This window comes from Chrysemys picta, chromosome 2 (assembly GCF_011386835.1).
Source record: "Chrysemys picta bellii isolate R12L10 chromosome 2, ASM1138683v2, whole genome shotgun sequence".
Lineage (NCBI taxonomy): Eukaryota > Metazoa > Chordata > Testudines > Emydidae > Chrysemys > Chrysemys picta.
This window is the reverse complement of record NC_088792.1, coordinates 84,158,688-84,382,812: the sequence shown is the minus strand read 5'-3', so window position 1 is coordinate 84,382,812 and position 224,125 is coordinate 84,158,688. Positions and strand designations below refer to the sequence as shown.

At 42.5% G+C, this 224,125-nt stretch overlaps 5 protein-coding genes and 1 non-coding gene across 13 annotated transcripts in view; 3 read left to right on the top strand and 3 right to left on the bottom strand.

The window, feature by feature from the left end:
- The first annotated feature begins 18,890 nt into the window (after positions 1-18,890).
- Positions 18,891-75,442, top strand: LIMD1 (LIM domain containing 1). 2 transcript variants are annotated; one of them, XM_005278607.4, is made up of 9 exons: positions 18,891-19,030; positions 19,407-21,343; positions 34,306-34,407; positions 58,830-58,897; positions 60,653-60,715; positions 64,294-64,424; positions 69,551-69,602; positions 70,375-70,443; positions 70,971-75,442. In XM_005278607.4, exons 2-9 carry the CDS (start codon positions 19,840-19,842, stop codon positions 71,106-71,108), a joined length of 2,127 nt encoding a protein of 708 aa, XP_005278664.2. In that variant the 5' UTR covers positions 18,891-19,030; positions 19,407-19,839; the 3' UTR covers positions 71,109-75,442. The 2 variants fall into 2 exon arrangements, with proteins under 2 accessions (XP_005278664.2, XP_005278663.2); XM_005278606.4 differs by having other exon boundaries at positions 18,969-19,107.
- Positions 75,443-84,950: 9,508 nt separating this feature from the next.
- Positions 84,951-85,023, bottom strand: TRNAR-ACG (transfer RNA arginine (anticodon ACG)). The gene has a single exon. It is a non-coding gene; the product is annotated as a tRNA-Arg (tRNA).
- A 307-nt stretch (positions 85,024-85,330) lies between these two features.
- On the top strand, positions 85,331-140,984 carry SACM1L (SAC1 like phosphatidylinositide phosphatase). 3 transcript variants are annotated; one of them, XM_065587101.1, is made up of 21 exons: positions 85,429-85,587; positions 91,978-92,091; positions 103,943-104,040; positions 106,598-106,672; positions 107,852-107,979; positions 110,474-110,623; positions 115,347-115,406; positions 117,741-117,774; positions 123,818-123,919; positions 124,641-124,726; positions 124,922-125,008; positions 125,549-125,617; positions 125,711-125,790; positions 129,272-129,370; positions 135,107-135,245; positions 135,506-135,575; positions 135,674-135,746; positions 136,304-136,397; positions 136,478-136,570; positions 137,462-137,519; positions 138,902-140,984. In XM_065587101.1, the coding sequence occupies exons 5-21, from the start codon at positions 107,956-107,958 to the stop codon at positions 139,036-139,038; spliced, it is 1,455 nt and encodes a 484-aa protein (XP_065443173.1). In that variant the 5' UTR covers positions 85,429-85,587; positions 91,978-92,091; positions 103,943-104,040; positions 106,598-106,672; positions 107,852-107,955; the 3' UTR covers positions 139,039-140,984. The 3 variants fall into 3 exon arrangements, with proteins under 3 accessions (XP_005278665.1, XP_065443173.1, XP_065443174.1); XM_005278608.5 differs by lacking the exon at positions 91,978-92,091 and having other exon boundaries at positions 85,331-85,587; XM_065587102.1 differs by lacking the exons at positions 91,978-92,091; positions 103,943-104,040 and having other exon boundaries at positions 85,449-85,587.
- A 5,179-nt stretch (positions 140,985-146,163) lies between these two features.
- SNRPD1 (small nuclear ribonucleoprotein D1 polypeptide) lies at positions 146,164-163,323 on the top strand. The gene is made up of 4 exons (XM_005278609.5): positions 146,164-146,357; positions 148,086-148,162; positions 159,324-159,515; positions 163,141-163,323. The coding sequence occupies exons 1-4, from the start codon at positions 146,344-146,346 to the stop codon at positions 163,215-163,217; spliced, it is 360 nt and encodes a 119-aa protein (XP_005278666.1). The 5' UTR covers positions 146,164-146,343; the 3' UTR covers positions 163,218-163,323.
- On the bottom strand, positions 161,858-199,957 carry SLC6A20 (solute carrier family 6 member 20). Its single transcript, XM_065587100.1, has 11 exons — positions 199,741-199,957; positions 191,412-191,552; positions 186,326-186,417; positions 184,344-184,571; positions 179,290-179,400; positions 178,348-178,589; positions 174,632-174,794; positions 172,302-172,506; positions 169,965-170,124; positions 167,267-167,432; positions 161,858-164,749 (listed from the first exon to the last, which is right to left on the bottom strand). The coding sequence occupies exons 1-11, from the start codon at positions 199,859-199,861 to the stop codon at positions 164,600-164,602; spliced, it is 1,779 nt and encodes a 592-aa protein (XP_065443172.1). The 5' UTR covers positions 199,862-199,957; the 3' UTR covers positions 161,858-164,599.
- Positions 199,958-216,482: 16,525 nt separating this feature from the next.
- The window catches only part of LZTFL1 (leucine zipper transcription factor like 1), a 17,271-nt gene continuing 9,628 nt past the window's right edge, over positions 216,483-224,125 (bottom strand). For all 5 annotated transcript variants that reach the window (XM_005278610.3, XM_065587099.1, XM_005278613.5 and 2 more), the window contains exons 8-10: positions 221,363-221,536; positions 218,595-218,698; positions 216,483-217,549 (exon numbers count right to left, since the gene is read on the bottom strand). In XM_005278610.3, the coding sequence (XP_005278667.1) occupies positions 217,531-217,549; positions 218,595-218,698; positions 221,363-221,536 (297 nt within the window). In that variant the 3' untranslated portion in view covers positions 216,483-217,530. The remainder of the gene's footprint in view (positions 217,550-218,594; positions 218,699-221,362; positions 221,537-224,125) is intronic.

The following is a 224,125-nucleotide window of genomic DNA, read 5'->3' as shown; positions in this document are numbered from 1 at the left end:
GATTAAAGAGCCCTTTAGTACTCAGTATTTTCTCCCCTTTAATTTACTCACGCACTGTAATTGTCACCTCTCAGTCTTTTTGATACGCTAAATAGATTGAGCTCTTTAAGGCTCTCCAGGGAAGACATTTTCTCCAGCTGTAAATCATTTTTGTGGCTCTTTTTTGCACCATCTCCAGTTTTTCACCCTCCTTTTTAACATGTGGACACCAGAACTGTATGCAGCGTTTTGGTAGCGGTCTCCCCAATGCCGTATACAGAGAGAAAATCACCTCCCTGCTCCCCTGGTTATGCAGCCAAGGATCACCTTAGCCCTATTTGCCACACCACCACACTGGGAGTGCCACCTCGTCGTGTCTTATCCACGTTGCTGTGTTTTCTAAGAACTAGTGGTAGTGTGAAAGGCTAGTGAGGGTTATGTAGTTTGCTTGTATATGTTGTAGTTATTAGGGTTATTTTCCGGTTACAAATACGTGATTGAGTTTGTCAGATTACATTTGGAAAGGGTGTGTGCACATATGTGGTTTTTTCCTATGAACATGCACACTCACTCGCTGATCCTTTTTTTTTTTTTTTTTTTTTTAAGAGAAAGGGGAACATGTTATGGTGAGGTACTCGGTTTCAGTTTGCCTTGCTGGCAGCTGCTGTTTCTATGAAAGAGGGCTCAGATGTCCTTGAGGAAACCAGGGAAATTCCTCAGATTCCTTATTAGGAAAGGGTCACATTTGTTCACTGAGGGTTGAAGTGTAACATTTCCCCTAACACTCTAAAGCCTTCTCTGTTTTGGAGTACTATTTTTTCCCTGTGTAGATTTCCACTGCACTTTAAATGATAGTGATTTAATTCTTTGTAGTGAGGAAATGATTTCAAGTTGCAGGCTGTTGCTGTGGTAATGGGGAAACATTTCTTGCTCTTTTGAAGCAATAAGCGTGAAGGGAAGAGGGGACTTTTTAAAAGTGTTTTTAGTTATGTCATCTTGGGCTATGCTCTCTACAGATCTCACAAGAAATGTGGGAGCCATTGGTCCATACCTAGATGGGAGATCCAGGAAGCTGTAGTAATTATTGTTGGTGATTCAATAGGTGGCACTTTTCCCTCTGAGTCAGTAGTGAAACTAAGCTCCCAGTACCATACTAGGCAGTGTTATGTGTGTAGAACAGGAGTAGTCAATAGATGGACTGCGGGCCAAATCTGGACCACCAGATGCTTTTGAAGGGCCCCCAAAACCTTTATTTACTATTTTTCATTATTGTTGGTTTTTGTTTTCTGTGGAGTCTGGACCTTGACTCTACCTTCACCAAGAAATGTGGACCTTCACAAAAAATAATTGACTACCCCTGGTGTAGAGCCAGTGGGTAAAACTTTCACAGACACTTAAGTGACTTAGAAGCCTTTGTCCCTTTTTTGAAAGTGCCTTAGCTCCTAAGTGCCTTAGCCACTTTTGAAGAAGGGTCTTTGAAAATTTTACCTACCATCTATAAACTAACATCCTGACCATCTGTGAGAAACCCTAGGACACTTCTTGCAAGAGTAAGAGCATCCTAACAAAATTCCAATTCAGGCAGTAACTTTTTTCCCCACCTGAAATTCTTTCTGCAGCTTCAATTGAATTCACAATTCTTGTTTATTTCTAGTCCCATTATTTTGGATAGTGTTGTTGTGTTCTCTTAAAGACCTACCTCACTCTACCCCACAAAAGTTGCATTTTGGCTGTGAATGAAATGATCCCTGTATTATTAAACGTTTGTCTATAGCTCCATAGTTGAACATAATGCTTTCCAGTATATGAAGCTGGTGAACGGTGTCCACAGAAATAAACACAAATTAAGTCAGCAAAAATTTTCTTCAAAAGATCAAATTTATAGAGAGACATCAAGACAAGATAACACGAGGAGTAAGAGAAAATGTCTCCCGTCTTGATTTCTATGACAATGGCTATGGGGCCTTCCATTCCTATATTCAGTATCACTTGTCATGATATACAGAAAGCAAATACACCTCTACGTCATGTTACAAAGTTCTTCCTCTATCTTGGTGGGTCCTGCGCTTATTGGCGGATTTTCTTGCCTCAGAGATTCACTATGTGGGTTGGGGAACAGCCCAGAGACCTTCCCCTCTGGAAGAACTCACAGTCCAGGTCAATTGGGAGGTTGGGGGGGAACCCGGGCCCACCCTCTACTCCACAGCCCAGGGCCCTGTGGACTGCAGCTGTCTATAGTGCCTCCTGTAACAGCTGCATGACAGCTACAACTCCCTGGGCTACTTCCCCATGGCCTCCTCCAAACACCTTCCTTATTCTCACCACAGGACCTTCCTCCTGGTGTCTGATAACGCTTGTGCTCCTCAGTCCTCCAGCAGCACACCCTCTCACTCTCAGCTCCTTGCACCTCTTGCTCCCAGTTCCTCACACTCACACCACAAACTGAAGTGAGCTCCTTTTAAAACCCAGGTGCCCTGATTAGCCTGCCTTAATTGATTCTAGCAGCTTCTTCTTAATTGGCTCCAGGTGTCCTAATTAGCCTGCCTGCCTTAACTGGTTCTAGCAGGTTCCTGATTACTCTAGTGCAGCCCCTGCTCTGGTCACTCAGGGAACAGAAAACTACTCATCCAGTGACCAGTATATTTGCCCTCTACCAGACTCCTGTACCCCACTGGTCTGGGTCTGTCACACTCAATATAACGCTGTCCTCGGGAGCCAAAAAATCTTACCGTGTTATAGGTGAAACTGTGTTATATTGAACTTGCTTTGATCCACCGGAGTGCGCAGCCCCGCCAACGGAGCACTGCTTTACTGTGTTATATCTGAATTTGTGTTATATCGGGTCGCGTTATATCGAGGTAGAGATGAATAAACTAAAAACACAAAGGCTTCCAGGGAGTTTGAGTTCCAGCTTTGTCTCCCTTGTTTATCAGGACCACACTCTCTACAACCCAGAGAGATAGCTAATGACTGAATAATATATGGCAAATAAAAATAATTATATCCCTTCCCAAGTAAAAGTGAAGGAGATGCTGGGTTGAGGTTAAGGATTTGTTCTGTAGGGGCAAGATAGTAGTGACCCAGGACCAAATCTCACAGAGAGAATAAGGTCTCTGTCCCTGCTCCAAGGAGCTTACAGTTAAGGCATATGTTTGTGCTTATTTAGCATAAACACAGTCCTTGTAGCTTTACAGCTAAGAGTCTTGGGTTCTTTTAAGATGTCTTCCATGTTGTCTAAGCATGTATTGTTCTTCATACAGCTGATTGTATCCTTTGGAATAGGAAGGAAATGTGTCTAACATAGCTGGATAAAGGTCAGCAGTGGCAGAGAAGGACATACAGTAAGATGGCTGCTTCCTTGGAGGTGGGGAGTTCTCACAGGCCCAGTTATAAATCAACCTCCAGATGTAAGATCATTGCTAAAAAGAAATTTCCCAACATTTCTGGGGAAGTAAATGCTATATCACTCCAATAATTTAAAAACAAAACAAAACAGAAAGAGCAATGATTTGTGCTAAGTGACAGATTCTATCTTTTGTTTGTTGTAAGCTGAAAGTAACTATTTCTATACCATAATATTTCTGCCCCACTGAGGGACGGATCTAAGAGATCTAAAGATTCCTGTGTAGCAATGTGTCAGAAAAACAACAGTAATTAATTCTTGAAGGTGCCTGGTCACTGATTTTCTGGGAAGGAGCTTGCATTTGCTCGTTTAATTTTAGATCCTTTCGTGCGGAAAGGGGAAGAAACTAAGTGAGGGGTGTATAGTTTCATTTCTGAGCACTATTTGTTCCACAGTTTTACACTATGGGCTGCATTTAAGTCACAAGGACTACTCACTTAAGTCAGACAAGCAAGATTTAGTCCTATATTCTTACCTACCTGTTGTATTTACTTTTCCTTTCAAATGTTTAAATTTTTTGTATTTACCTTTTCACCGTGTACTGCTTTCCAGTAGTTTGCAAGAACATACATAAATTGATCCCAATTTACAAGATGTAACTAATTTGTTTAATGCTCATTCATCTACGTATTTCCTCATAATCTATTTGGCTCTCAATCTTAAATCCAAAAAGTAAAACTTTCACTCCCCAAAAGACACTGATCTTGCTGCTGATGATTGTTTTGAGTACATGCCATCTTAAGATCTGTGCCAAATTAATTTCCAAATACACTTGAAATCAATGGGACAAGGCATGTGATAAGGCAAGCAGTATTTACTTCTTAGCTATTCTCTTCTATCCTGCTGCTCATTCTATATTCATCACTATGGTAGCTTTTCATCAAGGGAATGTTGAATCACATGGTGAAAAATGTGTGATGGTTTTAGCTTACTCCTACATCTGTCCTCATCCCCAAATATCCTAGCACAATTAGAAAGTTCCATTCTGGAGCTGAATGAAAGCAGTGCTGCAATTTGTAGAGAACTGACTTGGCAAAGCTGTGTAGGGATAGCTGCTGTGAAATTCTGCAAACAATATTCCCTGCAACAGTTTCTATTTTGTTTAAATACACTCTCCCAGACCTGCCCTGTGGGTTAGTAGAATTCACTATCACAGAGGAATTCTGGGTTCAGTTCTTAGCCCAATAGGGGTTGCCTGAGGGGAGTGAACATTGTACAGCAGTGAACTTTCTGGCCAGTTCAAGAGTAGTGTTAATATGATCCAGTTGGAGCAACGTCCTGGCTTGCTTGGCCAAGATGGTCACCACAACAAAAGGCGAGGGGAATAGAGATGAAAAATCCTCAAAGCTTGGAAAGGGGCTAGGAGGGCCTGAGAGAAGGGAACAGAGTCTTGCAACAGTTTCTGAACCAAGGGTTTCATTAATTTCATCATGTTGATAGGCTGAAGAAACCTTCCCCCTAAATAGACTAGGTGGGTAGAGCAGAAGTAGCTGGACCATTCAAGAATTTGATAAATCTCTTCAGTGAGAACACCTTAAGCAGAACTCCAGTCCCAAAAGAGAACTGTCCACTCCAAAATGGCCCCTTAGAATTTTCTTTTGCTCCCACCTTTCCTGAGATTCCACACGTTGTGAAAGAGGCTTTGGCATTACCATGACTGGAGATATTCAAAGCTAGACTAGACACATAGCTCTGGATATGTCTACACATCAATTAAACACCTGTGGCTGGCCTAGGCCAGCTGGCGGGCTGGGATTGCAAACTGCAGTGTAGATGTTCAGGCTCGGGCTGGAGCCTGGGCTCTGGGACGCTCCCCCTTAGGCAAAACAAAATCAATGGTGATCCTATCCAGGCAGTGAATTAAATGACATAGCAGAGGTGAAAAGTTCCAAACCAAATGATTCTTTGTTCATGCTGCAAGTGCTGTTGGTCTCTTCTTCCCACAGGAACAAGCACTGTCCTGCTAGAAAGGAGCCTTTCAATTTGGTTTTAGATCTTTCACAAGTTTAAGTTTAAAGAAAGGAAACACAACGTAGACTGCTATCTGGGCCAGATGCTTGAGTCTACTCTGCTAATCCCCTCAGAGAAACCACTGCCTTCACCTCCGCCCTGTGGAAACTCTGAGTGGCCCAGTGTGGTCAAATCATAGAGCAACTCAGCTTCCAGCTGCATATGTTAATACCCATTTTCTTCTAACAGCAATACCCTTTCTCTAGTTTAAAAATATAACCAGCAGCCTTTTAAAATCTACCTACATTTACTTACACAAACAGTCCTGTTGAACTGAAACACAGCCTGATAGCTGACGCAATGACATTATGCAAAAGACTACAATCACTCATGTATTTCAGTGTTTGCAAGATCAGGCCCTTAGCTGCCTAAAGTGAAAGATCTAAGTCCATGGATAAGTCAACTCAGGTGCCTAAATTTAAGCACCTAAATTTGTCCCAGACACTTTTGTAAAAAGTGTTTAATAGGAGGACTTGTGCACTAGTACAAATCTGGATAAAAAGAACAGGGAAATAAATATCCTTGTATTTGTCTGAGTTGCCCTTAGTATTGGGAGCACCCATGTTTAAATAAAGGCTTTCATCCTGCTTCAGGGTGGGGGCATGATCTAGATGACAGCTTGGGGTCCCTAAATTCTAACCCTCCATTTCTATGATCCTCACAGCCTGGCTACTCCTCCTTGGCCTTGCACTGAAGTTATATTCCAGTTTGTTTCCATGCAAATGTTTCGCTATCACAAAATACTACGACTATGACTTAATCACAGAATGAAATAACAAGAGCTGAGCTGGGAGGAGTAAACCATATTTTAAACGCAAATAACTTCAGACTAGATTCCTGACTTTAGGCACAACCCAGAGTGAGGGATTGTGCATAAATCGCACCACCCAACAAAGGCATCGTAAACCAGAGATCAAATTCCATTCCTGCTCCTTCCTTGACCCGGGGGGGGGGGATGGGGGGGAGGATAGTGATTTACCGTTGGCCAGTAGCAGCATGTACTGTAGTACCCCACCCTGCTACACTGACTCTGTGCACTGGCCACTGAGTGGGGGAGGAGGGTGGAACCAAGGTTCAGCCCACCCCCACGCTTCCTGCTGCCTGCTCCAGTGAGGAGGTAAGGTGGATGTACAGGCCTGTTCATGCCCATATAAGGTGCAGGGAAACCAAGCTGGACTATAATGGCAGTTTTACTCCCTTGGCTGGGTGAGTTTGTTCAAATCACAATCTAGCCCTTAGCAGAACTGATGAGGATTAGAGAAGGGGCCAGACCAGAACCTTTTATATGACACACATGGCCCAACCTTAGCATTTTTGGATAGGCCTTCAAAGCAAATTTTTACCTCTCCTCACCAACTAATGCACGCACCATGATCACACCACCATGCAGAGCACTGGCTCTAGGACTGGAGAGGGTTTGATCAAGGCCCAGGGTTCTTTGGGAGACACACTAAACTGACAAAGTCTGTGTGTGCAGGGTGTGTACATGTGTATTTTTAGTTTCTCCCAAGCCGCCTGCTTCAGAAGTGGATCCCAGCTCTTTGTTCCTTTGAACCTTAGTGATGTGTTAATATTGGTTTACAGTTGTAGTGCTATTTTTGCCAAGAAAAGAGTTGTAAACTTTTTACTAGTATGATTTGTTTTCAAGAAAGATGTGATTAGGGTCGCTACCTATCCATGTTTTCCCAGGATCATCCCTTTTTTGAGATAGCTGTCCTGGGAAATCTTCAGGGTGCTCACTACATAGCGTGCGCGGTCCAGTTTTATGGCCTCAGGATCATCCCAGATGTCCCTTTTTTTTGTACCTCAGGGATGGCAACCTTAGGTGAGATCCTCCTTCAAGTTTCCACTTCTACCACATCAGGCAGGGCCTGGAGCGCTGAGGTGTGCGGGGCCCAAGGCTAGACCCTGCTCCTTTTGAACTCTGGGGGCTTGGATAAAATGGAAGGAAGATCTGAGGAAAAGTAAACCTTGGCCTGCTCAACCCAGCATTAGTGAGAATGACGATAAACCCCTAAAGGGAGACTAAGATTTATATAATCAGATATATTGGAATATTTTTCCATCCTGTAGATGAAAATTCCAGCTTTATGTGTCATTTTTAAACACAGCACTTCACAAAGTGCCTATTTCTAATAATTTATGGTACATATTTGCTTAAGGGCTGCTGGCAACAAACTCAGGGAACCAAGTAAATCCTGGATATAATGCCATTGATTTCAGTGGAGTTACATGAAGGATGAATTCGGCCTCATATCCCCACCTTTGTACAGTACCTTTCTCAGGAAATGACAAAACCTCTTCCTTATTATCAGTTTATGCTCGAACTGACTTTTACAAGTCTAAAGCATCTAGAGCCCATAGGCAAACATAAGGCTATCATTATACTGGCATCCGGCAGTGCCAGTCTTGCTAAAGGTCTTTGGGATTTACATTTTAAAGCCTATATCTTTTCCAGGGATTTTTAACTGCTGTTTTAAATCATATCAGGCTCAGATCTGGCAAAATCGTCACAATTGGGTAAGCAATGTTTTTGTAATTGAACTGTTAAAAATGGGAGGAGATTCTTAGTTTCTACAGCTTTTTTTGGTCATTCGCCAGTTTTAAAAATCTGCTTGGTGATTAATAAAGGGAATGAACATTTGCATACTCCCCAGCATCTGGCCACAGCTCATAAATCTGAAACAGGCAGAATCTGAAATCCTTGGCAAAATGTCTATGAAGTTCTACAGAGATCTCACAAATTGCATTGCAGAAATCTGGCAGTTTTCATCTGACAGCACTGATGTGACACACCATAACTCAGAGTAGCACCCTGTAACCCCCCTTATTCATCCTTCATAGATGGTTGTGATATTTCATACAAAGCATGCCATGCAAGATATCATAGGAAAGGTCATGGTCTGCTGAAACCCATTGTTCTGTCAAATTATGTATATCATTAGTGTATATAAAGTTATGAGATTTTGCTGTATGTTATTGTTGAAATATGTTGTAAATTTGGGAGTCGTCCATTGCTAGTTCTCCAGTGACAACAAAGGAGGTGATCCACACCCAGGCGGGTGTTAAACGACCATTAATCAGCAGAGAAGTTTTAAACAAGGAATTTAAAATTTTGTAAGGGTATGTCTACACTGGCAGAGTTACAGCGCTGGCAGTTACAGTGCTGATCAGAGAGCGCTGAAGGGAAACCGCTGTTGTGTGTTCACACTGTCAGCTGCCTGCGCAATAGCGTGTTCACACTTGAGGCATTTGCAGCGGTATTCAGAGTGGTGCACTCTGGGCAGCTATCCCACAGAACACCTCTTCCTCCTCTACCTTAAGACTTGTGGGAAGGCGGAGGGAGTATTGGGACATCCTGGGTCCTGTCCCAGTGACCCGTGATGTATTGCTTCGCATCCCAGCAATCCCTGTGCTTCCATCCGCATTTGGCGCCATCTTTCAACGGTTTGTGTACTGCACGACCTGCCTCTTCGGGCTGCCTCAGTATGCTGCTCGCTCTGATCAACATGTCACGAGTGGCAGTGGAGTTATCCCTTAAACTACAAAGGCAAGAGGAGTGCGACATTGATCTCGCCACGCGTACTAGCAGCTTGTGGCATTCACGGAGGTGTTGACCACAGTTGAATGCCGCGTTTGGGCTCGGGAAACAAGCACTGAGTGGTGGGATCACATTGTCATGCACGTCTGGGATGACGAGCAGTGGCTACAGAACTTTTGGATAAGGAAAGCCACATTCATGGGACTGTGTGATGAGCTCGCCCCAGCCCTGCGGCGCAAGGACATGAGAATGAGAGCTGCCCTGCCGCTGGAGAAGCGTGTGGTGATTGCACTGTCGAAGCTGGCTACTCCAGCTTGCTACCGATCAGTCACTAATCAGTTTGGAGTCAGAAAGTCTACCGTTGGACTCCTGTTGACAGAAGTGTGTAGGGCCATTAATTGCATCCTGCTCTGAAAGACTGTAACTCTGGGCAACGTGCATGACATTGTAGATGGCTTTGCACAAGTGGGCTTCCCTAACTGCGGAGGGGTGATAGGTGATACGCACGTTCCAATTCTGGCACCAGACCACTTAGTCACCGAGTACATTAATCAGAAGGGGTATTTCTCAGTGGTTCTCCAGGTGCTTGTGGATCACCGTGGGCGTTTCACTGACATTAACACGGGCTGGTTGGGAAAGGTGCATGACACAGGCATCTTTCGGAACACTGGCCTGTTCAGGAAGCTGCAAGCAGGGACTTTCTTCATGGACCAGAAGATCACCATAGGGGAAGTCAAAATGCCCATTGTGATCCTGGGAGACCCCGCCTCCCCCTTAATGCCGTGGCTTATGAAGCCATACTTGACAGCAGCAAGGAGCGGTTCAACAACCGGCTGAGCAAGTGCAGAATGACTATGGAGTGTGCATTTAGCTGTTTAAAAGCCTGCTAGCGCTGCCTCTATGGGAAACTGGACCTCGCCGATCACAATATTCATATGCTTATAGCCTCATGCTGTAGCTCCATAATATTTGTGAAGAGAAGTGTGAAAGCTTCACTCAGGGCTGGACCACAGAGACTCAGCGTCTGGCGGCTGAGTTCGAACAGCCAGAGAACAAGGCTATTAGAGGGGCACAGCGCAGGGCCATAAGGATCAGGGATGCCTTGAAGCAGCAATTTGAAGCTGAAAGTCACCAATATTTGTTGGGAGTGCAGTGCTTGTAATGCTAGGGGGTGATTGGTGCACGTGATGCAATATGTGGGTTTAACATAATTGTCTGTTGCTTTGCAGGGCTCTTTTTGCTTTCAATTAATGGAATAAAGATTGCTTTCAAACCAACGCAATTCTTTTATTAAAAGACAACAACCAGAGGAGAGAGTCAAACAAAAAAAACCATCAGCAGGGAGCGGGATGGGGGAAGGGAAGGCCCCAGGAGGGGGAGGAGTCCCAGAATGGCTAAAGATTTGTGTATGTCCAGGGATCATATCCAACCTTCTCCTTTGGAGTACAATGCAGTGGGTACTGTACTTCAGCAGGGCCAAACTGCAGAGGGATGGGTGTTGAGTGCAGTGGGTACTGGGACTCCACAGTGCTGGACTGTGAGTGGGGAGGAGTGGAATGCTGTGGGTACAGACTGGAGCCAGGAGGTTGATAACAGTGTGTTGGTGGTGTCTGGGGGGTGCATGGGAAAGAGTTTTGCAACAGCGGCTGCAGGGGAGGGCGGGCGCGGAGCTGCTCAGTTTAAAGAGCTAGTATTGCCTGAAGCATGGCTGCTTGGTCCTTCATAACCTTTAAAGAGCCACTCCGTGGCTTCTTTCTGGCGTGCCGCATTCTCCTTTCGGTCTCTCCTCTCGCTGTTCCGACACTCCTTCAATTCCTGTTTCTTGGCGGCGGAGTGCATCATAACCTCAAGGAGAAAGTCCTCCTTAGTTCTTCTTGGCCGCTTTCTAATTCTGTGCAGCTGTTCAGCTACCGATAACAAAGAAGGAGGCTGGGCTCCCAAGGTCATCTCTGTGAACATTTTACAGAAGCAGTATTGTTTGCAACACAGACAACACTGTTTTATTGCTTTAAAACACAGCCAGTACTCACACACCTGTCACTAACTGGCTGACCCCAGGCAAGCACACATGAGCCACAAGACACCCAAAATGGTGAGTAGCCACTGGAACAGGGTAAATCACTCTTCCCAGACCCTGCTGTACACTGGGCACGTGGCTCTCTGGGATGATCATTCCTGTCCCCACCCTTTCCACAGGATGTGATCATTATGGAAGATATCTCACTGCTGAGGGTGAGCAGGGAATTAAGGGAGGGTCTTCTCCAAGCCTGCGGCTTCCGCCCTGGCCCCTGTGTGGCTTGCTCGTGTGCAGCAATGGTTCCGCCACCCCCACTCTCTGACGACACAGTGGCGCGGGAAAGTTACAGTTAATGGGGCAAAAAACAAAGCAGCTCTGCCGAGGAACCTGTGGCAGTGGATTGCCCAGTATCTCCATGAGAGTTTCCTGGAGATCTCTGAGGGAGATTCCCATGAAGTGAGGGAGTCAATCAACACCCTGTTCCACTGCTCAACTAGGCATGCGGTGGGAGACAAGCCTGCTTCCTGCAACCCTCCTGGTCACAACAACTCGCTTCAGCAATTCCCAAAATCAGATCCACTTACCAGGGGCCTCCTCTCCTGTTTGCGCTTTGCCAAGAGCCGATTGCTGTGACTGGCTAGACTCCTCTGGGGTAGAAAAGAGATTCTGGCTGCATGCATCTCTGACCTCCAAGTCATCCTCTGCCTCTGGGTCCCTCTCCCCCTCCACATCCTCATCCAAGTTTTCCTCCTCCTGGCTCGGTCCACTTTCAACTGGCACGCGAGTCACCGAAGTATCCACAGTGGTCTTTGCAGTGGAGGTGTGGTCGCCACCAAGAATCGCGTCCAGCTCTTTGTAGAACTGGCAGCTCGTGGGTGCAGCACCGGAGCGGTGGTTTGCCTCCTGCGCCTTGTGGTAGGCGTTCCACAGCTCCTTCACTTTGACCCTGCACTGCAGCATGTCACGGTCATGGCCCCTTTCTGTCAAGCATCATGAAATCTCTCCATAGGTATCATAATTCCTATGGCTGGAGCGCAGCTGGGACTGGACAGCCTCCTTTCCCCAAATGCTGATGAGGTCCAGCAGCTCGGCATTGCTCCAAGCGGGGGATCGCCTGGTGCGTAGAGCAGGCATGGCCACCTGGAAAGATGCGCTGAGACCACTGAATGCATCACTGAGCAAACAGGAAGAGGATTTTCAATATTCCAAAGGAATTTCTGGGGTCAGGCTGATAGTTGGTAACCTGAGGGCAGGGGAGTAGAGTTCAAACTGATGACCAGAGAGGTGAGAGGCGTTGTGGGACACCTCCCGGAGGCCAATCACTGTGCTATAATCGACCAGGGTGTCTACACTGGCACCATGGCGCTGTAGCCCCGGTGCAGAAAGCTGTATGCCTCTCGTCGGGGTCGTTTTTTTACTGTGCTACTACAACTGCGCAGTTTCTGCGCACTAAGTGGCTTGGCAGTGTGTACACCTCAGGAGCTACAGCGCAGAAAGCTGCTTTACTGTGCAGAAACTTGCCAGTGTAGACAGGGCCTAAGAGAAGCACACCAATGGTGATTGCTCAACCCTGTGACTCAGCAAGGCGCACCAGGCATGCTTGTGCTAGTGTCTTTCCAGGGACATGGACTAAGAGTATAAAATAAGGAACAATGGCATCATGAGGGCACCTTTCTCTTCCCCCACCTACACTGGAAGCCACAAGAACTCTGGGAAGACAAAGATCTGAACTAAGGAGACTGGTTGCCCAGGCTTAAAGGGAAACCCTGCATATTAAGGACTGTAACCTACCTGTAACATCCAGTGAGTTGAGAAAAACTGCTTGATCCAAATATTGCTCAATCTAATAAGCTCTAGGATTTAGACTGCGTGCTTACCCTTTATTTTTTTGGTAACTATCTCTGATTGTTTGTGCTTACCACTTCTAATCACTTAAAATCTAGCTTTCTGTAGTTAATAAACTTGTTTTATATTTTATCTAAAACGGTGTGTTTTGGTTGAAGCACTTGGGAAATCTCAGCTCAGGTTACAAAGGCGAGTGTGTGTCCTCTCCACATGGAGGGTGGGGTAGACTGGGTAATGGACTTACATTGGTCAGGCTTCTCACCAGGGCAAGATGGTATAGTTCTGGGGTGCAAGGCTGGGGGCTTGAGAGATTTGCTAGTGCCTTTCTCTATCTGATTTGTGAGTGGCTCAGGGAGCATTCATGCAATTCAGCTGGGTGTGAGGTGGGCTCCTCATGCCGTTGTACTGAGTGATAACAGAGCCCGTAGGGGTTTGCTGCTTGTCACTATCAAAGCATTATGAGAGACAGCCCAGGCTGGAGAGTTAAGGGGGCACAGTGGTACCCCAGTTCCAGGTTGTATCCTGGGGATCCAGTCACAACTGCTCAACCAAATACACCGGACCCTCGCTAGAACGCGGGATTTGGGATCCATGCCAAGTACCGCATTATAGAGGGGACTGCGTTAAAATGAAATTATATTTTTGGGACCGAAATTTCAGTACAGGTATATGTAGTTGTGTATTTGCAGGTTATAGCGGGCTAACGATAGCATCAAAACTTGAAACTGTCACAAAAAATGAGTCTACAAGATACAGTACTCACCACAAAATTGCGTTATGAAATGGAAGCGATTTTAATGAATTCGGTTAAATGCTTTGTGAGCTTTGTTTTGATTGTCCACTTTCAGGTGCCAAGAACTTCCGTCTTCGCGTATGGAATGCCATAGAGAAATTTATATACACTGTATATATAAATATGTATATACAAATTTTTGTAGCGCTAATTACCTTCACATCCATAAAGTATAGAAAACAAACTCCTACTTGAAGGAAACAATAAACGAGAAAAAAAGTGTTGCTTTATTAGAGATTTAAAATAGATATTACAATAAACTTGTCTAGTTTTTCTTAAAAAAGTCGGTGAGTTGCTTTTGCTTCTTGCTGCTGTGCTGCTTCCGCTTAGCAAACTGCAAAAGATTACGTAGCTGCATAATTTGTATAGGTTCAACATCTTGCGTCTCAAACTACCTCAAAGCAGTCTCTAAGCCGGCTACGGTCGCAGTTGACGTTGGAACGACGTCCTCTTCATCTTCCTCCTCTTCTTCCATGGCTCCAGGACTCGATATTTTGTGGCAGAACAGTTACCCCGAGCCCGGACAGTTGCTGGGACAGCTCCTGCAACCACTCCATGTCTGTTCTTCCAACTTCCTCCTCTGTAAATCCCTTGAAGTCGAATTCCACGTCAGACTGTGATACAGTATATGTGTCTTTCCTCCATCTTGCATGAATGATAAGGTAACGAACACCAAGGTCACTTAAAACTCAAAAAAAATGTACTGTACTTAAATTTGGGATCCATGGCCGTGACCACGTTATATCCAAATTCGTATTATATAGACGCGCGTTCTAGCGAGAGTCCGGTGTACTCTCAAGAATGGCAGGGCTCAGCTGAGACTGATCACCTTTGTTTTTCACAAGTGTGTTCATTTTACACCATAGGATTGGTATATATTTCAGTACCCTCCCTGCATTAAAAAATGGGGGTGGCACAGTCTGTATTTGTGTTTATGCAACTTCAAACCAGAAATATATAACATTTTCCTACCAGATCAGACCATTAGTTGATCACATCTGATGTAGAGCCATAGCCAGTGGCCAGTTCTTGATGCACCAGAGAAATGTGAAAATTAATAATGATGATAACAAAGCACCTGAACAATTGTACAGTGTTGTCCAGAAAGGAGGGATGCAGAAGGAAACTCCTTCCGTACTCCTTCATTATGTCCAGAAGGATAGGATAGGATTCATCCTATTTTAGCAAGTTATAACTATAGATATTCTAAAATTATCCAGTCCCTCCCCTTTTAAATTCAAGTACCGTGTATGACTCTGTGAGCACCTTCTCCCAGGGAAGTTAACACCATAGGCTGCTTATATAGTGTGTGTATTTCTTTCTATTTAAACGTACCCCTTATGAATTTTAATCAAGTATCCTTTGTGCTTATATTATGGGACTGTGTAAAAAGGACCAATCCCTTTTCACTCTCTCATAATCATAAATACCTCACTTACCCACCCTTCCCTGCCGTTCAAAAATGCCTAATATTTGCAGCCTTTTATGTAATTCCTGCCATACATCCAATTATCTGCATCAACCTTCTTTGTGTTTGGGGGACGTTTGCCCAGCTGAGAAGTTGGGATCGTGTCTGTGTGACAGTATGTTGGAGAGGATGTGATAAAGATCATGAGGACATTAATACTGAAGTTATATTTTAGGGTATGTCCAATTTTGGGCCTGTCAGTCTTTAACTCAACATAGGACTTTTTGGCATTTCATGCTGTACAGTCCAATAAAAATACCATGGGGACAGGTTTTAAATTATTGGGGCCAGATTATTATGCTCTCAGTTACAGCAGCATTATCCCATTGAGTTTGCTAGGGCAGAATGGACGTGCCTGAGGGCAGAATTTGCTGCCCTGTTGAATTGGGAGCCAGACCTCCACAAGGATTTCTTCGCTTCACCGATACAGCTGCGCCACTGTAGTGCTGCTAATGCAGAGACTCTAAGCCAATGGGAAATAGTTCTCCCATTGACTTAATTACTCCAGGCCCCGCAAGCGGCGGCCACTGTGTTGACGGGAGAAGTTCTCTGCGCTGACATAGCGCTGTCCACACTGATGGTTAGGTCGGTGTAACTTAGGTTGCTCAGGCGGGTGACTTATTCTCACCCGTGAGCGACATGACTTATACTGATATAAACTGTAGTGTGTACATAGCCTAATTCTCCCTTCATACATGCACAGCTCACATTGACTTTTATGGGATATTAAACATATCTGAGGACAGAATTTAGCGCTAAAAGGAGTTGTTTTCCCCAATGAAGAAAACATTTCTATGGGTATAGCATAGTATGAGAAGGGTAAACTTGTGGTTAAGGTGCTGGAGTAGGACTCAGGTGCTCTGAGTTCAGTTTCCCCCAGTCACTAATTTACTTCCACAGCCTTGAGTTGCTTAAGCCCCCATCCTGCAAGTAGCTCTGTGCAGGTAGAGCCCAATGGGAGCCTTAATCTCACTTGTCTCAGCTTTCCAGCTGTAACTTGGGGATAATTCTTCCTTTGTCTGTCCTTTCTATGTATACTATGAGCTAGACAGTCTCTCACTATGTGTTTGCACAGCGCCTTTCACACTGGGGCCCTGATCTCAGTTGGGGCATTAGTATAATACAAATAATAATCGTCATAGAATATATTAGAAAGCCATCAATATATAACATTAATAATCCTGAGAAATGAACAGAACTTTTTAATGTGATTCTCTCTCTTTTTTTTTGGCCAGCGGGGGCGGGGGGCAGGGGCAGAGTTGGCCCCATCATGTTGTGGACCCAGCAATTTATTTTAAAGTGAAGCAATCACGTTGCAAACTGCCTGTCTGTCTCTCAAGTACAGGCTTGCAAAAAGTCCTGCACAGCTATTTTCTTGTTAAACAAATACCACCAGGAGGAAAGCAGGTGTTTGAGTTTTTTTCCTTTTCCTTCAATGGTTCAGTAGGAATTCCCCCCCTTCAAGGCTTCTGAATGATTAATCATAGACTAAGTCATGTGCGTTTGGCTTGAGTGCAATAATTATGCTGTGAAAGGAAAGCAAGTGTATGTGTGAAATATAAAATACACAAGAGAGCAAAAATAAACAGAGATTTTTGTCTCTCCCCTGACTCGTTTTGCAGAGAAGGAAATGATTTGACCACATCCCTAAGGGCTGTTTCACTACTACCAGCATGAACAGTGCACATTGTGGAATATTCCTCAGTGTGTTTCATTATTTGCTGTATCTTGTAGTTTTGCAAACATTTTGCAGCCAGGTTTCCTGAAACATTCAAGGTTAATAAACAACCAAAACAAAAAAAACACCAACCAACCCAAGTAAGTAAAGGTCTCATCCCACAATTCCTAGATTCCAAGGCCCGATGGGACCATTGCCACCATTTCATCTGATCTCCTGCATAACACAGGCCATAGAACTCCCCCAAAACAATTCCTGTTGGAACTATAGCAGATCTTTTAGAAAAACATCCAAGCTTGATTCAAAATTGCCAGTGATGGAGAATCTGCCACAACCCTGAGTAAATTGTGCCAATGGTTAATTACCCTTACTGTTAAAAATGTACACCTTATTTCCAGTCTGCATTTATTTTGCTTCAACTTCCAGCCATTGGACTGTATTATACTTTTCTCTACTAGACTGAAGTGTCCAATATCCAATATTTGTTTCCAATGTAGGTACTTATAAACTGTGATCAAGTCTTTGTTAAGCTAAATATATTGAGCTCCTTAAGTGGATCACTATAAGAATGCTTTGTAATCCTTTGTTTGTTCTCAGGGCTCTTCCCTGAACCCTCAACATTTTATCAACATGCTTCTTGACTTGTGGACACCAGAACTGGACACAATATTCCAGCAGTGTCTGCAGCAGTGCCAAAAACGGAGGTAAAATAACCTCTCTACTCCTGCTCGAGATTCCCCTATTCTTGCATCCCAGGGTCGCATTAGCTCTTCTGCCAACAGTGTCACAATGAGAGCTCACATTCAACTGATTATCCACCACAACCCCCAAATCTTTTTCAGAGACACTGATTTCCAGGATAAAGTCCCCCATCATGTAAGTATGGCCTATGTTCATTGTTCTTAGCCATAGACACTTACATTTAGCCACATTAAAATTATATTGTTTGTTTGCACCCTCTTCATTATTTACCACTCCTCTAATCTTTGGATCTGTGCAAGCAGAACCTTGCATTGGATCATGCCTATGACCCCGAGATAGCAAACACTTATGCAAGCGCAAACTTTACTCATCTGAGAAGTCAGTGGAATTTCCCATGTGAATAAAGTTACAAATGTACATAAGTGGTTGCCTGTTCATGGCCTAAGGCCCTGATCCTGCAATGAGCTCCTGGTCAGCAAACCCTTAAGTCCGCCTGGAGCCCTATGGACTTCAGTGGAGTTCCATGATGAGGACTGTAGGTGGTAGTTAGGATTATTGAAAAACTGCATACCTATGCCAAAAATGAAGGAAAAAAAAAAAAGAAAAGGTATGCCACTTCTTTCTAAAAGCATTGACAATTGCCAGGTGTTTTTGTGCGTTCACAAATGGTTGTTGAGAGTTAAACAGATGGTCTGTATTTTCCTCCCCAGTTGTTGAACAGGCCCTGTAGCTGCTTAGTGAGTTATGAAAGTTGCGCATTTTAGCAGGATTGGGCCCATACTATGCTTCTTCCCAACCACTGGGTTCTTCTATTTTTATTTTAGCAAAACATTCCACTGCGGGGTTTGTAATCCAGCCATTCCTGAATTGTGTTTAGTCATATTTGTTTCAGGTCAATTTACTTTCAAGTCCTTATGCACTAATCTATTCAGGGAAGCTGCCACCACCAAACAGCACAGCAAAAAGAAAATAGAACTTTATGCTCAGCTTTAACAGGGAGGCAGAGAAGAAAACTGCTTTTGAATAAATATCCCTTTGAGGGTGACTAGAGTCTCTACATCCTCCAAGTCACCAAGCCAGTGGGCGCTCCATGCAGGTGTCTGACTACACGGGGTAACCCGCGGGGTTTGGGGCCAGAGTTTGCACCGCATCCGGCCGGCGCTGAGGGTTGGGCATGAGGCTTTGCAGAGCGAGGGGCCAAAGGTGCTAGGAGGGGATTGTGAGCAAATCCCGACCCCCGTTCGCCAACTGTACCGGGGGGGGGGGGGGGGGGCTTTGCAAAGCGCTGGGCCCTCAGGCACTGGGCAGCCGCAGCGAGAGGTAGCAGCGCCTAAAGGCCACGGCCAGGTGGGTCCCGGCTCGGCGGGGAGCCGGGCCAGGGCGGGTCCGTCCCCGTGGCGGGGCTCCGCGCCGACAGGCAGCAGCTGCTCCACCGCCCCCTCCCCAGCCCGGGACCGTCACCCGGGGCTCGCCCGGCTCCGCCCCTCGCCCGCGGGAAGGGGGCGAGGCCGCCACGCGGGCGGGGCAGAGAAGCGACACCGAGTCACGGAGAGTGGCCGCCGGCGAGCCCCAGCCCGAGCAGCGCCCCGCCCGCGTGAGTCCGCCCGGCCCCCGCTCCCGCACGAGAAACTTCCGCAGCCGCCGCCTCGCCGGGGCAGGCGAAGAGGCTATGTGAGGTTCCCCCCGACGCCTCCCCAGGAAATGCCCGGGGCTCCTGGCAGCAGCCCCCCCCTGCAGCGAGACCCTGACCCCTCCCCGTGGCCTCTGGGCGGGGACTGACAATCCCGCTGCTCCCCACTTCCCCGGGAGTGTGGACGGGGCCCCCAGCCCCGCGCGGCTTGAGAGACCTGACCCCAGCTCGCCCCTCCGGCGCTGCGCGCTCCCCCCGTGGCTGGGCCTCCCGCTGGGGAGGGAAGGGGTTTGCAGCCTGTTTCAATGAGACGCTTACAAACTCTCTCTTTCTTTTCTAGCCTCCGTCCTGCTAGTGGGCTCAGGCTGAGTAAGCCCTGATTGCAGGGTGAACTGGAAATCTCCTGGAGCCCTTTCAGATCTTGCTTCTTCGAGGGGGCTGTTCCTCCCACCCCCAGATTTACAATAAAAATTGAAGCTGCATTTCTAGCATCTTATGGTAAGAAGATACGGCTGCTTCTGACCCAGTTCTTACCGGGAGATACAACCTGAAGCTTGTTTTTCTCAGTTTTTGAATATGCAAGAAAATTGATTATTTTTACAAAGCACGTAAACTCGTGTAACCTTTTTCTGAGTCGAGGACCGAGCGGACGTGAAGCTGAGGATCACAAAGTAAAGTGGATTCAGTACTAACCGCTCCTACAGTCCTGTATGGCTTGTAGCTTTCATCATTAAGTTTAGCTGTGGGAGTGGGAGGCTAGTGAATTTGCAAAAATGGATAATAAATATGATGATCTGGGCTTAGAGGCAAGTAAATTTATAGAAGATCTCAATATGTATGAAGCCTCCAAGGATGGACTCTTTCGGGTGGACAAAGGTGTTGGCAACAACCCGGAATTTGAGGAAACCAGGAGAGTTTTTGCCACTAAAATGGCTAAAATTCATCTCCAGAAACAGCAGCAGCAGCAAGAAGAGGAGCTGATGTTGGCTGACTCTGGCTCTCTAAATGGTGGGGCCAGTTTCAGTGTCCAGCAGCAGCTTCCAAACCATCCTGTGCCTGGAGTAGCTCCGGGGGCCAGTAAATTGCATTCAGGAGAAAATATTGCCAAACCTCCTCTGGCCACAGCATCAGTGTGTGCAGCGCACCAGCTTGCTTTTCCACATCACCCACAAGCTGTTCCTGATGGGCAGCGAACAAAATTATACCAAGATGGCAAAACAGCTAACAAAGAACATGGCGGTAGAGAGAATCTGGGGGATTCTGAGGTCTCTGAAGGACATGGGTTCCACAGAGCAGCCCATGTGAATCCCAGCACTGCAAAGCCATCTTTTCCTTCTCTTCCCCACGGACAGCATTATAATGAGAATCAGGCAGGCATCCCTGCTTGGGGAGGAGATGCTGGTAAGCTTTCCATCCCAAAATCTGGTTTGGGGAGTTTACGATCCAATGTTAATCATAGTGATCAGCTACCAAGGAGTCCTACAAAAACCCAAGCTGATCCTCAGCCTTACCAGCATCAGAAGTCACTGAGCTCCTGCAGGTCTTCTGAAAGTGGGTATGGAAGCCAGGAAAATGGGAATGAAAGCAACAGACTCAGTCGAGGCTATGACCAAAACTCAACTGGTCAGAGATCTTCCTCTTTCTCACATACTCTGACCCCCTTTTCGACTTCTACAGGGTTTGATGATGAGACAGCAGTGGGATTTTCACAGCAGAGATCTTCCTCATTCTCAGCCCCATCAACATTGCCTGCACAAGGGTTTTCAGGTCTGTCTGATCAATTTAGCCCAAACCCTGAGAATGAGATGCTACCTTCTGGCATACCACATAAAACCAGTCATGACCACTCGTTATGGTACCATGACAATTCTAGTTCTTCCACGTCTAGTTCAGCTCCTACTCCATTGCCTCCAAGCGTAGATTATCAGCAAGCCAGTGCTTATCCCAAGTCTACAGCCCATTTCATAGTTCATGGTCAAAATCACAGACTTAATTGTCCTGGCTCTGGCATAAGTCCTGAGCAGGATTCCATCAGCGTAGCTTCACATGGGCCAATGATTTCTGATGCTCCAAGGTCTCCATTTAAAGAGGGCATAAGCAGTCTGCAGCATGACTCAGGACACCAGGAAAATTCCAGTTCTACAAAAGTAAAGTTACCCTGTCAGACCCTCCTTCCACAGCAGGAACAAGGGCCGTCTACAGCTGAATTAAAATTAGAAGCACTTACCCAGCGTCTGGAGCAAGAGATGGATGCTCGTCCCAAGGCTGACTACTTTGGTAAGTATATATATCTGAAATTGCAATCTGTAAGTTATATTAATGCATCTGACAGTATTAACCGCTGTAAGGTTCACTTCTTCAGAGACTAGGAGGGAAACACACTTTTTTTTTCCCCCTGCCCTCTCCCCCCCCCCCCTTCAGTGGTTTATTTTTTTACTTAAATGTCAGTCACTACAGAGGCTAGAAATTATTTTGACTAGGAAACGTTTTTCCATTTCACTTGTTTTAAAGCAAGGGTTCCATAGTAACTTCAGGAGGGACTGATGAGAGCAGGGTGAGGTGGAAGGGTTATGACTTTTGAAGTATCTTAATTAATTTTTGATTGCAATTTAACATCTTTTAAAGATATTAATAGACTACCTCCTTTTCTAAAGAATGTGTGTGATTCAGCTTCAATTAAAAGTTTTTTTTAATCGATCAAAAAGTTGGACAAGGCTAAGGCTTGCAGCTATTTAACAACTTGAATGAGCACATCTGAAAACCAGGCCATAAATGTACTGCACTCTACAGATCAGATCCACAAGTTGTCCAGTGCTGCAAGGTATGCTTGTATCTTGCAGTGAAAAGAGAAGGAGAACTTAACATCTGAGGGTACCTGAATAAGTAGTTAAAATATTCTGCTGATTTCAGTCCATTTGATATCATCGGCTGACAATGACCTGTTGGCAAGTTTAATAGTATATTTTCTCTCTTTCTCAGTCATGTTGTAGCTTAACAAGATAGAGGATATTTAGTCTTGTTACCCAGTTCTTGGAAAGAGTGGGTCTGATTCTGTTTCCACTGAAGTCAATGAGAATTTTGTGATTAACTTCAATCGAAGCAGGATCATGTCCAGTATGACTTTTGTTCTTCCCTGTTTTAGGCCAAGCCCACACTACAGAGTTGAGTTGATGTATGCCTTAAGTCGACCCAGTTATGTCAGTGTCTATAGCCTTGCTCCTGCTAATGTAAGTGCCCTACTACACCACCATAATAACTCCACCTCCATGAGAGTGGTAGGGCCTATGTTGGTGGTGGTAAAGTGTTGCAGTGACTGTGTAGACACTGTGTTCCTTAGATCAGCTGTGGCAGTCATAACTGTCAATTTCAGGGCTCCTGACTGGAGCCGTGAAATTGACAAGAAAGGCTGTTGGCTCCCTGCTGTGGACCCCCTGCTGGGATCGCAGGTCAGGCTGTCACTCCAGGGTGCCTGGGGGGGATGGGGAGTGGGGCAGTGTTCCTTCTAATTTTTCTCACCCATGTGCGGAATTAATTTTGTTATGTGCACCTCCCCTGGCTGCAGCAAGTCCCCAGTCAGGTTCCCTGAGCGCCTGCACAGCACTAAATAGGCTGCCGTGCGGCTGCGCAGCTTACAGGGAACTTAGGTGGCCTGGCTGCTGCTTGGGCTCTCAGGTCCCCGCTCTGAGCCCGGCTGTCATCTGGGCTTGGAGCTGGGAGCCGGGGCAACAACTGGGCTTGGAGCAGTGAGCTCCACCAAGAGCTGAGAGTCCATGCTCTCAGCCCCCCACACTGCCCCTCTTAAATCGGTGCAAGCGCTCCTGGTGAGGATGTAGACATGTAAAACCACAGTAATTACTGCGGCAGCTATATGCGGACTTAAATTTGTAGTGTAGATATGCCCTTAGATACATGGGTTGAACATCCCAAATGTAGCAGTAGCTTGAACTCTCCTTCCTAATATGAAGTAACATTTTTCACCTCTGTGCATCTTGATCCCGTGCAGGCTTACAAACACAAACCAGGGGAAAGACTTCACGCTTTCGGCTAACTCTTGCTGCTCCATGAAGGCCACCATTGCTGCTGCCAGCACAGGCAGTGTATACACCCATGATACTTAAGCACTCTATTCTTGCCAACATTATTATGAACTTCACAATAAACTACTGTGCAAGCTAAATAGCTGCCAATAGTGGTATCTGAAGGACATATAGATTGTTTCTCCCAATGGTTAGTTGAGAACTGCATGGAAAATATATTCCAGAATATCAATATGTGATGTTCCCCTGATAGAGAGTATAGTTGTAATCAAATTTAGTCCAGTGAAAGGGCAGATGGAGTAAAATGCCTATTGTTTCACATGACAATGATCTGACAAACTCTTTTTTTACTTTAGTCATTTTGCATGGCAGTGTCTTGTGTTCTTTTTGCTGCTTTTTGAGGATAGTGTTTTAAATACCGTTCCTCTACTCTGAATATAGAATGCTCCACTGACTGAGCCGTGAGATTCTCTTCAATAGAGGATGCTACTTGGATTTTGGATTCACGCTGGTTTGAATGGGTGAACAGAGGAGCTGCTAGGCTATACATACTTTAATGTGTGTATGGGAAGTAGGTGCATGTCAGAGCAGACGGATGTAATGGATAACTAGATTTTTACCACCTTTTAAATTGGCAGTAATGCAAGGTATGTGCTTTTTAACTTTCAGGAAGCATGTGGTGATGTAATGATATTTTGGTAACATGCAACGAGGTCTGTATGGTGGGTCCGCTGAATTATTTTTATCAGGATCCTTGGGAGAGGGAAAAAGATGGAGGCTCCTTAATTCCCACTAGGTTCCAGTGAAAAACTCCTACTAGGAAGCTATACACAGGGATGGGCAATGCAGCCAACTGAGAATAACATGTGTAAGGGAGCAGAAATGCTAGGGGAAGAAATCGAATTTGAAGCAGTTTTGAGTCCAAGATTTATGAAGGGAGGTTTAGTGGTGACTTCCTGGAAAATTTTGAAAGACTTGATGCAGTATAGAAGTATTATAAACTATTGCTATTTTCTTCTCTCTCTCTCTCATTTTCACTTTTATGCATTCAGTATACTATTACTCAAGGATAAAGCACTGAATTGTCTCTAGAGAGACAAGGTGGGTGAGGTGGTCTCTTTTATTGGACCAACTTCTGTCGATGAGAAGCACATAAGAGGTACTCAAGCTTGTCTCTCTCACCAACAGAAGTTGGTCCAATAAAAGAGATTACGTCACCTACCTTGTCTCTCTAATAACCTGGTACCAAAATGGCTATAGCTACGTTGCATACAACGAGTTGACTTGAGAAATTCTAAGTACTGTATTACAAATCTGTTTCTTCACTAAGCCAGTTCCTCAAGCTACCAAAACTTAGTATTGAAAAGAATTATTTTTATGTAACAATGATTTAAAAAAAGAATAGCAGTTTGGTTTTGTTTTAAACGTTCCTCTGCATTATTGTGAACTCAAATGCAACACCTCTGCTGTTACCTCAGAACCAGGAATTGAAATTGGCTAGAGATACAAGTGCAAATGATTGTTTCTGAAAATGCTTTCATGTTTGGTAATCTGAAATGCTATTGGAAACACAGGTGAGATTTTTTTTAAAAACAATATTTATCGTTTATTCTATCTCTGTCAGGAATGGATGTTTTTAATAAAGAGCTCTGCTCCTAACAAGGGAGATTTTTGTATCTGCTATTGCGTGAAAATCAACTTTGGTAAACTTTTTTTTTTAATTTTAACTACTAAATCCAATATAGATAGGATTCCTCTGAGGAGTAACAAACGGTCTAGTTATCATCCAACACAAGATTATCAGATTACCATACAAAATACTTCTGGCTTCTCAAACCTTATATGGTATGGGAAAGGAAGGAAAGAACCAAAGAAGTCAGGATTTTTGAATAATACATACGTGTAAGCAGTGTCAGAAAAATGAGTCCTGCTTGGGTCGCTAGAGCTTTTTTGGCTTTTTTTTGTTTGTGTTAAGAGTGTTTTCTGAAATGCTGACTTCACTGCAATGGCTTATGCAGTATTTCAGAAGAGACATAAGGAATCTGAGGGGTTGTCTGTACAGTCAAAATCAAAGGCTTTTATCCAACTTCTAGGTTAGGAATAAAAAACTTTGAGGGGTCTGTTTCTACTACAGTGGAGAAAGAGCCCTGAGTCCACGTGAGACCGATCTGGAAATTAACTTTGATTTTATTAAAGTTTTAGACTGCCATTGTCAAGGAAGCCTGAGGGAGCTAGGTGCCTGAATTGAATGAATTTCTGTGGTATTGGGGTGCCTAACTTTTTCCTTAGGTTCCTTTCAAATTTCCTCATCTTCTCTCACTAGCTAAAGTTAAGGCCAGATTTTCAGGTGTGAGCACAGCAGGTGAACTGCAGAAATGTACATTTGCCCACTGTGTTGTAAGAGAACACAGACTTCTGAATAAAAATCATACAGTTACAGTCAGGCCAGATCATGCACCACTAAAGCCAAAGACGTTTTACTGTTGATTTCAGTGGAACATGATTAAGCCCAGTGTGCCTGACTGTCCATTTGTATGTGCAGTTACCCAGTTTGCATGTACAAACTCAGGTTTTTGCAGGTGAAACAGGTATGCGCACCCATTATGAGTGTACCTCTTGCGCCCATAGATGGAAATATGGCTCTTAGTGTTTTAAAGACACTGGTTATCAGTAGCGTTTTAAAACGAACTCAATGTGTTTTTTCATATTATGAGTGATTCTTAGATTTTTAAGGTCTAAATCCTCTCATTACTACTCAGGGTGGAGCTGATAAGCTGTTGGTATTTTATCAGAGCCCCAGGCATCCTAGTTTGAAGCTGAACATTGAGATGCTTTGTAGCAGGCAAGCAGAGTGGATCATGTAGTTGAGTTTGAGGATTTTTCCTTTCACCAAATTAGAACTCAAGATGAATCATTTAATCCAAGTGGAGACTTGGAATCTTGGCACATGCAGATGGGTATAATTAGTTGTCAGAGCAGAGGGTAGTTGTGCAGTGAACTTGATGTTTCATTGCGATAATCATTGCAATCCGATAGCTGGTATTGCTACCAAAATGTTACAGATGCTGAAAACATCATTTGAGGGCTGCTGTGATGGGAACCTCAGGTAAAAACAGAAGAATTTTCTGAGGTTTCTTTTACATGCAAACTTTGTGGGCTGGACATAAGGGCAGCTTTCTCTTTGGAAATATCTGAATGTGTTCATTTCTGCCTGGTAGATGCATGCCTGTTGCTGGAAAAGCTCTGAAGCTGGAAGAAGTTTCATGTGTTCGGTGCAGGGAGAGGGGGGCGGGAAGAGTGGAATCGTGCAGTAACTCTTCCAACTTTCCTCGTTTCAGAACATGAATTAGTACACTTGTGGACAACACAAAGCTTATCTCTATGCAAGGAAGCAAGTGAATAAATATTTGCCTGGGATATGACTCTTTAGGATTAAAGCTGTATATGGCCCTCCTCCCCTCTCCTGGAAGCTGAACTAGACATTGTAAATAAAAATGGCTATTTTAAAGCAGGAGAGAGAGCAGTGACTGAGGATCAACAGCGGTGGTGGTGAGGGCCAGCCTGCAAAAGATATGGAGCCTGATTCACTCTGCCCTGTACTTGGTGTAGTCTTTTACACCAGTGCAGTGTGAGTATAAAATGCCACCAAATCAGAATGGTGGCATTTTGTGCTCACTTTGCACAAGAGTAAATGACACCACAAGGTGTAGGATAACAGTGAATCAGGCCTAGGGGCTTTAAACACCTTGGACCAAGTTTTCACAAATGCACAGACTATGGATAATGTGGAAAAATTGCATGTAGTGACCTGTTTCCTCTTTGCATACACAATTATCTGCATGGGCAGTTAGCAGACTTGCGCCAACCACTTGAGTGCTAATTGAACAGGTATGCAGCCGCATTTGCCAAGCACTCACTAGTCACGTGAGCCTCCCCCCTGCTTTGGAAATTAGCTCTTTGAGGAGTATTATTGTTAACTGTTGTTTTGTAGCACTCAGAGGCCTGCCAAGCACCTCTCAGTACATAGGCCTCTGCCCCAAAGAGCTAACAATGATAATGGTACTGGCCTCCTTTGTAAAGCACTTTGAGATCTACTGATGAAAAGTGCTATAAAAGACCTATAGGTGGTGGTGGTATGTTCTAACGTAGCCACGACTCCGTGAAATGTGCAACCACAAAACAGAATTGGGGTATGGGGAAGGTCAGGAGTTAGAGGAATAAGATTAGAGTTACTTGGGAAGGGGAATGTGCGCAACATGAGGAAGCAAGGTGTGTCCCTCCTTTCTTTTTTTTATAATATATATATATATATATATATATATATATATGTTGTGTTATTGACTTAGTTCTTGTGGTCCTCATGGTAGAAATGGGTTTTCAGGAGGGAGAATGAGAAGACAGTAGTGGCCAGGCAGCAGTCAAGACTGTCATAATTGGTGGAGCATAGGGGTGAGATGGGAACAACATAAGAAGAAAGGTGGGGCAGAGTTACTCTGGACCTTGACACAAAAAGCAATACCATGACACTTGTAGCTCTTGGGTGCAAATATATGGGAAAGAACATACCGACAATGTATTGGAGACATTTAGATGAAAACAACTTGATTTTTCTTTCCAAATGTGACTAATTTCTTCCACATAAATCTAGCCAGCTATAAGGAGGGACCACAAACAAGCTTTAGTTAATATGTTGCTTCAAGAATTACAGCCATTAATAACTGTTAAAACTGCTGGTGAAGAATGAAATTAGTTATCAGAAGCAAATGTAGGTGTCAAGGGTTATAAAGAGTAAATGAGAAGAATAAGATCCACACAATTGCTAAATACCAACCCCAGATTTTGACCCAGTAAAGTGTCTTTATTATGTCACTTTGGACTTGTAGCACCCAAGTCTACCCTGAGTCATGCCCACGCTGTCTCCTCGTCATCAGGGACTGCATCGGTGAAATGGCAGAATGTGGCCTATTGTCTGAACCAAAGTATCACATCCTCACATTCTCCCCTCTGTGGCTTAGGCTTCCTGCTGAGGAAGTACAGGTGGGCACAGATGTAAATGTGGCAGTGAAATATTTTGATTTGGACTCTATGTCCCAAAAGGTCTTATTGCTTTTCAGCTGAACAGACTCTGGTGGATGGAGGTGTAATGTCCCAATCAGTCATACAGAATGCTATCATTCAGCATCATTTCATTGAATTCTTAGCAAATTAGGGATTATAAGGAATTAGAAGTGAAGTAGCAAAGTTTGGAGGAGAAAATGTTGTTTAGACTTTGAAATTTGTGGCAAACAGAAATCCAGTTGTTGAACTTAGTGGCTGGGACTGACATTTTGGATGATACCAGAGGATCAGATTCTGCTTCCGACAGCTCTGGGATCTCTTCTGACTTGCTGGACATGTGAGCCTGGGCTGTTTCCGGTGGCAGCATTTCTGATGAATTAAAATGAAGAAACCAAGTATAAGAGCTGGGACAGACCTCGCAAGGCTTGTTTTCAGTCCCAGCTGTGCTCCAAAGGTCCTGTTGTTTAGAGCTTCAGATGTAACTTGGGGCAGTTGCTTTCCACATGATGCTAAATGGAACAGTGACTTCTTTGTCCTATTGTTCAGAGGCAAGCTGCCCTAGAAGCAGAAACTGAAATCAGCAATTTATGTCCTTTCCCTTTCCAAATATGGCTACCATTCTCCCAGTGCACTTGAGTGTGAACTTGCTAGCACTTCACATATGTGATTTTTCAGGCTCGTCAGTGCTGACGAAAGGGATATCTTAGAGTACATTTTAATAATACACTGTGCAGGGTTAAAGGCGTGTTGCCTGATTTTCAGATGTGGATAATTTAATAGAACATCTTCATCCTGTGTTTTTAGATGCTCAGGTTGGCACTTGCTTGCCTAAATAATGTGCAGGTCTGAGCATCCAAATGCAGAATACAGGCATCCTACCAAGACCCCCATTTTAGAAACATAAGCATATATACAGTATTCAGCCTTACGCTTGAAGTTGAGGAATAAGATATCTCCACTTTTACTCAGGCCTGATCTATAGTAGGAAATTTCCTTGTTGCTGCTGGTGAGCGTCAGTGACATGTAGCTAAACCTATGGTGATGACCGTTAAACTGTAAGTGTAGGCCAGTAGAAAGCACGCTCAGCAGCATTACAAAACACTGGAGTTGCTTGGAGCAGGGCATAACTACAGTTCTGAAATGGAGTTGAACACTGTGTGTACTGCTCTCCTCTGGCAATTAACCTGTGATCAGCAATAGCTCAGCATACATGTTGGTGGTGCCTGTCATCAGCAATAGGTTTGTTCTAGCATAGAGCAGGCCTAAAAGAGCAGGTTCATCATGGCAATAGGGGGTGAGCTGGGAGGGTTGTAGAGACTGAATAGTGTTCGGTAAAAATTATAATTAATTCTGTATTTATTTTTTTTTTAGGAAGGGGTCAGGTTAAAATGGGAGGTAAAGGCTTTCTAAAATACATTGCTAATACCACCTTAGCATAGTGATAGAAGTGAACACCCATCCCTGGAGTAATACCATTGACGTCAGTGTATTATGCCAAGGTTTAATTTGGCCCAATGTGTTTTTTGTTTTGTTTTTAAAAGAACCTTGGGGTCTGTAGTGTGATAGGTTGTCACTGATCATGGTAATGGCAGCATTTAAATAGCACTGGCTAGGATTGGAATTCAGCAACTCTGTGAAATGAACTGGATGGTGAGTACCAAAGGGGTAGCCGTGTTAGTCTGTATCCACAAAAACAACGAGGAGTCCGGTGGCACCTTAAAGACTAACAGATGTATTTGGTCACTTTTCTTGTGCTGCTATCATTTGGCTAGGGACAGCCTTGCAGAAAATTAAATAGCTGCTGTGTTCTACTGTGTGCCAACATTCCATTGGACCATTGGCACTTTCACACAGATCTATCCATTACATGATGCAGCAAGGAAGGTATGTTTTTGTCCTACATGCCTGGTGCATTAGGTGTTAAGCAATTCAGGCAATTAAGCAGCACAGATGGCTCCATCAGGGTGGGGCATAATTTGGCTAAAACTATTTTAGTACTTTTCAGGAGACTTGGCCTGTGAGGTGAATTACAGATGTCTTCCCTCTCTGAATTAAGAAGAACAGGAGTACTTGTGGCACCTTAGAGACTAACAAATCTCTGAATTGTAGTTGTTGTTACTACTAATTCATATTGAGTGTCTGGGCACTTTCTGGAGAGGAAGAAATTACGTTCTGGAGGTTTAATGGAGAAAAAGTACATTTGCATGTACAAGGGCAAAAGTTAGGCACCTTTTAAATAAAATAAATATATAGATTCTGCAAAAAGACCAGTAACTGTCATGGAAGAATCTTAAAACTGCAAAATCTGTAGTTTTCCTGCTTTCTGGCATCCTTGGTTCTAGGCAGGAGGGAATCTTACAAATCAGCTTTGAGCTATGTATGTCAGATGACAGGACAAAATGTTGGGTTGTATCAGACTTTGACTTGCTATATATGCATTTGAAAGGTCAGGTTTTCCTCTTTTTATGCCCCAAATGCCTACAAAACTTAGCTTATCTTCCATTCTCTCTCTCTCTCCATCCTGTTTTACTTTCAGATAATGCATATTTTCATAAATATCTAAAATAGCTGTGCTCTCTGTTTAAGAAGATCCAAAAAGTTTTGCCAAATGATTGGCATGTTGGTGTGGATCCATAACCAGCTGGTGTGTTTGTTCAGACCACACTTGGACAAGTAGAATAGCTTTCTATTCTTCTCAGTCTTATGATTGGATTCTTTCCAGTTCTGCTCTTTGGATCTGACCACACTAGGGTTTGGAACTGTGTTTTGTAACAGGCTAGAACTCTGAAAACTAACACGTTGTAATGTGCTTTGCATACTCATGGATACTATGTAGTAGGAAGATTAGTATCTGCTTTTCAGCAACAGTGCAAGTGTAGCTGTAGACAGGTCTCAGGCATTTTTACCACGGAATGATGAAAACTTGTAGAAATGTTTGCTAAAATCCATAGCCAGCATGGTTCTGCCAGAGCAGTACTTGACAACGCCTTTTGGACACTGTTGCAGATAGTTTAGTTTTGTCCTAACATGGACCAGACCTTTCAGTCACTTAAAATTAGTTTGGAACCTTAAATCAGCTATGTAATCAGTTATGTCAATAGTGCCTACCGACCCCAAATGAAGCCAGGACCTCACTGTGCTAGGCACTATCCACACGTATAGTAAGAGACAGTATCTGCTTCAGAGAGTTTTACAGTCTGAATAGATCAGACAGACAAAGGGGGAAGGAGAAACAGGGTATGTCTATACTACCCGTCGGATCGGTGGGCAGCAATTGATCCAGCGGGGGTCAATTTATCGCGTCTAGTCTAGATTCCTGTACTCCACCGGAGCGAGAGGCGGAGTCGAAGGGGAAGCGGCAGCAGCCCACTCACCACAGTGAAGACACTGCGGTGAGTAGGTCTAAGTACGTCAACTTCAGCTATGTTATTCACGTAGCTGAAGTTGCTTAACTTAAGATTGATTCCCTCCCAGTGTAGACCAGGCCACAGAGTCATAGGAAGGTGAAGTGACATTCCCATGATCACCTAGCAGGTCAGTGCAGAGGCAGAAATCAGCCCCAGGTCTGTACAACCTCTCTTGGTTAAGAGTAAAGATAAGTGAAGTAAACATAGATTACAACATTGTGGAAACAGAGCTGGCCCTGCTGAAAATGTTGACTGCTAATTTTTCAGATAATTTGAGCCTGATTCTGCATTAAAACTGGTCTTTGGTGATCATGTGATAATGCTTAGCACAGACAAGCTAGCTCCACTTGATATTTATTTTGAGACAATAACATCCCCTTCTCTGTCAGTCTGCCTTTCATTGTGGAGTTTATACAGTATTAGAGGAGCGAGGAATATTCCAACTCAAAAACCGTGAAGGAAATTGATAAGGGTGATTGCCCCTTCCCTCAAAACATGTAATTTGCTGTGCATCATCCCAGCCCTCTGTTATGCTTGTGCTGTTTTTGAACATAGGAAAGTAGCAATAATTTGTAACGAGTAAAATTCCCATTCAGTTGCAGAATTTCTGGTCCCGTTATTGCCATGTTCATTTTAGACTAAGGAAGGAGAGAAGCCTCAGTAATACTTGGCTCATGGAAATAGATCTAATTGTAATCTCTTTTCCTTATCAAAAACGGTTTCTTTGGAAATCAAACAGGGGCCAAGTGTGGTAGGCAGTCATTAAACATGGCCTAGGCTACCCTTTCTCTGTGACTGCAGGGAGAGCGCAAAGCAGACCAACTTTAGGTTTTTATTGCTTGTGAGGCAATGTCTGTCTCTCAAGGAAGATACAAGGCCAAGTCCAGCTATCACTGGGCGCTGCCCCAAATTGAAATATATTAATTTTTAAAAGGGGTCTGACATAACCTCAAGTACATCTTGTAATCTTTCCTTGCTATAGTCTTCCTCTTCCTCCTATACACTCCCCTCTCCCACATTGCCATCTCTTACTATGCTGTGTCTATTCAGGGCCTCATTCCTGCAGTTCCATGCTATTATAGCCTCGTTGATGTTCAGTGGGACTGCTCATGCATGGAGCCTTCAATAGTAGACTTCTTTGTGGAAGGCCGTGTCCTTTTTTTGCCTGCCCAAACTGTTATATACAGAGCAATAAAAATAAATAATAAAAATAATAATTCATTTTTCACTAAACAGCTAGGTAAACGCATCTACAAATTACTTGCCTGGGGCTACATTGTCCCTCTAGGCACAGGGCTGACCAAAGGGCAATGCATAAACCGCTCTGCCCCAAGAGGCATCATGCTTCAGAGCTATTCCTCTCTGGCTCTTGTTTGCTTCTTGGAGTGGGGAGACGGTACGTTACTGCTGCCCTTGAAAGGATGTTTACTCCTCCCCCTGGCCTGGCCAGCTACTCTTGCCAGTGAGAGGGAGTAAAACCAAGTCTCTGCGTCCTCTTTGACCTCTTGCTTGCCGTGGGGAGTGTTTGGAGAGCTGGGGTGCTGCTTCGCAACAGAGCTCATCTGGAGATCTGTTGATCTGTCTTGGCTGAGCAATAGGGTGTGGGGGTTACTCCCCCGTATTCTCCTGCTTCAGCGAGTAAGACAAGGACGCAGGCTAGTCCTTCTGGTTTGCAAAGGTTGCCCCCACCACCCTCACAGTCAAAGCATTCAGTTTCATTTTACATTTCCTCTGTAATAGCACGCTGAATGTGGGTGGATTTGTGCTCCAGCTCAGGCTAGCCATCGTAATTATGATCATCTTATTCAGAGCCAACAGATATAGGTAGAGTTTTGGCTCCTAAAGCTAAATCTGTGTGTGCATGCACTGGCTGTTCTTCATTCCACAGGCAATTCTAAGAATCAAGTCCATACTAGCTATTCTGAGAATCAAGTCCATACGAGCTTACTTGTATTGCCAGCAAACATCTGTTCCACCAGATGGAATTGTTTTAAATGAACTGTGGGGGGGGGGGAGAGGGAGGAGGAGGATCTGGCCCAGAATACATGATATGTAGATAATATTCACATTGAGACTTCCCTTTCAGAAGGTATCTGGGAAAGGGAAGAGATGTAGATTTGATGTTTAGTCTAGAGGCTGGATTAGTAGGCAGTCTCATGATTTTTATGTTCATCAGAAGTGGTAGTAAACTGAAATAGATGAAAATTTAAATTGATCAATTAAAGGGGAATCCTAGTTTCATTTTACATTTCCTTAAGCCATTGTGGCAATCAAAAGGTACATTCTACACTGAAGTAGTGAAAGCTATTTGTCATTGAACAACCAAACAAGTTTCACTACCTTCAAGCCTTTCCGCAGTTTTCTTTTTTATAGTGTGTGTGAGGTGGTTGGGAAAGGGTGGGTGTGGGGAGGGAAGGGCATAAGTCTAGGAAACTGGGTCTTGAGATAATCTTTCACATTATTTACAGTGATGTGCACTCCACAAATCTGATGATAGCATCAGCCTTTAACAATGGTTTGCAAGGTGTATAACACTGAATTCGCCTAGCTTCCCCTGCTATGATGACTGTGTCTAACTTCTGCTGTTCGTTAATCGAGACGCACATATTAATGAGCCAGTGCTTCTGGCGCAGGTAAAGATTCTCTGCAGCTAGGCCATCTCTTTCCTTTACGTGCACTTGTCATGTTAATAGATTCTACCTCTGATCTCTCTTCTTTGTCATTATTTCATTTTCAGGAACCTGTGTGAAGTGCAGCCAAGGTGTGTATGGAGCAAACCAGGCTTGCCAAGCCATGGGGAATCTCTACCATGATGGCTGCTTCACCTGTGGAGCATGCAGTAAGTGTGTCTTTGCCTATATAGTAAAGGGAAACATTGCATACACATGGTAATGGAGCTTTACCACAAATGGGTTTTCAGATCGTTTAAAAACATATGGTGTAGTTATTTATTTACATGGCAGGTTGTATGTACCTGATGGATTCTGTTGCAGCTCAACTTTTTCACATTAGTTCTTGCATGTCATTTAGATTAGGTGTTCTGGGTTATGCCTGCCTTCTACTATATGGTATGTAAAGCAAGAAAAAGCCCTGTGGGTATTTGTAAGTGCCTGTTATCTACCAATGCAGCTGTATCTTATGCACGGAACTTCATAGACCTAGAAGACTATATGCAGGAATGACTGGGGAAATTCCATGGCCTGAGTTATGTATGTCAGACTAGATGATCCTATGATCCCTTCTGGCCTTAAAATCTCAGTGTCTCTAAGACAGATTCCCTGCCCAGAAGACTATACAATCTGAGGACCAGATATGAGAGCTCTGCATGTGAAGGGCTAGCAGGATTGGGTACTAAATTAAATTATGTATAGCTATAGGCATCATAAAGTAAACACAGCTTTTTAGAATGGGAGCTAATTTGCCTTCTAACGTCACTTTGTCTCAGTCAAGTTTTTATATCCCTGACCTGGTTATTAAACTGGTTTCAGTTGTGCCCATGCTATGTCTTGTTATGTTACACAGATGGCAGGATATATGCTGCACTTCCATAGTACGACCCATATGTATGTTGGTTCCCAGAATGGATTAGGAATTGAAATGACTGACCATTGCCATTTGGAGATAAATGGGCCACTATGAAGAAATAATGGAACTACTGTCACTTTATTCATAAACCCTGCCCTCTACTCTCTGCCTCCTCTCTCCCACACCCGTGTTCATGCCTTTTCTTTCACTCTGCTCCTTCCTGTGTACCAAGCATATTTGCTATCTTCCTATAAATCCCTCCCCAAAACCCATGTGTCTTGCCTTGATTCCTGCCATAGACTTCACAGGACTGGAAGACGACTTTTACCCTAAGAACTCACCTTCACTAACTCTGTAGTATGTAACAAAAATACTCATCTCTTTTAATCATCATCCCTGCTTTTGCAACCTCCTTCCGTTGTCTAGTCTCATGTTCCATGTTTGTTTGATTTAGACTGTTAAGTTCTTTGAGTGGGGGTAGTGAGCCAGAATTTGCTTTATTTTAATAATCTCCATAAGGTGCTGTGCAAAGTTATGGTGCTAGTAGTGTTTTGACTACGAATAATAACAATAATAGCTTTGCACTTCTAAATACTTCCCATCTGAGGCTCTCCAGAGTGTTTTACAAACACTAATGAACTAAGCTTCACAATGCATATGGAGAGGCAAGTAATTTATAGGGCTGTCAAGCGATTAAAAAAATTAATTGTGCAATTAAACAATAATAGAATACCATTTATTTAAATATTTTTGGATGTTTCTATATTTTCAAATATATTGATTTCAATTACAACACAGAATACAAAGTGACAGTGCTTACTTTATATTTATTTTTTACTACAAATATTTGCACTGTAAAAAACAAAAGAAATAGTATTTTTCAATTCACCTTATACAAATACAGTAGTGCAATCTCTTTATAATAGAAGTTGAACTTACAAATGTAGAATTATGTACAAAAAATAACTGCATTCAAAATAAAACAATGTAAAACTTTAGAACCTACAAGTCCACGCAGTCCTACTTCAGCCAATTGCTCAGACAAACAAGTTTGGTTACAATTTGCAGGAGATAATGCTGCCCATGTCTTGTTTAAAATGTCACCTGAAAGTGAGAACAGGCGTTCGCATAGCACTGTTGTAGCCGGCATCGCAAGATATTTACGTGCCTGATGTGCTAAAGATTCATATGTCCCTTCATGCTTCAACCACCATTCCAGAGGACATGGGTCCATGCTGATGATGGGTTCTGCTCGATAATGATCCAAAGCAGAGAGGACAGACGCATGTTCATTTTCATCATCTGAGTAAGATGCCACTAGCAGAAGGTGGATTTTCTTTTTTGGTGGTTCGGGTTCTGTAGTTTCTGCATCTGAGTGTTGCTCTTTTAAGACGTTTGAAACCATTCTCCACACCTTGTCCCTCTCAGATTTTGGCAGGCACTTCAGATTCTTAAACCTTGGGTCAAGTGCTGTATCTAGCCTTAGAAATCTCACATCGGTACCTTCTTTGCGTTTTATCAAATCTGCTGTGAAAGTGTTCTTAAAATGAACATGTGCTGGGTCATCATTGAAGACTGCTATAACATGAAATATATGGCAGAATGCGGGTAAAACAGAACAGGAGACATATAATTCTCCTCCAAGGAGTTCAGTCACAAATTTAATTAACACATTATTTTTTTGATGAGCATCATCAGCATGAAAGCATGTCCTCTGGAATGGTGGCCGAAGCATGAAGGGGCATATGAATGTTTAGCATATCTGGCACATAAATACTTTGCAACGCTGGCTACAAAACGCAAATGCCTGTTCTCACTTTCAGGTGACATTGAAGCAGGCAGCATTAAGAAGCAGGCAGACATAAGAAGCAGGCAGCATTATCTCCCGTAAATGTAGACAAACTTGTTTGTCTTAGCGATAAGCTGAACAAGAAGTAGGACTGAGTGGACTTGTAGACTCTAAAGTTTTATATTGTTTTGTTTTTGAGTGCAATTATGTAACAAAAAATCTGCATTTGTAAGTTACTTTTATGATAGAGATTGCACCACAGTACTTGTATGAGGTAAATTGAAAAATACTATTTCTTTAGTTTATCATTTTTACAGTGCAAATATTTGTAATAAAAAATAATAATATAAAGTGAGCACTGTACACTTGGTATTCTGTGTTGTAATAGAAAACAATACATTTGAAAATGTAGAAAAACATCCAAAATATTTAATAAATTTCAATTGGTTTTCTATTGTTTAACAGGGCGATTAATCGCAATTAATTTTTTTAATTGCAGTTAATTTTTTTGAGTTAATCATGTAAGTTTATTGCGATTAATCGACAGCCCTCGTAATTTGCATTAGCTCCATTTCACCGATGGAGAAACAGGCCCAGAAAGACTAAGTGACTTTCCCATGAACACACAGGAAGCTAAGACTAGCACCGTTCTCTTGATTCTAAAGCCTGTGCTCTGTCCATTATATATCCCTGGAGCTGCTAGGATGTATTTAGAAATGTAGCTCCTTATGGTGTATTTTGCAACAGTAAAAACCACACTGTGCATTTGCATAGCTGGAGTTTTATTTTCCAGTAGCGAGGTCTGGCTGTCCTGAGCTTCCAGAATTACCACTGTGCAACTGTTGCTCAATAAATATGGACATTATATCATCATTTTAGAGTTACTTGTATCCTATTAATAAGGAGACCGGCATTAAAGGCTTAAAAGTAGTTATTTCTATTTCTATTTCTGTTTACATCTGTTCTAGCCCAGTGGAAACAGGAATCGGGGTTAAGCCATTTTCCAAATGTGCTGCAGGGTGGGCTTGCTTTTGTCCCTCTGGACTGTAAGAGTGACTATTTGCTTCAACTGCTGATCCTAAAATGCAGGCCCTTTTATTTTCAACATGTTTCAATGCAAGATAAAATTATTTGCATTTCAGAATAGACCATGTAGGTGGATTTATCTATGCCTGGAATCCAGCAAGGGATAGACTGCTTCTACCTGCCTATGCTGTAGCCAAAGACTCACCCTGGACAGGAATCAGTGCAAAGGATTTCATATGGAAAGCTACTAGTGGGAGCCCTCACTAAAATATATTTCCGCATGTGGGGAGACCAGGGCATCAAACCCATAATTCCAAGGCCACATTTTCACATGTTATGCATCCAGTAGCTATTCACTCGCTTCAGCAAGCGGATAGAAACTTTTATTTTCTTACTAGAACTTAATACATTACAGGAAACACGTTCTGACTAATGTCAAAAATGAGGAACGTAACAGACCTCCAGAAATCCATTTGCTTATACTAGGAAATGTAATAGACTGGCATTCCTGTCTTAGTCTGGCTTTATGCCAGATGTTATAATTAGATACAATCAGCTGACATAGACCTGTAGTTGCCTGTGATGTATGATTTACACATGGTGAGCTTAATCCTTTCCTCATTTACGCCAGTGCATCCCCATTGGTTGGGAGCAGAATTTGGCCTATTCCGTGCGTATAATTCTGCACTAGTAGATAGGCAGCATTGGCCTTGGGTAGGGTTCTGTTCCGCTGTCCATGTAGCTATCATTAGAGGGATTTAGTGATAGGCCCACAGAGTGAGAAGGCTGTGCCCCTTAGTTATTCAGCCAGATTCACCCTTTAGTTCTGCTAGCACAAACTGTTGGAAGTCAAATGGAGGGCCATGCCCGTTGGTGATAGACATAAAGACACAAGCTGCCTGCGATACTTGCTCTGCTGGAGAGAGCTAGCCATTGTACCCCACAAAGCAAATGGAACCAGGAAGGACTGGGCCAGATGGAAGATGTGCTGAATCAGCACAACAATAAGGGAACTTCTGCTGGTAGGGGACCTGGAATATAGACCCTCCCCTTCCTCCCCCGCCCAGTGTAAACCCTGAGGCTGGGGGGGCCATGGGTTCCACTGTCTGCCTTTCCTCGGGGTGAAAAGATACTGCCCATCCATCCAGCCTCACAGGTGCCAGGGGTGAATCTGGTTCATTTTCTTTCAGCTGCCCACATTGGATGGAGTTTCAGTAAATTCCTACTGCTTGGTTGCTTGCCATAGGTGTGGCTCTTTTTATTTTTTATTTTTATTTTTTTAAGAATCTTTATTATACCTTTGAGGGGTGTTTGATTTTTTTTCCTTTCATGCTAGTCATCAGCAAACAAACAAAACTGGACATGCTTTGGAGGTCAAAGTAACTACTTCCCTGGCTGATTTGTTGTAACGGAGGAAAGGAAACACACTTTAAACATTACATGTTGTTGCTAACGTAGTTCCATTCTCTTTCCTGTCTTAATACTCATTTTAATTCAGAAGTATTAGCTCTATTTTTTCATGTTTGTTTTGGTGTTTCTGTTTGTTAGTATTTTTGTGTGCATTGCTCAGAATTATTTTAGAATCAATAAAAAGTTGAAGAGATTTTCAAGGGCCTTTACATCACCAAATATAAACATTAATCGTGTTCTTAGCCATTCTAGAAAAACAAGATTGGCCTGTTCCTGCTCCCATTGAAGTCCATGGCCAAACCCCTATGGACTTCCGTGGGAGCAGGATCAGACCCCACTGACACAGATTCTGTTCCCAGTTTCACTTGTATAAATCTGGAGTTTGACCAGTGTCTTCAGGGGAGTTATCCTGGATTTATACAAATGTAAGTAAGAGTATAATTTGGCTCATTTTATACAGTATAGCAGTTACTCAGTAAAACCTCAGTCCTGTATGCTGTGCTCACTTAAATAGCATTTGCTTGGACGACTCGCATGAATATAGTTATGTATATGTTCTAGTGTTTGCAGGGTTGGGTGTAGTAATGGTATTTAAGGGGAACTCTTGGAAGCAGGCCCTCAGAGGAGGCTTGTTCACACACACACACATCCTACAAACCTCAAAGCTGCCAAACAAACTTACACTGGAAGAAATTCACATTTAGAAAATGTCTACAAAGCAGTTTGGAGGTGTAATTTCCAGCTCAGTGCTCAAGTAGATGTAGGAGCACTAGCTCTGTTTGAGCTAGCATGCTAAAAATATCTACCTGCCCAAATTCAATCCCACCTGACCCCCTGGGTACGTATTCTGGCAGCAAGCCGGAGCCACCGCAGCCACACTGCTATTTTTAGTGTGCTAGGTCAAGCTGAGCTATCTGCCCCTGCTGGGAATTATACCTCCAGCTGCTGTGTAGAGATGTCTTTGGCTCCAAAATGTAGGCACAAAGAGCTACTTCATCAATAACTTTCTTAGCATGCTTACATATTGGAGTGATGAGGTGTAGCTGTATGTTTTGTTGGTATGCCTGTGATTCTGGGGGTTCGCACAAGTTTTGCTGAATTCTGTTTCTGAAACAGGCCTCTGTGGATTGCACTCTCTTAATGGATCTTTCAGATGGTTTGCTTTGTCCTGTCTTGTTTTGCAGTTATTGGTAAAATGTACCTATAAGGACTTTCCCCCCGCCTTCTGTTCTGGTCCCTGGCCTGTAATGGTGCAGATTAAACTATTTCTGTCCATTATTCACTCTGTTGACCACAATTCAGATTAAAGAAGTCTAGCTCTGTCATCAAGACAGGCATAATGTATGCCTTCCTGCACACTCTCTGTGCACCATACCATCATACCACTGCAGTAGATTGTAGGAAACTTTCAAATGTCAGTAAAATAAATGTTTGGCGGGACCATATTGTCTGTTTAGCTGCAAACCATGTGTTTGAACAGAGTATGTGGAGATGCTGGCTTCTCTGGACAGAAAGAAGTTAGACTGTCTGTAAGGTCAAGTGGAGTTCATCTTGGACAACATCCAGTAAAAACTGTCATCGAGAAGTCAAGATTGTCCATGGTCTCAGTCCTAAAATTCTGCTGAGATGGAATGCTGAATCTCTGCACTAAAATAAATTAAATAAATAGAATTACTTATTAAGATAAAGCTCATTTGTCAGCCAAAATTCCAGATAGTTATATTTGCTGTCTCATTAGTTTCATTTTAGCAATGATCTCTAATTTTGCTCATGGCTGGATTTCTGTCCAAATGTTTTTTGGTTCCCCAGACATGAAAGACTCAGAGAGCTTTACCAAGAAAAGAATAGACCTAAGATATTTCACAGTGCTGATTTTACTAAGTCCTATTTCCTGATATACTGGCATTGTGGTCAGTGAGAAATGATGTGGGAAAGCAGTTGGATGGGGCTATGTACACATTACAAGGGTCAGTTGGCAGAAAAAAAATCAGCAACTTTAACTGAGACACTGGGAATAGTATAGAGAAAATTTTGGCTTTTGAGATAAAACCAACAGATTTAGAATGATTAATTACTTTGGCACAAACTAGCACATTTAGTTCATTGATACAAGAACATGTGTGCAAACAGAATAGTTTTTAGTTGATAAAGCCCATAAACCTTTAGGCAGGCAGTTTTTTGCCTGTTCAGTATACATATCTGCCTTATGTTAAACCTGTGGAGGTATGTCAAAAATACAGCCATTTCCTGCATGCTCATGGTGTCTGCTTGCTTGTTGTTTTTAGTCTATAGACCAAACATTCTCGGTCATCAGTTAGTTAAACATTAACCATTCAGCCTGCTATGCAGCTGCTGTGCAATAATTACTCCCATTGTATGAAAAATATCTATGCACATATAGTTTGTGCTGTGTATGCTCAAGACAAAAAAAAAAGGTATTTCCATGTAATAAGTAGGGACTTTAAAAATATTTCACTATGTGTGTGTGTGTGTGTGTGTGTTCGTGTTCCTCTAACCTATTGTGTCAGTTTGGTGCTTTTTAAACCCTGATGTGCCACAAGTTTGATGGTTCTAGGTTTATAGGACCTCAGACCCTTCTAGCTCTGGTCCCACATTGCCATTGCTGACACATTTTAGAACATATTGCTGTTGTATTTGAGCTGTATGACTTCTGAGATCCTCAGAGGAAATAAGACAAAAAAGGTAAAAAGGATGTACAAGAAATGAGTAATGGAAATTGTAGGAGAGGAAGGAAGTCAAAAATAGAAAACTGGTAGTGGGGTGGAGAGATGTTCAAATAGTAGATCAAAGCAGAAAATCCAAAATGAGGGTCAAAGATCAGATCTTCTATTGGAAATGAACGAGACTAGTGTGTCTTTATCAAATGGCAGAATTTGACTCTGTTTATCTCTTTTTAAAACCTGGGGTGAACATAATGTTTGTGAAAAGGGGAAAGGTTACTAGCACTAGGTTAGAATCACTGGCCTGGCTATCTAATTTCAAGCTCTCTCTCTACTGCATGTACAGCACCCATTGCAAAGGGGCCTTGGTCTTGCTTGGGACCTCTAGGTAATACTATATTACAACTAAACAATAATTATATTTGTAAGCTTCCTTGGTCTGCCAGTGCACTTGATCCTAGACGACATCCCTGTCCATCCAGTGCTGGGCCTCCCTTGAGCATACTGCCAGTGGTACCAAATGTACATGTGTGGGTTTTTTTTTTTTTTTTAAATGCGAACCAAAGGCAACTAGGCTATTAGAGCCAAATTCAGCTTTGGTTACGTGGCATATAGCAGTGCTGAATTTGACCATATAAGACCGTCAAATTAACTTCCAGTTGTGACAAATGTACCTGTCTCCAGAGGGGGAAGTTTTAAGCATCAATGAACATCTCTATCAAGGGACATCTTTTTAATAAAATTACCAAAGCAAAAACTATACAGTACGTAGTATCAGAGGGATAGCCGTGTTAGTCTGAATCTGTAAAAAAGCAATAGAAGTATTGGAGCATAAGCTTTCGTGGGTCCATGTCCACTTCATCAGACGCAAGAGACACCTTGCGTCTGACAAAGTGGGCATTCACCCACGAAAGCTTATGCTCCAATACTTCTGTTAGTCTTAAAGGTGCCACAGGAACCTCTGTTGCTTTATATAGTACATAATGTAACAAAAAGGAAAAAGAACCTCAGTAGAGCACAGGAATTCAAATAACATCAGAAATAGTCTTGGGGCGGGGGACATCAGTGAATGTTCCAACCCCAACTTAAACTGCCCCTTATCCTCTCTGCTTCCTGGCAAGGGACCACCACCATGTGCCACAGGAAACATAGCGTATGAATCACAGAAGTACAGCTTTTGTTGCATGATGATATAACCTGCTCCCATCCAGTTGGCCTGTTGCAGGTACAGAAGGACTTCAGGGCATTATTGCTAAGGTGAGTGTGATATACAAGACCTTGGCTTGACGTGGCTTTTACATTGAGTAATACGCCCATACTCCCAGGATGTGAGAAGGCTGGGGCTTCAGCCCATAAGTAATGGTTGGGTTTGATGCTTACAGGCCAGTGTGTGGAGTTTTCTGAAATGTGTGTGTATGAAGGGAGGGGTAGTGGTCTGCAATTGAAGTTTAAATATGAGGTCTGGTTAGGGGAAGATGAAAGCTGAGATTGGAGCCTTTAATTGAATATACCTCCACGTTTTCTGATGTTTAATTTTAATGTTAAATTATATTCTTCTAATGTGTGCTTGTTTAAAGAAGATATGTCTACAAGTTTATCTCTGTTAAAAGGTTCATGGGGTAGGAATTTCCTTAAAAAGTTTGAGAATATTTATAAATTTTCTAGCTACAGTTCAGTATTCACTGAGACCTTCACGCACCCTCAGGAACTTGAAAAATTGATCTCTAATAACTCAGTGTTTCCACTCAACGTTAGTAAAAATTGCCTATTTTACTTCCACTGAGGGCAAATGCATGAAACTATAACTTTTTAGTACAAGCCAATGGAACGATACTACTGAGTGGTGGGGTTTTTTGTTATGAAGGATAAGACTTTCCCCAAAAAGTGAAAAAGAATTTTCTTTGAAGCTTACTATCTCAAAAACTCCTCATCCAATTAACCTCAAACTTCCCCGCACAGGTCAACCTGTGGAACTCTTTGCTAGAGGATGTTATGAAGGCCAAGATTATAACAGGGTTCAAAAAAGAACTAGATCAATTCATGGAGGATAGGTCCATTAATGGCTATTAGCCAGGATGGGCAGGGATGGTGTCCCTAGCCTCTGTTTGCCAAAAACTGGGAATGGGCAATGGGATGGATCACTTGATGATTACCTCTTCTGTTCATTCCCTTTGGGGTACCTACCATTGGCCACTGTTGGAAGACAGGATACTGGGCTAGATGGACCTTTGGTCTGATCCAGTATTGGCCGTTATGTTTTCAAAGCAATTCTTTTCTGGCTAGATTTCACAATTTGAGAATGTTAAGGGGAAAAGGATCTCCTCCCCTCCTCTCCCACCCAAAGAAAGTTAGAGCACTGTGGGTTTAGTCAGGCAGACAGTGGAAGCTGTGTAAACAGCCTTATGTATCGAATCACAGACATGGTTCTACTGTGTCTTTGGTGGAACAGAACATCCCTTTCTAGTGGAGGGAACAGAGAGAAAGAGAGACTGAGTGTTGTGTACAAAAAGGTGCCTCAGCAGGGATTCTGCAATTTGTAACACTGTTCCCAGTGTGAGATGCCTTATCTATAAACTACGGTGCTATTGCGGTATTGGTGTATGAGTCCGTTAAAAATAAATAAATAAAGTGGAGGTGGGGAGCTTATTGCGGAGATCTGCCATAAGCAGAGAAGAGGCTTTATTTATGGTGTCGTGGCTGGTTGTGGTTTCCTGCGTTTGCGTCTCACACCTGTGGTTGTAATTAAACAGTGCCTGCCTTTCAGTTCCCATGTGCTCCAGCTGGAGCGCATGTTTGTGCTCGGAGGCATCAGACCCCTTTCTCCCACATTATTTTTTGCTGACTCATTTGTTTTCTGAGTAGACGGACAAAGTTTTGCAATTTTTACAGTGCGCTTTTTGTAGCCAAGTGATTAAATGAGAGCGAGGAGACGGAGCAATTTACGAGTTAAGTGTTATTGGTATGTATGTCTTTAAAAGTGTCTTGGGGTGTAAGGATAGGCATTTCTGAGAAGAAACTGCCTTATCAGCTCAAGCAAACCTGCATCAAACTTTCCGTAACTTGGGCTGAGATGCCTGCCAGGTGAGAGAACCCTGAACTCACCCTGACTTGGGGTAGATTCAGGTTTCTAGAGGAACCTTTCATGTAACCCTAGTTCAGAACTGATTTGAAATAGTAGCTGAGTATTCTGGGTCAGCTTCTCTGCTGCATCTAACCTCCAGTGAGCACGGCAGAGGCTGGAAGCCAGCTATCATAGAAATGTAGGGCTGGAAGGGACCTTAAGAAGTCACCAAATCCAGCCCCATGTGCTGAGGCAGGACCAAGTAAACCTAGACCATCCCTGTTAGGTTTGTTCATCCTGTTCTTAAAAACCTCCAGTGATGGGAATTCCACAACCTCCCTTGGAACCCTATTCCAGAGCTTAACTCCCTTTATAGTTAGAGTTTTTCCTAATATCTAACCTAAATCTCTCTTGCTACAGATTGCCCATTACTTCTTGCCCTACCTTCAGTGGCCATGGAGAACAACTGATCACAGTCCTCTTTATAGCAACCCTTAACATATTTCAAGACTGTTATTAGGTTGTCTCCCCCTCTCCACCCCCACCCCCCCCGGTCATCTTTTCTCAACACTAAACATGCCTGATTTTGTTAACCTTTCCTCCGGGTTTTCTAAACCTTTTATCATCATTCTTGTAGTTCTCCTTTGGACTATCTCCAGTTTGTCCTCATCCTTCCTAAATTGTGGCTCCCAGAATTTTGGACACAGAAGTCCAGGTGGGGTCTCACCAGTGCTGAATAGAGTGAGACACTTACCTCCTGTGTCTTACATATGACACTCCTGTTTAATACAGTCCAGAATATTAGCCTTTTTCGCAACTGCAACAAATTGTTGACTCAGATTCAATTTGTGATCCACTATATCCTCCATATCCTTTTCAGCAGTACCATCACCTAGCCCAGGGGTTCTCACCACAAAGTTTTTGGTGGCCTCCGAGTATGACAGTTTTTCCTAAAATACTTAATAAATTTAGGAAAAACAAATAAATATGCACATGTAGATGTCCAAATCATAGTAATTTATTTATGTAGGGTTTTTATTTGCAGACTCAATAATAAGAATAATGTACAATTGTCGCTCTTCTTTATTGGACCTAAACAGAATAGAAACACAAATAAGGTGTTTTGTATGTTCTTATCTTTTTTGTTTGTTTTTTTGGTTGTGGTTTATTTTTTGTAGACTTGCTAGCTAAGTCTACTCCTGTGAAAAGTGATATTTGTATGTTTTCACAGCAGCAGACTTGTTAGCTAGCTCTGAGGCAGTGATGAGTGATATTTACAAACATACACATACCACTTTTCACAGCAGTCTTACTCAGCCCTGGGAAGCCGGGGGACAAATTAAGCCCTGGATGGGGAGGTGGGTAGGGAGACAGTGGGGACCAGGGGTGATGGGGTGGATGGGTGAGGGGATGGGGGCAGCAGTGGGGGCCAGGGATGGTGAGCCCAGGGAAACGGAGCCCACCACTGTGCAGCCAAAACCCAGAGCCCAAAGCCCCACGGTCAGAGCCCCAGGCCTGAAGCTGGAAGCCTGAGCCTCACTGCCCCCGGGAAGGTGGGGAACTCACACCAGCTATTTGTTCCTCTGGCGCTTGTGGCTCCAGAGGGGGGAGGGCCCAACCCTTCCTTGTAGCCCAAAGGGAGGAACTGCTGATTTGCCTCTTCCCCCAGTCACTGCCCAGGAGACTGTGGCCGCAAGAAAAGCCTCTGGTGGACGCATTTGAGAAGCGCTGATCTAGCCAGTTATTCCCCGTTTTGTAGTTGTCTGTCTGATTTTCCTTCCTAAGTGAAGTACTTTGCGCTTGTCTTTATTGAATTTCATCTTGTTGATTTCAGACTGATTCTCCAATTTGTCAAGTTTGTTTTGAATACTAATCCTGTCCTCCAAAGTGCTTGAAACTCTTCCCAACTTAGTGTCATCTGCATATTTTATAACAATACACTCCACTCCCTTATCCAGTCATTAAGGAAAATATGGAATAGAACTGATTTCTCCCCCTCCCCCACATACACACACAGGACCCCACTAGATACGCCCTCTCCGTTCGATAGCGAACATTGATGACTACACTTTGAGTACAGTCTTTCAACTGGTTGTACACCCACCATATAATAATTTCATCTAGACCATTTCACTATGAGAATGTCTTGTGGGACTGCGACAAAAGCCTTATTAAAATCAAGATATATCATGTCTACTGCTTCCCGCCCATCCACTTGGCCCATAACCCTGCTAAGAAAGGGAATTAGGTTGGTTTGGCATGATTTGTTCTTGACAATTCCATGCTGGCTATTCCTCATAACCATATTATCCTCCAGGTGCTTACAAATTGATTGTTTAATAATTTGTTCTAGTATCTTTCCAGATACTGAAGTTTGGCAAACTGATCTATAATTCCCTGAGTCCTCCTTGTTCCCCTTTTTAAATATAGTGTGTTTGCCCTTCTCTAGTCTTCTGGGACTTCACCCGTCCTCCATGAGTTCTCAAAAATAATTTATAAAGGTTCCAAGATTGCTTCAGCTTGTTCCTTAAGTACCCTAGGATGAATTTCATCAGGCCCTGGTGACTTGAATACATCTAACTTATCTAAATATTGTTTAAACTATTCTTTCCCTATTTTGGCTTGCATTCCTTCCCCTTTGTTGTTTAATATTAATTGTGTTTTAGTATCTGGTCACCATTAACCTTTTTCGTTAAGACTGAAGCAAAATAGAACACCTCAGCTTTCTTGATGTCATCAGCTCTCCTTTCTCACTTAATAGAGAACCTGCACTTCCTTCCTGTTTCTCTTGCTACTAGTGCAGGGGTTGGCAACCTTTCAGAAGTGGTGTGCCAAGTCTTCATTTATTCACTCTAAAGTGGGGGAGGGATAGCTCAGTGGATTGAGCATTGGCCTGCTAAACCTATGGTTGTGAGTTCAATCTTTGAGGGGGCCACTTAAGGATCTGGGGCAAAATTGGTCCTGCTCTTGAAGGCAGGGGGGCTGGACTCAATGACCTTTCAGGGTCCCTTCCAGTTCTATGAGATAGGTATATCTCCATAAGTTAAGGTTTTGCATGCCAGTAATACATTTTAACGTTTTTAGAAGGTCTCTTTCTATAAGTCTATAATATATAACTAAACTATTGTTGTATGTAGAGTAAATAAGGTTTTTAAAAAGCTTCATTTAAAATTAAATTAAAATGCAGAGCCCCCGGGACCGGTGGCCAGGATCCAGGCAGTGTGAGTACCACTGAAAATCAGCTTGCGTGTCGCCTTTGGCACACATGCCATAGGTTGCCTACCCCATCCTAGTGTATTTAAAGAACCGCTTCTTATTGCCTTTTATGTCCCGTGCTAGGTGTAACTCATTTTGATCCTTAGCCTTTCTGATTTTGTTTCTACATATGCTTGTGCTATTCTTTTGTACTCTTCCATAGTGATTTGTACATGTTTCAAGTTTTTGTAGCATTTCTTTTTGATTTTCAGGTTATTAAAGAGCTCCTGATGGATCCATACTCTCTTACTATTCTTCCTGCCTTTCCATCGCATCAGGGTAGTTTGCAGTTGTGCCTTAATACTGTCTCCTTGAGAAACTGCCAGCTCTCCAGAACTTCTTTTTACCTTAGATTTTCTTCATGTAGGACCTTACCTACCAGGTCTCTGAGTTTGTTGAAGTCTGCTTTTTTGAAGCCCATTGTCTTTATTCTGCCTCTCTCATTACTTCCTTTCCTTAGAAAGGAGCTATCCTCCCCGATTCTCTGCCTGGCCCGAGGCACAGGTTAGAGCATCATAAAAGTGGCTCTAGCATGTGTAGGGTGACCAGATGTCCCGATTTTATAGGGACAGTCCTGATATTTGGGGGGGGTTTTTTATATGGGCTCCTATTACCCCCTACCCCTGTCCCAATTTTTCAAACTTGCTATCTGGTCACCCTAAGCATGTGGCATCTGGTGATGGTACCCAAGGTATCATTCGTCAGCAGGGGATTGCTGGCGTTCATTGTGCTTCCCTGCCTCTGAAACATCCCCTGCGCAAGGGGCTGCAGGGGGTATGGTGTAGGACCTGGGGGAATTCCGGCTAGAGGTTTGCAGCCAGTCTGTGCTCCCTTTGTGCTGCCTGAGTGGCATGAAGGGAGCAGAATGAGACAGACAATCTGAGTTTTACTGAGGGAAACAAAAAGGAAATAGGGAACTGCAGTTTTACCCCATGGCTCCCAGGCTCAGCAAGGAGCATCTGTTGCTCTTGGCTCTTTAATTCTTAGAATGCTGGCATTTTCTAGCCAGCCACGTGGATCATTAGGAGGTTATAGCCTCTATGAACTTAAATCTTTTGCGTTTAAAAAAAAAATCTGCCAGCTGTAATTACAGTAGACGGTTGGTTTTATAACTGTAGAGCTATGTTAAGATGGATAGACTTCTAATTATACACATTGAGATGAAAACTTTTGTGGTGCACAATAACTTTTTACCTTTGAACAGGGACTTGTAATCCTGGTTTCCTTTTAAACCAGCATAACCACTGATGCTAATTAATGAGAAACCAATTTAAAAAGCCTTTGGACAAAATTAAACTCTCAGCTTCTACGGAGGTCTAGGGCAAATCTCCAATTGGCCTCTGTGGGAGCAGTAGGAGATTCAGAGTTTTATAAAGATATAAACTTTAAAGTGCAAGATCCGTAATGTGAGACTATAGTGGCCAAAAAACATTAGCATCCTGGAAGTTATGCCTGACTGTACGGTTACTACCAATTGCAGAACAAAGAGTGCTTGTTGGAGCATAAAGATACTACTGACACAGTTATAAGTAGTACTGACGCAGTGCTTAAATACCATGGTGACAGTCATCTGATAGGTCCCATAGCTAAATGGATTAGATATCCTAGATAGGACTGACGAATACATAGAGGTATGAGGATCAAAGCTCTTATCATGGGTAGGACTGAGAAATCCTATAATAACCACCAGAGATGGGATGGTAGAGGTGTGGAAATATTTTAATTGTCTACTACATTTTTGCCAATAACCGAGTGAAGTGATGGTGAAATATTGCCAGAAGCCAGCAATTCAAGCCAAAGATCATTATAGTATTTAGTTTTCAGAGTGACAACCCATGAGTTAAACATTCTAATGGGGAAGCAAGGGCATCATTTCAGCAATCATACCAATGGAATCTCAACAGTATTTGAGACATGGATTTTTAAAAGAAAGAGTTGGAATGAAAAATTACATCGAGTTTTCTGACCTCTTGAACTGATGTCAGTTTTAAGATGTAGTACAGTGGTTCTCAACCAGGGGTACGTCAACTCATCTAGATGTTTGCCTAGTTTTACAACAGGCTACATGAAAAGCACTAGAGAAGTGTGTACAAACTAAAATTTCATACAGACAATGACTTGTTTATACTACTCTATATACTATATCAGTATTTCTTAACCTGGGGAGGGGAGGTTGTGATTTATTTTATAATTATATGGTAAAAAGGAGAAAGGAAGCAATTTTTCAGTACTAGTGTGCTGTGACACTTTTGTATTTTTATGTCTGATTTTATAAGCAAGTAGTTTTTAAGTGAGGTGAAACTTGGGGTACACAAGGCAAATCTGCCTCCTGACAGGGGTACAGTAGTCTGGAGAAGTTGAGAACCATTGATATAGTATGCAGCAGAATCTTAGAGTTACGAACAGCTCAGGAATGAAGGTTGTTCGTAACTCTGAAATGTTTGTAACTCTGAACAAAATATTATGGTTGTTCTTTCAAAAGTTTACAACTGAACGTTGACTTAATACAGCTTTGAAACTTTACTATGCAGAAGAAAAATGCTGCTTTTAACCATCTTAATTTAAATGAAACAAGCACAGAAACAGTTTCCTTACTTTGTCAAATCTTTTTTTTAAAACTTTCCCTTTATATTTTTAGTAGTTTACGTTTAACACAGTACTGTGCTGTAATTGCTGCTTTTTGTTTTGTTTTGGGGTCTCTGCTGCTGCCTGTTTGTGTACTTCTGATTCCAAATGAGGTGTGTGGTTGACCGGTCAGTTCATAACTCTGGTGTTCATAACTCTGAGGTTCTACTGTATAAGGCCCCGATCCTACCACTTGCTGAAATGACTTCAGTGGGGCTTGTGCTCCACAAGACCCTTGTGCTGAGGTGCATGAGGAGGACCCAAGAGTATAACTTTTTGAAAGGCTTTGCTTTATTTGAAGTTTGCATACTATTCTTGCTACTTATGGACCACAACACATTGACTCAGTAAAATAAAATGAGTCTTCTAAGTAAGGCTGTCGATTAATCGCCGTTAACTCACGTGATTAATTAAAAAAAATTAACTGCGATTAAAAAATTAATCTCGATTAATCGCACGTTAAACAATAGAATACAAATTGAAATGTATTAAATGTTTTGGATGTTTTTCTACATTTTCAAATATATTGATTTCAATTATAACACAGAATACAAAGTGTACAGTGCTCACTTTATTATTTTTTATTACAAATATTTGCACTGCAAAAATAAAATAAAAAATAGTATTTTTCAGTTCACCTAATACAAGTACTGTAGTACAATCTCTTGTATCCTGAAGGTGTAACTTACAAATGTAGATTTTTTGTTACATAACTGCACTCAAAAACAAAACAATGTAAAACTTTAGAGCTTACAAGTCCACTCATCCTACTTCTTGTTCAGCCAATCGCTAAAACACACAAGTTTGTTTACATTTACGGGAGATATTGCTGCCTGCTTCTTATTCACAATGTCACCTGAAAGTGAGAACAGGCGTTCGCATGTCACTTTTGTGGCTGGCGTTGCAAGGTATTTATGTGCCAGATATGCTAAACATTCGTATGCCCCTTCGTGCTTCGGCCACCATTCCAGAAGACATGCTTCCATGCTGATGTTGCTCATTAAAAAAATAATACATTAATTAAATTTGTGACACCATTCTCCCCCAAGGAGTTCAATGTCTCCTGCTCTGTTTTACCTGCATTCTGCCATATATTTCATGTTATAGTTGTCTCGGATGATGATCCAGCACCTGTTTGTTTTAAGAACACTTTCACAGCAGATTTGACAAAACGCAAAGAAGGTACCAATGTGAGATGTCTAAAGATAGCTACAGCGCTCGACCCAAGGTTTAAAAATCTGAAGTGCCATCCAAAATCTGAGAGGTATGGGGTGTGGAGAAATCTTTAAAAGAGCAACACTCCGATGTGGAAACTACAGAACCCGAACCACCAAAAAAGAAAAACAATCTTCTGTTAGTGCCATCTGACTCAGATGATAAAAATGAACATGCATCTGTCCACTCTGCTTTGGATCGTTATCAAGCAGAACCCATCATCAGCATGGACCCATGTCCTCTGGAATGGTGGTTGAAGCATAAAAGGACATATGAATCTTTAGCACATCTGGCACGTAAATATCTTGCAACTCCGGATACAACAGTGCTATGCGAACGCCTGTTCTCACTTTCAGGTGACATTGTAAACAAGAAGCGGGCAACATTATCTCCTGCAAATGTAAACAGACTTGTTTGTCCGAGCAATTGGCTGAAGTGGACTGAGTGGACTTGTAGGCTCTAAAGTTTCACATTGTTTTATTTTTGAATGCAGTTATTTTTTGTATATAAGTCTACATTTGTAAGTTCAACTTTTATGATGAAGAGTTTGCACTACTGTACTTGTATTAGGTTTCAGAGTAGCAGCCGTATTAGTCTGTATCCGCAAAAAGAACAGGAGTACTTGTGGCACCTTAGAGACTAACAAATTTATTTGAGTATAAGCTTTCGTGGGCTACAGCCCACTTCATCGGATGCATAGACTGGAACATACAGCAAGAAGATATTTATACATACAGAGAACATGAAAAGGTGGAAGTAGCCAGGCCAACTGTAAGAGGCCAATCAATTGAGATGAGCTATCATCAGCAGGAGAAAAAAATCTTTTGAAGTGATAATCGAGATGACCCATAGAAGGTGTGAGGATACTTAACATGGGGAAATAGATTCAATTAGCGTAATGGTCCAACCATTTCCAGTTTCTGGGTCATCTTGATTATCACTTCAAAAGTTTTTTTTTCTCCTGCTGATGATAGTTCATCTCAATTGACTGGCCTCTTACAGTTGGTCTGGCTACTTCCACCTTTTCATGTTCTCCGTATGTATAAATATCTTCTTGCTGTATGTTCTAGTCTATGCATCCGAAGAAGTGGGCTGTAGCCCATGAAAGCTTATGCTCAAATAAATTTGTTAGTCTCTAAGGTGCCACAAGTACTCCTGTTCTTTTTGTACTTGTATTAGGTGAATTGAAAAATACTATTTCTTTTGTTTTTTTACAGTGCAAATATTTGTAATTAAAAATAAGTATAAAGTGAGCACTGTACACTTTATATTCTGTGTTGTAATTGAAATCAATATATTTGAAAATGTAGAAAACATCCATAAATATTTAAATTAGTGATATTCTATTGTTTAACAGCACGATTAATCGCGATTAATTTTTTTAATCACTTGACAATCCTACTTCTAAGAAGTAAGAGTCAAATTTTTAAATGTGGGCATATGAGTTTTGTCTATTAGACCTGTCGTGTGCTTCTGGTATATCTATGGTTTCTATTGGTGCCTGGAAAAAATGCACATGTATCTATTGCGCCAAGTCTTACACTCCTATACACAAAACAAGCAGTAGGGAGGATGGGTAGCCTTGTGGTTTAAGGTACTGGCCTGGGACCAGAGATATTTCAATTCCTAGCTCCACCATAGATTTCCTGTGTGATGTTGGGGAAGTCGGTCTCTGTGTATCATTTAAATGGGGATACTTCCTTACCTCACAAGGATGTTGTGAGGATAAATCCATTAATGTTTGTAAGGTGCCTAGGTCCTTCGATGACGAGAGTGGTAGAAGTCAGTAAATAGTCTGCCTTGTTTGCATATGCAGTTCCCTGATCTGTGTGTACACGTGGAGGTTCCGTACATACAATTGCTGCATGGATGTTTTTATGGGTGCAATTTATGTAGTCACTTTTGAAAAATTTCACATTACATTTCTGCCAGATGTTTAGAGAAAAAGAAGGTTAGGGTGAGGTGAGAGAGGAGCTAAAAATAAAATAATCACCCCTGTCCCTTCCCCAAAAGCAAAAATAAATACATTGATTTTTATTTTCCTGTAAAGTGTTCATGGGAATAGCACCTCTTGTGCATCTATCCAGTTCAAATTTTGACAACCGAATTATAAATACCTTCCAAAGGGGCTTATCATCCTGCTAAATGAGCTTATAAAGAAAACATTGACACAGAACATAAACTGTGACCATCCCCCTGGGGATTGCTGTAATAAATCTTGACTGCAAGTGTCAGGGGGTTAAAAATACATATGCCTGTAAAATGTGTTTTGTCATTGTCAAAGAATGACTGTGGCAGCAATTCAACCTGTGTCCCTCTGTTGCAATGGGTATCGCTAGCACACGGGTCAGGGCCTTCATCCAAAAACAGGCACAGCTTTACTGCCTTTTCCCCTCCTCCTCCCCAAGCTGTCTTTATAGAGATACATTAGATATAGCAGGACAGTCATTTGGACATCTGCACATTTTGCTATGCTACCGTGTGTGTAGCTTGTAACTTATTTTTTTAAGTTGAATGTTTCAATTCTTGTTTTTTAATTAGCTGTGTAGGTCCAAACCCTGACACCTGTACTCTGGCAAAATTGCTGTTGAAATCAGTGGGCAGTTTTTCTGAGTAAGGACTGCTTGTTTTGGCCTCTTGTTAAATTGCTCATGAAGCTACTTGGCAATCACATTCTAAATAATCATTAGTAGCTGAAGTATTGTCTCATTACAGCTCTATTCCGTTCCTCATCTCCCCACTGACCAAACCCGCCATCAAAATCAGTGCCTGTGTAGGACAGATCTACACACAAACTGGCATCCAAATGACTGAATTGGTTGTAATCTACACCTTGTCTTATTTCAGTATAGTCAGAGTATGGGCATTCTTACTGTGGAATCAGTGTTCTCTTTTGATTTTGCTTAACTCAGTAAAATATCAACTTAAGCACAACAGAAATTGGGCGTTTTTGTCCTGAAATAAGGGTGTCCACACAGAGACTTGCACCAGCATAACACATGGTGTAAATTAAAGCCCATTTAGTTATTTGGGTGCCAGCCTGCGTGTAGACATAATCACTGATTATGCCATCCTTCTCTCTGGGGTCTTATTGGGCTGGTGAACAATTGCATACCTGTGCTGCTGTTCTGTATTTCATTTCCTGGGACAGGTTTCCTTAGAAAAAGTCATGATTTACTGAGAATGTTTTAAAAATGATGGACCAGATAACTGCTCTTAGAACCTGTAGTGCGTGTGGGAGGTGGAGTGCTGGAGTGGCTTGGAAGGAGGTATGTCTGCCTATGCAAAATGCTGCCAAGGAGCTGGAGAGAGCACACTGAGCAGCAACTCTTGCTGCATCTGTGCAACTGATGTAGTGTCTGTTCCCACTGGTGCTGCCCTCTCAGAACTGAGTGGTGCCTGGTGAGGGACCAAGACCAAATCCCCTCTTAAACAGCTTCTGCAGCTCCCCCTCATGTAGCTCCAGTGGCAATGCTGGCACCTCCATCTCCACCACCTGCAGCATTATGACCACATCTTGCAAGGGAGCTCCCTGCACCACCATCTGTTTCACCCCCAGTGCACCTCTGCAAGGCAGCCTAAACCTACAGTGGCTATTCTTCTGTCTTGTGCAGCAGATGTTTATGCTGTGGGTGTGTCTGTGACTGCTGTATGCAGGGAGAATGTTAACACTAGGAGAAAGTTTGGGTTTTTAGTGGGTTGGTCCTCCAGTCAACAAAGACTGCTTGTTAAGGAATCATAGCGGTGGTTTGACGTGTCATTGTTTCATAATGTCCCATGTTACATATATTGCAACTTTCACTGGCCTTGAAGTCTGCTATAGTACATATGTTTGTATGCTCCATGGTGCATTAGGGTTACCATACGTCCTCTTTTTCCCGGACATGTCCGGCTTTTCGGCACTCAAACCCCCGTCCGGGAGGAATTGCCAAAAAGCCGATCATGTCCGGGAAAATGGCAGCTCTGCTCCTCCCCTGACTCTTAGGTTCTGTTTAAGAGCCGAGCTGCCCGAGCGCTATGGGCTTCAGGCAGCCCCCTTGCCTCTGGACCCCAGCCGCCGGCCGGGCATTTCCCCTCCTGGGCTCCGGCGGCACAGGGTCCGGAGGCATGGGGGTTGCCCGAAGCTGGTAGCGCTGGGGCAGCTCGGCTCTTAAACAGAGCCGAAGAGTCAGGGGAGGAGCAGAGCCTCCAGCCGCGGCGGTTCTGCTCCTCCCCGACTCTTCGGCTCTGTTTAAGAGCCAAGCGCTACGGGCTTCGGGCAGCCCCCATACCTCCGGACCCTGCGCCGCCAGAGCCCGGGAGGGGAAGTGCCCGGCCGGGGGCGCAGGGTCCGGAGGCAAGGGGGCTGCCCGAAGCCCAAGCGCTACTGGCTTCACCGTTTGCCGGGCAGCCTCCAGACCCTGCACCCCCGGCTGGGCGCTTCCCCTCTCGGGCTCCAGCTGCGCTGGGGAAGCGCCGGCCGGGGGCGCAGGGTCTGGGGGCTGCCCGGCAAACCGTGAAGCCGGTAGCGCTCGGGCAGCCCTTTCCCTGTGGCTGGGAGTGGGAGGGAGGAGGGGGCGGAGTTGGGGCGGGGCTGAGGGGTGGGGAAATGGGCAGGGCCAGGGCCCATGGAGGGTCCTCTTTTTTTATTTATTAGATATGGTAACCCTATCCATGCTAGTTGATTTGGACAGTCAAATTGTCAAAGTGAGCTGCATCATTAAATTCTGCTTGTACCCAGAGTGCAAACTCGTGTTTGCTCACATAAATGTGTGTTGCATGCAAGCATGCACTTTTCCCTCCCTCCCCCACAACAGACAGACAGACAGACAGACAAACAAACACTGTAGTTTGACAGGCTACTACCCAGTGGGATTTTGAAACACGATGTCTGTTTTCACTATTTGACCTTGCTGAAGAGTCTTTTGGGCCCAGGCTAAGAGCTAAACTGGAACATCATTCCCTAACGTAGTTATCAAGCTGTGTTTTCCCATCCCACCTGGCAATAAAAACCTATCGTAACTCAGTTGTCCTTAAGTGTGACAAAAAACCCTATGGCTCTTATATCATAGCTAGTCCCTTAAAATGCACTTGTTACTTGTCTATGCTGATGATAAAATTGGCTGCTGCATGTGCAAACAGTGGCTGACTTTTCAAGAAATGCGTCTGCAATATTCTCTGCCCTCCTCCAGATTAAGCACTAAAGACAAAGGGTGAAATCCTGGCAAAATTTCCATGGACCTCAATAGGGCCAGGATTTCACCTTGATCTCTGTACAAGCATTTGATTTCCTAACTAGTAGTACATGGTGTTTTCTGGCCTGTCTGAAAGCGCCCTCTGGTGTACACACCTTAAAACAGATTACACTTTAATTATGTTGCTTCATTCTGTTATCTTCCTTTGTTAATTCTGTATGTTACAGTGAGTAGCATTATTATTTCGAGAGTGCCAACAATGTGCTTCGTGCTGTGTAGAACCTAAAGGAAAACATAAATCCTATGCCTAGGAGCTTATGCTGTAAGCACAGCAACGTACAATAATCTGGCAATATTTGTTTTCTTGGACAGTATTTACCCTATGCAATGTATCAAATGGGATGTTGTACATTCTGCTCCCAGAATTATACTACCTTTTCCTTGCCGAAGTTCCATGTACGTGCCAGAAGTCAGACTCTGGCCATATTCCTTCTAATCAGGAATGCTGGCTGCACAGTTCCTCCTTGGAATTATCAGCAGGTTTTGTAACATTTTACCTCAGACAGATACACAAGCAGATCAGCTGCTACTTTAGAAGATAGTGTCATAGCCTTATTGAGGAAAGTGGATTGTAAAGAGACACAAGAGGTACTCTAAAAATGAATACAAAAAAAGCTCTTTTTTTCCCCTGGGAAAAAAAAAATCATATCATTGCTAGCACCAGCGCAACTCCCATGGCAGTAGCAATAATGGGAGTGTTAGTATAGTCCAGTCACAGGCGTTTAGCCGTTGTGGTGCTTAACTCTGGTCAGAGCAGGTCCAAACAATGTGGTGTTTAAAATGCCGGCAGCTGCCAGTGCTTAGTCCACCTAAAGAAGAGCTCCCACTGGTGGAACAGCACTGATGGGAAATTTTAAAGAAATAAAATCTAGTATAGGTAAACCCCTGTGCACACACCCTTATTTACCTAACCACTCACCAGCAGTGGCTTCCCGAGTGAATCAGCAAACTATCCCGCTGCTCCATGCAGGATCCTAGTGTGGGAGATGGTATTTTGTGGCATTAAACAGTATGTTGTGCTGAGGTCGTTTCTTAGGTATGTTTTATTCAATAAAAGGGTGTTGAGATTCCACGTGGAATGTGAAACTCTCATTGTTGAAACCACCCTTGTTACAACACAGGGATTAGTCCAAAGATCATAGGACTGTCATTAAAAAGAAAACATGGTTAGTTGATATTCTGGGCCTGGAATGGTTTCTAGCATTCAGCTCAGTTGGATAATAATAGTAATCATATTCATCATTATTATTATTATCATCATGACCATAGGACCTAGGAGCTCTAGTCAAGAACTAGTGCCCAATTTGTGCTAGGTGCTGCACAAACAGAGAACAAAAAGACAGACACTGCCCCAAATGCATCTCTTTTACCAGCTTTTGGTAGTATTTTTTTCATCCATTTACTAACTTTTTTTTTCTCTCTCCTCTTGTTTCTCCCTAGGTCGAAAACTGAGAGGAAAAGCCTTTTATTTTGTTAATGGAAAAGTGTTCTGTGAAGAAGACTTTCTGGTGAGTGCATTGCTTTCCTGTGCCTCTCCCGTTGCAACTTGCATGCTGTAACTCAGAGAAACTGTAATGCAAGCAACTCACACAATCCAACAACTGACAGTTCAGCAAAAGAATGGCAACAAGCAGCATTCACCGGGAAGGGATTGGGTTGTGTGTTCAGATATGGTGGGGATGAGGGCATGATAAATGGAGAGAGAGAAACAAGCGAGGGAACAGATTTTCCCCTTCCTATCAACTTTCTCTGACTGGGCATTTCTGAGAGAGATGAGACACCCTCATGTACTGTGGACAGAGTAGGGCGAGCAGTGCTTAAAAATATTTATTAAATACCTATCTGATTTAGGTGCACTGCATAACAACACACTGAAACAACATTAAGACTTCTGCGGCTCTTTCACATGGCTGTGGAAGTGGCACACTTAGGGCCTGTTACAAAGTCCATTGACGTCAATGGGCTTTGGACCAGACCCTTACTTTGGGTCCTGGGCTGAACTATGTGAACAACATTGCTCTAGAAGCAGCCCCTCTGGTCATGTATGGAGTGGTTGGTGGTCCCTGTGTAGGTGCATCTGGGTGGCACAAAAATACAGCAATAGCCTTAGAATACAGAAATGATCTTGGACTCCAGGCAGAGAGACAGCCAGTTCTTGGAAACACAAGAAAAGTCAGCATGTAAAGGAAAAAAAAGAGTATGAAAAATAAGTTAATGAAACATTAGTTTACGGGTGTTTAACTAAGACTTTTGGGAGGGTGATTTGTTTTGTTTTGTATTTTTGTTTGTGTTTTAAGAATTAGTTTGTTGGTTATTGGTTGTTAGTTAAATGTTAGTTAGCGAGTGAGTGTGTTCATTCTGCTTCCCCCCTCTTCCCCAAAGTGCCCTCTTATTGATCAACCCCAGCGATTGCTATTGGGGAGAAGAGGAGTCAGCTTTCTTTTTCTCTCTCATGTAATTTAAAAACAATAGATGTTAATAATCCAGGCATTGCAAAATGTACAATCTAATTAAATATATTAAAAATACTTGGTGGGCTTGATGCTCATTTATACTAAAACCCTTTCTGCTAGTCACGGTATGTAAGGCAGCCTTAAAGTGGATGTCTATTATATTTGGTGGCAGTGGTGTAAAAGTGGCATTAGTGTAATTGAGAATCAGGTCCATATATTTAGTTCTTGGCAAAAATAATCCTCTGGGCCAAATTCTATTCTGAATTATACCAGCATTAAGCTGGGACAGTACCACGGACTTCAGTGGTATTCACGTCACATTTATACTAGCATAACTGAAGGTAGAATTTGGCCCTCCAAGTTTACATTTTATTAACCTAGTGAGATTGTGGGCCAGATTTCAAGTTAGGCCAGGTTCTATCTGTGTACACCTAATTTACGCATACGAGATGTATATGCATAATAAACACCCGATATTTGCGCACGCATGATGGTCAAATAAGCACATATGGATTGCCAGTAGATCCCTGATTTACATGTGCAAATCTGGTATTTGCCCACATATGTTAAATTCAATTTAAACTTAAATTAGCACACTAGTGTTATGGGAACTTATAGACCCTTTTAACTTTGAAAATATGACCCTGTAACTTTGAGATATTCTAATGAGCGCCTGCCCAATATTTGTTCAGACTAAAGAAAAGGAAGTTTTGTTTCATAAGAAATGTTGAGCAGAGTAAGGCAGATCACTCAAAGTGTGTGTGTTACCCAGCCTTGTAAAATGTTAAGCCAATTTTTTTCTCCTTGCAGTATTCAGGTTTCCAGCAGTCAGCTGACAGGTGTTTCATTTGTGGTCATTTGATAATGGACATGGTAAGTGATGCTTGCCTCAGAAAGAAAACAGCATTTTGAATGATGTCTCCAGGGCAAAAGAAATTCATATATAGGATCACCTCATTTGATCTGTTAGTCTAGCTGGTGTGATGACTTATGACAGTGAAAGAACCCTAATCCTCTGGCTTGTCATTGCCAGGAAGCAAAACTAGCATCCGTTCATGTTTGTTGCACAGACGTGTTTTCGGTGTCAGGTCAAAATGAACTTTGCTTTGAAGAGCAGGACATTTAAAAACACACTGACTTTGACTTTTTATGAACTCCTGCGGCCGTTTATTGATGTTCCTGTCCACACCCATTGCATGAGAGCATGGCTTCCTGCAGCCCATTGAGCTGGGGGCAGATAGGGCATTGGTGGGCTGGGGGCTGAACTATAGTATCTGTTACTTTGCTGGTCCTCTCTTTGCTACATGTGTCTCAGCCTGTTGCAGAAGAGTGGAAAGAGGTATTTTCTTTTGTTGGCTCTGTATTTCCTGTCCTTTAATTAGGCAGTGTCCCCATATCCTTAAGGTTTCAGACAGAGTTTAAAGGAAAAATCAGTCACTTTTTCCCTTTGACTTTTGTAATTTTGAAACTCTAAATCTAGCCCCTGCCAACTCTTCTTTCCAGCTAAATAATTCTAGTCTTTTTAATTTCTTGCTATATGTAGATCCCAGCTCTCTTCTATGGACCATTTCTATCTCTACTAAATCATTCTTATAATTAAATTACTGAAACAGGACATAGTATTTCTGATGACACTGCACCATTGTCTGATGTAATGTCATAAGTATATTATTTTCATAAACACATAAGAATGTCTATACTGGGTCAGACCAATGGTCCATCTAGCTCAGTATCCTGTCTTCTGACAGTGGCCAGTGCCAGATGCTTCAGAGGGAGTGAACAGAACAGGGCAATATATCCAGTGATCCATCCTATGTCATCCAGTCCCAGTGTCTGGCAGTCAGATATTTAGGGACACCCAGAGCACAGGGTTAAAAGCAACAGAGAGTCCTGTGGCACCTTTAAGACTAACAGATAGAGCATAGGGTTGCGTCCCTGACCATTTGGCTAATCGCTGTTGATGGACCTATCCTCCATGAACTTATCTAATTCTTTTTTTAACTCAGTTATACTTTTGGTCTTCACAACATCCCCTGACAATGAGTTCCACAGGGTGACTGTGTGTTGTGTGAAAAAGTACTTCCTTTTGTTTGTTTTAAACCTGCTGCCTATTAATTTCATTGGGTTATGTGAAGGGGTAAATAACACTTTTTTATTCACTTTCTCCACACCAGTTGTAATTTTATAGACCTCTATTTTATCCCCTCTTAGTCGTCTTTTTTCTAAGATGAACTGCCTCAGTCTCTTTAATCTTTCTTCATATGGAAGTGGTTCCATACCACTAATCATTTTTGTTGCCCTTCTCTGTACTTTTTCCAATTCCAAAATAGCCTTTTTGAGATGGGGCGACCAGAACTGCACTCAGTATTCCAAGTGTGGACACACCATGGATTTATATAGTGGCATTATATTTTCTATCCCTTTCCTAATAGTGCCTAACATTTTATTAGCTCTTTTGACTGCCGCTGCACATTGAGCACATGTTTCCAGAGAACTATCCACAATGACTCCAAGATTTCTCTTGAGTAGTAACAGATAATTTAGACCCCATCATTTTGTATGTATAATTGGGATTATGTTTTCCAATGTGCATTACTTTGCATTTATCAACACTGAATTTCATCTGCCATTTTGTTGCCCAGTTACCCAGTTTTGTGAAGTCCCTTTGTAACTCCTCATATCCTGCTTTAGACTTATCTTTCTTGAGTAATTTTGTATCATCTGCAATCTTTGCCACCTTTGGGGTTTACCCCTATTTCTATGAATATGTTGAACAGCACTGGTCCCAGGACAGATTCTTGGGGAGACTCTGCTATTTGCCTCTCTCCACTAAAAAACGTAGCCATTTATTCCTACCCTTTGTTTCCTATCTTTTAACCAGTTACTGATCCATGAGAGGACCTTCCCTCTTATCACATGACTGCTTAGTTGGCTTAAGAGCCTTTGGTGAGGGACCTTGTCAAAAGCTTTCTAAAATTCCAAGTACACTATTTCCCTTGTCCACATGTTTGACACCCTCAAAGAATTCTAATAGATTGGTGAGGATTTCCCTTTTACAAAAGCCATGTTGACCCTTCCCAACATAGAGTTCATCTCTGTGTTTGACAATTCTGTTCTTTATTATCTTTTCAACCAATTTGCCTGGTACTGAAGTTAGGCTTACCAGCCTATAATTGCCAGGATTGCCTCTGGAGCCTTTTTAAAAAAATTGGCATTACATTAGCTATTCTCCCATCATCTGGTATAAAGGCTGATTTAAGCAATAGGTTACATAGTTCTGTGGTTTCACATTTGAGTTCCTTCAGAACTCTCACCAGGTGATATTCATCCAACTTATTAATGTTTAATTTATTAATTTGTTCAAAATCTCTTCTATTTATGCATCAGTGTGGGGCAGTACTTCAGATTTTGTCGTCCTCTTCCCCCTCCCCCCCCCCCCCAGAGGATAGCTCTAATGTGGGTATCTTCCCCACATCCTCTGCAGTGAAGACCGATGTGAAGAATTCATTTAGCTTCTCCACAATGGCCTTGTCTTCCTTGAGTTCTCCTTTAGTACCTCGATCGTCCAGTGGCCCCCACTGATTGTTTGGCAGGCTTCCTGTTTCTGTTGTACTTAAAAAAAAAAAAATTGCTGTTAGTTTTTGTGTTTTTTTGTTTCTAGTTGCTCTTCAAATTATTTTTTGGCCTACCTAATTATACTTTTACACTTGATTTGCCAGAGTTTATGTTCCTTTCTATTTTCCTCAGCAGGATATGATTTCCAATTTTTTAAAGTATTTTTTTCTCCTGTAAACACCTCTTTTACTCTGTTTAGCCCTGGTGGCATTTTTTTATACTCTTACTGGTTTTATTTTTTTTTTTTAATTTAGGTTATATGTTTAATTTGAGTCTGTCTTATGGTGTTTTTAAAAGTTTCCATGCTGCATGCAGGCATTTCACTCTTGTGAATATTTCTTTTAATTTCTGTTTAACTAGCTTCTTCATTTTTCTGTAGTTCCCCTTTTTGAAGTGAAATGCTACTGTGGTGGGTTTCTTTGGTATTTCCCCCCCCCCCCCCCAAGATATTAAATTTAATTATATTATGGTCGCTATTACTCAACTGTTCAGTTATATTTACCTCTTGGATCAGATCCTGTGTACCACTTAAGACGAAATCAGGAATTGCTTCTCCCCTTCCAGGACTAGCTGCTCCAAGAAACAGTCATTAATGGTGATTAGAAATTTTATTTCTGCAGCCCATCCTGAGGTGATGTGTACCCTGTGAATATGAGAATAGTTGAAGTCCCCCATAATTATTGGGTTTTCTGTTTTTGTAGCCTCTCTAATGTCCCTTAGCATTTCACAGTCACCGTCACTATTCTGGCCAGGTGGTCGGTAGTATGCTCCTACTGCTATACTCTCATCTTTTAATGCCTGTCCATGAGCTCTCTTCTGTCTCTGGTTTATTGCAGATCCTGCAGGCTCTAGGGAAATCATACCATCCAGGCTGCTTCCGTTGTGTGATCTGTAATGAATGTCTGGATGGAGTGCCATTCACTGTAGACACGGAGAACAAAATCTACTGTGTCAGAGATTACCACAAGTAAGAACAAAGTAAACAGCTAAGTAAACCTAGTCGAAAACCCACTAATTCAACCTTCAAAATAGTGTGGGTGTATGGACTAGTGTAATGAGCATGGGACTGGGTGCTAGGAACTCCTGACCTCTTCCCTTCCTTCTGCCACTGACTTCCTCTGTGGCCTTGGGTAAGTCACTCAACACCATCTGCAAAATTGATGTAATATTCACCTATCTGTCAGGGGAAATGTATGGTTCAGTTAGTTAATGTTTGTAAAGTGCTTTAAAGGTATAAGAACTAAATCAGCCCTGAAGTACCGGTAAATTCCTTTGAAGCCAATGGGAGCTGCACTTTGTTACACCAGGGGCTGACTCTGGCTTGTAAGAACCAAATATGATTAGGATGTTACTGCTGAACATATGTGTGTGTGGTGGTGGTGGGTTTTTTTGGAGGGTGAGGGTTAGTATCCACCTTTTTATATGGTTAGTTAATTAAACAAATGATATATCATAAAAAAATCTACTTGCAAATCACTAGTAATGTACCATCTAGGGAGGTTAAAGAGCCACTGTCATAGGTAATATTAGACCTACCAGTTGACATACACTTTGAGCCATTCGCTTACTCAATTCTGCTGCCTGATTCCTCTTATGATCAAGGAGGATATTGAAATATACAATAATCCTGCTCTAAGGTGCTCCACAGAATTGCCTTATGTTGCACTTGTGCTAAAGTTTTAATTTCTCGTAGATATAACTATTACTATAAAGTAATGCATACTCCCTTGCACTTGAAACGATTTGAACCCACCCAAAACACTATTCAAGCTTGAACATGCCCCACTGCAATGAAATCGGGCCCCAGGTCTTTTAATATGTCTGTGCATGGATTATTCCTGTGTCTGATTTTCCCTGTCCCCACTTCCACCTCTCTGAGTAGCCATTTTAAACGATTGCTACTTTTTTGTTTTCAGACAGATAATGCAATGCAATGCTATCCTATTCCTACTTCCTAGTCCTTATTTAAGTGGGGTTCACTGTTCTTTCAAGGACTTCTTCAACCTGAAATCTACCTCTGAATGGCTGAATAATCTGCAGTAAATAGTACTTGTAGATGAAAAAGTAAATCCTAGAGCCAGACCATGACATTTTTAAACATCCGGATCGCCTTTAAACAGAAAGCAATTTCCTACCTTAACAATAGAAGAGCTGGCACTCTACTATTACAGTGTACATGAGCCGTTAAAAATGGCTTGTATGACCTAGTGATAGAAACTGCTCTGTTCTTCTTCGAGTGCTTGTTCACGTCAATTCCAATCAGGTGAGCGTGCGCCGCATGCACGGACGTCGGAAACTTTTTCCCTTAGCAGCTCCCATCGGGTCGGCTGTGGAGCCCCCTGGAGTGGCACCTTCCTGGCGCTGGATATATGATCCTGCCGACCCGACCCCCCTTCAGATCCTTCTTACCATCCGTGACGGCCATTGGAACAGTGCTCACTTGCTCAGCAGGTGCTCCCTTGGTGTTCTCCTGTTAGTCATTTGAGTTTCAAGTTAATGTTATAGTTAATTTAGTACATGGTTGTATAGATAGTTTAGATAGTAGGTTGGGAGCAGGGTCTCTCCCCAATCCCTAACACTCCCCCTTGGGCTCTGGGGCATGCCCAAGGCTTTAAGCTCTGCAGTGCTTGCAATAAGCCTATGCCCATCAGTGACCCCCACAACTCTTGCTTAAAGTGTCTGGGGGAGGCGCACCAAACGGAGAGGTGCAAAATCTGCAGGGCTTTTCGGCCAAGAACCAAGAAGGAGCATGATTTCCGCCTAAAACCACTTTTAATGGAATCCACTCTCCACCCACAGCCGGCTGCGGACCACCAAGATTGGCCCCTAGCATGTCCATACAGAGTGCTCCGGCATCCGTACATAACACGGCACCGAGGAAGGACTCTAGCGCAAGAGACCCTTGGCACCGGTGCTCCCCGGCACCGCAGCCAGGAATAGCAGCCCAGCACTGCTCAACTTCTGCAATGCTGCACAAGCGACTCAAGAAGGGTGAAAGGGGGCTCTCATCGGCCCCGAAAACCGTGGGACTGTCGGGGGATGCACGGGCGCACCCCAGAAATGACCCAGTGCAATGTGGGCATGAGTCGGTGCCATTAACTTCGGTGCCCCAGAGGGACCATTGAGTCCGGCACGTAGCGACTCTCTGGCAGGGCAGTGTGAGGTGGAGGTGATGAAGCTGTGGCAGGTGCGTGAGCTTTGGGCCCTCCTCCAATTGACCATAGGGCACATCAGGACCTCCTTAGGCGAATTGCCCGCAACGTGGGGTTGCAAGCAGAAGAGGTGGTCGAGGCCAAGGACCCCATGGTGGGTCTCACTCCTGAAGGTCCATCACGGGTAGCTCTGCCTTTGATCAAGACTGTTCAAAACAACATAAAGACCCTTTGGCAGACCCCGGTCTCGATTCCGCCGACCGCCAGGGACTGGGACTCCTCCTTGATGTGAACAAGTCAACCTTGTCACCGATCCAAAGAATAGAATTCATCAGGGCGGTGCTGGACTCGGTACAGGCAAGGGCGTTCCTGCCAGAGACCCGATTCCAAGTCATAACAGACATTATTCAAAACCTCAGGTGGTACCTGACCACTACAGCAAGGGGATGCCCAAGACTCCTCGGCCACATGGCAGCCTGCACTTACGTGGTCCAGTATGCCAAGCTGAGGCTCAGGCCATTCCAAGCTTGGCTCGCTTTGGCTTATCGCCTGGGACGCATCAGCCTAGACTCAGTCGTGACGGTGCTACAGCAAGTAATCAAGTCCCTCCATTGGTGGCTCAACCCTCGGATGGTGTGCGCAGGAGTCCCCCTCAACAGCCCACAGCCCTCCTTGTCCCTGGTAACGGACGTGTCAGTGCTGGGTTGTGGGGCACATCTGGGAGATCTCCGAACACAGAGCCTATGGTCAGAGAACGAGCCCTTACTCCAGATCAGTATCAGGGAGCTCAGAGCAGTGCGACTGGCATGCCAAACTTTCCAGTCCCTACTGCAAGGCCAATGCATGGCAGTGATGACGGACAACACCACAGCCATGTTTTACATCAACAAGCAGGGTGGAGCCCAGTCCTCTCCCCTATGTTGGGAAGCCCTCCAGCTATGGGAGTTCTGCATAGCCCAGTCCATTCACCTGGAGGCGTCCTATCTCCCAGGCATGTAGAACGAACTAGCGGACCACCTCAGCAGGTCCTTCTGCAATCACGAGTGGTCCATCTGTCCAGCCAAATCGATTTGTTTGCCACCCGGTGCAACAGAAAGTGCCCAACGTTCTTCTCCTTCCAGAAACACAGCCCGGGTTTGATCTCGGACACATTCCTGCTACCCTGGGGAGACCGCCTCATGTATGCCTTCCCACCGGTCCCACTCATGCACAAGGTGCTGCTGAAGATCTGCAGAGACAAGGCAAAGGTAGTCCTGCTGGCCCCAGCGTGGCTCCATCAACATTGGTACACCACGCTTCTGGAGCTGTCAGTGGACACCGCGATCGTACTACCACTCTACCCCGATCTGATCACACAGGACCATGGACGCCTTTGCCACCTGGACCTCCAGTCCTTCCATCTTACAGCCTGGAAGCTTCATGGTTAAACCGGATGGCACTCATGCGCTCGGGACCAGTGAGGGAGGTCCTACTAGGCATCAGGAAACCATCCACCAGGGCCACTTATCTAGCTAAGTGGAAGAGGTTCACTTGCTGGTATGCCCAGCATCACACACCTCCACTCCAGGTGCCTGTACCACTCATCCTGGAGTTTCTCCTACACCTGAAACAACAAAGCCTGGCAGCATTAAGGTACACCTCGCTGCTATCTCAGCCTTCCATCTGGGAGCGTCTGGACGTTCCGTATTTGCCAACCCCATGATAGGGCGTTTCCTCAAGGGCCTGGACAGGTTATATCCGCACATGTTATGAGCTGGCCAAGGTCCCATTCCCTGCTATTATGGCACGTTCCACAAGGGAACAAGTCTCGTCCGCTGCTTTCCTGGCCCAGGTCCTGATACAGGAGATCTGCAGAGCAGTGAGTTGGTCATCGGTGCATACGCTTACCACTCGCTATGCTATCATCCAGCATGCCAAAGATGATGCGGCATTCAGCAGAGCGGCACTCCAATCAGCAATTCTTTGACTCCGATCCCACCTCCGGGGTAGAACTTGGGAGGCACCTGACTGGAATTGACGTGAACAAGCACTCGAAGAAGAAAAAATGGCTACTCACCTTCTCGTAACTGTTGTTCTTCGAGATATGTCCACATCCATTCCAATACCCACCCTCTGTCAGAGTAGCCGGCAAGAAGAAACTGAAGGGGGGGTCGTGTCGGTAAGGTCATATCCCCCGCCATGAAGGCACCACTCCAGGGGGCTCCACAGCCAACCCAACGGGAGCTGCTGAGGGAAAAACTTTCTGATGTCCGTGCACGCAGCACGCGCACACCTGATTGGAATGGACGTAAACAACATCTCTCAAAGAACAACAGTTACGAGAAGGTGAGTAACCGTTTTATCTGCGGGTCTGCAGCTACCAGCTTGGTATGGCTCCTTCTGAGAATAACTAGCCATGCGCACCACTCCTAAAAGTTTTCAATTTTGAAAAACATGTCTAAACACAGGTGCCCTTCCCTTCTAGAGAAAACAGAGTACTGAGAGTTGGCCTCAGAAATAGGTTCTCAAAAGTGTTTATTCCAAAATGGCAGCTCCTCAGATCAGAGCAGGTTCTTTCAGTCACACCAGGATATAACTGGCATAAATGGCATTTTTCAATGGATCATGTACAATATTTGTTGATAAAGTCCATGGTCCGGATGCTCCATGGCCTGGATGTATAAAAAATTTGTTGATTGGCCCTGGGATTTACTACTTCCTCCATAAGTAATGTTTACTGCAAATTGCACAGCCATTCGAGCCAATATGAGGGCTATATGGTGGTATCCAGTTTGTTAGTTCATTTTGTAAACAAACACTTGGAATGAAAAGCTCTTCACACCACTATCCTTGCAGATAAAGTGAAAAACCACATACTGCAGATTACCTCTTAGTCAGAACATACAAGCCTCTTTCATACAGACGGTATATGTGTAACTGTAATTTCTCATTGCTCTTGTAGAGTTTTAGCTCCAAAATGTGCAGCATGTGGACATCCCATTCTGCCAACTGAGGTAAGAACCTTTTTTGCTATTGCTTACAATTCTTACTCCACTGCTTTCCTGGGGACCCCTAGGATCGTGCCATTTTTTCCTTCATGCTTGACTCTCTGTCAGACTGAATGTTTTCCTGGCTCATAAGAGCTGTACATTGTTTCCTTGAGTGTTGCCTTCACAGCAATCTCAGCCTCTGTTGGCCCAAGGTTAAAGTGCAGTGTCTGAGACTCAGTAGTTCCTTTGCTTGATAGTTCAGTTTGCTACCACTGGGTTAATCTGCTCTTTTCACCTTCTGTGAGATTTCATTGCTGTTACTGGTAGGTCAGACTAACTTGTCCCTTAGTCAATACCAACTTGTTGATTTTGAAGAGTGTTCCACGTATGAGGGAGTGCCCTCAACTAGAATTAAGTTCTTATTCACCATAATCTTGTTAATTTAGTGTCTTTTGGTAGAACCAGTTAACAATGCTGACACTTTCTCCGAAATTTGAAATATTGAAGGATTTCACATACTCCTTGCTGTATCCATTTGGGATTGACTTGACCAGCAGAAATCTTTCTTTTAGTCTCTGATATTCAGTTTTCCAGGGATGCCTACAGCAGATTGATGACGAAGCTTTGCTGAAAGCAGATCTGCAGATGGCAGGCTTTATTTGAGATTTTCTACCAGTGGCCCACATGCATTTGTTCAATATCCACATTGCTGCAGGAAGAAATTCACAAAACCCATGTGTCACATCCTCCTTTATCTGCCATCTGTTTAATATATTTATTGCTTTAATATTTACAGGGGTCCGATGAGACCATTCGGGTTGTGTCCATGGACAAGGATTACCACGTGGAATGTTATCACTGTGAGGTGGGTCAACAGCCTTCTAAGGGCAAAGTGAAAAAATACTATTTTAAAAAGAAATAAAATATGCAGGCATCTTGGGAACTCAGCAGATCAGCAACAGCAACCTCATGTTGTTAAGTTCCTACAGCAGTTATTAACTGCTGAAAAATGTCCAACATAATATGTCTAGGGACTTCAATGGAGTAAAACAGTGGTGAATCCAGCCTGGAAATTTTAAGAAAAATACTAGTGTATTTAAGATGTATAGGGACATAACTCGCCATAAGATCTAAGTAATAAAGAAAAACTACTAAACCAGACTAACCTTACTGTGCTGGAGGTTGAATCTTACAGATGCTTATGATGGATACTTTCCTGCCCATGACAAATCTAGGTACTAGGGGCTTATTTTGAAAGAGCTGTCAACAGTTTAAGTGCTCATGTCCTTATTAGGGAATTTGATCTCCTTTAAATACTGGTGTCAGGTACTAGTTGGTTCTTGCAGCAGAAAGCAAATATACATTTTAATGGCCACTCTGGTCTTTTTGTAGGATTGTGGGATGGAACTCAATGATGAAGATGGACATCGCTGTTATCCGCTAGATGAACATTTGCTTTGTCACTCCTGTCACCTGAAGCATATAGAGAAAGGCACAACTCCAGCAGCTATGTACCAGCATCACTTCTAGTCAGTACTGCTAATTCCCAGAATTAGCCTGTCAGAGGACTTGTTATAATACACATTTTTCCCCAGTTGATTTCCAGTATGCATTTTCCCCAATCAGTAATTTACAGTAAGAGGATACAGAGACATTAGCTAGATTTTTTTCAAGGTTTGTATGTATATGAGCTCCACTCATATCACAAATACGTTTATTTGAACATGTAATGTTTTCCAGGCCGGTCGATTTATTTTCCCATGCCTTTTTACAATCTCAAGAGCTCTTTGCTTTCACTTGGGAAGATTTTTCAGTAGAAGGATAACCATCTATCACATCAGTGAGTTCATATGATGCCATGCACAATTAATAAGCCACAGACCTCTCTACCTGCCTGCTGAGAACATTTCTTCAGTCTGTGAAGTGGTTTCTGACAAGCACGTTTCATCAAATCCCCCAAGGATATCAGCTTATTAATACTGATTCTTAGAATCTTTATAATTCTTTAGAAAAAGGGCTCTGTGCACAAAAGCACATTCAGACCTTTCAGTTTGTCCCCAGAACTCCGATGCCAGCCCAGCTGTGAAATGGTTGTGACGCAGAATAGCAATCTGAGCACAAACAAACCAGGCATCTCACTTGGCTGCTGAATGTCCACATCCCAACAATTATTTTTTTTAAAACTGGAGCAAGATCTACAAAGCCATCTTGGCAAATGTGGTCACCTGTGCTGCTGCTTGTGCATAAGCATGGTACACTAGGATCACTTTGTTGTATAAAGTCTGAGCAGCAAATTACATTTGAAAAGATCTGGATGCTGAAAATATGTACGGGAGGGCAATCTATCTCCCATTGTTTCTTGCAAAGGTCACTTTAGAAGAGAGCTCTGTGCACACAGACACTTCCTAAGCCTTTCATTTTATCCATGGAGCGCAGACATCAACACTGCTGTGAAAAAGGTGCAAGTCAAGAGGGCTCAATGCTCACTTCTACAGTGTTTATCCAGCTCAGACCTGTTTCATAACGGTGCCTATTTAGAGTTCTGGGAACAGATTCAAGAGCATGATGAAGGCTTTATGTTTGCACAGTTTTAGATCCTAACTATGCATCCCTCACTTGTGAGTAAGCCCGTTGACACACATGGATTTGCTCACATGAATAAGGATTACTTACGTGAGCAGGGCTTCCAGGATTAGATCCTTATTTTTTTTATTCCATTTAGAAAGCAAAAATGGCAAATGTTTTTCCTTTTTAAACACCCATGCCTTTTAATCAAAGAAAATGCCTCCCAATGGGTGCACAGCTATGTGTGTGGTAAATATGCAATGGGTATTATTTACAGTACACATACTGTGCGTACTAAAGCTTTGCAGAAACTGGTATACAGGTACAATTTTTTTAATTAAAAAAACCAGCTGTTTCCACTGCTGTTTAGTGTCTGTGAACTGACCTCCCCAACGTATCCTCAGTGTATTGAAGACTAATTAAATACTAACTAAATCCTTTTGCATCAGAGCTAAGCTATTTATTCAACCCTGTTTGATCGTATGGTGTACAGTTTCCTCCAAGATCCACCATGAAACAGTGCTGACTAAATTAGCGAAACAGTGGTAACTACATTCCAGGAACGAGCCAGAGCAAAGTAGCAATACTCTTCAACCAAACATCTCTCCCAATAACAACTTTCTGGCGCTAGCTAACTGCTTGAAGTTTTAAAAAAAAGGGGGGGGGGCAGATTCTGCCACTCTTACTCCCATTTAATAGTATCTTACTCCATGAGTAATCCCACTGAAACGAATGGAGAAATAAGGTATTACTCAGCTAACGGTGGCAGAATCTGACTCACAGTTGATGATATTCTGATATATACATTTCTCCTTCCTCCCCCCCCCATCCTTAGCTTAGAACTGAGAGAGCCCAATCCTGAAAGGTGATAAAGAGCTTCCTACAAATTGCTGAGCATGCTCAACTTCACTTTGCAGAATTGGGCGCAGCTGATTTCCCCCCCCCCCTTCACCGAATGTCATGAGAGGGGCATTTTGTCCCACAAAGCAATAGCTCTCAGCATCCCAGTCAGTCACCTTCTGTCACTATTTCCAATGACAACAGCAACTCCCAGGTTAAGCATTCACTTTGTCGTGAGGCCAGATAGGGCTCTTTCAGAGCTATTGATCATGCTGTTCCCTGTTTCTTGTGGTAGAGGATGCAAGAAAGCAGGCAGATTGCTCCATTTGCCTGGAGACCATGAGACAAGCAACTTTCACATCTCCCCACTCTCCTTTCATCCACCTCTCTTTCTTTCTTCCTCTCTCTCCTATGCACACACTCTCTAAGATTGTCTAGATTAGTGGAGGAAACTTGCTGAGTGTTTAACACCTTAAAATATTAATTTGCATTAACAACTTACTACATATCCTCATTTGCCACAATGTGAGTAGAAATAAACAGAACCCAGCAATAGCAGATTTTTATGCTGAGATTGTTCAGCCAGGTACAGGTTTAATCAGTTGCACAAGCAAGCGTAGTCAGTGGGGAGGGTGTTGGTTTAACATCTGCAGGGGAGAACTACGATACGATTAGTAGTGATGGGCAGGTTTCCAATCCGATGCCTCAGTTTGCCCTGCTCTAGCCAGAAACCAGGCAAGGCTCTGGACTCTGATTTTGGCCCAGGGCTTGGTCAGATCAGCAAACACTCCTACAGAGCACAGCAAACTGATATTTATGACCCATCCATTAGGTGAATGCCTCTGCATGTACTTCATTGTGACTGCTGCCCTTTGGGACGATGCCACTGGAATAAGGTTGGCAAGCAAGTCCTCTAACGAAGGCCAGAAAGGATGGTTGGTTAGGGCTGTTCAGCAAGCTTTGAACAAGTGGGGTAGTTTAGCTCTGAAGCCCCAATATCCCCAAAGACTTACAGCCTCCAGATGAGTGAGTGAGGAATATTATTAAGGACTGGTAGTCACTGCACTAGTATTGAGAGAAATATTCCTATGTTAGTGCCCTTGACTCTGAGGCATGATGGGGGGTTTTTACTGGTGATTTCAGCAGGAGCAGAATCCGCTCCAAGATGTACAAGGACCAGAACATGGAACTGGGGGGCTCACTATGCAGCTGTTGAACAACGGCCGGGGGAGGGAGGGCAGGAGGGATGCTGATGCAGCGGCAGTGCTATACACAAGAAGGCTGAGCCAGGTGTAGTAACACGTAAGGACCAAATCCTGCCAGGTGCTGAGCACCCTTGACTCCATTTACCGTAATGGAAGTGGAGGCTGCTCCGCTCTGCACAGGATCCAAGCCTGTAGTGCTTGCAGCCACACCCAGTAGGTGTTTGAAAAAAGCAGTTGCAATCTAAGATTGCGCCAAGGTACTTGGGTGGAAAGCAACTATAGTAAATTGGCAACTAATGAACATCACTGACTATTCCTTGTAAACGGAAGCATTCTGACCGGAGAATATATGAATAACTTCATAGGGATGAGGCATAAATGCCAGGCCTGGCACGACTGCTCTTCCTCAAGAGATCAGTAATCCCATGGCTAAGTTTTATTAGTGATACTGACTTTCAGAAAGCCACTGGTATGCGTGCATTTCTGGTCATAATGTGGGGAAGATGTGAAAACACTAACAAGAACTGGACTCTTTTAAACACAATAGACTCCTCAGTCATTTAGGGCAACATCTGAGTGATGCAGAATAGAGATGATTGGGTTATTTTGGGCTGCAGTCAGACCAGAGGAAAAGCCATCTCACAAGAAGTCTGCTTGTTGTTAATTTAAAAATATACCCATGGAAAACTAGTCAATGACACTCAAGTACAGGACAACTTACTGATCAATAGATATTGGCGGCTTCTTCTTGGGTTTATACTGACACTCTCCTCTCTAACACTAAGAGGGGAGGGAAATGAGAGAATGAAAAGTTACTCTGTGGAAAGCCTCTCTTGGCCTGTCATTCTGCTGTGAGTTACACTGGAGAAGATTTCTCTGAACTGACGGAAAATTCAGCCTCCGGTTCCACACGGTGTCTTGTTTCTCATGCGAGCAATCCCAGAGCCCTCATCATTGGGGAAATGGAGGATTGTCCTACTTTCATTGTTAAAGTTCTATAAATTATGAGTGATGTGAACTTTTTTTTTCTCCTGGTGTGTTTACAGAGAGCTAGGCGGCAGCATTAAGCAATTGGGAATGGAGTGTATATGTTTGTGTTTTTGAAGCTAAAGTGTACTGAATAATTGCTCACCTACCTGTTTTAACTTGTACTGTTTGATCTTTGTCAGTCTGAATGAATTCAAGATGCTTTTTGTTCCTGTTATTTGGAGGAAGATATTTACTGGTTGTTTTAAAGTCTGATATACATTTTCATCTCTGAGTTACTTATTTGCCAAGGCCCTCTTCCCCTCAGATTTCACTGGAAGGTGTGTGGGTGTAGAGGGCTGCCTTTACAGCAGCATCTCCTCCTAGCCCTGGAACCCCATGGAACTCCCTCTACAAGTACTCTGCAGGATTTGGAGGGATGGTAGTGGCAAGAGCTTGTCCTCATCACGTTCTCCCCTTCCCAGGCTGTGGATATCTGAACCTATGCTGATGCTGCTAGTAGTGGCCCCAGGTCTGCACATGTCTCTGCCAGGGGGTTTTATGCAGGCCAGGGAACCTGAAAGCTATGCTGTCAGGGGAGAGGGAGGACCAGGACCTCTGAGGAACTGTGGATTTCCTTCCTCAGGGACCATGGAGATCTGTGGGGTCAGAGGCTCCACTCCCTGTCCTCAAACACCTCCCTCAAGGGAAGAATGCCAGGAAACTCTTAGCCTGCAAGGTGCTGAGCAGCCTACCTCCCACTGACTTCACGGGGAATTGAGGGCACTCAGCACTTTGCAAGAACTAGCCTTCTGCAAGGTCAACCTGGCAGACTTTCCTGGGCCACCTGTACCTTTTGCCATGGGCATTTTGGCAGGAGAGGAAGAGTAGGTCTTAAGCAGTTTAAAGCTGCCTCTGCGGAGAGGTAAGAGCAAGATGGAGCTATCACAAAAAGTGTGACACATTCTGGCTTATTACATGGCTTGTAAACATCATCTCTCTTCTGTTAATGTGCATGTGCAATCTTTTGTTAAATGAGCCCTTGAAAGCAGCAGTATGCTCTGAAAGTTAGTCTAGTCTTTACCTGTGGAAAGAGCTTTGCTCTTTTAATTACCTTTTAGGGTAAAGGATGTTTTGAAGTCTCCATTTTGCATATGATTATTCATTACAGCCAAATAATTATTTAAATGAAAAATATCTAGGGTTTGCTTTCAAAAACCAAGGTTTAAAAGATTTTTAACTCAGCTCATGCTTTTAAACACATACATTCTCTATTATTTAGAAGACTGATGTTGGCTTAAATTTGGATTTTTGCATAAAACTTGGGGCAAGACGAAAAACTGCAGTGAAGACATTTGTGTGTGTTTTAAAATAACAGCATGAAAAGTAGTTAGGGTCTAAAAGGTTCACAAAACTGCAGTGGCTACTAAAAGAAACTAAGGGCCCAATCCTGTGTCACTGAAATCCAATGGAGATTTGCCATTTATTTCAATGGGAGCAGAATTGGGTTTTTGTTTAAAGAACACTTACACTTGCTACCAGCTTTCCTTTTTTCATAACTTCACCATGTTGGCCTGATCCTGCAGATGCTCTGAATGTAGAACTGCTATTGACTTTGGCAACAGTTCTGCTTGTGGGCTGGCTGCCGAACTGATCCTGATGCTAAGAAATCTCTCTATCCTTTGAAGGGTTATGCTTGTATTTAACTTTATGTATATGAGTTGTCTTATTGGAGTTAGTGGGCCTACTCACATACCCTGAAGTAAAGTGTGTGTGTACAAGTTTTTGCAGGATCAGGGCCAAAATTATTTAATGTATAAATGATGCAGGCATGGGAATAAATGGTATACAATTTGTTTTAAATGGTCATTTAAATATACTGGGGCCTCTTTGTTTAAGTAACTTAAACAGTGGGTGCTCATTTAAAAAAAAAAAAAAAAAGCATGTTGTCAAACAATGCTCTTGTTTTGGGTGGGAGACGCAGGGCACTTATGGTAATGGAGGAGCCAAAGGTCTTTGTGGGGGGAAATTGTTCATCATATTACCATAAAATTAGTTAACAGATTTTTTTTGAGATTTCCCTCCCACACTCTATAGAGTGGACACAGCTCTGCTCCCTCTAACTTCAGGGCAAGGAGTATCAGGCCCCAAAAGCAAAACACTGTGTATCCTTTTTCTGTCTTTGTGTATGTCTGTGGAGTTACAGGGGGATTGTGCTTTGTATAATAGAACTGCCAGGTGTATTATGCCACTGAGATCTCACCATGGTGATAGCAAGTATCTCTAGGGTTTCCGTGCAAGCTTTTATAGGTGAATGTGGGATTCAGTGGTCCTTGCTTATATTGGGCTGCATTATTGTGTAACACTGATGAAGTCAATGTCATTGCAATAGGGATGGATTGGGTCAACAACATATGCTGCCCCCATCCTAAAAGACTGACTGAACATCTGAATCTGGCAGTGAGAGTCAGAAAACTTTCCCTTCTCCCATCACATGGCAAGTCCACTTTCTATGACACTGGCTATATGGCACTGTTGTGTACACCTAAGAGAAGCAGATCTAGCAGTCTGCGTTCTCTGGTGGGCTTTGGAAATACCCACCTTTTGAAACAGCCCTTCAGAGGGCTCATAGGGAAATAAACTGACTGAGGAGAATCAAAATTCAGGCTTCTCTAGCACTAAAATTCCTGAGCCCACTAAAAGGGAAACAGGAGATCACGCAGCAGAGTGCACCACCTGCCAGCCTGAGGAAAGAAGTTAGGCATAATTTCTGCCGTATGTGGAAAAGTATATAATCTAGTGCCATTAGGTGATAGTTACCTCACAGAGATTGTGTCCCGTATGCTCTAGTGTTTGCTGCAAAGATGAATGAATAACTTGCTTCCAGAACTATTTTTATGCCCGTACTAATAGTGACCCTTATTCCCAATGCAGCTGGTCTGCATTATACACCCACACTTGAACTCAGGCACACACAGGAATTACACTGCTTTCTACTCCAGAAAGTAAATCCAGAACCCAGGTTGAAATACTGAATGGTACTAATTTTTGTTGCCTTAATCTTCAGATCCAGAAGAGAGTGTACTAGAACTGCTGTTGGTGTAACTAACCTCGGCTACATGTGAATATGTGTTTTTTTTTTCTTCCTTCTATGCTGTTAAATATTTATAATGAAGGCCTGTAGCAATGGCAAACCTTTTGGCCTGCTGTGATTTCAGTGATTAAAAAGAATATAATACAATAACTCTGAGTCTGAATTCTTTTCTCACGTGATTACTGTATATTACTTCAGTCAGGTCAGAAATTGAGGGGGAGGAATTTATATTGTAAACTGAGGGATTGGGTCAGATGGATCTGTAATGAAAAACAAATATTTGATGAAACAAAACTTTTATCTTTAGGCCTTCATACGTCAGCATACACAGATTCCAACCACAATTCATCCCCCATCCCTCCCCTACCCCAATTTCAACATAGAAACCTAGCTCAGACCTAGTCCATCTTTTTAGTAACTGTGCGCTCTGTCCCTGTAGCAGTCTCCCGCAGGCATTTATTGTTCTAAGATTTCCTTCTGAGTGCTAGCTACATCCTCCTGCCCTCCTTGGTACTATAAATATTTTCCTAAAGGTATTCTTGATCTTTTGAAAAAAGTTCTTTAGAATATGTTTATTCTGAAGTGTCTAATTTATTTTTCACACCTGACTTAAAGGTACGTCGTCTTTTCTCTCATGCACAGATCTCCTCCCTGTTATTTTGAGACACTTCATTTTGAAATTGGTCCAGTGTCACCTTGAAGCATCAGATGTTGTCTTGAGCACAAATATTTCACTAGTCGTGCCTCACCCTCCCAGCCTACAGACTGGAATTCCCTGTTCACTGAAAAATCTTCAATTTTGGACTTTTTCACTTTTCAACATGATTGACACTGGCAGGGTACTACCTACAATTATGCCTGTAAGGAAATATTTTCCATTTTTTGGAGCGAAAATAGGGAGAAAAACCAGCTGCACCAGTTTGTTGATACATGGGGTTATCACCACACCATGGGTGTATTGTTAGGTACAAATCTAAGACTATTTACCTATTTTTTATTGGGACTAATAATTATATGGTCAGACTGCAGTACCACTTTAAAGTGTCATATAACTTCTGTTACTAGTCTACTACAGAATTACTATTGTTAAAGGAGAAAACTTACAGAAATAATGTGTGTGAATAACCTGATAGCCTGGCAGAACTGAAGAAGCCTCACTGACTTGTCAACTCCTAACTAGACCCTCCTTCTCCACCATTACTTCTGAACTTTCCCTGCAACAGACTGGAAGTCCTCTGGATGACTTGGCTGTTCTGTGATCACAGGGTCTGATGACAGCTTGAGTCGCCACACACAAGCTGGTTTTAATCTAGCTAGCTCAGGTCCCAGAGCAGTGAAACCGTGGTGTGTGCAGGTTTCTGTGCAAGCAGTACAAGCCTGCCCAGAACCCTGGGTAATTACTCCTGGGACTAGCCTGTGCTGCAGCAGCTTTGGTGCTCTGGGACCTGAGCTAGCTAAATTAATGCTAATCTACAGTGGTGTGAGTAGAAATCATTTCTTGCTGGTACTGCACTCATAGGAGGGACACAAGGGGGGGCATGTGACCTCCCCAAGTGACCCTCCATGTGACTCCTCCCCAGCCCGGGGCTCCCATGCTCTCCCTGTCCCCTCCGACACCCCCTTACCTGTCTAAAATTTTACAACTGCATCTGTTAACCTGCTATACAGGTTTTTAGGTTTGCAACTCCGTGAACCTCTGCCTGTTTGAGATTTGATTATTATTTAATTTTGCTGGTCATAATGTGGGAGGGTATCCTCTCCATCCTCTGCTCATGAGGTTATGTATGTGTGGCTTGTAGCAATCTTCTGAACACCAGTTGGTAGGAATTTTCTTTTCAGTAAGTGTGGACTGATTCTTTTCTCTTTTGGGGGTACACACTGATTAACACAAAACAATTGGGGCTGTTAAACTTTCTTCGAATTCCATAGAAAATTAAGTTTAGCTATATTTTCCGGTACAGTGATGAAATGGGTGTTTGTATGTACAAACATCAACATGCTTAACTACTCACTTTCCCCCCAAATATGTAGTATTCAGTCTGTTTATATGGAATATGGAAGTTGGATGAGGAGCCATTTCAGCATATGTATGACTTATTAAAAGACGAATTTTAAGTAGAACTGTATCCTTAACTGCTTTATGGTATTGTAGCCAAACATTGCATTTTAATGGGGGATTGAACTTCCTTTATAGGAACTGAACAGACTCCTAAAACTCGTACCACAAACGTGGTCCATGGACATGCAAATAGTCCCATTATCTTCAATGGGGTTGATCAAATGATTAAGGGTTTACAGGATTAGGTTCCAAGTTTGTAAATTGTTCTGGGTGAAACTGACAATGCCTGAGCTGTCAGCTCAGAAGGAGCTTAATTTGAATAAAGGTGGGCAGATGTGTGATAAGTCTTAGCTCCGTTGCTAAGATGAGGAACATATTTTATGCAAAGTTCTTGGCAGATTCCTGAGGCAAGTGATTTAAGGCCGTCAGTGTCCGGCATTATAATCTTCACTTATAGTTCTCTCACCCACAAAACTGGAAAATGAGGCATTTGTTTTCTTTATTTTGCTGCTCCAGTTCCAGTTAACAACATTCATATTAGACTAGTTTGGCTGCAAAGAAGAATTCTATGTACGCTGGGGACAACACTTGATTCCTGTCAGGATGCAGAACTGGGCTGACATCAGAATCCAAATATCCTCTGGTCAATGCAAGCAGAGGCATTCCTCTAATGATTTGGACTTGATCTGATGCAGTATGGATGTCATGGATAATTCAGACCAATGGGGAGAAACAGAATCAAAAACATGTTTAAACACCTTCCACGTCTTCCCCCGTCCCCCGTCCCCCCCTTCCCCTCTTGAGGACTCCTGACCATCTTAACAGCACAATACATATGCTAACAAACTTAAACAAAGCCTTTGTTTAAGTTTGTTAGCATATCTATTGAGGTCCAGATACATGCCCTGATCGTGGGAGCCCTGGGCTCCTGGGACCCCCACAACGACCCAGTACTGAGAGCGTGCGGAGTCGGTCGACGCTACGTCCGGCTCATGAGACAGCTCATGGTGTCTGACGTCATTAGGTGGTCCAGAGACATCCATATGGACACATCACGGGACACCGTTAATACCACATTGAGTAATCGAGACCACCAACCAGGGAAATAACCCACTTCCTTCCCTGATAAACCAAGGGATGCACCCTACCCATGTACTTATCCGCTACACTGATACTGACTTGGACTCTTAATATATTTCATGGGTGGCGTATCCGAGCCCACTTATCCACTGACGCTTTAAAAACTCCTGCCCCCTAATCTGGGTCTATGCTGGTTATGTGATATGTATGTATCTCGTGATCCTTGTAACTGATATCTGTAATCCCTCATAACTCAAACCTGACCCCAGATGTACAGTACCTTCCTTCTTAACTTGTGTATATTTAATTTTAAATATTAACTTTAATAAAAATTTTAATGCTGTTAAAGCCAGATAAAGAATAAATGCCCTCCCTAGCCGTGTTCTGCTCAGAGCACAGCCCCTCCCCACCCCCCGAGTGGGGGAAGCCCCTAGTCTTTCTGGTACCCTGTGCCCACTAAAAATCTCTTGCCGGTACTGTGTACTGGAGGGTACTGCCCTACGTGCACATGTGGCAATTCAGTGTGCAGCAACCTGGAGTGTAAACCTGTGCAGTAGATCAAAGCGCACCAGGGAACTTTTAGCATGCAGCAAGCAGGACCCACGCTGACAGTTAGTGAATAGCAGGCTAGTGGGCTGTAGTTTCACACCCCAGCTTGATGTGCACTAAATTGCCATATAGACAAGCCCTTAGTCTGCCACCACCCCACGCTGTGAAAACACTTTTCTTTCTGCCTCTCCACCACTTTGGTCTTGTCTGGCTGGCTAGTCCCGTTTCCTCCTGAACTCCATCACTCATGTTCCTTCCTGACCCTCAAATATCTCCTACTTGACTCCTCACCCCCCCCACCCCATTTTCCCCACCTCAGAGGCTGGATTAGAAACCAACAGTGGGAAATCTTGCCACAGCGAATCAGTGAGGATTTCTTACAGCAAGGAGAACAGGAGTACTTGTGGCACCTTAGAGACTAACACATTTATTAGAGCATAAGCTTTTGTGGACTACAGCCCACTTCTTCAGATGCATATAGAGTGAAACATATATTGAGGAGATATATATATACACATACAGAGAGCATGAACAGGTGGGAGTTGTTTTACCAACTTACAGCAAGGAGGCAGGGTGACATTCACTCCAGGCAAGCTATCCCTTGTTAACATCCTAGCCAACCCTGACAAACCTTTAGGAACAGCCCATCTCTAATGGTATGTGTCTAACAATTAGCCAGTTTAAAGGTTAAAAGCTAACATACTGCCAAGCAATGAGACTAGCTCCGTACTCTAATTGAAGTAGGCAGATAGGAAGCATGTTGTGGTGGCATGAAGTAGAAGTCAGCTTCTAGCCCCAGCTCTGTCATGCATTTCCAGTGTAATGCTGGGATTTTTCAAAGGTGTTGATATCAGTAGGAGTTGCAGGTGCTCAGCACCTTTGAAAACCAGGCCATTGACCAGTCTATTTCCTAGTTTCTCCATCTGCAAAATGAGGACAGTATTTCTCTACCTCAAAAGATCATTGTGATGCTTAATTCTTTATTCTTTGACGAACTGGTTCCACACAGATATGTGCAGCGGGGAAATGGCTCTCAAAGCAAAGGACAATCGCTCTGAATGTTAGTAGGATCTTTCATTCAGTTTCCAGACTCCCTTTCCCCAGCCAATTAATTTGTAAAGCCCTTTTAACTACAAAAGCTAGCTGGGAACATGGCAGTTGCAGTCCCAGATCAGACAACAGGTTCAGCTAGTCTGGAATCCTGCCTGCCGAGATGGCCAGTGCCTGAGGCTTCCGCACCTAGGTGTTTGTGTAAAAGCTTTCTTGGTAGTGGCAGGAGGAGATTCCTTTCCAACCCCTTCCTGTGATCAACCACCACCCTGGATCATGTGGCCTGGATGCTCTTGAAGTCTCCGGCTTGGCTCTCACACTTGCAAATGTTATAAAATGGGAGTTACCTGTGATACTCCCTACTAAGAGCCCTATATTCCTTTCCACGCTGATGAGCGAAGAAATGCCAACAAGAGGGATCTGTCACTGGGACAGCCAGCTTTGGGGTTTGTTTCCCCATTCTACTTGATAGCTGGAACCCTTCCAAAATCAAGAGGGGGGGGCGGGGGGGTCGGGATCTATCAGATTCTCTGCCCCCTTTCCAAATCTGCGAAGCAAACAGGAGCAAGCTACGGCGCCAGTGTCTGTGTAATTTGCACTTCTTCCCCCTCCACACTGTGGAATACCCTTGAGCAGTAATACGCAGTGTTGTTATGTTGGTTGGTCCCAAGATATTAGAGAGACAGACAGAGTGGGTGAGGTAAGACTTACCTCACCTGCTCTTGAGCAGTAATATCAGGGGTGTGGCAAGTTACACACACAAGAGTGAGGTGTAAATATCACATGAGAGGGGAATGACAGTAGATTTAAAATCACGTGGGCTCATAGCTACACAAAGGTGGCATCACCATGTCGAGATACAATGTCCCAGGCTCAGGGTGGTGATTGGGGGTGGGGGTGGAGAATGGGGAGGTATAACAACATATGGAGGCAGATAATGGCACAGGCATAACATAATGTCACATAAGGAATATAAGCAATAGTGGGGTTATACTGACATAGGGAAGGTGTGACACACACAACAAACACGTGAGGTTGTATGTTGGCATATAGAGAACAGGCACAAGGAGGCTGTCTGAAGGATAGAGTTATAATGGTGCAGGTGGGTGATGGTATAACACAACAGCATGACTGGCAGGAGGGTAGGATGGAGTAGTTGGGGGTGTGTGGCAGGGTGAGTGGGGAGGGGGGGTCTATGGAGGGGTGTATGGTGTAGGGAGGGGCGTATGACAGGGTGAAAAGGGGAGGGCGGTAAGGGATGTACAGAAGGTGAGCGGCGTTGGGGTGTACAGTCGGCAGGGGAAGTGGGTATATGGGGGTATATGGCAGGGGGAGTGGGGAAGGGGTACAGGATGTATGGAAGTTGAGTGGTCTAGGTGTACAGGGGGCTATGGCAGAGTGAGTTGGGAGGGGGTACACGGGGTCACCCGAGGGTGTGGGGATGTATGGAAGCAGAGTGGCGTGGGGGTGCAGAGGTTGTACAGCAGGGTGAATAAAGAGGGAGTAGGGGGGTACAGACGGTGAGGATGGAGGTGTAGGCGGGGTGAGGCGGTGCGGGGGGTACAGAAGGGTCGAGGGTATCGGGGTGCGTGTATGGAAGGTGCGTGCTGTGGGAGTACAGGGGGGTACACAAGGGTGAGAGGGCGCAGGTACAGCAGGTGAGGGGTATGGAGGTGTACGGTAGGACGAACGGGGAGCGGGAGGTACCAAACGGGAGGGGGTATGGGAGTGTATGGAAGGTGAGCGGTATGGGGGTATAGAGGTGTACAGCAGGGTGAGTGGGAAGAAGGTACAGAAGGTGTAGGGAAGGTGAGTGGTGTAGGGAGGGATTCAGGGTGAGTGAGGAAGGGGTGCTGTATGCCATATATCTCTATGGGGTGACTGCTTGGGCTGTAGGTGACTGCAGGAGGCAGGAGCAGTAAAATCAAGGTGCCTTGGCAGGAGTCGGGAAAAAAAAGTGCAGCCGAGCCAGCCAGGAGTCGAACCTAGAATCTTCTGATCCGTAGTCAGACGCGTTATCCATTGCGCCACTGGCCCTGCACATACTGAAGTGTTCCGCGCTCGCTCTCTAACTACTCATTGACCCCGCCCCCCCACACAGAGACCACTAACGGGCGGGCGTTCGGATCCAGGGGTGGGACTACGAAGGGAATTGCAGCCAATCAAAGTCCCCCTGTGTCTCCGTCCATCGCCCGGCCCCTCTCCTCACTAGCTCTCTAGGGGGCGGAGCTACAACACCACGCTTGGCCAATCCCTGGCCGTTTCGTCGAAACGTCGCTCGCCCCTCTTTCCCCCACTCTAGCGAGAGCCTTACAGTTCCGCTCTCTCCTGATCACTAGGGTGGCTCAGTGGGCGGGGTCAGAGCCGGAGACGCAGCCAATCACAGCAGCGCCAGTCATTCCCTTCCGTGTCTGGAGCCCGGCCGCCGCAAGGTGTTTGGTTAGGTTTGTCCTGTGCGAGGACCCGTCCTCAAGACCGAGACGCGTCAGGGTCAGAAAGACGAGAGGGTCTAGGACGCAGAACGGAGCCGAGCCGGCAGCGGCGGGGCAGCCGGAGGGGGGCGATGGCGGCGACCGCGGGGGCCTATGAGAAGCTGAAGCTGTGAGTGACCCGGGAAAGCCACGCAGTCACCTGCCCCCCCGCCCCATCTCCCCAGTTACCTGGAGCCGCCGGGCAGCGACTCCCCGCCCCGCCCTCTCCCCCGCCCGTTGGCCGCCTCCCTCCCCCCGGCGGCTTCATCCATCCTGCGCGGAGTGGGGTGACCCGCCCCCCGGCGGGGCGGAGGGATCCGGACACGCGCAGAGGCGGCCGGGTGCGGTCCGGCAGGAGCCGCGCGAGAGGGGCCGAGTCCCAGCCTGTGCCCCCACCCTGCGGCCGGGCTGGCAGGACCGCCTGGGCTGTGAGCTGCCCGGAGCAGGGGCACTGCGCTGCCTTCCAGCTTGTCCGCACAGGGGCCGGGGGCGCTGGGGAGCTCTTAGCCCAGATGTCGTGCTGTGGGTGTATGCTCCTCCCCGGCCCACTGGTGCACGGCCTGGCGATTGCGGGTCTCCGAGGCGTGGCTGCCCCGCTGGCTGAGCTGGGGGGAGAAAGGGAGACCACTGGCTTTTGTGGTTTTAGGGGGGATCCTTATGTCTCTTAACCAGGGGCTGTTAAATCCTGGCATTTTCTGAATGAAGGAGTTCAGCGGACACACTTGTCCCTGCTTGGTGTCCTGTTTTGATCGGCTAATTAAACAGTTGACTTTCCATTTACCTGCCTTGTTACTTTTCAGGAAAGTTTTGGATCTGTAAACAGTGCCTGGTGCAAGGGAATAAACCAGAGCTGCTACTTGATTGCCTGTTGGGTAACTACCTCAGTAAAGCAAGTAGTGATACCCAGGAGCCTTCTGGTGAATATATGAACACTAACGTTTTGGAAATAGCTTTAGTGTTGCAATATTATTTGTCAACAGTAAGTTCCTTAGGCATCACTACCTGCTTTGTTGCACCCCTCTATTGTCAGTTTGTCAAATGAAGTAAACAGCAGTCATTTCTGGTTTCTTTTTCTTTCAGTTTTGGAGCATGCATGTGTGTTTTTGTTTGTTTTGTTTTGTTTTTAAGGAGCTTGAGGCATGATTTCCCCATTACAACTTTTAACCTTCTGATTTGTTTACTTTTTTGTAATATAATGGGGAGAACAGAACCTCTTATGCTTTCATGTGCTAGATGACATTTAAATGCTTGTTTCATTCAGCCAATAAAATTACATTACAGACCCAATATTGAGTAAGACTAAGGAGGCATGTGTTAGAAGACCTTATTTTTGGCACTTGTAATTTCCTGGAAAAATTATACTTTATACTGAAACTTTTCATGGTTGGCCTAAACCCAAAGGTGAAGTGTGTGTGTGTGTGTGTGTTTTGGGTGGGGGAAGAGGGGAGGAAGGAACGGGTAGGAAGCTCTGTATTCTTATAAAGGTATTTGAGGTATTTCACATGTTTGGAGAACAAAAGTCTGTGCTGGGTATGAACTTCTTAAAATTAAGCCACTTGTGTTGTCTTACGGTGAAAACAGCATCCAAATGATATTTTAAGCCTCACTTTTGGACAATAATTAGTCAAACAAAATTTCTGAAGCTAAAACACTGTCTCCTTTTGGATTGAGAACAAATATAAGGAATTTCAGCCCACTGTTTAATTCTGTATATAATCTTAATTATATAATTATAGCATTTGACCTGTTTGTTCTGCTATGAGTATATTTATTGGCGAGAGAGCTGTTCTTGGGGGATTTGTTTAATCCCTGTTATAGATTTGTTGACTCTGGCACTTGTAGTCTGAGTTGTGATTAAATTCAATGCCAGGAACAGAAGAGAGTTTTCCTGAGGTGTCATTTTGTGAAAATTATAGTCCCTGATCCTACAGACACTTACGAAAGTGAAGCCAATGGTACTACAGGCATATTTAAAGGGAATCAAACACAAGTATTTGCATAATCAATGTCATAGTGATCACTGAGTCTTAAAGACTGTTGAACAGAATACACTAGGAAGCAGGTATGTTTGCAGAGTGCCTCAAAGAAACTCTTTTTGATGTTGTGTAGTTAGTCTTAAATCCGCATCAAAGCTTTTAAATGAATGTTAGTCATGAGAAAATCATTTACTATTCAAAGAAGATTTGTTTTCTTCCTAAACTTGAGCAACATAAATTATACTGTATTTAACTTCTCAAAAGATTGCAGACACACAACTAAATATTTTTGTATTATGTCATTCTGAGTTGTTATCCATTTTCAACTGGAACAGATAAAATATTTCCATGAAAATTACTGTTAACCTGCAGTTAACAACAATATTTAGGGTTCATTCTCTACTACAGGGATTTTAATCTAGTAGAAAGAAAGTCTGCATATATTCACTGTAGCAGGGTTTCATTGGATGGACCATTATTGATACAATTTACGATTCCAGTTATCAAAAACCAGTTTCACAAAATTCTACTCGCTTGCTTGCTCACTCATCAAAAAATGTACTTCAATTTGACAAACACTATATTTTCATTATTGTTATTACATTCATTGTGAGGGTGAATAAACAGAATGATATGCCTGGAATTGTAAATCAGCTTTTATTATCATAGAAAAACAGTAACAAAACCCCCTTCTTATGATCAAAGTCATTTTAATCCTGTGGAGGGAGGGCCTGGTCTGACCAGAAAGGAGTGTATTAAAAAAAAAAAAAAAAAGCCGAACTTGTGTGTGGTGTGTGTTTTTTGTTTTTGTGTAGAGGTGGACAAATTGGTGACTTACAGCTGGCATAAGCCATTGAATTAAGAAATTTTTTAGACGTTCCCAGAACTCTGCTTTGGTTAGAGGTGCGGGGCAAACAATTACACCTCTAGACTCAAGACTAAACGTTAAGGGGAATGGATACATGATGTTTCTAGCATAAGGCGGTGGCCAATATTTGTCGCTTTATTTAAAAAGAATGCTGAGCTAATGTGATCAATTTTTTATTAATTTTCATAAACAAAAAATACAGATGGTATTACAACTACATATAGCTAGTATGTTACCCAATATCACAGGATATCCAATAAAATGATTCAATTATATAACTTTTCACTTGTCACAGCTGCAAGATCATAGAATACAAAATCAATGTTACACAGACATAACATGTTAAGGGGGGATAATAACAATAAAAACATTCAAATAGGCAAAAAAAAAAAAAAAAGAGGAGGGGCAAGGGAAGAGGGAAAGGAAAAATAGAGATGTCAAGTGGAATGCCATTATTTGAGCTATCTCAGCATTCTTTATCCAAGTGTATCAAGAAATAGAGACCCAATTTCTTTGAATTCTCATAATTGTTTTCTACATTGATAAGCTATTCTTTCTTTGGCTGCTAACTCATACAGGTCTGAATACCACTGCTCTATTCTTGGTATAAGTCTACTCCTTTTTTGTAAAATCATGTGCTTGATGAACATTTACAGCCCTCAAGAACCAAAATATTTGTGGTGAAGTTGAACCCACTGCAGCATGCACATAACCTATGATGTAACTTCAGCTGAGATTTGGTTGCTGAAGCCTAGCACTGTTTTTACTCTTGTGTCCACCTCTTTCCATGGTGTTTGACTGTTGGGCAGTCCCATAACATATGCATGAGGGCTCCTTTTTCTTTATTACAGCGCCAACAAACCTCTGAAGACAGGGCCCCCATTTTGCACAACCTCTGGCACGCAATACATTTTGAATAGAATCTTTTGCTATATCAGGCATAGCTTGAGATCCACAGGACCATTTTTAACATTCTGTAATATGCCCTGCCACTGGGGATATTTTAAGGGCTGTGACTCTGACAACTCTCCTTCCCATACTTTCACAGAGAATTTCAGACAAGTGGAGTTCCTCTTCAGTAATAACGCAGACATAGTGGACATAGGCCTGGATAGTTTGTGAAACATTTCTAAAGTACCCAGTAGCTCTGGGGCCTCTGGCAGTCCTACAGCATCTGGACCAAACTGATTTATTAGCAAGTGTCTTAGTTGCAAGTACTGCTATTCTGTTGAGGGTGGCAGGTCATATCAGAAATGTAGGGTTGGAAGGGACCTGGAGAGGTCAAGTTCATCCCACAGCCCTGAGGCAGGACCAAGTAAACCTAGCCCATCCCTGACAGGTGTATGTCTAACCTGCTCTTAAAAACCTCCAATGATGGTGATTCCATAGTGTCCCTTGGAAGCCTATTCCAGAGCTTAACTACCCTTATAGTTAAGTCTTTCCTAATATCTAATTTAAAATTACCTTGCTTCAGGTTAAGCACATTACATCCACTGAAGGCAGGACAAGAAGTATCGAACAATTGATCACAGTCCTCTTTATAGCAGCCCTTAATATATTTGAAGACCATTATCCGGTCCTTCCTCAGTCTTTTCAAGACTAAATATGTCCAGATTTTTTTAACCTTTCCTCATGAGGCAGGTTTCCTAAACCTTTTATCATTTTTGTTACTATCCTTTGGACTCTGTCCAATTTTTCCCCATGCTTCCTAAACTTTGGTGCCCTGAATTAGATACAGTACTCCAGCTGAGGCCTCACCAGTGCCAAGTAGAGCAGGACAATTGCCTCCTGTGTCTGACACACTACTTTTCTGTTAATACACCCCAGAATATTTTCATTTTGCACAGCTGCATCACGTTGTTGACTCGGATTCAATTTGTGATCCAGTGTAACCTCCGATCCTTTTCAGCAGTTCTATCACCTAGCCAGTTATTCCTCATTTTACAGATGTGCCTTTGATTTTTGCCTTCCTAAGTGAAGTACTTTGCACTGGGCTTTATTGAATTTTATCTTGTTGATTTCAGACCAGTTCTCCAATTTAAGGTCCTTTTGAATCCTAATCCTGTACTTCAAAGTGCTTGCAACCCCTTCCAGCATTGTCACCTACAGATTTTATAAGCATACTTGCCGCTGTGTTATCCAGTCATTAAGGAAAATACTGATTTTTCCAGACCCAGAAATTCCTCCTGCAGGACCCCACTAAATATGTTCTCCTAGTCTGACAGCAAATCTTTGATAACTTTGAGTACAGTCTTTCACCCAGTTGTGCACCTACTTTATAGTAATTTCATGTAGACCACATTTCCCTAATTTGCTTATGAGAATGTCATGTGGGATTTTGTGAAAAGCCTTACTAAAATCAAGATACATCACGTACAGTTACTTCCAACCATCCAGAAATGCTGTCAAAGAAGGAAATTAGGTTGGTTTGGCATGATTTGTTTGACAAATCTATGCTGGCTATTCCTTATAACCTTATTGCACTCCAAGTGCTTATAAACTGATTGTTTAATAACTTGTTCCAGTATCTTTTAGGTATCAAAGTTAAGCTGACTGGTTTATAATTCCACGGGTCCTCTTAGTACCTATAGGGACATCAGAAAGGGGAACGTTTGCCCTTTTCCAGTGTTCTGGGACCGCTCCTATCCCCCATGAGTTCTCAAAGATAATTGCTAATGGTTCTGAGATTTTCAGCAAGTTCCTTAAGTACCCTAAGGTGAATTTCATCAGGCCCTGCTGATATGAATACATCTAATTTGTATAAATAGTCTTTAATCTGTTCTTTCCCTATTTGGGTTTCCGTTTCTCCCCCCTTGTTGTTAATATGAATAGTATTGCTTCAGTGTTAGAAAAGATACAAAGTTCTCATCCTTGACTAATTGGAAAATCCATATGATGCCCTTGCTCAGCCAGTTCCTCCAAATAGGTTTCTTTCCCAATTTGCAAGTCTGGGTTACCACACATAGATGCTTTTGCATGACAGCAAGGATGAAATGGATACTTTTTGGCTAGGATAACTCCGACCCTTTGGGCAACCACCATTCTTGTAGGTCCCTTATTTTTCTCTACGGGACAAAAAGAGGAACCAAGCACACCTGCAGGGGGATGTATTGGCTGTATTAACATCTATTCATTTTCTAGCCATGTGGGTATAAAGATGTTAGCATGCTGGAACCAATTTGACATGACATGATAAAAGCATAATAGTAATTATATAGATCTGGGAGCCCAATCCTCCCTCTCCCTCTCCTCCCCTCCCCCCCCCCCTTTGACTATAGGGAAATGGACTTTTCTAAGTGATAGCTGAGCAACACCTAGAGTTAATTTTGGAGTTGAAATAGCTCCCCAGTGAATGGAAGACAGATTTGTTCTTCCTCTGGAACAAGTTGTGGATAAATTCCTCAGCAGAATGGATCCCTATTCCAAGTTTTAAAATACTTGGTGGACACCTGTGGTCTGATGGGTTACGTTTACAAGTCTAGCAGCGTCTAGGGATAATGTCTATGTGAAAACTCAGATTAAATTTCCTGCCAATTCCTAGTGGGATCTATAGCTTTTGTATCAGCCTCTCACTTGCAGCTATCTAAGGGCCAAATCCTGCAACTGGAATCTTTATAGGTAGACTCATGATTCTCTGTGGAGCCCTATTGAATGTTATGGTGCTTTGCAATTGCAGGTTCTGGCCCTAAGTTTGAAACTGGTTCCCCTGCATCCTCCTCCCAAGCTGCTGAAAGAGGAAAAGTACTTTGGGGAAAATTCCACTATTGCAAGCAGTGATATCAGCACAAAGGTAGATGGGGAACAACTGTACTCTACTATGATGTCATTTACTGCTGCTCAGATCAGGTCTAAATGACATTGGTAAAAGCACTAATATCTGTCTGAACCATATCTATGCTAGTATTACCACTGGTGGAGCTGCACCGGTGGTTACTGAAAAGATGGGAGACTGTCTGCGGGCAACAAGTTGTCTGTATTTCAGTTTCACTATCTTTCTCCATCTTCAGAGGTGAACTGGGGAGAAGTGGTCTATTACACTACCCTCCTGTAGTCACTTTTTAAGGTCTGTTTATCCTAAGTAACTCCAGTACCTGCCTCAGCTGAGCTTTCCCAAACAGGGGCAGCATGAAATCAACATGATTCTTGTCAGTGTCTCTGCTTCCACATCAGTGATTCAGAACCTTGGGGTTAGTAGCAGTGAAACTGATCAGCTTGGTTAGTATCTGTCTCTCTTCCAAAGTCTGCAGACTCTCATAATATTTATCCTTTTATTTTGGTTCACATTTGGAAGTTTTTCTTCAGTCTCAAGTGCAAGAAACTTGATTTGCAATTTCTGCAGAAGTTGACTTAAGTCCCTGCGTTTTCCAGGGAAAATGGGTCACTTGCCAGTGATAAGTGGATTTTTCAGGCTTTGGCCCTAATCTCACAGTTTCCTTTTCTACACACACTAGACTTCCATATTTTTGAAAGTACTTAGTGAACCAGCATCTAGTAACAGCTAGAAGTCTTTATAGCATGGCAGTTAGATTACTGGAAATACACGTCACGTCAGATTATTATAGCCTGCCTGCAGGGTGACATTGGTATAAATGGAGGGAAGCTGCCTGCATCTCTTTCTGGCTAAATATAAGTGGTAATTGTAGTTCTACTGGGACCCAGAGCTGAGGAAGCTACAACTTGAGCAAGAAATACTTGAATGTTAAATGTGACTTTTATTGGACTAAATACATATTTTAAATTAAAACTTATAAGTAGCACTTTTCTTGTGTGGCTGGCTTTTCTTTACACTTAGTTCCATTAGCTTGATACTAGAGGCTTTTTGGGACTGTCTACTTTACTACTTTTGTTTTTTGCCTCCTCCCCCGCTGTCCCCGGAAACTACAGTAGGTTACTACATTCTTATTCAATGGAATACCCAAATAGGGAGAGAGCCTGTAGATAAACAAGTGTTTCTAATGTTTAATTAGCACACCTGTTAACTTGGAATATCTGGGAACTATGCCGTGTCAAAATAACATGCTTATATTTCCTTATACTTAAAATTGTACATCTTCAAAGTGCTGTGTAAACACTAATACCTCTATTTGTCCCCATTCTCAGAGTCCATCTTGATGGTACTTTGAGTATAATGTATACATTACTGCATAGAACAGGATGTACTTTATTTTATTTTATTTTTATTGCAATATTTAGAGGATGGCATGGAGGAGTGTCCTGCATTAGAGTAATGTTAAGCATTATGGTATAAATCAATTACTGAAGTGAAGGGTAAAAGGATTCTTAAGTGATATTGAACACAGAGCTTTCTTTAATTGTTGTCATAGCATCAAAGAGCAAAACTCATCATGCCTCTGTTTTTATCAGAAAACACCAATACTCTTTTCAGTAAAATCAACATAATTAAAACTCTGCGTGTAACTGGTTTTTAGTGTTTCGTTTTTCCCCCCTTCACAATGCACATTACCACCCTCAAACTCAGCATGTGAAATTACAAAGAATGTAAGAACTGCCATACTGGGTCAGACCAATGGTCCATCTGGCCCTGTATCCTGTCTCCAACAGTGGCCTGTACCTGAGCTTTGTGGGAGTGTACAGAACAGAGCTGTTGGAATGATCCACCCCTGTATTCTCTTCCCGGCTTCTGGTAGTCAAAGGTTTAGGGTCATTCGAGCATGGGGTTGCATCCCTGACAATCTTGGCTAATAGCCATTGATGGAGCTATCCTCTTATCTAGTGGTGTTTTTTTTTTTTTTTTTTTTTTTTTTTACCTAATTATACTTTTGGCCATCACAACATCCCACAGGTTAATTGTGGTCTGTGTGGAAAAAGTACTTCCTCTTTTTTGTGTTAAACCTCCTGTCTGTTAATTTTATTGAGTGATCCTTGGTTTTTGTATTGTGAAAGGGTAAATACATAACACTTCTCTATTTACTCTTTCCACACCATTCATGATTTTATAGACCTCTATCACATTTCCCCCCTTAATCATCTTTTTTTTTTCTAAAATGAACAGGCCTAATCTTTTTAGTCTTTCTTTATATTGAAGACATACCATACTCATGATTATCTTTGTTGCCTTTCCAGTTCCTCTATATCCATGGTTCTCAAACTTTTGTACTGGTGACCCCTTTCAGATAGCAAGCCTCTGAGTGTGACCCCCCCTTATAAATTAAAAGCACTTTTAAATATATTTAACACCATTATAAATGCTGGAGGCAAAGCGAGGTTTGGGGTGGAGGCTGACGGCTTGTGACCCTCCATGTAATAACCTTGTGACCCCTCATGGGTCCCAACCCCAGTTGGAGAACCCTTGCTCTATATAGCTTTTTTGAGATGAGGCCACCAGAACTGGACACAGTATTCATGGTGTGAGCACACCCTGGATTTGCATGGTGACATTATGATCTTTTCTATCATTCTGTTAGCCTTTTTGACTGCCGTTGCACATTGATCTTTAGAGAAGTTTTTAGAGAACTATGCACAGTGACTCCAAGATCTTTCTTGGGTTCTAAATTAGCTGTTAGCATTCATCATTATATATGTGTAGTTGGGATTATTTTTTCCAATATGCATTACTTTGTACTTATCAATGTTGAATTTCATCTGTCATTTTGTTGCACAGTCACACAGTTTTGTAAGATCCCTCTGTAACTCTTTGCAGTTATCTTTGGACTTACAAAATTATTCAAGATGACATCTGCAGACTACCCCACTTCACTCCTTTTTGAGATCATTAATGAATGTGTTGAACAGCACAGGTTCCAGTACAGATCCGTGGGGGATCTTGCTATTTACAATGGAGAGAGCATTATGAGAGCTGACCATTTTATTCCTACCCTTTGTTTCCTGTCTTTTAACCTGTTAGTGATTCATGAAAGGACTTCCCTTTTATCTCATGACTCTTTACTTTGTTTAAGAGCATTTGTTGAGAGACCTTGTAAGTGGCTATCTGAATATCCAAGTACAGTATTTTAACTCGATCAACTGGGTAACCCGCATGCATATTGACACCCCCAAATACTTCTGGTAGATTGGTGAAGCATGACTTACCTTCACAAAAGCCATGTTAACTCTTCTTCAGCAAATCATGTTTATGTGTCTGATAATTCTGTTCTTGACTATAGTTTCTACCAATTTGCCCAGTATTTAAGTTAGACTCTCAGATCTGTAATTGCCAGGATCTCCTCTCGAGTCCCTTTTTATAAATGGTGTTACATTAGCCACCTTCCAGTCACCTGATACAGAGGCTTGTTTCAGTGGTAGGTTATATGCTACAGTTAGTAGTTCTACAATATCATATATGAATTCCTACAGAATTTGAGTGAATACCATCTGGTCCTGTTGACTTACTTCTATTTAATTTAATAATTTGTTCAAAACCTTTTCTATTTATGCATCAATGTGGGACAGTACTTCAGATTAGTTACCCACATCAGAGCTATCCTATTTGGGTATCTTCCCCACAGCCTCTGCAGTGAAGACCATTGCAGTGAATTCATTTAGCTTTTCTGCAATGGCCTTGTGTGCTCCTTTAGCACCTTGGTCTTTTAGTGGCCCCATTGCCTGTTTGGCAGACTTCTTGCTTCTGATGTACTTAAAAAGATTCTTAACATTAGTTTTTTCATCCTTAGTAAGTTGCTTCTCAAATTTTTTCTTGACCTGCCTTATTATACTTCTACACTTAACCTGCCAGAGTTTGTGCACCTTCCTATTAATCCTTGCTAGGATTTGACTTCCAAATCTGAAAGGATGCCTTCTTGCCTCTAATGACCTCGATTACTCTGCTGTTTAGCCATGGTGGCATTCTTTTGGTCTTCTTGTTGTCTTTTATGATTTGGGGTATACATTTAGTGTGAACCTCTATTATGGTGTTTTTAAATAGCCCCTTGCAGCTTCAGGCATTTACCTTTGTGACAGTTCCTTTCAATTTCCATTCAATGAGAGTCATTATTCGTTTTTTGAAGTCTCCCCTTTTTAAAATGAAATGTTCCGCGTGTGTGTGTGGTTTGTATTTCTCCCTATAAGGATGTTAAACTTAATTACATTATAGTTACTATTCCTGAGTGGTTCAGCTATAGTTACCTCTTGGACCAGATCCTGTGCTCCATTTAGGACTAAGTCAAGAATTACCTGTCCCCTTGGGGGTTCCAGGACTAGCTGCTCCAAGAAGCAGTCATTTATGGTGGCTAGTAATTTTATCTCTGCATCACACCTGTTAATATGAGGATAGCTGAAATAATCCACTATTATTGCACTTTCTGCTTTAGTCGCCTGTCTAAACTCTTTTAGTGTTTCACGGTCACTGTCGCCATCCCGTTCAGGTGGTCGGTAGTATATTCCTATTGCTATATTCCTTTTTATTCAGGCATAGAATTTCTATCCATAGAGATCCTATGGTATAGTTCATTTCATGTAAGATTTTTTTTACATTATTTGACTCTGTGCTTTCTTTAACATTTAATGTCACCTGCTACCAGTGTGACCTACTCTATCATTTCTATATATTTATGCCCTGATATTATCATGTCCCATTGATTATCCTCATTCCACTATGTTTCTCTGATGCCTCTTATATCAATACACTCATGTAATTCCAGGCACTTCAGTTCACCCATCTTAGTATTTTTAGACTTCTATAATTTGTATATAAGCACTTATACATTTTGTCAATATTCAGTTTCTTGCCTTCATTATTATGTTTTAAATGGGACTCTATTTTGTTTGACTGGCTATTCCTTACCAGCTTCTACCTGTACTTTACCAGCTTCTTTCCTATCCTCTATACTAGGATATACATAAATTCATCCCTAAGGGATATCATTGTCTCACTTGTGGGCTCCTCTGCACTTATCAGCTTTGTACAAAGCAAATATTCAAACTACAAATGAGAAAATATTGCACTTAATTTCTAAATTTTAATCAGCTAATACATACATAAGCTGCAGTACTTGAATCACATTTCACCTTTCTTGGGTTTTATTGTATTAGAGCTTGATCTGGATGCTTAGTCGTGTAAGCAGAGAATTCTAACATTTTCAATTCTTAAATTTAAGTTCACTGCTGTTTCCTTTTTAAGCTATTAATAGAAGCAGCAAAAACTGCCAAAACTTCTAAAAACAGAAAAATGATGCTCTGAGCAACTTATTCCATGAATAGAAAACACAAATGGCTGTTTGATAACCAAAATGTACTACTTTAATAAATATTTCTGAAGAAACTCATTTATCATCAACTGAGATTCTTAAAATATAGAAAACTGTGGTAAAGCTGAGTTGCACTCAGGAAGAGGAGGAATCTTTATGACGTGACTTTTATATATATATATATATATATATATATATATTCCAAAATATGTATACATTCTCTAAAGATGCTTTGGAAAGCTGTCGAGCAGAATTTGTCCCATTTTTAACTGCCACTTGCACAGACATACGACTTTCTTCACAGTACACATATGCAAAAACAGTTTGAATTTAAAATATGATTTATAGCCTCCTAGTACATACTAAATACCTGAAAAATATGGATCTTACAAGTTATACTATAAAAGTATAATAGACTTTTAGTCTCAAATGGAGCAGTCTCTCAACTATTCAATGAAGACTTCGAGTAAGTATATTTTGTGTGTGTGAGTGAGGTCTTGACTTCTGTTTGGGAGTGAGGAGGATTTTAATGTGAGCTGAGTAATTTTTAATTTTTTTCCTATCTTAATACTGTATTCATTTACATGTACCTACCCACAATGAAGTTCCAGCTCTCAACTGTTTCATAGCCATGATAGTGTTTGAACTGAAAAAACAAACCAAAGGACTCGATTTTGGTGGTGGTTCCCCTGTATTTTCTTCTTTGTGCGCTTTAAGCCAAGATTGTTGAAAGCATTCTCTGATTTTTAGTCTCCATGCTTTTGTGGGTATGTTCTTGTCTTTATTTTTTTAAACTATTGAACAGCAGAGATTGGAGCATTGGTTTGATGCCGCTCATTTAGTTGAAGTCAAGACTGTTGGACATATTCCTTCTGTTGAGCTGCACTGACGTCAGTGTCTTGTTAATAACTTCTTGATGCAGTCTGCTGATCAAATGGGGTAACAGCAGCCTGTGTAGAATTCTCAGATACAAATGAAAAATGTGAAGATCATAGGAAAGTTGAGTCTGGTTTGAATGTGAAAGTTAGTCAGAAGTTCTGAATCTTATTTTCTGAAAAATCTATTTCCTTTCTTATTTTTGCATTACAAATAGAATCTGGATCTGATGGATTTTCAACATTGCTCCAATTGTTTTTAGCATAAGCACAACCAAATAACTCTGATCCCTGACTACAGTGAATAATCCCCCTCATCTCCATGGTGTCTGATATATTTCATTCTTGCTTACATTAAAGTGAGCATGTGCAGTATTTTTTATGTGCATGTGATAAACATCATGTGTCATAATCTTGCTTTTAATAGGTTGCCTGATTTTAGGAGGTTAATATTATTGTTTATATAGGCTTGCCAATTAATCTGATCAGAAGATAAAGTTCTTGTCCCAGAATCAGGTTACACAGTTTTCAAGGATCTTCAGGATGTATGACAAGGACATTACACTGAGAACAAAATACAGCCTTAAAGACTTGTATTGAGATAAAAGGAATAGCAATCAAATAGAAAAATAATCAGAATTACAAAGGCAATAATATTATTCTAGAGGTACATATGGTATTATATACTATAAAGCTTTCTAGATTAACGTACTCTCACCCTTCCTTGATAACCTGGTGGTAATAGACAAAGGACCAGCCTCACCTCTGGCATCCCAAAGAGTCCGATGGTCCAGGTTCCTTAATTCTTGAGTGGGAGGTGAAGAACTTGGGAGAAGCTAGAGTGGTAAAAAGCTAAAGGAAAAACTACAGAAGCTAACTTAAAGTTTGACTTATCTAGTTTAAGAACTAACCATTAAGAATTAAAAAATACGAACTAAAACGAACATGGTGGGTTGCCCCCCTTTATAGAGCCTGAGCACTATGTGCCTCCTTCCATGTCCAAACTTAATTTCCTCACCCTCAGAATAACAGGGCACACTTACTCTATAGGCTGGCTTGTTCATATGTCTGTATGACATATTCATACATAGTAATAACTACTAGCTCAGTCTCACATCTGATGTTTCTGGCCTAACTGGTTATTTCCAAGTTCTTTAGTTTAGTTTATAGAGGGCATGAATTTAGCTAGTCCCCTATCTATGCCACCTGGCTTTAATACATCCTCACTTACCTATGAGCTAAAGGTCACAAACATATTTTTTATATATGTAGATATAAAATACACACGCACGCGCACTCTCTCTCTCTCTTTATGCTTTAGCTCATCATCACTTACCTAGGCTAAAGGTCCTGAACATATGTATGCTAACTTGCTTTAGCTCAACAGGCTGTGGACTTCAGGTTACTTACATTACAGCCAAAATATTCTAGAATAAATCTATTATAATAAAACATCAAACCCATAAGAAAAGCTATACAAGCAAGCAGGCTAGCTCTGTGGGCTAGATATACAAGAATGCTGTTCCTTCAGAGGATGGAATGCGTGATTCTGTCTCAATTTTTGGATGCTCTTTCATTTTAATTATAGGTGGGGCTAGACGTACCGCCTATTAAGGTTGTCAGACACTTTCACGTAAGACCATGTTTTCAGCAGCTTATAACTTTTTTGTCAGTTTTTAACCATTTGGGTTGAAATTTGCTGTGCCAGGTGTCTGCCTGAGGCTGATTTTGGAAAATTTCAGCCAAAACAGTTCAGAAGTTTCTGAGAATGAGGTTAGGGAGAAAATACATTGTTTTGCCAGTGTTAAATTTTGGTGGACTTTTTTTTTTTTTTCCTTAAGTGCTAGCCCCTCATGCTTTGGAGCAGGGGCCTGAAATTTGGTCTTTTTGTCAGAGATGTGCCTTTTGTTGTTCTCATGAAAATCTGCCTAAACTTGGCCAAGTTATACACCTTTAAAAAAAATCAGTTCTTAGATTTTTAGCAGCCAAATTCCTCAAAGATTCCATCAGCACTGAACTGCCAAGCTCTGACTGGAGTGTCCGCTTTCCCTGCAATAGCAGCTCTGGACTGCTGCAGGCCATCCTGAGTCCAAGTACCTGAACTGAGAACAGGGCGACTCTCTCCTGTGCTCTGTGACTGCTGAGCCCAGGGAGGAGGAAGGTGTCTGATTCTAATGCACAGAGGACAAGAGCTATCTGAGTGAGGGGCAGAGGGAGTACATTGGAACAAAGCTGTGCAGTTTGTGGAAACTGGGACTGGAGGGGGCGGGGGAGAGAACAGGGACTCGAGTTTTGGCGGAGACTAGTACTGTCTAGGTAAGGAGACTGGGACTTGAAGGCAGTGAATGGCTTTTCTAGAGGATTAAAAGCTGGGCAGAGAATTGGTGAGGGGAATAGTCTGTTCTATAACTAGTGCAAGAGGGCTGAGTTAAGAGTGCACAGGCAATTTTAATTCTGGCATTTCGTTTCCTAACTCTGAATTTTGTAACATTAATCTTTTAATGTAGCGTTTGTGGATGATTTAGAAGTACTTCATACATTATCATTATTAGCACTTTGCAGTTGACACAGTATTGTTAGAATAATTAAAGATAAACTGCTTTTAAAGGAAAGATTTTAACCATCTTGCTGAGTGCAGTAAACCAAAAGCTCACATTATACATGAACACTTGTCACCCCACAAGCTATTAATAAATATTTGAAAATAAGGGTCTAACTAGAGTATTTAATTTCTGAGCCTTGCGCTGCCAGGGGCCATATAGCTGAAAAGATATTTGACATGACATAAAGCTATGTCCATGCTATTGATACTGTGCAAACCAGAGTGTTTAAATATTGATCATAGAAATTACAGATGGAAGACTCCTAATTAGGAGAGTCTAGAGAGTCCGTTATTCTGCCAGCCCAGGATTCTGTTGTATGTTAGTATATCGTCAATTCTAGTTTTGAGGGCTCTGAAAAATGAGGCTTCCATCGCATTATTTGGGAGACAGTTCCACAGGTTGATACAGAACATGCTCAGAAAGCTTTTCACCTTATACTATTTTTTTCTTAATTTCCTCACTTAAAAAAAAACAAAACCTTTTTTCACCCTGTATTTTTCCTTCATCAGGATCTACATCCTTTTAAATATTGTTAGACTTAAAATTTAACCTCTTCCTCCTCTATTGTTGCTTAGCCATGACTTATATATTTGGCTATGTCTTTCCTCATAGGTCAATTGTGTAAAACTTCAGAATGTTGTGCTAGGTAAAATAAATGCCATTTTCTCTTAAAGGAATGCTATAATCTTGATTTTTTTTTTAAACTTAATTTTTTAGAAATCCAGTTTCCAAATAGAACTCCTTAGTGTCCTAGCTTGCTTCTTTAAAAAGTATTCTTGTTTTAAAAAAATAAGGGTTTTTCTGCTCCCTATTTGTCTTTTGAGATGACCTGAGATCAATGCTACCAAACATGCTGACACCCACATCTTCCCCTTTCTGTCTGCAAACAGTTGTGTTCTACTTAGAATCAGAGAATATCAGGAGGTCATCTAGTTAAACCCCCTACTCAAAGCAGGACCAATCCCCAATTTTTGCCCCAGCTCCCTAGATGGGCCCCCTCAAGGGTTGAACTCACAACCCTGGGTTTAGCAGGCTAATGCTCAAACTACTTGTTCAGTTTAAACTCTGCTGCTGCTGGTATTAGTGATGAAACCCCTTTAAAGGGCGGGAGGATCGGTATAATATACAGTGAAATATACCAAGATAAAGTACTGTCAAATGCAAAGTATGGTGATGAGGAAACTTAGTTATTATGAAAACAACAAGGAGTCTGGTGGCACCTTAAAGACTAACAGATTTATTTGGGCATAAGCTTTCGTGAGTAAAAACCTCACTTCTTCGGATGCAGCATCCGAAGAAGTGAGGTTTTTACTCACGAAAGCTTATGCCCAAATAAATCTGTTAGTCTTTAAGGTGCCACCAGACTCCTTGTTGTTTTTGTAGATACAGACTAACACGGCTACCCCCTGATACTTAGTTATTATGGTAGGTCTTGAAGACCCTTCTGAGGGTTTAGGGGCTCATTGTGCTAAACTGCACACAACAGAAAAATTATCCTTGCCCCCAAAAGAGCTTACAGTCTAGAGGATGAGGAAAATGTGTTAATTTTCCATTTTAACAACAGTGGATTCATTTTCAAGTTGATGGTGTCTCTTTAAAAAACAGCCTTACATATGGTAGAAATATTGTCCATTCTGAGATTATTAGAAAAATTAGAACCAGGAAACTCAATCAGAGAGAAAGCTATGAAGTTTGCAAGGGGCATTTTGATACTCTTTATCTAGAGGTTAAAGAAGCCATTTCCTTTACCTCTTTTTTGGAAATTAATTTAGAGCCCTGAGGTGTAATGACAATATAGCGATAACATTAAGAAAAGCAAGATTTAATTGGAGTGGGGAAAATTTGGGGAAAGATCCTAATGACTAGCCTGTGAAAGAGTCTCCCAAGAAATGATTGGACTTTCACCATCACATGAGGCACTTCAAATTTGACTAGACAAAGCTGTGTAGTAGAAGCAATCCTGCAAGAAGGGAATGAGGGAGAAAGGTTAGTAAAAATAATTTCCCCATATCTTTATCCAGTTAATATAATGAGGGATTCTCCTCTCCAGTGTATGACTAGCACTGGTGTACAGCTCTGATGTCCTCAACTATCCAATTGGAATATGTCTTTGGACAATCAGCCTCCATAGCCATGTTCTGTTTTAGGCATTTGTTTAATTAGGTCTTGGTTTCTTTTAAACTACTAGTCTTAAAAATGCCTATATTCTGCAAAGGATTTACCCAAAGAAAAGTAAGTATGGAGCCGGAACAGGATGACAGGTGTTTAAATTGTTTGTTTGTATAATACTTTGGATATCGTGGACATATGTCACCTAAAGCAGAGATCTCGCTAGCAGTCTGAAAAGTGCCAGTCTTAAAGTATGTCTGGTGCAATGTACTCTTGCTTGGAATTGCCTTCCGCTGTTTTGGGTTATGATTATGACATAAATTAGTTTTTTAGTGGATTTTTACAGGCATCTTTCAGGAAGCTTTCTTAGTGGAAAATGAGCTTTAATGTGTCAGTCTTCCTCTCCCTCAATCTGAAATCTGCTAAATGTGCACTTATGTGGTATATTAATTGTTACTGTAGTAATAATTGTTCAATAAAATGGTAGTTTTGTTTGCCATAACTTGAACTCTGTCAGGTTCCTAAGATTTTGTACATAGCGCATGTGAACTAATGAAATAAATCACGTTTTAATTCTTTCCTTTTGTAAATTAAAGCTTATTTAAGGAAACATTCAGCAAGAAACTTTCATATTTATCACGTTCAGTAGAGTGATACAGGATTATTTCCCTGGTGTTAAGAAAGCCAGGAATTTTGCATTCATCAATTAAAACTCTCAGGGTCATATTTCCACTTAGTGCTCTACAAAATAAATGAGTGGTGTACAGCTGTTTTCCAGTCAACAGTTATTTAAAATTTGTTCAGGAATTAGGAAAAAGCTATAGCTGGCTGCCCAGCTGTTTATAACTAAATATGGAACTTGCATGGCAAGTCTGGATTATTTGACTCATAGCTCTTAATTTCTTTTAAAGGCACATAACACCAGAGAAGTTTTACGTGGAAGCTTGTGATGATGGAGCAAATGATGTTCTTGCCATTGACAGAGTCTCCACAGAGGTCACTCTTACAGGTATGCTTCTCACCAGCACTAGGCCAGCCAATTAAAAAGTACAGTGACAAAGTGCAATAAGCAATCTAAATACTACTTCAAAGCTTAAAGTCATGGTTCTTTGGGTAGCTTACTGAATATCCACATTAATTACTTTGATACCTTAAGTCTCTTTTCACCTCACTCATGGTGTTGAGTTTTTTTGTCTCCTTTGAGGACTGGATATTTATTTGCAATAACAGTAATCTAAAATGTGCCACAGCATTTTGATTATTTTCAGTAAAAATTAACATTTTAAAGTATTCGTTGATATTTATTTCTGCAGCTCAACATGTAATTTTTATTGGAAGGTGATTTTAAGGTTCTTTGTAGTTATGTAGCTGTGTGTATTAAAAATGTGTGGTGAAAATATATGGTGCATATAACTAAGGCTAAGATTTTGTCACGGTTATTTTTAGTAAAAGTCACGGACAGGTCACGGGCAATAAAAATTCAGAGCCCATGACCTGTCTGTGACTTTACTTAAAATAACAGGGGGCAGGGCTAAAGTAGGGGGGAGGAATGGAGTCTCATGATGGGGAGCGACCGACAGGTCAAGCCCTCAGCCATGGCGGGTGGCACAGCCCTGGCTCCAGTGGCCGCAGCAGGGCGCAGCGCCCCCGCTCTGGAGCTGGCCATAACTGTGGAATAGGGGTGCGTTGCCCCGGCTGCAGCCCCCACCAAGCTCCAGCCACAGCTGGGGTGGGGGACGCATGGCCCTGGGAAACTGCGGGGCTGGGACGTGCAGCCCCCGGCAGAAGCCACGGGCCTGGGGCTGCAGGGTCCTCGTTCCAGTCCCAGTTTCAGGGCAGGGGCGCAGAGTCCTGCCTCCAGCCCCAGCTTCAGCTGCTGACAGCTGAAGTGGAAGAAGTCACAGAGGTCCGGTAAAGTCACGAAATCCTTGACTGCCCTCACCTCCCGTGACTAAATCGTAGTCTTATGCATAACAACTGATTTGGGGCTCCCACTCATCATTTTATTTTTTTATTTTTTGATAACTGTATGACTGCATCAGTTTGAAATGTTGACTTATTCATGCTAATTAGGACTGATGCCACAGTCCGGACTCAAGCACACGAATGATGAATGTCGTGCAAATGTGGACTGTATTCAAGTCACCCCTTAACCTTCCTTCTCGTTGTTAAGCTGAATAAATTGAGCTCTCAGAAGTTATAGGAGCACAAGTATCTACTCAAGGAATAAATATTTAATAATGGGTGCATCAATGCAGCAGAGAAATGTATAACACGATACTGTGGCTGGAAGTTGAAGCTAGACAAACTCAGACTGGAAATAAGGTGTAAATTTTTGACAATGAGGACAATTAACCATTTGACCAATTTACCAAGTATAAATTAGTAACTTTTAAATCAAGATTGGATGTTTGATACTAAATTGCAACTTGAAACAAACCATTTAATGCTGAGCTATGAACTTCAGAAAATAGGATGTTAAAAGTGCACTCACATGCTGTCTTACTGAGAGGAGCTGCTACAATACTTTCCTTCATAGTAAAATCTGTGTATCTCCTTTCTCTCACTGAGAAAATTAAATTAAAACCTCTTTTCCAACTAAATTTGGACTGTAAAGCTTACGGTATTTTTGTATAAGATTAGTGCTCTCATCCTCTTGAAATATTATAGTACTGGAATAGCAATTACTCCTTCAGAGCTGTAAGGATTACTCTTCCCAGGTTTCTGTTGTCTGCCATCTTTTCCTAATGCTGGTGTTTCATTAACATATTAAACTCTTCAAGCCAAGGTATTTTGTTGTCCCAGCAGCTACTTTATAATTTCATTGGCATGTAACCCAATGACTAATCTAGTCCCATCTTTCTCCATTCTTCAAACTCTGTTGGGGCACTTAGTTGTGACTTCAATCCAGGATGACATACAAGCCTGGTTTAAAACTTGGTGTTAATGGTCCTCACAATGACCCCTAAATCTATGGATGATAAAAGTATAATACTGAAGCATTTCTGCAAGCTGCATTACCCCCCCCCCCCCATCATTCAGGACACTATATTCTTTAGCACAACTGTACAGCTCTTAGTAGTCTTTGCCTTGAAGAGCTGGCCTTACAACTTAAAAAACACAATGCGGACTGCATGTCTGGCCCTGTTGCTCGGTGTGGAATTGGACTGAGATGCTGCAGGAGTGCTCAGAAGTGGGGAGGCCAGGTATAGTGGCTTGTGGCTGGTCTCGGGGCCTTGACACCTGGAGTTTGGTTCAAAACAGGAAACTCCTTGCTGCTGGCAGGACAGTGTGCTGCTGCTGAGCTACCCAGCTAGACTGTCCTGTAAATGAGCCTGAATTTCTTCAGTTAGAATGATTCTTGTTGATTAAACAGAATAGAAAACTTTCATTTCCCAATTTTAAATTCTTTCCCAGCAGGTTTTCAAACTAATCCATTGCCTCTCACAATTGTTACTCATTAACGACGTGGTTGAAACTTCATGATCAAATCTAACTTAATAAAGTTACATGGGATATAATCATGAAACAGATGTAGTTTGACATCTTGTTTTTCTGCTTTTCAGTTAAGAAAGATGTCCCCCCTTCAGCTGTTACAAGGCCTATATATGGTATTTTGGGAACAATCCGTCTGGTGGCAGGTAAGGAAAACAAAATGCTATACTGGTGAAAGAATGTAGGTGAAAATATATTGCTAGAGAAATCTAAAAGCCTGGGAGAAAGTGTGGTTCATGTATAAAGGAAATCTGGAATTACGGTTTGTTGGACAAAATCACTTTTTTCATCATTTCTTAAAAGTTGCTATAGTATGACACTTGTCATCTGTGTAAGCTAACTAAAGCTGCTTAAAAATGAAAGGAAGCGAAGATGTCCTATGAATTTTAAATATCTAAATGTAGAAAAGGAGTTAATTGACCATTCTGTCAACTTACTTTTAAAATATATTTCTACAGAACCTACAAAACATTTAATTCCCTCCCCCCTTTCACCCTCGCCACTGGAATTGCTGTAACACTTATGTACTTTTTGGTAAGGCTTGATTTCAAGTCAATAGTACTGGTACATGAAAAAATATATTTGGGAATGACCTGATGTGGGATCAGTGTAGTTAGTTGTTTAATCAATGGCTGTTTTCAAACCTCTTCCCAAATGTAGAGGAAAACTCAACAGTTAACAAAAGGAAGAGGACAAATTGGAACAAAACTTCCTAATACTTTGGAGGCTTTAGGGCAACTTTTAGGATAAAATCGTATATCTGTGACCTTCTGTAAGACTTCTAAATTGAATCTCATTTGTTGAATACTACTGCACACTGTCATTGTATGTATTGCTGATGGATTCTGCATTCTCCAAACTATGGCCTCAGTCACCTATCTCCTTCTGCGTCCCTACCCTAAAAGATCTGTGTGTGGAGAGGACTGTCTGTACTTGGATCTGGAGTGGGGGTCGGCCGCCCCTGCTGCACTCTCTCTCCCTTCAAGACCCTGAGGTGTGCTTGGCAGATTCAGATCTGCATGTGGGGATGGAGAGTAGGTGTTTGGAAAGGTGTGCTCTATCCCTACCAACTCCATGGGGAACCTTCAGGAAAATTAATTCATTTGTGGGTTTTGGGCTGTCCAAACTGTCTTCTGTGAAGTGGAGCAACCTCCTTTCAATGGAGGGATTTAGAGGAAACTCTTGAGGAGGGGGAACTTCCAGGAATTTTTCTCCTTCTTTCCCCTTCATGCATTTTTTTCGTATATAGCCTTGTGCTTGCTATCCTTGTTTTCTTGAATCACGTTATATCTAACTACTCTCGACTTCTACATTTTATTTTACAGGCAACTATCTCATTGTAATAACAAAAAAGAAAAAAGTAGGTGAATGTTTCAGTCATGCAGTCTGGAAAGCAACTGATTTTGACATCCTCTCCTACAAAAAGACCATGCTGCACTTAACTGATATTCAGGTAGGAGTAGATTGGTAGAAGAAAAATAAATAAGCCGCAACTGATTAGCAATTTTCTGATGGCTTGTCTTTAGCGGAATAAAAAAACCCTCTTCAAATGTAGGTCTCCTGGGATTGAAGCATAGTTTGTAGACTGTTACAGCAGTTGTGCAATTTCTTTTAAAATGCTGATAGCATTGTAGTTCATCTGCTTTGATTTATTCATAATGTTATAAGCATGTGCGTGTTCTTGCTTATATCAGTGTAAATTAGAGAAAATCTATGCATTCAGATTCCCAAACGAACTCCATTGTGCAACCTCTGTGTCACTGGCTTTCCTGACACCAATTTCGCTGCCCCCTCCTTCCAGTTTCTAAGATGGCCTTTCTTATTGTTTTGACCAAATCATCCTTCATTAGGTCCCATCTCTCACTGCATCAAGTTCAAACCCATGTCTCTTATGTCTCCCAACACTGTACCCCTCTTTCTTCCCACAATGCCCATTAAGACCCTCTTTGTCCAGTTCTTTCACAGCCAACTCTGTGTTTTCTTCCACGCTGTTTCCTATGTATGGCATGTCCTTCCTGAACTGGTCCACAAAACCACTACCTTCTCCATGTCAAATCCTTTACTACTTCCATGAAACCTACAAGAAACTAGTTGACTAGGGCTACGTCTTCACTACCTGCCGGATTGGCGGGTAGTAATCGATCTATCGGGGATTGATTTATCACGTCTCGTCTAGACGCAATAAATCGATCCCCAAACGTGCTCCCGTCGACTCCGGAACTCCACCAGAGCGAGAGGCGGAAGCGGCGTCAACAGGGGAGCCGCAGCCATCGATCCCACGCCGTGAGGACCCGAGGTAAATCGATCTAAGATGCATCGACTTCAGCTACGCTATTCTCGTAGCTGAAGCTGCGTATCTTAGATCGATTTCCCCCACCCCCCAGTGTAGACCAACCCTAAGTGATCCAACTATTTATCTCACTTAGCTTATCACTGAACTGATCATTTTTGTTTACATGGAGGGAAGGGGTTGAATGTTGGGAGGAATGAAAGGGTATATGTTCATTGGAACTGAAACTGGGGATTGCTGTGGAACAAAGACATGGGGATTGAATGGTGGGATGGGAGGTGAATTTAGTATCTATTTAAAAATAAAATAAGCCAAACCTGCAACCAAGACATGAGCCTATCACTGGGATCACCTTGCCAGAATGTTGTATCCTTTCCCGCTCACTTCTCACTTGCCTTTTTTTTGACTGCACACTCTTTGGGGCACAACGGGTTTTTCCTCTGTGGTTGGGAAGCACTTGGTATCAGTCTAATCTCCATTATTTACTCCTGGGGGAATTCTGTGCTAAAAAATTAAAAATTCTTCACACAGTATTTTAAAATTCTACAAAATTCTGTATATTGTATTTGTCAAAATAACAATTTAACACCAGTTTCAATTATTCTGGCAATTTATTTAAAAATATCTGTCAGCAAGTATGTCTGTAACAACATACACACACAAAAGATTCAGGGGATTTTTTTTGACAGATTCCTTACTAGGCATATTGGTACAGAACTTTGAGTAATTCATTTAAACTACAATACAGTAACATATTTCCTGCACCCCTCAGAAGCAGTGCAAAGGCTTGAGGGACTCAGGGGTAATGGAGGAGCTGACGGAGAGGGAAGGAGTCTGGGAGTGAATCTGGAGGGTTGTTGGGTGTGGGTGGGAGAAGTCTGGAACAGGTATTTTTTTGGGGGTGGGGGTTGGTAGGGGGAGGGATTGTTAGAGAGTTGGGGAGTCTCCAACTGACCCCCTAGCCTCTCCCATTCAGTGAGGCACATCTACCCCCCCATCCCCAGGTGGCCCTGCAGCCCCCCTCCCGTTCAGCCCCTGGCTCAATGTTGTCACCCCACTAACTTCTGAGCCCATGCCCCAATCTGTCCTCCCACTAGTCCTTCTGAACCTCAGTCTGTGACAGCCCCCCAGCAGCCCCGTGTGCCCCACTGTGTCCGTCCCATGCCTCCTCATTAGGCCCCACTATGAGGAACACAGTCTGTCCCGCTCCCTCTCCGCACACTGGCTCACCTCTCTTCTGGCACCGCTGGTGGGCAAAAGGTGTAACTGCAATGCCTCTCCAGAATCTTTATTCTGTGGAGAAGAAAAAAATTCTGCGGGGGATATGAATTCTACCCGTATGCAGTGGCACAAAATTCCCCCAGGAGTAATTATTGGTCAAACCCCCTGAAGTATAGCATTCTCTCATCTACTGTACATATTGAATCAGGGTGTACTGGAGCAGTTTAATGTTGTAAACTGGCAGTCTACTTTTATTCTCTCAAAATTGTGATCTCAAGGTATCCTTTTATATTGGTGTTTTTTTTTTTTTTTAAATGTACTCCTGCAGAACATGGTGGTAAGCAAAAAATCAGTGTCTTTTTAAAAGGGGGAGCTTAAAAAACCCAGCAATTTGGTGTTGGTAAATAAGAGTGTTCTTTGTTCTTTCTGCCAACAGTTGCAGGACAATAAAGCCTTTTTAGCAATGCTTAGTCACGTCTTGAATGTGGATGGATTTTACTTCTCTACAACATATGACCTAACGCACACTTTGCAAAGGTTAGCCAACACCAGTCCAGAATTCCAAGAAATGAGCCTACTAGAGAGGGTAAGGATTCCACTGATTTCTGTCTTGTATCCAGCTCCTTGTCAACTAGTTTTATGTGTGGTAATGGGTTTATTTTATAGATCAGGTAACTGATGGGATTATTTCACTAGTCTATTTAGATTCTAATTTCTGGCTGGACTGAACTCTGAGGGGACAAGTGTCAGTTTCATCCCTTTTAATGTTTCTGAGACATAGATTAGCTTTCAAACTTGCCATTTTGTTTTTGTAAACTAGATATCCCCTTAAAATTAATGTTGAACTTTTGCATTCCTAAAACAGAGCCCTAGCACTCCTGGCTCTGTAGCATTAAATTTGTGTATATTACATTTCTCAACAGTCTGTGGGTAAACCTGTCGCAAGACAGCTTTAAAAAAAATCAATACTTTCGGAGCTGACTAGTATACTATCCTATCTTTTATTTCCTTCTGCCATCCTACGTAGGTCTTTGTGTCTTGCTGCTTCTGACCTCCTTGCCACAACCCTTAATGTTCCATGCTTAGATCATCTTATATTACAAACTTCTGTTGGGGGCTGCTCGATGTTCCTGATTATTTTATAAAGGAAAAGTGAGGAAAAATGCTGGCCTTAAATGCCACAAATATACAGTGACTACAACTCCTTTCTCTTTTCTGCCTGCCACTGCTGGTTATCTTTTGTTTCATTTTGATTTAAAATACTTAGCTACCATAATGCAGGTCCCAAGTAACTTCATAGTAAAGTTTAAATATCGTAGATCTTATAGCAACAGGTCTCTCCCCAGCTTGATTTTTAAACTTGCAAATGTTTTACAAATACTTTTTAATCTTCTTAAGACACTTCATGTGGAATAGTACTGTTTATAGGGCCTCCTCCAAAGCCCATTGAAATCAATGGAAGTCTTTCCAGAGACTTCACTGGGCTTTGGATCAGGTCCTTAAAATACAACTTCTCAACACTAGAATTCTGAGAACTACACATCTGAGCCATTCAATACTCCTGGTTTTGTTTGTATCTTGTCTCTTCCTGGCACAAACATCTTGGCACGTCCAGCTGTTCTTAATCTTATGTAAATCCTCATTTATGTTTTTAAATTAAGATTTTATGGTACTGTCAGTGAAATTAGAGCTCCTCGTGGACTTACCTGGCCATAGATTTAATGCATAAACTGTAAAAAGGGTAGGTATGTATGTTCATAGTGTAATAGCAGTTGCTTTTCAGAAAGCCATTAATGGTCCCTTGATTCTAAAAATCATAGTAAAAATGGTTTTACCTCTCCACCTTCAAACTAAACTAGTGAAATGGTTTTGCTTGTGTGCCTTTTGTATTTTTCACTATCAGCATGCTGCCAGTACATTGTCATACTCGCTGTGTAAAATCTTCAGCCTGATAGTATTGACTATGGTCGGGCTGTTTTTGGAATGAGTAGTTGACCCCAAGAGGAAAGGGAAGCAACTGAAAATGTGTGCAGTGAGACAATCAATTATAGAAGTTACACTTTAAGTGTTTAACATCGTCTTCATTCCCCTTCCCCCTTCAAACAGTAAGAATTGAAAAAATAGTTGTTTGCAGTTCTCCAGCCTGTGGAGAATAAACAGTGTAGTTAAAAAGTTTACTCCAAAATGCCAGATACTGTGGCAGTTTTGAACAGAACAAAACTCCACAAACCTAAAACTTAGTTGTACTGCTGACTCAAATAGCGAGAGTTAATTTTGTGTAAGTGTGACATCAGAAAATGTTACTTCTGAGGTGAATAACTCTTACATGATTTCTTACACGTTTCCATTTTGAATCTTCTCTTAACCTGTAGGGTACTTGACTTATTTGGAGTTTGTCTATGGCAACTTCCATAGTAACTTTTTTTGACACTGTGGGAAGGAGTTAGATAAAAAATGATGGGTTTCTAAGATTAGGATCAGAGACAGTGGGGGTTGCTTCATCAAAAAGTGGAGAGACACCACCTGAGCTTGCATTTGGGAGAGAGACTAGGAAGGATACAGAACAGAGTGGTGGGTTTGTGGCCTCTGGCCCTGGGATTTTGCATTCTAAACCTGACTATCTTGACATGCTGTTAGAAACAGTATTTAGTATGTTTAATTTCAGTCTTAAAGAAAACAAAACAACACAGCCACACTAAGGCCCCAGGGGATTTATTTAGGAATGTAAACTTTCTCAGCTTCCCCAAAGATTTAGAATTCATAATCTGCTAAACGTGGTTTTGATTCAACAAGTGTTTTCTAAAATCCATTGAGACCGTTGGAGCTCATTTTCAGCTGGGAGAAGAGGCTATAAAGCCTCCTTTACAAGGTGCTGCCTCCTAACTATCAGGATACTTTCAGAACTGGGAACAAGAAGCAATTCTCACACCCTTTTTAAACCTTCATGTCCATTTCATTTTCTTCTTAAAAAAACTTCAGCAGACCATATTGCTTGTTAATGAACCCTAGAATTCTGTGTTTAGGTACTGTTCTGTGTTGTCAATTTTTATGTGGTACTTTCTCATCCTCTCCCACAAATGGTCTAGCTGTAACAATTGTTTAGCCTTAAAATCAATCTACCAAGTTTCAGAAAAGTGTCATTATGTATTTATCCTCTCAACCATAGGAAGGGACATGTCAGCACATTAGTCATTTAAAAAATCTTCTGTTCCAATTTAAAATGATCTAACATACTGAAGTCTCCCTTTTTGAGTCAGTAAGGACTCTATATTTATATTAATAAATATAACCTTTTTAAAAGATATGTAAGATGCCAGTTCTTGCAGGTGTTGAAATAGTTACAAGCTGCTTGTAGCCATGCCATCTTGGACTGTGAACCCATCAGATCTTTCAAGTAGGCTCAAGCCTGATCAGCACGTGAATGCAGCCAAACCTAGGGTACTATAGGAAGTAGCGTTGGTGACTCAGTGAGTGGCACTATAACCTCTAAGCCTCAGTCTTTCATTCACTTGTTCTGATGCTGGCATTCAAATAAGATTTAAAACCAATGTTCTTGTCATTTATGGTCCGGGATCAAATTGCTCAAAGATGGGCACATGCAATTATCCATGCATAACTGAGATAAAATATAAATGTGCATGCCAAATCAGGTAGCTGCATACTTGTTGCCAGTTACCCATTTAACTCACCAGATAGCTGCTCACACACCCAAATTTGCCTATGTAATTGTGGTACTTGTACTTACTCATCTTTTAAAATCTGACCTTCAGTATTTTGTAACATTTTTAACAAGCGCAGCTGTTGTCCTGATATCCTGGTCAAATGCTAATTTAGCTAAAAACATGCTTCGTTAGAAATCCCCCTGTATTTCTTCTGTCCTAAATTGCTGAATGCAGCTTTTGCTTGCTGTTAAATGGCTACACTATTTCAATGAAGAAATATTTCATCTTGAAATAGAAGCCAGTAAAGTGCTGTGAAACTTGGGGATAAGAGTCTCTCTGCATGTTCTCACTTTCCTCTCTGAGAGTTTCCACTTGTTCCAAAATTCATTGGGTTGTACTGATATCTTGCCATTTAAAGTTCTCAAAAGCACTTTGGGTTGATTTTTGTTACAATGTACTGACTTTGTTCTACAGAACAAAAGGATAGTAACTAAGGGCTTGTCTATACTTACATTTTATAGTGCTCTAACTCTAAAATCACCCCCCTGAGCGCAGCAAGTTTGAGCGCTTCAAAGCGGTAGTGTGGACACTACTCTGTTGCTATTCCCTTCATGGAGGTGGATTACCAGGAGCACTGGGATCTCTCTCCCAGTGCTCCTGTGGCAGCGCTTTGAAGTTTCTAGTGTAGACATAGCCTAAATGATTTCTTGTAGAGAATATGGAATGGAGACTGAAAATGCTGCTGCTTGTAGATTAAAAGATATAATGGAAGGCATGGTTCAGTGTCCCTTGTTTTTCTGGCAGGAGTGGTAGGGAGAAAGTGGTCAAGAGTGTTAATAAAGGGGGCACTGGATGGGTCATAGTCTGTATCTTTTGGTCACCAGTTAAAATCCAGGTCAGTAGTGATAGAAATTGCCACTTTTAACATCTTTTTGGCATTTATTAAATGAGTTGGTGGTCTGATCAGCTTCTCTTGGATATGTCACCGTGATAGCTTTGTTTGCAGTCTGAGGTCAAGCACTGATTCAACATTGAGACTAAACTAACATTTTATCCATATGGATGTTACTGTCCCTTCACCCCCCCTCATGTCAGAGTCAAGGCGTACTGACTAGGCAGTGTGAAACTTCTCACCTTGTCCTTCAGGCCTTTCTCTTGGCGTTAAGATTGGAATGACTGTCTACTATTTCTACAGGATGGAAAACAAGACCTAGTCTGTCCATAACAGACTCAGTCTGTTGCTGTCCTAAGCAAACTTGAAAACCTAAGCCTTTCAGCTGCAGAACCAACAGCTGCTCAATTGGCCTGATGATTTTTTTTTTCAGAGGTGCTGAGCAGCCACAGGTCTCAGTGGAAACTAAAGATACTCACTACCTCTGAAAATTGGACCAGGAACGTCTTGTCCGCTTCTGGTAGGACTTCCAGCTCTGCGTCTGTGCAGCAGCCCGTCCAGCCAAAAGAGTGCAAACAACATTTTGTGAAAGCCAGGTGTACCACCCTTACCATATATCTAGTCACCCAAACTTATGCTTATGCAGGATAGCGCTGAACTTCTGCCCTAACATAGAACTAAGTTGAGCTTCAGAACCCCCACGTCCCCCAACAAAAAAACCCAACAACCCTATTTGCTTATTTTTCTCACTACAGGCAGATCCACGGTTTGTGTGGAATGGGCATCTTCTTCGGGAATTTGCTGCTCAGCCAGAGGTAATGTATGCTGGAAGTTTCCCTTAATAATCTTTATCAAATGTAGCACAGAGATAATATTCTGGAGAAAGTGTTTTAGTCTTGCATATGTCTTTATTTCAGATACCCAGAACACTGGTAGATAAAATATTGGTTACTTGTCTGCTAGTTGTAGCAAAATTACCTGTGCGTGGGGAAGCTATTGCCATTACATTATCTGTCTTAAACTAATCACTTCATTTCAATTTCACTCAAAAGTCCTCTGATATCTGGTGAAATAATGACTTATTGAAAATGTCTGTTAGAAAAAAAAAATAGACTTTGATGATATGCTTTATGCTAAGAAAAGTAACACCAAGAAGAGGTGGGCAGTATGTGTCTAGTAATTGGAATTCTGCAAAATATTGAGCTCTGCTGTGCCTTATCTAAAGCGGATATTGTTCCCCAAGGATACTGCCTCTGTCCCTTGACACAGCTATGAGTTTGCGTCTGGGTTGCCTTTCCTCAAAATTTCCACACATGGTCAAAAGGACACTTTTTCAAGGTTTTTAGGCTAAATCAGCGTTACTTTTCAAACAAATTCTTCAAGAGATCATAAGCTTAGAGACATGCCAGGTAAATCCTAATATAAACTAAGCTGTACAAGTGCACAATGAAGGATCGTACACAACTATGTGTTTATATTGGGAATTTATTGTCACATGAAGTGTCGAGCTAAAAACCAACTTAAACTGGTCAATAAAGATGTCACTTGAGTTTCTGACATCCCTCTCCCCCAAATTGGACTATACTTTGTGGACTGCATAGGGAAAGTCCACACAAAGTAGGAAATTCCGGCACAGAGACTCTGCTTCCAAAACCCACAGATGTCCTCAACAGTCACATAGACTCATAGACTCTAAGGTCAGAAGGGACCATTATGATCAGCTGGTCTGACCTCCCGCATGATGTGGGCCACAAAAACTGACCCACCCACTCCTGGAATAATTCCCTCCCTTGACTCAGCTGTTGAAGTCCCCAAATCATGATGTAGAGACTTCAAATCACAGAGAATCCTCCACCAAGCGACCCCTGCCCCATGCTGTGGAGGAAGGCGAAAACCTCCAGGGCCTCTGCCAATCTACCCTGGAGGAAAATTCCTTCCCGACCCCAAATATGGCGATCAGCTGAACCCCGAGCATGCGGGCAAGATTCTCCAGCCAGACCCTCTGGAAAAAGTTCTCTATAGTAACCTGTACATCCACAGAAGGCAGCAACATTTTCATAAAGAACCAGGGCATCTACACTTTATTACATATAAGGGTGTTTTACTACTGTATTCTCTGTGCTGGCTGCTGCACCCACCCCCTTTTGATACCAGCTGTAACCTCTCTCCACTGATGTAACCTCATAATGAAACGGAAAGGGAAGACTTTATTGTAGCAGCCAGCAGAGAGAATGTGGTAGCAGACAACTTCAGGAGATACTGAAATCTTTAGAAGGGGATCATGATCTGGGAAGAAGGGGTTCCATGGTGTCTGGGACTGAGAGAATGCAGCAGAGCCATTGTTCAATACCTTCATTCCTGGTGACTTAATTCCTGATCTGCCATCCTTTTTCTAGTCTTTACACCATGTAGAGAAACATAGCATTATATTTGCAAACCACCTTTAACTTGTTTTAATTAAATGCTAATTAGTGTAAAGGGCAGTATATTGCCATATTTACTCTTGTGTTTAGCAAGTTATATCCAGATAACATTACACCCTTGGATTTCTTAAGTCTAGTCTTAAATTATTCATATGAGCTACACAATGTTTCTTAGCTAAGACTTGTATTGGTAGCTCCGAACTCAGCTAACACATTTGTTCATGTCATGCATTGACAGTATTCCATAGGTTTTAGAAAATACATCTAGGTATTAATTTACATTTAGCTTGTTTGTGGCAAAAATATTAAGCAGATCTCTGTTTAGAACTGGGAGTACAAATACCCACTTATATTCCAAGGCAGCTTGCTGTTACCAAGGTCATTCACTGACTCTCTGTGAGATAAGCATGGTTACAGAATGTCTTCTGCTTTACAGAATGATGACTGGTAAGAAATATCACACTTTGTTGCTTTATTAGTGAGCAAAAAATCTTTGTGGTTGTGCGAAGAAATCACTTGTCTAGAAATTTTTTTTCTTATTCATTTGCAATAAATGTCCCTCTTCCTAAACTGAATTGCCTTTACAATGTGTGCCTTTTACTAGAGTTTCATACACTTGTCATCTATCTATTTCTTGGGTTAGTACTTGGAGATATCTGTTTTGTTAGACAACTTATATAAAATATATTTTTTAAATGTGTTATACAGTTTCTTTTGTATTTTCAGATCCATAGGTTTGCTCTTCCAGTGATGCATGGATGTATCCTTTTCGTGTTTTGTAACCTAAAGTTGCTCTAGGTATCTTTGTTTTGTTTTTTAACCTTAGAGGTTTCATCAGATTATCTAGGAGAATATTTGACTTTCTAAGGCAGAAAATGTTGATGGTGCAAGAGTTAACTGTAGTTGGCAAGTCTACCACATAAATCTTCAAATAGTCTCACAAAATTTGATGTATCTTGTCCTAATTGCAAACATATAGCTTGTAATGATTGTAGGCAATTTATATTTTTGGACCATCTGAATGCAAAGAGTAAATATTTTGCTTTTCATATTTAACACAATTTTATATAAACCACTCTTATAAGCATGATTTGATCACCTTTCTAGTCTTGGCTGTTCTCTTGGGAGACAAAGCTCAGTTTAATAAATATTTTCACATCAATATTTATGTGATTATATCCTGCTAGACAGGTACTTTCACCTACAATCTTACTAAATGTTTAGATGGTTAGACTGTGATCTATTGAATGACACCTATTAAGTGAATTTTTTTTTTCTTACAAGGACAAAAATATATCCGATACAATTTAAACGGGCATTAGCAAGGCTAATAGACTTTAAAATAAGAGCAATGTTGGCTCATTGACTTTTAAGTCCAGAAGAGACCATCATGATCACCTAGTCTGACCACCTGCATATCATAGGCTGCAGAACCTCCCTCCTGTAATAGGCCATAACCTCTGGCTGAATTACTGAAGTCCTTAAGTTGTAGAGAATCCATCATTTACTCTAGTTCAAACCAGCAAGTGAACTGTGCCCAACACTACCAAGGAAGGCGAAAAACCTCCAAGGTGTCCCCCAGGTCAGATTGGCAGACAATTCCTTCCTGACCCCTAATTTGGTGAGCATTTACACCCTGAACTTGTGGGGGAGACTCACCAGCCAGACACCTGAGAAAGAGTTCTCTGTAATAACTCAGAGCCCTCCCCATCCCATGTTACAGGAGTAGGCATGCACATTCTGCCATCTTTCTGCTCATCCTTTCAGAAATTGAAGGAAAATTACAAGAATCCTTCTCTTAACAAACAGTGCTTTTGATATCAATACTCTACCTTACTCATAAGAATGATGCATGTAGCAGAGTATACACATGCATTCCCGCAATCCTAAACTAATTTGATACCTTGCATTGGCTGTAAACTAGTTTGCCTAACAAAAGCTGGGATTTTCAATTATATTACAGCTTTTGAGTTGGAAAAGGTGAAAAGCCCCAATCGGGGGACAACTGGGCTTTGTTTTGTTGGGTAGATGGGTTTATGACAGGGTGCACTAGGCCCAGAGATCCCCTGCTGGAGGCCTCAGGGTCCTGCCACACCCATCCCAGAAAAAGAGCAGTAGAGAAGTCCTCCAAGCAGCCTAGAGTGGCTGCAGCAGAAGCAGCCATCAGGGCCCTGGAGGGCCATAAAGAAAAGAGCTGCAAAGCCAGAGACAGTTCCTTGTTGGAGCCAGAGGAGTACAGTTGGTGCTCCTGGCTGCCCAAAGGGGACAGCTCAGTTCTGGCAGGGACCATGGCAGCGAGGAAGAGCTGGCTGGTTGCTGGGCCTGAACTTAGATGAGCCCTGAAGTAAGGGTGATGCTTTGGCGAAGACTGGGGCTGCAGGGAAGTGGCCCAAGGAACTGAAAGCAGTGTAATTAAAAGGACACAGTGGCACATGACTGTTATTTTTAGGGTCCCTGGGCTGGGACCCAGAGTAGTGGGCAGGCCTGGGTCTCTCCCCCCACATCCCCGCATAGGTCACTGGGGAACTGGTCTACAATCGGACAGTAATAAACCCCAGAAAAATGAACTATTTAGTGGCCTGGCTGGAGAGCTGGGTCCAGAGTAGGCCAAGGGGGTGAAACCATTCCCTTCAGGGAGGAAGCCCTGGGAATACGGCCCGATAACAGGGCTGGGACTATTTAAAGACTGTAGACACAGCCAACCAGAAGGGGCATTCGCGAGAGATTGGTGCACGTGTTTGGTGTTACAGGGTCCTATCTGTTAATTTTGACTTTTGCTAACTTTGATAGTGACCTTTTCTTGTTAAAGCAAATATGATTACATAAATATGCTCTGTTCAGCAGTCTAGAATTCAACCACTTTGTCTCAGTGTGGAACCAGATACTGATTTGAGGAGACACAGTGATATAATCTTCTTGGCTCAGGTTGGTGTCCAGTGCTGTTCTAGATTTCTACCCCAGGCTCTCTTCTTCCTACCCCCCAGTAAGCCTGCATGAAATAAGGAAGTATATCTTTCCCTGTGCTCACTTGGAAGGTGGCCCACAGCAAGTTTCCATGTGAGTTATTACATAAGATAAGAGTGCACAGTCATCAACCAAGGATGGGCTCTCTGACTATAGCCCTGTAGTTAATCAACCATAGGGAGTCTTAGAGATTAACAAAAGACAGTGTTATAAACTAAAAACAATTGAGAACATGGTTTACTTAGTATTAGAAAACTCCCCATTCCAGTAAGCTCCCTTATATTTTAGGATCTAGTGATTCCTTCCATGGATAAGAAGGAATTTTTTTCAGCCTTCTATGGACTGAATAACTGCATTGTGGGTGGTAGCCTACTAGAAGCAAGTACTAAATTGGTTATACCACTGATCTGGCAAATCCTGTTTTTCTTCTTTGAGTGCTCGTCCTTGTGTGTATTCCACTGTGTGTATGCATGCACTGTAAGCACTCAGTCAGAGAATTCTTGAAAGCGGTGTCCGTTGGTCTGCCATGTGCCCTTACAAGATAGAGCTTTATTCCAGGCTCTCATTTAGGAAGGTAAGTTGGTTGCCAGGACCACTCTTCAATCAGCAGTAGATGCAGCAGATTCATCTTCAAGTTCAATAGCAAGTGCGATCGTGATGCTTTGTGAATAATGGCTTTGCACTTTGGGGCTTCCCAGGGAGGTCCAGAACACCTGCCCTTCGACAAAACTCATCTTTTTAACCAAAAGACAAATAAGTCCTTAAACATTCTAAAGCTGTATATATTCCCACTCCCAGGGAATATATACATCTGCCCTGAAGAGAGAATTCCACAGGCAATCATACAAGCCTAGACAGATGGCTCAACAATTTTACTATTGGTTGTTTTATGAGCTACCCCGAAAGAGGCAAAAGGTTCAGATGTCCCATTTCCCTGCACCTTCTGCAGCAGCAACATCATCCCAACCCCAGCCCTGTCTAAATGATATTTTTGATGGGACTTCAAAGCTGCAGACCAGTGAGTGATGCCACCATCTGCCGAGTTCCACACATCCTTTGGGGATCACCTACCATTCTTTTTCCAAAAGTGGAGTGCAATAACAATGGCCAAGTGGGTGTTAAACATCATCCATTCTGGCTAGGCGATCAAATTTACCTCCCTGCCCTCCAAAACCCCATTGCTGCCTCTTTTCAGGGGTCATTTTCACAGAGATTGTCAAACAAGAAGTAGAGTCCCGCCTACAGCGAGGAGTGGTAGAGCGGGTGTCTCTTCAACTCCAAGGAGAGGGTGTTTATTTGATATATTTCCTAGTACCCAAAAAGAAGGGTGGCTGGAGACCCATCCTCGATCTCTACCATCTCAACTGGTATATTTGCAAACTGAAATTTCACATGGTCATACTGGCATCTACAATCCCATCCTGAAAATGGTATGGGATTTACAGCTCTCAATATCAAGAATGCGTACTTCCATGTGGACATTCATCCTGCTCACAGACCCAGCCAAAGCCAATCAGAAAATTTCCAAGTGTTTATCGTCATAGCGGAAAGAGTCTCAGGTCAGACTATATCCTCACAGTGGATCTCTAAATGGACCTTGGACGGTATCTTACTCTGATTGGTTGTCTCATCTTCCTCCCACTCATAGGAGGGGAAGGGCACACTACAAGAGCACAAGCAATAGCATCCTCACACCCTCCTCTTACTTGAGTACTGCTTGTCAATAATCCCCAGTGGAATACACATAAGGACCAGCACTCGAAGAAGAAAAGTTACCTTATAGTGATGAGGTTCTTCAAGATATGTAGTTTCTGTCTACCCACCCTCCTTCCCCTTTGCTTTGGATCAGTCTTGGATTTGTGGTAGAGAAGGAATTGGAGAGGTGGTCAGTCATCTTCATCCTTCAGCTCCTCAGTCAGAGGCATGAGGAGAGCAAGGGCACATGCAGAGACCAACAGACACCGCTTTCAAGAATTCTCCCACTCTAGGTACATGGAGCATGTGTATGCACAGTGGAATACTGATAGGGCCCACACATCTTGAAGAACCTGCAGTTACTATAAGGTAAGTAACTTTCTCATTTTTATAAAACTCCTCTGGTATCGATCTTACCTTGATTCAAGAGAGATGAAGAGTGGAGAGATGGGGAATATGTCTAATTACCCAAAAAGTCCATCCTAGGAGATCGATTGAGCCTACGATCGTAGGTTTATGGCAGTGTTGATAAACAGCCAACTTTAGAGCTACTGCTTTTATTTCCTGCTGAATAAAATCCAAGCCCTGATATATTTGAGGTGATCTCTGGATCTACAAGGATTTTAAGAGTTTGTGTATGTGGTTCTATGTCTAATTTTAGACCTTTTTAGATCCCTCTCTAGGAACTCTTTATTGAGGGCATTTTGGGTGGCAGAGGATCTGTTTGTATATTCTCTTAACCAAACTTGAACTAGTTGTTGGGATTTTTTACAAAGAGTGCTGGCACAACTGTAAATGAAATCTGTAGTATCGGCCTAATGTGCAGTTACCCAACAAAGTGGGTTTCCTGCACAGGATTTTTGTGGGGAAAAACACTTGGTGAGATGAAATTTGTGAGCTGAAATGTGTATATGTAAGTAATCAGCTGTATTTTTAAGAATTACAATTTTTTATGCTTGAATAAAAACCCAGAAAATTGATTTCTTTTTTTATTGGAATAAAACTTGCCTTGCAGACCTTAGCAAATAGTAAGATGGTTAACATATTGGCTGCTCAAAAGACCAGAGCAGAGGGACAGGACAGCATGCCTATATTAAAACAAAGCCTGTTAGTCTTGTCCTTTAAAGTTGTAGTTCTATCATGCTGGCAATAGAGGGTAGTATGAATCTGTGTTCGGCATCCTGCTGCAGTACATGAGGAGTGCTGCTTTCTGATATTAGTTTGATGCTGAATTATCTAACATCAACTGAAAGTAGTTAGGACCTTGACAGAACTGGATTCCTAAGTTAAATTGCCAGTCCTTAGCAACTATCCCCTAACAGTAAGGACTAGAATCTGATACCAAAGTGATGTGTAGGGCTTAATTAAGAGAACAGAAGTGTCTGTATAAACAGCTCCCCTTTAAGATTTCAGTAGGGGCTGTGTACATCTAAGGACAAATTTGGCCTATTGACAATGTAATGTTGTCCTGCCATGGTGCTCCAGGAGATGCACATATTATGAGAGATCATGATCAGGTTTGAAAGCTTCTCTTCTAATTCTGGTTGCAGAAGGTGGGAAAAACTACTTTTAGAAAAGGATAACACATTTCAGAAGGTGCTTGGTCTGCAGTCTGAAATTATTTTCCAAGTTCAGGCCTTTTTTTTTTTTTTTTTTTTTTGGCCAGGGCCTGAGATCATACATATGATGCTGATAGTATTGACATATTTCTTTCAAATGTGACGGTTATTTGTGTTCATGGGTTTTTAATAGATTTAAAATGTTTTATCATTAGATGTGTCAACTTTTTAATTTAATTTAACTGAAGAATCTTTGAGACCAGTCTCAAATCTCTTCATATCCCATTTTCTCCTATTTATAATCGCTTCATATTTTTTTTAGTTAGTTGGCATCCCTTAAAACTTCCTCTGTCATGCACATACTGATTTTAGTATTAGGCTGTTGACTCTGAAGTTAAATATAATAAATAACTTGACATAGGGATAACAGTATATTTATACACATACCTACACATCAATGAATGAAATACAAAAATTCTTTGTATTTATTTAGTCATTTGGCCATATGTCTGTGCCTGTTCCCTTTTATTTAAAAATACCATAGTAAACGTTGCAAAATTGTGTGTTCCTTAACATGTTTACCAGTTATAGCTATGCACTCTTGTTCCATAAATGGAAAGTATTTTGACTGGCTGCTTATCTCTAGAAGAAGCTGTTTCAGAGCTGGTGTACGTTATTATGTGAGAGGTAGGATGACGAACAATGGAACCACTGTTGGAACGGTCAACATATCTGTAACGCGTTAATTTCTTATTTTCAAATGTCATAAGTATTTAACCACTTACGTTACTGTTTTGTTCCATTCTGTCACAACTTGATGTGATTGTTGTGCCAAATATTTTACTTCAGTGTAATAACTGGACAGAAAAACAACCTTGAGCACAAAACTGCAGTTTCATATGCAGATGCATCTATTAAACGGCAAACCTCATTTATTGGTCCTTGAGGCATTTTGATTTATGTTTAGTCCAAAAATTTAAAATGATCGTTTTAAATGAAACACTTGACAATACTGATTATTATTACTATAAATAAGCTGTTTATGGTGGTATTTACTTCAGCAAAATACTTTACATAAAATTTTCAAACCAATAAAGAACTTCACAAGAAAACATTTCTCATGTGCAGGAAAAGAAAATTTAAGCGCGCGCGCGCACACACACACACACACACACACACACACACAATTTTCAGGTGTGTTTCTTTGGCATAGGGTCCTTGGCTGTCTGTTATGTAGCAATCTGCTTTTTCTTGACTTCAGGCTTTGATCTACAAGGCCACAGATTTCACTTATCTTCTGGCTATTCTGTATTGTTTCATCTTACTAACTGAAAAATGAGACCCCAATTCAAATCTAAAGCAATTGTTTGTGGCCGGTGTGAACTGGATTCTGTTTTTTCTAACTCAGGTATTGATTCAGAAGGACATGCAGCTAATTTTGTTGAAACAGAACAAATTGTACATTACAATGGGAGCAAAGCTTCGTTTGTCCAGGTAAATTCAGTGGCTTATCAGAATGGATTGCGTGACTAGCTTAAGTTCAGCTGGCAAGTCTTATTTTCTTGTCTGTCCAAAACCTGATTTTACATTTAACAAGAAAAAACAAGTTAAAATATAGATGTCAGGAAGGTGTAACGAACAAGAACATGAAATTGCATTTGTCATTTGTTTGTTTCTTTTGTTTTCCAGACGCGTGGATCAATTCCTTTTTTCTGGTCACAGAGACCAAACCTCAAGTATAAGCCAAAGCCACAGATCAGCAAAGTAGTAAATCATGTATGTGTGTTTCCTTGGATGTGTGGGGGTAAAATGGAATTCAGTGTTTGCATGGATATAATGTAGTAATAAACTTAACATGGCTGCTCCTCATTAACATACAGTCTGCTGTTTAAATCTGTTCTTAAAAGTAAAGTCAAACATTACCTTTAAAGTTGAAGTAGCAAGAGACTTGGGCCAGTGTACTAGCCTTTTTACCCATGGAGTCTTTGGCTCAAAGCTTGAATGAGGTCATAAGTATAAATGAGTGCAGTAGTCTCTTCCTGGTTCTCATTTGTGTATAGTGATAAAAACCACTGCACTATTTGGCACAACTAGTAGTTTATACAAGAGAAGCCCAAGACTGTTGCAGATGAGAGCTGAGGCGCATTGGCAGAGCGGAGTGCAGATATTTGCCTCATTTGAGCACCACATTCTCATCCAGAAAATGACTTGTGCTGTTACATTAAGGGATTCTTGTAATGTAGCAATTTTAGTAAATTACAGACCTATGCATCTCTAAAGACCTGTGATGTCACTTTTTTCTCCTTTGTTTTCTAGATGGATGGCTTCCAAAGACATTTTGACTCTCAGATAATTAGCTATGGAAAACAAATGATTGTTAATTTGGTATGCCTTTAATTATTCTGCTTAGTTAAATTGTTTGCCTCTCCTTTTTAAACAAATTTGAATGATTTGGTATTACCATTTCATTTTTCACAGGTTAACCAGAAGGGCTCAGAGAAGCCTCTTGAACAAACATTTGCAAAAATGGTAAACAGCTTGGGAAATGGCATGGTCAGGTACATGTGAACTGAAATTATGATACATATGTGTATATTGTACATCTCTGGCTCCTTTAACAAACCTAAATGTAAAGTGTCATCAAATTGGTCATGGGACCTTTATAAGATAAGCTAACTTGTATGAGAATTGCATTTTTTTTTTGAATACACATTGATACTGCACTGCTGGAAAAGGACATGGTCCCTGCCAGAAGAGTTTGCAATCCAACTGGAAATGATAGGCATGGGGTGCATGTAAAGGGAATTGAGAGACAGGACAGCAGCATAAAACGAAGGGAGGATGAGGGTTTCAGTAATAAGAGCACATAGTTTTGGCTAGTGTGTCTTAAAAGTTCTGCTTGTTTCTTTGAAGGGCAGATGAGTGTTTATTGATTTAATGGAAGAAATGTGCTTCCAGGATGAAAGAGGTGAGGCATTGCAGACCAAGGGGTTCCAGGTGTGAAGTCACATGGAAAAAAGACACCAAGACAAGGTCATTAGGTGTGCAGCCTAAATGGAGCATATGGGCCACAGGAGTGTGGAAAGCAAATAAATTATTATTAAATGTTCATGATTGCAGAAGTTGCAGGTGCATGTACAGTTTAACGATGGTGATTCATCATTTTAAAATAGTAATCTTCACTTATTGACTTGCTTTCTTTAACCCTGTTCTTAAATATGGAGAGAATAATATGGATTTTCCACAAATCTTAAATTTTTTATTATTTTCACCCCAGAGATTCTCCTGCAAGGGACTTAGACATTTGTTGGTGTCAGGAGTCCCTAACAAGTTTAGGGGCCAAATCCTGCCCTCTAGCATGAATGCATAATTCTTAATGACTTATGTAGAAACTGCACATGTACATTTAAGGGCAAAATTTAGCCTTGAATGCAGTTAATCTTGTATAGCATACATTTGCATCGAATTTTTAGTTATTTCCCATCGATTGATCATCATTTTACAAGGCTCTTACAGAAGGACGGGGAATTAGATCACTCACGTGCGTCTGACGAAGTGGGTATTCACCCACGAAAGCTTATGCTCCAATACATCTGTTAGTCTATAAGGTGCCACAGAACTTTGTTGCTTTTTACAGATCCAGACTAACACCGCTACCCCTCTGATACTTCACATTTGTCTGCGCCTTGCTGCCCTCTGCCCCTTCCAGCAGTTGCAGTAGTTTTGCTGTAGATTTGCATATTTAGTCATACATGTTGATTTGTGAAGAGGAGGACATGTCTTTAAGAGCACTTCCAATGGAGAGTTTCTATTCAGTTTTCAAAGCTAGTATTGGTTATTACTTCTTTGAGATAAATGACTTGTGGGATTCTTTGCACTACTTTTTGTGGAACTAAAAGCTGTTTTGCAGAAACTGAAGTGTAAAATCCTATCTCTTGCCTGTTTTTTTCCCCCTCAGTTGAAAGTTCTGCAGATGTTAACATTTAAAAAATGAATGGTAACAGTCCTATTTTTAGCAAAATATAGCATTTTGCTACTTTAATTGCTTTGCATGGCATTTACCTGCCATCAGTAATCATTCACAATTTATGAATGCCACCTCCAGTCCTGCACAAACCATCTAGAAGAGACTTTAATTAAAAAAAAAAAAAAAAAAAACAGTCCCCTCCTCCAAGAATCTTACTCCTGTTTAGGGTGACCAGATGTCCCGTTTTTAAAGGGACAGTCCTGTTTTTTGGAGCTTTCTTATATAGGTGCCTATTACACCCCTCCTCCTGTCCCGTTTTTTCACAGTTGCTATCTGGTAACCCCACTCCTGTTGTCTACAGCAAAGGTATACTTTTGCAGCCTGAACTTGTTTAATTTCTCTGCCCTTGTTTGGTCTCCTCTTTGTATAGATTCTAAACTCTTATCGCTGCATGACACTATTGTTTTTAATTTCCTATTTGGAAATGAGCACCCTGTTGCCATTAACTGGTTGTTGCTGGTGGTGGTGGTTTTTTTTTTTTTTTTTCCCGGGGGTGGGGTGGGGTGGGGTGTTTGCTAGTGCTTGCTGCTATTTGATATTTGACCTCTTACTGCCAGTTTACTGAATTTTGCCAAACTTTTCTCATCGTGGCCCACCTGCTTTTGTCCTGTTTCTGTCTCTCTCCTTTTCTAACGTTCCCATACTCCTTCCATCATCCTGTCTCATCGCCCATCCATTCCTTTGTACATTATATGCTAGCTCCACCTCTTTGCCTCTGTTTCAGGAAATTAAAAAGCTACAAATGGTATTTATATAACTACATACAAAGCAGAAAGTGGCTTAGAAAAAAGCAAATGCAGGTCCACCTGCCCATCCTTCCTTCCCCATGTTGTCTTGTAAATATGGTAAACGTACACTTGGATTGTAAGCACTTCAGGACAGGAACCATGTCTTTTTAGTTAAGTTGCCATGCACATTTATGGTACTATATAAACAGTAAATAGGAACTGATGACTGATTCAATCCCTGCTATTCACAGGTGATCCTTTATCAAAATAGAATTAACAATTAAAAACTATAACTACTCAGTAACTGCACTGGTCTACTGCAGAAGATCCAAGCCATGATTCCCATTCCAGGTTGATATCCTAGTCCACAAAGCATGAATGTGTTGCCATGGCAATGTTTGGTGGGAGGAGGAGAGAATGTTGCACCTCCTCACATACACGTATCCCTTTTAATGAGAAGGGCATTGATGGGTTCCAGATGGAGTTACATTAGGAGATGGCGGCGGGAAAGAGAAGCCTTTCCTTAAGACTCCAACTGAGGCATGAAACCCACTTCCCTGCACCCTTTTGGGAAAAAGATAATTAGACAGAAGTGATTTTGTAAAATATTAGTGAACATGTGCTTCCTTATCCTGCTTCCAGAGTGGTAGGATCATCTAAAGCAGTGGTTCTCAACCAGGGGTCCAGGGCCCCCTGAGGGGGCCATGAGCAGGTTTCAGGGGGTCTGCCAAGCAGGGCCAGCATTAGACTCGCTGGGGCCCAGGGCAGAAAGCTGAAGCCCGAGGCCTTGAGTCCCACCACCTGGGGCTGAAGCCAAAGCTTGAGCAGCTTAGCTTCACAGGTGCCCCTGTGGTCCCAGGCAATTGCCCTGCTTGTTACCCCCCAACACAGGCCCTGGCTTTTATATGCAGAAAACCAGTTGTGCCACAGGTGGGCCGTGGAGTTTTTATAGCATGTTGGGAGGGTCTCCGAAAGAAAAAGTTTGAGAACCCCTGATCTAAAGGAGTGCAGAAATTTGCATCCTTAAAATGTGCAAGGTGGCATTTCAGAAGAGGACAGAAAAGCAGGAAACATGTCCGATATTTATAGAACCCAGTTTTAAAGAATTGTCTTAAATTTTGGCTGATGTTGGCAAATCTTCATCTGAAGGAGATCATTTCTCTGCACTTCAATATTTATCAATCGAAAAATTACCTTTTTAAAAATACAACTTTACTGTGATCTCTTCACATCAGTGAAGAGTGCCGTGAATTTATTTGATCAGATGTGCTTGTCTCTGAATAGATATATAGCATTTGACTTCCATAAAGAATGCAGTCGAATGAGGTGGGACCGACTCCAGCTCCTGATGGATCAACTTGCAGAACAACAGGATGAGTTTAGGTAATTTCTCTCTCTATAGCACTATGTGGACATCTTGTGGTGGCTACTATTAAGTGATAGATTGTTAGATGCCCAGCAGATCCATAGAGCAGAATCTATATCCTCAAAAGTAGATAACTTTCTCATATGGATTCTATGGCCTTGAGTGGAAGATGCATATGCAAATGAGATAAAGATTACAGGGTGGAGTGTGCAGATATCTTGTGTGATCTCTCACTCCTGCTCAGCAGCAAAGTAGAGGCCTTAATGTGGTTTATAATGCAATCGCTCACCATGGTTTTGGTTCTGTGAGTAGTTGCAGCCAACTAAGCTGTGAAGGAGAATTAAATTTGCTTCTTTTGGTGAAGGGATGAGGGGTAAATACAAGTCTGCCTATTACATATGAATGAGAAATTACCAAGCACAACTGCTTATCTGTTTTCAGTGTGGTAATTTCACTTGCAGTATTAATGCCATATGTGAGCAACCAGACACCAACCCTTCCTGATTAAATTTTTTTTGGATTCACAAAAAAGTAGCAAACGTCCAACTTGATTTAATATCCTTTCCCCCAGTAAAGTTATTTCATATACGAAATGAATTTGTATAATCTATGTGAACAGTTGTTGCTTAATGCATTAGTTTTTATTTTATTATTCACCGCTCATAGATTTACAGGTTATGAAGGGAAAACTATTTACCTTGTAGTTCTGCTTCTTTGAAGATATCATCGTCACCGTTTGGATCTCCAGTCTACAGCATGAGGCAGACCAGGAACTCCTATATCTAGTGTTTTGAGGGCTAAACCCCCATTTCCACACACATGGTTGTCTTCCCCTGTAATGTGAGGAACAGCCCACTGAAACCTCTGCCAGTTCCATTTATGAATGAAAGCTTGAACCATTGATGTAGGCTGACATAAATCCCTCACTCTGTAGGGATAGTACAAACCAAACACGCTCTTGAGGAAATAAGAACCTGAAAAAGAGCAGCCCATAAAATCTGAGAGGAGGTGAACAGATAAGAATCCTGTGAACCCTTCAAAGAAGCAGAATGAACAAGTAATTTTATCTTTAAAATACCAGCTATATAGGATTCTCAACCCTAGAATGAGTAACTGAGAAATGTCTTAAAACTAATAATACACTGTAGCACGTAGTGAACTATGTAGGCACATGCCAAAACCAATCAGCTTTCTTTAAATAAAGGGATGGAACTGATGTCTCTCAAAATAAGGCATTAAACAAAGTTATTTGATTTGTTTTATGAGGAGTCCTCAAAGTGTGGCTAACACTAGGGAGCTGGAGAGTTTGGGCTCTCTTGAAAATCAGATTCTGCAGGCCTGAGACAAAGGCCTTGGCTACACTTGCAGATGTACAGCGCTGTAAGTTAAACCTGACTTCGTGCAGCTGAGTAGGGAAAGCGCTGCAGTCTGTCCACACTGACAGCTGCCAGCGCATTGTCGTGGCCACATTTGCGGCAATTGCAGCGCTATTGGGAGCGGTGCATTATGGGCAGCTATCCCACAGAGCACCTTTTCCCATTCTGGCGCCGTGGGTTGTGGGAAGGGGGTGTGGGTGCGAGGGATTCTGGGTCCTGTCCCAATGCCCCGTGATGCATCGCTTCACATCCCAGAAATCCCTTTGTTTCTGTCCACCTTTGGCACCATCTTTCAACGGTTTCTGTGCAGCATGATCTGTCTGCGGGAAATGGAGTCCGAACTGCTGAGGCGTATGCTGATGAGTCTTGCCAGCACGTCCTGTTTGGCTGTCGAACTATTCCTTAAGATCCAGAGTGAGGGTGAGGAGTCTGACGATGCTATCGAGCCGCGTAACGCGTACGACACGAAATTGCTTGTGGCATTCACGGACATGCTCAGCACCGTGGAACGCTGCTTTTGGGTTCGGGAAACAAGCACAGAGTGGTGGGATCACATCGTCATGGAAGTCTGGGATGACGAGCAGTGGCTGCAGAACTTTCGGATGAGAAAAGCCACTTTCATGGGGCTGTGTGAGGAGCTCGCCCCCACCCTGCGTCGCAAGGACACGAGATTGAGAGCTGCCCTGCCAGTGGAGAAGCGGGTGGCTATTGCAATCTGGAAGCTGGCAACTCCAGACAGCTACCGGTCGATCGCAAACCAGTTTGGAGTGGGAAAGTCGACCGTTGGAATCGTGTTGATGCAAGTTTGCAAGGCCATTAATCGCATCCTACTCAGAAGAACCGTGACTCTGGGTAATGTGCAGGAAATAGTGGATGGCTTTGCACAAATGGGGTTCCCTAACTGGAGGGGCGATAGATAGGATGCACATTCCTATTCTGGCACCACCCCACCTAGGATCCGAGTACGTTAATTGGAAGGGGTATTTCTCTATGGTTCTCCAGGCTCTTGTGGATCACCATGGGCGTTTCACTGACATTAACACAGGCTGGCCCGGAAAGGTGTATGACGCACGCATCTTTTGGAACACTTGGCTCTTCAGGAAGATGCAGGCTGGGACTTTTTTCCCAGAGCAGAAGATCACGGTAGGGGAAGTTGAAATGCCCATTGTGATCCTTGGAGATTAATGCCGTGGCTCATGAAACCCTACACAGGGAGCCTTGACAGCAGCAAGGAACGGTTCAACTACAGGCTGAGCCGGTGCCGAATGACTGTGCAGTGTGCCTTTGGCCGTTTAAAGGGCCGCTGGCGATCTCTGTATGGGAAGCTGGACTTGGCCGAAAACAGCATCCCCGCGGTTATATCCGCGTGCTGTGCCTGCCATAATATTTGTGAAGGGAAGGGTGAAAGCTTCACTCAGGCATGGCCCTCCGAGGTTCAACACCTGGAGGCTGAATTTGCACAGCCAGAGAGCCGGGCTATTACAGGGCCCAGCATGGGGCTGCAAGGATTACGGATGCCTTGAGGGAGCAATTTGAGGCTGAAAACCAGCAGTGATATCTGGTGCCCTGCACGGGAGTGAAGTGCAGTAGTTCCAGTCTTTAGGAATCAGTGTCTGCTTAGCAGACAAGCAGACTTGCAGTGCCTGTTTATTTCCTGGGCTAAGGAGTCTTTTACTTTATGCAATAATAAAGAATGTTTTCAAAGCCAAAGAATCCATTTATTGAAAAGAAACAAGGGGGTGGAGTGGGGAACGGTACAATCACAGATTCACGTATGTCCTGTCTGGTGTGCTGTGTAGTGAGTGCTGCACTTCAGGACAGCTATACTGCATGGTGATGGGGGTTGAGTGCAGAGGGTAAGGGTCGTGGTTTTCAGGGCTGGGTGGTGAAGATACTGGTGTTGGAGGCAGCGGGTGGCGTGAAGAACACGGAAGTTGGGGAAAGTGGGTTGGAGGTGACAGTGGGGCACAACGGAAAGAGTTTTGGGACAAGGGCTGTGGGGGGGGGGTGGCGTTTGCAGTACTGCTCCTCTTTCTGCATGGCTACCAGCTCCTGTATAGCATCTGCTTGGCGCTCCAGGATGCTTATGAGCCTATCAGTGCTTTGCTGCCGGTGCGTTGCATTTTCCTGGCGGATCCTGCTTTCTCTCTCCCTCCAGTTCTGTGCTTTTTCATTCTCTTTAATAGATTGCCACATCACTTCTTGCAGCATGTCTTCTTTGCTTTTTCGCGGTCTCTTCCTGAGTCTTTGCAGTCTCTGAGCAGGCGATAAGAGGGACGGCTGAGGTCTCAAGGTTGATGCAGCTGTATAGGCAAAATGCAACATTTAACAGAGGCAGCATTGTTTATACCAGACAGAGTAATGATTCCCCCCGCACTTAAGGAGTAGAAAACACACAGGGTCTACACAATAGCATAATTTTCCCGTCCGAAACAGAGCACACACATCCCATGGGAGCCTCAAAATGGCGAGTAAGGGGGACTGATTGTTTCAGGGCTGCACTGTCCTCTGGGTTTCTGTGCCTTGGGGAGAGCCAACAGCTTCAGGGGGCACCTACACTGAACACTGTCCCAACATTTTCCACAGGAATTCGTCCTGGACGATATCTCGCTGCTGAGGGTGACCTGGGAAGCAAGGGAGGGTCTTCTACTGCAATGCGGCTTCCGCCCTGGCCCATATGCAGCTTGCCTGTGTGCAGCAATGGTCCCCCCGCCCCTCGCGGCACAGTGGCATGGACACGTTAGCCTGGCTGGGACAAAGACCACGGTGGCTCTCCCGATAAACCTGCGCAAGCACATTGCACATGTTCTGGATGAGACATTCGAGGAGATTACCGAGGCCGATTACCGCGATGTGATAAACCACATCAATGCACTATTCTGCATCTAGGCATGCATGCCTAACCCTCCTCTCCCAAAGAGCCCGCACCGAAAAAATTCCTTCCCGAAAAAAAAACCGCTTACCGGGAACCTGCTCTTCTGTTTGTCCTCCACCAAGTACCGGCTGCTGCGATTGGCTACCTTCCTCCTGGCTGTATGGCTCCAGGGATTCCGGGGTGTCTCGATCCGGCCCACCACCATCACTCCCATTTTCCTCCTCCTCCTCCCCCCCGCCCCCACCAGCTCTGAAGTGTCCATGGGGTTAACCCCACCTCCATTCCGAGCACCACCAAGTATCACATCCAGCTCTTTGTAGAATCGGCAGGTTGCAGGGGGAGCACCCGAGCAGCCGTTTGCGTCGTGGGCTTTGCGGTAGGCACTCCGCAGCTCCTTCACTTTAATCCTGCACTGCAGGGCGTCCCCGTCATGGCCCCTTTCCATCATGTCCTTTGATACCTTCCCGAAGGTATCGTAATTCCTACAGCTGGAGCGCAGCTGGGACTATACAGGTTCCTCCCCCCAAACGCTGATGAGGTCCAGCAACTCGCCATTGCTCTATGCTGGGGCTCGTTTGGCGCATGGAGGCATGGTCACTTGGAAAGATTCACTGATAGCACTGCACGCCACGCCCGGGCTGAGCAAACAGGAAGGGGATTTTTTAAATTCCCAGGGAATGTAAAGAGTGGGTCACATGGTTGGTTACCTGAGGCCAGGGCAGTAGAGTTTGAACTGATGACCAGAGTGGCTAAAACAGGCATTGTGGGATACTGCCGAATAATTCTGGAGGCCATTCACAGCGCATTGGGTGGCCACACTGGTGCCACACCTCTCGGAGAGGTGGAGTACCACGGAGATACAGCGCTGCAAATGCCTTGCCAGTGTGGACGGGGAGTGAATTACAGCACTGGGGGAGCCTTTACAGTGCTGTAACTCGCAAGTGTAGCCAACGCCAAAGAAGCAGCATTCTTCTCTAGAGGCTGAAGCCAAGTCTTTGTAATTGTGTAGTGTAAGGATTGTGTTATTACCATGCATACATCACGACTACAACATACTTGAAGGTGGAAGTGGAACCTGCTCTTCCTCCGATAGGGAATACCAAGGTTCATAGCAACTGCAAGCTAAGTTATTGAAGTGCGTAATGCAGTAGGATAACCATTTAGACAAAAATTTATGCCCAAATAAATTTGTTAGTCTCTAAGGTGCCACAGGGACTTCTCGTTGTTTTTGCTGATACAGACTAACACAGCTACCACTCTGAAACCATCTAGACACTGTTCCTGATAATGTTATGCATTCACTATCTGCTACTGGAAGAAGAGTATAGATAATATTTTATCAAATAAAATTAAACACAAATAGCTAAGAATTTAACTTGGGGAAAGATTGTTTTGGGTAACTAAAAAACCTGTTATAAAGTATGCAGTCATAGAACATATTTTGAAGTGGATTATTTTAGGTACCTATTTATATATACATTTAAATGTATCGTGGATCTTAGTTATTTTCTAGTTGATTCTGATGGTAAAGTGGTGACTCAGCAGGAAGGAATATTCCGCAGTAATTGCATGGACTGCCTGGACCGGACTAATGTGATTCAGAGCCTATTAGCACGTCGTTCTCTGCAAGCACAGCTGCAGGTCAAGATTTTTTTCTAATTTGTTTTTGTTTTTTCAAAGCTCTCTCTGGGGGGGGAGGGAGGATGGGTCCTCTGTCAGGAATTAAGTAAAACCAAAGTTTGTAATAGCTTGCACTCATAAATTGCTTTAGTACTTAAAGACCTGCTTGAAATTAAAATGTACTGTCCAGCTTTTAGCTGGATGGAAAAGCTATGTCCTACATAAACTTAAATACTGACTTCCTCTGAGTTGCTATTGAATTGTAGTGTTTTTTGTTCTAGAGGTTAGGTGTTCTGCATGTTGGACAGAGAATTGAAGAACAAGCACAATTTGAAAAAATCTACAAAAATGGTAGGTTTGTCTTTAAAGTTAAATTACTGTTTTTCAAATAAGGACCCAACAGCCTTTTTTAAAGGAAAACAGACATAATTCTGTTTCTCTGTTCACAGCATGGGCTGATAATGCGAATGCTTGTGCCAAACAATATGCTGGAACTGGTGCCTTAAAGACAGACTACACAAGGCAAGTTAGAGACTGTTCTGTTTTGTGGACAATGCATTTTTGTAACTTAATTATCTACAGATTGATATTTCAATTTTCCAGACACACATTAACATGTAAGCTGGTAATATTAACTACCTCTTACTAGAAAAATTCAGCCTATGTCAACATGATATAATAAACAATAATATACCTTTTGTAGTTTAAAAAAACATTAAAAATCAGGAAATAAAAATCAATATGGGTTTATAAAATATTCCAGCTTGTTTTATTGCATGATGGAAAACTGAGTCTCCGAGGAACCATTTTCCTGACTTTACTCACAGATCTTTCCATCCTTTCTTAAAACTTTTTTTTTTTTTTTCATAAAAATCTATTACCTGTCGGAGTTAGACATTGCAGAGGCAGCACTAGACAGTTGCATCTTTGTTCTTAAGTATAAATATGATATGATATAAATACGATTGTTAATACAAACCTGAAAGGTTCATAAAACTGAACATCACTTAGTATAACTTTCTACTTTCAATTTGCAAACAAATTAATTCTAATATGCTCATAAAACCACTTTTTTACAGAACTGGGAAGAGAACTCAGTGGGGCCTAATAATGGATGGCTGGAACTCATTAATACGTTACTACAAGAACAACTTTTCTGATGGATTTAGACAAGTAAGTTGGGTTTTTTCTTTTGCAGATAGGTACTTAGTCATTATTGCTATGCATTTTAACTCTGTATGTTTCTGTTACAGGATGCTATCGATCTGTTTCTTGGAAATTATTCAGTGGATGAAGTAGAGTCTGTCAGCCCTCTACATATACAGAAGGACTGGAAGTTCTTGGCTGTAAGGATTTTTTTTTTTTTAATAGCTTTGATTCACACTTTTGGAAACTAAATGCTTTGTTTCTTTTATTTGCTTTAGTAAACCTAAGTAGTTACTGACTGTTTATGTGGGGCCATTTGTGTCTTCTGGCCCTGTTTTTTATGGGAGGACTAAGTCCAGAACATCAGCCATGACACAAACGGAGCATCCCTCCAACATGGAGTTGGAAGGAAAGGGGCTCTTTGGCCAATTGTGCCCCTACTAGAAAGATTGGGATTCTTCTTGGATCTCTTGCTTTATCTGTTCATTAAGAAAGAAAAGTGGAAAGGGATAACCATTTTTAATGTAATAAGAGCCATCGTTGATCTAAAAAGAATCATAAAGATGTCATCTCACAAAGGCAAATACTGTTTCTGTTCTCTTCGATGTCAGTGCCAAGATAGTCAGGAATGGGAGGCTAAACGCTAACTGAATTTGAAAACTGCAGTTATGACTAAAAAGGTCACCGTAGAGCACGAGGGAAATGCAGAAAGTAGTAATATACTCTGGAGAATACCTACACTGACCCCTTCTGTTCTATACACTCACTACACAAGTGGGATAGATTAACACTGGAGACTTATGGAGGGTTGTTCAAATACCCAAACAGAACTAATGAACTTGATCTTTCAGTGAGCCTAAACAGGCAGGCAGAAACCAAGCATATTATCCTTTAATCTTAAATATACAGTTAAAGCATTATTTAGATTAGCTCTAAAACTCAGAAGGAGACTCTGTTTTACCAAATCAGGACATCAGAGAAATGATGTAACTTTATCTGCTACAACGCGAATTATAAATATAATTTATTGAAGGAAATAATCAATGCAATCATATATTTCCTTTTTTAATTCTGTTTTTCTTCTTTCTCAGTTGCCTATTATTATGGTCGTTGCTTTCTCAATGTGCATTATCTGTTTGCTGATGGCTGGTAAGTCACTATTTGGCCTACATTTGCAAAATTCACTTGCAGGCATACACTTAAGATGTTGGAAGCTATTCACTGGGTATGTGCTTATGAGTTATGAGATATTCAAGTCATACCTCTAACCATACAACCTGGAGCTATGCTTTTCTGGGTCAGGCCTGGTCAGTACTTGAATGGGAAAGCTCAGATGCTGCAGAAAGTAGTGCTGGACATTCAGCAGATGGCACTCTTCCCTCTGTTGAATCAATGTTACAGCGGGATATTATGAGTAATCACTTCTCCTTAACATGATGGTTGAATCAGGTATAAAATTGTTAGTTAATAATCCTATGGCACTTCTTAAAGGAGTAGAATTGATAACGCTGACATCCACACCAACCCCTTATTTAGGTTATGTTCTGCTTCCCTGAAACTCCCCCTTCTGTTTCAGTTGGATAAGGTATTCACTGGGAGCGTGTCTACATTTTGGGGGGTCGGGAGAGACCAGCGGCAGCAAAACTCAGAGGCTGGGTCTGCAGACTTTGACTCATGCTCTGGCACTAAAAATAGCCGTGGAGATCTTCCTGCTTGGGCTGGTGTTTGGTCTCTGAGACTCACCTCCCTTGCTGGGTTTCAGTACCCAAGCAGGAATATTTACATTACTGTTTTTAGCACCATAGTGGGAATCCCATGAGCCTGAGTCTGTTGACCTGGGCTCTGAAACTTATTGCCACGTGGCTGCTTTTTTTGCAGTGTAGACATACCCTTAATGACCTAAATTCCTGTATAGGTATGTGCTGTTAAATCAGGGGTTCTCAAACTGGGGGTCATGACCTCTCAGGGGGTTGTGATATTACATGGGGCTCATGTCTGCCTCCACCCCCAAACCCTGCTCGGCCTCCAGCATTTATAATAGTGTTAAATATAAAAAATGTGTTTTTTAATTTATAAGAGGGATCACACTCAGAGGCTTGCTGTGTAAAAGGGGTCACCAATACAAAAGTTTGAGAAAAGTTAAATCGTTACCAATCCTGCCCCTTTTGCTTAGAGGCTGACAGCATTTCAGTGGCAGGTCAAGTGTTTGCTATATAGGTCGTAAATCAGTTTACATTATGAAATTCCTTTGGAATCTCTCTGAATTAAGGTCTATGTGAATATCAATTTTTAGCCAATGTAAATTAGCCTTTGCTTAACAGCAGAATATTAGTTTCCGAGCTAGGAAACTCTCAGAAGGAAATATACAGTACAAAATAACAGGCTCTAGTATATGTGAAGCTGATCTGAAATTTCAGTTCTTGATACAAGCTTCCTTATGAGCACTTTGCGAACTATTTTATTGTCATGCTAAAAATGCTCTCTCCACTATTTATTGAAAATGACTTACTATAATGTTTATCTGATTATAGGTGATACATGGACTGAGACACTGGCTTACGTGCTCTTCTGGGGAACTGCAAGCTTTGGAACTTTAGCTATCATCTTTTACAATGGCAGGGATTTTGTAGATGCACCAAAACTGGTCCAGAAAGAGAAGATGGACTGAATTTGTGTGTGTGGAAAGCGGCTTAGCATGGAGGACTCCTCAAGCCATATTTGGAGTCTCTACTGACCTGCTTTCCACACCAACTAGTGGTCTTTCTAGCTTTCATCTTTACGGAGAGAAAAAGTAAATCGTGTCCTTCACTTGGTGGTGGGAATTTACAGTTGAGATCTGGTTTTACAGTCTTAGTCACAATGATCTTTGGAATATTGCATTAATTGAGGAGGTTGCACTCATAACAAGATAATTTACAGGTGAAAGCCAAAATATCCATGTTGTGTGTGGAGTATTATAGGATTCGAACTGGCCTACTAAGTTGGCAGCCCAGCAGGTCAGTTTCATTCAAACATGATCTCATAATCTTAACAGAGATCTCTGGTTCTGTTCACTTGTCACCATATCCAGCTGTGGCAGAATTAGTAATATAGAGTCACATCGTGTTCTTTGAGCTAATATAGCATCCTACTAATAAGTTTTCTTTCTAGACTTTCAGCTGGGTTTCATTTGTCGTCATAAAAGCAGTCACTGTTAGCACAAGTCCTTTGCATATTTTCATTAGGGTAGAGAGTCATACCTTACTGTTTCTATCAAAATGCAAGTCTTCTGTTCTGCCTCATCTAGGACTGATGCAATATTCTATTAAATCATTGGGAGGATGAGTTATTGGTGGAAGTTTCTGAAGTTGCAAATGTCTTGCACTACCTAACTACTGCAGTCTTCAGATGACTTTTTTTTATTACAGCTAGACAGCAATTTAAGTGTGATTCAGAAGTTCAAATTAGGTTGTCTTTTTTAAGATGTAAATGAAATCAAAGAATGTAAAACTTCTTTACTGTGTTTATTGACCCTCATGCTAAAGGTCCAAAGTATTCCATAGTTAAAGAACAGTCACAATGTAGAAGGTACACCACATTGTTTTGCCAGTCTCCTGCTTCTGTACCTTTTGGTTATGTAGGATAACCTGTGGAAGAAAGAATACAAATCTTTGAGGTGACAGTCTTCTGCTAAATTCCATGTTTGCACTTAGGGGAAGCAGCAGCAGCAGCTTGCTTTTCATGCATGATAAAACTCTAAAAACTAAGCTATGAAAATAATTTGTTCTGATTATCAATAAATGTGTGTCTTTAAATTTAGTGCTTCCAATCTACATAAAATAGCTAATCTGAATCAAGGACCAATTTTAAACTATTTTGTCACTTGTTTTATGATTTAAGTTCAAAACCAGACTGAAATTTGCTTACAGCACTGTGCATTGTTTAATATTCCCTGTAAGTATAGTTGTATATCCAGATTGCAATTATGAAGATTAAATATTAGAAAAAAAGTAGAATACTAGGGTTAGCACGGTTGTCATTAATGCCCTAGAACACAAAACACTGCATCATCAGTGTTTCATTGTGTTATGATTGAAAATACGTACCGGTGTTTTTTTGTTTTTTTTGTTTTTTTTTTTTTGCAATAACTGTTCATTTTAACCTTGAATGTTTCTGAAGGCCTATTTGGGTTTTGTTAAACATTACTTGTTCATAAGCACTAGTAATAAAAATGCAGAGTACCTGTTTGCTTTTAGATGCTACAATGGAAATACCAGTTGACAGTTTTACTGAGAAATTCTCTGTAACTTAATCTCAGACATCAACTCCATAATGGGGAAGAAAGTATAAGAACTCTATAATGGTTTGTATGCCTCATTGGCAGGTGATTTGAAACTTAGCTCAACTGTCTTACAGTGTGTATCTAAATCTTTCCGTGCATCTCCCGTTAAGAGTTTGTTGCAACAAAGACCAAACCTGGACTGCTACTATAACCACATTGCAAGAACTAGAGTAATGTAGGTTTTTAGACTTGGAAGGGCATCTGTATTCCAATGCTTTGCAAGGAGATTGTATTTCTAAGTTCACATATGGTGTACTCATAAATGACAATAAAACTTTAATCTTTCTTTTCTAGATCCTGACTGTTCTGTTTCTGTATTTTAGTTGAAGGGTTAAAAAAATGCAAATTTTAAAAATTGTTTTTTGGAAACTGCTGATCATCAGAAAGATACATTCTGAATCATTAATCTGTAAATACAAAATTAAAGGCCTTCTATTTTTATACTTAATCCACTAAAAGTTTAATTTAAAATTAAGATTTTAATTAGCATATTTTCCATTTCCCTCTGCCAAGTATGGATTTTACCTCTCTGAAAAAAGAAGTGTTTGGGAGACAAAGGAGAAGTTTAGAAATAAGACCTGAAGTTAGACTCCCTACTTGAGTCTATTCTTTGTCCCTCCCTTTACAAGGCCAGCTTAGACCACTGTTCTTGATTGGCTCACAGAGTGTTAGACACATGAGGTGAAGACTGCACATCTTATTATTCTTCAGATAAACTGCTATGGTAGCGGTATTACAATCGGCTCCTTCTATATTTGCTTTAAAAGGAATCACATGTATCAGATACCTGCTAGAAACAGATTCCTGAAGAGAGATGGGGGCTCTCTTATTTTTTTATGTATATATACTCCAAAGATTCAGAAAAGGATGTTTCTGAACTCTGAATCTCAACTTTTGGCAGACTTAGGACTCTAGCCCTTAAATTTACACGAGATGTAAATGCCAAAGGAGGAATAGAAAGTGTGTCAAGGTGAAGATAGTATATGTGAGCTGTACAGCAAACGAATGTCTGTAATTTATTGAAAACAGGCACATCTGAATGTATAGAAGCCTTTTATTTGTTTGTTCCAGCTTGGCGGTACAAATGCACCTTAAAAACACCACACTCTCTAACTACTACTATGTAGCAAATTTAAATGTGGGTACTGAAATGCATCCAACTCTCCATTGTAGAGTAGCAGCCAATCAGACATCACTTAAAAAGTGGGGAAAAGGGGAATTTTGATTAACAAGTCTTTCCTTAAAAATGCCATAGTCTCTACTGCCAATACAAAGTAGCTACAATCTTGTTTTTTTGTTTGTTTGAAGTATCTTGTTTAACTAAGGGCACAGAGCTAAAGTGGAAATATGTCAATATTTTATTCAAAGTCCCTTTTACTTGCTAAATGCTGATTGTAGAATATTCATCTTTACCATTATGGAAACGGTTACATATTTTCTTTCAATTGGCATTGTGAGTGATGTATAGGGTGACCATACATACTGTTTTGGCTGGGACAGTCTTTTTTTGAGCCTGGGTCCTGGATGTCCTGACTATTTTGGGGGGCAAAACTGGGCATTTGTCCTGTTTTGCTTTTGCAAATGGGACAAATGCCCAGTTTTGGCAAGAAAGTCAGAATGTTGTCTCAGGCAAGCGATAACTCCAGGTACCTCAGGCTGACAACCCCACAAGTGGCAGGGCTTGGGCTGACAGCCCCACAGAGGGGAGGTGTCCCATTTTCATGTTGGGAAATAATGGTCTACATAAACAGGGGCACCATATTAGTATTTATTTATCACAGTGCTATAAATAAACCTGTAGGTGAATGGGGTTCATTTGCACAAAAGTTTATAGAGTTTTGTTCATGCAAATAATTATGTTGAATTGCATGGATTTGGACTGGAACTATGTCACTAGCCACACTATAGATCGGTCTTGCTGCAGTACAGCTGTAGTCGTCAGATAAGTTTTTTTGATCTGTCCTTTATACCTTCCTTGGAAAGTACACAGCATTCAGAATCAGTGTTCTCGCCAACCAGTGCCTAGGACCAATCACCCCGTGCATTAGACTTACTTTCCAAAACTCTAACCTGTTTGGGGCTGTACCATAGTTGCTGCTCTTACCTGGGCAGAGTTGGGCCATTTGAATTCTGACAGTACCTGCTGTGCATGGAGTCTAAGGCAGATCTAAAGGGGAGTGCTACAGCATGCCTAGAGGCTGGCACCTGGGGTAAAACAGTAACTTGTCTTGAGAGTGCTGCTGATTCTTGGGATGGGCTGGGCCCTTCTGCAATTCTCCACTAACTGATACAGGGGCAAGGTGGCTCTGGGGGGTTGGAATGCAGAAGGGAGGCGAGCCGGTGTAGTGTATTAAAGTGCTCTCTGCAGTAATGTGCTACTTACCGGTGTACTGCCCTTCACCCTGCCCTTATTAGGATTGTGGGGACTGCTTTTGACAGGGGTTAAAAAGTGGCAAAGGGAGCGAATCGATAATGGCATAGAGCAGGGGTCAGCAACCTTTCAGAAGTGGTGTGCCGAGTCTTCATTTATTCACTCTAAGGTTTCGCGTGCCAGTAATACATTTTAACGTTTTTAAAAGGTCTCTTTCTATAAGTCTATAATATATAACTAAACTATTGTTGTATATAAAGTAAACAAGGTTTTTAAAATGTTTAAGAAGCTTCATTTAAAATTAAATTAAAAGGCCGAGCCCCCCGGACTGATGGCCAGTGTGAGTGCCACTGAAAATCAGCTCGCGTGCTGCCTTTGGCACGCATGCCATAGGTTGCCTACCCCTGCACTAGATAATCCCCTTCTTCACACACATTGAGAGATGATCTCTTAAGAGCTGGAGGGGGGAAAAAAATACTTGGGATGTCTACAAAGAAGTATATTACAAATATGCCAAAGATGACCTTCTGGCTCCAAAGAGCTCTTGAGATAATTGATCTACAAACACACACGTTATCAGATGGCAAAGCAAATTATAACTAGCCACTAAAAGCATCACTAACTCACATGATTTCCTGACATTTCAGTGCATTATTGAGGCAGCATATGTTTCTTTTGGGGTTCACATCATAGTTCAATCTATTTTCCTTGTAAACTCTGGATGGTGATGCACCAGAGGGGGTGGGGGGGGGGGAACAAAAAAAATATAATGGCAGGTTTTGTCCTTTGAAAATGAAAACATCTTCCCTAGGCTATTTGCTGGAAATTTGTTGCAATGGTTCTGCAGGTTTCCCCCTCTGGTAAATACGTGATTGTGTGGTACAGTATGGTATATTTTTTCTAGATAAAGAATATATAAAAAACTCTCTACATTTAGACTGACAAGAAATGATTAAGAGGTTTATTTTCTCCTTGACGCATACATGCATATCAAAAGTGGATAAAGCCTCTGAACATATAGATTTTGGGGGCAGAGAGGAGGGAAGTGAGGGGGAAGAGGAGAGGAACAAAACAAAACCACAAGTCTGAATGGCTCAGAAGAGAGAGTGGTAATAAGGTATGTACATTTTAAATACTTGGTCATTGATTCAAATCTGGCCCAAGTTAGTCGGGACTAAAATGTCAAACAGCTGTTCAGTGAGTTATGTGAAGTGAATTGCTAGTCTAAGTCCAGTCCATAGTAGGCAATTATCCATATAAATGCAAGTGGTACCTTTGCTGGTACTTTCAAAGTGGCCAAGGATGAATGGCCCATAGAAATCGACCTATTTTGTCACTCCCAGAGACACATTCATGAGGAATGGAAGTATGCACAGCTGCTGTGTTAATACTAAGCATTTATATAGTACTTTACATTTTCAGATTGCTATATAAATATTAAATTTATCTGCATTGCACCCCTGAGAGGGAGGTAAATTTGATCACTCTACCTGTTCTTTCTAAAAACAGAGGATTTCATTGTCCAGAATCATCAGTTTGGCATTGTTCAGAACTTCTAAATCCTTTTTATGTTTTTAGTAAAGACTCTCTAATTTTAAGTGGGTAAGATTTTGTTTTTACATTTCTGAAATCCCTGTGTTTTTCCCATTTCACCTCACTTTCTTAGGCTTCCCAGTTATGATGAGAAGTTATTAGGAAGAGTTAATCTTAACATCTTTCTGAATACCAAATATACTCTGATGGATGAGGAGAAATATGTAATAATGAAATAGGCAGAGGTGGGAAAATGATTTGTGAAGAAGAGATTTTTTTTTATGTCTACCTCAAGCTAAATTTTAAAAAATGTGCCCATAAGATGCATGAATCCTTTACATAGTGTTTGTTGCCTGCAGAATGGCCATGGTAATAGCACATATAGTTGTAAGCAGAACATTAGGAAAATATAAAATTGTACCCATAATTGGCTATTTTACATCCAACTTCATGTTTTCTTGCACAACTTAAGCCTGCAATTTTGAAAATTTTGCCACAATTGTTAAAAAATAGGCAATTACAATACTGTATATATCAGGGCTCGGCAACCTTTCAGAAGTGGTGTGCCAAGTCTTCATTTATTCACTCTAATTTAAGGTTTCATATGCCAGTAATACATTTTAATGTTTTTAGAAGGTCTCTTTCTATAAGTCTATAATATATAACTAAACTATTGTTATATGTAAAGTAAATAAGGTTTTTAAAATGTTTAAGAAGCTTCCTTTAAAATGCAGAACCCCCCGGACCAGTGGCCAGAACCTGGGTAGTGTGAGTGCCACTGAAAATCAGCTCACGTGCCGCAGTCGGCACGTGTGACATAGGTTGCCTACCCCTGGCATAGAGGGTACAATTACAAAGTTTGTGAATGATAAGCTGCACGTATACAAAATGGGAAATGACTTCCTAGGAAGTCGTACTGAGCTATCTGCTCAACTGGAGTAAAAATTGGAGGAAGTCCAGAGAAGCAAAAAAAATTAAGGGCTAGAAAACATGACCTTTGCGGGAAGTGGCATCTTTTTACCAAAGCTGTTTCTTACAATCTATAGGTATAAATAACTGCTCCAGATACCACATTTCTACATGTCGCAATTTCACCTACCGTATAGTGCACGAAACTGCTACCTCGGGGGGAGGGAGCGATAGCTTGAGTGGTTTGAACATTGGCCTACTAAACCTAGGATTGTAAATTCAATCCTTGAGGGGGCCACTTAGGGATCTGGGGCAAAATCAGTACTTGGTCCTGCTAGGGAAGGCAGGGGGCTGGACTCGACTCAATGACCTTTCAGGGTCCCTTTCAGTTCTAGGAGATAGGGTATCTCCATTTATTATTATTATTATTCGAGGCCTTTGCTACATTCGGGAGCAGTTTATTACACTAGCAGTTTCCTACAGGCCACTACGTATCGGAACTGCTACCCCTGGCACACTCCGACGCGGGGCCTGCACCACCGCGCCGGCGCGGCTCCTAGCACAGCCCGGAAGCGGCGCCAACCCGCCCCCTTCCCCGCTGCGTTGCGTCCCCCGGCTCGGCAGGGGACGCTCAAACCGCGCCTCTTCCACTCATATCCGGGTGCGAGGAGCGTCACTTCCGGCCATTGAGTCGCTCAGTAGCGCCGTTTCTTTCACCGAGCGCCGGAGCGGCCTGGTCTGAGGCCTCCGCACCGAGCTCAATTTTTTTCCTCTCCCCGTTGCCGGGGTTGCCGCTCTGTGGTCCCGGCCGGTTGGCCTGACGCCCCTGCTCCGCCGCCATGAAGCTCGTGAGGTGAGATGGGCCCGGATGGAGGCGGATTGGGGGTTAGCGAGCAGCGGCGGGAAAGGCGGGCGCTGGGCCTTCCCCCGTCTCGTGCCGCTCCGGCTGCTCGCGCTCCTCACTCCGCCCCTCCCGTCCCCTTCGTCTCGCGCCGCTGTCGCCCCGGGCTCCGCGTTCCACGGCGGGTGTGAGCAGGGCACCGTTGCCTCCCCGCTGCAGGTGCCACCTGGTATCGGCTCTGCTCTCGCCGAGCCGGCGCGACCTGAGCCGGAGACTCGGGGGTGGCCGTTCCCGCCCGCCCCGATCCCGCCCCACCCCCACAACGTGGGGCTGTCCCAGGTCCCCCCCTGTGGCTGCTCCTTTCCCAAGCATCCCCCTAAGGAAACTGGCGTTTAACATCACGCACGTGGCTTTTCCCACCCCCGCGCTAGCGGCTGGCTTGTGGCACTTGGGTTGCGAGCCTGGGTTAGACTTGTAGCTGGATAGTTCTTGCTGGTCTCTGATCTTTGCTCGCTGGTTGTGACTCCATCGCTACTTCCGCTTTCTTCCTTAGCCAACAAGCAAACATGGATCCGGTTATTGATAAAAGAAAATGCCATCACCCAATCTGGTGTCACGATTTCCCGCGTATTTTAAAGCAACCCTCAACAAGTTATACGATTGTTTACTAGCCAGAAGGCTTATTCTCTGGTAATTGTGAGATTGGGCGGAGTAAGGAAAAGTTTGGCTCCCTTCTCAGACAGAGCTGCTAAACTCAGCAAGAGAGGGGCTCCCTGTCCTCAACTAATCCACATACAAAGAGCACTCATGCACTGCTTGTAAGTGCTGCTATGTCAGGGCATTCCCATCTGTCATATTTAACTTAAAAAAAAAAAAAAAAAGCAAGTATGGAAGTGGATTTGTAAAAATCCCAATAGCCTCTCTTTAAAGCAGTGTTTAAAACACTAATTATCCTTGTTAAACAATAATTCAAACAATTGTTGAACAAAAGTGAAAAATAATTTACTTTACCTCTTGCACTTCATTCAGCTTGTACAAATGAAAATAGGTTAGTTTGTTGTATTGCCACTTTCACTTTAAGGTTAATAAATGTTAGCACAATGCAATGGTGGTTGGGCTATAATGACTGTTTTTAATGCAAAAGAGTTATTTAACAAATACCTTTACTATTGATGGCTTTGTAAAACCACTTTTAACTAAACAAATTCTGGGATAAACTAGCCTGTTTCTGTTTAGGTACTTTTGCATTTTGGCAAGGGGTTAGACTAGATGACCCCTGCAGTGCCTTCTAGCCCTATGATGCAAGTAATGTACTTGGCTATTTGCACCATAGCAGTGACTGTAGCTGTTATATTTATTTTGTTAAAAAGCAAAGTTTGTCCTAAGTGACAGGTAACCAGCAAAAACCAGCTGCTTAATGAATGTTTTATAATGCTTGGCTTCCAAATAAAGGTGTAGCAGAATTGTACTTGCTATGTTTGGGGATTCTTTGGAGCAGTGTCCAATCAGGTTGCTTAGCAAGGGTGCTCTCTTGTATGGTTTTCACTGTTTTGTTGTCGTTTGTTGTTGCAAAGCCTCAGAGTCCATACAGAATTACATTTTTGGAATATTATGAGGTTTGAGGTTGCTTCACACTTTGTGCAATATGTGTGGCAGGGCCTGGGTACTTTCTGAAGATTATTCATGTACTGTGATATTGGAATGGAAGTTCTGTTTTTCAACTACACTTGTATTTTGCAGGTTTCTAATGAAATTGAGTCATGAGACTGTGACCATTGAACTGAAGAATGGAACACAGGTGCATGGAACAATCACAGGTATGATATTCAAGATATTGGACACTAAACCAAAATAATGAAGGAATTGATAGTGAAAGGAAAATCTGTTCTCTTCTAAAGAGACTCCACTGTGATAGCTAAATGAGTTTCCTTAAGAGATACATTTTGTGAAATACTTGGTGCCAAGTTTAAAATCACCCCATAAGCAGTAGCATTAGGAACATCAGTTCAGATGTTTGTTACTTACTCAGATATTTGTTTGCGGTGAATGTTCAGACTATATGTATCTTTAATTTAAAGACCAGCAACAGGCAACTAATCTAATGTATGAGATGTTCTCAGAGTTTTAATAATATGGACCACATCTGAATAAATACTGTGTTGAGGACTAGCACCTGTCTCACACTGGGGTATACTGTGTTTATTTTTTCTCACCCTTCTGTTCTGTTCTTCTTCGAGTGCTTGCTCATATCGATTCCAATCAGGTGTGCGCGCGCCGCGTGCACGATCGTCGGAGAATTTTCTACCCTAGCAACACCCGGCGGGTCGGCTGTGGAGCCCCCTAGAGTGGCGCCTTCATGGCGCTGGATATATACCCCAGCCGGCCCGGCGCCCCCTCAGTTCCTTCTTACCGCCCTTGACGGTCGTTGGAACTGTGGAGCGCGGCATAGCTGTTCTCCACTCTCCCTAGCTTATCCTGTTTTCTGTAGATAGTTGTAGTTGTACTTGTTGTATAGTGTTAGATAGTTGTTCATTTTACTTTTTAATAGTTGTAGATAGTTAGAGGGGATTAAGGGGGTTGTTCTCCCCCCTTTTTTCCCCCGGCGCATAGCCGGGCTCATGCCCAAGGCTCCCGTCTTTAAGCAGTGCGCGTCCTGCGCTAAGCCTATGCCCACGAGTGATCCGCACGACTCGTGTCTGAAGTGCCTGGGAGAGTCCCATCAAACAGATAAGTGTAAGATCTGTAAGGCCTTCAGACCGAGAACCAAAAAGGAGCGGGACTTTCGGCTTCGGCAACTCCTCATGGAGGCGGCACTTAGCCCGGACATTCCATCGGTGCGTCAGGCCCCGGCACCAAGCGCCTCGGTGCGCAGTGCCCCTGCGGCACCAATTGCTTCTGCACCGCGGGTAGAGTCGGACAAGCCTCCGCGGCACCGGCCCCCTTCGGCACCGCACCCGCCACAAGTGCCTCGGCGCCGATCCTTGTCCCCGGGACATAAGAAATCCCGCAAGGCGCAGGAGACTGCTGTCCTGAAGACGCCGGCTCCCCCGGTGCCGGGGGTAGAGCCGCGTCCGCCTTTAGACCACCAAAAGCAGTGCCTGCTACGTCGTCGACTCCGGCTTCGAGGCCGTTGAGTCCGGTGCGGACTGGATCACCACCTCGGTCAGTGGTGGAGCCTTGTCTCCCATCGACCCCAGAGACCTTCGCGACGGCAAGAGACCTTATTGCTCTCACGGATCCGGCACCGCTCCAACCACCGGCACCGTTGATTCCTCGTCCGGTGCAATCCAGGGGCAAACCTGCCCTGGTGCGCCCGCCATCTCGAGTGGACCCACGGCACCGCTCCAGGTCGCGAAGCAGGTCCCGACGCCGCTCGCAGTCCCGGCGCCGACTATCACCTCGGCACCGGTCGTACTCGCGGCCAAGATCCTCGTCGCGGCACCATTCTACGTCCCGGCACCGTTACGATCATCGGTACCGATCGAACTCCAGACGTAGTTCCCGGCACCGATACGAGCGACGCTCGGCTTCGAGGGGCCGCTCCCGGCACCGTGCCTACTCGCGGTCGCCTTCATCTAGGTCCAGATCAGAATCTCGGCACCGACGTGGTCATCGGCACCGATCCCGATCTCGGTACCGCTCACCGGCACCGCACAGGGACCGGTCATCTCCGGAGCGGCACCGTACCATCCGGACCTAATTTCAGCGCGATCGGCACCGCCCTGGCCCTCGAGATCAGTGTCCCGTTCCTCCGATGGGGCCTCGAGATCGGCATACCCCCCTCAGGGGCAGGCCACTGAGGCGGACATGGGCCACTGGCAGGAGGTAGCGGAGGATCCCGCTTAGGGACCTACACACTGGTCGTTCTGGACCCCGTGGGCGTATCACCAAGCGCAGGGGGCTCCACCATCAGCCTCTCGCTTGGTACGCTCTGAGCATAGGGCTCCAGAAGCCACCATCTCCCGCCCTCCCCCAGGGGGCATGGAGGCTCCCGTGCCCGCACCACCTGACGACCTGGACCCAGGGGCAGGCGACGCTCCGCTCCAGGGCTCATTGGAACATGACCCGCCCTTAGATCCCTTGCCACCTGAGGCATCCTCCTCATCTTCCCCAGATGAGGCGGTGGCGGGCACGACGGCCACAGGTCCGCCCCCGATAGATCTTCGGGCACACCAGGACCTATTACATAGGGTGGCACGTAATATGGACCTACAGGCAGAGGAGATAGTGGAGGTGCAGGACCCCATTGTGAACATCCTCTCTGCGGATGCCCCATCTAGAGTAGCATTGCCCCTAATTCGCACGATCCAGGTTAATGCCACTGCGATATGGCAAACTCCTGCCTCTATTCCACCCACAGCCAGAGGGGTGGAAAGAAAGTACTTCGTCCCCTCAAAGGACTATGAGTACTTATACACTCATCCCCAGCCGTGTTCACTGGTGGTGTCATCGGTGAATGCAAGGGAGCGCCACGGTCAGCAGGCTGCAGCGCCCAAATCGAAGGAGGCTAAGCGCTTCGATTTGTTTGGGCGTAAGGTATATTCAGCCGGAGGGCTGCAACTTAGAGCGGCTAACCAGCAGGCGCTCCTGAGCCGCTATAACTTTAATTCCTGGAACTCTATGGGGAAGTTCAAGGAGTTGGTCCCCCAAGACTCCAGGGAAGAGTTCGGGGCCTTAGTGGAGGAGGGTAAGAAGGTGGCACGGACCTCCTTACAGGCCTCCTTGGATATAGCGGACTCGGCTGCGAGGACGCTGGCTTCAGGTATCGCCATGCGGAGAGTCTCCTGGCTCCAGGTCTCGGGCTTGCCTCCGGAACTGCAGCAAACCCTGCAGGATTTACCCTTTGAGGGACACGGGTTGTTCTCGGACAAGACGGACTCTCGTCTGCAGAGCCTCAAGGACTCGAGAACAATCATGCGCTCCCTGGGGATGCATGTTCCGGGACCCCAGCGCAGGCCATTTCGGCCCCAGCCTCAGAGGTTCTACCCCCTCCCCCCCCCCCCCCTCCCGCCTCGTCCGAGACAGGACTCTGCCAGAAGGCGGGGACAAGGTGGTAGGAGAAGGTTGACCGACCCTCAACCCGGTCAGAACCAGGGGCCACCTAGGCCACCTTCAGGCCCTAGGCAGAACTTTTGAAGGTGCGGTGGAGGACGGCGCCCCAGTCATCTCCCAGGATCTAGCCCCCTCCTTTCGGGATCGCCTCTCCCATTTCCACCGTGCTTGGTCCCTTATAACCTCGGACCGTTGGGTCCTTCGCACGGTGGAGAGGGGATACGCTCTCCAGTTTTCTTCGTTCCCTCCCTCTCACCCCCCCTCCCCGTCCCTCTTCAGGGACCCTTCTCACGAGCAACTTCTTACACAGGAGGTTTTTACGCTCCTGTCTATGGGGGCCATAGAGGAGGTTCCACTAGAGTTAAGGGGCAGGGGATTTTATTCCCGCTACTTCCTGATCCCCAAGTCCAAAGGGGGTCTGCGACCCATCTTAGACTTACGCGGACTCAACAAATTCATAGTAAAGTTGAAGTTCCGCATGGTCTCATTGGGGACCATTATCCCTTCCCTGGATCCTGGAGACTGGTTCTCCGCCCTCGACATGAAAGACGCATACTTTCATATAGCAATCTACCTGCCTCACAGGCGCTTCCTGCGATTCGTGGTAAACAAGGTGCACTACCAATTTGCAGTCCTTCCCTTCGGCCTATCCTCGGCCCCAAGAGTGTTCACAAAATGTATGGCTGTTGTGGCAGCATACCTTCGTCGGCAAGGGATACAGGTGTTCCCGTATTTAGACGACTGGCTGGTACGCGGTCGCACCAGGGAGCAAGTTCGAGCTCACGTCCACATAATAGTACACACATTCCACGAGTTGGGCATTCTACTCAACAAAGAGAAATCCACTCTAGAGCCTACCCAGAGGATAGAATTTATTGGGGCAGTCCTAGACTCCAGATGTGCACAAGCTATTCTACCAGACAATCGCTTTCATACCATCACAAGCCTCATTCGAGGGCTCAGGACCTTCCCGATTACCACAATGAGGACGTGCCTCGCCCTGTTGGGTCACATGGCCTCTTACACGTACGTAACCAGGCATGCCAGACTTCGGCTTCGCCCACTCCAGGCCTGGCTATCATCAGTATACCGCCCGTATCGGGACAGCCTGGACATGGTGATCACGGTTCCGAACTCGGTCTTGACCTCCCTCACCTGGTGGTTGGATCACAGTGTGGTTTGCAAGGGAGTGCCGTTTCACGCCCCGCAGCCCTCTCTGCACCTGGTCACAGACGCTTCATCTCTGGGTTGGGGTGCCCATCTCGGCGAACACCATACCCAGGGCCTGTGGACCGCACCCCAACTAGCCCTGCACATCAATGTTCGAGAGCTGATGGCGGTGCGCCTGGCTTGCCAGGCATTTGTCAATCTCCTATGTGGCCGCTGTGTGTTAGTTCTCACCGACAACACCACGGCCATGTTTTACATCAACAGGTAAGGAGGAGCACGTTCGTCGATTCTATGCCAAGAGGCCATTCGCCTGTGGGACTTCTGCATCGCCCACTCGATTCATCTCACGGCATCGTTTCTTCCTGGAGCCCAGAACACACTAGCGGACCGACTCAGCAGGTCCTTTCAGACGCACGAGTGGTCGATTCGTCCAGACATCATCTATTCCGTTTTCCAGAGGTGGGGATTTCCCCAGGTAGACCTGTTTGCATCTCGAGCCAACAGGAAGTGCCACGCGTTCTGCTCCCTACAAGGGCGAGCTCTGGGCTCTCTGTCGGACGCGTTTCTTCTACCTTGGAAAGGCCACCTGTTTTCCGCTTTCCCTCCATTTCCTCTGGTCCACAAGGTGCTGCTCAAACTGCGCAGAGACCAGGCACAAGTAATTCTAGTTGCTCCAGCGTGGCCGAGGCAACACTGGTACACCACACTGTTGGAGCTCTCGGTTCAAACACTGATCCCGCTTCCGTTGTGTCCAGATCTCATCTCTCAGGACCACGGCCGACTATGTCACCCCGACCTACAATCACTCCACCTCACGGCGTGGTTGCTCCATGGCTGAACCAGGCGGAACGACAATGCTCGCACTCTGTCCAGCAGATTCTGCTGGGCAGTAGGAAGCCTTCGACACGGACCACGTACTTGGCCAAGTGGAAGCGGTTCTCCTGTTGGTGTGAACAACGAGCCAAGTCCCCGTTACAGGCGCCTATTCCTCTCCTATTGGAATATCTCCTATCCCTAAAACAGCAGGGCTTGGCGATATCTTCAATTAGGGTTCACCTGGCCGCTATATCGGCCTTCCACCCAGGGGAACTCGCTTCCTCGGTATTCTCTAACCCGATGGTCGTTAGATTTCTCAAGGGCTTAGACCGGATGTACCCACAACAACGTCAGCCCGTTCCGACATGGGATCTCAACCTGGTTCTCTCCAAGCTCACAGGGCCTCCATTCGAGCCACTGGCTACCTGTTCACTCCTGTACCTATCCTGGAAGACAGCCTTCCTCGTAGCCATCACCTCAGCAAGGCGCGTTTCTGAACTTAGGGCGCTTACGTCCGAGCCCCCATACACGGTTTTCCAGAAGGACAAAGTGCAGCTTCGCCCACATCCTGCCTTTCTTCCTAAGGTGGTCTCACCGTTTCACGTGAATCAAGATATATTTCTCCCAGTCTTCCATCCTAAACCACATGCTACTCGCCAAGACCAGCGTTTGCATTCTTTGGACGTATGCAGAGCCCTGGCTTTCTATATTGACCGAACAAAGCAGTTTAGAAAGACGACGCAACTCTTCGTTGCAGTGGCTGACCGGATGAAAGGCTCACCGGTCTCCTCACAATGCCTGTCCTCCTGGATCACGTGTTGCATTCGGACTTGCTATGACCTGGCCGGTGTCTCGACGCCGCACCTCACCGCTCACTCAACGAGGGCCCAAGCTTCCTCGACTGCCTTCCTGGCTCAAGTTCCGATCCAGGACATTTGTAGAGCTGCAGTTTGGTCATCAGTCCACACATTTGCAGCTCACTATGCACTGGTACAGCAGTCCAGGGATGATGCTGCATTCGGATCAGCGGTTTTGCACACAGCAATGTCTCACTCCGACCCCACCACCTAGGTAAGGCTTGGGAGTCACCTGATTGGAATCGATATGAGCAAGCACTCGAAGAAGAAAAGACGGTTACTCACCGTTGTAACTGTTGTTCTTCGAGATGTGTTGCTCATATCCATTCCAAACCCGCCCCCCTTCCCCACTGTCGGAGTAGCCGGCAAGAAGGAACTGAGGGGGTGCCGGGCCGGCTGGGGTATATATCCAGCGCCATGAAGGCGCCACTCTAGGGGGCTCCACAGCCGACCCGCCGGGTGTTGCTAGGGTAGAAAATTCTCCGACGATCGTGCACGCGGCGCGCGCACACCTGATTGGAATGGATATGAGCAACACATCTCGAAGAACAACAGTTACAACGGTGAGTAACCGTCTTTTGTTCTCTCTGACCTTCCCATGCAGGTTTCTTTGCTGCCTTCTGTTCTTGCATGTGCTTCTCAATCCCTTAGTTCCTTCTGCCTTGAATTTGCTGCTCAACTGCATTTTTCCCTTCTCCTACATTTCCATTGACATTCTTCATCTAGTAACTAGCATCTCCAGACCCAGGTGGTGGCTCCTGTTTCTTCTCCTTTAGAGGCATCCCCTACTAAAGGCAGGTAAAAATGAGATGCCAGTTGTCTATATTTACAGGCAGCTGAGCTCTTTTCAAGAGCCCAGGTGCATGTAGAAGCACGGCCATCACTCTGACCTGCCAGTTCTTCATAGACCACCAGGAAGTGCTTTGAAGACTCATAGATTATAATTGGTCACAATAATAGACCAGAGAGCAAAAGGTCAAATTTTGTAATATTGTTTAATATTCTGTGTTGAGATTCTGGGCTGTTAGATTATAATACTGAGAGCCAGGTACTCATGAATTGTAATAATTGGCACACCAAGTAGCTTAGGGGAAATCTCTTTTAGGCCTTGTCTATACACAGAGTTGCACTGGTTTAACTAAAGGTGTGTCCGGTCTACCCTCAAGTTTTACTGTGGGTGTTTGTGTACAGCTGTCAGTAAGGGGTGTGATGTGTATATATATTTTTTTAAACTGGCAGTAAAAACCCTAGTGTAGACAGTTATACCTGTATAGCTTATTTTGTTTTGTTGAACCACAGTAAGCTATTCCAGTGTAAGCATGTTTATAAAGGTATAACTTCATCTACAGTAGGACTCTTGCTTTAACTATGCCAGCATTGTCAAAGTGGTTAAACTTAAGTGTAGACAAGACCTTAGTTAAACCAGTGCATGTTGGTTTGTGGGGAAGCTTATTTCTATTTAGCTTAATCTGGTGCTAAAATATGCCACTCTTAAATCAAAATAAGTGTCTGTTCCTTAGACAAACTTGCACCTATTTCAGTACAGTGGTTTTAAAACACACCTTGTAAACTGGTGCTAATTTGTGTAGATAAGGGCTTAAACTATTTCTTTATGTGTGAAATGGAGATGCTTATCTACCACACAGTTTTGAGAGGATTAATTATTATACAATATTCTGAAAATATATAAAGTGCAGCATACATTTTTAAAGTTGTTATTCCTTGGGGACACTGACCTATTTATGTGGTCAGCAATGCCCTGATGGGCCAGAAGGCCCCAAAGAGTGAGGGTTTTTTGTGACTTTTTTTTTATATTAATGAAGTAATATAATTTGCAGCCTTAAATTTTGTGATAGGAGCTCTTTACAGAAACAGTAAAGAGTACAACTAATTTTAATTGGCATGATCAACGGAAATAGAAAAATTAATCCGAGTTCCTGTCATGCATTTTGAGACCATGTGTAGGATATTGCAAAATTTGACCCTGAAAATTAATAGGTCTACATTAGACTAAGACTTCACGCTGGAATGACATTAGAAATAATTAGCTTTGGCATGCCACGTAGTCTTCACAAAGCAGCAGCCCTTACATTTATTGCCTAACATTATTTTAATTTTTTCTGACGGGGCCCTAACACTGCCCTTCATTGCAGCAACACATTGAAGTTTGGCAGAGGCATGTTCCTGGGATCTGCAAGGTTCCTTTTGCCAGCCCATGAAAATCCATGATGATTTTTCATAGTTATAAATCCTTGAAGATCTTTTCTGCTGTCAAATTCATTAGTGTTCATTACTTGAGTGCCCACACTGCCCTGGCATCTCACAGAAGTATGCTGTATATAACACAACCAGATCGCATACGTGCAGACTGGATTCTTTTCCACTTCTCTACTTTCCTGCCTCTTCTCTCCGACTATTAAAATCCCAATTGCGTAGGAGATACATAAGCCTGGGAACCAGAAGATTGTGAATGCTTGGTTTGCTATTTCTACAGACCTTAATTCTGTGCCCTTTACAACCTTTGTTGTTGAGTAAGGCCTTGCATGTCACAGAGCTGTCAAACTGGGAAAGTAATCCAGACTGCTAAAATGGCAGACCCAAGTAGAGCTGGTTGGGAATTTTTCAGTGAAACTGTTTTTCATCAGAAAATTCCAGTTTGTTGAAACAAAAACTTTTTGCAGGGACATATCAGTTTAGGCAAAACTCTCTTTCTTTGGAAAGGCCTTGGTTTTGTCCCAGTGCAGAATGGGGCGGCGGGGGGGGGTGTCAGGTTTTTTTTTTTTTTTTTTTTTTTGAAATCTCAAAGATTTTCACAGAGCTGGAAAAGTTTCCCATCTAACTCTAGACCCAACACTGTGGCCACACTGCTGCCCTTTCTGTGTTTGACTGTGCTGTCTGTAAAATGTGGTGACTCCTGGATATGTAACCCAGTGTTTCAGTCTGGTGTTTGTCCTCTGGTAGCTGGTCCATAGAAGATTATAGCCTTCTGCTGCTGCCGGCCCTTTTAGTTAGTCCATTAACTCAAGTGTTAGAGAGCTGTGCTGAGGGTCCAGGGTTCATATATCACTGATGACTAGGGCCCTACCAAATTCACGGTCCGTTATGGTCAATTTCATGGTCCTGGGGTTTTAAAAATCATAACTTTCATGATTTCTGCTATTTAAAACTCAAATTTCACTGTGTTGTAATTGTAAGGGTCCTGACCCAAAAAGGAGTTGTGGGGGTGTCACAAGGTTATTGTAAGGGGGTTGCGGTACTGTTGCCCTTACTTCTGCGCTGTTGCTGGTGGCAGCGCTGCCTTCGAAGCTGGGCATCTGGAGAGAGGCAGCTGCTGGCCAGGATCCCAGCTCTGCCTTCAGAGCTGGGCCCTCAGCAGCCACCACGCTGTTGCCTTCAGAACTGGGCGGCTGGAGCGTAGAAGTAAGGGTGGCATGGTATGGTATTGCCATCCTTACTTCTGCCCTGCTGCTGGCGGGGTGCTGCCTTCAGACCTGGGCACCCAGCCAACAGCTGCCACTCCCCAGCCATCCAGCTCTGAAGGCAGTGCAGAAATAAGGGTGGCAATACTGCAACCCCCCTAAAATAACCTTGTGACACCCCTCCTACGCCCCTGCCCAACTCCCTTTTGGGTCAGGACCCCCAGTTTGAGAAACACTGGTCTCCCTCGTGAAATATGTATAGTATATGGTAAACAGTGCACACAAGATCAGATTTCACAGGGGGAGACCAGATTTCATGGTCCGTGATGTGTTTTTCATGACCATGAATTTGGTAGAGCGCTACTGATGACAAGTGATAGGTGAGGAGGCTGGTTGTTACAAATGCACATAATGATTTTATTTCTTTTTAATAAAATCTAGGAAATTAAATACAAAGAAAGTTTGTTAAAATAATGTTAAGGTTGTAAAGTCAGGTACTTATAAGTTAGAAAATGTCAGAATTAAGTTTGTTCATTAATTCTGCCTCCTTGTATGTATCGTGATACATAAGGCTACGTTTTAGTCATGAGTATTTTTAGTAAAAGTCATGGACAGGTTACAGGCCCTAAACAAAAATTCATAGGCCTGTGACCAGTCCATGATTTTTACTAAAAACACCCACCCTGACTAAAACTTGGGTGGGGGGCCACGGGTGCTTTGGGGGTGGGTGGGGGGATGGTCTAGGGGGTGGCCCGGGACCCCTGCTGGTTCTGGAGGGAGGAGGTATTGGCGAGGCTGGCAGGGGCTTTCTGCCCTGCTCCATGTCCCTGCAGCTCCTCGGAGGCAGGGGCCAGAGCAGAGGCTCCGCTGCTCCCACCACAAGCATCAGCTGCCATAGTTCCCATTGGCTGCAGTTTCCCGGCCAATGGGAGCTGCAGGGGCGGGGCCTGCGGGCATGGGCAGTGCATGGTGCGGAGATGCTGCCGCCGCCTAGGAGCTGCAGAGTGGCCATGCCAGTGTGAGCCGGGGAGCCTCCCACCCTGAGGTAAGTGCCTCTCCATACCCTCAGGCCTTGAACCCCCTCCCACACACCCAAACTGCTGTTGGCCCAAGGCAGCCCCTGAGTCAGCACCAGCCACTGCAGAAGTCATGGAGGTCACAGACAGTCACGGAATCTGTGACCTCCATGGCAGACTCGCAGCCTTAACGATACAGTCTTTAATTAAGTGATCATACACTTTTTTTCTTGCAGGACCAATGTCTAACTTGAGTGCCAGGATGAGCAATGCTCTGTGAATAAACCAGGGTTGTGCAGTGAATGAGTCTGTTCGATCATTGCCTCGTTAGCTGTAGGGGAGGAAGGTATTTAGAGAACAAGATGGGGAACTACAGGAAGAGAGAGAATGGTCTTGTGATTAAGGCAGTTGAATGCTATCTAGGTGAATTGGATTCTGTTTCTGATTCAACAAGACTTACCATTTGGACAAGTCATTTAAATAAAATTTTTCACAAATAGCTATTAATTGTGCGCTTCCTTTTCAAATGTAAGTGTAGTAACAATGTCCTTTCGAAAATGGCATTACCTAGCATGGTAAAAGTAACCAATTTTTTGATGCATTTAATCTCTCTTCCCTAAAATTTGTCGTCTGTCTGTTTTGTTTCAGGAGTGGATGTCAGTATGAATACGCATCTTAAAGCTGTGAAAATGACACTGAAGAACAGAGAGCCTGTACAGTTGGAGACATTGAGTATTCGAGGAAATAACATTCGATACTTCATTCTGCCAGACAGCTTACCTCTGGATACCTTGCTAGTGGATGTTGAACCAAAAGTCAAATCCAAGAAAAGGGAAGCAGGTTGGTTTCTGATTTCACCTTTGTTTTATTCCAGATTACTGAAGGGGTGGTTTGTTTCCTCCATAAATTAGTACTTTTATTGACTCTGCAGTAATCTTAAAAAATGTCTGGTTAGGACATCTTAGTTTTCTGTGATTGATAGCTTGCTGTTTATTTTTTTTCTGCAGTAAGTTTTGAGGTTTCTTGTCCTCTAGCTGGAAGGCACTGGCCATTTGTAGATGATTTGATGTCATGATAGGGAAACTCAATGTATAAGGTTAACCCTGGACACCCTTCTTAAATTCTACATAAATCTGAAGTTGTGTATATGGTGTCCTACCAGAGAAGACATTTTTTGAAGTTTGAGGAAAAAATGAAACCAGTGAATTCTGAGATAATTTCAAAATGCCTTTTATTTTGCTTTTGAAGTTCACTACTGTTTGTGTGCCACATCTCTGTTTGCACTATTAACTTCAGGTTTTGTTTCTTAACCTCTGAGAGCTAGTACAGAGGGGCCTCTCTTACTATGATGAGTGGATAACTGAGGAGTCATGTGCTACAGGGGAAAAAATGAACCTTTGGCTTCTATATAGTCTCTGGAGATCTTAACTTTCATGATAAACCTGGGATGTTTTCAGATAAGTAGGGTTCTGGCTCCAGCTGCCATCTACATCATATTTTCACACAAGAGTGTTCTAATTTTTTCCTCAGACAAACAATTCCTAAACAAAAATCTTTAAGATAGCATTAAAGTTGTAAATAGGGGACTATTAATTTAAAGCCACACTATTAAAACTTTGTTGTAACAAGAAAAACTAGAAAAAGAGAGAACTTGTAATTAGGGGTTCATAAACAACTTTACCTGTGTGCCATGTCTTCACCCACCTAGTAAGGATATGCTTAAGATAACTTCACTTGAAACTTTAAAATCCCTTGCATCTGAAGAAGTGAGGTTCTTACCCACGAAAGCTTATGCTCCCAATACTTCTGTTAGTCTTAAAGGTGCCACAGGACCCTCTGTTGCTTTTTAAAATAATTGACTGCTGTTGGAAACAATAAACTCTGTGAATGGAACCATGGTATGTTTTACAGAAATGTTGGTCCCCTCTTTCCTCTTCAATAAATAACATCCTAGCCTGGTTTGGTGAATGTAGTACTCTGAGATCTCTGACCTATACACATTATGTGGATTGTATAAAAAGGATAAGTGAGCTGTAATGGAGTATGGGGTCTGTAATTTATATAAATAAGGTGATTGCAGAGTCTGGACTGTGTAGGCACATTGATAGGGCTCTCCACAACATTGTGTGACTCCCCCACCCTCTATGAATAATCTATTGACTATGTGGGACATTGAAATAGGAATGGGTTACTTCTCTGGGTCAGTACATGAAGGATAAGAGGCATGCTGTTAGTTACGTTGTACCATATGGGAAGGTGAACAAGAGAATGATCTTTGGATTGTATGTGTTGGATGGTGGCTTGTGGCATGTACTGGAAACAAATGAGGTAGCTAGATGTTAGTTTGTTTCTGATTTAATAAATTGAGACTGTGACATGATGGGTAGAGTTCAAGTTATTGGAAATCTCAATCATTTTTTTTAAATTGAGTAAACGTAGTTTCAGGTTAATACACTTGTTCCTGAGTACCTCTGTCAAGTTTTGTTTCTACTGTCATTTATTCTTATTTTTTTTTTTCAAATGTTTTTCTTGCGATCTGAATGGTTTTGTCTAGAATTTTTCTGTTAATTACCTGAGGCCTTGGCTACACTCGGGACTTCACAGCGCTGTGAAGCGCAAGTGTAGTCGCGCCGCCAGCACTGTATATACTCCACCTCTCCGAGGGGAATAGCTTGCAGTGCTGCGAGCGAGTGTGCAGCGCTGCAGGCTCTGATTACACTGGCACTTTACAGCTCTGTACTCGCTGCGCTGGGGGGGGGTGGGGGTCCACACCCCTGAGCGCAGCAAGTTGCAGCGCTGTACAGCGTCAGTGTAGACAAGGCCTTAGAAAAATAGGTAAAGAAATTTCAATAAAGCTCTTTCTTTTTAAGCTGGTGATATCCATTTCAGGTTGTTTGTGGAACTTACCTACAGAATTCCTCACTACTTGTGCAACTAAGTATTCAGGTGTTTTCAGTTAATATCTATGTGCAGCATAACTATTCACATTTTTCACTTAATTTCAATTATTGGTAAATGAACACGGAATTAATCTGCCAAGAAGTAGTTAACGTTCTCTTGGGGGATACATGCTGCATGTTTGTGCGAGGTTCTGCTGCCAACTGTGAAATCCTTCATCCCTCTCCCCCTTCCTCCCACTTACTTTGACAAACATTGGGGGGAGGAAGAAAAGTGCACTGCTATGTATTTCAAAATATTTTACTCTACAGTGTGAACAGGTTTTTTACAATATTACACAGTTGAGTTCCATAAAATTTCTTGTTCATTAACCAGCTCAGTTAATCAGAAACCCCCAAATGTATGACCTTAATATGTAATTAGAGCTATTTATCTCAATTTGCTAATCCTCCATAATAATGCACTTTACTGATGTTTTATGAAGACAAACCCATTTTTTTTTCCAGATCTTCACAATACTCTCCATCGTCTCAAACTATAGTTAAACATGCAAAGCACTATGATTAGAACACACCTCTAAATGGTTATGGGGTCATGCCCAGCCTCCTTTGGGTAAAATTGCACCATACCTGTTGATAGAATGTCATAAAGCCATATGATTGAGGCATATTTATTGCTTCCAATTCCCATTGCTTAAAAGAGGCAAGTGCCTTTTGTATGGGATAGGCCTTTTTTGAAAGTCCCTGCCTAATGGGATATATAAAATCTGTAGCAGCTTGGTCAGTAGTTCTGTCAGGCATGTATTAGGAAAAAAGACATGCCAACATAGTAGGTAAATTTGTTATGAATGTGTGAATAGGACCTCACTTAGCATGTTCTTTCCTATTCAATATAGTAAATCAGTTAGATGATTTCCACTTTTCTTGAACTAAACTGTTGCAGCAAGAGATGGCCAAAAATTGAAAAATGCTCAGCACCCAACATTTCTTATTGAAAACAATGGGAGCTGTTGAATGATCAGCTCTTGAGGAAATGTAGCCACTTTTTAGTTGCCTAAAAGAAAGTTGAGCAGTTTGGAAAATCTGGCCCTACACTTACACATTTTACACCTACCTTTGCCTGTTGCTTTGATAATATATTTTGCCATAGCTAATAAGTTATATGGATAGGGTGTGAAGCCCACAGTATTGTAGCATCTTGTGTATTTAAATCCCAATTCCTGAATCGTTAGGCTTTATTCAGAGTGTGTGTGTGGTGGGGGCTTGTGTCAAGCTTTCATATTATTCAGAAAGCTAGTTTTTGCCTTTATTTTCAGAAGTGAAAGTGGTGTAGATAGAGAAGTGTAAATTGTACAGTAGTTTTTGTTTAAAATGCAAAAATCAAGTGCAAGGGAATTGAAATAGAAAAACAAAAACTTTGGTGTGTCTGAAATTTGATAGCATTATCACAGTCTGGTATCCAGTTACAAATCCTATCTTTTACACTTGATACAGCATACACTTTATTTCAAATAAACTCTATTCAGGTGTAAAAGTTAACTTGTTCTTTGTTTTGTTTGCTTGCTCAGTTGCAGGAAGAGGCCGTGGCAGAGGTCGGGGCAGAGGCCGTGGCCGTGGCAGAGGAAGAGGGGGACCTAGGCGATAACTTCTCTCACGCCACAGATACATGTTACAAAATTCTAAGCAGTCTGATATTTTTTGTACAGGTTTTGTTTACAATGTCGATTTTTAATAAACACAAATGTGGAAAAGTTGTCTCTTTTTTGTCAGTTAAGCCCTGAATGAGGTTTGTATTCATTGTATGCAACCGTAGAGCATTACTGCGGACTAAGCATGCCATGTTACCTTTGTTCATGCAGTTCAGCCGAGATAATTTCTTTTCCTACTACATACTATAATTTCACCTCTTGCTCTTCTCTAACCAGGTAAGCTACTTGTTATGTTGTAATACTGTTCAATCAAAATGAACGTCATTTCTTCCTTTGCAAGACACATACTGTGTTCTATTAAGGTCACATAACCAAAATGTATATTTAGAGAATTTATACTTCTTAAATGTTGTGTTTTGTTTAACATTGCATTTCATGGTGACCTCTTCTGTTTTTCTTAACAAAAAAAAGTACAATTCTACTCTCTAATTGAAACTTAAAATGTAACACATCTTGAGTTCATTCTGTTATAGAAAAACTTTCTCACAGGGAAAAGTGGTTCAGGTCTATAAAACATTGGAATGTGGCATCATAAGATTAAAATCAAAATACATATCCATGGGTGTGAACTTTGTTGAAGTTAGTTGTATGGTGTGAGGCTTTTGTGTTGAGTGGTTTGTGAAACTATGTCACAGATTCATTTTACTGCTTAAAGATGTGCATCTGCTAGTAACTCCCTGGAAAACAGATACTGTACACAGTTGCATAGTGGAACCTGATGTTTACTTCTATTGGAAACATAAGAATTGGCACAGCTTATGCATAAGCTTAAGCTGTTTTACTTTTACGTCAGCTCTTAAATATTGACCTTCTTCCTAGTTTTTTCTCTCAACTAGAAAAGACTCCCACATTCAGATTACAAAACTTGAGAAGTCAAACTATATATATATATTTCAAGAAAACCACTCATGAACATGCATACTATTTTGAAGAGTAATTTCCAGTACTTCAGATACAAAAGAATTTGCTTTCATATAATTGATGCTCATTGTTTTAAGTAGGCAGTACTGCACAGTGAGAAATAACAGCCTAACATCAGTTGTCATTCGCCAATAATAGTTGGTAACTTGTGCTAGGTGGCTTTTTGTGAGTTGCTGTTCTTTGTATATCAGTTAGAGACCCTCTTAAGTCTTCGTCCGCCACAGAAGAACTTTTTGAACCACTGTGGGAGCTGCCAAGAACACTTCATGGTAAATACATCACCCAAGGTTCTGCAAATCTATGAATAGTTGCTACAAGTAATGGTTACTGTGGTCTCCAAGATCCACACAGTTATTGCAACTGGTGATAAAGTTTTCATGAGTCCAGTTATGAATGTTCACTCAAGAATTGGTACATTTCTCTTCTTCAGTCTCTTCATAATAAAAATTATTAATGCACCTATTGGTATACACATTGTGGATGCAGCCACAAGTAGTCCAATAACTGCTAGGGCATAACTTGGATAATCTTTTGTAACCAGTTGACCCTGCAAATAAGAGAGAATATTAGCATGAAGTAATTGTAGCCCTCTGTGTAACTTACTATAAGAAATGAGATCCTTTACTACCCTAAAAGTGTTGGATCTTTAATTTTGGATGGCTGGCAGTGATCTTAAATTTATACACAGTTTTGCTAGAGAACAAAGTTAAGTTGTAAAGCAGATGTTGATGTGTAGAGGTGTTCGGTATACCTTGATGTAAATATCAAGGATTGGTATGGACTGTCACTTCAAGAGACATCACTCATTTTAGTTCCAGAGTTTGCTGTGCACAATACATATTCTTCTTGTTCTTACCAAAAAGTTACAGTAGAAATAAAGAATCATGAAAACAGTTATAGAAAGTTATTTATGCTAATGGGTTGAATCCCACAGCATTTTGTATTTGCATGATTAATTTTTGTCCTGTATGTTGGCTGTGGCAGGTGGAGAGAGATGGACTATAGAGCTTTAGTCAATACTGACCTAGGCTGGATTTGAACTGCCAACCTTGAGGCAAGGTACTAGTGGAGTGTGCTACACAAAATAAGTGAATGGTTTCATGTCAGTTCTCATACTTCCCAGGATAGGCCATTGCCTCAGTAATCTGAACAGAGGCCACATCCTGAACAGTCATGGAAACAATTACCCTTATCCCTAGACTACACCCTAGTAGATGGGGTAACTAGCATTGCTGCCTGTGCTTATCTGTCTGTACGTGCTGTGGTTATTACTCCCATCAGCACCTTTTAAGAACACTAAGTTCATTGAAAGGTTTTTTTTAATTGTAAGGTATGCCTATTCTAAATACAATATTAGTATGGCTCACTTTCTGTCTCTTTAAGGGGGAGAAAGATGCTGTCTTAATCATGAGTTCAGAATAAGTCCTTCCCAGATTATGCACATTTCTAACGCACTCCGCTCTCAAGCAGTCAGAAAGTAAAGGTACAAGGTGTCACTTTTCCTGTTAATGCCGCTGTAAAAAGCCTAAATGTGTGGAATTCAAGGTTTAGTGGCATGGAGGAGCTAAAGCAATTTTTAAAAGTTTTTTTTTTTTTTTTTTTTTTTTTAATCTAAATTACATGGCTGCAGTTCTGTTCCTACAGCATCACTATGTCTTATGGAATTTAAGCTACTCTCTTTTTCTCCCATGCTCAATGGGATTATCTGAATTCCAACTGTATCCTGCTAATTCTCCCTCTTTTAAATGTGCTCCTTGACCCTCTGACCCCTCACCACACTGTATGAGGCTTCATAGTCGTGGATAGTCCTCTCATTCTTGTGAGTGAACAGAGCTGTGACCAACACTCCATGAACTAATCAATAAGGAGGCTGTTCAGGAGTGCTGTATGTGTGCCTTTAGTGCTGGACATACTATAGCTGACTGCTCTCAGCTTTGGTGGTCTGGGAATCCAGCTAAATTATGTAATACAACCCAAAGCTGCGGTATAGCTATTCAGAGCTTTACTATACGTCCACTATTTTCCCATAATGTAATTAGTGCTTAAATGGAGAAACTGAATGGAGGCCTGCATCTTGCATTCAGCAGCACCATCTGGATTTCTCTGAACACTTGAAGGGATTGTCAGCTGTGATACAACTCCTACAGCTAGCATTGTGCGAGATACTGCAGTATACGAGCTGTCTAAGTGTTGCCCCTTATCACCAGTTGGAAGTTGGCAGCAAGCAACAAAGCTTACTATAGCTGGTGCAGGTAAATATTTGTTACAGCTGTTTAACATGAAATGGTGAGAAATGTTAGTGCTTATGTAAGCTTTTCACTTTGAGGCTAAATTTGTCACTGGAAACTTTTCTCAGCAGGATTATTTCTTCCTGACATGGCACAGTTGTGATCCCTGTCTCTGCAAAATGTTTTCAGTCTTGCTGCATTGGAATCTGCGGTTCTCCAGCCAAGAGCAGAAACCCTTCACCCTTTCAGATACCCAAATTAGCAGTGGCGTGAAAACACTGTAAACTTGATCCCTTTCCTTTTAATAACAAAGGGAACGTCCTGGAATGTTGTTAAATTAATATTTACTTAAGAAAATCCAAATTGTTCTTTCTCTGTGATAAACAGTACTTTTATAAAATATGTATTATGCCCACTTGGGAGAATGAATTGGATTGTGATTCATTCTATTGTATGTGTAATTAGGTATGTGGGAGCTTTGTTCGAAGTACTGAAAACCTCTTGGTCTCATGAAAATGTCATTTCCTATTCACAATTGATCACTTAGTGTGGTATCACTGCTGTTTTTATAAATTTTGTTTGTTCAAAATATCACAAGTGATTCTAACTCTTAGATGAAAGCTTTATTATTTGTGTGAGGGTTAGGGAATGTAGCTGCTTCTGCCGTCCATTAAAATTAAAGACTCATATTAGTTCCAGATTGAAACCTGCTGTGTTAATTTTCAGCTGGTGCAGTTTGAGCAGGTTCCCCCCATGCCTTGAATATGCTGATATCTCCAAGTCCCAATGGCAAGAAGGGACTGGTGATGAAACAAAGTGATAAGTAAAATAAATACCTGTGTGGCATCCCAGGCTTGGTACTGCAGTGTTCCTGTGCGGATGTAGTCAGTGAGGTAAAATATAAACAAACTTATAATTAGCACAGGACTGGCAAAAGCCCACATAATTTTCCAATACCAGTTTGGCTTATGTCCGAGCATTAGGAGAAGGTCTTTTTCAAATCTGTTAAAAAAAAAAAAAAAAGCACGGTTTGTTCTACTATACTACCATTTCGATTTTGCATTAGTAGGTTAGATACTAGGAAAATCTTTCTACCTGTAAATGATAGTTAAGCTCCAAGGGAGGTTGTGAAATCCCCATCACTGGAGGGCTTTTAAGGGGTGGTTTGACAAATGCCTGTCAGGGATGGACTGTTTCATTGGTCCTGCCTCAGTACAGGGGCCTGGACTTGTTGACTTTTCAAGGTCCCTTCCTCTTTTAGTCCCTCATTGTATTTCTTGGCTACATTAGGAAAAGGTGTATTTTGAAAGGAAAAAGGCTTGTGAGGGATTTCTAATGCGTAGGGCCTAGAGATTAATGTGTGAATCCTGTTAAGTCCTATCTAAATATGTACAAATAATATCATGTACCTCTACAGGTGTGCTCTACAACTATAAAGGACCAAATCTGCCTGTAAGGGGGAAAAAATGCTCAGTAGGAAAAAGTGTATGTGGCTAGGCAGGATGTGAGCTGAAAGAGACCTAGCTGCAGGGAATTTGGCTCGCTAGGAGCATCTGCTAAGGTCAAAAGGTGTGTAATGTGTATTGAGCAGAAGTTAAGTGGAAAACATTGGGTCATGGTATGAGAGCTAGAGAAAAGCAGGTAGAATCATTTATAATTTTTTTAGCTTTTTTTTTTTTTTACCCAAACAACTCCACCCTAAACAAATGCAGAAAGTTTCTATATTAGTTCAAATAATGCAAGATGCTCAGTTACCTAGTGGGTAGGAGACCGATTATGGCCCTGGCCGACATGCTTAAGTAACCCATGTGGACAAAACCTATGGGAAAGTGTTTTTGGCACTGCAGTATCTCAAGATCCCTTGTGAAAATGTGGGAAATACTAAGAATAGGAGTCACATATTTGGTCCCATGTTTTGTATAATGATGTAACATACATCTATGGACTGGATGTAGTAAATATGTTTATATATTTTAATGACTTAATAGGATTTAAAAACTTTAAATTCACTGTTCAGCTAACAAGTATAAACTTAACATATCAGGGGTGTCCGTATATACCCCTGCTGGCCTCTGCCCTTATAGAACACATCTGCTTGGGCTTTGCAACAGATGAGATCACAATGCTTTTCTTTGCAGTGATGAGATTTTCTTGGCCCTGCTTGGTGCTCTTGCAAGCAGTACCAAGCATTCCTCTGCCTAGTCTGAGGAGTGCCACTGACCTGAGTGGGACTGTGCATGGGAAGGGATTGCAGTTGCAAGACCCTTAAACACCAAGATTGTTTTTACCCCTAAATGGATGAGTCTGATTAAACTGTTCCCACCCACTATTCCCAGTCAATGTGTGTGGGGCATGGGACATCACTTTGCATGGAACACCTGCCAGGTAGCACAGTGCCCAGAACTCAGGATGCGAGAGCATGAAGGAAGCTGTTTTTCCATTGGCTGGGGATAGGGTGACCAGAGAGCAAGTGTGAAAAATCGGGACAGAGGGTGGGGGATAATAGGCACCTATGTAAGAAAAACCCCAACTATCTGGACTTTCCCTATAAAATTGAGACATCCGGTCACCTTAGCTAGGGATGGGGAACTGGGTTACCCAATTGACTCTCTCTTCCCCCTCCCCTTCCTATTTAAACTCTGCCGTGGGTTAAGGTAACGAGAGCTGCTTGCTCCGTCCTGGGTGCCAGTGTTCTGAGGGCAGGGGAAGGGTTTGGGCAAAGGATGCAGCATGTGCACTAGAGCTAAGAGCAAGAATTAGGTGAGTTAGCAGGGAAGGACCGGTAAGCACAGTTTAATAGTGACCTTTGTAGGAAAACATAGGTGCAGACTAAAAGGGAAAAAGCCTGTTACCTAAACCAGTGGCTTAGGGCCAGCTTGTCCCCGGGGTGGGAAAAACCTGGGTGGGGGAAGTGGGAATGTCGGAGGCTCCCCTTGATCATGTCCATGGCATCAGTGCTTTAGTCCAGGGATGGGGTTTGTGCCTGGGATGAGTTATTTGACACCCCCCCCCCCCAAAAGCCGGCAGATGTGTGGAGACCAGGGAAGTGTGATGGGGCGCTGTGCAGCCCTACTGGCTCCTGCCATTGTGGCTCAGTCAGCTTTAAACTTCTGTGGGGAGTGATGTGGGGTCAGAGTTGCAGGGGACAGGACCAGCTCTAGGCACCAGCAAACCAAGCACGTGCTTGGGGCAGCACAACTCCAGGGGTCACTCCAGCTCTAACCCATCCCTTTCCCAGGGATGAATCCTGACCCCGGTACCCTCCCTGGGGAGGCTTGTGAGGGAACGAAAGGATGTTGCCAGGGAGGTGCCACCCCCACCTAGCTCTGTGAGTATCATTCCCTCTTGCCTGCCCAGGCTGAAAGAACAGCTCAGTCCTCAAAGCTGATGAAAGATTCTCTCCTCCCCCCCCCCCCCCCCCTCCCCCGGCAGCTGCTGTCCTGGCCTAAGTGCTTTCCCCAGTGTGTCCTGCCTGCACCATATCCCTGCAATGGCACAGATACAGCAGTAAGGGAGGAGGTTTTAAACTCTTACCTCCTTAGCCCATAGACGTAACAAACAGCGATCGTCTCCACCAGAACAATTAGCAGCAGAGAGAGGGTAGCTGCATAGTCATTGAATATGTCAAACCAATAGTTTCCAGCCTCCATGGTGAACACCAGGCCAACAATGCAGTTGATGAAACACACAATACCTGTAGGAATAAAACAGAGGTTATTTTAGCCTCATCGAAAAGGGAAATGTTACTAGGGCAGGTGTCGGAGGCTTTGCATTAAATAAAAGACGTTGGGTTTTAACCTGTTTTTAGTGGTAATTGGTAGTCTTAGGGGAACCAAGAAAATGAGCAATGTCTACATACTACAGTGATTGATGCTATATAAATACCCAGGCTAGAGCATCGATGTGGGTGAGGCCTGTGCTACGGTTGTTAAGTGTATGTCGCTTGCATTATAAAGCATTAAAGATCATTTTCCCCACATGTGAAGAATTGTTGCTTCATGTGGCACTTTCCTATATAAATTAGCAGGGAAGCCTTGAAAAAGCACAAAGAGTTGCAATCAGCATCCGGGATGTTCTCTGATGGCACTAACTGGAGGGGTTGGAGAAAGGTGAAATTAACTCAATTTCCTCTTGCCTGCTTCCCAAGTTGCATTTAATTTTAAAGGCAGTATCTTAATATTTCTGCACTCAGCACCAAATGTGAGGTGCCTTTGCATTTGCATACCTCCTTCTTGTGAAGATCTCAAAGCACTTTGCAAACGTCAATGAACTAAGATTCACAGCATCCCTGTGAAGCTGGAGGGTATTCAGAGTAGCAGCCGTGTTAGTCTGTATCCGCAAAAAGAAGAACAGGAGGACTTGTGGCACCTTAGAGACTAACAAATTTATTAGAGCATAAGCTTTCGTGGACTACAGCCCACTTCTTCGGATGCATATGCATCCGAAGAAGTGGGCTGTAGTCCACGAAAGCTTATGCTCTAATAAATTTGTTAGTCTCTAAGGTGCCACAAGTCCTCCTGTTCTTCTTTTTTTGGAGGGTATTGTGATTTTTCTTTTTATTTGACCTGATGAATAGTAAAGGTGTGGCATGACTGATGTTACGCAAAGACAGTATGAAGAAGCTAAAAAATATTTCCTTGCAAAATATTTTCTTATGACCCTGCTCATGCACTGTTATTGCTGGTTTGGTTATGAGCACAAAGCTATTGGCTAAGATTTCTTGTAAATAGCTATAGAAGAAGCATCCCTGATTATTTGTTTAATCACACATGCACCCTCCCACCTAATGGCCTTTGTTCTATGTCATAAGAACAAAAATAGTTTTGGCAGGCTATGTGAATGAAATAAGTGTGGAACTCTGTGGAACTCTGCTGGTAATGGTGGATTATTTATAGTTAAAACTATACAGGTGGTGTAATATAGGAACTAATGCAAATGTTTTGAGGTTCAAAAAATTTAGCTAGCTATTTTTTGATAGGAGTTTCTCCTCCTTTTGGTCAGAGGCAGATGTACTAAGATACTATACATTTGTGATCTGATGTAAAGATCAAAGAAGTTCCTGTAAATAGGGAGACATTGGGATGCATATGCAAACTTTTTGATGCTCACATATCATTAAATACTAATCTGACTGATCATTTGACAGGATATTTGTGTCAGAAGTCCTTGTAAATATGAAGACGTGATCTCTGCAATGTCTGTTTCTTAAAAGCAATAAAATACTCTGGGCCATGTATTCTGGAGAATAATGGTTCGTCCTAGGGAGTTTTTCTATCTTGGGTCTCACAGCAAACATAAACTGAGGCAGGCGATCTTCCCTGAGAAATGCCACCACTGATTGAAGTTTATGTTTAAATATATTCTGTGAAACCAATAGCAAAGTATCTGCATGTTGTATTACAGTACAAGAGACACACAAGTGCTTCCTGCTGAGATTTTCAAAAAATATTCACTGTGTACTTGTAACATTGTTTTGTTTTTCCTTATTCGTATCATGTTTGACTTTTTTTTTAAGCACTGTTTTGATGAATGAAAATCATGACACTAGCGTCTGCGGTTGTTGTGAAAGAACTGCATTTTGGAGGCTGGAGACCAGGCCTCACGTGACATTCCTCATGCAATTGACAGGCTGTGGGGGTGGGGCAGTCCTTACTCACTCAGAACTCCCACTGTAATCAGTCAACTCCCCTTAGGACCTGAGCCTGCAAGGGGCTGAGTACCCTTCACTTCCCTTGAAGTCAGTGGGAGTAGAGTGCACGCAGAACCTTCCAGGCTGGGGGCTTCCAAATCCCTCTTGAGTGTGTTCACTCCTTATGCAGCCTGAATTCCTAGCCGCTGTCGATCTGTTTTATTATGTGGTAGTGAACTTACCTGAGATCACCTCTTTAGATAAATGGGTGGACAGAAATTTGCTGTCTGTCAAAGGGGTGAGGATAGCTGCAGTGTTCCCCAGCATACTGCCTATGCCCAGCATCAGCAGCATAATAAAGTACAGCACTGAATACAGCTGAGAGACCTCCATGTTTTTTATTGCTTCCGAATACACTATAAATGCCAGTCCAGTGCCTTGGACAGCCTGCCAATGAGAAGAAGAGAGTAGAACCTAACCAAGCGTGGTGGTGTCAGCTCTTCAGGTAGCTACGCCCTTGCTTATTTACTGATAGAAATCAAAATCAGATTATTATACAAAAGAACTTTAACCCAAAATAACCTTTCATTAAAAGTACGTCTCCTGCCTCTTACTGAAGCTCTACTTCTACCGCTTTAAACAGTAAATGAAAACTGTAGGTAAGGTAAGTCTAAACTCTGCCACCTTTTACTCTTGTTGAGTAGTGCCTTGCTCTTCAAGGAGACCCACTGATTCCAATAAGACTACTCACCATGAATAAAGGCATCAAAATCTGGACCTTGATGATGGCAAATGGTAACTATGTGCCAGTAGCCTTGCGTAATGAACTAGTTGAGATCTTTGCTGGCCTGTTTGAATGGTGCAGAATTGGCCTCCTGCTACTACCCGGAATAATAATGGACCAATCTTGCAATCTTTACTCAGGCAAGTAGTCCTAAGTAATCAAAATGAATCATATCCTGATCTTGGTTCCTAAAGCCTGAGGAGTTCCACTGAAGTCCTTTGAATTACTTTAGATTAGCAGAATGTCACCCATTGACTTCAATGGGCCTGCTAGCATGTAGAAGAACTATTCCCCCGGGTAGTGGTGGGGCAGGAATGAAGCCGATAACAATACTTGGCACTTCTCATCTTCAAAATGATTGACAAACATTAACGTGCCTGAGTCAGCACCTCCACGAGGGTAGCTATTATCCCCCTTAGTACAGATGGGAAATGCAGGCAGAGCAGTCAAGTGACTAGATGGCTGTTATTAAAGCTGGGTTTAGAAATGCAGACCATTTCCCCTCCTAGTTCTATAAGTAATATGGCAACATCCTCTTACATCTAATCTCAGAGGGCCAGACTTATGACCTACACAAAAACCTAGCAACCTTCCCACATTCATTGCAACCCGTAACGTGCTATGTACTACTGATGGCCACACCGTTAGTGCTGGGTGGACGGACGATGTGAAAGCCCAATGTGCATGGCAATCGTGCTGGAGGAAACCTTAGTGCAGGGTTGAGCTTAGGGCTTGAGCAGTAAAGCTGGTGCTTTACTGAGCGAAGTCAATTGGCTGCCTGAGCGGAGGGGAAAGGATGATAAAAGGAGCAGCCCTGCACTTACATCACCTCCCTCCTGCCAGTTCATCTACTGGGAGGCATTTCTGGCAGACAGGGGGATGACCGTGTTTTGCTTATAGAAGGTTTGAACATTTTGGGCTGGACCCTGAAATTCTTATTTATGGGCGTTGTTCCATTGACATCAAAGGCTACTCACACAGGTAAAGTTTACAGGATTAGGTCCTAAGTCTACTGTAGCAGAGCCAGCATCCACCAAAATTAGTTGTGCCATCTTCAGAGTCCAGCGATGAGATGCCAATTAATAGGCGCTGCGTGGCTAGATCCTGGTGCACCCCAGGTTTGCAGGGAGGGAGTCCTGGGCGCATGGGAAGTTGGAATGGGAGTTTTTACTTGAATGTCTCCAAACAGTTTGACTCCTCTTCCATTTGAGGGGCGTGGGAAGGTTTTTATTTTAATGAATTCGCTTGCCCAGCCAAGGCCATCAGAAGAGGTCTGAGTGTGACTAAGTGTCACAGCTCAGAGCCCGGGCTAGTGTGTAAGCTGCATTGCCCCAGGAGGCACTGTGCCAACAGAGACCCCTCTGGGTCACAATTCCCCCCCCCTCTCTCCAGGGGATAGGTGAGTATTAATTTACAGCTGGCTTATTATGCTAGAAGCAAATGATGGCAGCCAGCAGCTGCAGAATATATATATAATATATATAGAGAGAATATAAATGTTCCATCTAAAGTTACTCAGTAGAAGCATCTTTACCTAAAGGCTACAATCACCTGGGCCTGCTAAGCGGCCTAAGCAAGGAAGGAGTCGCTTAGGTTGCCTAAGCTAAGTGTAACATCTACCATCACATTAAACATACTCAGGACCTCCTCATCAGTACAAGAGCTAATAGAGTTCGTGTTCTTTCTCTTCCTTAGACCCGACCATCAATATAAGTTTCCACTTCTGACTGAGGGAAAAGGAAACAAAGGAAAAAAGAACCAAGGCTGGTGCACAAAGGAGCAAGTTACCGTGTCTAGTTCAGCTTCCAAACTGCAGTTTTTAATCTGTGGCAATAATTCTGCATACTGGTTTGGATAAGTAGACGTTAGGTAATTTTTCATACTGTCGAGATTGTCTGCAGTTAAAGCTCCTTCTTCCAGGTCGAAAACGTTTGTCAACAGCAGTATTACCCTGTAAAGCCAAGATAATTTAGTTTCTTTCTACTAAAGCTAGAAGAAATGTTTCAGTGGCAGAATTTGGATGCAGCTTCTTTTAAGTGGAGGAGTGCACTCTAGAATACCACAGAGGGACAGGCAGGAGAGCGCTTGCTATACTTCAGTAAAGTATGCTGAAAAGAGGCTAAATGTGAAACTACACTTGTGAACGGGGAAGAAGGAAAACTGGGATAAAAGATATGCTTTGGCTTAACCAGAAGTTATTGGCTTGATGCAGGAATCACTGGGTAAAATTCTATGCCCTATGTTAAACAGGTCAGACTAGATTATCATAATGGTTCCTTCTGGCCTTAAAATCTATGCAGCTATATGAAAATTAATTTTCTTATTTTATTCTTCTCAGTTCCATTTGCAATTATTGCTGTGAGTGGATGGTCCCAAATTCTGGCTCAGATCCTCAGTTCATGTAAACTGGCATAGCTCCACTGAAATCAGTGGTATTACGGTATTTACATCAGCTGAAAATCTGTCCCTCTGTCTCTTTTCCTTTGTGCCTCTTTTAATATGATGACCACATGGCATCAATTACTTTCTGACAAAGGAGATGCTTGGAATATTAGCCTGTCCTCTGCTGTGATTAGTGCAATGGGTTAGTGTTGCGTAAATCTAACAAAAATATAATAAGCAACAGCGGGTCCTGTGGCACCTTTAAGACTAACAGAAGTATTGGGAGCATAAGCTTTCATGGGTAAGAACCTCACTTCTTCAGATGCATCTGAAGAAGTGAGGTTCTTACCCACGAAAGCTTATGCTCCCAATACTTCTGTTAGTCTTAAAGGTGCCACAGGACCCGCTGTTGCTTTTTACAGATTCAGACTAACACGGCTACCCATCTGATACTTAAAAATATAATAGTAGTCCAGTCACTGAGACTTTGTATACGTGTGAGAATATGGCTTTAGGATCAGATCCTGCAGTGTGTTGAGCATCTTCTGTGAAGTGCTGAACTCCTTCACATCTCTCTGTAGTCAATAGGAGTTGATGCTTTGTAGTTCCCAGCAGGGAGAACTCAGCACCATGCAGGATCATCCAGCTGGTGGAACATATCTTAGTACCTTGGACAGAGATTCAGGCTGATACGGGGGTTGGCTCACATGGCACATCATGTCTGGGAGCTGTCCGATAGGATACTGGAACAAAGCCACTTGATTATGATCGTGGTCCAGACGTGACCATGAAAATGACTTTTGTATCAAATAGACACCTAGGGTTGCACTCTTCCAAGGACTCGGGGACACAGTTCTGAGATCAAATGCATAGCGTATTTCATGCTCTTTACTCCTGTTACATCTCTCAGCAGTACTTCCGCCAGAAGGCTTGACACACATGTGAGAACCAAATTTATCTCCTTTCCGCACAGACCTGTTGTTATGTCACTGTGCATACCTGCAAATGATTGACATCATGAAAAAAGAAAAGGATTTCTGCTTGTTCAGTCTTTTCACCAGTATTTTCTACCGCCAGACTGAAGGTGGCATGTCAGAGCATGATACTTATTTATACAAGTCAAAAGGAAGCAGAGAACTTAATGCATGTTGGAGAGCAGATAATTCTGAAGAAGCAGATTCTAAGTCCTCTTGAGGATTTAGGTGAAGATTAAGGTCTGTGTTTCCAGCCAGGCCAGGCACAGCATGTATCTGTAAATCTCGTGTCTAAGAGTTTGCGTGGCTGTACATCTTGTGTTCATTTTTTGTGATCACAGGATGACCCATGAGTATAGATTAGAGCACCTGCACCTCTGTCTACTTCAACGGAGCCTGCAATCTCATACCCAGATTTGTGCCCACAACTGAAAGGTGGGTAAAACTATTGATTGGACATACGTTTTGAGGTTGCAAATTGTATCTGCAAAAAGGATGTCTGCAAAATTTGGCCCTCGGTATTTGCGCTTTCCAAAATTCTTGTTTGTTTGCTATTTTGATAATCGGTTTGGATAATTCCTGGGATGATGTACCATGAGAGCCCTTGACACTGGAGAGTCTGTGGAATTTCCAGCTATTGTACAAAGCTTTTTCAAGCAGTGATAGTTGTACTGTGCCTTTGTGTCATATGGAGACTGTTGGGATTTTCCTTCTCATGCTTACTCTTTTATAATGGGGTGGGGGGACAAGCCATAGGGTTCCTTTGAATGATTTTCATTTCTCAAAAGTAAGCCTTTTATTGAGAACTCCTGTTTTCATTTTTGATGGGGGGGGGGAGGGGAGAAGGGCTGGGAAATGTCTCTTTCTGAACAATTTTTTCTATCTCCTTCCTCTGAAGGATCAGGAGATGGCCCAAGCTGGAGACAGGACATTGGGCAGGGAGGGCTGCGCTCTGAGGTGACACTGAACATTCTCTCTCTCAGGTGCTTGGCTGGCTGGTTCTGGCTCACATGCTCAGGGTCTAACTGATCGCCATATGTGGGGTCAGGAAGGAATTTCCCCCTAGATACAATTGGGCCTTGTGTTGTTTTTTTTTATTTGTTTGTTTTTTGCCTTCTTCTGCAGTGTGTGGTGTGGGTCATTTGCCAGCATTATCTGGGTATATCTCATTTAATAATTTCCCTGCCATTGCATCAGCCTTGGGCACTGGTGCACCGCACTCCCTCCTGTTCTTTGCCTGTGGCTCATAATAATCTAGTTTCCTGTGGGTTGTAATACTTTGATCTCATTTCAGTTGTTGGGTCAGTGTGCAGATGCTGAGTGGGTAGCCTGGGGTATACTAGAGGTCAGACTAGATGTTCTAGTGGTCCCTTCTGGCCTGGGACTCGCTGACTCTATCAGACTTTTCTCCAGTTGTGAGTGTGCTTTAACAGGAGCAGCAGCAAAGAAGCTCTTTCATGCTTTCTAAAAAGTGTCTGCTGTCCATTCCTTTCCTGGCGTCATGCCTGCCTACAGTTACCTTAAAGGTGGGCTTTACTGGTAAAGCAGTCAGTAGGAATCCAGCCACTGTCTGTTTAATGGAATAGACTTCAGACACCACTCATCAGAGGTAGAAAGCTCTGTAGCCATCTTCACTATCATGCTGAGGCAGTGACCTGGGCACAACATAGTTAAACTTGGCAGTGTAGGCAGGACCTAACTCGGTCCCTCGCCTAAGTCCTTGGACTTCCGAGATTAACCTTGTGACAGGACATAGGTGCATGCCTTTTCCAGGGCAATTGAAAAGAGTGTTGTAACTGGTTCAGGGAACAATGTTCTGTAACCTGCTCAACCCTCCGGCTTATAGCTGCAATGTAGGTGGGTCTTTAAACTCATTTGTCAGCAATGGTACCTTCAAAACTTGCAGGCAATAGTAACCTGAACTCTGATAATCAGTACTAGTCATAAAAAAAACAGTGCACTCTGAATTCTAATCTCAGATTTTATCTAATCTAATCTCTCTTGCATATTTATCAGCTCTGTTCAAGTGGCAGTCAAGGAGCTATGCTGCACAGTTGCTATTTGTGTATATATGTAATCTCTTTTCTTATGTGTAACATCCTATGTCATGTCTCGGAGGAAAAATAAGTTAAAACTCCAGTCTCTTACTTGCTTAGACAGTTTTCATAGTTGAAAGTCGCCTTAAAGCCATAGATAGAGAAAGTCACAATACTGGCAAATATTGACGTGCTGCTGTTTATCAAAGAGATGATAATGGCATGTCTCTCGCAGTTGTTGTTTGGCTCGTTGTAGCTGGCAAACGCTATCAGGCTTCCGAAACCAAGACCAAGTGAGAAAAAGATCTGGGTAGCTGCATTAATCCAGGTTTTAGGATTTGCTAATTGCTCTAGCTGTAAAACAAGAGAGTGAGCAATGGCTGATGAAAATAAAAGTGGACTTCAGACTGTTTATCTATGGTATGTCTAAGGCTCTCATCATTGTAGTATCTAGACATAGAGGAGAGATAATCTCATTTATTAGGGACCTGATTCTGCTTGAGACCTTATATTCGCACAGCACCTATTAAAGGCAGTGTGAGTCTTACACATAGAAGCAGTGCAGGACTAGGCTGTGTGCGTGTGTTTCTCCAGTGGGTGAATAAAATGGTTTTGTTATGTGCAGGGATAAATTCTCTGCTGCTGTAGATGAGCAAAATTTCACTGAAGTAACTGGAACTGCACCCATCTACGCTAGCAAAGAAACGTCTAATGATCTCCTTTGACATCTTTGGACTGAAATGTATCTTAGGCCATATTCACCTGTGGTGTAACTCTGTTGAATTCAGCGATGAATTTGGTCTGATATTGTTATTCAGTATATAAATAATACAACACAGCTCACGTTTGATAGGACACTTCTTTTCCTGGGTGAGGAAGCGAATAACTCATTGGTGATATAGTGGTGTATCCTCAAGAGTCTAGATACATACAATATCAGACCTAACTTACTATTGTCAAAATATAATCTCAATAAAAATAAGTTACTATTTTTGTATGAAATTATACAGTTATAATAAAGTTTTGTTAAAAATTCAGTGTATATTTTCGGTACCTTTGGTGTAAACATGTACATCAGCCCATTCACAGCTCCATGTAGTGTTAGTCCTCTAATTAAGTATATGATGAGGACCAAATATGGCAAAGAAGCTGTTACGTAGACAACCTGCGCAAAAGAAAAGGTAAATTAATTAAAGCGTTAATCTGCACTGGCATCTGTTACTGTTTTGCAAGAACTGTACGGGTATAGGAAGAAGGAAAAAGTCAAATAATGTCTATAGTTACATTATCAAGATAAAATTGGAAAAGGTTATCAATCCTCATACTACAGAGTTTACAATGATTAGCAGTGAGGGACGGGGAGAGACAATGAGGGGGGTATATCAGAAAGAAATTTCCTTCCTGGAATAGGATTGCATTCTTAGGTACACTGTAGGCATGCATATCTCCATTTGCAGACAATGTCGCAGTCTATATATTGACCATTGTACTAATCTGGTATGGCAAATCCTGTATTTTTGTTTGTTCTGAATGAAATATTCATAATATCACATTTGCTGCCTTTTACTGATCCTTAAATGAGCACTTTCAGGTCAAATTAGGCCCAAAATTTAGGTATTACAAAAACAAATCTAAGACTAATGGCAATATTTCCATTATTTTCTTTTTTAAATCACAAAGGAAATGCTTTATTGTAATAAGAAGAATTAATAAACATTCCTCTGCAGTGTTTGCGATCCAAACTTTAAAGCATTTTGCTAGGGTAAAATTGACTGGCAACTGACTATAAACTGTGAAACTAATGAGTCAATTTTCATTGTCCAGTCTAAGAAAAATCCAAAAAATAACAACATAAATGGTAACAAGCAAATTCAAATTTTAAACTTACTTTAAGATTTGCAAATAACATCTTATATTATTATCTAGGCCAGGAAATGATTGGGACCTGATCTGCAGCCCACTCAATACAATGCACCTTGGAACAGGCCTGTGATTTTGAACCAGATATTAATTTCCTTGAAATACAAACCCCAAAAAGGGACAATCCAATGGATTCCCCTTTGAACGTATTCTTATGGTGAGTCCAAAAATTTATATGTAAACCCTGATAAACATGGAATGAAGCATTTTCATCATATTATCCCAAGTTAATTTTAGTGCAATTAAACTAAAATCAGTTCTGATTATGAAACAGAAACCAGCCTCCTGGAGCTTCCAAAGATTTGAGTAAATTCTCAGACGGTGAAAATTCCTGAAAGGGCTCTCTGGAGCTCTCACTATCTGTTTGTACCTCAGCTAGCCCGATGGAGCCCCACTCTTGCTTGGGGCCACTTGGTGCTAGTCTAATACTACTTATAATGAATAACAGTAATGCAAGTGAACCTTTCTTTGCACAGCCACGGAGCTACTGAGTCATTTGAAATTTTGATAACTGCACAGAAAATTCAGTCCTGACTCAGAGCCAGAGTCATGTTGTTGAGCACTTAATCACGTGAGTAGTTCTCTTCCAACAAATGGGCTACTCAAGTAAGTGCTCACCAACATGGATATTAAGGCTCCACAGTCTGGCCATTAAAAGTCCGTGGTTTCCCAAAATCAATGTAACTCCAAGTCCTGACTCAGGACGTGAGGCTAACAGATGTTGAGTATCCTCCACTCCCATTAACTTCAACAAGAATTGTTGGTGCTCAACGTCAGATCCTGTTTTCAGGTTCAATCCTACTTCCATTTAAGTCAATGGCAAAACTTCGGTGTCTTCAGTGTTTCAGGATCAGGCCCTATCTGACTCCACTTAGCAGTGGTACAACCCTGAATTTTCTAAAGGTTTCAGGGGTATCTAAAACCTTTGGGAACTTTTTTCTTTTTGAGAAACGACAGTGGAATTCTCAATCCTGTCTTGGGCTTTAAATGACCTTCCATTACTGAAAGTGTCATTTAACCAGAGGTCAGGTCATCAAGTCTGTCCTGCATTTTCGCAGTGTGTGTGTTGTCTACTTCACCTTCATTAGAAGCTTTTATTAAGTTATTTTACATTCTTATTTAAAAAAAACAACCTTTTAAATGCATTAGTTTCAAATAACTTAGCAGCTGGGTCTATTGCACAATACATAACATTACTGCTGTTTTTCTAATTAAGATACACACAGAGCTTCTTTCAAACCCAGACTCTATGTCAATATCATGGCCACAATGGACCTATGCAGTAGGCTGGGTATTTAACTTTGCCACATAGAGCCAAGTTCAGCAAGTTGTTTTTATTTTCCATACTCTTGGGTGCCCATGGGTTTCTGTGCTTGTCTCATATGATTTGAGGATATAAATCTAATCTTTATTCTGAAAACAGGTTCAGGAGGGAGATCTTTTTCAGCTTTTGGGGGTATCCTGTTGTAAGGTTAAAAAAAATCCTGGGCGACCTCCCCTCCCACAGATTAACAGTAGACATGTGTCATAAACATACAGCTAAGGGTAGCATAAAATCCCTCTTTACCCTGTAAAGGGTTAATTCCTCTTTTACCTGTAAAGGGTTAAGAAGCTAGGATAACCTGGGGGCACCTGACCAAAAGGACCAATAAGGGGAGAAGATACTTTCAAATCTGTGGGGGAAGGTTTTTGGTCTGTGTCTGTCGGAGCCAGCCAGGAAACAGGGCAGGGGAAAATATCTCTGAACTAAGCATCTAGTCTTGCAGAAATAGTAAGTAATAGCAGAAAAGAAATGCGTTAGATTACCTTTTGTTTTAGCTTGTGAATTTTTCCCTGTGCTAAGAGGGAGGTTTATCCCTGTTTTTGTAACTTTAAGGTTTTGCCTAGAGGGGAAATCCTCTGTGTTCTTGAGTCTTTTGTTATTCTGTAAAGTATTTACCATCCTGATTTTACAGAGATGATTCTTTTACCTTTTCTTTATTTAAAATTCTTCTTTTAAGAACCTGATTGATTTTTCATTGTTCTTAAGATCCAAGGGTTGGGTCTGTGTTCACCTGTAGCAATTGGTGAGGATATTATTCTCAAGCCTCCCCAGGAAAGGGGGTGTAGGGGCTTGGGGGGATATTTGGGGAAGGTAGGGCTCCAAGTGGCCCTCCCTGAATGTTTGTTTAAATCACTTGGTGATGGCAGCGATACTGTTCAAGGTGGAAGTTGTGCCTTGGGAAAGTTTTTAATCTAAGCTGGTAAAAATAAGCTTAGGGGGTCTTTCATGCGGGTCCCCACATCTGTACCCCAGAGTTCAGAGTGGGGAAGGAAACCTGACAACATGTTATTTCTTTTCTACATTACTCCAATAGGGTCTGTCTGGCTCTGCTCTGATCAGGACCGGCTCCAGGGTTTTTGCCGCCCCAAGCAGCCAAAAAAAAAAAAAAAAAACCGCGATCGCGATCTGCGGCACTTCCGCCGGATTCTACTGTTGCCACTTGTTTGGTGGCAATTCGGCGGCAGGTCCTTCCCGCTGAGAGGGAGTGAGGGACCCGCTGCCAAATTGCCGCGGAAGAGCCGGACGTACCGCCCCCTTCCATGTGCCGCCCCAAGCACCAGCTTGCTAGGCTGGTGCCTGGAGCTGGCCCTGGCTCTGATTGAAGGCAGCATGCTTAACGAAGTGGCATCAGTTTGGCCCCATGGGTCTAGACTGTAAAATCTTAGAACTTCTTAGAACTTTGATGCTGCAGAGTAAATGTCACTCAAAGCGGCCCTCCCACATGGAACACAGGAATTGCCATACCGGATTGGACAGAGGCCAGAACCAGCTGCTTCAGAGGATGGTACCAGAGACCCTGAAATAAGTAGCTATAGAATAACCTGTCTGTCCACAGGGGAAGTTTCCTCCTAACCTCTATTAGTTAGAGGATGGCTAATGGCCTGAAACATGAGGGTTTTCTATCTCTTTGACAACTCTTGGTTTTTAAAAATCCTTACCATTGTTATATACCACTATTATACCTGAATATTCATGTTGTCCATATAAATGTCCAATTTTTTAAAATCTTGCTAAGGTTACTCTGAATGTTAACATGTCAGTGAGTTCCACTAACTACTAACTGTGTATTGTGTGAAAAAGTATTAATTATTAGTTTTAAATTTGCTGAGAGTCAGTTTCATTGAATGTGGCATTCAAGGGATTAACACAAGAGGCCAATTTAAAAGTGACTACAAAGTGAGGTAATTCCTGCTTTCCTTCCCATAAAGGTATGTTTACAAATGGAGTCTATAAGTTCCTATCATCCATAGAACAAGCTGCTTTTTCTTGTCTGAGTCACAGATAAGTTCTTCCTCCAAACTAGTCAAAAGGCAGCTTTTCAATAACGGCACCACAAGTGATCGCCACGGAGCTTCAGTATCACACTGGTGTTTATATCTAATAGCAGAATACTGACCTGCGCCCTCTGATACTTTGTCTATGTCTGATCAGCTCACACCTGTGAGTCCATGACAAACAGACTTCATAGTCCTTGACTATGGCACATGCCAACAACCACCACATTGTAAACAGGGACAGAACTCGGGGGCTTTGATTAGATGACGGCAGTATGCAATGAAATGGCTAATGTTTGTACCCTGCCCTCTGCAGGATGAACTGTGACGTTCTATGACACTTGTACAAATATGCTGCCTGCTGTCCAGAGACTGGCCCACAGAGGCTATATGCCTTAAGCTACTGCAGCTAGTAGAGATCCTCTTTTAGCTAAAGTGGTAGTGTTCTATGTTTTGGAGACAAATATCCCCATGCCACATATGTAGGCAGCATAGCTATTGATTGTAGTGTGGGAATGTAGACAACACGCCGATTTATTACACCACTCATGGTTAGAACCAAATGAGGTTATGCAAACGCTCTCCCAATGTACAAGCTATTGGATGCATTCATCAGTCTTTAAATGTCAGCCTGAGTGCCAATGTGCATACAGTATACGGCCCTGTCTCTGTGCATAGACTATATGGTCCTGCATGAGCAGTCAGGCAATGGTCAAACTGTGTTTCCCTGGTGAAGAGGAATTCAAACCAGCCAGGTTTAAAAAGCCTGTCAAAAGTTGTTTGTTTTTTTCCAGTTAACATCACTTAAAGCTGGTTTCTGCAAGTCCTATTTATGGTTTAACTCTGAATCAACAGTTATTATCCTCTTACCTTGCCGGTAGACTCTGTTCCCCTCAGAATACACAGATAGACCACCAGCCAAGCCAGGATCAGGCATATCGCTTGCTCCCACTGGATGCTCCCATACTCCTCAATGGATGGTGAAATGTTCAGGGTGTTCCTGTACCAAAAGTATTGAGTAGACGAGGTCTTCCCACATTCTTCATCATAACCGGTGTGGTTACTGTTCAGTGGACAACTGGCCCATGGCAAGGGATCCTTTGGGGACCAAACAAATGCAAAAGTTGCAAAAGTTAAGCATGTAGCAGGGATTTTCAGAGCTTTAGTATCTTGATGAGGCGTGGTGGGAAGAGAAAAGGTATCGTGCAAAGTGACAGTTCAAGGAAGCCAGGGGCGTATTGTGCTGTAGATGTATGGGGACTCTGGGACAGATCCTGCAGCTCTTATTCCCATGAGTAACCTCACTGACATATTTATACCTAATAGCAGGAAGTCGACATACATGCAGTGATGTTGTTCTTTCATTTTCATCATCTCCTTCTCTTCAGCTCATACCAGTGATATATTGGGACTAGTCACAGGAGTAAAGGCTGGGAATGTTTGTGGAAATTCCCATGAATGCTAATGTTCTTAGGATGTTAAGTCCCGCAGAAATAAATAGCATTAATCTGAGATAGACTCTGCCCCTGGATTATGGTTACATTACCATTTTCTTATGGAACTATTGACATAAAAACGGCCATGCTGGGTCAGACCAATGGTCCACCTAGCCCAGTATCCTGTCTTCCAACAGTGGCCAGTGCCAGGTGCCCCAGAGGGAATGAACAGAACAGGTAATCATCAAGTGATCCATTCCCTGTCACTCATTCCCAGCTTCTGGCACCATCCCTGCCCATCCTGGCTAATAGCCATTAATAGACCTATCCTCCATTAATTTATCTAGGTTTTTTTTAACCTTGTTATAGTCTTGGCCTTCACAAAATCCTCTGGCAAAGAGTTCCACAGGTTGACTGTGGTTGTCTGAAGAAATTCTTCCTATTGTTTATTTTAAACTGGCTGCCTATTAATTTCATTCGGTGACCTCTAGTTCTTGTGTTATGAGGAGTAAATAACACTTCATTATTTACTTTCCCCAGATCAGTCATGATTTTATAGACCTCAATCATATCCTCCCATAGTCATCTCTTTTCCAAGCTGAAAAGTCCCAGTCTTATTAATCTCTCCTCATATGGAAGCTGTTCAATACCCCTAATCATTAGTAAGCACTTCTGAAACATAAAGCATGTTGTAAAAGACAACATCACGTCACAGATATCTTTGGACAAGTCCTATGCATTTGTAAGTCCTGCTGAAGCAAATAATGCCTCAGTGTCATAGGGAAGTGGCTACTCGGCTTAATCATTACCTCACTATCCAAGTTCAAGTGTCAGTGCACAATAAAGATTTATTAAGTCCCTGCAGAAACTCCGGAAATGATACATCATGAAACCTTATTTACTTCTTTATTGGAAACACCCATTCTGTGCTGCTGGGAGAAGCTACACAGCTCATCGCAGAAAGCTTTTATTTTCATTTTGTTGATCAAATGATTAGCAAAGGTCTCACAAGGATGTGAAAGAATGTCCCCCTTTGGAGACCTAATTACCTTTTAAAGTGTTCACTGCCAACAAACTTTAGCCAGACAGGGCTTCTGAAGTCGGTCATCATGGCCTGATGATGACCATAAGCAACTCAAATAAATACACTTCTAAAAGGGACCATTCAGTGGTCAGATTGTAGTGCTGATTATCAGCTCACTGCCCGACAGCCGCTGCAGAATTTAAGTTTTCATATACCTTCTGCACACTGCAGATTCCCCTCTGGTCTAGTGTCACCTGCCTGGAAATTGGCTCATATTTTTGCCAAACAAGCCAGGTATGTTTTCAGAATTCCCAAGCACTTTGGCCCCAGCCCACCCCTGGAAAAAGTTAGGTCATTATCTAGCAATGCAGATCATCAGTGTTTCTACTCACCTGGAATGAATGGAACAGGTACCAGAATGCCCAGGCATTTATAACGTTATAGTACATGGAGAGGAAAAATGACACTACCACACTGGCAATGCCTGAGAATGAAAAAAGGAAAAGTCAGCGGAAGGGCAAACTGGCTGTACATCAGACTGCAGAATTTAAAAATTACACACTCACTTCTTCAGTCATTTTAGCTCTCCCAGACAACCATCACCAATGAAACATAAAGGTTCAGAAAAGAAGGCTGGAAAAATAGGAGCCCATCTAGATAGAAGCTACCTAAGGTTTAGAGCTGTCCTATTGGGAAAGTGGCAATGCCTTAGGGGCAAAGAGACCAGCCAACCTAGTGACTCATGGTTAGACATCCACACTGCAAAGAACTAGTGTTCTGAACCTCTCATGGGAAGACAATGTGCCATCCTACACCTTTAGTAGGGATGAAACACTGTTAGCTAAAGGGACCATATTTTCTGACAGACTCTACATGTGTCACCACAAAAGTACCCTTTTTTTAAAGTGCTGGTATTGCTACTGTGAACTTCTGACTGAATAGAGCCATTTCTTGAAGTGGAGGATATTTCCTGGTAATTCTGTTCTAAGTGAATCTATCATGAAACACTGAACAAGTGTCATTATCATTCACTTTAAGCCAAAGAACAGTTTGCTGGTGCCAACCCTCATTTAATTTCTCTTCACTCTAAACACTGTTAAACACTAAACTCTCAGTCCCCAGGACTCGCCGTCTCTGGTAAACACACAGTAAATTCTCCTGTGGACAGAAACACCTCTTGTACAAACATTTTGACTGATAAAATGAGGAATTGGGATAATTCAGGTGTCCCCAAAATATTCCTAGAACACCAGACATGTGAAAACCCGGAATTGTCAGGAGAATATTGGGACATATGTTCACTTTAGTGTAAACTGCTGTGGTTACTAAGTGCCTGATTAACCATGTGGCAGGTGGATAAAAAAAAATGCATGTTTAGAGCCTATCAGGCCACTTCAAGGTTACAAACTCAGTTAAAAATTGTAGTGTGGACAGAATCTGAGAGCCCCGCCCTTATTTTTGCCAAACGAACTAGGATGGTTTCCTCATGCTGTGGGTTAGAAGAGAGAGCCAGCAGCATTTACCAGAGTGTCACAATTGAAAGGAATGATCCCGCTCCCATGCAAATCAGTGGCAAAATCCCTACACTCTGCCAACCGGTAGATTGCGACCAACTGGTCAATCCTGGAGCCTCTGACAGTCAATCGCGATCTCTGTCTGCTAAAAGTCCAGCGGTGCAGTGGGGCTAAGGCAGGCTCCCTTCCTGTGCTGGCCCCATGCTGCTCCCGGAAGCAGCCAGCACGCCCCTGCGGTCCCTGGTGGGGGCAGGGGTCTCCACCGCTGCTCCTGCTGCAAACACTGCCACTGCAGCTCCCATTGGCTGGGAACGGGGACCTACGGCCAATGGGAGCTGTGGGGGCGATGCTTGCAGGCAGGAGCAGCATGCAGAGCCACATGCCCCCCCTCTCGGGGCTACGGGGGTGTGCTGGCTGCTTCTGGGAGCGGCGTGGGATCGGGGCAGGCAGGGAGCCTGCCTTAGCCCTGCTGCACCACTGCCTGGGAGCTGCCCAAGGTAAGCGCCACCCACTGGGAGTCTGCACTCCTCCCACACCCCAACCCCCAGCCCTGAGCCCCCTACCAGAGCCAGCACCCCATGCTCCCTCCTGCACCCCAACACTCTGCCCCAACCCAGAGCCCCCTCCTGCACCCAAACTCCCTCCCAGAGCTTTCACCCCTCACCCCCTCCTACACCCCAACACCCTGCCCCAGGCTCAGCTGAAGTCCCCTCCCACACTCCAAACCCGTCGGCCCCAGCCCAGAGCCCGCACCCCCTCCCGAGCCCCAACCTCCTAGCCCAGCCTGGTGAAAGTGAGTGAGGGTGGGCGAGAGCGAGTGATGGAGGAAGGGGAAGATGGAGTGAGTGGGGCGGGGCCTTGGGAAGAGGCAGGGCCTTGGGGAAGGGGCGGGGTAGATCCCGGATTGCATTTAAATTCAAAAAGTGATGTTGTGTGTAAAACGGTTGGAGACCACTGGGAAAATTCTCTCATCATTTCGCACCTTTGCTAACACCCATTATGCGCTCCCCATGTTAGCTATGCTGGGAGCCCTAGTGCGAAAGGACTGCTAGCTGCCACTGGCATTTTCAGTATTGTGTCATGTAACCCTGTGCAGAGCAGGGCTAACTGGCATGGTGCCAGCACACCTATGCTAGAGCATCTGGCATTGCTAACACAGGTGCAGCTGAACAGGCGTTAGCAACAGGGGCAAATTCTTAGATCCCTGTCACACGGGAAGCATCTGGTATCTCTCCCGCCATAGTGTTCATGTCATAACTATAGTATTCTCAGAACCCAGGTTGTTGATACGCATCAGATTGTCATGTTCTCTATTGTACTGCACAAATGTAAATCAAATATCAGGTAAAAGAAGGAGCTTTTCATCCTAGAACTAGACCCTTTGCAAGAAACCTCTGTGGTAGCAATGCCAAGTTTTTACCTATCAGAGGGGTAGCCGTGTTAGTCTGAATCTGTAAAAAGCAACAGAGGGTCCTGTAAAAAGAAGAACAGGAGTACTTGTGGCACCTTAGAGACTAACATCCGAAGAAGTGGGCTGTAGTCCACGAAAGCTTATGCTCTAATAAATTTGTTAGTCTCTAAGGTGCCACAAGTACTCCTGTTCTTCTTTTTGCGGATACAGACTAACACGGCTGTTACTCTGAAAAGAGGGTCCTGTGGCACCTTTAAGACTAACAGAAGTATTGGGAGCATAAGCTTTCGTGGGTAAGAACCTCACTTCTTCAGATGCAAGTAATGGAAATCTCCAGAGGCAGGTATAAAGTTTTTACCTGGTATCTAGGAAGAGTGCTGTAACTCCTTCCTGCACACAAACAACACATTTACATATTTATTGTTTTACTGCACGTGACGCATGCTTGCCATTGAAGTCTCTCTTCTTTCAAGGGCATGCAGGAGTTGAGTCTGAACTTTGGTCACTTATGGTGAATATTCAACACCATTTTAGAGATGAACAATTCTTGTTCAAATGAACTGGAAGTAGTTTAGGCTAGAAGGGCAATTTAGGCTATTTTTAGATGGATTAGTTCAGTTACTGGCCTATGTTGAAGGATGAGAGTAGTAAATTGGTGCATTGTTTTGTTGTTGTGATGTATTTCATTAAGCTTGTCAGGAGGAGGATCTTGTTGTTAAAACACCAAACAGGCAGGCCGGAGATCTGGGTTCTGGTGGTGGGTTCTGCCATTTACTTTCCATGGTTCAGTTTCTGCAAAATTGAGACAATCCTTCCCTACCTCATAGGCAAGTAATGAAGTTTGATTTATTAATGCTTGTAAAGTGCTTTTCTGATCCTTAGCTTAATAGATTCAGAGATTTGGCCAGAAGGGACCATTGTGTTCATCTAGTCTGACCTCCTGTATAACACAGGTCATGGAACTTCCCCAAAATAATTCCTTGAACAGATCTTTTAGAAAAACTTTCAATTTTGATTTAAAAGTTGCCAGTGATGGAAAATCCACCATGACCCTTGGAAAATTGTTCCAAGGGTTAGTTACCCTCACTGTTAAATATGTACACCTTATTTCCAGTCTGAATTTGTCTGGCTTCAACTTCCAACCAATGGATCATGTTATACCTTTGTCTGCTAGATGGAAGAGCTCATTATCAAATATTTGTTCCCCATGTCAGCATTTATAGACTATGATCAAGTGACCACTTAACCTACACGTTTGTCAAGCTAAATAGATGGCACTCCTTGAGTCTAGCACTATTAGGCATATGTTCTAATTCTTTCATCATTCTTGTGGCTCTTCCCTGAACCCTCTCCAACTGATCAACATCCTTCTTGAATTGTGGGTGCCAGAACTGGACACAGTATTCCATTAGCGATTGCACCAGTGCCAAATACAGAGGTAAAATAACCTCTCTTCTCCTACTCAAGATTCCTCTGCTTATGCATTCAAAGATCACATTAGCCTTTTTGGCCACAGTGTCACACTGGGCACTCGTATTCAGCTGATTATCCACCATGACCCCCAAATCTTTTTCAGAGTCACTGCTTCCCAGACTAGAGTCCCCCCTCCTGTAAGTATGGCCTGCATTCTTTGTTCCTAGATCTATACATTTAAATTTAGCTGTATTAAAATACATATGATTTGCTTGCACCCAGCTCATCAAGCAAGCCAGATCGCTCTGTACCAGTGACCTGTCCTCTTCATTATTTACCACTACACCAATCTTTGTGTCATCTGCAAACTTGTTAGTGCTGATTTTATATTTTCTTCCAGCTCATTGATAAAAATGTTCAATAGCACAGGGCCTGGGAGGTGCTACAGATGTGAGAAGTCATTTCAGGCTTTGCTATATATCACCATCTTACAGTATAAGCCAGTGACATGGACGGAAGTGGCTGAAATGTTGTATTGGGACTCAGCAGCAAAACACAATGGCAAACAATGTGCTCTTTTGAGATCTGATGGCCACTCGCAGCTCCTCGCAGGTTGTTCAGTCAATGCCACATACGTGTGGGAGGCAGCAGGGGTCAGGGAAGCAAAGTCCCTGGCTTCTGTGCCTGGCTCTGCCAATGACTCCCTGGGTGACACAGAATAAGTCACTCAACCTCTCTGTGCTTCAGTTCACTGTGTAGAAACTCTGGATAATATTTGCCTACTTCCGGGCGTGTTATGAAGCTTAATTATATAATGTTTGCAAAGTGTTCTGAGATTTTCACTACGTAGGGTGCTATATACGTGTGAGTAGTATAAGTATTATAACCTGTGCTCTGGAGGAAACTAAAGTTCATTGCACATACTTTAGCACAGCTCTTTTCGCTAATTACCCAGGGATCCATGACTTTGATCAGAACTCTGATTTTATTTGTATATTGCCCATTTCATTTTATATTCCATAAATACCCCAATTTTTGTCCATTTCCTGCTCTAAATTATATTTAATGCAAAAACTCATAGGAATCCCCAAAAGTCAGCTAGGAGTTCAAAATAACCCTGTTCGTGAATTGAGAACGTACCAACCCCGCTGAGGTAGGGGCTTATGATTTTCCACGCTCCTATGCTCCCCTGGCGCATGTGCTGTCCCACTGCCAACTCCAGGTATAGCAAAGGCATCCCTTCTACAATTAACATGATGAGATATGGGATTAAAAATCCCCCTGTAGGAGAAACAAAAGGAAGCATTTAACAAGCAAATGAGAGAAATGAGCTATTACTTTCAGGGCCGCCCAGAGGATTCAGGGGGCCTGGGGCAAAGCAATTTCGGGGGCCCCTTCCATAAAAAAAAGTTGCAATACTATAGAATACTATATTCTTGTGGGGGCCCTTGTGGAGCCCAGAGCCTGGGGCAAATTGCCCCACTTGCCCCGCCCCTCCCCCCCCCGGCAGCCCTGATTACTTTTGAGACTTCAAATACAGTTTTAATAACACCGTTCTGTCATTAGATGGCTCACCATTAATGATATGAACAGCCACGCATACAGATCCATACGTGCACACCTATTCATGTACCACATCCGTGCATGTACACCTTTGTATGCTCATCCATTCACCCTTGTATGCAATTCCCACTGCTTGTGCAGCCATAAACTAGTGATAAAAGTGACAAGCTATGGAACTGATGAAGCTAGTCCATAATGAGATTCAACATGTTCTCTGTCCTTGATGATTAGCCTGTAATTGCTACATGATGGATCTTGGGCCAAACAGTTGTCTTCCAGACGACAGTATATTGCTGATGATTGCTGTGTTAGGATCCCAGCTGCACCTGCAACTTCATGCAGGTCACCAGCGTGACTGATTCAACAAAATCCTAAATGTGATGTCATCTCATTAAGAGGTGGAAGAGTCGTCTTAGGCTGACTTGAGCAGACAAACTTTTTATACCTCAGTGATGATGCCAGCCAGCAGCAATATGAGGGTGCTATACCAATAAAGCATGTTGCAAATGTGAGACTATCTAGACCAGAGTGGGCAAACTTTTTGGCCAGAGGGCCACATCTGGGTAAGGAAATTGTATGGTGGGCCATGAATGCTCATGAGGTTTGGGGTGTAGGAGGGTGCTGGGACCGAGGGGTTCGGAGGGCAGGAGGGGGATCAGGGCTGGAGCACGGAGTGGGGGCACCAGGGAGAGGTGAGGGTTCTGGTTGGGGGTGCAGGCTCTGGGATGGGGCTGGGGATGAGGGGCTTGGGGTGCAGGAGAGTGCTCCAAGCTTGGACTAAGGGGTTTGGAGGGCAGGAGGGGGATCAGGGCAGGGGGTTGGGGCATGGGGGGGGTGGCTCAGGGGTGCAGGCTCTGGGCGACGCTTATCTCAAGCGGCTCCTGGAAGCAGTGGCATGTCCCCCCTCCGTCTGTAGGTGCCGCACCTGCAGCTCCCATTGGCTGTGGCACTTGGAGTGGGGGCAGTGTGCAGAGCCGAGCCCCCTGGCTGGCCCTACGCATAGAAGCTGGAGGGGGGACATGTCGCTGCTTCCAGGAGTGGCCCCTGACCCTGCTCCCCAGCTGGAGTGCCAAAGCGGGGAAAAGCCAAGACCCCACTCCCCAGCATGAGCTCGAGGGCCGGATTAAAATGGCTGGTGGGCTGGATGCAGCCCACGGGCCATAGTTTGCCCACCCCTGATTTAGACTCAAGCACCAGGCCCAGTCTCCAGTTCAGCAGAACAATCACGATACACCACTGTGTGGCCTTGTCTACACTAGGGCATTTTTTACTGATACTTGGCAACCCTGGGATTTTTTGCTAAACATTTCCTAGTCTAGCGCTGACCAATGAGAGAATGTCACAGTTGTTCACTTTGAGTAGTATACAAGACTACAGCTATTAAAGTGTAACTAATTGCTACCCAAGCTGTTAAAGGGTAATGAGAGAGGTGATGAGGCGGAGAGGTTTATTTCACATGTGTGCATCTCTCTTAAAGGGCCAAGGAGTGCAGCACTGAAGAGGGGTAAGGAAAAACCCTCATCTCCACAAAGGACAGTGTGGCTGAGGGCCTATCTACATAATAAATGTAACTGTGTTTTCATAAGTAGGTTGTGCCACCACTCTGACCTGGTTAAAAAACCACATGGGGACAGAGCCTCAGCTAGTGTCAATTGCTATAGCTCTACTGAAGTCACTAGGGATCTGAAAGTTTGCAGCAAGACCTGTGGATCTGCCCATGGCTAACTTGTGTGTACGCCACAACTTTTTTCACAACACAACCATGTGCCAGCCAAGTTTGCACATCCATACCTAACACAATGCCTCCCGGTATCTGTACTGCAGCTACCCCCTAGTGCCTCAGCAGGGGATCGGATGCCTGGAGGACATGCACACAGAGCAATGACAATAGCCCATAGGAAACTGTGCTTCTTGGTTTGTCCTACTGCACAGACCTGGAAGGAAGGAAGACTGACCAATCCAGTTCCATAGACACAGCTAAGGGGGCCCTGTGCACAGAGCAAAATTAAAGCATTATGGCCTCTCACAGGAGAACAGCCATGTACTAGCTATGTTGCTGGCAAAGGGGACAGACAATTAGCTGCCACGGGGTGAATTCTTGCTTCTGTCTTAACTGATTTGCCCATTCTGATGTTGTGAACGGAAGGCACATTTGTGACTAATGCAGTGAGATTAGAGACAGATAGCTCCGCATGTATTGACCCTAAAAAGAAAATCCAAAGACCATTTAAGTAGCTCTTAAATTACAGCGAAGCCCCACTACAATGGAAAGGCTCGAGCTACGGAACTGGGCTCTCACCATAGTTCGGGCTGGGTTTGGCTCTGGTGTTCTGGCAGTGAGGACATGGGGGAGGAGAAAAACTGAAAGGATCAGAGTCAGAAGGGAGTGGGCAGAACACAGAGAAAAAGGTGGGCGAGGAAGAAGGAAATAAAGGAAAGGGCGGGTAACACCGCAGAAAAATGAAAAAGAAGGAGAAACAGTGAAATAGAGGGCAAGAAACACCAAGATACTGTAGGAGAAAACTAGGGGTGGGGATGGAGGGGTGGGGAAAGTGAAAGAAAAAAAAGCACAAAACCAAGACAATGTTTGATTTTTAAATTAACTATAGAAAGTCTAATCCCCAAATACCCACAAAAGGGGTTGGATTCTCTTTCTACACGTAAGTTCCGTTAAACCCTGGGGTGCTGGATTTTCTGAGCCGCCAAAAGGACATTACATGGTTGGCCTACATCCTCCAGTCCAGCCCTGGTCTACCACCTCCACCCCTGCATCACGCTCCCCTCTCAAGCTCACCCTCCAGTTCTAACCCATGGTTCTGATTTCCAGCTCCTGCGCTGCTGCTATTCCCTGCCCCCAAGGAAACCGCTTAAACTTCATGCCAGGCTGTACCTTTGCACACACCCCCCCCCAGTTCATTTGCCCTCTGGGCCCTAATTCTTAAATCCAGCCCTGCGTTCTGAAAGACTAACAAGATACTGTGTCACTGTATGTGCAGTCACCATTACTGCTGATGTATGTGATTAAGGGGGCAAGGGGATATCATACGCTCCAGGGGAAAGAAGGCTCAAAAAATTGTGAAAACTGGCAAGCGATCAAAGAACAAAACTGTAGTGGATGTTGCTGAAGTATTACATGTTTTTATTGTTATAAGGTCTGATCCAAAATCCACTGATGTTAAAAGGAGTCTTGCCTGTTGACTTGAATGGGCTTTGGATCAGGCCCATAGTATGTTACTCTGTTCAACGAGGTAATGGGTATTCGAAAAAGCATCAGATTAAAGAGCACGGTAATTAGCCAAAATTTTGCCAAGTGCATAGTTTGCCTGTATGCTCTCAGACCCAACACTGAAGACGATTTGTGTAGCTCTTGGTACTATAAGTCCTATTGTTTTCAAGTACTCTGAGTTGGTAACTCTAACTGGCCTGCTAGTAAAATAATTTGGTTCTGTGCGGCGCTGTAGAGCTTTAAAGCTACTGTGGAATCATCACTGCATGCTGAGCCAAACTCCGTTTATCCAACCACTGTATGTAAGGGGAAAGAGTGGTGGTGATCTCTCCAGGACCTATAGTCATGCCTTTAAGTGTATCAAAGAGTTACTGGCATCATCAGATGTCTGATGCATCACCGTCCTAGCCTGCAAATAAAGTTAGCATGTGATACCTCTGCATATTGGTTTTGAGGTGGCAATCATGTGTCATTAAATAAATTACTTTCCCTGCATGAGCTATGAACATCAGGAACATAATTACACTGACAACGGAAGAGAAGCTTTAGGTATTATAGATGGGGGAACAGGCGGAAACATCTTTGGTGTGCATTTACCTGAATCAGATGAAGTTCTTTCCTTACAATCCCAGAAAGACAATAGGGGAAGCCACTGTAAGAAATCACTAATTGATGTTATACTGAATTTGGGAGTGATGGAAGCTAGAATAAAAGTGACCTCAGCCGGTAGGACTAGGAAGGTGCGAGTGTGGCAGTGTTTATGATGCAGGTTAGACCTCAGAACAGTGGTTGGAACTGGAACTTGCTGGAATGGCTGTCTGCACATACCCTTCCACATTCCATACTACCCCCAGTTTGGTCAGTTTCCTTCTCCCCATCATAACCCAACATAATGTGAATCTTACATTGATTGGTATCTTATTTTGCCGACAAAGCCTTGCTTAGTTTCTTGAATCACATTGTCTGAGAGATGCTGAGCACCCTCAACTCCCATTGAAGTCTGTGGGAATTGGGAGAGCTCAGCCCCGCATGGGATGTGACCTGTGCAGCACCAGAAGAAGCAGTAGCAGGGGGAAGATGCACTTACAAGTGTGAGCTGCTGACCAGCAAGGTTCCACTGAGATAGCTGAGCCTACCCTGCAAAAAACGGGGTACAAAAGGATATCTCAGCAAGGCTTGGACGTTTAAAGAATTAGGCTTCACCTGTTAATTGGGTTTTTTTTGAAACCAAAAGCGCTAAAGTTCCTTATCTGGAGTCGCTCACTCTTACATACTTTTACCAAGTCAGCTTTGAATGCCTTTGTTTAGGATTGGCACGGTAAGGATTCCTGATTCACCCCAGTTCTTAATTGTAACTAATGGGGGCGAGGTGAGTATGTAAACTTGCAGGCTGGATCAAGTTCCCTGGATCCAACTTAACACTATAAATTGCACTTGGGCATTTATAGATCATCAGAGAGGAAATATTGATGTGCTCACTCCCTGCTTTGAGTGTGAAACAGACAAGGTCTTTGCAAAGGGGAAGACGGACAGAAAGACAGGCAGTCTTGGTTCCTTGCAGAGGGCAAAGAGGGGGAGGAACAGAGAGATTCTATTATAATGGGGTGGCTCAACAGTGCCATATGGTACTTGAATGGGGTGTCCCCCACTGCAGGTTTCTCCTGGAAAAAGCCCCTGCCTTTGACTTTGAGATCACCTCAGAAAGACCTGCTGACTAAGTCAAAAACAGATTTTGAGTAGCTTTTCCTGGTTTTAACAGCAAGCCAAAATATTTACGTAAATATCTATTATTTGGAATTTAATCTCCAGCATTAACATTCCTTGCAATGGGCTCTGCTCAGTTACTTGCAAAGAAGTTGAAATGAACACTGAGCAATAATCCGTATTATTCAGGGAATTAATTTTATACCTCCTGGCTATGCTTTTATTAACAACCCCTTTGTTTGCCTCTTATGTTAGATAACTCCCTTTCAAACTAGGGAGTTATCAGAGACTTAACAGTCCTTATACATTCAGTGGGGACCTTTTATAACACCCAATCAAACCCCAGTGAACCCCCTGGGAGTTTTGCTGTTGACTTCAAGGGGATCAGGATCAGACCCTTTGTGAAGTCCTTTTTTTCACCAGACAGCTTCACTATATCTGGATTTGCAGTTTGCCATGTTGTAACACAGTGAAATAATTAGGGACTTTTATTCTACTTCACAACGAACGAAAGCTGGGGCAGAACCAAAAGCCCAGATCCAAACGCCCCCCTTCCCCTCAACTTTGGTCATGTTTGGATCCAAATTTTGCATCCAGCCCCTCTCTTTAGAATGAGCTGAACCAAGATCTCAGATCCAAACACCCTATGGACTCTGGGGCAGCTCAGTTCTGGATTCAAAGTTAAACCTTGGGCCAGCTCATCAGCAGATGTAAATCAGCATCGCTTCATTAAAGTCAATGGTGCTTGGATGATTTGTTCCAAATGAGGCTCTGCCCCTCTGTGTCTTGGGTCTGTATCTATAAAGTATGACTGTCCCTATATCTGAGTTCACTATAAACAAGTTCCACTGTATCTTTAATTTGATAATCTCATTTATACATGGGTTAGCTGCCAAATAACTGTCCTAAAAGTTAATAGGCATCTTAACTGATACGTTATTCAAACCGCAGAACAATAACTGTGATGCTCTCTAGAAAGAACTGGTTCATATCTGTGTTGCCCAGTTCAAGCCCTCTGGATAAAAGAGAGGATAAGCAGTGAATACATTTACGAGAAGGAAGATAATCGGTTTTAAAGTTTGGACAGCTATTGTATCGTATAGATACCTGTGGTAAGAACTTTTAGACTATGCTCTTCAGGGCAGGGAATGATTTTATTTTTGTGTTTCAGCGTGTCAACCACATAGTCAGCCCTACACAATAATACTAATGGGGGAAAATGCAGCAGTCAGCTGAAGTTATAAGGCTGTTCATTTAGGTCCCTGAAAACCATACTTTGCAGAAAATCCATGTTGTTGGGTGGTGTTTTTTTTTCTTTTTAGGCTGGAGGCATTGATCAAAGGTACACTTGTGTGTGCTGTAAAGATTTACAGCTGCAGGGCTCGATAAGAGAAACTTAGAAAGCTAATCTTGTTACAGTAAAAAGCCTCATACTTGAGTCTAACTGCCCTTTAGAACATCTCTGTTGGGCGGACAGGAAAATTGTCTGCAATGGGTTAGACATAATTTATATATGTGTACATAATGTGCAATTAAATTAAAAAAAAATATTAAAAGGCAATGTTCTGGCATCACTTTCAAGGAGGAAGATGGTAGCCTTTTGAAACATTTGTAATTGAGAATCCAGCAGGAATTATAGATCATCTCTCTAGCTAATATATCCTAGTTTACATTTCTGTACAGCATCAACCACTTGCAGTATCTAAATGCTAAGTGAGGCTCTGATCCAAAGCCCATTGAAATAAATGGAAAGAATCCCACTGACTTCAGAAAGCTTTGGACCTGGCCCTTATGGCATATCTAATCTAATCTATCTAGAAATTAATGTAAACAATTGCTCCAGCTCCCAGCACACCATTGAGTGCCTCCTGCAAGTGGGTTTAAAACTTGTGTTTGAACCAAAGTTAAAAAAAGAGTTTAAAAATCTGCAAAGTTTTTCTCCTGGGAAGAAAAAGGGTGAAGGGCGGAAAGAACCACATGTGACAGGTGGTAGGGATTCAGGTACTATGGTGATGGATGCAGCATAAAGAAACTGAATAGAACTGTCCTAGGAACCTTACTGGAACTTCTTTAAGGCTAGTCAGCATGTCAACCACATAGTCTGCCCTTCACAAAAATAGGTATTTGCCTATTAGAACTGGTGGTAAGTTTTCTCTATAATTAACTTAATAATCTGATCTTTGATTTCTAAGTGCAGAAAAGCAACTGACTCTGGGTTTATGTCTATTTCTGACATTTTTTTGTTTAGTTTGGAGCGGGTGAAAAAAAAACAGCATCCCAGCCAGAGAACTCTTTTTGAACCAAAACCAGTTTAATCTACATTTCCAAAGCCTCTTGTGAGATTTTAGCTGTAGCAATCCCGTTGCCTAAGGGGTTTCTGCCAACTTCCAGGCAACTTTGCAGCCAAGTTATCAACCCTTTAAAATTAAGCCTTATATAACAGAACTGCATTAACAGCAGCAGTTTGAATGGCTATTATTAATCCCTTAATTAAATCAATGTAAATCTCTTCCCTTCTCAGTAGCATTTTTGGATCCAAATATGTAAATCTATAAGGAACTGAACCAGCTTCTGATGCCCAGAAAGTAATTTAGCAGGGGAATTAAAAAATCAGCACCATAGGAACCTTCTCTCTTATACAAAACAGTGTTCCTCCTTGTGTTTTCAGAGCTCAGTTGGGAAGGAATAGTATTGTATTGAATTGGGGCAGTACTCAGGAAAAAGGGTTACACGAGAGACACAATGGAAAGCAATGTGAAATAAAATAAAGATGTATAACGTCTCTGTAGCTAGAGATGGTCTGCTGATACATTTTATGTCTCTTGCCTATATAATCTAAAGAACTCCCCCTCCAGTGAATATAAAAAACGATCAGATGGATGGGATACTGACATGGACATACTTTTGGTTTAAAAATATTTAACATTCCACGTCTGTACCCTTCTGAGAGGGAATCAAGAAACAAACTGCACTTACCTCCTCCGTACATCTGACATAAATATGGAAATCTCCAAACATTTCCCAGCCCCACTGCATAAGAAATGCAGGCAAAAATAAACTGTAAGGGATTGTCCCATAATGGCCGGGGTTTTTCCATTTGCACTTTCAAGCACAGATTTCAGCAGAGGGTTCTTGACTTCACTCCTTCAGATGCTCTTCAAAGCCCTGCCTGAGACTCAAAGCCAACCCAACTGAGAGGGGAGTATGCTTGCCAATTGCTATCAAGCTTTTTAATTACTAATCTTATTAACAGGCACATAGTGAAGTAGGAATGCTGGTAAATAGATTATAGACGCACACACACGCAGAACTATAAAATGGGCACTTCGGGTGAACAGTTGCTTGGCTTTCAACTTGCATTGGAAAGATCTGAATTAGGTTTTTATTTGGCTGAATGCTGGGTTGATCTTGAAATCAGAAAACATTTTCAGCTGCACATGGCTGAAATGACTCGAAAAGCTGGAAAATCCTCATTACTTAAGGTTCGCCACCAACATGTGACGTGTTCCTTTGGGAGTAGTGTGCATGGCTCAAGGCGAGAGTAGGCCATTTTGTATTTACTAATTAATGAGTGAGATCTCCACACAATCAGGGTTTGTTTAAATATGCGCATTTGTCAGCTTCCAAGGTGGAGATGACCTTACTGAAATGTGCAAATGCCTATCCTAACATATCTCAGGTTACAGTCACTCAGGTCTGGTGGCCTATATGAAATCAGATAGGTGGTCTCCTAGTGGACAGAGTCAACATCACAAAAGCTGCTAACTGCTGGCCCTCTTGCTGAGATGAATAGGACTGAATGGGTGTGGAGACTAAAGGTGTCTAAAGTTTCAGAGTAGCAGCCGTGTTAGTCTGTATCCGCAAAAAGAAGAACAGGAGGACTTGTGGCACCTTAGAGACTAACAAATTTATTAGAGCATAAGCTTTCGTGGACTACAGCCCACTTCTTCGGATGCATATAGAATGGAACATATATTGAGGAGATATATATACACACACAGACAGAGAGCATAAACAGGTGGGAGTTGTCTTACCACCTCTGAGAGGCCAATTAATTAAGAGAAAACAAACTTTTGAAGTGATAATCAAGCTAGCTCAGTACAGACAGTTAGATAACAAGTGTGAGAATACTTTACAAGGCGAGATAGATTCAATGTTTGTAATGGCTCAGCCATTCCCAGTCTTTATTCAAACCGGAGTTGATTGTGTCTAGTTTGCATATCAATTCTAGCTCAGCAGTTTCTCGTTGGAGTCTGTTTTTGAAGTTTTTCTGTTGTAATATAGCCACCCGCAGGTCTGTCACTGAATGACCAGACAGGTTAAAGTGTTCTCCCACTGGTTTTTGAGTATTTTGATTCCTGATGTCAGATTTGTGTCCATTAATTCTTTTGCGTAGAGACTGTCCGGTTTGGCCAATGTACATGGCAGAGGGGCATTGCTGGCACATGATGGCATATATCACATTGGTAGATGTGCAGGTGAACGAGCCCCTGATGGTATGGCTGATGTGATTAGGTCCTATGATGATGTCACTGGAATAGATATGTGGACAGAGTTGGCATCGGGGTTTGTTACAAGGATAGGTTCCTGGGTTAGTGGTTTTGTTCAGTGATGTGTGGTTGCTGGTGAGTATTTGCTTTAGGTTCGGGGGTTGTCTGTAAGCGAGGACAGGTCTGTCTCCCAAGATCTGTGAGAGTAAAGGATCATCTTTCAGGATAGGTTGTAGATCTCTGATGATGCGCTGGAGAGGTTTTAGTTGGGGGCTGAAGGTGACAGCTAGTGGTGTTCTGTTATTTTCTTTGTTGGGCCTGTCTTGTAGGAGGTGACTTCTGGGTACTCGTCTGGCTCTGTCAATCTGTTTTTTCACTTCAGCAGGTGGGTATTGTAGTTTTAAGAATGCTTGATAGAGATCTTGTAGGTGCTTGTCTCTATCCGAGGGATTGGAGCAAATGCGGTTATATCTTAGGGCTTGGCTGTAGACAATGGATCGTGTGGTGTGTCCTGGATGGAAGCTGGAGGCATGTAGGTAAGTGTAGCGGTCAGTAGGTTTCCGATATAGGGTGGTATTTATGTGACCATCGCTTATTAGCACAGTAGTGTCCAGGAAATGGACCGCTTGTGTGGATTGATCTAGGCTGAGGTTGATGGTGGGATGGAAATTATTGAAATCATGGTGAAATTCCTCAAGGGCTTCTTTTCCATGGGTCCAGATGATGAAGATGTCATCAATGTAGCGCAAGTAGAGTAGGGGCGTTAGGGGACAAGAGCTAAGGAAGCGTTGTTCTAAGTCAGCCATAAAAATGTTGGCATATTGTGGGGCCATGCGGGTACCCATAGCAGTGCCGCTGACTTGAAGGTATATATTGTCCCCAAATGTGAAATAGTTGTGGGTGAGGACAAAATCACAAAGTTCAGCCACCAGGTTAGCTGTGACATTATCAGGGATACTGTTCCTGATAGCTTGTAGTCCATCTTTGTGTGGAATATTGGTGTAGAGGGCTTCTACGTCCATAGTGGCCAGGATGGTGTTTTCTGGAAGATCACCGATGGATTGTAGTTTCCTCAGGAAGTCAGTGGTGTCTCGAAGATAGCTGGGAGTGCTGGTTGCGTAGGGTCTGAGGAGAGAGTCTACATAACCAGACAAGCCTGATGTTAGGGTGCCAATGCCTGAGATGATGGGGCGTCCATTCTATATGCATCCGAAGAAGTGGGCTGTAGTCCACGAAAGCTTATGCTCTAATAAATTTGTTAGTCTCTAAGGTGCCACAAGTCCTCCTGTTCTTCTTTTTGCGGATACAGACTAACACGGCTGCTACTCTGAAACTTTTCATTATGCAAGGCACTGCATTTAGCCGTATGGAGTGGAAATCCATCAACCTCATGAAAAAACTCGTACAGATACAGACAGACATCATCTTCCTTTCCAAATGCAAGCAGATGGACATCATACCAAAAGGACTAAAGGTAAAAAATCCATTACAATCTACATATCACACAGACTATGCTGAGAGACTGTGTCACACACTCTCAAAGAAACTGCGAAACCACCTGATCAGCATCCTATACAGCAAACAGGGAAAGATTAAGAATGAGCTCTCAGAACTGGATACTCTCATAAGAAACCAACCTTCCACACAAACTTCCTCGTGGATAGACTTTACAAAAACTAGACAAGCCATTTACAAGACAAACTTTGCCTCTCTACAAAGGAAAAAGGACACTAAACTATCTAAACTGCTACATGCCACAAGCAGCCACAACAGCAGTTCCCTTAACCCACCCAGCAATATTGTTAATCTTTCCAGTTATACTCTTAGCCCAGCAGAAGAGTCTGTCCTATCTCGGGGCCTCTCCTTTTGTCCCTCCAGACCCATGAATATGATACAGTTCTGCGGTGACCTAGAATCCTACTTTCGACGTCTCCGACTCAAAGAATATTTCCAACATACCTCTGAACAGCATACTAACCCACAGAATCCTCCCTACCAGCACTACAAAAAAAAGGATTCTGCGTGGACTCCTCCGGACGGTCGAAACAACAGACTGGATTTCTACATAGATTGCTTCCGTCGACGTGCAAAGGCTGAAATTGTGGAAAAGTAACATCACTTGCCACATAACCTCAGCCATGCAGAACACAACGCCATCTACAGCCTCAGAAACAACCCTGACATCATAATCAAAAAGGCTGACAAAGGAGGTGCTGTCGTCATCATGAATAAATTGGAATATGACCAGGAGGCTGCTAGACAGCTCTCTAACACCACATTCTACAGGCCATTATCCTCTGATCCCACTGAGGATTACCTAAAGAAACTACACCATCTGCTAAAAAAACTCCCTGACAAAGCACAGGAACAAATCTGTACAGACACATGCCTAGAACCCCGACCAGGGGTATTCTATTTGCTACCCAAGATCCATAAACCTGGATATCCTGGACGCCCCATCATCTCAGGCATTGGCACCCTAACATCAGGCTTGTCTGGTTATGTAGACTCTCTCCTCAGACCCTACGCAACCAGCACTCCCAGCTATCTTCGAGACACCACTGACTTCCTGAGGAAACTACAATCCATCGGTGATCTTCCAGAAAACACCATCCTGGCCACTATGGACGTAGAAGCCCTCTACACCAATATTCCACACAAAGATGGACTACAAGCTATCAGGAACAGTATCCCTGATAATGTCACAGCTAACCTGGTGGCTGAACTTTGTGATTTTGTCCTCACCCACAACTATTTCACATTTGGGGACAATATATACCTTCAAGTCAGCGGCACTGCTATGGGTACCCGCATGGCCCCACAATATGCCAACATTTTTATGGCTGACTTAGAACAACGCTTCCTTAGCTCTCGTCCCCTAACGCCCCTACTCTACTTGCGCTACATTGATGACATCTTCATCATCTGGACCCATGGAAAAGAAGCCCTTGAGGAATTTCACCATGATTTCAATAATTTCCATCCCACCATCAACCTCAGCCTAGATCAATCCACACAAGCGGTCCATTTCCTGGACACTACTGTGCTAATAAGCGATGGTCACATAAATACCACCCTATATCGGAAACCTACTGACCGCTACACTTACCTACATGCCTCCAGCTTCCATCCAGGACACACCACACGATCCATTGTCTACAGCCAAGCCCTAAGATATAACCGCATTTGCTCCAATCCCTCGGATAGAGACAAGCACCTACAAGATCTCTATCAAGCATTCTTAAAACTACAATACCCACCTGCTGAAGTGAAAAAACAGATTGACAGAGCCAGACGAGTACCCAGAAGTCACCTCCTACAAGACAGGCCCAACAAAGAAAATAACAGAACACCACTAGCTGTCACCTTCAGCCCCCAACTAAAACCTCTCCAGCGCATCATCAGAGATCTACAACCTATCCTGAAAGATGATCCTTTACTCTCACAGATCTTGGGAGACAGACCTGTCCTCGCTTACAGACAACCCCCGAACCTAAAGCAAATACTCACCAGCAACCACACATCACTGAACAAAACCACTAACCCAGGAACCTATCCTTGTAACAAACCCCGATGCCAACTCTGTCCACATATCTATTCCAGTGACATCATCATAGGACCTAATCACATCAGCCATACCATCAGGGGCTCGTTCACCTGCACATCTACCAATGTGATATATGCCATCATGTGCCAGCAATGCCCCTCTGCCATGTACATTGGCCAAACCGGACAGTCTCTACGCAAAAGAATTAATGGACACAAATCTGACATCAGGAATCAAAATACTCAAAAACCAGTGGGAGAACACTTTAACCTGTCTGGTCATTCAGTGACAGACCTGCGGGTGGCTATATTACAACAGAAAAACTTCAAAAACAGACTCCAACGAGAAACTGCTGAGCTAGAATTGATATGCAAACTAGACACAATCAACTCCGGTTTGAATAAAGACTGGGAATGGCTGAGCCATTACAAACATTGAATCTATCTCGCCTTGTAAAGTATTCTCACACTTGTTATCTAACTGTCTGTACTGAGCTAGCTTGATTATCACTTCAAAAGTTTGTTTTCTCTTAATTAATTGGCCTCTCAGAGGTGGTAAGACAACTCCCACCTGTTTATGCTCTCTGTCTGTGTGTGTATATATATCTCCTCAATATATGTTCCATTCTATATGCATCCGAAGAAGTGGGCTGTAGTCCACGAAAGCTTATGCTCTAATAAATTTGTTAGTCTCTAAGGTGCCACAAGTCCTCCTGTTCTTCTTTTTTTAAGGTGTCTAAAGACGGTCTTCGGTCTAAACGTGGTCCCTTCAGGTCAGGACTGTGGAGTTTTGGGTGAAGCAGTATGAGGAAGCTTGCCTTGCTGCTATCTCTGCTGTACTTTGTGGCTAAATAGAGGACTTGGAGACCAAAGTCTGTCATCAGCCCTAAAAATCTACCCCCAATTTTAAATACTTTGAATTTAAAATAAGAAAAGCAAAAAACCCACAAGTGTAAGCTGTACTTGAAAATTGTGGTCAAGATCCTCAGCTGTTGTATATCAGCATAGCTCTGTGAAGATCGGGCTTCTTTCTCACAGGCTAAACTTTCACCCGCTTCTAAAAGTTTTGTCTCAGCAACAGGCCCTGTGTAGTTATGATTACTCTTATAGTTCAGTGTTTATTTTATTTTCCATTGATTTGAGCAAGTTAAAAAAATGTTCTCCAAATAATGTTTTGATTTGTTTGATTCAACTGACCACAGGCAGCTATCTGAATGATTTTAGCTAGCTATATAGGGACCAGATCCTCCAGCCTGATGGAGCTGCACACAGCACAAGACCAGAGTGGGGGCAAAAGTGGTTTTGGGGACCACAGCTCTGGTCCCGAGCTGCACTGGATCCATGGCATGAGTTACACCATCCTGAGGGCAGCTCTATCTTGCACTAGCTACACTGAGCCCCAAGAGGCTATTCCAGCCATCAGGGGTGCCAGCAGGATGAATACACCCTGGTTTCTTCCCCTTTCTCTTTGTCATGCTTCCTATGTGGAGGGTCAGCGGGGATGGCAGTATCGGAGCCAGTATGTTAGTTCTACGCTGCTGGGGAATTCCCCCAGGTGTGTGTGACTCCTCAAGGAGTAGGTGAATCTAGTTTTAGGGCTGTTTTGCACTGCCAGAAGTGAGACAAGAATTTGGTCCATATAGATATACTGTATACTAATTATATGTTAATTACAATTACTATAGAACATAAATTGCATATTATCATCTGCATTGTTTTAAATATATAGGGGGTTCTCCCTCACTCACATTACACAGACCAACACCACCAATCTCGTTTCCCCAGGAAACAAAGCTTGAACTTGTAGTAAACTTGAATTTGTAAAGGCATGGGCTCTGAGGTTTGATGGAGACATAAGGCCACAGAAATGCTCTCTCTGATCTGTTTAGAATTAGATGCTTTAGATGCCTCCTCAACTTTTACGGCTGGGCTGTAGAATGTGATTTGGGCCTTAGGTCTACCGAAAATGTTTTAAATAGGGCTGTCAATTAATCACAGTTAACTTATGCGATTAACTAAAAAAAATGAATTGCGATTAATCGCACCTATAACAATAGAATACCAATTGAAATTTATTACATATTTTTGGATGTTTTTCTACATTTTCAATATTGATTTCAATTACAGCACAGAATACAAAGTGCACAGTGCTCACTTTATATTATTATTTTTGACTACAAATATATGTATGGTAAAAATGGTAAACAAAAGAAATAGTATTTTTCAATTCACCTCATACAAGTACTGAAGTGCAATCTCTTTATCGTGAAAGTGTAACTTACAAATGCAGATTTTTTTTTTGGTTACATAACTGCACTCAAAAACAAAACAATGTAAAACTTTAGTGCCTACAAGTCCACTCAGTCCTATTTCTTATTCTGCCAATTGCTAAGACAAACAAATTTGTTTACATTGACGGGAGATACAGCTGCCTGCTTCTTATTTACAGTGTCACCTGAAAGTGAGAACAGGCGTTCACATGGCACTTGTGTAGCTGGCGTTGCAAGGTATTTACATGCCAGCTATGCTAAACATTCATATGCCCCTTCATGCTTCGGCCACAATTCCAGAGGACACGCTTCCATGCTGATGATGCTTGTTAAAAAAATAATGCATCAATTAAATTTGTGACTGTACTCCTTGGGGGGAGAATTGTATGTCTCCTGCTCTTTTTTACCCGCATTCTGCATATATTTCATGTAACAGCAGTCTTGGATGATGACCCAGTACGTTTGTTTTAAGAACACTTTCACAGCAGATTTGACAAAACGTGAAGAAGGTACTGATGTGAGATTTCTAAAAATAGCTACAGCGCTCGACCCAAGGTTTAAGAATCTGAAGTGCCTTCCAAAATCTGAGAGGGACAAGGTGTGGAGAATGGTTTCAGACGTCTTAAAAGAGCAACACTCAGATGCAGAAACTACAGAACCCGAACCACCAAAAAAGAAAATCAACCTTCTGCTGGTGACATCTGACTCAAATGATGAAAATGAACATGCTTCAGTCCGCGCTGCTTTGGATCATTATCAAGCAGAACCCATCATCAACATGGAAGCATGGCCTGTGAAATGGGGTTGAAGCATGAAGGGACATATGAATCTTTAGCGCATTTGGCACGTAAACATCTCGCAGCGCCAGCTACAACAGTGCCATGCGAATGCCTGTTCTCTTTCCAGTGACATTGTAAACAAAAAGCAGGCAGCATTATCTTCTGCAAATTGTAACCAACCTTGTTTGTCTGAGTGATTGGCTGACCAAGAAGTAGGACTGAGAGGACTTGTAGGCTCTAAAGTTTTACATTGTTTTATTTTTGAATGCAGGTTTTTTTGTGCACATAATTCTACATTTGTAAGTTCAACTTTTATTATAAAGAGATTGCACTACTGTACTTGTATGACATGAATTGAAAAATATTTTTTATAGTGCAAATATTTGTAAGCAAAAATAAAGTGAGCACTGTACACTTTGTATTATGTGTTGTAATTGAAATTAATATATTTGAAAATGTAGTAAACATCCAAAACTATTTAAAATAAATGGTATTCTAGTGTTGTTTAACAGCGCAACTAATCGCAATTAATTTTTTTTAATCACTTGACAGCCCTAGTTTTAAATGCCAGCTGTGAGGACAATCTTGCCTGAAAGAAAAGTATCATACTGGGTCTCATCAGAGAGAGCTCCTAACTTTAAAATCTCCCCTGCAAGAGGTGGTAGCTATTGGGAAGACCATTTTGATGGAAAGGGTACATAATGAGATCCAAAGATTGTTGCCTCTGATTCGGTGGGAGTGTAATCAGGGTAGTTGCTTTATAGAAAGGCTTAATGTGAGGATATTTCCTGAACATACCGAGAACATATTAGTGTGGAGACTTGGCCTTTTAGCTTGGACATTCTTATACCCATGGTAAGACACACCTGGAACAACTTGGGGCTACGTTTCATTTGCTGAAATATGATAATTTGTGGAATTTGCCTAGCAACTAGGTTAAATTCTTTTTGTTGCCCTCTTTCTAGGGTTCAGTAGAGTGTTAATCAACTCAAGAATCCATTTTTGTATAAGTGGCTTCTTTCAAATGTCAGGCTGCTAGGTTGAGTCTGTCTGGTTGTGGAAAGAAGATTGATCCTTACACTAGCAGATCATCTCTGAGGTCAAGATATCAGGTAGTGTGACATGAGGTTAATCAGGCCTGAGGACCATGGCCTGTTAAGCCAGAACAGCACGATCAGTTTCAGTGTTAGTCCCTCCTTTCTATCTTCTGTATAGGTGTGGGGAACAGCACAAAGGATGGGAAGACTGTAGCTGAGACCTTAGCCCGCTTTGATAGAGATTGTTCATCACCTTAGATCCCTGGTCTTGATAGCTGGAGAGAGGCTACAGGATGCTTTATTGTTCTTTTCAGGGTCAAGAGATCAATTGCTGACAATGAGTGAGGATAGTTCGGGGCCTAGAGCCATGTTCTGTTTGTTCCTGATACTCTGAGGCTAGAAATAAGGTGGGAACTGGCCCTTCAATTCCTTCTAAAAGAGCATTGGGTCATCTCACTCCAATCTGAAGTAACTGAAGGATGGCTTCTTTCAAATCTTTTTAACCATTATTGAATTTTAATTTCGATAACAATGTTGATAAGTTTCAATAACATTTTTGAAAAAAATTTCAAAAATTCAATTTTTTTTTGAAAAAATGAAAATTGGGTTTACTGTTAACCCTGCAAAATGGAATCAGCTTTGAAATTTCAAAATGGCTCATGATCTTTGTTTCTAAATTAACTTGCTCTTGTAGGCATTTTCTCCCAAACTGAGGGAGTTGGGGCGGGGAGGAGGGGTGGGGGGTTACTGTAGATGGGGTTGGGTGTGTGTCAGACCAATTGTTCTGAAATGGCTGAGGGACTTACTGACTTTGCCTCTCCTTCATTTGTCTCAGCTACCATTAGCAAAGTGGTATTCTCTCGTTCTAGTCCTGGGACTGCTTCAACTGGCTGCGTGATCTGGACTCTTTTCTATAGTGTCTGTTCAGGGCGGGGATTATATATCAACATTTTGATGATTCTGTGATTTGGCTTTCTAAAAAATTTCCCACCAGAATACTAAGAGCACCAGAAGCTGATTTGCTTGGGTGTCCACTCTCAGTAAGGGAAGCCCCATATGCCTGCTACTCTAAATGAGAATGGGAGGGTATGCCTGGGTGCAAGTGTACAGAAAAATGCTGTCAGTGACATTTCTCAGAGCACAGCCCTTAGGCTGTGAGGGATCATATCTGCAGTAGCATCCCTCTTAGCTTCCCTGTACAAAGCACGAGGCGGCTGCAGAAGCTATTAGAATGTCAGATGACACCTCATAATTCTTAGTGGTAAAAAAATCTCTCCCAGGGACAATCACTATGTCTGTAGTACCTTTGGCAGTGACACCAACCTGGACTGGGACTTGTGAATGTTGAGAAAAACCTCACAGCCTTATAAAACAAGAGGAAATTAGAGGGCTGGAAAGGAAGTAAATGCTGGGCTGATGGGCCCTTTAAATCCTGCTTGTTCTTCTGAATCTAGACTGCTCACTTTCTCTCTCTTTTGGTGCTGTGGCCACTGTCCTCCAGCCATGGCCCAAGGAGCTTGGCTGCTTCTGTGGGCTCTTGAAACTCTCCCTCGAGCATGCTGCCTTTCAGGTATCACTCGACTCATGGAGATGTGGGAGGGGCAGCCACGTGCCACAGGAGCAGCTTTTCCAATCTCACCTACCTCCTTTTCCACCCAGGGAAAAGCAGGGTCCAGGTAACCCTGCTAGGACATCAGCTGCTGAGACTGTGCCAGCTTCTCCAGTCCTGCCTGGCTATTCCAGGCCGGAGTTTCATCTGGGCAGTACAGTTGCTGCAAAGACGAGCTATACAACACTGAGTACCATTGAAAATATTTTATGCAAGTAAGTCAGATTCTTTTTTAGCAGAATGTAAATAATAGTGGCATATTTCACTAAAAAAAATTACTTTCACCTAAAGTGCATGCATGTTCAGTAACTAGCTACCAATGTGTTTAACCATTCTGTCATAAAAATGTAGCAAATTATTTATCAGCACACCTCTGTCTGTATGCGCTATTGAAGGCCATGCTTATAAATGATTAATAGCGGTTAATAATGCAAAAATAGAGCTTTAAAAATAGGGAAAGCATTACCAGCACTTGTGCTAATGATGAAGCTTCTGTCGGAATAGATTACTACTGTTGCTGAATGTGGGAGAATAACTCAAGTTAAATATTTCCTTTGACTCTAGATCACCCCATTACACTTAGCGTTAATTTACTAATGGGTTCAGGCGAAATGCCAAGGCAAGGAAGTGTGGTCAGGCCAGGTCAGGGAGTTTGATTGCAACAAACTGAGTTGCTGAATCTTTTTAAATTTCATTTGTTCTCTCATAAATCACCTAGATTGAGAGTCACCATGGGCCAGATTTTTTAAAGGCATCTAGATGGTTAGTGGAATTTTCAAAACACCGAGGTGCCTACATGGAGATTTTTAAAGGTCATTGGGGGGGTAGGGGCTTAGCACTTTTGACAATCTCACTAGACACCTATCTGTCTTCAATACCTTTTAAAATCTAGGCCATGTCTCTTTTGTTCTATGCTTTTTGTAGGACACATACTGATCTCTATATCAAGATCATGAAATAACAAGCTGGTTGTGAAATAACAGGAGAGGTAGTATAACTGGGAATTTGTTTGAGAGCTTTATCAGCTCTGGTTGAACTCAATGTATGGCTCTAAAGATTTTTAAATGGTGAAGTTGAAGGTATATTAGTTTGAAAGGGCTTTGGGATCTGATGAAAGACATTATATGCAGCTAAGATCATTATCATGTCAGTACCTGCCTCACAATGTGATTTGTAGAGAACACTCTTGAAACAGCAAGGAAATGATCCCTGGCTTTGAAAGCATTCGCTTGGAGGGCTCTACTTGACAAGCTAGATATGCGTCAGCATGCACCACTGCTGCTATTTTGTTGTTGGTATTCTTTTGGACACCTCTTTCCAGTTTGAAATCTGCAAATTGTCAGCATGTTTAAATTATTGACAATGTAAATAAGCAGTCTAAGGGCTTGTCTATGCAAAGTTATTCCGGAATAGCTACTGTGCTTTAAAGTCACACCTTACCTTATTCCAAATTAACATTCAAGTAAAAAGCAACAGAGAGTCCTGTGGCACCTTTAAGACTAACAGATGTATTGGAGCATAAGCTTTTGTGGGTGAATGCCCACTTCGTCAGATGCATGTAAAGGAAATTTCCACGGGCAGGTATAAATATGCTGGCAAGAATCAGTCTGGAGATAACGAGGTTAGTTCAATCAGGGAGGGTGAGGTGCTCTGCTAGCAGTTGAGATGTGAACACCAAGGGAGGAGAAACTGCTTCTGTAGTTGGATAGCCATTCAGTCTTTGTTTAATCCTGATCTGATGGTGTCAAATTTGCAAATGAACTGGAGCTCAGCAGTTTCTCTTTGGAGTCTGGTCCTGAAGTTTTTTTGCTGTAAGATGGCTACCTTTACATCTGCTATTGTGTGGCCGGGAAGGTTGAAGTGTTCTCCTACAGATTTTTGTATATTGCCATTCCTGATATCTGACTTGTGTCTATTTATCCTTTTACGTAGTGACTGTCCGGTCTGGCCGATGTACATAGCAGAGGGGCATTGCTGGCACATGATGGCATATATAACATTGGTGGACGTGAAGGTGAATGAACCGGTGATGTTGTAGCTGATCTGGTTAGGTCCTGTGATGGGGTCGCTGGTGTAGATATGTGGGCAGAGTTGGCATCGAGGTTTGTTGCATGGATAGGTCCAGAATAAGAGTGCCTCGGTCCATTTCAGTGTAATCCAGGCTCTCACTCTGGAATAAGATTGTCCGCATGGAGTTATTCAGGAATAATTATTACACAATAGCTATTCCTGTATAACTCCATGTGTAGACAAGCCTTAACTACAGATTACATTTCTATTTCAATTTTAGCAGGCTTAAAGACTCCTACTCTCACTCCCCCCCCCCCGCCCTTCTACAAATGCCGAGAGACACTCTTAGTGAGAGACATTCACCACTTATACTATGCAGGCTTTACTATTGCTGATGATGCATGAGAAGGAAAGAACCTAGCTTGGCTTTCGGGCCTTAGGTGGACTTTTCAAAAATCTTGTAAAATGAGCACAATGGCTTTGGAAATCAGAGAGGTGCAATAACTAGGACCCCCATGATGCCATATAACCTCTTTTAAGAGTCAAGCTTCACTGTAAGAAAAACTTACAGATAACTTCTAGTTAGCTATTAAAATACATTGGACTGTCTGCCTGCCCACTTTACAATAATTAACAGAGAGGTGATGAAGGGATTCTTCTGCATTGTGTACTTGGCTTCATTTTAGCCTAAGTCTGTCTTGTTTACTCAGAATGACACTTCCGCTTCTTATACCTGATTTTTTCCTATACAAATGCTGCCCCTTAATACACTATATATTTTCAGTAGGAAGGCTGATTAGCCTTCTGCTGTACTATCCATTGGTCTTCTACATTCTGTCTCCATGACTTTGTGAAGAGATTGTGACTACTGAAAACTCGACCTTTTCATTTGTATGTACATACATATAAGTGATCACCTAGAATTTTTTGTAGATAAAGAATTTAAATTAAACAACGTGATCTATGTATTACAGGCATTTACAGGACTACCTAGGAAACACCTAGACTGATGTTTACAGGTCACGTGGACAGAATGACATGTAGCCACCCACAGCCACCACGTTAGCAGATCCAAGGATAATGATAGGTGTTTGGGACCAGTATATAGATGCAGATATGCTTTTTCTGAGTCATGCTTCCAGGTGGAGCTTATTATCCCCAACCAGGACATAAGGCATTGAAGCTTTTCTGTGATGCTCCAGGCACACTGACTGGGTCGGAGGAGGACCTGCAGGGAAAGCCCTGAGCATTACCAAACTTGGGCAGAAATTTTAGGCTGATGCTTATGCTCTATTTGTTATCAAGTTAACAATATAGCCAGGAAAGTGAATGGGCTAGTTCTGTGCTTAGCACAAGGTGGGAACTCTGCCTGTTTACAAGAGCTTTTAAAGTAATAGTTTCTGTTTGTCTACACACAAATTTGCTTTCAAATTATACTAGTCTGTTGCATTTACTTAATATATTTTTGAAGGGCTAATTTTTCTAGAAAGGTTTGTTTCTTGCTGAATTTATGAAGTTTAACCACCTGAAGCAATGAGATAATTTGCATTCACTAACCATAACCGTAAGCATCACTCTGCTGTAGTTTTGCAGTAGTTGGTGTCACTCAGAAGGCAGCAGTGGTCCTTTACAATGACAGAAAGAGACAAATAGAGGAACCCTCATAAAACAACTGTTAGCTAGTATTCCAGAATGATAAAATAGGCGGTTAAATGAGAGATCACTGTGGACCCTCAAAGACAAGTTATATGGGATATGGCCCAATTCAACAATCCTTGCTCATGTGAGTAGCTCTATTGAATGCAATGGGAATGTGTCCAGTGTAAGGAAGTGTAACCAGCCAGCCCTCTGTTAGGAAACTATTATTCACAAGAAAAAAACAGACAGTGGGGAATTTTATGAACACACTGGGAAGGGGTAGGGAACATACCCATTAAAATGTTAGTATCCAGCATGACCTCTGAGTTTATTAATGACCAACTGCTGGACTCAAATTATGTCCTACTGGTTGCTGATTCTGTCATAGTTAATAAAGATAAAGTTGAGCTGCCTGAATTTTGCTCTTGCAGAAAACATGCTTCATTTCTCGAGCACAAAAGCAGCTTAAGAGAGATTTGATTTTTTCCCGATCAGAGGATTATGGAGAAATTGTCTTTACATTTTTCTTTCAGGTAGAGCTAGGGAATTAACACCTCAACTGGAAGAAGTGTGTGGTGTTTATCAGAAGGGTAATGAATTTCCAAAGAGAAAAGGTGGTAGATGTGCAACTGGGATTCTCATTTGGGAGAAGTTCAGAAATACAAATTCATGTGTTAGCTTTAACTTTCAGCCCAGTGTTCCCACCTCAATGTAACATACACATTGTGTATTGACCCATGGATTTTTGAATAACCAGGCTAATGCCCAGTTTCAGTTGTATTAAGGGTTCCATTTGGTTTGGAATGCAGCAATCTCCAACCCAGCAACACAAGCCAACAAGAGCACATTACCCTAAAGTTTCATGGGCTGTATTAGGTCCCTGTTAAATACTGAGTCAAATTCATTATTTTGGCCCTGCTATTCAAAATTCTCTAAGTTTTGCCCAGGTTATCTGAAGAGTCTCTGTCCATGACCAATTGACTTCAGTGGTACTTAAGCACATGCTTAACTGCTTTGTCACATTGGGGTCTAAGACAGCGTAGGGATATCAATAATCACCAACTCTAGTTGTCTGAGTCAATAGCCCTGATTTATCAAAGAGTAAATGTTGGCCTGAATAATAATTTGAGACCTCTTGCTTTCCCTCTCCCAGCCTAACACTCCTAACCTATCACTGGGTTTTAGGACCCAGTTGTGAAACAAAGCATTTACCCACACTAGTAGTTCCATTGATTTCAATGGGACTACTCAACATGAGTAAGGGTTCAAAGAACTGGGCCCTAAACAAATAGCCCATAGATCTGTGGGGATATCAACACACTAAACCAGTGGCTCTAAGTTGGAAATGGAAGCTTTTGATATTTCCTTGAATGTATAAATAAGGCCAAATTAAGCTTTGAGAATAGCATCTGGTTCTATATATGTATTTCTCCCCCTATACAACATGCTGTATCTCACTGTTAGCATTCTTCTTCTATAAGAAGGGTTTAGAATAATTCAGTTTGAAATAACACTTACGTTTTAGTTGGTTAATACAAATTGAAGTATATAAAAATGTCCTGAACATGACCTCTACAACCCCAAATACATCACTGTAGTGTATTCCAACCAATGAAGTCAATCAGTTGTACCACCTTAGAACATAGACTCTTGGTCAAATTCTGTCCTAAATTACAGCTACAACCCACCCCCCCAAAGTTAGTGTTCCTGGGACACAATTTGTCCAAGGGACTTTATGGTTTGACTAAGGGTAAATGAATTGTATGAAAATGATGCAAGACTGACAGTGGTATTTTTAGGCAGGATTTGAACAAAACACCTAGCTACAAGAACGCATACCAGAAGGAAATTTCTTCATTATCTCTATATAAAGGTTTTATCCTGTACAAAGAAAGGGTTAGAGTTGCTATTTTTAATAAAGAGCAATGCTGTCCTCAAACTGATATTGTGCAAAATAATGAAAAGATGAGGACTAACAATAAATGGATTTAACTAGTCACGCTAACATCTGAGAATACTATAAAGCAACAGCTTCTAGTAGTTTAACTTAATACTGCACATACAATCTCACTATACCATTACCAATTTACTAATATTGTACTAGGGTAGTAGTATGTAGCTACAGAACATAGGGCCTAGTCTGTGGGCTAGGTCACTTAATCAATGAGGACTTCTACTTCAAAATAAAAGACAAAAGGAATCATACAGTCAAGAGCGATTTTAAAGCATAACTTTCTTCCTTGAGAGGGACATCACTACAAAAACCATCACCTTGTCCCCATGAAAAAGCAAACATGATGGTACTTATAAAGAAACCACACTCCAAAAATCCAGAGTTCGATGTTGGAAAACATAAATGGTTTTATTTAGAGTTGTATGCGACATATATATGAACAGAGACACAAACAGATAAAACATATTAAAACAGGCTGGCAGATAAATACAGAATGGTTTGAGTGCAAGAATTGGATAGCTGAGGGTGCAATAGAAAGCGGAGGAAAAAAAACTCCTGAAAGTTATTTCCCCACCAGAAAGTTGCTCTGTCACCAGCTTCCTCAGCCTCTCTCCATCCTACTGTCTTAACTTTAATACTTTGAAAGAATCAAGATTCCAGTGTTCAAGTTAAAATCTTTAGGAGTGCCCACGGGGGGAAAATACACTTTTCGGTTTGTATTCCTGTTGAGAAATTTAGATCTGTGATATACTGCAGAAGCCAGCAAGTATTTGTTTTCCTTTAAATCTGTACTAAACTGTTTGATAACAATAGATGTCCAATGTACATCTTTTACTAGTAATATCACTGTTACTTTGAGTACACATTCCTTGATTCCCCAATATTGCATATTTGTCCCCCTTTATCTAATGCACACCCTATATTCAGCAAATAACTTGCACAGAGGAAATTGGGCAGCCAGTAGGAAGATTAATCTTATGAAGTTAGCTTATGGGTGTTTTTCTGTGCAAGTTATGCCCGCAGCAAGAAAAAAACAAAGTCACATCTTAGGTATGTAAATTGCATCTCACAGCTATGTAAAGAAGAACTAATGAATATTTTATTTTAACAAAAATAAACTCCTTTCTTTGTAAATAACTGTCTTAATTTGGTTTTGCTATTGCCCAGGGAAAGAACAAGGTTAACTATTAAAAAGACAAGTTCAGAAACTAAGACACTCTATAAACTTGTTCTCATCTTTCAGTTCTTAAGTAAATAAAGTAGGAATTTCAGTTTCCTATCAACAAAAGGTTATTTTTAAGTGTTGGCAGAAGCAGAAAATAAACCATTCAAAACAAAATCTCTGAAAGTATTTCAACAAATCCCTTAAAGCAACACAACAATCTGTTCTCTTTGTGTGGCAGCTTCTTGACAGACCAAATGCTCTTCACATTTTAATCATCTGGTTCGTATCTAAGAAGAAAGAAGTTAAAGCTAGAGAGTATAATATACCTGATAGATATTTAGTCCTCAAAAGAGAAAAATCTCTTCAACCAATGCCAATTACTCATATCCGTGACATTTAATGGCAATTTACACTGCACAATTTAGAAGGATGCAACCAACTATTTTTCATTTTTTAAAAATTCTCCTTTTAAAACACAAACTCATTTGGCCAGTTTACCAGCCCTGCAACCAGTGGAATCAGCCCTGGTGGCCCACCCACCAATCCCAAAAGCCACAGGAAGCCAGATTCAGGCTTTCTGCCTCTATAGCAATTTTGGGGTCCCAATGGTCCTTCCCCACCTCTACTTCCGAGCAGCATAGCTCCAATGGAACAGGAACCCCTTAAAGAGATTCTTTCCTACACCCACTCAGTATGGGGCCACCCACTGCCCCTACAGTGTTTGTCCTCTTTCCCCTGCATGGATGGTGTAATGAGATAGTTCCACACTAAGGAAGGCCTGAGTGGTTAGGTCACTAGCCTAAGATGTGGAAAACCTGGGTTTAAGTCCATGCTATGCCACAGACTTACTGTGTGATTTTGGGCAAGTCACTTCGCCTCTCTGTGCTTCAGTTCTCCACCTGTAACTTGAGATGGTTGGGAGTCTAGGTACCTACCCAAGCCAGGAAGGCAAAAGAAGTCACCCCTACCCGACCTTGGCATTAGGAACAGGAGAGAATGGTGGTGCAAAAGAAGCAACTGCCACCTTCTTCTGCACCTCTGTGCATGGATCTTGTGGGCGTGTTTTGACTCTGTCATAATACCATGAAAATTGTTTCCTAACAATGTGTATGTGCAGCATGCGGTAAAGGTGCCAATTTAATTTTAATGTTTTTAAAAACTCATTGATATTTTGAAGAAAAATAGGTCAAAGTTGGCATATCCAAAGTTTGACAACAGCCCTACTGAATTTGTTCCAAAGAGACATTAATAAACTGGCTTTAGGAGAATCTGTTTTACAATGTGGAGGTGGAACAGACTTCTTGAGAGAAGAGATGGAAGAGCACCACTTACCTTGAAAGTCTTCTCCGTAGATCCTTTATCTGCTCATTCTTCTTGTTGAGAATCTCTTTCATGTTGCGGTAGGCAGCTGTTTGCTGGAACTTCTTCTCCAACTCCTGCTCAACAGGATCATCAATGCATTACAATTAAAAAAAAAAAAATCTAAAACAGTTTTTTTTTAAAAAAAGAACAATTCAGTCCAGTGTTCAGTCTAGCTCTTCCCTGTCCAAAATTCTTGCTGCTGTTATTATCTACTTTTGATCAATACTCAACGGGTATTAATGAAACACTTATGGAACTTTTGGTGATACTGACTGTTATGTAACAAAACTTGTACTAGAAACATTTGGCTTTTGTTTAGATAATGCCTACTACAGTGGGGCTCTGCACAGGTACCATGGTGGTGAACAACCTTATTCAAACAGATTTAAAAAAAAGAAACAAAAAAAATACTTGATCAGATATTGAGCTGGGCACTTTAATAATATCACAAAGTTACAGGCAAGTGAATGAATAGCAAATGCAGATTGCACACTTTTAGCTCACAGTTCAAGTATACTCATGACCAAATCAAACACTGGCTAACCTAGACTACTTCAGAATATCCAGTCACTTCTCTACAATCTACTTGCAAGCCTTCAGTCAAGTAAATATCATAGTTTAACGCCCTGTGATCCAAAGCGTTCCAGTTGTTTTGGAAAACCCTATAAATGTGATGTACAAGCAGTTACATTTTAAAAGACTTGTGTGATGGATCAGAAGTCTACAAGTAACAACAAGTATAGCTACCACAAACACAGATTTAAGCTGATATCCATGCATCTTTATGATGTATGCTGCAACCTGTAAAGTAGTATTTTTGTCTCTAAACAAACTTTTATTTTGTAGGTCCAAATACAAATAGCATAAGATAGGTTATTAAAAAAAACAAAAAAACAAAAAGTGTGATTTTATTTTCTTCTCACACCAATAAACCCCTATTCTGCTGAGTAGCTCACACTTGTTCCAGTAATACTAAGGTGCCATCTACCAAATTTGAACAAAACAACAAGAATTCTTAATTACCTAGTACAAAGCTTTCCCAATTACACTCCTCCTTGCATTAAAAGTTGATCTTAGGAGATAAGGAACATTAATTCTATTGAGGGAAGTGTTACAGACGTCAAAGAGAGACTTTTAAAAAATATGCATATGTATACATGTTAGTGTCTACTGTTACCATTAGAAAACATGGAATATCTCTTGAAGCCCAAACAAATCTTTCCCTTCATTTCCATATGACAAACTGGATTTCTTCTTTCAGTTTTTAAGTATTTTCTATTACTTTAAAGCTGACATGGAACAGGGTGAATTGAAATGAAGGTATAAAATAATTTACATTTGAATAGCATCTTTCCTTCTGCAGGGTTCACAAGTATTTCACAAGCCAGACACACAGCATATCAATGAAATACAGCTAGCTACTGGGTCCAAAATAGCAACCTATCCATGCAAAAGCAGGCTACACTACATTGGGAATGGGGAAGTTTTGGTCAGACACAATAAGATAAACTATACCTCTTACGAAGAACAGTGTCCATACAGTGTAGACAGGACCTTTGTTCTCATGTGGCGACCTCTACATAATTAGCATGACAATCCACTTATCTATCTTATGGTAAACTAGGCTCTTATGCCTTCTATCTAATCCTTAGAATCCTTAGATCACTAAATTAACCCCACAGGCTGTCATATAACCCCCAATGACAGGGGAAAAAAAAAAAAAAAAAAAAAAGGTCATTTAAAAATTTGTACGAAACTAAAGAACGAGGCTGGCAGCCTTGAGACTGTCAGAAACAAAATGTGTTCAGTGGCATTCCCCAACTTGGCTTTTTGTTGTAGATAGTTGCCAAACACATTTCAGACAGAGGACTTCAACAAAAACTATGTTCTCTGTTTCAAAATGAATGTAAGATTACCCTTGTTTCATGCAAAATTAACATGCCATTTCCATACAGCTATACTTGTATACCAGCATAGGCCTAGAAACAATCTGTTAACTAGTGTTCCCTCTACTGGTTCTACAGAGAAGAAAAACAGCATGCGGTGAGTCTTTCTGGATGACATCATTAGTTCAACTGTGCATTTATGCCTACATTTTTAGAGTGTTGCAGGGGAAGTTGTCAATGGTAATTATCAAACCAGATGCTCACATCACTTTCAAGATGTAGGGGATCAAATTGAAGAAGTTAATCCCTCTTCCCCAACCCAACCCACCCCACAACAGTGCAGTGTGTCATTTTCAGCTGCAGTCTGTGAATCAGAAATATGTTCAAGCACAAATTCACCATTACAGCACTCACTGTAGACTTTCCAATACAAATCTGGTGTCTCAATTGATTACTATCCATCCAAAGTAGCCAGCTTCCACAAGGCAATCACCACTTTCTTGTGGTGGGAATCTGGTGCTACCAACTTTTCACAGAGGTACAAGAAAATCTTCATTCTAAAGATCTGCTGTCAGTGTTCACAATCATTCTGAAATGGCCGCAGAAGCTGTATTTAAGTGTCCATCTGATTCGTACCAACCAGTGGGCTGTGTTCCATATCTATGAACTAGACTATGCTCTTCACTCTTTAACAAGGGAAGAATATTAAAAAAAAACTCACCAAAATATGGTGTGATGTATCCCTAATAATCTGCATGCAATATACAGAATCTTTGTTACATTAGTAGATAGCCCCAAAAAAAAAAAAAAGTGAACAAAGAGCTTATCTATACACTGCAATAAGAAGCTAACCTTTTCAGCTGTAGATAACTGGTCCTGAACCTTGAGTAGGTCATGCTTTGTTGTCACCAAGTTCTCTTCCAAGAACTTTTGGTTTGCAGTACTGTCATTCAGGGTCTTCTCAAACTGGCACCTCAGAGCAGACACTGTATCTTCCAGTTCACTTATATCCTGAGTTATATTAGTCTTCAAAAGAATAAATATTAAAATGATTTTTTTTTGCAAAATCCTAAATGCAAGAGTGTATTTTAAATTATTTGTTGAAAATGATAACAGAATGTCTTTAAATGGCAAACCCCGTCCCACAGATCCCAAAGCATTAAAATAATACATGTTTAGACTTCAGAAAGTGTCAATAAATACATTTTAGGGTGAATGGAAAGGCTTCTTTTCTGCCAAGATTTCAAATTCTTAGAAACTGCTTCATTTCTTTGTGGGAATTAGATTCCATTATCTCCTGTCAGTTATCATTTAGGATATAAATTACACACTGTATGAAGTGTATAAAGAAGTTTACAGAATAGAATGAGAAAATACATGGCTATACTGTGGCTTTTAAAGCCATTGACATGTTATGAGAGGTGTAGAGGAAAAGTGTGTGCGTGTGTAAGGAACAGGAGCTGAAGCCACACTGTTTGGAGGTGAGATACAAGAAGAATATCTCCATAGTTACCAGGAAAGTACACCCTAATAGCAACTGTTCTATCCGGTGAAAAGAAGCAACACACACTCCCTCGAGCACCAGCTCTGGGCCATATGTGTGTTCAGTTAACTGCCATGTCCATGTGCATTAAAACCTCTCATTTATAAGAGAGAGGTATCTGATTACTAGACTCTTGAAAATAACATTGTGTTGAAACAAAAGAATGACAAATCTCAGTGCATTTGTATCAGGACTCAGAAAAGGTGTGAACTACCAGGGCCTCAAAGGAACCAAAATCTAAGAAGGAAGTTCAGGCCTGTTTCATGCTAGGGAGCTAAGAGCCAAGAGCCAAGAGCAGGAATTCAGTTAATATGGTATTCACGGAGAATCAAAGTTTACTTTATCTGAATAATGTTTTGGTATTGAAGCTGTGTTGATAGATGCTACACAGTTAGGAAATTGCATTGGTCTCTGGGCATAGTTTGTTCCTCAGTAGTTCACATGCCTTCTCTTCATATTTTGAACTCACGAATGACTGGGTCTCTGTGACAGACATGATTTGTTGTAGTTGTGATGAAAGTAGTTAGACGGGATGCAAGTATTTTAAGCCCATGTTAACCTGGGCCATTAAAGCATGATTAGGATATCATTTAACTGACATTAATTTTATTAAAAGGCACGGTGACACCAGTTACACTTAAAAAGCAGACTCCGGCCACCTAATATTTTCAGAGATGAATGTGGAGTACATTAATTCTTCACCTGTCCCCATTAGGAAAACATCTATTTTAGAAGTTCTATTAACCAGAATAATCCCATGTAGGGTCACAATTCCTTTAAGAAGGAAATCAAAATTTTTGAAGACTATATTTTAAAAAAGGGTAAGCATGGAGGATCTAGGAGATCGGCTGAAAAAGATTTCAACCTGTGTAAATAGATTTCAAGCTGTGTAAATATTTCACTGCAAAATAGGTTCAATCACATATATATGCCCATGAAAAGGAAATTTAAGAGCTGAAGGAGAAGTGGGTGGCCAGGTGGAGGAAAACAACTGGCTTGATGGGAACTGCAGGTACTCAACAACCTCTGAAAGTTAGGCCAGCTGATGCCTACACAGAGAGGCAGCAGATAAGACTGGTCTCCAGGCCTTTAAAACTAATAGGGTAATAACTACAGTTATAAAACTTAAGTCAGATAAGAAAAGTATTTGCCGTGAACTTTAAATCAAACTACCATTGAATAATATTATTGTATGAAAATAACAGATCCTAAAAATCATTAAGGGGCATTATAACATATTAAGAAAATAGAGTACATACCATAAACCATTTAGAAAGCAAAATAAAAAGAAACTTGGATTTAAAATATGGAAAAATTATGGAAACATACAATTTTTTTAAGACAGGGAATTGATAAACTCACTTCAAAGTTAGCAATATTGTGGTATTAGAAATGTCAATTTTTCAACTTTACTTTCATAAAAGGCAGAAAAAGCTAAATAGGACTAAAACATTTCAACTCATGTTACAAGTTGAACTGAAATACTTTAAAAATATTTAAAAAAAACTGTTGGGTATTCCCATTATTAATAAAATAAATGTATAGGCCCCCCCAAATTTTTTTTTTTTTTAAAAGGTGAATCAAAACAGATTTTTTCAATCTGTCAGCAGTTCAGGTTTTTCCGTTTCTGTGTTTTTCCTGCAATGATTAATCATATTTGGATCATCAATTTTTACAGGAGAAATCTGAGACCCTCAATTCAGGTGTAGACAGGTAAATGTAGGTAGAACTATTTTTGACAAAGTGTTTAAGGTGTATTTGCAATTTAGAGGTCTGTGGGTTTGATCCTATACTCAAGTAAGTCAATGGCAAAACTCCCACTGACTCCATTGGTATAGGCTCTGATCCTATTTGTGCATGTTTTTAAACCCCTTAAAAGTTTGAATCAGAACAATATATATTCTCCTCATGTGTATGCATAGCTCTTTTTGGACTATGTCCAAAAAGAGCTATGCATACACAATAACATTGTGTACAATGTAATACAATAACATTGACCAAGACAGACCGAACATTTTATTACTCAATCAGAAAGGAAAACTAGATGACACCTCTTTACTAACAAAACAGGA

Excerpts from the sequence above, each read along its gene's own strand:
- LIMD1 (XM_005278607.4), top strand. The coding sequence starts at position 19,840 with ATGGATAATAAATATGATGATCTGGGCTTAGAGGCAAGTAAATTTATA. Across the intron at positions 21,344-34,305 it reads TCCCAAGGCTGACTACTTTG|GAACCTGTGTGAAGTGCAGC; the intron begins GTAAGTATATAT and ends TTTCATTTTCAG. Across the intron at positions 69,603-70,374 it reads ATCCCATTCTGCCAACTGAG|GGGTCCGATGAGACCATTCG; the intron begins GTAAGAACCTTT and ends TAATATTTACAG.
- SACM1L (XM_005278608.5), top strand. The coding sequence starts at position 85,550 with ATGGCGGCGACCGCGGGGGCCTATGAGAAGCTGAAGCT. Across the intron at positions 123,920-124,640 it reads TGTACGTTATTATGTGAGAG|GTATTGATTCAGAAGGACAT; the intron begins GTAGGATGACGA and ends TTTCTAACTCAG. Across the intron at positions 125,791-129,271 it reads TTGGGAAATGGCATGGTCAG|ATATATAGCATTTGACTTCC; the intron begins GTACATGTGAAC and ends GTCTCTGAATAG.
- SNRPD1 (XM_005278609.5), top strand. Across the intron at positions 148,163-159,323 it reads GGTGCATGGAACAATCACAG|GAGTGGATGTCAGTATGAAT; the intron begins GTATGATATTCA and ends GTTTTGTTTCAG. Across the intron at positions 159,516-163,140 it reads ATCCAAGAAAAGGGAAGCAG|TTGCAGGAAGAGGCCGTGGC; the intron begins GTTGGTTTCTGA and ends TTGCTTGCTCAG.
- SLC6A20 (XM_065587100.1), bottom strand. The coding sequence starts at position 199,861 with ATGGAAAAACCCCGGCCATTATGGGACAATCCCTTACAGTTTATTTTT. Across the intron at positions 191,553-199,740 it reads ATGTCAGATGTACGGAGGAG|GGGGATTTTTAATCCCATAT; the intron begins GTAAGTGCAGTT and ends TTTCTCCTACAG. Across the intron at positions 167,433-169,964 it reads TACGTCTATGGGCTAAGGAG|ATTTGAAAAAGACCTTCTCC; the intron begins GTAAGAGTTTAA and ends TTTTTTTAACAG.